The sequence below is a fragment of the Hyperoodon ampullatus genome, assembly GCF_949752795.1.
Source record: "Hyperoodon ampullatus genome assembly, chromosome: 3".
Lineage (NCBI taxonomy): Eukaryota > Metazoa > Chordata > Mammalia > Artiodactyla > Ziphiidae > Hyperoodon > Hyperoodon ampullatus.
In genome coordinates this window covers 83,362,767-83,571,223 of record NC_136916.1, presented here as the reverse complement: position 1 = coordinate 83,571,223, position 208,457 = coordinate 83,362,767, and the positions used below count along the sequence as shown (strand labels likewise).

The 208,457-nt window shown below is 44.1% G+C and overlaps 2 protein-coding genes and 2 pseudogenes across 4 annotated transcripts; 2 read left to right on the top strand and 2 right to left on the bottom strand.

Annotated features, from left to right (window-relative positions):
- The first annotated feature begins 26,207 nt into the window (after window positions 1-26,207).
- LOC307049546 (kelch-like protein 25) lies at window positions 26,208-38,710 on the top strand (annotated as a pseudogene). Its single transcript, XR_013811542.1, has 2 exons — window positions 26,208-27,218; window positions 38,690-38,710. The product of XR_013811542.1 is annotated as a kelch-like protein 25 (transcript).
- On the bottom strand, window positions 32,266-59,222 carry LOC307049545 (A-kinase anchor protein 13-like; the record flags this gene model as incomplete). The annotated part of the gene is made up of 18 exons (XM_079699105.1): window positions 32,266-32,410; window positions 33,388-33,428; window positions 34,113-34,183; window positions 34,635-34,796; window positions 38,122-38,316; window positions 40,977-41,059; window positions 41,180-41,361; window positions 41,896-41,972; window positions 45,136-45,384; window positions 46,283-46,400; window positions 46,517-46,642; window positions 49,175-49,425; window positions 50,045-50,191; window positions 50,780-50,892; window positions 52,535-52,670; window positions 56,277-56,343; window positions 58,496-58,563; window positions 59,141-59,222. The coding sequence occupies 18 exons, from the start codon at window positions 59,220-59,222 to the stop codon at window positions 32,266-32,268; spliced, it is 2,313 nt and encodes a 770-aa protein (XP_079555231.1).
- Window positions 59,223-79,468: 20,246 nt separating this feature from the next.
- On the bottom strand, window positions 79,469-188,879 carry LOC307049543 (cytosolic carboxypeptidase 4-like; the record flags this gene model as incomplete). Its single annotated transcript, XM_079699103.1, is given in 22 exon segments — window positions 79,469-79,630; window positions 91,733-91,877; window positions 101,496-101,583; window positions 102,849-102,997; window positions 105,006-105,086; window positions 105,324-105,407; window positions 107,158-107,294; window positions 107,296-107,505; window positions 107,509-107,739; window positions 108,788-108,904; window positions 114,473-114,540; window positions 115,527-115,692; window positions 127,249-127,457; window positions 148,655-148,692; window positions 177,013-177,133; window positions 178,134-178,252; window positions 178,706-178,725; window positions 179,859-180,047; window positions 182,465-182,605; window positions 186,572-186,716; window positions 188,210-188,510; window positions 188,660-188,879. Coding segments are annotated over 22 exon segments (3,141 nt in total).
- On the top strand, window positions 94,142-95,177 carry LOC307051004 (calpain small subunit 1-like; annotated as a pseudogene). The gene is made up of 2 exons: window positions 94,142-94,680; window positions 94,899-95,177. The product of its transcript is annotated as a calpain small subunit 1-like (transcript).
- Window positions 188,880-208,457: the final 19,578 nt, after the last annotated feature.

The following is a 208,457-nucleotide window of genomic DNA, read 5'->3' as shown; positions in this document are numbered from 1 at the left end:
ACAGGGGGCATATGGGAAATGTCTGTACCTTCCTCCCAATTTTGCTGTGAACCTAAAGCTACTCTAAGGAGTGAAGTCTATTTTTAAATAAATAAATAAGTGAAGAAAGAAAGAAAGAAACAAAGAAAGTAAGAAACGAGGAAAGAAGGAAGGAAGGAAGGAAAGAAAGAAAAAATAAAGGAAGGAAGAAAGAAAGGGGCAAGATCAGAATAGTGTTCTTTTACAGCAGGGAAGAAAGAAAGTTACACACATATGTATATTTGTATGCCTACACACACACACACATATGCATATAATATGTCCAGAAGATAAATTAAAAAGTAATAATAGTGGTTGCCTCAAAAAAAAAGAAATTGGGCAACTGGGCCAGAAGACATCATTTCACTGCCTATTCTCTGTGCCTTTTGATGTATGTACTATATTAACAAATTACCTATTCAATAAATAAATCATATCTTTAGAAATAATAGGCTTGTGACCAATTTGACTCCACCTAGACTCCTGAGGAATTGAAGGGAGGGTTCCGATCTGGTGGGGGGGAGGGAAGCGTGTCTGGCCGGGGTCAGGTAGGGGTCTCTTCAGACACTAACCATAGCTGGGAATGCAAAGAGCAGGGGCTGGCCCTCGCAGGAGAGAATGGTGAAAGCTACTTAGGTAGTTGTTGGCGCAGCATGTGAGCTGAGAGCAGAAAGAGGGATGGGGGACAGGTAGGGAAATGGACCTCAGACCCAGCTCACACTGGGGCACAGAGCGCTAGGGGAGCCTAGGGAAAATGGCTACGGCCTCTGGGCATGGAGGCACAGTCAGCCGCCACAAGCACGTACTCCTCCGTGTCTACTGGAGAGGGCAAGGCCAGAGACACAGCATATCTCCCCACAAAAGGCCAGGAAGCAAAGAAGGCCAAGGAGCTGACAACCCAAACACCCTGCAGTCCATGCACGTGGAATGTCCCATTCCCTCAGGTTCTTGCTAGGTGAATGGTTACTTTGTTAAATTAATTGAGACACACAATCAGGCATTATTTCATGAACACCTCATGGGGGCACATAGGATGTTTCCTCTTGAATCAGCTTGACATTGCAGTATTAATAGCTGTTAACTGTTTAATTTGCTCATCCTTCCCAGGGGTGACTGCCTTTTAACTGGCACTTCAGACACTCAAAGGAATGTGTGTCTATGGGAAGTTATTTCAGGACTGTGACAGGATGTGACAGGAGAGCTATTTGGGACAGAAGACCTTCTCCATACCCTTCAAATCCCATGACAAAGGCGATTACCCATTTCACCAATCTTTCATCCCAGGTCGTCCCTGCAGTAAGACTGAGGACCACTTTCAGGAAACAAAAGTAACTTGGAATGGAGTCTGCCAGTGCCTGCTCTGTACTCCAGGGCTAAACCAAGGGCCAGTGTCACCTGAATGGCTCAACAAAGCACCACTGACTTGGGGTCTGTCAATCAGACATATTCCACTGGCATCATTTAGCTGCCACAATATGTCAGGTCTGTAAAGAAATAGTTGCTGGGTCCCAAGAGAATCAACATTCAACACAAGGCGTTGCAAGGGCCCGGAGCATTCCTTCCCCCCACAACCCCCCAACCCGCCACTATGAAATTGTAAGAACTTCTCCAACCCAAGACACAAAAAGAACCATTAACTGCTTTTCAAGGACAAAGACCCTTCCTTTGTGTTGCCAGAGACAATGAAGAACTCAGCCAGTTTAGTGCAATTTACTGTGATCGCCCATCATTCAGCAGAGCTTACCGACCCTCCTAGTGACTGGCTTCTTTTAGCTTTCAAGGTACGGAAACTCCGTGCGCCTCTCAATTGCCCTGGTGCAATTATTGTATTGATTTGATGCAGCAGTTGCTCCACGTTTAAGGTGGTTTATGTTTTTTAATTTGCAATTAAATTAAATGATCCCTCTTTGCTAAGATGCTTGACACTTGTTTATATTCTGCAGCGAGCAATGAAGGCAACTTTTACTTAGCATCATAAAGCATGCAGCGTGGAGAGCTTAAAATTTTCAAGCAATTCAATTTCTTGCCTAGCTCTTCAGCCTGTAAAAAAAATCAAAATACATATTCGTTGTAAAAATGGTACAAGGGATAATTAGTGCTTTACAGTGATAATCTAATGAAGTCACAAAGCAAGCAACACTGGAAAGATAATGTTATGGGATGAATGTTTGTGCCCCACCCCCCAAATTCCTATGTTGAAGCCTTAACCCCCAAAGTGGTAGTGTGTGGAGGTGGTGCCTTTGGAAGGTGATCAAGATTAGATGAGGTCATGGGGGCGGGCCCTTCATGATGGGCTTAGTGTCCATATAAGAAGAGGAAGAGAGAGAGAGATCTCTCTGTACATTCACACACAAAGGAAAGGCTGTGTGAATACACAGAGTGAAGGCAGCTGTCTGAAAGCCAGGTCTGATCTTGGACTTCCCAGCCTCGAGGACTGTGAGAAAATATATGTCTTTTGTTTAAGCCACCCAGGCTATAGTATTCTGTTATATCAGCCCAAGCTGTCTAAGACAGATTGAAAACTGGAAGAGCCACAAGAATAATTGGTGATTTTGTCACATCTTCCTTTCTGGATGATCTCCAAGTACTTGACCCACTCGATTTCTTTCCAACTTCTGATATGTGTATGGTTAATTATTATTATTATTATTTTGTGTGTGTGTGTGTGGTATGCAGGGCTCTCACTGTTGTGGCCTCTCCTGTTGGGGAGCACAGGCTCCGGGCGCGCAGGCTCAGCAGCCATGGCTCACGGGCCCAGCCACTCCGCGGCATGTGGGATCTTCCCGGACCGGGGCACGAACCCGTGTCCCCTGCATCGGCAGGCAGACTCTCAACCACCGTGCCACCAGGGAAGCCCAGTTAATTATTAATTAATGATTCAGGCTATAGTTGACCAGGAAAAGTCAGGGCAGTTAAACTCCTTTTAATGTTTTTAAATGACATTGACATTTAACATTCTCTCCCCTTCAAGTGACCACTAGGAAAATAGTCAATAAAAGATCAAGGAAAAAATAGAAAGGAAAGGAAGTACTATGCTATGAGTTAAATTGTGCCCCCTCAAAAAGATACATGGAAGTTCTAATTCTCAGTACCTCAGAACCTGACCTAATTTGGAAATTGGGTCTTTACTGCAGTAGTCAAAATGAGGTCATGATGGTGGGTCCTAATCCAAAATGACTGGTGTGCTTATAAAAAGGGGAAAATTGGACTCACACAGAGGGAGACCATTTGAAGACACAGGGAGAAGACAGCCATGTGACCGGAGTGGTATATCTACCAGCCAGAAAAATGCCAAGGATTTCCAGGAAATTCCAGAAGCTAGAAGCCACAAGGAAAGATTCTTCCCAGAGCCATCAGAGTGAATGGCCCTGCCAACACCTTGATTTTGGACTTCTAACCTCCAGAACCGTGAGACAATAAATTCCCATCTTTTAAGTCACCTAGTTTGGGATACTTTCTTAAGGCAGCCCTAGGAAACAAACACATTATCATATTAAATATAAGCATTGATTGCAGGTTCTATCCCAATTTATGAAAAACTAAAGTGTGAAAGCTAGCTCCATTTCATGAGTGAACAAACACAGAATATAGATCCAAAAAATGTATGTTTGGTGAGGCAACTGTGGGGATGTTAAGAAAAAAAGAAAAGCACAGACGGAAAAAGAATCCAGAAGTAAAGTTAGAAACAAAACACATAAGATTTTTTATGGTTTGCTAAAGCATTGTAAGTTTTGTTCTGGGTTTCCTAGTGACCAATTTAAAGAAAGAAACCCAGTCAGTTACATAGCACACTTTCCACATGGACAGACGGAAGAATAGTTATCAGGAGAAACAATTTTATTTCTGATAGAAAGCCTAAGGGATAGTTAATTAAAAGACTTGTCTGATTACTGAATTTATATGCTTAGCAATATCCTTCATCCCATAAACACACTGTCTAGTTCTGAATTATATAGGGCTGTATTTTATAACATCTTTGATTTTTAACAAACTTGCACTCTGTTCCATTCTCCTGCCTCCTATTTATTTCTCAACCCACACACTCTTCTCTGGCTTCTGCCCATCACTCTGCATCTGCTCTTTCCAAGGTTACCCTTCACTGCTGAATCCAGTGAAGTCTTTCATTTCATCTTTTCCAGCATGGATGACTTCCCCCATTTAAAACTGTTTCCCGGACTTCCCTGGTGGTGCAGTGGTTAAGAATCCGCCTGCCAATGCAGGGGACATGGGTTCGAGCCCTGGTCCGGGAAGATCCCACATGCCGTGGAGCAACTAAGCCCGTGTGCCACAACTGCTGAGCCTGCGCTCTACAGCCTGCGAGCCACAACTATTGAAGCCTGTGCGCGCCTAGAGCCCGTACTCTGCAACAAGAGAAGCCACCGCAATGAGAAGCCCCCACTAGCCGCAACTAGAGAAAGTCTGCGTACAGCAACAAAGACCCAAGGCAGCCCAAAATGAACGAATGAATGAATGAATAATAAAATAAAATAAAATAAAACTGTTTCCCTCCCCATCCGCTTTTGAGGACACTGCTGGTTCTCTCTTCCTACCACTCTTACTCCAGCACTTTACAGACCAGACCTGCCACCTGCCATGAATGAGTATCTGGGCTCCCTCCACCCCCCAGCCCTGGGCTCCATCCTAAACTCCTTTCTATACTTTACATGCTTTCCTCTCGGGGACCTCAGTCACTCCCATGGCTTCAATTACCTCTTATGTGCTGATAACTCACAAAAGGCACCCCAAATCCTACCCACTTTTTGAGCACCAGACCGCTGAGTCCCACTGTCAGGCGGCTCTCTCCACCTAGACGCCTTGTTCTCCGCAGGTCAGAAACCTCTGTTCTCCCTTCTTGCCACCCCTCTTGCCTCCTCCCTGTAGCCTGTGGCCTCTTCCTCAGGCAACAACATTGTCATCCCCCAGTTACCCAGCTGGAAACCTGGGAGCGGTTTTGTCTCCTCCCTCTGTCCCACCACCCACCACAGTGGTTCCTTATTCCTTACATTCATCCCCCCTCCAGCCCATTTCTCACCAAACTTATCCCAAGAGTCCCCCAACTGGCCTTTCCACTCCCAGTGGGCTCCCCCAGCCCCACAAGCAATTCTCCCAACTGGTGTCAATACCAATTAAAAAAATTTAAGTCTAAATTTTGCTAAAGAAATTGTATCATTCCCTTTGTTGCCTTTCAAGATGTGGTGGCTTCCTGGCTTAATCTCCCATCACTCAGCCCTGACTCTCCAGACATACCAAACCTTCATTCCTTGGCAGACACGTCAAGTCCTTTTTCACTTTTCACCTAACTATTCTTCATCTGATGAGGTAATTTTTTTCAGATGTAACTCATGTGTCATCTCCTCTGTGAGACTCACCACAGGCAGGATTCATGGGTCCTATACACTTTACATGTGTCTGTGGTCTAAGTGCCCTGTCATTTATGTAGATCTCCCTTGCCAGAGTGTTGGTTTCCCAATGGCAGGGACAGTGTTTTAGGGCTCATTGCACCTCTAGCACCTAGCGTTATGCCTGGCCAGGTGCTTCATACATGTGAAAAGAAGGCAGTTCTTATCTCTGCCATCCTAATCACAGGCAGAGATTAAAAAATGAGATACTGGCTCCAGTCTAAATCTGTCCATCTCTTTTTTTGTTTTTCTCCCCATTGAAACAGAATGAAGTAATAAGTAAACTCCTTGGGCGCCTATATTTACTTGACTCTGGGCCTTACTTCTACCCAAAGCACAACACGTATTTACTTCAGAACACTCAGCAAGCACCGGCAAAGGGGCACGAGCACTGCGCCCTGCAGTTGAGCAGACAGGGAGCACAGCCCTGGCTCTGCCATGAACTGTGTGTGTGTGACCCTGGCTTGCTTGGCCTTCATGGGCTTCAGCTTTCTCACCTACACAGTGGGGACTGCAATACAGGGCTTGCAGGGATGCCAACAAGACTACATGAAACACTAGGGCCTTGACAGAGAGTGGTCAAACATAACCCATAAGCACACTTCTCCCCAAACCACCTCATGACAGATTTGGAACGCAGGGCACAGTGGCGGGGGTAACTGACAAATGGATCAACTGGAAAATTCTTTCCCGCAAGTACCTTTCTCTCCTTGTTTTAATCTTAGATGTGACCATGAATTCTGGCAGATTCTTCTGTGACAAAGTACAAAGACTGTCACCAGGGTCCAAGGACACTGATACCGAGACAAGAGACCCAACATCCCCTCGATCTAGTATCAGACACATTCCTACAGCCATTGTTCACCAGGACCTGTGCCAGCTCAGATTTGGTCTCTCTTTTGTTAGGAGCTATTCCCCTCCTCGGTTGACATGCCTGCCGGGACGGCTCTGGGATGGAGGAGCAGCGGGGACCCCATGGGACTACAGATGCCCCCAGACAGAGCCTCAGACTGCTTCCACCAGCTTTACCTTTTAACTCCCGAGCTTTGGTGTCCAACATCTTCTTTTCTTCCTCATTCTCACTAGGAATTCCTTCATCTTCATCTCTGTTCCTAATACAACCACAACAAAACAGCACATTCTGAAGATGTCGATTAGTCTGATGGCGGCCCAACCACTATGAAACCACAGAGGTACCAGGAGGCAGGGGTGGGCCAGGGTGTGTGACTCACAGGGTGCTGATCGTATCCTGGATGATCTGAATCCAGCTGTTCCGCTCCTCTTTGGAGCTGGCGTGGACTTCCACCATCTCTGGATCTTTCATCCCCATATTGATTAGGAACAAACCTTTCTCCTCGTGTGCTACCTCTCTTATAATCAGCTTCTTTAGGGAGATCACCGTTGACTTCTGGTCCTGGAAAATGGGGAGAGCGCAGATGTTAAGACATGGATACAACATTCTAGCTCTGAAGACAACCTCCGTCTAAGGTAAGACTAGATGCCTTTTAAAAGCATACGGCTCACTCACATTTTATGCAACAGAAAAAGATTTCCAAAAAGGAAACGAAAATTTAAGGTTATCAAGGTTCGAGTCCTGTTTTCTGCACGATGAGTCCTTTCCCGTTCATCACAGAATCTGGTTGGCAATGTGATAAATTGGCAAGATTTGTAATACGTAATGTGTAAGACATACTCCAGTGACAGATTTCTTTTTAGATCAAATGCCAAAGGCTCTCAAAAGGATTATGAGGGAACAGAAAAATAATTGGTGGGGAGGGAGGTGGGCAGAAAATTGCAAGGGTATATAAGAAATGACTCGGAGGCATCTGTCCTGAGCCAATTTTAAGAAGGTGGGAGAGCAGTAATACAGGGTTAACACTCACCACCTACCATCACGAGTTTGAATACTATTAATTACAAACAGCAGAGACAAACAATTCAGCTTACCAATGACGCAAAGACGTATTTCTGGTATTTTTCTTGAAGGAAAACTAAAACGTCAGTAAGCAGGACCGCTTGAACCTCTGTAGAGGGGAAAAGGGAAGAGAGAACAATGACCACTGAACGGTGAAGCACCTTCAGGGCACTTCACTAGAGGAAAACTCAGCAACACACCCGCACAGCACATTATTACACTCCCCCAAGGCAAGGGCTTGGCATTTCTGCAGGCTCCAGATATGGTCATTAGATTTTGAGGCATTTTAAGGTGGGACTTGTCACCAAAGCCTTGTCTTGGGAAGTCTTAAGCACTCAGTGCTGGAAAGCTATATCCCACAAGGCAAGATTTTTAAGAATAAATACTTTAAGAGTAAAGCTGGAAAGCAGGACTTTAACAGATGCTAAATAGCAACACATTCTACAGGTCATAATACTCAGGTCATAGTATTTCTCAACTTCTGATCACAGTAATGGGAAAAAGGCGTGGGACAGCAGACAGGAAGGCTGCCAGAAGGTGATGTACAAAAATATCTCAGTCTAATGAAAGGCAGGCTTCATCCACACATCCTAGAGGACACGGATGGCTAGACAACACCCGCTGCCGTCACAGGTACACGGAGTACAGTGGCTCCGCTCCCAGCTCCAACACAGCACAGTCAACCTCAACCCCTCTGCACCGTGGAAACAGCCTTCTCTTCTTCTCAATTAAGACAAAAAAAAAGCCAAATTAACATCTCTAGTTGGATCCAGGAATCAAAAGAATGCCACAAACTCTTGGTCTAATCTTCTAGGAGTATGAAGTGACATTTCCCATTATTCCCTTAAGGACAAAGTGGGACGTCCCTGGAGGTGAGCCGTCTACTGACACCTAACAGGTCCCTCTGTACCACCTTCACTCTGGAAAGGGGAGCCTACAAATCTCTGGGAAAACAACGGGCTGACTTATGCAGCCGCCTCCTGGGTGGGCAGGACCCTCTTGGCCTTTTCTACCACTATTGCCAAAACTGGAGTGCCCTCTCTGTGTAATTCATTGCAAAGCTATGAGGAAAAACAGAAGCAAGGATGTCTGATTCCTAGGGTGGTCTAGTTTATCAGCCTAGACCACAGTAATTTTCCATGCACTATCATTAGTTTTTTTTTAAATTTTTTTATAACAAATTTAATCAGTTATACATATATATATGTTCCCATATCCCCTCCCTTTTGCGTCTCCCTCCCACTCTCCCTATCCCACCCCTCCAGGCGGTCACAAAGCACCGAGCTGATCTCCCTGTGCTATGCGGCTGCTTCCCACTAGCTATCTACCTTACGTTTGGTAGTGTATATATGTCCATGCCGCTCTTTCGCTTTGTCACAGCATACCCTTCCCCCTCCCCATATCCTCAAGTCCATTCTCTACTAAGTCTGTGTCTTTATTCCTGTCTTACCCCTATGTTCTTCATGACATTTTCTTTTCTTAAATTCCATATATATGTGTCAGCATACAGTATTTGTCTTTCTCTTTCTGACTTACTTCACTCTGTATGACAGACTCTAAGTCCATCCACATCATTACAAATAGCTCAATTTCCTTTCTTTTTATGGCTGAGTAATATTCCATTGTATATATGTGCCACATCTTCTTTATCCATTCATCCGATGATGGACACTTAGGTTGCTTCCATCTCCGGGCTATTGTAAATAGAGCTGCAATGAACATTTTGGTACATGACTCTTTTTGAATTATGGTTTTCTCAGGGTATATGCCCAGGAGTGGGATTGCAGGTTCATATGGTAGTTCTATTTGTAGTTTTTTAAGGAACCTCCTTACTCTTCTCCATAGTGGCTGTACCAATTCACATTCCCACCAACAGTGCAAGAGTGTTCCCTTTTCTCCACACCCTCTCCAGCATTTACTGTTTCTAGATTTTTTGATGATGGCCATTCTGACTGGTGTGAGATGATATCTCATTGTAGTTTTGATTTGCATTTCTCTAATGATTAATGATGTTGAGCATTCTTTCATGTGTTTGTTGGCAGTCTGTATATCTTCTTGGGAGAAATGTCTATTTAGGTCTTCTGCCCATTTTTGGATTGGGTTTTTTGTTTTTTTGTTATTGAGCTGCATGAGGTGCTTATAAATTTTGGGGATTAATCCTTTGTCAGTTGCTTCATTTGCAAATATTTTCTCCCATCCTGAGGGCTGTCTTTTGGTCTTGTTTATGGTTTCCTTTGCTGTGCAAAAGCTTTGAAGTTTCATTAGGTCCCATTTGTTTATTTTTGTTTTTATTTCCATTTCTCTAGGAGGTGGCTCAGAAAGGATCTTGCTGTGCTTTATGTCATAGAGTGTTCTGCCTATGTTTTCCTCCAAGAGTTTGATAGTGTCTGAACTTACATTTAGGTCTTTCATCCATTTTGAGCTTATTTTTGTGTCTTGTGTTAGGGAGTGTTCTAATCTCATACTTTCACCTGTAGCTGTCCCGTTTTCCCAGCACCACTTGTTGAAGAGGCTATCCTTTCTCCACTGTACACTACTGCCTCCTTTATCAAAGATAAGGTGACCATATGTGCATGGGCTTATCTCTGGGATTTCTGTCGTGTTCCATTGATCTATATTTCGGTTTTTGTGCCAGTACCATACTGTCTTGATTACTGTAGCTTTGTAGTATAGTTTGGAGTCAGGGAGCCTGATTCCTCCAGCTCCATTTTCCGTTCTCAAGATTGCTTTGGCTATTCGGGGTCTTTTGTGTTTCCATACAAATTGTGAAATTTTTTGTTCTCTTTCTATGAAAAATGCCAGTGGTAGTTTAATAGGGATTGCATTGAATCTGTAGATTGCTTTGGGTAGTAGAGTCATTTTCACAATGTTGATTCTTCCAGTCCAAGAACATGGTATATCTCTCCATCTATTTGTATCATCTTTAATTTCTTTCATCAGTGTCTTATAATTTTCTGCATACAGGTCTTTTGTCTCCTTAGGTAGGTTTATTCCTAGATATTTTATTCTTTTTGTTGCAATGGTAACTGGAAGTGTTTTCTTAATTTCACTTTCAATTTTTTCATCATTAGTGTGTAGGAATGCCAGAGATTTCTGTGCATTAATTTTGTATCCTGCTACTTTACCAAATTCATTGATTAGCTCTAGTAGTTTTCTGGTAGCATCTTTAGGATTCTCTATGTAGAGTATCATGTCATCTGCAAACAGTGCCAGCTTTACTTCTTCTTTTCTGATTTGGATTCCTTTTCTTTGCTCTTCTTCTCTGATTGCTGTGGCTAAAACTTCCAAAACTATGCTGAATGAGAGTGGTGAGAGTGGGCAACCTTGTCTTGTTCCTGATCTTAGTGGAAATGGTTTCAGTTTTTCACCATTGAGGACGATGTTGGCTGTGGGTTTGTCATATATGGCCTTTATTATGTTGAGGAAATTCCCTCTATGCCTACTTTCTGCAGGGTTTTTATCATCAATGGGTGTTGAATTTTGACAAAAGCTTTCTCTGCATCTATTGAGATGATCATATGGTTTTTCTCCTTCAGTTTGTTAATATGGTGTATCGTGTTGATTGATTTGCGTATATTGAAGAATCCTTGCATTCCTGGAATAAACCCCACTTGGTCATAGTGCATGATCCTTTTAATGTGCTGTTGGATTCTGTTTGCTAGTATTTTGTTGAGGATTTTTGCATCTATGTTCATCAGTGATACTGGCCTGTAGTTTTCTTTCTTTGTGACATCTGTTTGTGGTTTTGGTATCAGGGTGATGGTGGCCTCATAGAATGAGTTTGGGAGTGTTCCTCCCTCTGCTATATTTTGGAAGAGTTTGAGAAGGATAGGTGTTAGCTCTTCTCTAAGTGTTTGATAGAATTCACCTGTGAAGCCATCTGGTCCTGGGCTTTTGTTTTTTGGAAGCTTTTTAATCAGAGTTTCAATTTCAGTGCTTTTGATTGGTCTGTTCATATTTTCTATTTCTTCCTGATTCAGTCTTGGCAGGTTGTGCATTTCCAAGAATTTGTCCATTTCTTCCAGGTTGTCCATTTTATTGGCATATAGTTGCTTGTAGTAATCTCTCATGATCTTTTGTATTTCTGCAGTGTCAGTTGTTACTTCTCCTTTTTCATTTCTAATTCTATTGATTTGAGTCTTCTCCCTTTTTTTCTTGGTAAGTCTGGCTAATGGTTTATCACTTTTGTTCATCTTCTCAGAGAACCAGCTTTTAGTTTTATTGATCTTTGCTCTCGTTTCCTTCATTTCTTTTTCATTTATTTCTGATCTGATCTTTATGATTTCTTTACTTCTGCTAATTTTGGGGGTTTTTTGTTCTTCTTTCTCTAATTGCTTTAGGTGCAAGGTTAGGTTGTTTATTCGAGATATTTCCTGTTTCTTAAGGTAGGATTGTATTGCTATAAACTTCCCTCTTAGAACTGCTTTTGCTGCATCCTATAGGTTTTGGGTCATCATGTTTTCATTGTCATTTGTTTCTAGGTAGTTTTTGATTTCCTCTTTGATTTCTTCAGTGATCACTTCGTTATTAAGTAGTGTATTGTTTAGCCTCCATGTGTTTGTACTTTTTACAGCTCTTTTCCTGTAATTGATATCTAGTCTCATAGCATTGTGTTCAGAAAAGATACTTGATACAATTTCAATTTTCTTAAATTTACCAAGGTTTGGTTTCTGACCCAAGATATAATCTATCCTGGAGAATGTTCCATGAACACTTGAGAAAAATGTGTATTCTGTTGTTTTTGGATGGAATGTCCTATAAATATCAGTTAAGTCCATTTTGTTTAATGTATCATTTAAAGCTTGTGTTTCCTTATTTATTTTCATTTTGGATGATCTGTCCATTGGTGAAAGTGGGGTGTTAAAGCCCCCTACTGTAAATATGTTACTGTCGATTTGCCATTTGATGGCTGTTAGTATTTGCCTTATGTATTGAGGTGCTCCTATGTTGGGTGCATAAATATTTACAATTGTTATATTTTCTTCTTGGATCGATCCCTTGATTATTATGTAGTGTCCTTCTTTGTCTCTTCTAATAGTCTTTATTTTAAAGTCTGTTTAGTCTGATATGAGAATTGCTACTCCATCTTTCTTTTGGTTTCCATTTGCGTGGAATATCTTTTTCCATCCCCTCACTTTCAGTCTGTATGTGTCCCTAGGTCTGAAGTGGGTCTCTTATAGACAGAATATATATGGGTCTTGTTTTTGTATCCATTCAGCCAGTCTGTGTCTTTTGGTGGGAGCATTTAATCCATTTACTTTTAAGGTAATTATCGATATGTATGTTCCTGTTCCACATTTTCTTAATTGTTTTGGGTTTGTTATTGTAGGTCTTTTCCTTCTCTTGTGTATCTTGCCTGGAACAGTTCCTTTAGCATTTGTTGTAAAGCTGGTTTGGTGGTGCTGAATATCTCTCAGCTTTTGTTTGTCTGTAAAGGTTTTGTTTGTTTTTTTTTTACCCGTACGCGGGCCTCTCACTGCTGTGGCCTTTCCCATTGAGGAGCACAGGCTCCAGACGCGCAGGCTCAGCGGCCAGGGCTCACGGGCCAAGCCGCTCCGCGGCATGTAGGATCTTCCCGGACCGGGGCACGAACCCGTGTCCTCTGCATTGGCAGGCGGACTCTCAACCACCGCGCCACCAGGAAAGCCCTGTAAAGGTTTTAATTTCTCCATCAAATCTGAATGTGAACCTTGCTGGGTAAAGTAATTTTGGTTGTAGGTTTTGCTCCTTCATCACTTTAAATATGTCCTGCCAGTCCCTTCTGGCTTGCAGAGTTTCTGCTGAAAGATCAGCTGTTAACCTTATGGGGATTCCCTTGTGTGTTATTTGTTGTTTTTCCCTTGCTGCTTTCATATTTGCTCTTTGTATTTAATTTTTGACAGTTTGATTAATATGTGTCTTGGCCTGTTTCTCCTTGGATTTATACTGTATGGGACTCTCTGTGCTTCCTGGACTTGATTAACTATTTCCTTTCCCATATTAGGGAAGTTTTCAGCTATAATCTCTTCAAATATTTTCTCAGTCCCTTTCTTTTTCTCTTCTTCTTCTGGGACCGCTATAATTCGAATGTTGGTGCATTTAATGTTGTCCCAGAGATCTCTGAGACTGTCCTCAGTTGTTTTCATTCTTTTCTCTTTATTCTGCTCTGCAGTGGTTATTTCCACTATTTTATCTTACAGGTCACTTATCCGTTCTTTTGCCTCAGTTATTCTGCTATTGATCCCTTCTAGAGTTTTTTTTTTTGCGTTACGCGGGCCTCTCACTGCTGTGGCCTCTCCCGTTGTGGAGCACAGGGTCCGGACGCGCAGGCCCAGCGGCCACAGCTCACGGGCCAGCCACTCCGCGGCATGCGGGATCCTCCCAGACTGGGCCACGAACCCGTGTCCCCTGCATTGGCAGGCGGACTCTCAACCACTGCGCCACCAGGGAAGCCCTAGAGTATTTTTAATTTCATTTATTGTGTTGTTCATTGTTGCTTGTTTCCTCTTTAGTTCTTCTAGGTCCTTGTTAAATCTTTCTTGCATTTTCTCTATTCTATTTGTAAGATTTTGGATCATTTTCACTGTCATTATTCTGAATGCTTTTTCAGGTAGACTGCCTATTTCCTCTTCATTTGTTAGGTCTGGTGGGATTTTATCTTGCTCCTTCATCTGCTGTGTGTTTTTCTGTCTTCTCATTTTGCTTATCTTCCTGTGTTTGGGGTCTCCTTTTTGCAGGCTGCAGGTTCATAGTTCCTGTTGTTTTTGGTGTCTGTCCCCTGTGGTTAAAGTTGGTTCAGTGGGTTGTGTAGGCTTCCTGGTGGAGGGGACTAGTGCCTGTGTTCTGGTGCATGAGGCTGGATTTTGTCTTTGTGGTGGGCAGGTCCACGTCTGGTGGTGTGTTTTGGGGTGTCTGTGGCCTTATTATGATTTAAGGCAGCCACTCTGCTAATGGGTGGGCTTATGTTCCTGTCTTGCTAGTTGTTTGGCATAGGGTGTCCAGCACTGTAGCTTGCTGGTCGTTGAGTGAAGCTGGGTGTTGATGTTGAGATGGAGATCTCTGGGAGATTTTCACCATTTGATATTACGTGGAGCTGGGAGGTCTCTTGTGGACCAGTGTCCTGAAGTTGGGTCTCCCATCTCAGAGGCACAGCACTCTCTCCTGGCTGCAGCACCAAAAGCCTTTCATCCACACGGCTCAGAATAAAAGGGAGAAAAAATAGAAGGAAAGAATGAATGAAAAGGGATAAAATAAAATAAAGTGAGATAAAATGGAATAAAGTTATAAAAATAAAAAATAAAAATAATTATTAAGAAAAATAATTCTTTATAAGTAAAAAAAAAAAAAAAAAAAAAAAAAACAACGGACAGAACCCTAGGACAAGTGGTGAAACCAAAGCTATACAGACAAAATCTCACACAGAAGCATACACATACACACTCACAAAAAGAGGAAAAGGGGAAAAAACTAATAAATCTTGCTCTCAAAGTCCACCTCCTCAATTTGGGATGATTCATTGTCTATTCAGGTATTCCAGAGATGCAGGGTACATCAAGTTAATTGTGGAGATTTAATCCGATGCTCCTGAGGTTGCTGGGAGAAATTTCTTTTTCTCTTCTTTGTTTGCATCGCTCCTGGGGCTCAGCTTTGGATTTGGCCCCGCATCTTAGTGTAGGTCTCCGGAGTGCGTGTGTTCTTCGCTCATTCAGGACGGCGTTAAAGGAGCCGCTTATTCCTGGGCTCTTGCTCACTCAGGCTGGGGGGAGGGAGGGGCATGGAGTGTGGGGCGAGCCTGTGGCGGCAGAGGCCAGCATGACTTTGCACCAGCCTGAGGCGCGCCGTGTGTTCTCCGGGGAGGTTGTCCCTGCATCACGGGACCCTGGCAGTGGCCGGCTGCACAGGCTCCTGGGAGGGGAGGTGTGGATAGTGACCTGTGCTTGTACACAGGCTTATTGGTGGCTGCAGCAGAAGCCTTAGCATCTCATGCCCGTCTCTGGGGTCTGCACAGTTAGCCGCGGCTTGCGCCCATCTCTGGAGCTCCTTTATGCAGCGCTCTTAATCCCCTCTCCTTGCGCACCAGGAAACCAAGAGGCAAGAAAAAGTCTCTTGTCTCTTCGGTAGCTCCAGACCTTTTCCCGAACTCCCTCCCGGCTAGCCGTGGTGCACTAACCCCTTCAGGCTGTGTTCATAGAGCCAGTCCTCTCCCTGCAACCAAAGCCCAAGCCTCAGCTCCCAGCCCCCGCCCGCCCCGGCGGGTGAGCACACAAGCCTCTTGGGCTGGTGAGTGCCGGTTGGCACTGATCCTCTGTGCGCGAATCTCTCCGCTTTGCCCTCCGCACCCCTGTTGCTGTGCTCTCCTCTGTGCCTCCGAAGCTTCTCCCGCCCTCCGCCCGCCGCAGTCTCCGCCCACGAAGGGGCTTCCTAGTGTGTGGAAACCTTTCCTCCTTCACAGCTCCCTCCCACTGGTCCAGCTCCCGTCCCTATTTTTTGTCTCTGTTTATTGTTTTTTCTTTTGCCCTACCCAGGTACGTGGGGGGAGTTTCTTGCCTTTTGGGAGGTCTGAGGTCTTCTGCCAGCATTCAGTAGGTGTTCTGTAGGAGCTCTTCCACGTGTAGATGCATTTCTGATGTATCTGTGGGGAGGAAGGTGATCTCCGCGTCTTACTCTTCCGCCATCTTCCCCCTCTCTCCTGTGATCCTTTTATGTGTTGTTGGATTCTGTTTGCTAGTATTTTGTTGAGGATTTTTGCATCTATATTCATCAGTGATACTGGTCTGTATTTTCTCTTTTTGTAGTATCTCTGTCTGGTTTTGATATCAGGGTGATGGGTGGCCTTGTAGAATGAGTTTGGGAGTGTTCCTTCCTCTGCAATTTTTTGGAAGAGTTTGGGAAGGATGGGTGGTAGCTCTTCTCTAAATGTTTGCTAGAATTCACCTGTGAAGCCATCTGGTCCTGGACTTTTGTTTGTTGGTAGTTTTAAAATCACTGTTTCAATTTCATTACTTGTCTGTTCATATTTTCTGCTTCTTCCTGGTTCAGTCTTGGAAGATTGTACCTTTCTAAGAATTTGTCCATTTCTTCTAGGTTGTCCATTTTAGTAGCCTGTGGTTGTTTGTTGTAGTCTCCTATATTTTGTGTTTCTGTGGTGTCCATTGTAAGTTCTCCTTTTTCTTTTCTGATTTTGTTGATTTGAACCCTCTCCCTTTTTTTCTCAAAGAGTCTGGCTAAAGGTTTATCGGTTTTGTTTATCTTTGAAGGAACCAGCTTTTTGTTTCATTGATCTTTTCTATTGTTTTCTTCTCTATTTCATTTATTTCTGGTCTCTTTTGCTTCTTGGGCTTTTGGCTAAGATCAAGTGTATTTTTGCTCTGATCTTTATCATTGCTTTTTTTCCATCTTTGGGTTTTGTTTCATCTTTCTCTAGTTGCTTTGGGTGTAAGTTTAGGTTGTTTATTTGAGATTTTTTTTGTTTGTTTCCTGAGGTAACATTGTATTGCTATAAACTTCCCTCTTAGAACTGTTGGCTGCATCCCATAGGTTTTGGATCATCATGCTTTCATTTTCGTTTGTCTCTAGGTATTTTTTGATTTCCTCTTTGATTTCTTCAGTGATCCAGGAAGGACTCTGTGCTTCCTGGATTTGATTAGTCGATTAGTAACATATTGTTTAGCCTCCACGTGTTTGTGTTTTTTACAGGGTTTTTTTCCCCTGTAATTGACTTCTAATCTCATAGTGTTGTGGTCAGAAAAGATGCTTGATATGATTTCGATCTTCTTAAATTTACCAAGGCTTGATTTGTGACCCAAGCTGTGATCTCTCCTGGAGAATGTACCGTGGCACTTGAGAAGAAATTGTATTCTGTTGCTTTTGGATGCAGTGTTCTGTAAGTATCAGTTAAGTCCATGTGGTCTAATGTGTCATTTAAGGCCTGTGTTTCCTTATTGATTTTCTGTCTGGACGATCTGTCCAATGATGAAAGTGGGGTGTTAAAGTCTCCCACTATTATTGTGTTACTGTCAATTTCTCCTTTTCTGGCTGTTAGTATTTGCCTTATATATTGAGGTGCTCCTATGTTGTGTGCATATATATTTACAATTGTTATATCTTCTTCTTGGATTGATCCCTTGATCATTATGTAGTGACCTTCCTTGTCTCTTGTAACAGTCTTTATTTTAAAGTCTATTTTGTCTGATATGAGTATTGCTACTCCAGCTTTCTTTTGATTTCCACTTGCATGGAATACCTTTTTCCATCCCCTCACTTTGTTTGTATGTGTTCCTAGATCTGAAGTGTGTCTCTTGTAGACAGCATAAATATGGGTATTGTTTTTGTGTCCATTCAGCCAGTCTGTGTCTTTTGGTTGGAGCATTTAATCCATTTACAGTTAAGGTAATTATCAATATGTATGTTCTTATTGCCATTTTGTTCATTGTTTTGGGTTTGTTTTTGAAGGTCTTTTTTCTTCCCTTCCTCTTTTGTTCTCTTATGATTTGATGTCTATCTTTAGTGTTGTATTTGGATTGCTTTTTCTTTTTTGTGTGTGTTTCTATTGTAGATTTTTGGTTTGTGGTTCCCATGAGGTTTTGTTATAGCAGTCTATATGTATGCCAGTTTGTTTGAAATTGCTGGTCTCTTAATTTCCAATGCATTTCCAGTATCCTGCATCTGTATTCTTCTCACGATTGTTGGCTTTGATATTATATTTGTGTGTAGATGTTCCCTTTATGTTTGCCTTTACTTGTGAGCTTTCCCATTCATGATTTTCTTGATTCTCTTGTAGTTGTGGCCATTTCTTTTCCACTTAGAGAAGTTTCTTTAGGATTCGTTTTAAAGCTGGTTTGGTGGTGCTGAACTCTCTTAGCTTTTGGTTATCTGTAGAGCTTTTGATTTCTCCATCAAATATGAATGAGAGCCTTGCTGGATAGAGTATTCTTGGTTGTAGATTCTTCCCTTTCATCAGTTTAAATATATAGTGCCATTCCCTTCAGGCTTGCAGAATTTCTACGGAAAAATCAGCTGAAAACCTTCTGGGGATTCCCTTGTGTGTTACTTCTTTTCCCTTGTGGCTTTTAATATCCTTTCTTTGTCTTTCATTTTTGTCGATTTGATTAATATGTGTCTCACCATGTTCCTCACTGGGTTTATTTTGTATGGGACTCTGTGCTTCCTGGATTTGAGTGTTTCCTTTCTCATGTTAGGGAAGTTCTCAGCTATTATCTCTTTAAGTATTTTCTCACGTCCTTCCTCTCTTTTCCTTCTGGGGCTCCTGTAATGCAACTGTTTGTGTGTCTAATAGTGTTCCACAGGTCTCTGAGACTGACCTTATTTCTTTTCATTTTTTTTTCTTTATTCTGCTCCACAGCTGTGATTTCCACCACTCTGTCTTTCAGTCAGTTATTCATTCTTCTGCCTCAGTTATTCTGCTATTGATTCCTCTAGTGTATTTTTCATTCCAGTTATTGTATTGTTCATCTCTGTTTGTTTGTTCTTTAAATCTTCTAGCTTTCTGTTAATCATCTCTTGTATCGTCTCAATCCTTGCCTCCATTCTTTTTCCAAGATCTTGGATCATCCTTACTATCATTACTCTAACTTCTCTTTCAGGTAGGTTGCCTATCTCCACTTCATTTAGTTGTTCTTGTGGGTTTTTGTCCTTTTCCTTCGTCTGGAACATATTTATCTACCATCTCATTTTGTCTAACTTTCTGTGTTTGTGGTTTCCTTTCTGCTGGCTGCACGATCATAGCTCCTCTTACTTCTGGTGTCTGCCCCTTGGTGGGTGAAGTTGGTCCTGGTGTTTGTGCAGGCTTCCTGGTGGGAGGGACTGGTGCCTGCCCCGTGGTGGGTTCAGCTGGGTCTTGTCCCTGTAGTCAGCAGGGCCATGTCAAGTGGTGTGGTTAGAGGTGGCTGTGAGCTCCGTACACCTTTAGGCAGCCTGTCTGCTGATGGGTGGGGCTGTTCCTATCCTGCTGTTCGTTTGGCCTGAGGCATTCCAGCACTGGAGCCTGCAGGCTGTTTGGTAGGGCCAGGTCTTGATGCCAAAATAGTGACCTCCAGGAGAGGTAATGCTGATCAATATTCTCTGGGGCCTCTGCCATCAGTGTCCTTGCTCCCTCCTCAGTCAGCCACAGCCTACCTCTGCTTCCCCAGGACGCCCTCCAAGACTCATAAGTAGGTCCAGCCTTGGCTTCTATGGAGTTACTGCTTTGGGCTGGGTCCCAGTGTACATGAAATCTTGTGTGCGCCCTCTAAGAGTGGAGTCCCTGTTTGCCCCAGTCCTGTGGAGTTCCTGCACTCAAGCCCCACTGGCCTTCAAAGCCAAATGCTCTGGGGGTTCCTCCTCCTGATATCAGACCCTCAGGCTGGGGAACCTGACATGGGGCTCAGGACTCTGACTCCTGTGGGAGAGCCTCTATGATATAATGATTTTCCAGTTTGTGGGTCGCCCACCTGGTGGGTATGTGATTTGATTATGCCGTGAAAGCCTCCGTCCTACCATCTTGTTGTGGCTCCTTCTTTGTCTTTGAATCTAAAATATCTTTTTTTCGGTAGGTCCGTGTTTTTCTTTGTTGAAGGCTCTTCAGCAGTTAGTTGTGATTTTGGTGTTTTCATGAGAGGAGGAGGTAGGCTCAAGTCCTTCTACTCCACCATGTTTTCCAGAAGAGAGGGGCTTTCTTTAGTTTGGATGCTTGCTGTCTCTTTGTTCAGCGTGTGCTGGCTGTTATCCCCTTGATATGGGGTGTGCAGGTGCAGTGGCCCTTGTGCACTCCCGGGATGGTGGGGACAGTGCTTGGTGCCTTTTCGCAGGTCTCATAGTAGTAGCTGCTGTCCGTGTATTCCTGGGAGACTGGGGGCAGCGCTTGGCACCCACTTGCGTGTCTCATAGCAGCGACTCACGCCCACGCCTGGAACTCTGGTAGGCGGTGTCCTGTTGCCTGGGATTGCTCACAGGGAAAGAAGCTGTTTTGGTGGTCCAACTCCTCTCCTCATGCCCCCTCCCCATAATGGCACCTTGCCTCTCTGGCAGGCCCAGGCTTCTTCCAAGTACCCCCTCAGTGGCCACACTCCAGCCTCTTTAGGCTGTCTCCATGCAGCCATCCTGGGTCCTCTCCCTGGATCTGACCTCTGAAGCCTGAGCTTTAGCTTTACCCAGCCCCCACCCGCACTGAAAGATGAAAGTCTCAGGCTGGGGAGCGCAGGGTGCGGTGCCGACCTCCTCTGCAGGTTACTCTCCGTTTTGCCTTCCGCAGACCAGTTGCTGCACTCTCCTCCGAGGCTCTGAAGCTCCCCCTCCGTCCAGGCTCATCTCCCTGCCAGTGAGGAGACTTCCCAAGGTGCGGAAATCTTTCCTCCTTCACAGCTCCCTCCCTGGGGCGCAAGCCCCATCCCGATTTCTTTCTTTTCCTTTTTCCTTTTGCCCTAGCCAGTTACATGGAGGTTTTCTTGCCCTTTCAGAAGTCTGAGGCCTTCTGCCGGTGTTCAGTAGGTGTTCTGTGCACATCGTTCCACCTGTAGTTGTATTTTTAATGTTTTTGTGGGAGAAGGTGAGCTCCCCAGCCTGTTCCTCCGCCATCTTGATCCCATCCCTTCTATCTGGTGCGTTTTAACCTCTTTCTTGTAGGTAAGGACCGCAGTCGGGAAAGCGGAGCTGTTGTCGGAGGTTGATCAGTACCTCTCAGCAGGATGATAAAGTGCTCGTCAAGAGCATGGCAGTGTCATGCAGTTAATGTATGTGCCTTAAATCCATCAAAACCCGGGATGATGCTTAGGTCATCCAAATAGTCCTGAGATACGTACAGCTTGAGAGTGTCTGATTTTTGGGGGCCCCCAAAGGCAGGGGGCCATGGAGGCAGGCTTCCAAGAGTCTGGACAGATCTGACTCTGCACACACACTTCTGGTGCTCACCCTTCCTGCCACTGGGAACCTTTTGTCTTATACTCTCTTTGGATCCCCCAGCCCCTGCATAGGGCTGGGTGTGTAACTGGTACTGAACACTGGAAATCACCTCATGAAACCCATTCTTGGTGTCTAGGGTGGCCTCCCCTGGAGGTGGAAAGGGTGGCAGGACTTGCATAGCTAAGACCTCTTACTAAGGCCAGCAGTCCTGACCCCTGACTCAGGAGCCGACGTCCCAGTGATCCTTTTACTAGTTGGGACTGCTGGTGGCAAGTGACAGAAAGGAAGGGGGTGGACTGGCTCAGGTCAGCAGGCTTGAGGGCCCCACTCTCCTCCTCTGTGCAGCTCCCACCTCGGGCAGCACTTGGGCTCCCAGCCTCGGTTCAATCTGTCAGCAGCCCCAGGAACAGAGCCGGCCTCACCCCCTGCAGCTGAGTAAACATCGTAGACTGGAGTCTCCTGGGTGCATCCTGGGTGTGGGGCCCGTCAGAGTCTCCTGGGCCCATCCTGGGTGTGGGCCCGTCACAGTGGCTGGGAGGATGCTGGAGCCCAGGGTTGCACCACTTTGGCCAGCCCGGTGCCCCGCCTTGGATCCCGTGTCTAAACAGCCTGGAGTGGAGGAGGGTGGTTCCTGAGAACAGCTGGATGTTGGGGCAAGCAGGAGGGGGGCCGTGCTGGCTTGCGTGTCCACCATGCCCGCCCATCGTCACACCTACCTCGGCAGCATCCACAGCCGTCTCAGCCTGCATCTTCTCTGGGCCTGGAGGGCAGCTGGGCGAGCACCGCAGTGGATGTTAGTGAGGTGAGCTTTATGCACCATATGCGTCTCAGCTTCGTCATTTAGTCCAGTCAAGTGGTCACTCTGTGCCGGGTCCCATCAGCACCACACACGGTCCCCGCCTTCAGGGGCCAGAGATGCAGGAGGCAGATAAGCGCATGATGCTAAGTTGTGACGGGTGCTGCGAAGGCAGAAGTAGGGGAGGTGTGGGAAGGGGTGACCTCAATAAGGTGGCCGCTCTCAGGAGGCGCGAGAGTGAGCCACTCAGGGAAAATGGGGTGGGCAGGGGCGCGTTCCAGGCAGAAGAACAGCACGTGAAAAGGTCCTGAGGCCAGTGACAAGTGCGGCGCAGCCTGAGGGGCAGCTCTGTGGGATGTGGCAGGATGTGAGGACACAGGGGTAGCCAGTGGAGACCTGGAGGCCACAGTAGGGACCTGGGATTTTACTGAGGGTGCGGGGACGGCCCTGGAGAGTTTTGAGCTGGGCGTGGTGTGATCCAGGTGATGCTGTTTAAAAGGTAACTCTGGTCTCTGGATGAATTCAGACCCTGGAGGGCACGAGCAGAAGCAGAGGCTGGCGAGGGGCGTTTCTGTTAGTCCAGGGGAGAGACGGGCGGGGGAGGGTCAGGCCCAGGGCTCGTGTAGGAGGCGCGGCCACAGGACATGTGGTGGCCTGGTTGTTGGGATGATGGGATGTGAGCACCAAGGAGCGTGTTGGTGGCATTTCCCAGATTGGGGGAGGAGCAGGTTTGGGGGAAATGCTGGACATGTTAGGGCTGAGGTAACGCTTCGGCTTCCAGATATTTTCTGGTGGAGGTGAGTCCCCTGAGGTGGGGCACACAGCATCCAGGGCCCCCGGCTTTCAGGCCTGTCCTCCCACCCCACTGGCCTGGAGCTGAAGGGCAGCCCTGGGCACCCGTGGGCCTGGGTGGAGACTCGATTCGCAGTCTCTGCCGCCTCCTCCCTGTGTCTGCAGCCTCCATGTATGTAACCTGGGGCCAGTGAGACTCTCCACGCCCCCCCCCCAGAATCCTGGTGCTTCGGGGCTGGCCCTGGAAGACTGGCTCAGGTCCGGGCGCCTCCTGGGAGGAGGCAGGACAGACAGGGGAGGCGGCCCTCCTGGCAGGTGCTGCTGCTCTCGGCTCTGCTCAGAGGAGCCTGGGCCGGCAGCCATCTGGGGGTGGGAACCCGCTTGGGTGTGTCCGTGCGTCGTGGGCTCTCGGCTGGGGTGGGAGTTTGCGTCAGCGGGCAGGCACCCTGGTGCTGAGCGAGACAGAGTCAGCCCAGGGGCCACGGGCTGCCCACTCAGCGTTGCCCTTGGAGAGGTCACCACTTGACCTCATTCTCAGGGCAAATGTGGCTGCTCTGTTGGGGTTTGCCCTGCTTTTTGGCACCTTCTCAGCCTTTGAGTCCTGCTTCGTCCTGCCCTTAACGCCCTCCAAAGGGAGTCTCCACCTGGATCCCTCCCAGGGCGGCCCTGTTAACAGCCCCCCAGAGTGGAGGGGGGCCCAGCCCATTCCCACAGCCTCAGTGCCAGCTGCCTCAGCGTGGACCTGGGCCCGGGAGGGAGGGAAGCGTGCCACACGGGGCCAGAAAACCCAAGAGGTCCTTCGCCTGACGGGCTGAGAGTGTGTGTCCACATGTGACTGTGGGAGGAAAGCAGGGCCGTCCATTCTCTGGCTAGCCCCAGGGCCTGGCCCTGTGGGCAGCCTCTGAGCCCACCGCCCCCCAGGAGCAGCTACTAGTGACGTCCTGTTTGCACGGCAGAGAGCTGGCATTCCAACCCGGGGCTGTGTGTAAAGTGAGTCCAGGAGGAGCTGGGCACCACGCATGGGTGTCCAAGCCCCAGCATTCAAGGCTACATTCACGTGGAGCTCAGAAGCAGCCTGGTTTCCTGGCTGGGGTGGGGCACAGGGCGAGGGCAGTGAGGTGCTCAGGGACCCAGAGCAGGCGGGGCCTGTGGAACAGCAGGAACCGAGGTCAAGCCTCAGCATCAGGGCCCTGGATTGGAGTCCCCGGAGCCAGTCCCCCAAGTGGCACACAGATCAAAGGCCACATCCCTCCAACAGCCCAGACACACGGGAGCCAGATGGACAGTCACCAGGTGGATGGCCACATTTGGGAAAGTGCCCGGTGATCAAGGAGGCAGAAGCCGGAATGAGGGTTTAGCAGTCACGTGAGATTTGGGGAGCCGTGCTGCAAGGCTGGAATTCAGGTTAGGCAATTCAGACCTGGGGGGGCAGGGGGGCTTCCCAGGAAGCCTCTGCGGCCAGGTCAGCGCAGTCTCTCATCTCTGCAGTGCCTGGCCACAGGGCCAGGCTCGGGGGTCAAGCTCTGTAAATAAGTGCCAACCAAGTGCGGGACTCTCAGAGGCCTGAGTAGAGCAGGGACTTTGTCTTACAATAGAGAAAACTAAGTTGCAGAGGAGGGGAGAGGTGCCCTAGGGCAGGTGGTAGAGTGGGGACCACCGTGTACAGCCTGGACGTCGGGTCCAGCACTCTCCCACCCCTGTGGGCTGCACACGGACACACACACCCATCAGGTGAACCTCTAACCTGGAGCTCAGTGCTCCGCGGTGGCAGGTTTGCACTGCAGGGACCCTGACGGGTCATCGGCCCGCAGTCCGCCTGCAGCTTGGGGGCCAGAGCAGCAAGGCCAGGCCCAGCCCCTGTGTCTTCCCTGCCCCAGCCCGGGAGCAGGGGCCTTGCCCGGGCAGCTCTGATCACGTCACTCGGTGGCTTCCCTCTCTCTTTGCCAGGAGAGGAGTGAGCAAGGGAGAGAGCAGTGCACTTGGACAATAATTTACAATCCAGTGAAGCATGAGATCGCAGCCTTCCTTTACCAGATTATTACTTAAGTACAAAATTGACTTGGAGCGGGGAGTGGGGGGAGTTTACACTTCTGAAAATAAAAATGAAAAAGAAGGGGTTTTTCTGGCCTCCTTACCAGTGGGAAGGAGGAAGCCCAGGCTTTTGGGGTCAGGACGCTGAATGCAGTTTGCTTTTTGGCCACTTTCTCTTGAGGCCTAGGATCTTTGCCTGCCGTCTGGCTGAGCCTCATTCCCATAGTACCACAGTGGGGTCTTGGGTCATGCCATCGGCCAGACTTTAATCCAAGTGCTCTGGAAACCCCACGTTCCAGCGGGCGACGAGCCTGTGTCTGTCTGCTCTGGGGACCCACACTCTGAGCCCCAGGTCCCGGGCCCGGCAGAGGACGCCAGACGAGGGGGCAGGTGGAGCGTTCACTGTGGCCCGGGAGCCTGGAGTCGCCTGTCGGGACCAGGGAGGCTCCGATGGCTACAGGTTTTCCTGCTGCTTTGGTTGAGGCAAATCTGGATTGCTTTAGCGTCCCGCTGTCACCCAGGACTTTGTCTTGGCTTCCCCTTGGGACCTCGGAATCGAGCAGGTGTCCAGAGGGTGAGCCACAGGCTAGCTGGCGTCATCTCCACACCTTGCTTATCGCAGCTGGGTCCGGAGGCCTCTGGAGAGCCCTGGATTTGCAGAATGTGTCTATGCTGAGCGCTTGGGCTGTGACAGCAGCTCTTGGGGAACTTTCCAAGGGCAAGGGGTGTGAGGGGCGTGGCCAGGGCTGCTTGGAGCCCAGCTCAGGACAGGGCGCGCTGGTAGCAGAGGGGGGCGTAAGGCTCTGCGTGGGGTCTGTGGCTCTTTGGGAACGGCTTTCAAAAGTCTCCCTGCAGGAATCCCTGTCTCCTTGGGCCAATGGGGGTAGAGGTTGGGCTGGAACCAGACAGCCCACGAGGGAATTCTGGCTGCGGCGCGTGAGGCAGCCACTTTGCGTCTCTGAGCCTTGGCTTCCCCGGCTGCAGAATGAGGCCACATGGTAGCAGCCCCGGATGGTGGAATGCGTCCAGAGCACACGCTCCTTAGCGCTGCCCTGCTGTCTTCTTAACCAGGCTGGGGACACTATTGCACGTTCTAGCAACCACGGGAGGCAGCTGCAGCTCGAGGTCACCCAAGGAGGCTCGTATCCAGAGCTGGTGCAAAAGCGGTTGGTCTGAACCCCAGCCTCTACCATCTGACTCGTCCTTGGCTGGCAGATTGAGGGGTGGGGCTTGGGCCGGGTTTGGAAGAGCCGAGCAGAGAGCAGGGGTGGAGGGGGCGGGCCGGCCATGCTTGGGGGCTGAGCGGGGCGCTGCGGGGGCGCCAGGCCCTGGCCCCGCTCACCTGTGGCGTTGTCCCCCCCCCCCGGCAGGTTGGCTCAGCATGTCGGTCAGCGTCCATGAGACCCACAAGTTGCGGAGCAGCACGGGCTCCATGAACATCACGCTGTTCCACAAGGCCTTGCACCCCGACTGCGTGCTGGCGCAAGCACCGCATGTTCACAGACGTCACGCTCTGGGCTGGCGACTGCGCCTTCCCCTGCCACCGCGCCGTGCTGGCCGCCTCTGGCTGCTACTTCGAGGCCATGTTCAGCCACGGCCTGTGGGAGAGCCGCGACGACACGGTCAACTTCCAGGACAACCTGCACCCCGAGGTGCTGGAGCTGCTGCTGGACTTCGCCTACTCGTCCCGCATCGTCATCAATGAGGAGAATGCGGAGTCGCTGCTCGAGGCGGGCGACATGCTGCAGTTCCACGACGTGCACGACGCGACCGCCGAGTTCCTGGAGAAGAACCTGTTCTCGTCCAACTGCCTGGGCATGATGCTGCTGTCGGACGCCCACCAGTGCCGCCGGCTCTACGACTTCTCGTGGCGCATGTGCCTGGTGCACTTTGAGGCCGTGCGGCAGAGCGAGGACTTCAACAGCCTGTCTAAGGACACCCTGCTGGACCTCATCTCGAGTGACGAGCTGGAGGCGGAGGACGAGCGTGTGGTCTTCGAGGCCATCCTGCAGTGGGTCAGGCACAACCCGGAGCGACGCAAGGCCCACCTGCCCGAGCTGCTGCGCGGCGTGCAGCTGGCCCTGCTGCCGTCCGACTGCCTGAAGGAGGCCGTGTCTGGCGAGGACCTGCTCATGGCCGACGAGCGCACGCGGCTCATCGTGGACGAGGCGCTGCGCTGCAAGGCCCGCATCCTACAGAACGACGGCGTGGTCACCAGCCCCTGTGCCCGGCCGCGCAGGGTCCAGATACCGTTTCCCAGGGAGTAAGTCTCACCAAGGCGCCTGGAGGGAAGCGCAGCCCAAACTTCAGTGGGACTATTTACAGCTGTGTGAGTGATCACTGTAAGGTCGGATCTTAACAGACGGCACTGCGAAACAGAGGAAACCTTCAAGTGAGCTTTATTAGGGGGCGCTCCCGGGCAAGGTTCACTGGTCTGAGAGAAGGGGGCCAGAGAAGTCGCACCCGGGCGAGGGTTGGGCAAGATTTTATAGGGGAAGAAGGGAAAGGGGTGTGGTGGATCTGGGAGGGCGCAGGGTATTATTCCTTATTTGGTGGTCTCTTCGGGTATCGTGGCAATATCTGTGCCATTGGTCCTGCCCCTCGAACAGCGGGAAGGCTGGGCCAGGTGGAAAGTCCCCAGGTCAGTTCCTGGAACTGGGTGGTCCGGAATGTCTCCAGGTCAGTTCCTGGAACTGGGTGGTCCGGAGAGTTTCGGTCTGATGCAACCTGTGAATCTGATTGTGTTCCCCTGCCTCGGGCCAGTTGGCCTTACACCAACCTCTTCCCGGCATTTGTTGACTCAGGTTTCTGTCCTGCTGCATTGGTTAGTAGGACTCCCTTCCTGGGCACGTGGCTGCTACAACCTGGTTTTCCTTCCAGTGGGAGGTCCTCAGACAGGAGCGGCCCCTTCTATCTGGGGCACCTTCTCCCTCAGGAACAGGCAGACACCCCACGCCCCACTGGACGGATGGCCGGTCCTTGTGGAGCCCTGCACGCTTTGTGCCTCTGCACTTCTTCTGGAACAAAGGGTGGCACCTCCTCCCTCCTCTGGCCTCTGCCTCCCACATGGAGCCTGTCCCTGGCTCAGACCCAAGCACGATGGGAGCAGAGCGGCGGAGGAGGGAGGCCGTGGGAACCACTCTCCCAGCCCCGCTGGGGGTGTCGGGATGCTGCAGCTGCCGTGACAGCCAAGGGCAGGCGGCAGAGAGCAGGGACCAGTGTTTGCTGGCTTCTGGGGAGGCATCTATTGCCAGGGCTGCAAGACTCCTTAGAAATCTGGGCACTTTCAAGTTCACTGAGCAAGGCAAAGCGCTTGGCAACCCGGCAGGAATTTCCTCTTTTTGGTTGTCTCTTGGGGAGGGACAGGGAGCTTGGGAGCGCAGAGCTGGGAACTGAGGCAGCTCTGCCCACGTTCTTCGCATTACACCACGCGGCCGGCTGGACCGAGGGGCCTCTCATAGGATGACAGCAGGCCTGGACTCCGGGGAGGCAGCCAGCGACTCAGGAAGGGCGGCACAGGTGCCCGCAGGCAGCAGCGGCAACAGCTCCTACCGTGTGCATTCCAGCACTTTCTCAGACGATCAGACCCAGTAAATCCCTGTGGAGCTACATGCAAATGGGATTCTTCTTTCTGAATTAGTTTTTGGCAGCTCCCTTGTTTGCGGGTGGGATGAGGTGAAAAAAGTTGGCAAAGAAAGGCAAACTGACATTCATCTTTTTTACGTAGTAGAATCTATAGCAAGGACGTTTCTTACCGCGCTGATTTGACTGGAAATGGTTCTGACTCTTGGTGCCCCCGGGTTAGGGTCCAGCTCCAGGGGACTTGAGTTCCCCGGGAGCTGCTTTGTGCTCCGGGGCTGTCCTCCTGAGTCCTGTTCCTGAAGGTACAGAAATAAGGTTTCACTGGGGAGAAGGGTCCCTTAGAGCTGGGTAGGGGGTGCCCCTTCACCAGGAACCCAGAGTATCCTGGAAGCCTTCACTTCAGGAAGCCCACAGGGACAGGAATACAACACAGTCACCATCGAGACTTAAAGGACATTTATTATTTTTTTTTGAAAGGGTGGAGGGGGACTTTACAAGGGTCGGAAGCCGCTAACCAGAAAGGAAAATAAATAAAATACAAAGCCAGTACGTTGTGGCAGAATTCCAGAAAACACGCTGAAAAAATCTTTACAGTTTAAAACTGCTTCACTTTATACATAATTACAAATTAATATACAGCATCTGGGTTTTAACCCCTTCTTATCTAATAGGATTCAGCACAGACATGTTCATTTAGCATTTGAGAACAACAGACGAGAGCAGAGGTATAAGGTGCATGGTAACCACCCTCCTGCATGTCCTGGTGTCCCCTGCGCGTCCGGCGGGGCGACACGCCAGAAACCTCAGGCTAAACCGCGACCGTGGGCCAGCGGACCGGGCAGGCCCCTGTCAGTGCTCTGGAGCTGCCCATCCTGGCAGGTGGTCACAAAAGGCAGAGGCATTCAAGCAGGGTGAACACTGGAGTGAGCAGAGACTGGGCTCAGCCTGGGTGTCTGGAGCAGGCTGTCACCGTCTGCGGCAGGAGAGACTTTAGCCAGCTGGGTCTGCCTGTCTTTAAACCTTAGCAAGATGGAGAACTCGCTCAAGGCCTGTCGAGCTTTTGACAAATTAAATCCGATTGATACATGGAAAGAAGCCTTTTTTTTTTTCCCTCTTATGGCAGCACTAAAAGACTTTTCACTTTAAAACCTGGCCAGCAGGCAGTAGATCCCAAAGCTCCAGTTAACTAGGAATGTTACGCTACATGGAAAGAAAAAGAAAATGAAGAACCGAACCAAAACAATCTCTTTGCCCCTTTCCTTGTCTCCAAGGGTCAATCGGAGCAACAGCACCAGGTGGGGCCGTGACCCCAGGACCACAGGTGTGTGTGCCACACTGTCCCGCTGCAGGAAGGCAAGGCACACATCCCTCAACCGCTGCCACCGTGGAATTGGAAGGGTTCTTTCTGGGCTTCCACATTCCAAGTGTGTCCACACCCCTTGGCAGTGTCTGGGGTCCCCTCCAAGCCACCCTCTTCATGACTGCTGAAGCCCACTCACCAGGACCGTCTCTCTCAACGCGCTCCCACCCCAGTCCCTGGGCTTAGCTGTCCTCTGGGCACAACTGGCCCCCCCATCAACGCCGTATCAACAACTGCAGCTCCAAGGCCGATACCAAATCCTTGGGGAGAAAGAACCGGTTATGGAAAAATAACTTTGTGACCAATGGATGAAATATAAAGTACTTCTGTGAACGGTACCTTCGGGATGGAGTTCTGGCCCCTAAGGTTATGGCGCTACCTTTTATTTAAGGCGGGGCCTAGTTATAAACCCTACATACTAACACCCACTCTCCAAATAAAGGCACAGGACAGTAGGGGTTGGGGCTGCAACCGTGGCGGGACAGGAGCGGCTGCCTCGGAGAGGAATGGGGTCAGCAGAAGATCTCCTCCCCCTCTGCGGGTACTTCAGATGCAGGGCCATCTGGAAAAAAGGAAACCAAGGCAGAAAAAGAAATTCAGAAAAACTGCTCTTCTCATTGGTAAATTCTGTTCTTTCCTCCCCAAACACAAGTCTTCTGGGATGCAAACAGATGCCGGGCTGGTGGGCAATGACATCCGCCAGCCGGGCCTCCAGGTGACGTAGTGCACGAGGTCGTCAGTGATGTCCTCCGTGTCTACAGCTCCTTAAACTTTACAGAAACACTAGGCTTGCTGTTTATAAACAGGCCTGGAAATAGGGATTTCTCTTCCACCTCCCACACAGAAGGGAGAGAGCAATCCTAATGAGAAGGACTCAGACCTAGTGCAGTGTGATTTGATAGTACGCCCTGTGGCGGCAGGCAGGTCAGTTAATCCCGAGCTTCAGCTTCCCAGTGTTTCTGGGGGTCAGAAACACCTCTCTCAGACGAAGTAACTGTGTATGTAGGAGGGAAGTCAGCACACAGTGAAAGGTATTACAAAGCTCCAATTATTTAAAATGACAGGCACAAAAATGGCGCACACACCAATGTAACAAAACAGAAAGCCCAGAAGCAAACCACAGCATTAGTATATGATACAAAGAGCATTTCTAGTCAATGGAGAAGGAAAGAATATTCAGTGAATTGTTCTGAAAAAACTGGCTAAATCTTTGGAAAAAATTAAGTTGGGATCCACGGAAAAAAACATTCAAATGGGTTGAAATGTTAAGTGTAGAAAAGAACTGTAAAAGAGCTGTAAGAAAATGTGAGAATGTTTTCTGATCTTGAAACAGGGAAGGCTTTTCAGAGACAGAAACAATGGAAGAAACCACACACACACACATACACACACAATTTCAACTTTTACTATGTAAAAATGTATAATAAAAAGGCAAAGGAAACAGTGAACAGAACAAGGCAAAAAAAAACCCTTTAATTTAAAAAAGGCTCTTGTAGATCAATAAAATAATGAATATTCTAGTAGAAAAACAGGCACAGAACCTAAACCAGCAATTTACAAAAGAAGAAATACAAATGGCCAATTATATAACATATTAAAAATGATTCAACCTTATTTGAAATCAGAAGAATGCAAAAATAAATAACCGCTTGAACTTATCAACAAAATGTCAATTAAAAAATAATTCCCAGTGTTGGTGAAGTATGAGAATGGATACTCTTGTACTGACAGGGAAGAACGCTGTATAACCTTTCTAGAGAGCGGATGACATGCTGAGGAAATAATCAGAGCCGTGCAAAAAAAAGTATGAGGATGCTCTTGGCTGCATCATTTAAAAAGCAAAACAGTAGAGAAAGAACCACTGGAAAGATTAAATAAATTATGGCACATAACATAATAATATGCAGCTGTTAATTAGCATGGGTTTTTTTTGTTGTTTGTTTGTTTTGCGTTATGCGGGCCTCTCACTGTTACGGTCTCTCCCGTTGCGGAGCACAGGCTCCGGACGCGCAGGCTCAGCGGCCATGGCTCACGGGCCTAGCCGCTCCGCGGCATGTGGCATCTTCCCAGACCGGTGCACGAACCCGTGTGTCCTCTGCATCGGGAGGCGGATTCTCAACCACTGCGCCACCAGGGAAGCCTAATTAGCATGTTTTGTACAAATATGCCCTGGGGAAACACTTCTGGTGTGTTAAGAGAAAAGAAGCAGGATATGAAGCTCCAGGGAGTAGTGAAACAAATTGTATAAAACTATGTTTATGCAATTCACACTCACACATAAAATACATGTCCTGTATAAGAAAAGGCTGGAAATATGAACACCAAACATTTAATAGTAGCTATTTCTCAGTGGTACTATGTTTACTTATTTTTTTTCTTTTTTACATTATTGGATGTTTTCCAAATCTTCTACCACAAACATGTATTCCTTTTATCATATTTAAAACACAAAAACTTAATTATCAGGCTTAGCTCTTCTGAGAATACGATTTGCCCCTCATTTCACTTTATTCTTAATTAACAGCGAGAGGGAGAAGTCACAGCAGACCAGCTGACTCTGGCTGAGCATCTGTAGTGTATAATCCATGCTGGAATGCCTGAAAACCACTGCTCTTGTACTGTCTCTTGTCTGACTCTTCTCACTAAATATGAGGGGAAAGTTGCCAGGTGAAAAAATCAACTAAGGGCTACTTTTTAAGCAGCACCAGAGCACAGCAGCCTGTGTGGGATCAGGTTTACTTCATTCAAGGATGGACACGCTGAAGGGGGTTACGATGTCAGCGTGTAGACTAACATGCCAACAAACAGAAGACAACAAACACCCTTCTGTGTTTTAGGGAAAAAAGGAAAGATTTCCTTAACCTGAAATTTCAAAAGAAAGCTCCTCAGGGATTTAAGGTATTCTATTAAAAGCAGGAAGAAACACAGACAACACCCTGAGAGGTACACCCTAGCACCCCACTGTCCTGTGTCCAATTCCAGCCTGCTGACACAGTCACACGCTTGGAGTCAACTAGGTTTGGAGACAGTAGTAACCTTGAGGAGGATTTCCTAAGAGGGACCCAAGGAGACGGGGAAACAGTGAAAGGCGTGGGTTATCCTGCAGGGTCAGCGGAGCTCAGCGGAAGGCAGGTGAAGGACTTGCATGGGGACCTGATCTCTTGCTAGGAGATGACAAGGCTACTTCTAGAGTGACACAGAGTGAAAAGCAGTGCTCGAAGAAGAAAACTCAAGCTGAGTTGCAGGATAAGAAATTATTATGCAAAACTTTACCCACAAGTTAATTTGCCACGTTCCAGACTGTGGCTTTTGGTGCCAGGCTTGTGTTACAGCAAAGGTGGCTACAAATTCTACTCAGTGTGCGTAGATGGAAAGAAATCACCATGGGAGCTTCATGGCCCACGTTTAGAGAAAGCAAGGGGCTTCTCAAGGACAGAGAAGCAGAGGCAGTACTCTGGCAAAAGGGCAAGACGAGGCCCTGGGGCCAGGGAAAGGAAACGCAACTGCACAGATCAGCCAGGAGCCCAGCTTGTTCATCATGGCAAAACAGAAATGAGTATTCCTAACCTAGCAATTATAACAAAATCATATGCTTTTAAATAGCTCATAATGTTCTTACCTGATTCTTTTAAGCATAAATACCAGGTTAGCATTACCACCCTATAAAACAAACAAAAAAAAGTGCATTTAAAAACAACGGGGCTTCCCTGGTGGCGCAGTGGTTGGGAGTCCGCCTGCCGATGCAGGGGACGCGGGTTCGTGCCCCGGTCCGGGAGGATCCCACATGCCGCGGGGCGGCTGGGCCCGTGCGCCATGGCCGCGGAGCCTGTGCGTCCGGAGCCTGTGCTCCGCAGCGAGAGAGGCCACGACAGTGAGAGGCCCACGTGCCGCAAACAAAAACAAAAACAACGAAGACTCTGAGGCAAGAATGATATTCAGCGTGTGTCTGAGTTATGCTGTGACTTCCCCGTTTTCGTTCTTTTCTACAATAGCTTCTCACTGCAGGGCAGTGAAGATTTGAGGCTGAACTGTTACTGAAGCCTTGCAAAGAGTTCAGGTGGATGTGTGCATTTAAACAAGCCTCTCAATGAAACTGGTCCAGCCACGGCCGCGGCAGAGCTGTGCACGTAGGCGTGGTGTCTGGAGACAGGCCCTACGGCCAAGAACGTGGGGCTCTGAATTGTACTGTTTGCTTAGAGACGTGCTTTCCTCTTAAGATAAAACAGGAAATCAAAACGGCAAATTGGGCGTCCAAAACAAAACCAAAGTAGGCTAATTTCAAAGACTATGAATTTAGAGGAAGTGTCAGGGAGGACTTAGGGAGTGTATTTTAGAAAGAAATACCTTTTTCAGACCACTATCCGATTCTGTTCTCCTAAGATCTTGGCCATCATCTCCCTCTTCCTTCTCACCTCCTAAACAAACAAACAAGGTTTTTTCGGTTTTTTTTTTTTTTTTTTTTTTTTTTTGCAGTTGTAAAACAGATTAGCCAAGGAAATACTATATACATAGCTTAGGGACAGAATATTTCTGAATCCTATTAATGCCAATGGCAGCTAAGTGACTGATTATTAATAATTTTACTGATGCAGAAGAACTAGAAGCAGAAAGGAAAAACAAGTGTTATTACCTCCCTTTGGCTATAGCTTAGCTGAGATCTCAGGAAAACCTCTTTTATTACTGAAAATGAACATGACATTCATAGCGGTTCCTGAGTGTTTTAGCAGCTAGATACTTACTAGGATCTCACTAAAACATTTACTGACTGATTGGGACAGAGGAGATGGAGCTACCAGAGTACAGATCATTTTTAGTTGTGATAGTTAAGGATTGCCCACAAGAACACATGAGTTCAAAACCACTGACCTTTTGAAGCATTCATCTGATGGCTGTCAAATCCTCCAAAGGTCTCTGCTCTCCGGGGCAAGGAAACGGGGCCTACCATGCCTTCTTGTTCAACAGGGCTGCTGACAGCCTGCCCAAGTGTGCCTCCCAGGCTTCCACTCACCAAACCCTGAAGGATCTTCACTGGAAGAAAGGAAACATGCAAAACTGACATCTCCTCTTTTAATGGGAAAAAGAAAATCTCATGGTAATACACTATATGTACAGGGAAGATGAACAGAAAATTCCAAAGTGACTACGTGACTTCCTTTGCTCAGAGAAAGCTCTCAGCTCAGGATACATGCGTTAGTTGGATTCTAATGGAAATGCAGAGATTAGCTCTTCAGCCTTATTCACATGAGACCTAGGAGATTTAAAAGGGTACAGGGAAGGCAGAGTAATTTATTGGAAGGAGCATGGCCCCTGGAGTCAGATCCAAAGCAGCCAAAAGGAATTCCCTAGGAAGTAAGGTGAGACAATTTGAGAACTGCAGTTCAAACTGGCAGGCTTTTTGCCCCTCCCATAGGGAGGTCAAGGGGCTAGAGCAGTCTAACCATCTGAATTCTCAAATCCAACCAGCTAGGGTTCTCTTCTAGAGCAGCAGTGTCCCACAGAAAGGAGAAAGTGCTGAAAGTGGAATAAAATTTGAGCGGCAGAGAAGCAACAGAGATAAAGGAAAAAGAAGGTCCAGATGGAATAAGGGAGGAAACAGAGGCAGGGAATCTCCTAAGACAAGCCATTGTTATTTTCTAAAAACACTACATGAAAACAATAGAAGAGTCCGATGAAGCAAAAAAGCTATCTGAGCCTAAAAATGTAGGAAATGTATTTCACGCAAAAACGAGCAACAGAAAAACATCAAAGTCAAATCCCACACAAAGTTAAGAAAAGGCAGAGAGAGAGAAAGAACAAGGGGCATAACTTCCCTACATATAATAAAAGCACATCAGAAGGACATGTCCATAAAATAAGTGAGCTAATAAAATAAAATGACACAAGACATGAAAGAACCTAAGTCAGAATCAGAAAACACAGAAAGGAGGTGGCAAAACTCAAGTGGAAATGAAAGGAAAAAAGGTATCCCTTTAAGAAATGAAAACAACTAGAATATGAGAGCAAATAAACCCCAAAGAAAAGGACTTAATAGATGGTGAAAGGGTATTTAAACATTAAAAAGATGAAGCTATAAAAAGTACTATGGGAAAGCAAGAAGTATTGAAGACAGGCAAAGATGATCCAACATATGGATAGTGGGAGTTCTTGAAGAAGAAAATCAAAGCAAGGGTGTAGGAAAAATATGAAAAACTATAAGAATACATCTCTGAAATCTGAAAAATCTGAAACTATATGTCAAAATGGAACACTGTGAACCCAAGAACATCATTCCAGAATAACCAACACCAAGGCATATTCTAGTAAAACTACTCGGATTTAGGGGAAAAAAAATCCTTTGGGCGTCTAGGCAAAGAGCACGCGACTTACACGGGGAATATCAAATTACGGCCAGACTCTGCCAGCAATGCTTTACGTCAGAAAAAAATAAATAACATTCGAGAATTAAGATACTCAGGGGAAGAGAACATGAACCAAGGATTTTATGTCCAGCAGAACAGATTTTCAAGTATAAAGGGCACAAATTATTACCAGTATGCAAGGACTCGGTATATTATCCTCATGAACCTTTCCTGAGACATCTACTAAAGAATAAGCTTTAGACATCCAAAATGACTGGAGAGACACTGATAAAAACTGGTGGTGGTTCTTGCAGAATGAAGACTACAGGTTGGGTCTAAAAAGGGGAGAGTGCCGTATACAGTGGTTGTAAGCTGACAGTATAGACAGAGTACAACTGGTAAATAAAAAAGGGGGGAGGGAATGGGGATAGCATAAGAGAGTCATATTTAGTGACAGTAGTATTAGTATTGTTATTCTGATGTGTATGTTAGGGTAAATATAGGATATTTTATTTCTACGATGTATCCTTGAGAATGAGGATTCACAATGTGGAAGAAAAGAGATACAGATGTAATATAAAAGAGATTAAGCCCTGTAGTCCACAATTTGAATGAAATATGTATCAGTGTGAATTCATTACCCCATCCCCTCACGCACACACACAAGTATATTTCCCCCAAAGTGGCACACTGAAAAGGCCCAACCTAGTAACGATGAAAACCCCAGCAGCAATAACCACCCCTAGCGCCTAGACAGTGGTCTTGAAACATCATTTCCCACTGAAAGAAACCAGAGCTTCTCAGAAAGATGGCTAATTCCAGGTATGGGCAGAAAACAAGATGAGCCTGGAACATCTTAATATACCAAACAGCAAAGCAGCTCTCAAAGACTGCTGGGGTCACGCCAAAAGGACTCAGAGGCCCCACAAAGAGGTGCTCCTTGGCAAAGAGAGGACCTCTTTAACTTTTAATAAGGATAAGAACTGCAATGACTTGAAGCGCATCAGACATATTTAATTCATGAGTCTAGAATAATATATTAAAAGTACTGGTCACTTTCAGAGAATGACCATAAATCAATTGACTACTTTGAAAACTGGTAAATAACGGGGGGGGGGGGAATCAAGCATTTATCCTTTTATCTTGTTTCCCTATATGTTACAAAATAAAGAATACAACTAGGGCCTCCCTGGTGGCGCAGTGGTTGAGAGTCCGCCTGCCGATGCAGGGGATACGGGTTCGTGCCCCGGTCTGGGAGGATCCCATATGCCGCGGAGCGGCTGGGCCCGTGAGCCATGGCTGCTGAGCCTGCGCATCCGGAGCCTGTGCTCCGCAACGGGAGAGGCCACAACAGTGAGAGGCCCGCATACCACAAAAAAAAAAAAAAAAAAAAAAAAAAGAATACAACTAGACATTTTGTGTCCCCAGATGAAAGAGCACAACACTACGGTAACACAGCTTGCCAAAGGGATTATGTCTGAGCAACTGAGCCTCCAAGTCCAGCAGAGGAAACGGAGGGCAGAAGAACAGAACCCCTGTGTGAATAAAACCCAAAAAGAGAAACCCACAGGTCAAAGCTCAAGGATAAATTGTGTGGAAAAGAAAGGGATGGTGGGGTGGGTGGAGGACTGTAAAGAAAGAATCCTAAAAGGCATATCAAAAACCATGAATACAACTGAACCACAGGGTCTATGAACAGGCACTTGGCCATAAAGAAACCGAAGCGATTACTATAAAAGTCACAATATACTTTCGGGAGGGAGGGAGAGAGCTCTGATGGGGACAGGACATGTGGAAGGGCTTTTAGGGGTCTGGCCACATTTTATTTCTTGACCTGGGTAGTAGTTACAAGGATGTCCACCTGATGCTAATTTACTAAAGTGAAATATGTATTGGGTTGTGGTCTGTATTTGTGATTTGTTTTACAATAAAAGAGTACAAACTGGTAGATAATATTAGTGTGTAAACCACTGTGGGAGGAGACAAAGAGAGGGGCGATGCTGAATGTAAATTACCCTCATTTATGGCACTTTTCATTAAAGGCCCTCCTTTGAGAGCCTCTTCTGTGTTGGATCGGAAGAGGATCCTAGAGCTTTGAGTTGGGGAGCAATCCTCTGGCAAGGGAGTGCTGCACTCAGTCATGTCCCGGAAAATCATCTCCTTCTCTTCCAGTAAGAGTAGGATCTGCTGGTCCTTTTGCTGAAGTTGTTCTGCAGGTGCACAGAGAAGAGATCTGGTGACTTGACTGTTCACTATGATGAGATGACTAAGACATGAGCACCACCTTGTGGTAACGCACGGAACCACAAGGAACATAGCTTGCCCCACTTTCTTTTTCATCATGAAGGCAGTATCAAGCTTTTGATCTGTAATGTCTACCTGGAAAACTATCCTGGGTCTTTCTAGGCAAATACCAGAATTTCTGACATAACGAACTTGCACTCTGTTCCATTCTCCTGCCTCCTGTTTATTTCTCAACCCACACACTCTTCTCTGGCTTCTGCCCATCACTCTGCATCTGCTCTTTCCAAGGTTACCCTTCACTGCTGAATCCAGTGAAGTCTTTCATTTCATCTTTTCCAGCATGGATGACTTCCCCCATTTAAAACTGTTTCCCGGACTTCCCTGGTGGTGCAGTGGTTAAGAATCCGCCTGCCAATGCAGGGGACACGGGTTCGAGCCCTGGTCCGGGAAGATCCCACATGCCGTGGAGCAACTAAGCCCGTGTGCCACAACTGCTGAGCCTGCGCTCTACAGCCTGCGAGCCACAACTACTGAAGCCTGTGCGCGCCTAGAGCCCGTACTCTGCAACAAGAGAAGCCACCGCAATGAGAAGCCCTCACTAGCCACAACTAGAGAAAGTCTGCGTACAACAGCGAAGACCCAAGGCAGCCCAAAATGAACGAATGAATGAATGAATAATAAAATAAAATAAAACTGTTTCCCTCCCTATCCGCCTTTGAGGACACTGCTGGTTCTCTCTTCCTATCACTCTTACTCCAGCACTTTACAGACCAGACCTGCCACCTGCCATGAATGAGTATCTGGGCTCCCCCCACCCCCCAGCACTGGGCTCCATCCTAAACTCCTTTCTATACTTTACATGCTTTCCTCTCGGGGACCTCAGTCACTCCCATGGCTTCAATTACCTCTTATGTGCTGATAACTCACAAAAGGCACCCCAAATCCTACCCACTTTTTGAGCTCCAGACCGCTGAGTCCCACTGTCAGGCGGCTCTCTCCACCTAGACGCCTTGTTCTCCGCAGGTCAGAAACCTCTGTTCTCCCTTCTTGCCACCCCTCTTGCCTCCTCCCGGTAGCCTGTGGCCTCTTCCTCAGGCAACAACATTGTCATCCCCCAGTTACCCAGCTGGAAACCTGGGAGCGGTTTTGTCTCCTCCCTCTGTCCCACCACCCACCACAGTGGTTCCTTATTCCTTACATTCATCCCCCCTCCAGCCCATTTCTCACCAAACTTATCCCAAGAGTCCCCCAACTGGCTTTTCCACTCCCAGTGGGCTCCCCCAGCCCCCCAAGCAATTCTCCCAACTGGTGTCAATACCAATTAAAAAAATTTAAGTCTAAATTTTGCTAAAGAAATTGTATCATTCCCTTTGTTGCCTTTCAAGATGTGGTGGCTTCCTGGCTTAATCTCCCATCACTCAGCCCTGACTCTCCAGACATACCAAACCTTCATTCCTTGGCAGACATGTCAAGTCCTTTTTCACTTTTCACCTAACTATTATTCTTCATCTGGTGAGGTAATTTTTTTCAGATGTAGCTCATGTGTCATCTTCTCTGTGAGACTCACCACAGGCAGGATTCGTGGGTCCTACACACTTTACATGTGTCTGTGGTCTAGATGGCCTGTCATTTATGTAGATCTCCCTTGCCAGAGTGTGGGTTTCCCAATGGCAGGGACAGTGTTTTAGGGCTTGTTGCACCCCTAGCACCTAGCGTTATGCCTGGCCAGGTGCTTCATACATGTGAAAAGAAGGCAGTTCTTATCTCTGCCATCCCAATCACAGGCAGAGATTAAAAAATGAGATACTGGCTCCAGTCTAAATCTGTCCATCTCTTTTTTTGTTTTTCTCCCCATTGAAACAGAATGAAGTAATAAGTAAACTCCTTGGGCGCCTATATTTACTTGACTCTGGGCCTTACTTCTACCCAAAGCACAACACGTATTTACTTCAGAACACTCAGCAAGCACCGGCAAAGGGGCACGAGCACTGCGCCCTGCAGTTGAGCAGACAGGGAGCACAGCCCTGGCTCTGCCATGAACTGTGTGTGTGTGACCCTGGCTTGCTTGGCCTTCATGGGCCTCAGCTTTCTCACCTATACAGTGGGGACCGCAATACAGGGCTTGCAGGGATGCCAACAAAACTACATGAAACAGTAGGGCCTTGACAGAGAGTGGTCAAATGTAACCCATAGGCACACTTCTCCCCAAACCACCTCATGACGGATTTGGAACGCAGGGCACAGTGGCGGGGGTAACTGACAAATGGATCAACTGGAAAATTCTTTCCCGCAAGTACCTTTCTCTCCTTGTTTTAATCTTAGATGTGACCATGAATTCTGGCAGATTCTTCTGTGACAAAGTACAAAGACTGTCACCAGGGTCCAAGGACACTGATACCGAGACGAGAGGCCCAACATCCCCTCGATCTAGTATCAGACACATTCCTACAGCCATTGTTCACCAGGACCTGTGCCAGCTCAGATTTGGTCTCTCTTTTGTTAGGAGCTATTCCCCTCCTCGGTTGACATGCCTGCCGGGACGGCTCTGGGATGGAGGAGCAGCGGGGACTCCATGGGACTGCAGACGCCCCCAGACAGGGCCTCAGACCGCTTCCACCAGCTTTACCTTTTAACTCCCGAGCTTTGGTGTCCAACATCTTCTTTTCTTCCTCATTCTCACTGGGAATTCCTTCATCTTCATCTCTGTTCCTAATACAACCACAACAAAACAGCACATTCTGAAGATGTCGATTAGTCTGATGGCGGCCCAACCACTATGAAACCACAGAAGTACCAGGAGGCGGGGGTGGGCGAGTGTGTGTGACTCACAGGGTGCTGATCGTATCCTGGATGATCTGAATCCAGCTGTTCCGCTCCTCTTTGGAGCTGGCGTGGACTTCCACCATCTCTGGATCTTTCATCCCCATATTGATTAGGAACAAACCTTTCTCCTCGTGTGCTACCTCTCTTACAATCAGCTTGTTTAGAGAGATCACCGTTGACTTCTGGTCCTGGAAAATGGGGGAGAGCGCAGACGTTAAGACATGGATACAACATTCTAGCTCTTAAAACAACCTCCGTCTAAGGTAAGACTAGATGCCTTTTAAAAGCATACGGCTCACTCACATTTTATGCAACAGAAAAAGATTTCCAAAAAGGAAACGAAAATTTAAGGTTATCAAGGTTCGAGTCCTGTTTTCTGCACGATGAGTCCTTTCCGGTTCGTCACAGAATCTGGTTGGCAATGTTATAAATTGGCAAGATTTGTAATACGTAATGTGTGAGACATACTCCAGTGACAGATTTCTTTTTAGATCAAATGCCAAAGGCTCTCAAAAGGATTATGAGGGAACAGAAAAATAATTGGTGTGGAGGGAGGTGGGCAGAAAATTGCAAGGGTATATAAGAAATGACTCGGAGGCATCTGTCCTGAGCCAATTTTAAGAAGGTGGGAGAGCAGTAATACAGTGTTAACACTCACCACCTACCATCACGAGTTTGAATACTATTAATTACAAACAGCAGAGACAAACAATTCAGCTTACCAATGACGCAAAGACGTATTTCTGGTATTTTTCTTGAAGGAAAACTAAAACATCAGTAAGCAGGACCGCTTGAACCTCTGTAGAGGGGGAAAGGGAAGAGAGAACAATGACCACTGAACGGTGAAGCACCTTCAGCGCACTTCATTAGAGGAAAACTCAGCAACACACCCGCACAGCACATTATTACACTCCCCCAAGGCAAGGGCTTGACATTTCTGCAGGGTCCAGATATGGTCATTAGATTTTTAGAGGCATTTTAAGATGGGACTTGTCACCAAAGCCTTGTCTTGGGAAGGCTTAAGCACTCGGTGCTGGAAAGATATATCCCACAAGGCAAGATTTTTAAGAATAAATTCTTTAAAGCTGGAAAGCAGGACTTTAACAGATGCGAAATAGCAACACATTCTACAGGTCATAATACTCAGGTCATAGTATTTCTCAACTTCTGATCAGAGTAATGGGAAAAAGGCGCGGGACAGCAGACAGGAAGGCTGCCAGAAGGTGATGCACAAGAATATCTCAGTCTAATGAAAGGCAGGCTTCATCCACACATCCTAGAGGACACGGATGGCTAGACAACACCCGCTGCCGTCACAGGTACATGGAGTACAGTGGCTCCGCTCCCAGCTCCAACACAGCACAGTCAACCTCAACCCCTCTGCACCGTGGAAACAGCCTTCTCTTCTTCTCAATTAAGACAAAACAAAAGCCAAATTAACATCTCTAGTTGGATCCAGGAATCAAAAGAATGCCACAAACTCTTGGTCTAATCCTCTAGGAGTATGAAGTGACATTTCCCATTATTCCCTTAAGGACAAAGTGGGACCTCCCTGGAGGTGAGCCGTCTACTAGACACCTAACAGGTCCCTCTGTACCACCTTCACTCTGGAAAGGGGAGCCTACAAATCTCTGGGAAAACAATGGGCTGACTTATGCAGCCGCCTCCTGGGTGGGCAGGACCCTCTTGGCCTTTTCTACCACTACTGCCAAAACTGGAGTGCCCTCTCTGTGTAATTCATTGCAAAGCTATGAGGAAAAACAGAAGCAAGGATGTCTGATTCCTAGGGTGGTCTAGTTTTTCAGCCTAGACCACAGTAATTTTCCATGCACTACCATTGGTTTTGACAGGTTTTTTTTTCTTAAACTTTACTTTTAAATATTTCAGGTGTCTGCCAAAAAAAAAAACAAAAAAAGAGCTCTAAAACATAAGTTTCAACTTTATTGAATCCTGAAGTTGACGTAATCACGGCGTCAGTAGATCAGAGAAAAACAATCCTACCCCTTTCCAGGTTTACCCGACACAGGACTGGCTGTTCTTGGCACAAGTCATTTTCACTTGGGGGTGAAAATGACTAAACACCAAATTCTTATCTCCACTGGAGACATTTTAGGCCAGAAAACCTATCGTTCTGCCATTGCTTTGACCACAACATTATTCCAACAGCTGGAATCTATTAGTTTTTATTTCGGGAATGAATAAATAAACTGTCGTGTAAAGAAAATACAGCACTGGCAGCAACTCTAGGAAATCCACCCTTACAAGAGAGGGCAGGTACTTCTCTACCATCAGGCTACCTCCGACACGGCCTCACAGTGGCGGTGAGGCCAGAGCCCTCAACTGTGGTCTCAGGACATCACAGAGCATCAGGGCTGGAAGGAAGGAGCTGCAGGGATCGCACAGTTCAGGTTCATCATGGAGCACTGAGAGGCACAGCTGGCTGGTGGCAGGAAGGGGCATTTCTTCTCTGAGGTGACCCTGCCCGGAGGAGCCCTTCCCGGATCCCTGCGACAACGACTGCCCTCGTCTCGGTCCCTGGTACCTCCGCACCCCTGCTGTCCTCTACCCTGCCCCTAGCAGCTGAACTACACACACTCTAACTCACTCACCCCTTTCCTGCTCAAACCCTCCATTCTGAGCCCATTCTTCGCTCACTCCCATCACCAGCATCCCTGTCAGCCACCTAGTCTGGAGCACGCACCCACCCCAACCTGGCCCCCGGCCGATTCTTCAGCCGTATTTCCTGCCTCACTCTGCTGCCAGAGACCCCGACTGCCCACCCTTCCCGACGGGCCAGACCCTTCAGCTCCACGCTTCCACGCTTCCTCCTCCCTTCTGCCTGGCTCCCTCCTCTTGTCCTCAGTTCACGCCTCTCTATTCTGGCAACCATCATACTGCAGAGCAAGAACCTCTTTACAAGTCTCTTCATTCTCAGCCCAACTTCTAATGCAGGGTGTCCTGCGACATTCACCTTTGAGAGCAGCTGAATGCCTGGGATTTCTTTACTATGTGGTCTGAGCATGGTGAGACCCTAGCTAAGGAGTCCTGGGAATTCTCCCACAGCAGCTACCTATAGCATTACTTATACCTCGGCGATGAGAGAAGCACACATTTTCACTCACCTGAGTTTTATGTCAGCGGGGCTGACAGCACTCGGCTGCTTTGTGTGCTCAGCTCACCGAGGCCAGGGAGGTGGGCTGGGTATACTCAAGGCTACTGCTGAGGTTAGAGTTACCATACAGGCCCAGAGGATACAGGTTTGATGAAAACAATTATTAAAAACAAACAAACAAACAAACAAACCAGATGTACAGATGAATGAACAAACCTCCTAACTTCTTTCACTTGATGGGGCTGATCATTTAAAAGGTAAAAACTAAAATCAAACAGAAAGTGAGTATCTTTTATGACCTCTTTTGCTTAGACAAAGATAAAAGATGAAAAACAAAGTTTAATAATAAATCTAGTTGTTGTGAGTTAAACTTCGTTTCTCTAAGGTCTCGGGAGCTGAAAATTCCTCTGCCACCTCTTAGGAACGAGTGATGTATTTTTAATCTCAGAGAATCTATGAATTGTGCAACTGATGGTATTTTCCTCCTAGCAATTGTTTTGCCAGAGACCCTGACCCCAAATGTGCTGCCCCTCTTTCATAGGGAAAACACGTCTTCCTTAACACCTTGCTTTTTTGTGTGAATCTTACCCTTTGCTTTGTTCTTTAAAAAAAATTATTTTTTTCATTTCCCCTGACTGCATCATTTCCTCGTTCTCTTACTGTATTCTATATGGTTTTGTAAGCCATCTCAAACCAGTCTTTTCTGATACAAGATTAAGATCAACTAAATAAATGCCTGCTGCTCCTGTGTGACGTCTGGACATGGGTCCCTGGGAACAACCTGGTGACATCTGGATTCTGCCCGCTGCCCTCTGGCACACGCTTAGACTCTGACGAGAGTGAGCCTCACCTTTCCGCCTCCCTGTTGTGCTCTTCAGAAACACGCTCCCATCCCGCACGAGCTTCTTCCGCTTCAGATCCTCCTTGGCAAACATCTGACCACTCTTCATTCTCATGATCGACTTGCTATCTGTCTTTGTATAAATTTCATTGAGACGGACCTTCTTTTCATAACTCGCCACTTGGCTGTCCACAGCTCCAATCACATCCTTCACCAGGCCCAGGGACTGAGCTAGATCTTCCTGTTCCACTTCACTGTCTGAGAAGGAAAGAATAACTGTCTCTACTGGGCAGAAGGAGGGGCACGCTGCCTTCTTTTTTTTTATGTTTTCTTTTCTTTTTTTTTTTGCGGTACGCGGGCCTCTCCCTGTTGTGGCCTCTCCCGTTGGGGAGCACAGGCTCCGGACGCGCAGGCTCAGCGGCCATGGCTCACGGGCCCAGCCGCTCCGCGGCATGTGGGATCTTCCAGGACCGGGGCACGAACCTGCGTCCCCTGCATTGGCAGGCGGACTCCCAACCACTGCGCCACCAGGGGAGCCCCAGGACCCTGCCTTCTTGCTCCACATCACTGTCTTCCCTCTATGGGCACGCTGGCAAAGCGAAGCCAACACGTCGAAGGGCACGTGCCTACCCCTCGCTGTCAGAGTTTAAATCAAGTTAGATGTTTCAAAGACACAGATGACATGCAATTATGTGCCACGTTCTAAAGTGGAAGGAACCCAACATTTTTAGGGAGGGAGAGGAGCAACCAGTTTTTTATCTACGTCTTTGTTTTACCTAATCCTTAATGTAACTGTCCAGGAGCAGCATTAGCTGAGAGAGAAACTACTAAGTAGTGGTTAAACGAGAAACAGCGGTGATTGTAGCACTTGTAGGTGGAATCACCTCCCAGTCTAGGGACAAGTGACAAGTTGCTTAGGTCACTGAACTCTCACTGGGATCACTAAGTGGTTCCGTCCCTTCTTGCTCTCATTCACCCTAAGTCTGCTGATATAACACCTTATGTTTTCACTCAAGAAAACTGTCTTTAAGATACAACACAGGCTCTCTTTTAGACCTTCTCGACGTAAAAGAGGTCTTCTACGGGGTCTCCAGTGCTGTTGGACAGACCGGAACAGTCCACTGGCAAACAAGACTGAGTCCAGAGACAGACGCACCTTTGGTACACTGCAATATTCTTTGGAACAAAACCGGGTATTTGGTGATCCGTTGGGTTACAAGCAATATACACTCTGGGATTCCAAGCCTCCGTACGACTGAACTGCTCATCTTCTTCTGCAAGGAAGTAAACCAAGTGTCAAGATCTACCCAAGGGAGAAGGCTCGAGCCAAAACTGACAGTGACACAAGGCTCTGGACAACAGGGAAATCCCCACCGTTTCACATCGATACCTTCACAAAGGCCTGAAAACGCTTATCCTTGGCATAGAGGTCTTTGAAGTAGTTTACAGACTGGTTGTGCTGCCCACAAAACTTGCCGTATGTCTTCTTTAAGCGTTCTGCGTTCTCTCCTGAAAACTGCAGAGGAAAGAGAACAGAGGTTATGCCATAACTCAGGGTGCTAAACTCCTATTACCATTTTGTCCAAAGTTTCCAGTCTACTTGTGAAACCCAAGAGAGCTCCCTCCGAAGATTGAAAGATTAAAATGGTACAGGAGCTTTGGAAAACAGTTTAGCAGTTCCTCAAAAAGTTAAATATAGAGTTACCATATGACTCAGCAATTCCACTCCTGGACATAAAAACATATGTCCACACAAAAACCTGTATATCAATGTTCACAGCAGCATTATTCACAACAGCCCCAGAGTGGAAATAACCCAAGTGTTCATCAGAGGATAAATGGATAACATATGAATGAAAAAAGCCAATCACAAAGGACAACATATTGCTTTATTCCATTTATATAAAATGTGCAGAATAGGCAACCCCACAGAGAAAGTAGATCAGTGGCTGCCTAGGGCTGGGGAAGTTGGTGGGGGTGACGATGATAAAAATGCTCTACAACGGACCGTGGCGACGGCTGCACAAGAGTCACGGATATACTGAAAAGCACTAAACTGTGCACTTTAAATGGGATCACATGGCATATGAATTACACTTCAATAAAGCTGTTACATATATTTTAAAAATAATAAACACAGAAATATCTATGTACTGTGCACATAAGAAATGCAAGATGTGTATTAACTCCCATTTGTCATAACACAGTAATAAAACAGAGAGACTCACTAGAAGTCTTTCATGAGGTAGCAGCCTCAAAGAAGTCATCCTAATAAGTCAGAAAGACATCAGAAACGGCCGTCATTACCTAGGGATCTGTTTATCCTACTTACCTCAGGCCAGCAGGCCTAACAATTCTGCATGGCACTTACCTCATTCCCAAGCGTGTGCAATCTCAACCATTCATCTGAAGCTACGTTCACTGTGGGGTAACCGCTGAGTTTCTGTATGTAGTCCACAAGACACATGCTAAGCATCAATTCCCGCTGGACTAACAATCTCTGGAGGCAACACAACTTGGTCCTTACCCCAAAACTTGAAAAAACGTTCAGCGTAGCCTTTCCTTTCCCCCTTTACCAACAGAAGAGCTGAGGCAGAGAGATTTTTAAGTGATCGGCTCCCATCACAAAGCAAGTGCCCTAAAAGGGTGACTCTGGCACTGGCGCTCAGAACCAACAAATGGACACCATGGGGCTAACATCTTACTAGAGAACATGCACAAATACAAGGAGCTACAAGGTCAGAGGAAGTACCAGTGCAGGTCTGAGGGTGGAGAGGAGGGGCAGAGGGAGAAACATGGAAAAGGACAGGAGGGGGATGTTTGGGGAGGAAGGGTCCTCACTTGCAGAGCTGACCGTGCCCACTTTGAGGCCCTGACCACCAGTGTGAACGCATTCACTACACTGCATCTGCATTTACTTCACGACATGCCTATCCTTCGCTCCTAGAACATGAGTTCCATGAAGCAGAGGTCTACACTATACTTACCTTTGTGGTTCCACTTGGTACTGAGTAAATCCCCAGTGAATACATGAAAAATGAATGAATGAAGGCACCAGTGAATTAATACGGCAAGGGGTACAGACTCAAGAATACAACGAAAGGACAATATTTCCAATTCTCAGGCAAATGTTCCAGCAAGTAAGCCTCTGCTTCCACAAGGAGGCAGAGACTTGCCGGTGAGAAAGAGCTAGTCAGATGTGATGCGATCCCCTCTGCCTATAAAGGTTATACTAGCATTATTCAGCTTTCAAAAAGAATGTTTTAAAAAAGAAACATTTAGAAACTGCCTATGACATATACATCTGAAAGTATCAAAACAACTTTTAGCTAAATTGCTTTTGACGTAGGATTGAAACCATACCATACCCTGATGAAAATATTAGCAAGAAATATTTTATGAATTATTTTACAGTTTCTTAGCTTCTTAGTCAAGTTTTTAGTCTCAGGTGGTTTTTAGATAAATGAGCCTTTTGATTTGAGGCACAAGTTGAAGTTGAGACTTCCAAAAACTATTTTTTGATCTCTTAAACTATAGTATCTCTGATGTTGGTACAGACTCTGAGGAAGAAAAACTGGCTTTTACTGTGCGTCTACCATGTATGCTGGGTACATTTTTTTTTTTTTTTTTTTGCTGTACGCGGGCCTCTCACTGTTGTGGCCTCTCCCGTTGCGGAGCACAGGCTCCGGACGCGCAGGCTCAGCGGCCATGGCTCACGGGCCCAGCCGCTCCACGGCATGTGGGATCTTCCCGGACCGGGGCACGAACCCGTGTCCCCTGCATCGGTAGGTGGACTCTCAGCCACTGCGCCACCAGGGAAGCCCCCAATGCTGGGTACTTTATATATACATTACCTCTTAAATTTTAAAATAGCATTAAAAGAGAAAATCTACTGTCCTCAATTACAGAAGAAGAAACTGAGGGTCGGAGAGATGCAGTCACTTGCCTAAGCTCACAGAGATCGTGAGCAGTCCAGCCAGGATGTGAACGCACGGCTATGGGGCCCCCGGTGCGTGTGAGAGGCACCAGGCGCCCACCCGCTGCTCACCTGGTGCACAAGCACATCCCCAATCCTCTTGATGAGAAAGTCCTTTTCACTTTCATCCACCAGAGAGTCCTTCCTCCGCTCCAGGATCCTCTGAAAGAACTGGCTGTGGATACTGATCAGCTCATCCAAACAGGGGAAGAGCTTCTCCACCATCTGCTGCTCAAAGAGCAGGTCGGCCCTCATGCCACGGCTGTACACGTCGCTCATGATCTTGAGTATGCGGAGGTGGTGGAACTCCGTCTGCATCAGCTCTGGGGGAGGGACAAGGCTCAGTGGTCAGGAATGCTCTCCTGGAGGATTCTCCTGCAAAGTGTGTCTGCTGCTACTAACAGCCCAATTTTGTCTTAAGGCTATTTATGGCCCAATTTAAACTTTAAAACTGAGTCAACAGCTGTCTTTTCCCTAAGGTGTTTTCATCCTATTCCTCGGTTTTTCACGGGACCTCACACTATTTTCTGACAGGTGTACTGGATTCCATCACTCTTAAGTGGTGGTTTCCAATGTGGTCTTCATTGGGATTCCAGACCTTTCATAATTTACTACGTTCCTATTTCCCAGAAATGACTTGTGTTTAGTCTAGTTTCTACTGTAGCTGAGGAATTAAACTGTACTGTCACAAGAGATCTCTTTTTAGGACTATCACATAAATAAGCACTCATATTAAATAAAATGTCCAATAAAATTAAAGAATATAATTTTACAGAGAGGAAAGGATAGGAATAAGATGTCTCTATACCTCAAAGTTTTCAAAAGAAAATCTTTGAGATGCTACATACTTGAAAATTGACTTGACATAGCCCAATAAATCCCCTAATAAACAATGCCAGACAATGCACATCAAATATTAGCAGAGCACATGAAGAGTCTCACCATAAATCACTTCTTGCCGTATGACCACATCTTTCTTTTGCTGTTTCAGAAACTGGCTGTCCACTATCTGACTCCAGGACTCTGCTTCCAGCTGTTTGGACTCAATCTCAAAGTCTCCCATTAGCTGCCCTTCATTCATGTCTGTGCCTACTCCTCAAAATACAAAAAAAAATCAATATCAGAATCCTGCATCTGTGACCTCTAAAAAAAACCCTCTGCTGGACATTCCTCATGGTGATAATTTCATGAGACATAAACACTCTACACTAATACAGGGATGTTCATAGAATATATATTCTATTAGAAAAGATCATTTTCTGTTCCAGAGTGACATACTCTATATTCAAGACTTCGGTTAAGGGTGATAACCGTCACATAAATCAAAGATGATTAAGGCATGATCAGGGTCCTGGTGACTTGACCTGTTTAAGAGAGTAGGCTTACAGCTGTGCCAAGAGAGCTAGAACTGAACGTGTACCAAAGTCTAGGAGAAGGAGAAGCGTTTGTACCAGAATCTGACCACATTAAAATCAATGACATCCTTCAGTGGACAACCATCTAACAACAGGGTAAGTGGGTTTACCAACTCATTATAAAGCATGTGATGCTTTACAGCAGTTCAGAGAAGTTTCACAGGAGTCAGGAAGAGGCAGGAGATGCGTTAGTGCTTGCATTCTAGGAGATGGCACAAAGTCTCTGCAGACACACACAATACATGCCGTGATTTCTGCTTACCCTCATCAGTAAGGGACTCTGTTGACTTATTGACCTTGCTGATTTTATTTCGTGAGTCTGTTGAATGAGACAGGAATTTCCGGGTGTTTGATATGTTCTCATCATTGCCAACTCTGGGGGCAAAAGGAAACACATACCGTCAGATACATTCTGATAAGCCATAGTTTCCGGTCTTAAGTGAAGATCTGAAAAACTATAAAGTGACAGCTGGCTGCAAGTACTACAACGATGGAAGACAAATTACTTAGGTCAGGTACCCAGCAATATGGAACACAAACTATTAAGGAAGGTTGCAGGCATTTAACATCACTGCAAGCATGAACTTTTTGAGCCTTGGATTTTTTTTAACGATAGGCAGCTAGGAGAATGCTCTTCCTTCAAACTGCACACACATTATATAAGAAATTTTTCTGTTTGAAACTCATGTCTAACCACTGGACTTTTTCCCTGTGTTCCCTAAATAACTATAGACCAAGCACTTATATTAAACCATATTCTTCCAACTTTTCTTCAGCCCAACTCACCAGCTAGCACGTTAGGCACCCAGTAGATGTTTGTGGTACAACACAAAAGTAAGCCAGAGTCATTTAAAACTAAATTTTATTTAAAGGCCAACTTTTAAAAGTCATAATATAAACTCATTTGGGTAACATCAGAACTTGGAAAAGAAAGCCTTTGGTTAATTACAACAGAAAGACAAAACGATGTAAAAATCCCTGAAACTTTGTTTTTAATGAGGAGGAAACATTAGCCAGCACAGAGGTTAGGAAACACAGACAAAAGGAGATTTGCATCCTTCAGTTGGGAATTTTCCTCCAGCCTAGGTTAAGAGAGTTGCAAGAGATGTTTTGAGTCCTACATTTGAGATGACTTCTTTACTGGATGGGAAGGCAGGCATCTTACCCCAAACAGCCAGCAACATCATAATTGGCCCCGTGCTAATCACAGACAGCCAAGGCCCGAACAATCAGGGGCCACAGCAACTTCTGGAGGGACCATAAAAGGAACACAGTGCAGATGAGGGATGGGGAACCTACTGTAGTACCCGGCCCATTATTCACTCCCATGACTTAAGAGTCAAGAGGCAAGTTTAAAAAAAAAAAAAAAGCGAAACAAAACACAGTTACCCCCTCCCCCCAGGTTCATCTGACCAACAGAAAAGTGTGACATATGAAAATACAAGTGATTGAAACCAAACATTCCGAATTAAATCTTTTTTCCTATTCCCACTTCTTATTTTGATCTGAAAATCATCCTTTGAGAAGGCAGGTTCTTTAAAAGCAGGGCTGGGGCTTCCCTGGTGGCGCAGTGGTTGAGAGTCTGCCTGCCGATGCAGGGGACACGGGTTCGTGTCCCGGTCCGGGAAGATCCCACATGCCGCAGAGCGGCTGGGCCCATGAGCCATGGCCGCTGAGCCTGCGCGTCCGGAGCCTGTGCTCCGCAATGGGAGAGGCCACAACAGTGAGAGGCCCGTGTACCACAAAAAAAAATAAAAAAAAAAAATAAAATAAAAGCAGGGCTGATCATGTATAAAAGCAGAGGACAACTGGCCTAAAAATGGTGTTTAAAGGGGATCCTTGCTACAAAATGGCGATCATGATGGTGCATCAAAGTGTAATCCTCACCCCACTCAGCTGTAGCACTAACCCATCACGTTATACATTTCTTTCTAAAACAATCTTTTTGTCAAATGGTATAAATTATTATGCTCTGTCACCTAGATGTCAACTGTATTAGCTTTACATCCCCACTCACCCAGCAATGTTCTGAATGGAGACACTTCTGGAGAGCGACACACTCTGCTGGGACCGTCTGTTAGCAAACATGGGGGCGGCAGTGGTTTCATCGGCCAGGAGGACTGCGGACCGAGGGCGCTCCTTGGGCTGGGAGGCTGTACAGAACGAAAGGACACCAAATGAAGTATCACCGACACATGCCCACCAGCACTGACTCACCTGATGAATGCCAAATAGAAGCAAACTGCTTTAAAAGAGATTTACCCTGGGAGTGTAAATAGGTACAAAAACTCTATGGAAGACAACTTGGCAAGAGCTGTTGAAACTGTAAATGCCTATCTTTGATCCAGAAATTCCATTTAGGATATGTTTATTCTACAAGATTTACTTGTTTATATTTGAAATGACATATGTCCAAAGTTATTCAATGCAAAGTTTGGTAAAAGCAAAATGAGAATCAAAAGAAGATCAGTTAATAAATCATGGTACAGCCTACATGTGAATCCTAAGAAGCTTTAAAAAAAAATGAGGACACTCTCCATGAACTGACACAGATCTGCAGATAACATATTAAGGGGGAAAAAAATCAAGGTGCAGGGCTTCCCTGGTGGCGCAGTGGTTGAGAGTCCGCCTGCCGATGCAGGGGACGTGGGTTCATGCCCCGGTCAGGGAAGATCCCACATGCCGCGAAGCGGCTGGGCCCGTGAGCCATGGACGCTGAGCCTGTGCATCCAGAGCCTGTGCTCCGCAACGGAAGAGGCCACAACAGGGAGAGGCCCATGTACCGCAAAAAAAAAAAAAAAAAAAAAAAATCAAGGTGCAGAATAAAGTGCACAACAGACTATGTTTTAAAAACATAATTAATAATCCAAATTGGTATTTGCTTTATTTTGATAAAGAAACTTAAGGAAGATAAATATAAAACTAAGAAAAGCGGTTTACCTGTGGGCTGTGATGGCAGTGAGGATAAAGAATTATATATTTAAAAATGTAAACTCATTCAAAGTAAGAGAAAAGGAGACTGAGAGAATTTTAAGGATAAAAGGAGCCTCAGAGATAACTGAGGCTGGTGTTCTTTGGGAGGACCTACCAAGAAACGTGTCAGGGGCTGGTGAGATATGCAAATTCCCAGCCCTCCTTGTTCTGTGCGGGTGGGACCTGGGAGCCTACACGTTTACCAGCTCCCCAAGCGATTCTTCTGTACAATGTCTGAGAACACAGGTTTTGACCAATTCCTTTAGTTTACAGATGAGGAAAATGCAACACGTGTTTGAGGTCACATAGCTAATTTGTCCTCATACTGCATATTTCTCTTGAACTTGACCAAAGAGGAAACTGGAGCTCCAATTTCATGCTAAAGTAGTCACACTGCCATCTGGGTAGCAAATTAGTTTTCCTTGGTAGCTAACTAAACTGCTGCATTACCTGTCCATCCCCAGGAGCATCAGGAGCTGAAGGAAATAAGACTGGGGCAGCTGTTATGGCTTCACAGTATTACAGGATGTTTCTGACTTAATAAAATTAATAAAACCATTAATTTCCAATTCAAATTCTATTTAGAAGAAGGTGATATAATAAACACCAGAAACATGCTACCCTATAACACGACCAGACCCTTCCTGCAGAAAGCACACAGGAAACTAGGAGATGTGGGTCCCACACCAACAGGGAAGAAGGGCAACTGGCGGGGAAGAGAACATGCTCAAGTGTTCAAGAGCCTGGAGCACATCCTCAGTGTCTCAGAAGGGAAGCTGCTGAGCAGATAAAATCTGATGGAGGAAGAAACACCGGTTCTTGAAGAACAGTAGGATGTGGGTAAGTCAACAGAAAAAGAGGACATTTTGATGAGGAGAACTACATGAAGGAAGGCAGAAACACTCTATTAATGTGAAAGGGAGAAAACAAGCAAAAGAGGAAGTACGTAGAGGGGCGTATATAAGGGATCAGTGAAACGGCTGGAGAAGCAGAACCAGAACGAAGTCATGTCTTGCAGAGCCCTGAACCTTATCAAGAACAACCTGCATCTAAAAGGCAGCATGGGGGGTGAAAACAACAACTTTCCCTTGTTGAAACCAATCCACTCCACTCAGGGAAGTTGCTAACTACTCTCTGAGCCTCAGCATCCTTATTTGTGATGGTGATGGTAGTGCTGAAAGCAAACACTGAAGGAGGCCTCTCACCAAGTACTTCACTGGTGTGATCTCACTTAAACCCGATGACCACCTGCTGATACTATTACCATCTTTTCACAGAGGAGGAAAACGAGGTACAGGGGATTTAGTAAACGTCCGAGGTTATGCGGCTGTTAAGTGGGATGCTGGGACTCACACCCATCCAACTTGAATCCACAATCTGTACTCTTACCACTACGTTACCTCAGGAATAAAACAGGAAGAAGAATACATGCGGGGGTCAGACATAATAGGTATTTTTTGGAAAAATGCTATTTTATCTGATTTGAAAGAAAAAAAAAGGTTTCTGAAATAAGGGATAATGTCACAGAACAAAAGTTTAAGGAAGATTAGACTTGTAAAAGGTGTTGGAATGGGTTGGATCATTGGTTAAAGTGGGTGACAGTCTGGCACAACCTTTCTTCTAGGAATCCACATGCAAAGATGGGCAATAATTGGACTTCTGTCTAAGGGGACTCCATACCCTCCTGGTGGCACAGCCATTCCGGGGCCATCTGGAAGCACTCAGAGCAGTCGGGCACAGAGCAGTGGTCCTCAAGCTCGAGTGTGTGCATCACCGTCACCTGGAGCATCTACTAAAACACAGATCACTGGGCTCTGCCTCTGGAATCTCTGACGTAGTAGGTCTGGGTAGGGCCCAAGAATTGGCACTTCTAATTGATCCAGGGTCTACCCTTTGAAAAACACGGCCTGAGGCTAAGTTTCACATGGGCTCCCACAGAGCAAATTTAGGTGATATTCATTACTGCATCTTTATGACAGGGGTTGGAAACAACTCAGACAACCGCTTTGGGGGAACTGATAATTATAATGTGGTGTATATTTATGAAAGAACACCATGCAGCGATCTGAGACAATAGCTTACCTATAGTAACACGCATAGATCTCAAAACCATATTGAGTGGAAAAAAACCCAGCAGAATGGATAAGCAAGTCCTATCATCTAATTTACATTTAACGCACAAAACCATAAGAGATATTTCCAGAGGTACACATATGTCTAAAGATACGGCAGATTACAGAGGTTTACATGAAGTATACTGCAGTGCGTGCTGAGGAGGGGAAAGGAATGAGATAGGGAATGAAGAATGAAAAGGGGAAAATATTAAGTAAAACCAAAGTGAAGCTTTGCACAGACTGGAGAAGACAGGTTGATGTGAATGGGAGAGGTGTGATTTACCCAATTTGTGTACCACTGAAGTCCTTGGGGAAAAAAAGATTTTCATAACTCCACAGTTTGTCAGGAAGTTTATAAGCAAGATCTCATCTGATGCAACTGTAACGCTGCTAAAAGCAAGTTTCACTGTCGACTCACGCAAGAGAAATTTCAAGACACACAGGGCTAAGGTGCTGCCTTTTAAGCGAAGACACACACTATTCTAGAACCTTCCAGAGAGTTTGATGGTAGAATGGTAAGCTTTTGGTCAATGAAACTGCAGCCTTCTCTAATTATTCAAAATAGGTATTCAAATCTTGCTTAAGAATAACAAATAAATACTACAGAAGTATGGGCAAGTCCTGAACCAGAGAGGCGAAAAGGAATCATGAGACGTGGGCTGAGCTACTTACACTTGTTTCTCATAATGACCGTGGGCGGCAAAGATGTGTCATGTGCTTGAAGGCTCCCTTTGGGCTGCTGAAAGGAAAAGAAAGCCTGAGTGAACCCTGCATTTACAATTTATCTTCTGTCAAGTTTCAAGAGGCCTAGAGCAGGAAGCCAGCTGCTCCTACTTCCCTGCTCTATTCCTGCCAATGGTCCTCAGCACCCTAGTCCTAGATAAGCCACCCACTCTGGCTCCCCTCTGAACCCGCCAAGCACTCTGATCCTGCAAATGCCGTCTCTTCTGCCTGGAATGCTCTCTTCACCTTCACAGGCATGACATTCTTCTGTTTCAAGATAATCCCTCCTTGGTAGAGCCATCTGTTAGCTTCCTTCTTCTCCTCACCCGAGGCAGTGACTGGCACCCCTTAGAATCCTGCATGTGCCCCCGCCTAGTTTTTTCCTTACGTATGGTCATCGTCTGCTTGTCCATCTTCCCCACCAGAATGCTGATTCCTTAAGAGCGGCATCTGTGCCCTTTTTGCTTCTATTTCTCCAGTGACTCGCATTTATACGGTGTTAAATAATTCTTAGGTAAAGTGCTAATTTTAAGACTTTTGTTGTAGCATGGAACAGAGACACTGTGTGAGAAATTACAGACTGAAGCAATTAGTCTGAGATAAATCATTAGTGAAAAAGGGTCCATTTAAAATGGAACTCCCCCTTTCAGGTTACATTCTTTTCTATGGGATATGCTGTATCCCTATCATTCTCCTTCTCTATAGCACATTCACAGTAACAGCAGTCTTACCAGAGATCACAAACTCAAATGCCTGTGGGGTCAGGCAGGTAACAAAGGACACAGGCGAGTTGGAGGAGGGGGGGAGTAGCAGTCTGGGGCTTGTATATCTTGTCTAGAGGAGGTAGCAGTCACTCAGCCCCAGTGGATTATCACCCACCACCCACCTCTCCAACATTTAAGGAACTACAGGCCAGATACTCTTCTACGTGCTTAGGAGCTATTGATGGATCACTTGGCGAGTTGAGTGCTTACATTCTAGTGGGGGGAACGTACAGATCATTAAAAGTAAATGTAATATAATAAATACAGTTGTTAAGTAGACCCTAAGAAGGTGGTAAGTAGTACTATGGAAAAAAAGAAAAAGAGCAAGGTGGGAATTGGGAATGCTGGGTAAGGGGAAATACCAGGGCTGTGAGATCTTCCATTTCTTCAGGAGAAATTGGAAATCCAAACTGGTGTGAAATACGAGTTTTCAATAAATACACTAACTCAATTAAGAAAAAAAAATTACTCCATGAGCCAAACAAAATTTATGTCCATGGACTGAAAAAGATCTGGGGTACAGAGGTATGTCACCTTTACACTAGAGTTCAGTGCTTCTCAAAGTGTGGTCCTCGGACTAGCAGCATTAGCATCATCTGGGAACTTATTAGAAAGGCAAGTTCCTGCCCCCTCCCCACCCGCCAAATTGGAAGCTCTGGGAGTGGGGCCCACTGTCACCTTATAACAAGCCCCCAAGGTGATTCTAATGCACACTCCAGTTTGAGGCCACTGCACTAGATAAATGCGTTTGGTTACTGGAAGCACACAGCATGCTGAGCATCTGTGTAGATGGAGCTGGAGAGCACTCTTCTGACAAGGAACAAAGACATTTATGAGTGACTACAACACTGAAAACCACACAGGCCACCTAAACACCCATCTGCCCCCAGCCCCGTACTCTTTCTTTAAGGGCTCTGATATGCAGTGCCTGTTATCACACAGCTGCATACTCAGAGCACGTACCATCATACACTTCCTGCTCCTGTCATGTGATCCACACGAGCCTGTGGAGAAAAGTGCTGCCAGACAGGCCCGTTTAACCCTGACACTCCCCAGCCCATCAGCGTGTCAGAGCCCCTGATTTCCACCTGCTGCCCTCATGGTCCTGAAGAAGGAAGCCAGGCGTGTGAAAGGCAGAGGAGGTCTGCAGACACAGTTAAGAAGAAAACCACTTCAACGGCGACACAGATTAAAATCACAGAGAAATGTGCATTTAACATGGAGAAGCTCTGAAAGCATTTTACCTTCCAAAAGCCACAAATTCCCGAGTGCGTTAAGAAGAGAAAAATCATTTTTGGTTCTTTTAGTCTCAAAGTAGGTACCAAATGATGAAAAGAAACAAAAACTACAACCCCAAATCTCCCATCTCTGAAGATCTTATTGGTTTAGCCAGAAATGTCTTACCTTCATTTTGACCTTTGCACAGGAGGCCAGACTTTCTCTACAGCCTTTGTGGACAAAAGCACTGCAACCTGAAAAGAGAGCAAAACCCCAGGTGACATTAATACACAGCAAACAGATCCCCCAGACTGATTTTTCCACTGCCACAGCAACCGACAGACTGCCAGGTGAAGTCGCTCACAGGTCAGAATGTGACTAGCCCAAATTACAGACTGCAGCCCTCTTCTAGGAAGCAGGCATGCGATGTCATTTGGAGGAGGAGAAAAAAGAGCAGATGTGATTTCTGATTAATGAAAACTAGAAATCGGAATCTTCTCGGGCAGGAAGCAGAGAGGCTACAAAACTAAAGTGAAAGCGTCTGCTGTCAATATGTAAGTCTAAGTCACAAATAATACATAAATGATATGTATTTACATATACAGACATTTACATATACGTTTAATAACACCCACAAATAATACATAAATACAGCCCCTTAACAGGGGCTGTGAAATCTGTATGGCTGTGTCAAAGGTGGAATGTGAATCTGAAAATCTACCTATTTATGTCCTTTGACTTGGAAACCTAACTACCCTGAACTTTTTGCAACACCCCGAGCGAGTCAAGAGCCGCAGAAGAAAGGTCATCAGAACCACCCTAATACAGTACCTCTGGGAGCCCTCACTCGAGAGGAGGTAGGAGACTTCCTGAAGATGAACGGACATTTCCAGAAAGATGGAGCACAGCCCATAATCCTCCAAGGACACGAACTTATTTCAACTCTTATTCCTCACTCCTTGACCCACAAGGGCCACTTATGTAAAACCCCCCACTCTGTGCCTCACAAACGTCATCATCAGCTGCTACTGTTGCTACGAAGTCATAAAGCAGAACTGTGCCAGGACGTCAGAGGTCAAGCATCTCTCCAGGAAAGGACTGCCTCAGAAAATCAACAGACACCACCCATCAGGCAACGCTTCACACCCTGATTCAGGAAGCACTATAGGTCCTGCCCATGGTAACCCACGAATCATGGGCCAGGATGCTCTCCTGGTTCCTACGTACGGATTACGAGGATACTAGAATGGAGACTGCCAGAACCCCAGACCCCAGAGGCTTTTCCCCATTCCTTCCTCAATGCCTACTCGGTTCACAGGTCTCTTCTCTAACACCACCAGTCACAATGCGTTGGATAATCTTATGGTTTTCTCCTCCACTGAGTGCTCCTCTAGGGCAGGGTCCCTTCATCTACTGCCGAATCCTTAATTAGGTCTCCCTAGCATAATGCCTGGCTCATGCCACCTACTCAAACGTCTGTTTGAGATCTTATGTCTATTTTATCCAAAAGCCAAGTGCCCTGACACAACCTACCTTACAGTATGTCAAATATCTTATCAACACTAAAAGGAGTACTAGAAGAACAACCATCACACTAAACGTGATTTAGGTCTTGGCTCTCCTAATTAGTTAATGTTACTCTATGCAAGTTCCTTCTCTATAGGCCTCAGTTTCCTCAGACCTATAAAATGAAAGGAAGTACCACATCTTTCCCCAAGTTCCTTTTCTCTGTGATCCTGTAAGACTCCTTAGGCTACATCTCTTGAAGAAAGAGATAATTTTCCAAGTAAATCTACTAGATTGTTCTATAAGGTTCATGTTGCAGAAGAGTTTTCAACTTAAGTCATCTGAATTGTCACTAGGAGAGACCCATCCTTCAGGGCATGGTTAGGGAAAGTTCCAACTGGAGAAATCTCGGCTGAAGCTATTTCCATAAAAGAGGCGATAGGGAACAACTCTACTTTTGTTGACAGGATGGCCCAGAGCGGGAACTTGTCTGGAAGTGGGGTGGGGTGAAGTATTCTGGGCCTTTTACTCTCAGGCCTACCAAGCCTTCTATCTAGCTAAGCTCTTCTAGCTCCACCCCAAGTGAAATTCACTGTCTGGTCATTTTTCTGATGTTAAACCATCAGAAGAGACATCCATTTACCAACGGAAGCATGAGAGACTCTCTGGGGAAATCAAAAACAGGGTAAATAATATCTCCTCTTACCACTTCTATTCAATATTATATTAAGAGTTCCTGGGTAGTATTTTAAGGCAAAAAAAAGAAAACGATACAAAATGTAAAACAAACAAGCAAAAATTCCTGTCTTTATCCACAGACAACTTGCATAAGTTATTTGCTAAAATTAAGAAAGAAAAAGAAAGAAACACGAGAAAAGCTACTAGAAGTAAAAATTACAGCAAAGTCATGGGACTCAAAGTTGATAACACAAAAATCAATTGTATTTTCATATACTAGCAATAAAAAAATGAAATTTAAAAATTATCATTTACCATAGCATCAGAAAGTGAAATACATGGGGGACTTCCCTGGTGGCACAATGGTTAAGACCCCGTGCTCCCCGCAATGCTCACTGCAGCACTATTTACAAATAGCCAGGTCATGGACGCAATCTAAATGCCCATCGACAGACGAATGGATAAAGAAGATGTGGTACATATATACAATGGAATATTACTCAGCCATAAAAAGGAACGAAACTGGATCATTTGTAGAGAGGTGGATGAATCTAGAGACTGTCATAAGAGTGAAGTAAGTCAGAAAGAGAAAAACAAACATCGTATATTAATGCATATATGTGGAACCTAGAAAAATGGTACAGACGAACCAGTCTGCAGGGCAGAAATAGAGATACACATGTAGAGAACAAACGCATGGACACCAAGGGGGGAAAGTGGCGGGGGGGTGGTGGTGGTGTGATGAATTGGGAGATTGGGACTGACATGTATACACTAATATGTACAAAGTGGATAACTAATAAGAACCTGCTGTATAAAAAATAAATAAAATAAAATTCAAAAGAAAAAAAGACCCCTTGCTCCCAATGCAGGGGGCCTGGGTTCGATCCCTGGTCTGGGAACTAGGTCCAACATGCATGCTGCAACTAAGAGTTTGCGTGCCATAACTAAGGAGCCGGTGACCTACAACTAAGGAGCCCATGAGCCGCAACTAAGGAGCCTGCCTGCTGCAACTAAGGAGGCCACGTGTTGCAACTAAGACCCCACACAACCAAATTAATAAATAAAGTGAAATACATGGGATACATCTAAAGATTACCTATAAGAAGTTTACACTAAACACTGCGTAACACTAAAGGGAAAAATTAAATAAGGCCTAAATAAATGGAGAGGTATATCATGTTCATGGGTAGGAAGACTCATGAATTACGAATATAGTTGGAGACGCTCAAAAAATAATAGGACAGACTCAGGTACCTACCCATCCAGATTTAAACGTTGTTAACTTTTGGTTGTATTTTCCCTAGAACTCTTTTTCTTTAAGAAATACAAACGCCCCCAAAGATTTAAAACCCATTTCCCTTTCTGCTCCTCCATCTTCAGACAGAATCACTACTTTGAATCTGGTGTTATCTTTTTTCAGCACGGTTTTATACTTTTTCTATACACGTTAAGTATCCATAAACAAGAAAATGTATTGTCCTGTTATATTAAAATGATAGGTAATTTTAATAACAAATTCATGGTCATGTTGTGAGGCTTCCATGAAATATATGAATCACAGTACAATCTGGTTAGCACAGCCTGGTAATCTGAGTTTGACTATTTTGGGAACTGGCAGGTTGGTGGTGACCCACACTTCAGAGCATGTGTTGGTAGGTAGAGAAGCCTTTGCATCTGAGGCTAGAAGACAAGTGAGGAGTTTGGGTTAGGTTTTCATGTCTTAGTTGCAGGGACTCTGAGAGAGAAAAACATCGGAACAACGGAGACATGGGTTGTCATCTGGTCCCTGCCCAGGCTGTGAAGAAGGAGCTTCTTTCATTGGAAACTTAGGGAGCTTTGGTGCCAAGCAACACTGAGGTGTGGTACAGGGTTTTGGAGAATGCTAATCCATCCCCCCCCCACCCGTCTTTACATGAAATCCAGCAACTCTCTGAAAACCCAGCAATGGCAGTAGCAAGAGTCCTTTTAGTAGCTGCAAGGACAGCAGACAACCACCAGAAGAAGCCTAAGCATCAGGGAAGAATGGACTGGCCCATAAGGGTGACTGTAACCAATGGCTACTTTATGAGTACAATTGAGGCTACCCGTGGGTACCCCAAGAGATACCTAGGAAAGAAGTAACTTTTCAAGAGAGGTTTAAAGGCCCTGATTGTGAGGAGAAGCAAGAATAGATGCAAAGTTTTCATTTATTTGCTCAATAAATATTGAGTGTGCACCAGTTTTGCGCAGGAACTGTTCGTTCCCAGAGATACAAGAGTGAAAAAATACAGCATATAATCTGTGCCCTCATGGAGCCCAGTAATAGGGGCTATGAAGAAAACAGAACAAGGTATGTGATAATGAGGTTCTGAGTGAGGGAACATTACATATGGTGACCCGGGAAGGCTTCCTCAATCTGAGCTAGGATAATATACGACAAGAAGAAATCAACCATGCCAAGTTATGGAAGACAAGTATTCCACTCGAGGGAACAGCAAATGCAGAAGCCCAGGGGATATAATAAAGTTGCTATGTTCAAGGAATAGAAAGAAGATTAGTGTGGTTGAGGGTACAAAGTGGTAAAGGGGTAACATACAAAACAGAGGGGCATGCAGGGTCTTGCAGAGGCAGTAAGATTTAGATTTTACTAAAATTGCAAGGGTTATTAATACTAACATGACCACATGTGTACTCACACATTGGAGAAGCCTAGAACGTATTACTTGTAGTATAAAGAAATATTTTTACATATAGGGAATTGCATCTCGAAGATAAAGGATTTTCTCTCATTACTACACAGCTGAAAGACGTCATAGAATTTGGGGGTTAGGATTATGAGGCTTAAGATTCAGAGAGTTTGGGGATAAATCTGAGCTTTACTCTTACTAACCATAGGAATTTTTAGGGCCTCAATTTTATCATCGAAAATTGAAGACCATAAACGCAATTCTTTTTTTTCTTTACCTCAGAGTTGTTGTGTGGAACAGTTAATCACATGTAAACACTCTGTAAACAGTTAATTCCCTTAAAAAGATATAAATTGTTATATCTCATGAACATATTTATAGGACAGAAGGTTTGGCATTGATTCTGATGCAATATATTACATGTTTCTGCTACAGTAACCACTTAGAGTCAATTTTTAGTATCCTTGTTAATTGAGAAAATTATTCAGGTAATGCAAACTTTGTTTTATTTCCCTCTGAAATAGATTATATTTTATAGGATACTGGCTTTATAATTATGTTTAGCCTGAGTTCTTATATAATTTGCAGGCCTCTGGAAATGAACATTCCCGAAACTGAACTCAGTATCCGTCCACCACAGTCTTACTCTCTCATATATTCTTCTGTTGGCATGAAACCGTGCACCCATCACCCCAAGGAGAAATACTTCAACTCCTTCCCCTTTATCCGTATGCCCAATCAATCGCCAAGACCTCTCACTTGTAACTTAGACATGTCACCTATATTTAGACCCTTCCCTCCCATTTCCATAGACTTATCTTCCTTGGGAACCTCATCGTCCAGATAGAGGAGTAACAGTTGTTATCATTTTTTTCTTTTTTTTAACACCTTTATTGGAGTATAATTGCTTTACAGTGTTGTGTTAGTTTCTGCTGTGTAACAAAGTGAATCAGCTATGTGCCAGGCACTGTTCTAAGTCCTCTACAAGCTTCAGATTGCCCCATGAAGAAGGTACTACTGTTATCTGCAATTTATAAATGGGGAAACCTAGGTGTGGAGTATTGAAGCATCTTTTCCAAGGTCATGAAGCTGCTAAATGGCAGAGTCAAGATTAGAACCCCAGTGAGTCTGAATCTAGGGGCTAAGCACTTAAGAACTCCTCTGTGCTGGGCAACATGTCACCGTGTTCTCACTCCAGACTTCCCCCACATTACTGCCATAAAATCTTCCTCCAAAACAAATCTGATCTTGTCATTTCTCTCCTTTTAATAACATCCTGTTAGCTCATCACTGCCTTCAGGAGAAAGTAACATGAAAAATAAGGTTCTTTACCACTCAGCCCAAATTACCTTTCCCACCTTATGGTCTGACCCTATAATCAATCTACCATCCTGTAGTCCTGGCACCCTGAGATGTTCACAGCATCATTTCCAGGTCTCCCTGTCTCTGCAAAAGCTATTTTCCTACTGGAAAAGACACTCCTCCATTTCTCTGCACGTAGCAGTCTGACTTCAACAAGAAGATCATATGGCATTGGCACTGAATCTCAGTTTCATCATTATAAAATGGGCGTCATAATTACACTCTTCCTCAACTCACAAGGGAACTATAAGGACAAAATGATATAGTATGTAAAAACTTTGTAAGAGTAAACTACGTGATTGGGTATAAGCAAACCTATTCAACTGTAAGGTTTTACAGTTTTTCCCATCCCCTCTAACCAGCCTTGGAAGGAGAAAGAATTCTTAACTTTCCTTTTCTTGGAGTGACTGGGCCAAAATGGGAAGTAAAAAGGAGGTACTCAACTGGTCTAAATGTCATAGCTCTGAGGGGTTGTACTGAAAAAAGGTGGGATTACTGTGAACCACTATTTGTGTGTGCAGATGGATAACAGTAAGATAGAGGAGGAGGAAAGATGAATTTACGATGGTTTCAATGGGTTTTACATACTCCCCCTTTCATGTTTTCTGAAGAAAGATTCAAATAGTTCTTTAAATGGTTTTGGGATTCTCCACTGAGGTTTCTCTGAAAGCAAAGCTGTCAATATAGGATCATTGTGCACACGGGATTTACACAGCTTCCCCTCGTGGTTACCAGTTCCCCTTTGATTCTACCATGAAGACAAATGCTCTCTTTTCTGTGCTACCACTGAAATTTGTTCTGGTATAACTTGCTGTACCATAATGACCCGTTAACATGACTGTCACACACAAATACACACACACACGCGATGTCAATCATGGGTGTCTCAATGACTAGGATCACATACTATTCATCTCTGTATTCATGGTTCCTAGCCCTGGTTGCCTGAAGAGATGGAAATCTCAAAACAAGAAAAGGGTACAATTCAGTTTTTCTAATTCTAAATCCTTTTATTAAAAATTTCCATAGAGAGGTCTTTTCATACTCTTGTAGTTCTTTTTTTTTTTTTTAGTTCTAACATTTCTCAGAAGCAGTGCTTTACAAATAAAAGAGAAGCACATGATTTAACCAGGAGACGAGAGGTCTGAGATCTAGAACCCCATCTGCCATCAATCAGCAAGGTGACCGAGACAGGTCAGTTCATGCTCCTGACCTTCAATCCCTCACTAGCAATTGAGGAATCTGGACTCGATAGTCTTCACGGATGTTTAAGCTCTAGAATTCAATGATCCCTTAATAATACTTGGCTCCACGTGCCTCTGGGGGTGGGGGCATAAAAGAAACAGGAATTCCCAGGAGTGAGCGGTTTCCACTTTGGCTTTCTGTTTTCCTTGGATCACTACTGTCCCTTCACCCTCTCGCCACGGGAAAGCTCTGTTCTTCATACCTGATCAGGTGTCTCAGAAACAGACAAAGGCCAGAGAGGATGGAAAATGATTCGCAAAGAAGCCAAAAGGGGAATTCTGTAACTGTTTATTTTTCCATTGCGTTTTAATTTAAAACCACTTACAAGTGACAACTCCCAACCCGAGGCAGGTGCCGTGGGGTAGCTCATTACACCCTCGGGACTCCGTGTAAATCTTTTTTTCTGAGAACAGCTATTGTCTTCCAAGGAAAAGCTTTTAGCATAATGTCAAGCTGAATAGAACACTGCTTTCCTAAGAATATTTTTAAGAAAAAGAACAAGAGAAAGGTATTCTTTCACAACTGCAAACACAGCCTCTTGCTTCCTCCACCTCAGGCCCCCTGGAAAGAACAGCATGTGAGCCATAGGAGGCTGAGGCAGTGCCATGAGATCACCTCACCTCCTGAGACACAGGAAGGTTACACTCTGCTCCTTCAGGTTACAATAAATGCAGGGTGGAGGTGTCTCTGAGGGCAAAAACAGCAGACCCAGCCCCCTTCCATCCACCTTTGTTGTTTCTTGGCTTCTCACCAGTCAGTGAGTCGGTCAGCCACTCTTCACCTGGAGAATGAGAGTTTCTAACAAGAGAATGACATTTGCCGTCAGAAAATTCCCACAAATTAGCTCCCCTCTCAGGTCGTTCTTGAGGGTGGTCAAGACAATACTGCTACAGGGTCTGTATGGATAGATATCCAAAGGGGAAAAGAATGAGCAAAAAATGCTCCTGAGAAAAAAATGAAGCATCCATCACAGAGATGTAGTTCCCCAGACTAAAAAGGAACTCAACTTTCCCTGGACTGAAATGGTTACTGAAAATGTGAAGGACCTCGCTGGTGGTCCAGGGGTTAAGACTCCATGCTTCCATTGCAGGGGGCACAGGTTTGGTCCCTGTTCGGGGAACTAGAATCCTGCATGCCCCAGAGCGTGGCCAAAAAAACAAACCAAAATTTTTAAAAGATTAAAAAAAAAAAACAGAAAATGTGAGGTGATGGGGGAAATGGGGAGAAAATAGAAAATTTAACAAAATGATGATGGTCTTTAATAAGCTGTGTGTTTGCATTGTGTGCATTTCTGGGGAATTTCCCAGTGAGAGCAGACCCTAAGGGGGGGGGACATTCTGGAACTGTGGGGTGGAGACCTGGGGTCTCCTCCTTGAGTAATCACTTACCATGGGGCCTCAGGCTGGTTATTCACACTTAGTGAAGCTTACCTTGGCCACGTGCAAACTGGAGATAATGACAAGTACATGGAGGCCCATGACAGCAAAGGCAGCACTTGTGCCAAAAGCAGGAAGCAGGCCTGAGTTGGAGAATGGCTGAGCCTTGGTAAAGGTAGAACTACTCTCCCTTCTAGGGTTTTCATCCACCTCCACTAGGGTTTAAGGAAACAATGCTCCCCACTCCAAGGCTTTTTTTTCTTTCTCAATTGTTCTCTAGTTCTGCGTAAATTCAGTATCTTTTCTCAGTTCAAATCCAAAAAGCACACACGTGCATACACACACACACAAACATACACCATTCCTGAAGAGTACACAAACTAAAGAAAATATGACTTCTCAACTCTTTACTTGGAAGTTGCATATTCAAAGGCTCTGCTAATCAAAGTACTTCTTGACATACAACGTGTGAAAGGATTTAACTAGGCTAAGTGCAATTATGCCAGAACACCATTAACCAATGGAGAGTAGTCTAGTAGTAGCACGAGAATCCACATCCTGGATGGATCTTGCCTACCAAACCTACCCCCAGACCTGCTCATCCGTTGCCTTCTATTCCAACCTGTTGGAGCCTGTATCCCATCTTCCTGGATTCTATTCACTCCTCACTTACTCTCTGCTCTGCAAACTTCAAAAGTCCAGGGTTCCTTTGACCTCTGGAATCCTACCGGTTAAGAAGGACCTGGACTTTCTAATTCCTCAACGCCTCATCCACTGAGAGTCTCTGAGGCTAGGATGAGCCGTTTATCCTTTGGTAACAGCTCCCTTTTATCATGTTTCTTCCATTATGCCATCAATGACGATCTCTCAGAGAAATTCCCTTTTCACTGTCCCACTGAAAAGGGCAGAAAGTGACTCTGCTCTTGGTGACCTGCCAGCATTTTGGCACTGAGGGCTCAGATCTCCAAGTGGAAAGTGTGCCTTCTCTCTTGGGACCATTGTGAGAAGGTACCCGCCCTCAATTCTCGGGAGAACAATAAAGCATATGCCAGGCAAATCTGGGTACTACTGAACCGGAAATATATTTATCAAGAAGGTAAGGCTAAATGTTTCCAGGAAAGTATCTTTTTTTAAAAATGCTTTTGAAAAATAAATCAAACCAAATCAATCCTTCCAGGAGACTCTCTGGAGCCCAGACCCTAGGAAGGACTAAAAGTAATCAATAAACTGTTCTGAACAATCCCCTGGTCAGACTTTAGGCCAGACCACTAGGGAATCAGTCTCCAGCAGGGGCTTTCTCCCAGGGCCCCGTAGCCATGCTCTTATCTCCTGGGGTTCCAAAATAAAACTGAAGTGATAATCCTGCACAGTGGAAAGAAAGTCCTTCAGTGAACAAAACCTCCTTATGAGGGGTGACTGGCAGCCACTGAGTCGGAAACTAGCCAAATCACGGCTAAATACAACTGCAAACTGAAGCTGGCCTGGTCCCTAGGAGGGAGGAAGTGGGTAAGACAATTGAAGTTCACCTGCAGGGAAGCTTGGAGGCAGGAGAGTCTTGAGCTGCTGACTCATTTGCTATTTTCTTGTCCTAAAACAATGCATCATATTTTGCGGTTCGAAGAAACTTAAGTGGTTTCATTTCTGATTTATAGGCATGTATAATTGCATTTTGGAGGGTAGGTGATGTTCATGTTGTGTGTTTTTTTTATGTTTATTTATTTATTTATCTATCTATCTATCTATCTATTTATTTATTTATTTAAAAGAAACACAGCAATGGCCTGGGTTCAGGTATGTATTGAAACCTGCTAAACAAATTTTTGATTCTGCAGCCCGTCTGGGACTATGTTCCCAGCACTGAGGGCCAAGATATGCAATCTCAGCTCTGTGCTGGGATCTGAGAGGTCTGGAGGTTCTGAACCTTCCCTCCCTCTTTCCTTCCTGCCACAGTGTCTGAAACATCCACCATGAAAATGCTTCCTTTGGGTTAGGAGAGGAAAATAAAATTCACTGTGAGCAAGAAGAGGGTAATACATTCATTTGTGGTCAATTTAGTGTGAGTTGCTTTAACAACTAAACTAGCTTGCAATAGTGTGAGGACACAGAACAGGGAGGAGAGGAAGTTCTGGATCACAGAGGAACCTGAATAGTGATGCTGAATACTTGTTCTGATGATTGCGTTAGCACATTTCTTGTGTGTATGGACCCAGGAATCAGAAAAAGAAAATCAGAAATCAGGCACCACCACTGACTGTGGTATTTAACCTCCCTGAGCCCCACTTACCTCATTTGTAAAAACGGAGACTCCTGAATTCAGCCCCATTATGAAAGATACCAATCAGCTACATAACCGATAACACATAAGACTTTCAGAGTATGTGCAAGATAGGTTGGAACTCTTCTTGTATACTTAGCAGTAAAGGATAGTAGCATGGGAAGGACACTAGCCTTTTCACTTTTTAGCTAAATGACCTTAGATTAGTCCCAGGACCGGCTACTCAATGTGAGGGCCCAATGCAAAATGAAAATGCAAAGCCTCCTTCAAAACTTTTAAGATTTTCAAGTTGGTGACAGAAGAACATTAAACGAAGTTCAAGGCCCTTCTAAGCATGGGACCTGTGCAACTGTACAGTTGACACACCTATAATGACATCCCTCATTAGTCTTTTCTCCTCAGGATTCAGCTCAACGATTGTCACTTGCAAGTCAATTATGCCCAAAAGAAAATGAACAGCATTCATTTCACCACTTTCTGGGTCCTCTCCATGCCTGCCCATCTTGAGATGAACAACTGCTGACATGTTGGCACACGTTTAAGACAGAACACTGTAATGATGCATGAGAAGGAGGTACAAGATAGGTGGGCCCCAGGCTGAGCAGCTGCAACCGGTCCCCTGTTGACACTTCGACATAAGATACTAGCAGGAGCATCAGGTCTTGATTGGGTGAAAGACAAATCAACCACATTGTTTTCATTCTTGTGGTCAAGGGGATTTCCCAGCTTGCACATGCACAGAGAAGGTCCTCAGTCTAGCGAAGGGGTCAAAGGGAGAAAGAAACACCAGTCCACAACATCTCCTGTCAAACCCCCCAGAAACCTTCATGCTGGAATCCATCTTGGCTGAGAGATGTGTATGCCACCAGGAAGGACCCCGAGTCGGGCCAAATATGGGCACAAGCAAGATGGTTGGCCAGAGACAAACCCAGAAGACTGCCCCCATATAAGCTATCTAAGCCACCATTATTGGGAGCAACTCACTCCTCGAGTTTGCCCGTGTGGTTTGCTTCTAATAAGTGCTTTATCTGTTTCACAATCTTGGTCTCTTTACTGAATTATTTCTTCAAAGATGACAAGAACCAACGTCCTGCTTCCAGACACCTCACCACCACCACCCAGAATCACCACACCAGAATCAAGAGTATACATTTATTATTACCAATCTTAGACCATAAGCAGAAAACAGCCTCCTTTGATTCATATGAAGGTGTGCTAAGAGATATTTTTTCTCTTTTTTTTAAGTGAACTATTTTGGAGTGCCAAATTATTTAGGGGCTTTTACTATGTTTCAGGTCCTCTCCTTATAGTAAGAATGATCTCTGTGGTTATAATATCAACAAAAGCACCATTGTCAGCATAAATAAAAATGCAAAAGCAGAGGCAGCTCCATGTCATAATTACACACTGGGTACCACTCAGCTCCTATTCAGAAACTGAGCCTGCACAATGAAGACATACATAGATCTACTTTCTTAAATAAATTACTGTTCTATGAAGGTTGCCCTGGAAGGATTACTGTCTCTAACTTCCAAGAACTTCTCATTTGCAAGGGAAGGACTTGGCAACGATTACAGAAATTGCTCTCAAAAGCATAAAACACATAAGAGAATTTTTAGAAAATCCCATATCATTCATTAAAGCATTTTAAGGCCTTATTAATTCAGATGGGATAATCGGTTGTTGATTAGCCGGATAGTTAAGCATTCATTGTCATATGCTGATGAACTGTGAGAAATTACATTTCCTATCCACCAAAGACTCACCTAATGCAGTTAGCACTTCATCAGGTAAGGCTGCATCTGGAAAAACTAGCTAGATTTTTATTCCCCAGTCTTTTCTTTCATCTCCCAAACTTTTCCTTAATGAAAAGTATTCCTTATTCTGCTTGGTCCAAAACTACATCAGGAGCCAACTTTAAAAGCTGGCTAGCAGGGGGACCTTCAACATGGAGGAGTAAGATGCGGAGATCACCACCCTCCCCACAAATACATCAGAAATACATCTACATGTGGAACAACTCCTACAGAACACCTACTGAACGCTGGCAGAAGACCTCAGACGTCACAAAAGGCAAGAAAATCCCCACGTACCTCGGTAGGAAAAAAGAAAAAACAGAGACAAAAGAATAGGGATGGGACCTGCACCTCTGGGAGAGAGCTAGAAGGAGGAAAAGTTTCCACACAGTAGCAAGCCCCTTCACTGGCGGAGACAGGGGGTGGCGGTGGGGGGAAGCTTTGGAGCCATGGAGGAGAGTGCAGCAACAGGGGTGCAGAGAGCAAAGCGGAGAGATTCCCGCACAGAGGATCGGGGCTGACCAGCACTCACCAGTCCGAGAGGCTTGTGTGCTCACCTGCTGGGGTGGGTGGGGGCTGAGAGCTGAGGCTCAGTCTTCGGAGGTCAGATCCCAGGGACAGGACTGGGGTTGGCTGGGTGAACACAGCCTGAAGGGGGCTAGTGCGCCACAGCTAGCCGGGAGGGAGTCTGGGAAAAAGCCTGGAACTGCCTAAGAGGCAAGAGACCATTGTTTCGGGGTGCGCAAGGACAGGGGATTCCTTCCCTGTCTGCCCGCAGAAGGCAGAGCACCACCTAAATGAGATCCAGAGGTGGGCGCAAGCCATGGCTATCAGCTTGGACCCCAGAGACGGGCATGAAATGCTAACACTGCTGCTGCAGCCACCAAGAATCCTGTGTGCAAGCACAGGTCACTATCCACACACCCCCAACCCCACCCCAGGAGCCTGTGCAGCCCGCCACTGCCAAGGTCCCATGATCAAGGGACAACTTCCCCAGCAGAACACACACTGCGCCTCAGGCTGTTGCCACGTCACGCTGGCCTTTGTTGCCGCAGGCTCGCCCCACGTAACAAGTATAAATACCATACCCCTCCTTCACCCTGGCATAAGTGAGCCAGAGCCCCATAGTCAGCCGCTGTTTTAATCCCATCCTGTATGGGTGGGAATAGATGCCTGAGGGTGACCTACATGCAGAGGTTGGGGCAAACCAAAGCTGAACCCCAGGAGCTGTGTGAACAAAGAAGAAAAAGGGAAATTTCTCCGTGCAGCCTTAGAAGCAGCAGATTAAATCCCCACAATCAACTTGATATAGCCTGCATCTGTGGAAGACCTGAATGGACAACAAATCATCCCAAAATTGAGGCGGTAGACTTTGGGAGCAACTGCAGACTTGGGGTCTGCTGTCTATGACTGATTTGTTCCTGATTTTTATGTTTATCTTACTATCGTTTTTAGCGCTTGTTATCACTGGTGGATTTGTTTATTGGTTTGGTTGCTCTCTCCTTTTTTTAATTTTTATTATTTTTTTTTTTAATAATTTTTTTTCTTTTTTTCTCCCTTTCCTTCTCAGCCGTGTGTCTGACAGGGTCTTGGTGCTCCGGTTTGATGTCAGCCCTGAGCCTCTAAGGTGGGAGAGCGGAGTACAGTACATTGGACTACCAGAGACATCCCAGCCCCATGTAATATCAATCTGTGAAAGCTCTCCCAGAGATCTCCATCTCAACGCTAAGACCCAGCTCCACCCAAAGGCCAGCAAATTACAGTGCTGGACACCCCATGACACTCAACTAGCAAGACAGGAACACAAGCCCAGCCATTAGCAAAGATGCAGCCTAAAATCATACTAAGTTCACAGACACCCCAAAACACATCACAACATGTGGCCCTGCCCACCAGAAAAACAAGATCCAGCCCCACCCATCAGAACACAGGCATCAGTCCCCTCCACCAGGAAGCCTACACAAGACACTGAACCAACCTCACCCACTGGGGTCAGACACAGAAAACAATGGAAACTAAGACCCTGCAACCTGTAAAAGGGAGACCCCAAACACAGTAAATTAAACAAAATGACAAGACAAGGAAATATGCAGCAGATGAAGGACCAAGGTAAAAACCCACCAGAACAAACAAATGAAGACAAAATAGGCAGCCTACCTGAAAAAGAATTCAGAGTAATGATAGTAAAGAGGATACAAAATCTTGGAAATAGAATGCGGAAAATACAAGAAATGTTTAATAAGGACCTAGAAGAACTAAAGAGCAAATAAACAATGATGAACAACACAATAAATGAAATAAAAAATTCTGTAGACGGAATTAATAGCAGAATAACTGAGGCAGAAGAACCGATAAGTGACCTAGAAGAGAAAATAGTGGAAATAACCACTGCAGAGCAGAATAAAGAAAAAAGAATGAGAAGAATTGAGGACACTCTCAGAGACCTCTGGGACAACATTAAACACACCAACTGGGCTTCCCTGGTGGCACAGTGGTTGGGAGTCCGCCTGCCGATGCAGGGGACACGGGTTCGTGCCCCGGTCTGGGAAGATCCCACATGCCGCAGGGCGGCTGGGCCCATGGGCCATGGCCACGGAGCCTGTGCGTCCGGAGCCTGTGCTCCGCAACGGGGGAGGCCACAACAGTGAGAGGCCTGCGTACCACAAAAAAAAGCAAACAAACAAAAAACAAACCAACATTCAAATTATAGGGGTCCCAGAAAAAGAACACAGAAAGAGTCTGAGAAAATATTTGAAGAGATCATAGTTGAAAACTTCCCTAACATGGGAAAGGAAATAGTCAATCAAGTCCAAGAAGCACAGAGAGTCCCATACAGGATAAATCCAAGAAGAAACATGTCAAGACACATATTAATCAAGCTATCAAAAATTAAATACAAAGAAAAAATATTAAAAGCAGCAAGGGAACAGCAACAAATAACATACAAGGGAACCCCCACAAGGTTAACAGCTGATCTTTCAGCAGTAACTCTGCAAGCCAGAAGGGAGTGGCAGGACATATTTAAAGTGATGAAAGGGAAAATTCTACAACCAAGATTACCCTACCCAGCAAGGATGTCATTCAGACTCAACAGAGAAATTAAAACCTTTACAGACAAGCAAAAGTTAGGAGAATTCAGCACCACCAAACCAGGTTTACAACAAATACTAAAGGAACTTCTCTAGGCAGGAAACACAAGAGAAGGAAAAGACCTACAATAACAAACCCAAAACAATTCAGAAAATCATAATAGTAACATACATGTTGATAAGTACCTTAAATGTAAAAGGATTAAATGCTCCAATCCAAAGACAGACTGGTTGAGTGAATACAAAAACAAGACCCATATATATGCTGCCTACAAGAGACCCACTTCAGACCTAGGGACACATACAGACTGAAAGTGAGGGGATGGAAAAAGATATTCCATGAAAATGGAAATCAAAAGAAACCTGGAGTAGCAAGTCCCATATCAGACTAAATCGACTTTAAAATAAAGACTATTATAAGAGACAAACAAGGACACTACATAATCATCAAGGGATCAACCTACGAAGAAGATATAACAATTGTAAATATTTATGCACCCAACATAGGAGCACCTCAGCACGTAAAGCAAATGCTAACAGCCATAAAAGGGAACATTCACAGTAACACAATCATAGTAGGGGACTTTAACACCCCACTTTTACCAATGGACAGATCATCCAAAATGAAAATAAATAAGAAAAAACAAGCTGTAAATGATACATTAAACACGATGGACTTAATTGATATTTATAGGACATTCCATCCAAAAACAACAGAATACACATTCTTCTCAAGTGCTCATGGAACATTCTCCAGGATAGATCATATCTTGGGTCACAAATCAAGCCATGGTAAATTTAAGAACACTGAAATCTTAGCAAGTATCTTTTCCAAACATGAAGCTGTAAGACTAGATATCAATTCCAGGAAAACATCTGTAAAAAATACAGACACATGGAGGCTAAACAATATGCTACTTATTAACCAAGAGATTATTGAAGAAATCAAAGGGGAAATCAAAAAATACCAAGAAACAAGTGACAATGAAAACATGACAACCCAAAACCTATGGGATGCAGCAAAAGCACTTCTAAGAGGGAAGTTTATAGCAATACAATTCTACCTCAGGAAACAAGAAACATCTGAAATAAACAATCTAACCTTACACCTAAAGCATTTAGAGAAAGAACAAAACAACCCCAAAGGTAGCAGAAGGGAAGAAATCATAAAGATCAGATCAGAAAGAAATGAGAAAGAAATGAAGGAAACAACAGCAAAGTTCCATAAATCCAAAAGCTGGTTCTTTGAGAATATAAACAAAATTGATAAACCATTAGCCAGACTCATCAAGAAAAAAAGGGAGAAGACTCAAATCAACAGAATTAGAAATGAAAAAGGAGAAGTAACAACTGACACTGCAGAAATACAAAGGATCATGAGAGATTACTACAAGCAACTATATGCCAATAAAATGGACAACCTGGAAGAAATGGACAAATTCTTAGAAAAGCACAACCTTCGGACTGAACCAGGAAGAAACAGAAAATATAAATAGATCAATCACAAGCAGTGAAATGGAAACTGGGATTTAAAATTTTCCAACAAACAAAAGAACAGGTCCAGAGGCTTCACAGGCAAATTCTATCAAACGCTGAGAGAAGAGTTAACACCTATCCTTCTCAAACTCTTCCAAAATATAGCAGAGGGAGGAACACCCCCAACTCATCTATGAGGCCACCATCACCCTGACACCAAAACGGGACAAAGATGTCACAAAAAAGAAAACTACAGGCCAATATCATTAATGAATATAGATGTAAATATCCTCAACAAAACACAAGCAGATAGAATCCAACAGCACATTCAAAGGATCATACACCATGATCAAGTGGGGTTTATCCCCAAAATGCAAGGATTCTTCAATATGCAAATCAATCAGTGTGATACACCATATTAATACACTACAGGATAACAACCATGTAATCATCTCAATAGATGCAGAAAAAGCTTTTGACAAAAATCAACACCTATTTATGATAAAAACTCTCCAGAAAGTAGGCATAGAGGGAACCTACCTCAACATAATACAGGCCATATATGACAAACCCACAGCCAAAATTGTTCTCAAATGTGAAAAACTGAAACCATTTATTATAAAATCAGGAACAAGGTTGCCCATTCTCACCTCTATTATTCAACTAGTTTTGGAAGTTATAGCCACAGCAATCAGAGAAGAAAAAGAAAAAAAAGGAATCCAAATCGTGAAAGAAGTTAAATTGTCACTGTTTGCAGATGACATGGTACTATACATAGAGAATCCTAAAGATGTTACCAGAAAACTACTAGAGCTAATCAATGAATTTGGTAAAGTAGCAGGATACAAAATAAATGCACAGAAATCTCTCGCATCCCTATACACTAATGATGAAAAATCTGAAAGAGAAATTAAGGAAACACCCCCATTTACCATTGCAACAAAAAGAATAAAATACCTAGGAATAAACCTACCTAAGGAGACAAAAGACCTGCATGCAGAAAACTACAAGACACTGATGAAAGAAATTAAAGATGATACAAACAGATGGAGAGATATACCATGTTCTTGGATTGGAAGAATCAACATTGTGAAAATGACTCTACTACACAAAGCAATCTACAGATTCAATACAATCCCTATCAAATTAGCAATGGCATTTTTCACAGAACTAGAACAAAAAAATTCACAACTTGTATGGAAACACAAAAGACTCCGAATAGCCAAAGCAATCTTGAGAAAGAAAAACGGAGCTGGTGGAATCAGGTTCCCTGACTTCAGACTATACTACAAAGCTACAGGTATCAAGACAGTATGGTACTGGCACAAAAACAGAAATATAGATCAATGGAACAGGATAGAAAGCCCAGAGATAAACCTACACACATATGGTCACCTTATCTTTGATAAAGGAGGCAAGAATATACAATGGACAAAAGACAGCCTCTTCAATAACTGGTGTTGGGAAAATGGTACAGCTACATGTAAAAGAATGAAATTAGAACACTCCCTGACACGGATACAAAAATAAAGTCAAAATGGATTAAAGACCTAAATGTAAGGCCAGACACTATCAAACTCTTAGAGGATTACATAGGTAGAACACTGTGTGACATAAATCACAGCAAGATCCTTTTTGACCCACCTCCTAGAGAAATGGAAATCAAGACAAAAATAAACAAATGGGACCTAATGAAACTTAAAAGCTTTTGCACAGCAAAGGAAACCATAAACAAGATGAAAAGACAACCTTCAGAATGGGAGATAATATTTGCAAACGAAGCAACTGACAAAGGATTAATCTCCAAAATATAGAAGCAGCTCATGCAGCTCAATATCAAAAAGCAAACAAGCCAATCCAAAAGTGGGCAGAAGACCTAAATAGACATTTCTCCAAAGAAGATATACAGATTGCCAACAAACACATGAAAGGATGCTCAACATCACTAATCATTAGAGAAATGCAAATCAAAACTACAATGAGAGGGCTTCCCTGGTGGTGCAGTGGTTGAGAGTCCACCTGCTGATGCAGGGGACACGGATTCGGGCCCCGGTCCGGGAAGATCCCACATGCTGCGGAGCGGCTGGGCCCGTAAACCATGGCCGCTGAGCCTGCGCGTCCGGAGCCTGTGCTCCGCAACGGGAGAGGCCACAACAGTGAGAGGCCCGCGTACCGCAAAAAAAAAAAAAAAACTACAATGAGGTATCACCTCACACCGGTCAGAATGGTCATCATCAAAAAATCTACAAACAATAAATGCTGGAGAGGGTGTGGAGAAAAGGGAACCCTCTTGCACTGTTGGTAGGAATGTAAATTGATATAGCCACTATGGAGAACAGTATGGAGGTTCCTTAAAAAACTACAAATAGAACTACCATATGATCCAGCAATCCCACTACTGGGCATATACTCTGAGAATACCATAATTCAAAAAGAGACATGTTCCACAATGTTCATTGCAGCACTATTTACAATATCCAGGATATGGAAGCAACCTAAGTGTCCATCAACATATGAACGGATAAAGAAGATGTGGTACATATATACAATGGAATATTACTCATCCATAAAAAGAAACAAAATTGAACTATCTGTAGTGAGGTGGATGGACTGAGAGTCTGTCATACAGAGTGAAGTAAGCCAGAAAGAGAAAAACAAGTACCGTATGCTAACACATATATCTGCAATAAAAAAAACAAAAAAAACCCACCTGATTCTGATGAACCTAGGGGCAGGACAGGAATAAAGACACAGATGTAGAGAATGGACTTGAGGACACGGGGAGGGAGAAGGGTAAGCTGGGACGAAGTGAGAGAGTAGCAGTGTCATATATACACTATGAAATGTAAAACAGACAGCTAGTGGGAAGCAGCTGCATAGCACAGGGAGAGCAGCTCGGTGCTTTATGACCACCTAGAGGGGTGGGATAGGGAGTGTGGGAGGGAGACGCAAGAGGGAGGGGATATGGGGATATATGTACACATATAGCTGATTCACTTTGTTATACAGCAGAAACTAACACAACATTGTAAAGCAATTTTACTCCAATAAAGATGTTTAAAAAAAAGAAAAAGCTGGTTGGTTACAAGCAAATCACATTTGTGCTCAGGACTCTAATATTAAATGGGCATTTGTGTGTCTGTGAGAGTGTGTCTGTGTGTGTGTGTAAGCCTGTGTGTTTTAGTTTGGTTTTACAGTTCTTGGCTAGAGCCTCCTCCACACTGTCAGCTCTTCTGATCCAAACTGTAATCCAGGTCATCAAGGGAATTCTTCAGCCAGTCCTCCAACCCTCAACTTCCTTCCTTTCCTAACCTTGACTGACCGTGAGCGTAGTATAACGGGAGTGAGCATGGTGAGAAAAGTCCCTGGATTAGAAGTTGCAAAATGTGATTCATTTTCCAGTCCTGGTTCTGTTTTAGCAGAAGTGACTGTCACTTGTAAACTGCTCTCAATTCCAACAAGTCATTTCATCTTTCTGACAATTTGCAATTTATTGTTTTCTCCCTTTGATAACAGAGCAACATGAATATTTACCCTTTTGTCATATCAAGAAGAGTTGGGTTTCTATAAAGGTAGACCAGTCCCCAACGCTTTATGGAGCTTCTGATCACCAAGGGACAGAGTGCTTCCAAGACTCTGAGGACCCCCACCCTCACCACCAAATCTTCAAAGAAGAGGGTCTGCCGTTTACTCACGGAGCTGCTCCAGGTGGTCAGTGCTGTTAGATTCGGGCATGGCAGTGACGGTCACCAATAGACATGAATTCCCTCCTAGTGTCTGGCAGAGAACCTCCTGACGGAAGTAGACCTGCTTGGGGTTCACGCTTTTTTCCAGAACGTCAAGGTGAGTCTGGAGCAGAGATGAAACAGAAGTGCATATTAAGATTTTTGATAATAACAATAGGTGAAAACAGCAACAAAGCTTATATTCATTTAACTCCTTATAGTTTAGAAGTTTGTTTGTTTGTTTTTGCCGTACGTGGGCCTCTCACTGTTGTGGCCTCTCCCGCTGCGGAGCACAGGCTACGGACGCGCAGGCTCAGCGGCCATGACTCACGGGCCCAGCCGCTCCGCGGCATGTGGGATCTTCTCGGACCGGGGTATGAACCTGTGTCCCCTGCATCGGCAGGCGGACTCTCAACCACTGCGCCACCAGGGAAGCCCCTAGAAGTATTTTTGTTAACCTAATCTGCCTGACCGTGGGCATTAAGTGATTTAAAAGGGTGCTCTTCCTACTCCCCAGAAGAAGTTCAGTGAGGCTGAACAGGAAGCAGCATGCCTGCCTATGTCTGCACAGTAGACTATCTGTTTTCAAGTTGCACTGAAAGCAAAAGAACAGGGGCAGACAACATTCTTCCCATGACAGTTGCATGGAAAGAATGCTGTTACCATGAAGACAGAGTACATGCAGGACACTCGGGAACATGAGACAGAGCTTCAGCAGTGCAGATTACTTTAGAATCAAGCAATATAAGGAGAGCTGGGAGCATATTGAAGGAAAATAGAAAGCAATTGATCCAGGGAGAATGCTAAGCAAAGAGAACCACTAACTGGTAGCAACTGATTTTCCCTACCCTACCTTCCCATTTAAACACTCATTTAAAATGCAGAAAGATACCAAAATGGGGTAACCACTGAAAATAGGGTTCTTGGTCAACAATCTTTAAGACCTCTGAAGATACTTTCCATAACCCAAACAGTGGAATTAGTCATAAAGGTGTTAAGAGATTGCCTCCCAACCACACTGCATACCCTAACAACAGGGACTCGGTGACTTCAGTAACCAGTGAAAGGGAAGCGGTCCTTCTCTAACACAAGAACGCCAGTGCACACAATCGTCCTTCCAGCTAAAGATCAAATAGGTATTAACATATTCAAATAGGTATTAAGAGGGCCGAGGAAAAACTGCCCACCTTGTTATTTGACAAATAACATGTCTGCTAGACAAATGAAACAAACATGACTCCTATGAAAATATTTATAAAAGATTCATAATATATTTTATGAAAAATGGAGTAATGCCTTCAAAAGGTAGAGGAAGTGTTTACATGTGAAAAAGATGTACTACAGAGGTGCTAGGCAGAATAAATGGCTCCCCCAAAGATGTCCATGCCCTAATCTTCAGACCCTGTCAATATGTTACCTTACATGGCAAAAGGGACTTCACAGATATGTTTAAGACTGAGGTCTATCTGACGTGGGGGGATTATCCTGCATTAACCAGCTGGGGCCAATCTAATCAAAAGTACTTAAAAGCGGAGAACATTCCCCAGCCACAAAGGACCAGAACTACATGCAAAGGACTCAGCCTGCCATGCTGGGGGGTAAAGGGGTAAAAAGTTGAGGAATGCGGTGTCCTCTAAAAGCTCGAAAAGGCAAGGAAATAGATTCTCCTCCACCATCCTCCAGAAGGAACACAGCCCCAATACCTTGATTTTTGCCCAGTGATTTTTATCCATGTTGAACTTCTCACCAAAAGAGCTGTAAGTTAATTTTTTTAATTGTTTAAGCTACCAAATTTGTGATAATTTCTTACCGCAGCAATAGAAAACCAATACACTGGGAAATAAGAGAAAGAATTTCCTAAGTTAAGTAAAAATCTTAGCATCTGGGTAGGAATAGACTAAAATCTACTTGTATGCTATTGAAATATCTGACTTACAAGGAAAACCAAAAAGTTCCAAGGAAAGAAAAGATTACCAGATGATTCTGTGGCCTTTCCTACAGCTTCAGGGATACCTGAAAATTTGACCCTGAATCATATCCTCCTTACAACTGAGACCCCAAATCATCTGCCTCCACACAGCCTGTTTCCTAGATTAATATGAATTTATTATTCCCTGTCTGCATCAACATAAGTTTAATGTCCTAGGAAACTCTTGCCCAGGAAAATAGAAATTACAAATAAATCTATTTTTCATAAATTTATTATTTTTCAGGAACATCTCATCAACTCTTCAATAGAAAGTATCAATGAATTGATCCAAGACCCTCTGAACCCCTCTCCTCAAGATTCTTGCCTTACAGTGTCCACCAATCTTTAACCATTATATCATGATCTTTACCCAATGCTAATCAAGCCCCTACATTAAAATACCTGACCTTAACAAAACTTTAAAGTCTTAATAAATACTCCAGCTTTGCCCTTCCCTCTTTGAGACACTATCAAGACTCTATCACATTCTCCCTTATCAAATAGATTACTTTCCTATCACTTCTGTTACAAATTACCACAAATCTGGTGGATGAAGACAACACGAGTTTAGCGTATTACAGTTCCAGAGGTCAAAAGTCCAAAATGGGTTTTACTGTGCAAAAATCCAAGGTCTTGGCAGGACTGCGCTCCTTCTGGAGGCTCTATAAGGTAATTCATTTTCTTGCCTTTTCCAGCTTCTGGACGTCAGCTGCTTTCCTTATCCCATGGTGTCTGCCTCCACATTCAAAGCCAGCAATCACATCATTCCTACCCTGGCTTCCGTGGTCAAATCTCCTTCTCTGACCCTGACTCTTTTGTCTCACTTGTTCATGGCTAAGGACCCTTGTGATTACATTGGACCCAGTCGAATAGTTCAACATAATCTCCCCATCTCAAGAGGCTTAACTTAATCACATCTGCAAAGTCCTTTGTGCCACATAAAGTAACATCCTCACAGGTTCCAGGGATTAGAATATGAACATCTTGGGGTGGGCGGTGGGCACTATTCTATCTAAAACACCAAGGTACACAATACACTTAGGTCTATGTTAGAAACAGGTTGTTCTGGTGGTATTTCTCGGAGCCAGCATTTGACACAATACTAAGAAAAGGAATTAGAAGGATCATGGCTACCCCAGGTTCAAGATGAGATTCAGCAAAGGCCCATTTATCGGACCAAACCTTTGCACTTCAGTCTTCTGGTTGTTTGTCAAGTGCTAATGAATGCCACACATTGCTGTGATGCACCAGCACTGGAGATCAGGTGGTAGTCTCACACCCCTGAGGAGACAAGGAGGCTAACTAATGGTATACACACAAACACAAAGGCCCTGCTTAGAGTTTGAAAGTACACAGGATTATAATCAAGTAAACCTATAACCAGCCAAGGTTTTGCTCATGAATTTCTGCTCATACATGCTCAGTTAGGCAAGAGCTCAGAAAACATATCATCTTATCTTTATTGACAATAATAACTTGAAGACAAATTTCAGCTGCCCCAAATCAAACTAAAGAATGGTATCAAGGGACAGTTCAGTTAAACAAGTTTTGTCTAAATGACTATTGGAAAACACAGCTACTACATAATACAAATATAAAAAATAAGTTTTGAGGGAGAAAACACATATTACCAAATGTTAATCTCATCATCTGGTTCTAAAATGAAAGTAAAAAGAAATGTGTAAGTAAGGAATAAAGTAAAACAAAATACTAACTTTTCAACTTACATGAACATAATATTATTTAATTCTTGAAAATGGAAAGGCAGAATAGCAAGATGACTAAGTGGGCAGGCTCTGGAATCAGACTGCCTGGGTTCAAAGTTTGGTTGTGGATTCTAGAAGAGTCGTGGAAATTCTGTACTTAACCTCTCTGTAACTCAGTTTTTTGTTTTCTTGTGTTTTTTTTTTTTGCGGTACGCGGGCGTCTCACTGTTGTAGCCTCTCCCGTTGCGGAGCACAGGCTCCGGATGCGCAGGCTCAGCGGCCATGGCTCACGGGCCCAGCCGCTCCGCGGCATATGGGATCCTCCCGGACCGGGGCACGAACCCGTATCCCCTGCATTGGCAGGCGGACTCTCAACCACTGCGCCACCAGGGAGGCCCTGTAACTCAGTTTTCTCATCTTTAAAATGTATATAAAATGGCATTACCTATGTCATTCAATGATTGCTATAATTTAGCAGTTTATTGTGTATGAGAAGTGCTGTCATACAGGAAACACTCAATATTAGCTGTCACTTTTGATGAGGAAATGTAGGTTCAAATTTTTTTTAAGAACTAAAAGGGAAACACTAGTAGAATTATAAACACTGTAGAAAAAAAAATCAAAGAAAATATGGTCACTCCATGTTGCATAAAAGAGAAAGAAAGAAAGAGAGAGAAAGGGAAGGAAGGAAAGAAAGAAGGAAAGAAGGAAGGAAGGAAAGAAGGGAGGGATGGGGGAAGGGGGAGAGAAAAAAAGAAAGAAAAGCAGTGAAGCATGAAAAATAGCACAAAACCAAAATCACAGAAGTAACACCAAAAATTGTCTTGAGTATAAATAGGTTAAACAGCCTTATTAAATGACAAAAACTTTCAGATTAGTTTTTTAAAAATCCCACTGCCTATTGTATATAAAAGGAACTTTCAAAGAGAATTAAAGAAAGACCCATGATGTGTATGAAAAACACTCCTGAATTATCTTCTTGTTCTGGTTGCCTCCACTAAAATATTTTAAAAGAGAAATATTGAAACTAAATGGTTAAGCAAACATAAATTAAAGCAGGCCTGGCAATAGTGATCTATGACAAAGTCATAGTCAAGACCAAGTGCATTAAATGGGATTTAAAAATCTTATTTTGATATAGGGCACAATTCACAATGAACATAAAAAGCTCATAAATCTTAAGAATCAAATAACACAGAATTGAAATGTACAGCACAAAAATGGCAGAAAGGGAAATAATTGTACTAAGAGTGGGAGGCTTTAAAACAGTACCTCAGTCTTGAATAAACCAATTGCAAAAAAAATCATATAGAGTATTTGAAAACTATTGTTTTTTATGATATGTCAAGCTGTCTTTACAGAGAGCATCCTTTATTTTTTCTCAAACATTCAGGGAACTATAACAAATATTAATCATATGCAGGACTATAAAAAATATTCACTAAAATTTTTTGAAAAAGCAGATATTATACAAGCCACATTTTCTGACAATAATTGAATGAAATTAGACTTAAAATGGTTTTAAAAACAGGAAAAATAAAACCATTAAGGAATAGAAAAACATCCTCCTAAAAGAAGCTCATGAAAGAAATTCATATATTAAAAAGAAAATAAATATTAAATCAGTGTAATGAAAGCGCTAATAGAAGAAGTGTCCATCTGGCATCCCAGGAGAGAAGGCACAGGACAAGAATGAAAATGATCCCTTCAGAAAGTCGGCCCGTCTCAGCCACGCTGGTAAAAGGAAATTCCAGCACCCTCATAAAGAGTCAAGATCACCCTGGATTTAAATGATACTCTGTGGTCGTAAACAAATTATTTTAATCACTTTCATACATTTCTGGGTGAAAGTTGCTCCCAATATTAATTATTGAAATCTGAACTGAGTAGACGCTGCCTCACAATTACTATCAAGATTCCAGGCCCCCAAACTAGGAAATCAATACCCTTTCCTGAAGCATTTCCCAAAATGGAATCTTCAGGATGTTATTAAGTGCTGAGGTATAGAGGGGTGGAGATTCATAGCCAAGGCACCTGGAATATGGTGAATTAAAGAAAATGAAAACATTTTCATGGCTGCAGAATTGTTCAGATTCTTTAACATGCCAATACACATTTTGAACTCTTAGAAGAAAAACTAGCAAACAGTGTTTCAAGAATTTATGTGACTCTTCAACCCTCTTTCTCTAAAGATCTCAGGATCGTGGAGTGTTGCAGAATACGCTTTGGGAAACACTGTCTGCTGAATGGAGGGGTTTTGCTTTGTTTTGTTTCTTTTGTTCTTGCCATCAAAGCTATTTGTTTCACATTTTATTATGGCTACAAGATGTGGGGGAGATGGGGGAGAGATAGAGACGCTTCTCCAGAAAAGTACTGGCCATCATTCTGTGATGTCACAGAAGTTACGAACAGGCCGTAGCTCTTCTTGCCAAATCTTGAAAAAAAATAAAATCTAGATTCTATACATCAGATAAGGGGAGGAGGCTTGGAAGCAGTTTTGTCTGTAGAAGTCATCCAACACAATTAGATACAAAAGAAAAAAAAAAAAAAAAAAAAAAGATAAACCATCTTTTGCCCACGTACATTGTCCTTTAAAACAGGGGTCCCCAACCCCAGGGCCATGGACCGCTACCGGTCTGTGGCCTGGTAGGAACCGGGCCACACAGCAGGAGGTGAGCGGCAGGGCGAGACAGTGAAGCTTCATCTGTATTAAAACAGCTCCCCATCGCTTGCATTACAGCCTGAGCTCCGCCTCCCGTCAGCATTGTGGTGAGCTGTATAATTATTTCATTATATATTACAATGTAATAATAATAGAAATAAAGTGCACAATAAATGTAATGCGCTTGAATCATCCCGAAACCACCCCCACGCCCCCAGCCCATTGAAAAATTGTTTTCCACGAAACTGGTCCCTGGAGCCAAAAAGGTTGGGGACCACTGCTTTAAAACACTGTCACGTTAACGGGCAATGCTGGAAGAAGCAAAGTTTGAAAGTTTTCTTCTCCTATGAGCTCTTTATTAATTTCTTATTATGACACTTTTCATGATTACTATAAATATTACAATTCAACAAATGCCTAATATCTTTTAGCTTAAGCCCATTTTCTGTAATTGCTCATGCAGCCATCTCCCTGTGCCCCTCAATGAAATCTGTCCCTTTGACCATTCCACCTGCCACCGGATACATGACACCTCTGTGCTTAGTGCATTAGTCTAGCTCCAGTCACACAGACAACTTCCAGAAGTAAACCAATTATAAACTTCCGTTGGTTTGCCTTTTGTGAAAATGGCTTTGTATTGTTCTCCTGAAGATGATTTTTAGGTGAACGCCCCCATCTCAGGTCCAGCAAGGCCGTGTCTAATTGGATATTGTTGGGATCACTGATGAGAGAAGCAGGGCTTCTGAATGTGTGTGCCAACAACCAACCGTTATAACAGCCCTGCGAAGCCACAGGGGTGGGTTTCTTTATAAAAATGGGAATGAGCTCAAGGCAATTATGGAAACCCCCAGAGAGGCTGTCTTAAAAGAAAATCCTACCTACCCATGAAAGACATCCGGCTGATAACTCAGCCCCCAGCCTCACGGGTGCCTCTCGGCAGGAGTCTTCTGCCCCCTCTGCTTTATCAGCTACTCCCTTAAAACTTCCACAAAAGGCTTCACTTGACCTCAGCAGGTTACCCTGCTGGTGGCTACTGATAAAGTAAGAAGCACTATACACTCAAAAATCGTTTTGTTTCTCATTGTTATCCCCTAAACTGCTACACTCCCTGTCCCCACTAATTCCGAAGAAAGCTCACCCCTAAGGAGATGGCCTATTTTATTTGCGTACTGCCTAGTTCTCCGTTGTCACTTAAACACACTCATCAGAGAATCGAAGGCTTCTCATCACAAGAGAACAAAAGACACCTTTAAGTTAAATAAAAAACAAGAGAACATCCTGTAAGCAGGTTCTAATGAGCTTTCTCAAACTGCCCCAGTCTGCCAATACCATTCTCCCTAAGTTACATAGATTGACTTTGAGACTGAGAGAAGTGATTAGTCTCTAGATGTGTTTTCACAGATTTGCTGATTAGTGACTTTAATACCCTTTTCCCACTAAAAATAAACCAAGTTATATTGCTGATGATTTGGAAAAGAGAGCAAAGAAAAAATAATTATAATCAACCACCCTAAGAAAACCATCAGTAGATTTTGTATTTATTTTTTGGGGTGCTTTATTGGGATTTTTTTTTACATAATTTTAATTTTATTATGTATTGTGAATGGGTATCTTCCAATCTGTCCAACAGAGAAAATAATCACGCATCATCATAAAAGAGAGAATAATAGGGACTTCGCTGCTTGTGCAGTGGTGAATAATCCACCTGCCAGTGCAGGGGACATGGGTTTGATCCCTGGTCCAGGAAGATCCCACATGTCGCAGAGCAACTAAGCCTGTGCACTACAACTACTGAGCCTGCTCTCTAGAGCCCGCGAGCCACAACTACTGAAGCCCGCACACCTAGAGCCCGTGCTCTGCAACAAGAGGAGCTACCGCAGTGAGAAGCCCATGCACCACAGTGAAGAGTAACCCCCACTCGCCGCAACTAGAGAAAGCCCGTGTGCAGCAACAATGACCCAATGCAGCCAAAAGAATAAATTAATTAATAAAAATAAATTCATTAAAAAAAGAATAAACATTCTAAGGGTCACCACCTAATATTGTTTACTAGTTGTAGGCACTTGGCTAACACTTGCTATGTATCAAGTCATGTAATCTTGATAACCCGTAGAATAACCACTTCAATGGTTCCAATTTTACAGATGTGAAAACTGAGGCTGAAAGAAGTTAAATAGCTTGTCCATGACTAAACTGCAAGACAATACAGAGCTTAGACCCAAATCCAGGCCTGTCTGACTCCAAAACTTGTTCTTACATTGTGCTCAAAACCCTGGAATTCAGGGGTTCCTGTGGTCAGTGACTTCACCATCCATCCACACACCCCTCAGCTCCTCCAGAATGGCTCTTTGTGTTCAACTCCTCAACATCAGGACCCTTTACTGGTGCCTGTCCTTTCCTCTTGCCCATACAAAGATAGGTGTCTGTCTATTGATTAAGTGACAACACTGATTTATGACTTGCTCACTGCATCTTTGATCTACCACATGTAAGTCGATATTTCCTACTGGACACATTTTAAACGTGAGCCCTTTAGAAGAGATTGTGAATATGGCATTCTAATTCTCAATTCTTTCTTTTTCTCTCCCTCTCTCCCCCTCCCCTCCCTTACTCTCCCCACAGTACACTCCATTTTATCTCTCAAGATCATGCTGGTAGCATCTACCACAGTGGGTATATGCGTCTGGTGAAAACCCTACTCTACCCTCCAAAAGCCTTAAGCTCTCCCAACACATGGATCCTACTTCTGATCACTTTTCTTATCTCTTGCCAACTCATGTAGTTATAAGTTCTCAGTGAGGTCCCATTTTCTTACTCTCTAAAATGTCCATCAGAAACTCTCTTGGGGCGCCATTTTCAACCAATACTCCTGGCTACCTAGGGGCAATCCAGAACATAATCCAAATACTTTAACAAGTATTGCTAACAACACTTTAACAATCACTGCAATTATTGATACCTTGAGATGGATGATTAAATAGAACTCCTTTTGCTTGCTTCATAATTACAATAATATTGTATTTCTTTCTTTCAGCTTTATTTTAATACTATAATTTGGACAATTATCCAACAGAGTTCCTGGCAAGCATCTGGAAGATAGCAATTTGAAAGATCCAAATACTAATTCCCTTATTACAAGAGAATAATAAAACTTTTAAGGTTGCAAAATTATATTCATGTTGAAAAACCACCAAAATACATGTCCTCTGCTATAAAAATTTACACAATTGTGAATTCCACACAGAAATATATTTTCCACCCCTCAGCATAACCCCCAAGTAACATCCAGTTAATTCTGCCCTTGGGGTATCATTCACATTTATCACTGATCTGTTGGAAGAAAACTGTTTCTCCTTAGGACATGTCCAAAAATAAAAATGACCACTGTGCATTACAGAATGTACTTATTTTGTTCATGATGGGAGGAGGAGTTTTTTAAGAGAAGTGACAGAGTCAATTATTGTCTTAAACCTGGAGAACACAAAGCCCATGCATTACTGGAAATGTAAAACCTAAAATTGAGTATATACATTTTTTACTTCAAGGAACAAATCGTCTTTCTTATTCTGTTCTACTCATTTAGAAGAAATGAAAAGCTACCCTTTTCCTGTCTCTCTTTCTCATTAACTCTCCTCTTCCTAGTGGGAAGACGTTCAGTCAGTAGGCAAAGTAACAAGCCAATAAGCATCAATGAACAAGACCTCTCTCTTCCTCTCACTGAGATCAAGTGATGGTGAGGTCTTCTTTTCTTGAATTTTTGTCCCCCCTCAATATGAAATTATCCCCAACTTGACCTCAGTGGCTCCTAAACTATTTGTTGATTGTAAACTTTAGACCTTGTGCTTTAGTCTGACAAGAGTACTGAGTGGTCCCAAAGACAAAAGCTATGACATACAGTAGTTACGGCAATGGCAGCCCACTTTTATAGGTGCATATAATCATCAGGTTGTGTGATTATATAACCTCGAATGGTTGAGTTCAAGTCATCAACCCAAGATTTTTGTCTGTAACTCTGGGTGCTATGGATGTGGTTCAGGTGAGAAGAGTGTTGTTCCCCAAACACGATCCCATTTTTATTCCAAGATGCTTTGATGGGTCCTTGCTAAGTGCCTACAAGCTGATTCAAAGTCTGAAATTCAAAGTAAGAAGCCAGATGCAGTCAAGGCCGGCTGAAGGAGTTTCAGACTTTCTATTCAGACAGGAATAGATGTCAAAGGCCAGTACTCTGTTCCCTGCTTGGCCACTAGCTAAATGTGAGATTTCTAGGCTTCAGTTTTTCCATCTATAAATGATAAAGGTGAATTAGACAATTCCTCAAGCCCCTTTGTATTCTAAACTTTTATACTAATTGCCACTGAGAATCTCCAGGAGGTCAAAGATATTCTAACAAGGGTAAAGAATAGTGTCTTGGAACCATGGATCATTCCCCCGACGGAAAAGGCAAACACGCATTCAAAAAGGAATCCTCTTCCCCAATAGACTTTTCACGTGCAGGGTTTCACAGGCGAGACAGTAAGAACAGCTGTTGAAGGGGATCATGAATCTTGCCTGTTGTAAGTCCCTAAAGGCAATGAGCATGTTTTACAACAACATGCCTTGTTACAGCAAAGGTTGTGATGCACATTTGTTGGATTAAGTTCTTGAGATCTCTAAGTGCTGTACGCAAATAATACTAGTCGTATATCTTTTCCAGTCTGGGAAATAGTAAAAAAAAAAAAAAAAAAAAAAGGAAAAAAAAAAAGAATCTCTCTTTAGGCAAACCAACCTATGGAGAGAAGGGCAGATGTCCTTTTATGAAGCAGTTAGCCAAGTGGTTGAAGGTATGCCTTCTCAATGCAGAAGAAATTGTATTTATACTTGAACATTCCTTCTGAGGGGAAAGATGTTCTTGGTTATCGTCTTTTCCAACTCCCATCACACACTTGCAATGAAAATGCTCATCCTTCAGGCTAAGTGATATATCTGTTTGCTTATACACATATTATTATGAATATGCTAAGAACATTTTGCATTAATGAAGAGGGTGAAAGTATTTTATACGAGATACTTTAGCTCATTAATCCTCAGGATATCCATGAAATAGCTAGGGGAAAGGGATGGTGCCAACTTTCTCAAATGACAAGAAACTGCATGGTTTAAGCAGTTTGCTCAGGTTGGTCAAATGAGCCCTGTGCAGGGTCTGATAGGACATCGGAATTCTGACTTCGAGTTTGGACAGGTTGACACTACCCTCCTCTCATAAAAAGACTGTGACCCTCATTTGCAGTGATTCAATACTTTATTGTTCCACCCTTCTTGTCTGCCCTGGATCCTGCTAACAGCCTCCAGCCCGTGGCCGTGGGAACCAATGGAAATGGGGAAGCAGCTGTCAGGTGAACTCAGCGAGTTTTTCCAAGCTTCACCTCCGCAGCTTTCAGGTGAACTCAGGGAGTTTTTCCAAGCTTCACCTCCTCAGCCTCTGCTTCACTCCTCTCAATGTGTCTATGTCCTTTAAATCTGCATCTCAGCTGACCTGCATGGTTTTACCCCATTTCAACGGAATGATCTCATTCCAATCTCATTTATCCTTGCTTAATTTGAGGGCTTTTTAAAGACAGAGCCCCTAAGAAATGTCCCCCTGCCCTCCACCTCCCACACTCAACCTACAGATGAAGAGCACTATATGCCACTGGGGCCTCCAGAATGTCACTGGTCATGACCTCAGCCTCAAACTCTGTCCAAGGAAGGAAAAGGGACAAATAGAAAGCCACCAAGTTAGTGACAACAAACCCTGGCTCCCTTGGAAGGCTGAAGTCCCCACCAGGATGACAAGGTCTCCTGAATGTTTCCAGGAAAACCTCCAAGAGCCCCTTCAGTTGGGCCGCCATAAGGCTGTAGAGAGGAAGTTACCATGAGGGCGGTGTAGGTGTAGGGATAGTGGTAGGCCAGGTAGCAGACATCCTCGGCATGCGGGAAGGTGACGGCAAAGGTGAGGGTGTAATAGCACTTTCCAGACTCTGCCCCTGTGATGGCTGCGCTCTGGCGATAATGATTTCTACAAGAGAAAGGAGAAGAGACAAGAATGAGGGAAAGGTGGGGAAAACAGTCATTTAGGGTTCGAGATGCCATAAACCTTTGGTGTTATATACTAGCAAAACGTCCTTCACTTGAAACACCTGGTGAGCAAAATTTAGAAAACGGAGAAATAGAGAAGTGAGCTTACTGCCAGGTCATGAGCCCAAATCACCAACATCTAGGCTAATCCATCTGTCTCCTAATTGTGGCATCTATGCCATAGGCCTTTCCTTGCTGTGTCTGAAAACGAAGGCTATACAGTCACTGAACTAGAAAACAGAGGAAAATGTGAATAATTCTCTTCTTCCTGGGATTTTATTAGAGACATATATTTTATTACCCAAATCTGGGTTCCTCAACCCCTGCCTCTCTCCAGATAACACAGAGTCCAGCTCCTCCTTTCCTTTCTGCCTGCCAGATGGTTTCTTAGCAATCACTACCCTATACAGAGTTCCAACTCAACACAATGTATGTCAGCTTGTTATCACTGTAACAACCCATTGTGTGGATGAAAGAACAAAAGCTTAGAAAAATCCATTTGTCAAAGGTCAAAAGGCTAATAAGTGGCCAATACAGGACTCAAACCCAGATCTGCCTGCAAGGCCTTTGTTCATTCCACTACACAAGACTTTCTTCCCAAAGGAATACATCTGTCACCCCAAATGTGCTTCAGCTTCTTACAGCCTGACAATCCACATTTTCCTTTGTCAAAGATGAAGCACCAATGTTGATACTTCAGAGAACAGTATCAAAGTAATTTGCACCCAGAAGTACATTCCAAGCAATATTTTCCCCATACGCTGCCAGTTACGCTCCCTCCTTGCCTCTTAATACTGAGACAGCTGTGCAGGCTTTCCTGAGAAATGTTATCCTCAAGGCTGCATTATAATGCAAAATACACCAGGACACCAAAAGATGTAATTCCACCTTTGAACATTTACAACGTTGGCTTTCTTGTCCATTGTGCTTTGGGGTTTCATTGGGGGAAAGGGTGGGGAGAGGGAAGAAAAAGCAGGTAATTATTCTGTGCGTTCTTGCAAATATAAAAAATATGGATTATTCTTTTCTGCCTTTTTGGCTACCTTCATGACACCTGCCACCAAAGCAAAAAGATCAAGTGAGCAAGAAAGGACAAAATAGAAAATCTACTGCCTGGTTTTGTGGGTTTTTTCAATATTCATAAAACTAAGAATGGGAGTAAGAGAAATTGGTAGTTCCATGGACTATGACCTATCAGGCTATACATTTCTCTTGCATCAGCTTCTGCCAATATGGCACCCTGGATCCTTGGTCATCCTAGGGAAAGAAGGAAATCCCCAACGATGAACCAGCTTTTCAGCATCCTATTAATAGGACCCATATCCTTTGTGACTACAGGACTAGAAACTTCAAAAAGGCAACTTTTTTGGGGGTTTTCCTTGACCGCACTGCTCTGCATGCAGGGTATTGGTTCCCTGACCAGGGACTGAACCTGCACCCGCTTCAGTGGAAGCAGAGTCTTAACCACTGGATCACCAGGGAAGTCCCCAAAAAGGCATCTTTACCCATGGTGCCATCTGGATCTTGCTACCTAATTCAGTCTATTTTCTCCAGATTTCCCCAAAGTTCTATAGTTTCTCTGGAGCTAAGGCTCTGATTATTAGCAAGTATGGAAAGCAGCAGATAGTAACTCAGAAAGCATGCAAACCACATATGCTCTACCTTTATTCATTCTGATTTCAAGGCTCCACTGCAAGCACACATTCAGTTTACACCTAGCTGAACCTAGTCAATTACACCTCTCTTCTAAGTGAAACGAGCCAGTCAACATTTTGGTCAAATGGTCAACATTTTGACAACCAATCAGAATGTGGAATTGAGCTTCACGTGCATGAGTGTGAAAACACACACACCATACATATATATTCATGAAGGTAAAAGCAGGTGGAAACATACATCTAGTGCCTTGCCATCCCCAAGTTTTTCACCTACATGCAGTGGAGACAGAGCCTGCATCTTTCCTCAGGATTCATAAGATACCCCCGAGGCCAGTGGGGGTGGTCTCATCTGACATGAGCCTTGCTTAGTTCTAGGCTTCCCACTGTACTAAGTACACTGAAGTCACATCACAGGCACATTCATCCTAAGCAAATTCTATGCTACCCCACCAGCCACCACAGAGAACGAGAGAGAGAGTAAAAATAAGAATATGGAGACTAGCTGACCGGCCGACGCGCGAGCGAGGCAGAATCTTGAGTCACAGCCATGTTCCTGGTTAACTCGGTCTGGAAGGGTGGAAGAGGCGGCAGGGGAGGCGGGGGCCGCGGCGGGGGCCTTAGGGAATGTGCTCGGAGGCCTGGTCAGTGGGCCCGAGGCGGCGGCGGCGGCGGCGGCAGAAGAGAAGGAAGCGGCGGCTGCGCAGAACTGCGTGGAACTGCGTGCGCATACTGGGCGGGTGCGGAACTGCGTGCGCATACTGGGCGGGGTCATTAGCGCCGTTAGCGAGGCGGCGGCTGCGCAGTACAACCCAGAGTCCCCGCCCCCTCGCACCCATTACTCCAACATCGAGGCCAATGAGAGTGAGAAGGCACGGCAGTTCCGGAGGTCTTTGCCCAGCTGGCTGGAGAGGACATGGAGGTCAGTGCCACAGAACTCATGAACATTCTCAACAAAGTCGTGACCCGACATCCTCATCTGAACACTGATGGTATTGGCATTGACACATGTCACAGCATGGTGGTGACACGACCGGCAAGCTGGGCTTCGAGGAATTCACGTACTTGTGGAACATCAAAAAGTGGCAGGCCGGGCTTCCCCGAGGGTGCAGTGGTTGAGAGTCCGCCTGCCGATGCAGGGGACACGGGTTCATGTCCCGGTCCGGGAGGATCCCACATGCGGCAGAGCGGCTGGGCCTGTGAGCCATGGCCGCTGAGCCCGCACGTCCGGAGCCTGTGCTCTGCAGCGGGAGAGGCCACAGCAGTGAGAGGCCCGCGTACCGCAAAAAAAAAAAAAAAAGTGGCAGGCCATATTCAAACAATTTGACATTGACCGTTCAGGGACCATTGGCAGCAGTGAACTCCCAGGGGCCTTTGAGGCAGCAGGATTCCGCCTGAATGAGCATCTCTACATGATCATCCGACACTACTCAGATGAGGGAGGGAACATGGATTTTGACAACTTCATCAGCTGCCTGGTCAGACCGGATGCCATGTTCTGTGCCTTCAAATCTCTTGACAAAGATGGCACTGGACAAATCCAGGTGAACACCCAGGAGTGGCTACAGCTGACCATGTATTCCTGAATGGGAGTCCCAGACCTGCCCCCTCATCGCCTCGCTGTAGGAGTCACCTTGGACTCTTCGGTCTCCCCCAGGGTTGATCCTGTTTGCAGTCACATCTTCATGGCTCCTGCGGACCCACAGGCCTTTCTGTTCTCCTAGCCCTTGGCACCCAGATTCTCAGTCAACAGCCAGGGCCCAACATGCTTCTACACACCCTGCCCCAGCACACCCATCTCACATCTACTCCATAACCCCTCTCTTGCATCTGTGCCAAGCCCAACGTTGGTGTTGCTTGCATACCCCAAGGGCCCTTCTCTCAGTTCTGGGAGCATCACTCCAGTCCCTACACACCCTGGCACACCCATTCAGTTACCACCCAGGCAGCTAAACTCCAGGCCACAACAGGCCACATGCCCCAGTGCCTCTGTCTGTATTCTGCTCCCAGCCTGCCAGGCCCAGGAGGAAATAAATGCACCCTAGTTGCTGCTCTCTCTGAAAAAAGAAAAAAAAAAGTATATGAAATTCCCATCCCTAGGCTCTTTCCACCATTCAAACCAAAACTGGACTCCAGGCAGGGAACAGCTACAGTGAAATAGAGAGAGAAATAAAATAGAATAATTTTTAGCTTTTGAGCTTCTGTGGACCAAGGTTCTAGTGATTTAAGGAAAGTTGGTAATTTGGGCTATAAAATCTACCTCCTCACCCTCCCAAAACACACAAACACACACACACACACACACGCCTGTTGTACACACACCCTTGCTTAGCTTCATGGGCAAGATTGTCGTGGGCAAGACTAAAAGCTCCCCACTAATAATCCAGCCCTCTTCAGGATGGTTGCTGATGGTTGGAATTTAAGAAAAATGAAAATCACCTCATTTAGGATGAGTTTCAGCTAAAGGAGATTCACTTGCTACCCTAATCCAGGGTCTACGCTGTAGGTGAAACTAAAGCAAACGTCAGGCTTCCCCACTGGAGTCTCCTGGTGGCTACATTGTAGTGGGAGAGTCCTGGAGATGACTCCACCTCTAGCAAAGTTTTCCTCTTCAGAAACCTTTAAACTTTCCCAAGATCACCTTCTTCAAAGTGAAGTGTTCCATAAATCTCCAAAGTGAAACACTTGGCTTGCTACAATTAGATCTGTCCATGATAAAGTGAGATCCTATCAAGTTCTTTTTGTTTTCCCAATTATGATATGAACATACTGAGGGATGTTTGCAAGGCAGTAACGTTCATCCTTTATATTTCAAATGGTTCCCATGTTCTTCCTTTGTATGGAAATGCTTTCCTTCTTCCTCATTTAGCCAACTCTTCTTCCTCCTTCAAGACTCAACACAAGTGTTTCCTCTTTCAGGAAGTCTTCCCCAATATCCACCCTTTTACATAATTCTTATCACATTGTGCCTCTCCCTCACTGCCCATGCTTTATGGCAGGGATTATGCTTATTTGTCTGTATATCTTCACGCTTGGCACAGTACCTGGACTTAGCAGCTGTTCAACTAAGGCCTGTAGAATAAATGGACCTAAGACTCTAGAAGTAATCATTAGAATACTTGGCATATCTTATCTCTAATCCTAATTATATCCTTTCAAGGTATTATTATGCACACTCTACAGACTGGGAAAATTGAGATGTTAAGTGTCTTGAGGAACTCCACACAACAAGCACAATAAACAGGATTCAACCCTAGGTGTGGGCTTACCCCAAAAACAAGATTATTTTTCATTTTATCACCTGTCTCATAAGAATGGAGAAAAGGACAAGAGGTCTTTTGGTTTACTTCAGCAAGCAAGAATTAGAAGTTTCGGTTTTCGTAAATCAGAGATACCTATAAACCTGAAGTCTAAAATAACAGAAGGAATGTAAAATAATCCAGATGATAGCTAGTGAGAAAATTATTCATACCACTATGATTCTTTATGTCACTGGTATTTGATGCCACTAAGAAGCTTCTAGTAATTACTAATAACTGCTAACACTCACTGAACATCCACTATGCACCAGACACTGTTGTAAGATTTCCATGTGCTTTATCTCATTTCACTTCATCCTCAGCACAGATTTATCAAGTAGATACCATTATTATCCCCTTTACTGATGAGGAATCTGAAGTTGAGAGAGGCTGGAATGATTTGCCCCAAGGTCACATCATTAATGAGTGGTAGAAGTTTCACTCCAGAAACTTTCTCTCCTTGATCTGCTCTTCTAGGCGGAGAAGAAGCCTGGTGAAAATCAAGTGTGCTCTCAAATATGCCAGATCCTAGATGCATGTTGGGTCAAAGATGATATGGGTAGATGAGCCGTTCCACAGCTAAAAGGCTCCCCTTTGCTTTTCCATTCTCTGAACAATTTATCCTCGGAAGGGTCTGCACTTTTAAAATCATAAAGCTTTCAATGAAGCAAGGAGCAAAGTACACAAATGCATGGTTATGAACTCAGTCTCCTTCCATTTGTACGTTAAAATATGCTGGGAAGTCATTTTTTAAAATTTTATCTTTTAATTTTATCTTTTTTTTTCTGTGTGTGCATGAAAGAAGCAAATGCCAAGATAGAGAGTGAATTAGATAAACTTATAATGACGATGGCTCTGTTTAACATGGGAGCATCATTTCACTTAACAGGATCTAATAAGGCAGGGCAGTCAAGTCACCAGGCTACCCTGTGTCTACAGAGTTTCTAATATTCTGTATAGCACCAAATCTCTCTCCTGAGATCCCTGGGAAGGATGCATGATGGCAGAGCTCTTGTATGACATTCATCTTCATGAGTGAGCTGTTCCATCTCCTCTCACGAGCAGAGATAAATGTCAGAAGAGATCAGCTGTTGTGTATTACATGGCCACTCTGAGCATGCAGCTTCCCTCCCTCTGCCCTTCAGCACCAAAATTACTTTAGACCAGAGCTGGGAGAAAATTCAAAAAGGCGTGAGGCTGTGTACATTAGAGGGAGAAGCAGACCGCAGGGAAGTAAATAAAGCAGGAACTAAAACAGTCCTTGCTTACTTTTACAAGAGGCATGGAAAAATAAGCCTGCCCATTTCTGTTCTTCCCTCTGGAGGATCCCTTTTGATTTTCTAGCTCAGGGATCTGCCAGGTGGGCGGGCGAGGGGGTGGGATGCGGGGGAGCAGGTACCCCAGGGGCGGGGCAAGAAGATCAGATCTACTGAACACAGGGAGAAGATATTAGAATTTCTCTTTAAATTTATCATGATCTAATAAGGAAGAAAGAAAGTTGTCTAAGGTTTAATATGGGGATGGACAACGCTGCCCCTATGCTGTCCAAGTCAAGCTACTATGATGAATAATTATAAAACAAGCTAGATTACACTATAGCACTCTTATCCATTCTTCTCTGTTGTTTTCCAGGGCTGGAATATGACAAATACATTACATTTTATATCTATGGTTTTCATAGGTCAGGTAGTTTAGTATCGACTGCTGTACAGTAGGCTTCCTGAGGGAGGGATGAGAGTAGCTCACCATCTCTCTCATTCTTTAGATTTCAGCTTCTGGCAAGGTATTTAAACTTGCAGAAGACTTCTCTAGTGGATTTACAGATTATATTATCTAAATTAAACTAAACCCTGCAATATAGATAATTAGTATTTTCTAAATTCTGCTTGGAATTCAGAGATTGATAATAATATTACATTTTAAACACAAATGACCGAGAAAATGAAAGAACTGTAGGTAGGCCTACTTCCTACCTTAATATTAGCTCTTTCTCAAGAATTCTTATTTGTGTAAAAATTATCTAATTAGATTGGAGAAGTTAACCACCATTTTTCAAAATTAGCCAAAAGGCAATTTACAACTATATTTTTCATGGTAAACCTTAAGGGTATAGGATGCCCTGAGTTACCAATAGTAAAAAAATATATAACAATTTGACATTTAAAATTTAAAGATTTAAATTGAAAATTATTTTTCTCATCTTTTCCCCATGTCTTAAAATTCTAAACTTTCTGCATGTTTTCTAGTATGCATAATATATTAGTATAGTAAGGCATGTATAATTGATTTTTTAAAATTATGAACAATTCTATATTAAAAGTACATGGATTAGTATATCTTATCAAAATAGTTTGGAGATCACTTTCTGAGTGATGAGGCTCCGACCCACAAAGCAGTTGGCCCACCTCCTTAACTGATCACTGTTGCTATCACTTTTTGAAGGAAATGGATATCCCATTCTTTCTGAGTACTCTTTTCTTTCACCCTCCCATAGATATACTCAGGTACCATGGCTCATGGTTCTCTCCACAATAAGCACCCTGGCACCCCCTTTAGAACATGGTACTAAATATAAGAATGTAATAGAAATAAGACTTCTGAGTTCCTGATGACATATTGGAGACAAAGAAATAGGAGGTAAAGTTCTCCCAAATTAATACATTAGAGAGCATAAAGTCAGGGATGAAGCCAAAAAATCTTCAAAAGCAGATCAACTCAAAGACTGTGATGGGTAAAAGAGAGAAATAAATACATTGTATAATCTAAGGCATTCTACACTAGGGAAAGGCACTCTGATTTGCAGTTGAATAGAGATACACATAACATATCTATCCTGTTGTTAGATCCCATTATTGGAAATATGTTAACACAATGTGGTGAATTGGTGTAAAACAAACTATGTTATAATGTAGCAATCTTACCCATTCATCTCTGTTGTATTCATGGCTAGAAGATGAAAAATGAATTACATTACACATTCATGGTTTTCATGTTACCTCTCTGTTACTCTTTAATCACATAACAATTGTCTTGTTCATGAATCTAAAAGCTATTAACATTAACATTGTCATTCTTTAGGCCAAGGCTCCGCTTTGGGATGTTTGATTTCTTCCTTTTCCTCTTGGCAGATCCTAAATCCCCTTAAGCCCACGCCTTATCCCCCACCTCCAAGGAAGCAGCCTCCAGGGACAGCTGCCCCCCCCCCAAAGGATGCTGAATGTTATGTTTGTCCAATCTCTTACTAACCTCCAGATCCAAGCCCACTGCAAGCTGGGTCTTTCATGTTTATTTAGAATTACTATTTCTCGAGGACACTAAAAATTATTCTTGACACACCAAAGTCCAAATTTATGCTGCCATTATTTTCCCCTACAGCTGTGGCCCCTGTCACCTTGAGATGATTTTAGTCTCAATCTCTTTGGACCATAAGAGGATCCTGAGAGTCTGCAGATAGGTGGGTCAGAAAGTCATTGCTATGGAAAACCAACAACATTGTATGGCTTTGCTATTGTTCTGAAGAATATAATGAAAATACTACCCAGGTCCATATTCTAATACATCCAAGACTAAAGACTGCTGACTCTTTCATTACAAACTGTTAGCTCATCTCTGTGCTTTATAGACTATCCTTACTTCTATGGTGATGATTGCCCTTGTGTCTGATAGAGCAACAAGATTCTTGACCTTCTTATCTGTCAACGCTCCTGTCCTTATAGTCTCAAAAGCCAAGAGGCATAAGCATTTTTACTCTTTCTTTTTGATATTTGCAACTATCCTGAACTCAAGAATGCCTGATAATATTTTTAGGGGCTTCGTGTCATCTCAGAAAGAGATATAAATTACTTTATCCAAGAAAATAAGCACTAGCATATCAGTTTTTTATAAGAAACCAGCAACAAGCTAATAATTAGCTACATAGTTTCTACCTGTCCACACTCCCTATCCTTTTTTTGTCTTATGAATTTGTATTTTATTTTCTAGCGAAGGAAAGTGCACAAATAAGCAATTCATGGGTCTGGAATGCATGCATGTATTTTATCAAAATATATGGATAATTCAAATTTCATCACACCTTTACAGGATACATTGATGAAAGTGGCTACTGATCAAGAGTTGAAGATGAATTCTGAAAATACCTTTCTCTTCTATTTTTTCCAAAATGTATCTTTCTGTGGAGCAACAGTTACTTAAGTATATTTCTCACATATTCATGTTTATCTGCTTTGGAAAACTGAAGCATGGGATGGGTAAGAATTAAGTTAGAATATCTCACACTTGTTGTTCACTGGGACCAATGGAAACAGGAAAAGAACTGAAGCTTGATGCACTAATCATAGGTTGAGTCTATATAATAATATCCAACAGTAAGGTCTAAAGGTTTTAAGGTGTTTAAATAAGAATAGATGACTTTTCAGAAAACCAAAAGATATTTCTTGAGGTCTACTGTGGGTGCCATTTCACACGCTTAGGCTTCTGTTTGCCACTGGAAGAGTGACAAGTACAGCAGACAAGCACAGATTGCTCAGGTTTGTAAGATTAACGTGGAGAAGCAGGAAACTGAGAGAGAACAGAAGAGCAAAGGAAGCTAACAACACTCTAACTTACTTGTAATAACAGATTTCACAGCCTGTCCGTACCCAGGCAGGTCTACCAAGAAGAGCCTCCTTCACAGAATACAGAGTTGGCTGCATCCCTACACAAAATAAAGGCAGGATTAATCCATTAGGTGGGGGGTGGGGGGAATAGAAAAGGAGAGCTGTGGTAGGTTGAATAATGGCCCTCAAAGATACCCAGGTCTTAATCCATGGAAGCTGTATATTAACCTTATATGACAAAAGGGACTTTGTAGATATGGTTAAATTAAGTATCTTGAGATGGGGAGATTATCCTGGTGGGCCCTAAATTCAATCACACATGTCTTTCCAAGAGGGAGGTAGAGGGAGGTTTGACTACAGAGGAAAAGCAATGTGGCCGAAGCAGAGAGATTTGAAGATGTTATGCAGCTGACTTTGAAGATGGAGGAAAGGGCCATGAGCCAAGGAATGTGAGGAACATACCTCTAAAAGCTGGAAAAGGAAAGGAAACAAATAATCCCCTAGAATGTCCAGAGGAAGCATGGCCTTTCCAACACCTTGACTTAAGACCAGTGAAACTGATTTGGGACTTGTGGACTCCAGAACTGTAAGAGAATATATTTGTCTTCTTTGAAGCCACAAAATGTGTGACAATTTGTTACAGCCACTGCATCAAGTGAATACAAGAGCCAAGGCTCACCTTTTCTCTTTCTATACCAGCAAGAGTCTATTTAATCAGTACAAAATAGAGGTAATGTCCTATGCTCGGACCTGGAGCTACGGGGAATATTTTTTCCTTACTCAGAGCCACTAATACATTAGTATGTGAGCCAGCAATAACACGCAGAATTTCCCATTTCTAGAAACATTCAAAATAAATATGGGCTACTAGTCAGTCATTGTCCCTTGAACGCCCCCTCTAAAAGTGCCACAGGTATTCAGGAGAATTTAAACTTTCTCCAGAGTTTTCTGAGAGTGTAACTCGGTGTTGTCCAATGGAATTGTGCCATTTGCCTGTCTGTGACAAATATCAAGAGATCAGTACATTTGCTTCTATGGGTTTTAGGAGGTGGAGAGAAGGAATAAATGAGAGGGCTCACTGGCCTCAAAAAGTTCAAGGTGGGGCAAGGGAGGCAGGAAGCGGCAGAAAGTTATGTGAGGTGTTAACATTTCATAGCACAGGGAGAGTTTCAAGCTTCCCCTCCCATAGTAGCAATTTACCATAGGTTGGCGGCCGTCTTGCCATACCTGGCAACCAAAACATGTCAGCCCAACTTCAAACCCTCTGCAACCCAAGCAGGGCTTCTGATAATAATTCAAGCACTCAAAAGTGACATCATTTTTGGTGTTATTGAGAAAGTCTCTATTTCCCAAGAGCTCATACCATAATTGAACTGGCTGTTGGCCTTCTCACAGTTGATAATGTTGACGCGATAAGGGACCGCATCCCTCATACCGCTCACCTTGAAGTAGAACCACTGCTGGTGCTGCGTGCTATTCACATCAGCATTGATCAGTAAGTCGTACTCCAACCTGCAAAGTCAGAAGCAAGATCAGAGGGTTAAAAGCCTTTAAGAGAACTTCCAACACTGAGAAATCTATACATCTCAGGTTCTGGATGATGGATGTAAGATCCAGGATCTTGGTTGGCTGGTAAGTTATAGTTATCATCCTTATCTCACAATGTTGGACAGAGGCTTTGGAAATTTAAGGAGGGGGGAGCAGTGTCCTGGTATTAGAAGAGTCAGTTATACAACGATAGCCTATCTTTTTATTAAATGGTAATGAAGTTTCTGTCCAGCTGGAAAAATGCAAGTGTGTTATATCCCAGAGAAAATGTGGTCACATCTGGTTGGATATGCCATTACTATTTGATGTTAGACATGACTTCTGAGCATCAGTCTCCGCAAATGAAAAATAGAAATAGTGTCTAGGGACTTCCCTGGTGGCACAGTGGTTAAAAATCCGCCTGCCAATGAAGGGGACATGGGTTCGAGCCCTGGTCGGGGAAGATCCCACATGCCACAGAACAACAAAGACCATGTGCCACAACTACTGAGCCTGTGCTCTACAGCCTGCGAGCCACAACTACTGTGCCTGCGTGCCACAACTACTGAAGCCCGTGCGCCTAGAGCCCATGCTCCACAACAAAGAGAAGCCACCGCAATGAGAAGCCCGCACACTGAAATGAAGTGTAGTCCCCCACTGGCCACAACTAGAGAAAGCCCGCACGCAGCAACAAAGATCCAACACAGCCGTAAATAAATTAATTAATTAATTTTAAAAAAAAGAAATGGTGCCTAAACTTGCAGTACTGTTTGTAAAGATTGAGTAGTATAATATATGTAAATCCCCAGCAAGGCAACAAACATGAATTAGACTAGCAATGAAAGATTTGTCTGTTTGTTTTTTCCCTTTTTAACCGATTTAGTTTACATGAAGTAAAGTACACAGATCTTAGTGTACAGCTCAACGAGTTTAAGCAAATTCATCTGGATACACCTGTGTGACAACTCCCTGGATCAATATGTAGAACAGTTCCAGCACCCCAGAAAGTCCTTATGTGTCCCCACCCAATCACTATGTCTCCACAAAATTACTTTTTCAAGCTTGAGCAACAGAATTAGCAATAAAGCTTTGACTTAAACATTATCATCAGGATATTTCATTTTCAAAAATATTCTTATCCCATCCCCTTGGCATGCTCTTTGAGTTGCTCTTCTAGAAAGGGCAATGGTTTTGCCCTGATTCGTTCATACTCTCCTACTCTGGCCCTCTGATTAAATGGCAGTGTATAGTGAGATTTGTGGAAGGGGAGAGCTTTGTTGAAGCCGTAGCAGAGCAGATGGTGTCCCACCCCTCCCACCGTCACTATAAGCAACACACTCTAACCACTGAACTCACCATACAATGAATGAAGCTATAGTTGGCACCATAGGGACACCCATGAGAACAATTCCAGGAAGTCTATGACCCTCCAATTGTCTGCTATGCCCACAATGCTCTCGCTAAAAAGTGATCATAAAAAATCCTTGCCTGTAAGTAGGTTTGTTTTCTGTCATTTGACTCTGTCACCCAGACCACAACTGACGAGTTTAGGATTCTACACTCTGGCCAAAGGCAGATATAAAGAGAAAGACCTGAGTAAGGCCAGGACCTTAGGCACATCCTGGACTGCTCATTTTCCCACTAGGAGATTCCTAATCAGGTCTTCCCTCCTGGATCCTTGGAACATGATAAATGAAGAGAATAAATAATAAAGGCGGGAGCTGTAGGAAGAAGAAGCTGAGATAGCAAACAAGAAAGAGAAGGAGGCTGAGGAGGAATCTTAACATGCCTGCCTTTCCCTTCTCCATACCAAACAGCTCCACTTGTATTTGTTATCTGTTGGGCTTCCTTGAAATATTTCACGTACCAAAAATAATGACTTACCACTCACCACGTCCCAAAAAGGGAAAACTTCAAAAATGTCTCCTTGGAGGGGGATACAAAACAGGGCTGAGCCATACTGAGTATGGCCCCTGCAGCTTTCCTTACTTACTCACGCACTTGGATGGCTTTGCGAAGATTTCCAGACTCAAACTTGGAGAAGAACCGTAAGCAGTCAGAAGTGGTGTCTTGCAAAGGCCCGTAATGAAATAGAGAACCTTTGAACATAGGACTTATTGCTTTTCTTGGGCACAGTTTAACATTTCTTAGAGATAAGCTTTCTCTTACAGATCTTTAACCCGAATTTTCACTGTGCTGATTTTAGGAGAAGGAATGGATTATTAACTTAAAATATTCTTATGCTCGTGCCATTAAAAGGATATTCTATACTCCCACCCCCCTCATTCCACTGATGTTCAAGACCACCTACCAAGGCTCATCTAGACTGAAGACAACTTTATTTATAATATCGCTTGGCTGGATGAGCCTCCGGACATCCTCAAATATTTTGATCCTGGAAAGGAAAATTGAAAACATTTTAAGGGTTGGCCCTCACTCCTTACCCCATTCATCCTATGGTCATGTGGGAAGGGCCTTGGGACTCATCAGAGAATTATGAAAGAAAAATGTAATCATGATCCAACCTTGAGCTGAATGAGTACAAAAAGCACCACCCCTCCTTCCTTTTCTTCTTTATCAAAAAATAAAACTACACTGAGCAGTAGGAATGTAGGAAGCAGTGATGCCAGATTTTCGTTTTAGGAGGATTCTCTACTCAAAGGAATTTTGTCAAGAGCATTTGCGCTGAGGGACTTTGAAGCCTCTGGTTGTGTGAATAAGAGGGCCCTCTGCACTAAGACACTTTTGAAGGAGACATTAGGAATGCTGATGGTCTGGGAGGCTCCAATAAGCCTTTGAATTCTTGTGTCATTTATAGTCCTTGGTTCTGTTTGCTCCAGAAGACTACGGTCAATCTTCTCTCTGAGAAACACCAATATCTGGGAGACTTAAGTAAGAGGGAGGAAGGATACCTAAGGGATATTTCAGATTCCCTCCTTGAATTTCTGATCCAGGTCTCTGGGGCGGGGAGGGGTAGGAGAAGGGGGAGGGAAGGTCAAAATGAGGCCTAGACTCAGGGGAAAGATGTCCTGTCCAGTGGGGAGCTGTTGCTGGGCCAGCCCCTGTGGTGTGTCTCTCAGGAACTTGAGCATGGAGATAAGGTCAGAGGGGTGAGGTCAGAGATGTCAGCCAGGAGACCAAGTGGAAGCAGTTCTTGGGATCCACCATCAATTTGCTGATGAACTTGCTAACAGTTAAGAAAACTTACTGCTATGCACACTTTGCTCCATAGACTTAGTGTATGCATACTTAGTATATTTTCTGGGAAAATAGTTTTCTCCTTGAGTTCAGTAATTTTCTTTTTAATCTCGCTATGCCTATCCAAAGGCAAAGCTCCGTTTCATGCATCCTGGGAATAATCCATCACACAACATTTCTTCCCTGCAGGATGCATTTTTTTTTTCCTTACAATCCTCAGTGATGCAGCAAAACTATTCCCCAAGCCAAGTCAGGTTCTATAAGGTTGGGACTGTGGGATGGAGGTCCACCACCTCCTCTCATTAACAAGAGATCAGATTCCAATTTGCAGTAAATGAGAAAAGTGATCCCAAATAATCCATACTTGTTTCTTCCTGAGAACCTTCCCTTAAGGAATGATCCCAGTATTTGGAGAAACTGGATAATCTTTCCCTTTTGTAGGATTTGCAATGGATACGGGGTAAGGGGTTGCATTAGAATCGTCTAAGAAATTCTTTTTGTGGAAACACATGTCTACCACCACCCTACCCTTGGCTCTGAAATGTCCTAGTAGGGAGGCAAGCTTGTATATTTGGCGAAAATTTCCTTAAGGTTTTTTTTTTTTTTTTTGGTCGGGGGGGGTACGCGGGCCTCTCACTGTTGTGGCCTCTCCCGTTGCGGAGCACAGGCTCCGGACGTGCAGGCCCAGCGGCCATGGCTCACGGGCCCAGCCACTGCGCAGCATGTGGGATCTTCCCGGACCGGGGCATGAACTCGTGTCCCCTGCATCGGCAGGCAGACTCTCAACCACTGCGCCACCGGGGAAGCCCTCCTTAAGGCTTTTAACATGCTGCTGACTAATGCTCACTTTCCTGAAGATAACAGAATTATCTGTACAAACCATTCCACCTACAAAAATACTAAAGAAGAAAAAATATATATGGCTCCCAAGTTAGTAGCACCATCACCTTTGGACTCCACATTTACGTTCCAACACGGACTGGGCAGAGAGAGGTGGACAATGCCCCCAGTAATCAGGAAATGCCATCATTGTGAAGTCAGACACAGATCTGGTTCTTCTAGCTTTGGCCATACAAAGATATGGGGTCATGGAAGGCGATATGCGTCCGATGTGTCTGCAGGAGCTTATCTATTAATTCAGTAGTTTCTCTAGGTCTAGTGGAATTGGAAAAGGAGGCACTTATCCTTGGGCAGGAAATCGCATCTATGTCCCAAGCATCCTCTTTGAAGGACGCCTGAACGTCTGAGATTTCACTTCCGGAAGAACCTATCCCAAGACCATTGGATTGTGCATTTCAGTATGGGTTCATTCCAGGTCCTTTTTTGGAGGTTAGATGTATGTTGGACCTCCCCATCTTCACTCTGCTCAGAAGGGAGGTCTGGACAGGGACTTCTCTTTCTTGTCCCCAGGAGATTTGGTCCTTATTCAAGCAAAGCCCTTTTGGGGAGGCAGCAGTCAGAATGTGGTGGTGACTGGCATACCGAGTCTCGTCAAAGTTCAAACCATCTCCAGGTTTGGACTCCAGTTCCTACAGGTTAAAAGTGGAAAAGAATACGTCAGTGTTTCTTTCCAAGTAGAGAATACAATCTGATCCCTGTCCTCACTCTCTGGGCACAGAGCTAAGCATAAATCCTGTGCACTGGAAAACTTTTTCCAAAGTCAGTCAAGGAAAGACTAAGCTTCAAGAGTCAAAGAAATAGCAGAATCCTAGAAACGCACACTTGGAAGGGGCATTTGGTGGGTCTAGTGTGAGTCTATGCAGTACATGAAAGCCTCCTACAACACCCCCAAACATTTACAGCCTGGTTGAATGACTCATTTACAGAAACTTCCCTGTATCCCAAGGTGGTTCCTTTTATTTGAGGATCATTCTGATTGTTTAAGAAAAATTCTTTTTTACTCTGAATTAAAATTTCCTTCCCTGAAACTTTTACCCACCAATGCCTTTCTGCTTTCTAGAGTGAAATACAATATGTCAGCTCCCTTCTAGAAGTGACTTAGCGTGTACCCTTAGATATGGCCAAATTCATGGTTTATTAAGAATCATAAGAAAATAATGGAGGTCCAAAAGCAGGTCTAAATTTTGGTGGGAGCAACAGCAGAAGAAGCAGCAGCAACCAACCACTGGATTAACATGACCAGGTATAAGGTGCTTGATTTGTTTCTGCTAACAACGAAACCCTAGAATCAGGCTGGTCACCTTCAGAAAGCCATCTCATACAACCATCCCACTCTCACAAGAGAATGATTAAGTCACCATGAATTTTCACTTGCTTTCCCAGGACATGAGAGTAAGGCACCTTGCCCGCCAGACAACAGGCAGCAATGTGAACCTTCATCCTACTTCCTTCCGAGGTGATGGGTGTCAGATTGTATTGATAGGACCCTTGCATGCATCCTATCTCTGCCACCTTCTCATATTTTTGTTTAGCCTTTTACTTCCCTCTCAGAAAGATCCCAGAAGCAGAATGCTAAAGATGAGCAATGCTTTCCATCTGGAGGCCAGTTTGGATGCCCAGGGTCTGCAAAGAACCCATTAGCATCACCGAGGAGTAGAACCACGGCATACATTCTACCTCAAAACTGCAGGAGAGCTCAAGACACATCGCCTCATATTGCATCAGTTCCTCTTCAGGTCGATCAAGACCAGGTTTGGAGCTCAGCTTGTTCACATCTGTTTCCAAGGCATCATCCTACAATGGCACATTCAAAAAATATGTTACAATCAGGAGAGCCATCCTGAGAAATATCGAGACAAGCTACAGATGGGACTTTTCAGAATCCTGGGACACGGTTTCCTTGCCTCCAAGTTATAGTGCTAGCCTAGTCAAGGATAATTTAATATGTAAGGTTGTATTTTTTAAATACTAAGAAAGATGATAATTTTTCTCAGTGTTCATGTTAGTATTTATCAGCCTTCATCATAAATAATTTATGTAAAATGAGATGAACTATGTAAACAATGAAGCACAATACCAAAGAATTGTTTTTATCTCATCACCACTGTCTTTGACATAACTGTAATTGTCGTACCTATTCATCTATCTCCCTATTTAGGTCACTCTTTTCACAAACGTTTAATGAGCACCTACTATGAGTGGGCACTCTCCTAGGTACTAAAGACTCATTGATAATTGAACAGACCAAGGTCCATGATTCCATAGAACTTGCCTTCTAGTGAGAAAAGGAAGACAGTAAGAAAGCAAACAAATGAGCAAGGTAACTTCGAACAGTGATAAATGTCATGGGAAGAATGAGAGGTGGTGAAGTGATTGTGAGTGAGGCTGGGGTACAAAGAAGCTAAGGAGGTCACTTTTTTTTTTTTGCGGTACGCGGGCCTCTCACTGTTGTGGCCTCTCCAATTGCGGAGCACAGGCTCCGGACGTGCAGGCTCAGCGGCCATGGTTCACAGGCCCAGCCGCTCCACGGCATGTGGGATCTTCCTGGACCAGGGCACGAACCCGTGTCCCCTGCATCAGCAGGCGGACTCTCAACCACTAAGCCACCAGGGAAACCCGGAGGACACATTTTAACAATAACGGCTAAAAAGGCAAAGACTTGGGGGAAGAAATTACTAACAGAAAAAGAAAACAAAAGAGCAACTTAAATTTGCTTACAGAAAGAAGGTGGCTGAATGTATACACTCATATACACGCATTCATACATATAACTGAATCACTGTTGTATAGCAGAAATTAACACATTATAAATCAGTTATACTTCAATAAAATAAATTTAAAAAATTTTTTTAAAAATAGAAAGTGGCTGAAGCATAAAGAATAAGAGGAAGACTGTAGGAGTCAAGATTCCATACGCAGGTATGATGCTGAGCCTTCCAGGCTCTGGGGAGGAGGTCGTAACCTCCTACTATACCTGTATCCCTTTGTACATTTAAAAGTTTACCGAGTCACCATCAGCCTTTTCTTCATTGAGATGAATAATACCAGGCCTTTTATTTCTTCTTCTAGATCATCATTTCATAATAGATTAACAGTGATGGTGACTCTCCTCCAAACACTTCTGTATTTTTCAAAGGTTATAGAATGTTACAGAGAAAGGACATAGTTCAATCTCTTCATCTTTCTGTGCCTCTCCCAGATCAAGTTTCCCTAATAAAATGGGGGTGGGAATCCACCCTATATTTTAGGAATTTATTTTTTTAGTTAAGGGAAAACATGATAGTCTTGAAAGCCTGGCTTATTCTTCCTGAAATCAAATAAATGTGGAAAATAAATGTTATATTCCTGGGCTTCCCTGGTGGCGCAGTGGTTAAGAATCCGCCTGCCAGTGCAGGGGACATGGGTTCGAGCCCTGGTCCGGGAATATACCACATGCCCCGGAACAACTAAGTCTGTGCGCCACAACTACTGAGCCTGTGCTCTAGAGCCTGTGAGCCACAGCTACTGAAGCCCACGCACCTAGATCCCGTGCTCCTCAACAAGAGAAGCCACCACAATGAGAAGCTTGTGCACCACAACAAAGAGTAGCCCCTGCTCCCCGCAACTAGAGAAAGTCCGCACACAGCAATGAAGACCCAACGCAGCCAAAAAAATAAATAAATAAGAGGGTTAACATAAATTTTTTAAAAAATCATTTAAAAATGTTATATTCTTGATTCAGGGGATAAAGTGCAATATTCCATCCATCTTCTGCAATTTTCCTCCAAGCTTTAAATTAAAAGAAATATAGATCCCATGAGGTTGATATAAGGATATTTTCAGACACAGTGCATACCAGGCCCAAACTCCTTAGCCTGGTATTGGAGATCCCAACACTTATCCTTTCCAGCTTCATCTGTCAGATCTTCCTTCCTTTCACCATCTCTGCTACAGCCTCAGACATGCCCCAAGGTGGCACCAATAGAAATGCAACCTGGCAGGCCTTGAGAATCATCTCCCCACCAGCAAGTAAGGTTGGTTTGTCTGGAATGAGGAGCGTCAGGTAACCCATGAGCTTCAGCCTATCTAGGTGCCCTACTCAGCCTTAGAGCAGGTGTTAGCAAACTATAGCCCACTGCTTGTTTTTGTAAATAAAGTTTTATCGGAGCACAGTCATGCCCATTCATTTATATACTGCCTGTGATGGCTTTCTTAGTATAACAGCAAAGTGGAGTACTTGTAACAGAGATCATCTCTGGTCCTCAAAGCTTGAATCTTGGCCTCTGAATCTCCAGGCACTCAAGCAGGTTGTCAACTACTTCTGTATTTTATAAATACCCTTATATTTATTTAGGAGTGGACCAGCTTCTCTGTCCTCGCAGCAACCCAGAGAAGCTTCATCACTTAGGATTTTGGTACCCATCTAACCCAGATAACTCCCTCCCTCCTCAGGTTCGACCCTTCCAATATTGACTTTCCCCAGCCTTAGATTTGAGTTCAACACCCTTTTGAAGGTGCCGATTCAAACTCTGGTAGAGACAATCCCCAAGTTTACTAGACTGAATTCTTTGAAGATAAAAACTACGTCTTATTTGCTTTTGTATCATATTAACATCCGTAAGAACTTAGCATGCTGCCTCACATATGGATCATATCCAAGAAAATACCTGAAAGAAATAAAAAATTTAAGAGGAGGAAAGGAGGGAAGAAAACAAGGAAGAGCTTGAATTCACCCTTTCTGTCCTCCTCTTCTTCAGAGTCTGTCCAAATCTAATGTTTGTGTTCATTAAGAAAAAAAAAAACAAAACATGGCCAACCTCTAGTTTATATTCGTTGTAAGTTTCTCTTTCCTTATGATGACATTCACAGTTTTCAATCAAAGAACAGCACCCAACTATACACTCTCAAGACGCTTTACAGATATAAGTTCCTTTTAATCATTCTTTCTAAGAGGCTTCTCCCAATTGTTAACTAAGATTTTCAAAGGAAAAGGCCACAAGTTAAAGGCCTGCGTCCATTCTCTGACCAGAAATAAATACTCTTGGCTTCTTGCCCACATAACTTGCAGCAAATGCTGTTGGGTTCTCCAGGGGAAAACCCGCTTCCCTGTCTCCTGCTACACCCCAGAATCAAGCCCTTACTCTGATGTTCCTCTGTTTCTCTATAAGGCATGCTCGCACACTTACTTCTCACCTTCTCCTCAGCTCGAAGGCTCTTGATGAATTATTTCCAGGCCCTCACTTATTTGTCTTATGCTTCCTTCCCAGCTGGATTGATTGATTTGTTTAGATTCCACTCCACCCCAACCCACCATCATCTGCAGAGTGGGGGTAAGGAGACGGTCTGAAAGCTCTCCCCTGACCCCAGGCTGTGTGAAGTCGAGCACCAGCCTGCAGCTTGTCCCTCCACATCAGATACAAGAGGTGACTGATGCTACACATCAAACATTCAGTTATCAAAGAGCCAGCAAGAGGGGTGGGAAAGTGGCATTGGTGAATGACTGCAGCAGCCCAGTATTATTCAAATAATTCAGCACGTTCTCCATAGGCCTGCATCGGCAAGTCACAGCAAAGAGCCAATTTGCTACTGATGACTTCAGAAATGATTCTATTTATCACCAAAGCCCTGAGCACACCAGAATAGCAACAGCAGCCTTAACCTAGAGACCTGGCTAAGAGGTAGTCCCTCTATGTCTGCTACTACCATTAGCAAGGTGAGTGATTATTACGACAGAGAACGCAAAAAGTCTCTTTCTCCCTAGGCAGATGTGTAGATGGAATGGTATGTAAAAAGAAAGGAAGAGAGGGAGGGGGAGAGGAGGATGGATGGATGGATAGTAGATAGATAAATAGACAAGTAGATAGATAGATAGATAGATTTTTTAATCCAGATTTCATCTCCAGGAATGTCATAAAAGGTAGCATTTACTTCTCAGTCTTATTTTGCAGATGTCAAAACTAAGGAACTATAACTTGAAGGGACTTGTCCAAGTCGATGTCCACCAACAGAGATGGAGACAGAATTATAACTCGTAGATAAATTATCATTATTCTAGAGCAGTGGTTCTTAACCACAGGGTGATTTTTGACCCGCAGGGATATTTGGCAAGTCCTAGAGACAGTTTTGATTCATGACTGGGGGGCAAAGGGGTGGATGTCACCAGCATCTTGTGGATTGAGGTCAGGAGTGCTGCTAAACATCGTATAATGCACAGGACAACCCCCCATGACAAAGAATTATCCAGCCAAAATGCCAAGGTTTAGAAACCTTTTTCTAGAAAGGCTGTCAGTAAACTATGCCCCACTGTCTGCTTTTGTGGAACACGGGCATGCTCTATTGTTTACACATTGTCTATGGTTGCTTTTGTGCTACACCAGCAAAGTTGAGTTGTTGTGACAGAAACTGTATGGTCCACAAAGCGTAGAGTAATGATTATCTGACCTTTCAGAGAGAGTTGGCTGATCTCCATTCTATAGCATAGGTTATTATTGATAGAGACCAAAAGACACTACTTCCTTGCTGGCCAGGATATGTGCCATACAACCCAAAGGAGCACAGTTCACATACTCCAAGGTAAATGGAATTGTACAATGCAGTGGTCCTGTGTAGAGATTGGGTAGATAAGAAGAGTGACTTACAAAGACAGTGCAGATCTACTAGAAAAAGTTTCCTAGGAAGTCTTTCCATGGTCTCTTTGCCTGAATATCCTTCACAATCATTAAATACACCAACTCTAAATGTCTACCTCAGGCTTATCCTGATGGAATATTAGTGCCTTGATAATAGATAGCCTCTGATTTGACGATGGGATTGTACTGGGCCTACCAAGACAAAAATGACAACTTGGAAATCAGTAACAGTAGCCATCATTTAGTGAGCATCAGTATCTGCCAGGACTTAAAGTGGAAATGCAAAAGTCCATCCTTAAAATTTACCCTGGGCGGGACTTCCCTGGTGGCACAGTGTTTAAGAACCTGCCTGCCAATCCAGAGGACATGGTCCGGGAAATCTCACATGCCATGGAGCAACTAAGCCCATGCACCACAACTACTGAGCCTGCACTCTAAAACCCATGAGCCACAACAACTGAGCCTGCATGCCACAATTACTGAAGCTCGTGTGCCTAGAGCCCGTGCTCTGCAACGAGAAGCCACTGCAGTGAGAAGTCCATGCACCTCAATGAAGAGTAGCCCCCGCTCACTGCAATTAGAGAAAGCCCACGGGCAGCAACAAAGACCCAAAGTAACCAAAAATAAATAAATAAATAAACAAAAATTTCTGAAAAAAATTTTACCCTGGGCTTAGCTGAACATAGAAAGGGACATTTTCCTTTGTAGAATTATGAATGTAGAGATCATTAGAAGGAAGGGCTAGTATAACTACTTCCTCTTTCACATCTTCAGAATCTGAGTCTTTGTCCTCTTCTTCATCTCCATCATCTTCAAAATCTTCTGAGTGGAAAAAAAAACAGAGGTGAAATGGATGAGGCTTCCCCTTTGCCTTGGATTGAGATTCTCGCCACCCAATGCTTAGTACTTCCCACAAGTAAGGGGCCATTATTAAGTGTACAGGATCCCAACACATGCTTACACTTATCATATGTGTAAATCATGTGCACATAGGTACGTGAGAGCACTATATCATGATGTCTAAACTGCTGTCCCACACTGAATGCAAAATGAGTGCAGAATAAAATGACACATGAATACCATTCTGGCTTCCTTCACCCAATATAGAAGTATTTATGCAACTACTATGTAGAAGTATTTATGCAACTAACATTGCCAGAGTTTAGTGATCACATAGATGTCAAACCTGTTGTAATGTAGACAGCACTTTGATTGATTCCCTAATTTTAATACGAAGGAACTGATTTAAAACAAAAGTCCACAGAAAGCACCCAGTGTCATTGTGACAAGATGATGCCTGTGGAAAATCTGTTCCCTGGAAGGAGGACAAGGTTGAAAAGCACTAGTATCTTCTGACAACAAAACCTTCTCGGAGATTGGATAATCATACTTTCAAGTATTCTAAAATGACTTGCATGGGGTGGCAAAACAGCAAAAGTTTGATTTCAATTTCATCCTGAGGGCAAATTAATTCCAGAACCAGTCTGTATGGTGGAGGGACTCTATCATGGGATTGCAAATACATTTTTTAAAATCAGCTGAGATGACTCTACAGGCATTCCATAGCTACCAGGCAAAGTGCCAACAGTTAATAATTAAGGACAAAATTAATAAGTTTGGTATTATGAAAAACTAGCTTTCTCATACATGTCTCTAATTACTTATTAGATAATCACAGTTGATCTGTTAAAAAAATTCATTCTACTTTCATCCACATTCCTCTGAAATATTATCCAAATGCAAAAGTTCATCATAAAGCTCATAACTATGAGCAAAATAAGTACAGAAGAACTACCCACATACTTTACCTTCAGTAAGAACACATGGAGGTTCAGAGGTGGTGCTCCCAGGGACTGGGAAGGAATAAGCACTGCTGGCTGTGACCAAGGCAAGTGGACTCTTAGGGTAGCATTGCCTCAGGATCTGAAGCACAAGGGAGATGACAGGCACCACACTTTTGTCATCCAGGCAGTTCTGAACAAAGAGAAGATCATATCAGACACTGACATCTTGTGTGGAGTCCCTTTGCTATAATGTTATTTTAAGTAATGGATTACACGCAGCCTAAATGGACAGTAATAGCCTTAATGTAGAACATCTAATCTGAACATTCTAATGTAGAATTTTGTCTAACACAGGATCTGCTTTGGTCCAGTATGTAATCTGCATTTTTATTTCTCTTTTACAGCTAATATATTATTGGAATGAATTTAGTCTGAAAACAGACTCCAGAGACTTTCAAGGGATGCTGCACCTAAGGCAAAACATGGTCCAGAATAGCTGAGAGAAGAGGAGGTAATGGCATCTTCCTTCAACCATCCATGTGTCGTTGTGAATTATTACCTAAATTAGAGAATGAGTAGCTGAATTGATAGAAGTCTTACTTTTCTCTTTTAGCTATGATCTGAAGAGAAAAATATCAAGGAAAAAGATAAAATATGAAATCAGAAGAAAGGCTAAGAGAATCCCAAGTACCTAAATCAAATAACATGCTTTTTCTCAAAGCCCACAGTGGTGATCTCTCTTGGTATCTACACAAAGCAAAGAAAAATTGGGTTTGCAGATATAACATTTTGATACTGATGGAACATGACAAGGCCCTTCTTTTCAGACACTGTGAAAACTGTAAGAACAAGTTTACTAAATTGAGAGACAGAGAGTTGGGAGTAGTCAGTATGTCTTTGGCAAAAATATGGCCATTTTCTGCAGTCTCTTAGTAAATGTTTTGTCTACTGACTTGTTACAGAAAGTTGACTAATGTAAGCCTCCAGTTTGGTATTCCTAAGGGATTTCCACTAAGCTCTAAGGCCAATAAGTCATAGTAGGAGATATGGAGGATGCTTAGAACATGCCACAGGGCAGTGACTGTCTACAATTATGCCATGCATGGTACCTCCAGGCCCACATCATCGGCTGCTCCACAGGAAAGAACATGGAGGAAAAACATTTAATAAAATTTAAGCCATGGTTTCAAGCTACCCAAATGACTCCAAAGTAAAAAAAAAAATGTAAGCCAACTTTCAAAACAGAAATTTCTTAATAAAATCAACAATGCTATTTCCGAGGAGGAGCTTCAAGATGGTGGAAGAGTAAGACACGGAGATCACCTTCCTCCCTACAAATACATCAGAAATACATCTACACATGGAACAGCTCCTACAGAACACCTTCTGAACGCTGGCAGAAGAACTCAGACCTCCCAAAAGGCAAGAAACTCCCCACGTACCTGGGTAGGGCAAAAGAAAAAAGAAAACAGAAGAATAGGGACGGGACCTGCACCAGTGGGAGGAAGCTGTGAAGGAGGAAAGGTTTCCACACACTAGGAAACCCCTTCGCGGGCAGAGACTGCGGGTGGCAGAGTGGGGAAGCTTTGGAGCCGCGGAGGAGAGCGCAGCAATAGCGGTGTGGAGGGCAAAGCGGAGAGATTCCCGCACAGAGGATCAGTGCCGACCAGCACTCACCAGCCTGAGAGGCTTGTCTGCTCCTTTGCTGGGGTGGGCGGGGGCTGGGTGCTGAAGCTCCGGCTTCGGAGGTCAGATCCCAGGGAGAGGACTGGGGTTCGCTGCGTGAACAGCCTGATGGGGGCTAGTGTGCCACAGCTAGCCAGGAGGGAATCAGGGAAAATGTCTGGAGCTGCCAAAGACGCAAGAGACTTTTTCTTGCCTCTTTGTTTCCTGGTGCGCAAGGAGAGGGGATTAAGAGCGCTGCTTAAAGGAGCTCCATAGACGGGCGCGAGCCACGGCTAACAGCACAGACACCAGAGACGGACTTGAGATGCTAAGGCTGCTGTTGCCGCCACCAAGAAGCCTGTGTGCGAGCACAGGTCACTCTCCACACCTCCCCTCCCGGGAGCCTGTGCAGCCCGCCACTGCCAGGGTCCCATGATCCAGGGACAACTTCCCCGAGAGAACGCACAGCGTGCCTCAGGCTGGTGCAACATCATGCCAGCCTCTGCCGCTGCAGGCTCGCCCCACACTCCGTACCCTTCCCTCCCACCCCGGCCGGAGTGAGCCAGAGCCCCCGAATCAGCTGCTCATTTAACCCTGTCCTGTCTGAGCGAAGAAAAGATGCCCTCAGGCGACCTACACACAGAGGCGGGGACAAATCCAAAGCTGAAGCCTGGGAGCTGTGCGAAAAAGAAGAGAAAGGGAAATCTCTTCCAGCAGCCTCAGCATCAGCAGATTAAATATCCACAATCAACTTCATGTACCCTGCATCTCTGGAATACCTGAAGAGACAACAAATCATCCCAAATTGAGGCAGTAGACTTTGGGAGCAATGATATATATATATATATATATATATATATATTTTACTTTTTCTATTTTCCTGAGTGTGTATGTGTATGCTTCTGTGTGTGAATTTGTCAGTATAGCTTTGCTTTTTACCATTTGTCCTAGGGTTCTGTCTGTCCATTTTTTGGTGTGTGTGTGTGTGTGTGTTTGTGTGTCTTGCTATACTTTTTAGTGCTTCTTATCATTGGTGGATTTGTTTTTTGGTTTTGTTGCTCTCTTCTTTCTGTTTTATTACTTTAAATTTTTTTTCTTATTTTTAATATTTCTTATTTTTTATTTTAATAACTTTCTTTTAATTTATTTTATTTTATTCTTTCTTTCTTTCTTTCTCTTTTTCTCCCTTTTATTCTGAGCCGTGTGGATGACAGGGTCTTGGTGTTCTGGCCGGGCATCAGGCCTGTGCCTCTGAGGTGGGAGAGCCGAGTTCAGGACATTGGTCCACCAAAGACCTCCCAGCTCCACATAATATCAAACGGCGAAGATCTCCAAGAGATCTCCATCTCAACACCAAGACCCAGCTCCACTCAATGACCAGCAAGCAACAGTGCTGTACACCCTATGCCAAACAACAAGCAAGACAGGACCACAACCCCACACATTAGCAGAGAGGCAGCCTAAAATCATAATAAGGTTGCAGACACACCAAAACACACCGCCGGACGCAGACCTGCCCAACAAAAAAGCAAGATACAGCCTCATCCACCAGAACACAGGCACTAGTCCCCTCCACCAGGAAGCCTACACAACCGACTGAACCAACCTTAGCCACTGGGGGCAGACACCAAAAACAACGGGAACTACGAACCTGCAGCCTGTGAAAAGGAAACCTGAAACATAGTAAGTTAAGCAAAATAAGAAGACAGACACACAGCAGATGAAGGAGCAAGATAAAAACCCACCACACCTAACAAATGAAGAGGAAATAGGCAGCCTACCTGAAAAGGAATTCAGAATAAGGATAGTAAAGATAATCCAACATCGTGGCAATAGAATGGAGAAAATATAAGAAACGTTTAAAAAGGAACTAGAAGAACTAAAGAGCAAACAAACAATCATGAACAACACAATAAATGAAACTAAAAATTCTCTAGAAGGGATCAACAGCAGAATAACTGAGGCAGAAGTATGGATAAGTGACCTGGAAGATAAAAGAGTGGAAATAACTACTGCAGAGCAGAATAAAGAAAAAAGAATGAAAAGAATTGACGACAGTCTCAGAGACCTCTGGGACAACATTAAAGGCACCGACATTCGAATTATATGGGTCCCAGAAGAAGAAGAGAAAATAAAGGGACTAGACTGTGAAAATATTTGAACAGATTATAGTTGAAAACTTCCCTAATATGGGAAAGGAAATAATTAATCAAGTCCAGGAAGCACAGAGAGTCCCATACAGGTTAAGTCCAAGGAGAAACATGCCAAGACACATATTAATCAAACCTTCAAAAATTAAATACAAGGAAAAAATATTAAAAGCAGCAAGGGAAAAACAACAAATAACATACAAGGGAATCCTCATAAGGTTAACAGCTGATCTTTCATCAGAAACTCTGCAAGCCAGAAGGGAGTGGCACAACATAATTAAAGCGATGAAAGGGAAAAACCTACAACCGTGATTACACTACCTGGCAAGGATGTCATTCAGATTCAAAGGAGAAATTAAAACCTTTACAGACAAGCAAAAGCTAAGAGAATTCAGCAGCACCAAACCAGCATTACAGCAAATGCTAAAGAAACTTCTCGAGGCAAGAAACACAAGAAAAGGAAAAGACCTACAAAAACAACCCCAAGAAAATGGTAATAGGAACATACATATAGATAACTACCTAAAATGTAAACGGATTAAATGCTCAACCAAAAGACATAGAATGGCTGAATGGATACAAAAACAAGACCCATATATATGCTGCCTACAAGAGACCCACTTCAGACCTACGGTCACATACAGACGGAAAGTGAGGGGATGGAAAAAGATATTCCATGTAAAAGAAAATCAAAACAAAGATGGAGTAGCAATTCTCATATAAGACTAAACAGACTTTAAAACAAAGACTATTACAAGAGACAAAGAAGGACACTACATAATGATCAAGGGATCAATCCAAAAAGAAGACATAAAAATTGTAAATATTTCTGCACCCAACATAGGAGCACCTCAATACATAAGGCAAATACTAACAGCCATAAAAGGGGAAATGGACAGTAACACAATCACAGTAGGGGACTTTAGCACCCCACTATCACCAATGGACAGATCATCCAAAATGAAAATAAATAAGGAAACACAGGCTTTAAATGATACATAAAACAAGACGGATGTAATTGATATTTATAGGACATTCCATCCAAAAACAACAGAATACACTTTCTTCTCAAGTGCTCATGGAACATTCTCCAGGATAGATCATATCTTGGGTCACAAATCAAGTCTTGGTAAATTTAAGGAAATTAAAATCGTATCAAGTACCTTTTCTGACCACAACGGTATGAGGGTGGATATCAATTACAGGAAAAAATCTGTACAAAGTACAAACACATGCAGGCTAAACAATACACTACTTAATAACCAAGAGATCACTGAAACAATCAAAGAGGAAATCAAAAAAAAACCTAGAAACAAATGACAATGAAAACACGACAACCCAAAACCCATGGGATGAAGCAAAAGCAGTTCTAAGAGGGAAGTTTAGAGCAATACAATCCTACCTTAAGAAACAAGAAACATCTCAAATAAACCACCTAACCTAACACCTAAAGCAATTAGAGAAAGAAGAACAAAAAACCCCCAGAGTTAGCAGAAGGAAAGAAATCAAAAAGATCAGATCAGAAAAAGAAATGAAGGAAACAATAGGAAAGGTCAATAAAACAAAAAGCTGGTTCTTTGAGAAGGTAAACAAAATTGATAAACCATTAGCCAGACTCATCAAGAAAAAAAGGGAGAAGACTCAAATCAATAAAATTAGAAATGAAAAAGGAGCAGTAACAACTGACACTGCAGAAATACAAAGGATCATGAGAGATTACTACAAGCAACTATATGCCGATAAAATGGACAACCTGGAAGAAATGGACCAATTCTTAGAAATGCACAACCTTCCAAGACTGAACCAGGAAGAAATAGAAAATATAAACAGACCAATGACAAGCACTGAAATTGAAACTGTGATTAAAAATCTTCCACAAACAAAAGCCCAGGACCAGATGGCTTCACAGGCAAATTTTATCAAACATTTAGAGAAGAGCTAACACCTATGCTTCTCAAGCTCTTCCAAAATATAGCAGAGGGAGCAACACTCCCAAACTCATTCTACGAGGCTACCATCACTCTGATACCAAAACCAGACAAAGATGTCACAAGGAAATAAAACTACAGGCCAATATCACTGATGAACATAGATGCAAAAATCCTCAACAAAATACTAGCAAACAGAATCCAACAGCACATTAAAAGGATCATACACCATGATCAAGTGGGGTTTATCCCACTAATGCAAGGATTCTTCAATATACACAAATAAATCAATGTGATACACCATATTAATAAATTGAAGAATAAAAACCACATGATCACCTCTATACATGCAGAAAAAGCTTTTGACAAAATTCAACATCCATTTATGATAAAAACCCTTCAGAAAGTAGGCATAGAGGGAACTTACCTCAACATAATAAAGGCCATATATGACAGACCCACAGCCAACATCGTCCTCAATGGTGAAAAACTGAAACCATTTCCTCTAAGATCAGAAACAAGACAAGGTTGCCCACTCTCACCACTCTTATTCAGCATAGTTTTGGAAGTGTTAGCCACAGCAATCAGAGAAGAAAAGCAAAGAAAAGGAATCCAAATCGGAAAAGAAGAAGTAAAGCTGTCACTGTTTGCAGATGACATGATACTCTACATAGAGAGTCCTAAAGATGCTACCAGAGAACTACTAGAGCTAATCAATGAATGTGGTAAAGTAGCAGGATACAAAATTAATGCACAGAAATCTCTGGCATTCCTATACACTAATGATGAAAAATCTGAAAGAGAAATTAAGAAAACACTCCCATTTACCATTGCAACAAAAAGAATAAAACACCTAGGAATAAACCTACCTAAGGAGACAAAAGACCTGTATGCAGAAAGCTATAAGACACTGATGAAAGAAATTAAAGATGATACAAACAGATGGAGAGATATACCATATTCTTGGATCGGAAGAAGCAACACTGTGAAAATGAGTATATTCTCCAAAGCAATCTACAGATCTATGCAATCCCTATTAAACTACCATGATATTTTTCACAGAACGAGAACAAAAAATCTCACAATTTGTATGGAAACACAAAAGATCCCGAATAGCCAAAGCAATCTTGAGAAAGAAAAACGGATCTGGAGGAATCAGGCTCCCTGACTTCACACTATACTACAAAGCTACAGGCATCAAGACAGTATGGTACTGGCACAAAAACAGAAATATAAATCAATGGAACAGGATGAAACCCCAGTGACAAACCCACGCACATATGGTCACCTTATTTTTGATAAAGAGGCCAGAATATACAATGGGGAAAAGACAGCCTCTGCAATAAGTAATGCTAGGAAAACAGGACATCTATGTGTGAAAGAATGAAATTAAAACACTCCCTAACACCATACACAAAAATAGACTCAAAATGGATTAAAGACCTCAATGTAAGGCCAGACACTGTAAAACTCTTAGAGGAAAACATAGGCAGAACACTCTATGACATAAATCACAGCAAGATCCTTTTGGACCCAGCTCCTAGAGAAATGGAAATAAAAACAAAAATAAACAAATGGGACCTAATGAAACTTAAAAGCTTTTGCACACCAAAGGAAACCATAAGCAAGATGAAAAGACAGCCCTCAGAATGGGAGAAAATATTTGCAAATGAAGCAACTGACAAATGATCAATCTCCAAAATTGACAAGCAGCTCATGAAGCTCAATATCAAAAAAACAAACAACCCATCCAAAATTGGGCAGGAGACTTAAGTAGACGTTTCTCCAAAGAAGATATACAGATTGCCAACAAACACATGAAAGAATGCTCAACGTCATTAATCATTAGAGAAATGCAAATCAAAACTACAATGAGATATCACCTCACTCCTGTCACAACGGCCATCATCAAAAAATCTACAAACAGGGCTACCCTGGTGGCGCAGTGGTTGAGAGTCCGCCTGCCGATGCAGGGGACACGGGTTTTGCCCCGGTCCGGGAGGATTCCACATGCCGCGGAGAGGCTGGGCCCGTGGGCCATGGCTGCTGAGCCTGCGTGTCCGGAGCCTGTGCTCCGCAGCGGGAGAGGCCGCAGGGCTGACGGGTCTGCATACCGCAAAAAAAAAAAAAAAAAAAAAAATCCACAAAAAACTAAAAATAGAACTACCATACGACCCAGCAATCCCACTCCTGGGCATATACCCTGATAAAACCATAATTCAAAGAGAATCATGTATCACAATGTTCATTGCAGCTTTATTTACAATAGCCAGGACATGGAAGCAACCTGAGTGTCCACCGACCGATGAATGGCTAAAGAAGATGTGGCTCATATATACAATGGAATATTAATCAGCCATAAAAAGAAACGAAATTGAGTTATTTGTAGTGAGGTGAATGCACCTAGAATCTGTCATACAGAGTGAAGTAAGTGAGAAAGAGAAAAACAAATACCGTATGCTAACACATATATATGGAATCTAAAAAAAAACAAACAAAAAAACGGTCATGAAGAACCTAGGGGCAGGACGGGAATAAAGACGCAGACCTACTAGAGAATGGACTTGAGGGTATGGGGAGAGGGAAGGGTAAGCTGGGACAAAGTAAGAGTGTCATGTACATACATACACTACCAAATGTAAAACCGATAGCTAGTGGGAAGAAGCCAAATAGCACAGGGAGATCAGCTCGGTCTTTTGTGACCACCTAGAGGGGTGGGATAGGGAGGGTGGGAGGGAGGGAGACGCAAGAGGGAAGAGATATGGGCATAGATGTATATGTATTCACTTTGTTATAAAGCAGAAACTAACACCATCATAAAGCAATTATACTCCAATAAAGATGTTAAAAATAAATAAATAAATGTTATTATTAAAAGAGGAAAATAAATATGTTACTTAGCCCCCTCCTCCCTGCAAAAAAGAATGTTATTTCCCCTTCCATGTACTCAAATAATACCAGTCAGGTCTCCTGAACCAACAGCAGGAAACACTCTCCAAGGAAAATAAATTCCTTGAGGCTATTTTATCGCTGGCACTGGTCAAATAGTTTTAAGTGCTTACTGAAAAGTATGAGTATTGGAAAAAGAGAGAACTAACTGAGCATGGAGGATGAAGAATGGTAAGGTAGATGACTGATCAGAGATAATGCTCTAAGCTTCAAGCTTAGGAGGTAGTGAGTCAAGTCCAAGCCAGGCAACTCAGTCAAAACTGCCAGCATTTTGGAAGCCAGGTCTGTCTATGATTGCCATTGGTACTATTGCTGATGATGGTAACAGTGTAATGTTTTACTTGGTGTGGGATTATTATGCATTATAGACAATCTGATCCTCTGAACGTTTAAAGGATGCTCAGAGGATCTGTGCAAGGCTGTGGGACCCAGGAAACAAAGAGGTGGAGTTATTGAGAGAGAATCATGGCAAGCAGTGGCCTCAGCAGGAAGGCAAAGAACAATATGATGGGCGAAGTCTGTGGGAAGGACTCAAAAACAGTTCTTTCTCAGTCACTCTCATGCCCAGTAGGCTTGCAATTACACCACAAGCACTGATAAAAACAGTAAAGGACAGTGGTTTTCAAAGTGTGACCCAGACCAGCAGTATCAACATCACTTAGGAATTTGTTAGAAACACAACTTCTCAGGATCTTCCCAGACCTACTGAATCAGAAACTCTGAGGATGGGGCCCTTGCAGCCATGGAGGTGGCTTTGATCACAGTTAACTTAGAGAACCTCTGGTCCAGTGGACAGAAATACGGACTGTTGAGGAAGACCATCAGTTTCAAATCCTTTGAAATGTTGAAATCAGAAAGTCTGCATAAACTGCTATGCCAGCCCTAAGCCATAGTAAGCATTCAAGACAAATCTCATTCCCTCGTCCTCTTCCTCCTTTATTTTCTTCTTCTTCCTCCTCTTCTCCTTCATTTTCATTGTCATCTCCATCAGTTGCAGCAGCAGCAGCAGCAGCAGCAGTAGAAGCAGCATAATTTGCAATAGCTACTGAAATGACATCACTAGATCCAAGGTTCCCCATTTGGCCATCCTGTGACTTACGCATCTTCTCTGGCAGGAGAGGGGAGAGAATGGATGGGCAGCTCTAACTCCAGCACAGCTGCAAGGGCATCTGTGCTCACAGCACTCAGCCCGGGTGCTGGGAAGCTTTTCAGGCAGGAGAAACCTGGCCACCAAGTGCAGATTCTGCCTCTGCTCACATCCTGCTTCCATTCCCAACAGTAATTGGAGGCTGGGAGCTCATTGTAAATTTGCTTAATTGAGCAGTTGAGGTCTTTATTGTCCTGCTGAGGAACTGCTTCTAAAAGCCTGCTTCTGGGCTCACAGCCCCTTTCATGCCTGTGCTTCACTTGGTATTTTCTCCACTCTCTTCTTGTCATAGACCTGTACCTCTGGGATCACCATCTTTTCCCTGTATTACTCTTTTAATTGTTTTTTTTTTTTTTTAACGCAGATCAGAAAAATAGTCAATAATGCAGAGGGCAGGGGGCAGAGGAGCTGGCTAAAGCACACGAGCCAGAGTTGGGGGATTCTAGGCATCAGCGATACGGGGGGAGTTTCACAAAGGCTGGGAGAGATTCAAGATATGGGGGACACAGGCTTACAATGTATGGTGAAGCTCGGAAACATTCAAAGCACTTCCTCATCCAGAGGAATAGAATGGAAAATGTAGCTATTTCATGACCAAGAAGCTCTGAAAGCTTTAATGATGGAGAGAAACCCAGAGGCGATAGCAGACAGAAAATTAGATATTGGTTTGCAGTGCAGTATTATATTATTGTTTAGAGGAGGGGGAAAAAGCTTTCTTAAAAAAATGGTTAGTCTACTGATGCCATGGTTGGAAAACAGCACTCTCGTTGACCGCTTCATTACCTCAGATGTACTCAGGTACAGAGAAATTGGAGGGTGTCTAGAGAGAAGCAACGAGATCAATGAAAGTAGTGCAGAGACTGACTAATACGAAGACAGCAAGGAACATGATGTGTGTGAAACACGGCTGCCTCGGTCCCAGGAAAGGTTTCGTGAGCAGATGATGGGTATTTGGGAGATACTCACATCATCCATGGAGAATGTATAGGTAGCCTCGCATGATGGTGTTTAAATTAGCCCTAATCAAGTGAAATTAAGGAATTTATTATTTGGTTGAAATCCAGGAAACCCTAGACACTTATTCCACTGGGGTGCAGGTAAGTGACAGCCCTTATAGGTGCTACTCCCTTTGCCTGGGATGCTCTTCCTCTTAAACTTGGCATGACAGACTCCTTCAATAATTCAGGTCTCAGCTTAGGTGTCACCTGCTCAGAGAAGACTTGACCTCTCTAAGAGAAGGTCAAGTCTCCCTGCATATGTAAAAGTCACTGGAGACCTGTGCCCTTCCTCTGTTGATTTCACAGAGCAATATGAAATTATCTTCCAGATTGAATTCTTTGCTTCCTTAGTGTCCAACTCTCTGGTGGAATGCTTGCCCCAAAAATCAGCGGTCTCGTCTATCATATTCACCACTACGTCCCAAAAACTAATCATTATTCCAATAACAACTCACACTCATAAAGCAGTTAAGTCATGGCAAGAACCCTGCTAACATAGACATGTCTATGTTAACTTATTTAGGCCATGCAAAAACCTAGATTATATCGCTTCTATTTTTTTTCAGAAGAAGAAACTTGAGTCCCAGAGAAGGTGGGTGACTTCTCTAAAGTTGCACAGCTATAGGTGCTAGGGCTGGGATCTGAAGCCAGGTTCTCTAGCTTGAAAATCAACACTCTTAATCACTGCACTACCCAGTGTGTACCCAACTAATATGTACTGAATAAATGAGTCAATCAGTACATGAGTGAGTGAAGGATTGAGGATCTGAGTCCAGAACATCTGCCCAGAGCAGGAAGCAAGAAACGTACTGAAGTTTCCCAGCTTTAGTGAACATGAGTCCTAAATGACGGCCTTCAAGAATCATCCAGATGTCATCCAACTGCAGAGATAATCCCCATGCTGATTACCTGTAGAGTGCTGAAAAGGATCTCCATGCCCTGAGCTGCCAGGAAGGCCTCCCTGCCAGACCGGAGGTTGGCAATATGCCTGAGGCAAAGCACAAGCGCCCTGCGGATCAGCACATAGGAACTGGTTGTGTCATGGCTGTGCCAGTCCTGATGCAGCCTGAGCAAGATGGTGACATAGCCTCTGTTCAATGCCCTGCGGCTGTTAGACTCTGAAACCAATGGGAAAGGACAATGTCAATCACAGGCTGGCCATACATGCCTGAGGATGTCCCAGTGTACCTCCCAAAAGATACTAATTCATCATAAAGGGAATGAAAATAACTTGCCATTGGAGAAAACTGGCAGGTATCACCTTCATCAAGTGACCAAAGTCAACATCAGCAGATAAGATGCCCTGAGAAAGACACACCATCACTTTAGGATCACTTAAGCACCACTTTAGCATCACTTTAGCATCCCTTCAGCATCGCTTCTATGATTTTCCTGCCCCCAAATGCATAACCTAAATGTTACTACGAGGAAAATCAGCAAACCCAAAATGAGGGACATGATGCAAAATATCCAATCTATACTTTTCAAAAATGTCAAGGTCATGAAAAGCCAAACAAAACAAAACAAAACAGGGATTGAGCTAACATAGACTAAAAAGACATGGCATGTCAGTATGATATATAATTATAATTTAGATCCTGGACCAGAAAACATTTTTTTTTCTTTTGCTACATGAGGCGTTAGTGATGCAATTGGTAAAATATGAATAGTGTTTAGATTAACCCATAGTATTGTATAAATGTTTATTGTCAGATTTTGATAAACTATTATATGTTTACATAAGTGAATATTCTTGTTTTTATGAAATTCACCATTGTGAATGTCTATAACATTCTCAAATAGTTCAGAAAAAGGATAATAGTGTGTGGGGAGAGAGAAGAAAGGAGGTGGGGGGAATCCACAGGATTCCCATTCCTCTTTCCTAAGCCTCAGTAGACTTGGGATATTGTCATTTGGGTTGAGCAAACTATAAGGCTTAGGTTGAAAAGGAGAGGACCCTGAGTGACAGACATAATGTCAGGAAGGCTGCCATGTGTAACAGATGCATTGGGTGTTTTCCCTGAAGAGAACGGAAGCCAGATCATCAAGGGGTTGGCTCCGTCAAGGAAAGGAACTCCTCAGGCTCAAGGATACCCAATAGGGAGCTGGTATCTATGTGGTAATGAGCAGCGTGGCACCAAAAATATCCAGAAAGAGGTTGAAAGTCCACCCAGCAAAGGATATGAGGACAGGGCTTCCTTACATCTGACAGGGAGCTGTAATAGCATGCTCTTACAGTTCTCTTCCCCTCTTTCACACCATGACAACCCTTTGTTAGTTGAATGACCCTGCATGAGACCTCCCATGAGACCCCTCTGATGGGTGACTCATTTCTTCCTTTTTCCATTATGAAGAAAGAAAGGGGGAAGAATGGTCCAAGATACCTCTCTCAACAGTCCACATACACCACTTTTCATGTTAAGCTCCTCCGCCTACAGGGTTGGTGGACAGACCAGTTCAGGTCTACCCAGTAGATGGGGAGATAGATACTCTCTGGATCCTGGTCCTCTCTACCCCTGTGGACTAGGTACCCCGAAGAACTCTAACGGGCTGACTCTCAGGAACAAACGCCCACATCTTGCAGCTCTGCCCTCTCACGACTGCATTTCTCCATTATCCATACTGTTCATGCTGGTTTATGAGACAATCTATGTTTCTGGATGAGCATGTGAGACAGAGATCCCCTGAACTGTAACTGGATAAGCAAAATTTCAGCTCCAAGTCAGATTTTTTCCTAAGACCATATAAGTGCACATGAGTGAAACGATAAGATGAAAACTCAGTGCTTTATTCCAGAAGGGTTTTTCTCATAATATTAATGGAATTCTCCTTTTCTTCTACTTGTTTGTCAAATTCTAAATTGTCAGGCTTGACTGAGCCCCACTGAGATTTCTGACCCATTTGTGCAGTTGGTTTTATTTTTTTTTTCACTTTTGACAACATTTCATTCAGCCATGACCCTAAATTGAGAGCCATGAGCTTTATTCACTCCATGATGTGTTTGTGGAAGGTTTAAATCACCTTCATTACCTCCTTTAATGAATTATTCTTTTGTATCAAAAATATTTCTCTCCTCGGCTGGTCCCAGCCACAAAGCACTGGACTTCTTTACCGCCTAAATGAGGTTCCAGCCTATCCAATATCTGATGTTTAAAAGAAAATTGAGGATTAGGTAGGAAGTATTAAAGGAAACTATCACCTCCTGAAAAGAAGACAGAATGGCAAAAACAGTGCATGGAGGCCGCGTGGGCAGTGGGACGTTAAGAACTTTTGTCTTTTATCTATGTTAAGGGTATGAGACTAATAATGTGTTATCCTCAGGACGTTCATCTCCCACTTCTGGGGGAGGGGGAGGGAGATAACGAGAAAAAAGTCTTTGATTGTCTGAAAGAAAAATCCCTTATCAGATCCCAATGATTTTATTCACGATTTCCTGTTAATCTTCAACGAGCTGTCATGTTTACTAACATTGAAAATAGCTACACCTCCTCCCCCAAGCCCTACCCTAAATCAGTCAATCTTTCTCCCTGAACGGCTTGGGAGTTTTGAAAAAGTCAATATGCACCTGAAACCTGACAAGAGATCCATCAAGCTGAACAAATGGAGAGGGGAGCCGAAGAATGAAATGAGGGTCACTGGGATCTGCAACTTGCAGAAGTTTGAGAAGATCTGAGGGGAGGACAGTGCTTCTCCCAGGGAGGCCAAATAGGAAGGAGAAGATGTGGGGTCTCATACATTCCTTTGGGTGGGCTCAGGGTTTGGAGGCCAGAGAAGATCCCCAGACCAGCTGTACTTTACTCTCTTTATGTAAATGGCTTCTTCCTAAGAATTTCCTCGGAAAAAGAGTTCCTGTTCCTTAATTTTTTTTTAAATTTCCGAAACAGATTGGTTTATGTTAAACTGGTTGGAGGATGGGGTGGAATGGACAGAGAGGACTTCTGAGGACCTTTAATTTAACAGCTCACCTCCACCCCCTTCCCCATCCAAAGGCGCTCTCCATGGCCCCTTGTCTCCATCAGCCCCTCCCTGGCAGCCTCCTGCTGAAGTTCTTATCTGGCCAGTTTTCCTATGGCAAACCTGCATCCTTGTCCTCACCTCCAATTTATCCTCTTAAGTTCTACTCTTTCTACCTACCTTTCCAGATTTTATCCTCCTGAAGTCTTATTTGTAGCTAATTCTCAGTCTAAAATGTGACCTCGCGCTCTCCTTAGTTTTACCCCACGTATTTCTTCACAGAGGTTCCAATGTTTTCTTTAGTGCAGACCCCACTGATGCAGCAGATTTTTACATTCAGGAAGAAAGAATAAAAAAAGGAAGGGAATATGCCAAGATATCAATAGTACTTATGAGGGAGGAAAATATGGATGATTCTATTTGCTTTGGGTTTTTTTAGACTCGACTTAGACTTTTCTGTACTTTTTATTCTCCACATCCTCTGCAATGAACTTTGACAATCAAGAAGAAAAAATACAGGTTACCCTTTGAAAAGAAGTCCGTAGTCTATAGGCCATGCCATGTTGTAAATGCCTGTGGGCAGGACAAGCAGTCCCCGGGTTGCCAAAGCAACCAATTCACCTTACCCCCACCCCTTTCGAAAGTGAATTACCTACCTTGCCCCTGAAGGTATTTGAGAGCATGATCATCTCTATAAAGATGTTTGTCTTTTAACAGGAAAGCCCAGACACCTTCAAGACTCAAAGACTGGATTTCTCATGGGGAATTTCCAGCCCCATGACAGGTTGGTGGAGAAGTGCTTGGTGACCCAGATTATAATACCTGCAAGCAACCCAACGCTCTGCCACTTTTATTGGGCAAAACCAGAGGAAATTCCCATGACTGCTCTTTGTTTCCCATATCTGAGAATTTCATCACCCCCTTTAGAGGAAAGAGATAGCTTAAAGTGGAGGAAAAGTGGGAACCTGCAGCAGAGGAATGAGCTGGATGCTTTCACAACCACAGCTCTAGGAATGAGACATACAAATTAGTGCACACCTCCAAACTCATCTTTACTATCCTCGTGTACCCTTCACTGCCTTGCTGGGCAGAGCCTTCAGCTGTCAGCTTTCTTTCTGGAGTCCTTGCACATGGCTGTGACCTCCACTGCTTTCTAGCTGTGTGACCTTGAGCATGTTACTTCACAGCTCTTGTCACTAAGTCTTTATCTAAAAAACAAACAAACAAAACTGATAACAGTCCCTTCCTTGTGGAACTGTTGAGAAAATTAAATAAGATAATATATATAAAGTAGATAGCTTGATGCCTGGAACGTAATAAGCACTCAATACCTGTTGCTTATTATAATTGCCATCATCAACATGATAAGCATCATCTATTTACTATTCCAACTCCCCCTCTGTCATTTTGGACAACAAACTGCCAAATGCTCAGGACATGAACAGATTCCTTTGGACAGCCTCACACAAGAATAGGAGCACTAGGATCACACAGTTGTTGATCTGCATTTTGGTTCTATCATTTACTAGCTGTGTAACCTTGTTTAAGTTACTAAGCCATCCTGGACTACATTTCCATCATCTGCAAATATTAAAGCAAGATAAAAGAGAGATTACTAAAGCATCACCCTTACAAGTCCATTATAAGGAATGAATGCATAGCGTAGCAGCTGGCATCAAGTATGTGCTCAATAAATGATAATCCCTTCCCCATAAGGATGACATTCAAACTTCAAATTCACTTCACTAGTGAGAATAGCCCAAGGAAAAGTTTCAAAATAAGTAAAATTTATAACCACAGTCCTTCAATCCCCATGTAATGGAATCGACTTCTCACCCCAAATGCCCACACATCTTACATAGCTGCCTATCTGTCCTTAGACACCCCAAACATACATACTGAGGACCATTCCCCCACATTATCCCAGGAGCCCTTACAGACAATGTCCATAATGGAGAACTTTTTACTTCCCCTCTCTGACCAACTTTACCCGAGTTGGGTCCCATTACACTAAAGCTTTTTGAGAAGACTGGGTAGTGCTGTAAGATCCTCTTGATTGATAATGGTTAAGTGTTTAATAATTCACCCTTGCTTTTGATAAGCACATACACGAGGAAGAATAAATACAAGGATTCGAGGCTCTCATCATTCTTAAGAACAGAAATCATCTTCAGCCACATAGCATAGTAGGCCATTACTATCCAAAGAAATTCTTGCCCAGGAAGATTAAATAATTTTATTAAACAGATTTATTTCCTTCTGTTTCAGGAACTTCATGAAAATTCATTCATATGAACTACTGACAATTCAGTGAGCCCTTTACAGGACTGTGGCCCCCTTCTCATAAGAGAAGACCACTCAGCTGGGCTTATCAAACACCCCTCCCCAAGGCTTGCCTCCAAACCCTCTCCTCACTGGATCCCCCAACTGAGCAATTATATCACAAACACTGCCTGATCTTCATCAGGACTCCACATGCAAATACCCACCTGGAGCCACAGCACTCACACTGTATAATATCCCACCCTAGAAATCCCCCCTTGGGGACAATACTACAACCCAAGATAATGGTGACCTTAACTACAGCAAACAATCCACTGGCCTCTGCAACAGTGCTCTTTCCAGGGAGTCAATTTAGAAGATGTTTCTGGACAAAGCAGGCTTTTACCAAGACTTCTAAATCATATTACATGAACAATAAGCTACCTGTTTTGCCACTGTAACACCAGTTACAATTACTGAGTATTTATTTACTGAATGTTTCCTATGTGCTCAGCATTGGGCTAATCATTTTACATGGTCATCTCATTTATCTCATGGAAATGCTTGAAGATAAGCATTATTTGCCTCCTCTTACAAATGAAGACACAGAGGCTGAGAGAAGTTAAATAACTTATTCAAGTCCTGAGAGCTTATAAATGGCACGTGGAGAATTCAAATGGAATCCCCCATCTGCCTCCAAAGCTGACATCCCACATCATTATCCCCAGTGCCGGTTTGTACAGATTACACTGTTTTGCATTCAGATAAAGACCTTTAACAGTTACCAGGAGAACCAGCTTCTTGAGGAGGGTTTCCGAAAGGCTGAAGGAGATGAAGTCTGCGGAACAGCTGAGGTGCTTGAGGGGCGTGGCTTTCAGCCAAGTGGAACCTGGCACCGTCCCCCGGGCCAGTCGCCCTCCGTCGCCCTCCCCCATCTTCTCTGCTCCCTCCCAGGCCCTTAAATTGTGGCAAAAGTTGATTTTTAATAGGAGACTCAAGGAGGTTTAAAGAGCCAAGGGCTTCGCTGGTGGCGCAGTGATTGAGAATCCGCCTGCCAATGCAGGGGACACGGGTTCAAGCCCTGATCTGGGAAGATCCCACATGCCGCAGAGCAACTAAGCCCGTGCGCCACAACTACTGAGACTGCGCGTCTGGAGCCTGTGAGCCACAACTACTGAGCCTGCGCGTCTGGAACCTGTGCTCCGCAACAAGAGAGGCCGCGATAGTGAGAGGCCCGCGCACCACGATGAAGAGTGGCCCCCACTTGCTGCAACTAGAGAAAGCCCTCACACAGAAACGAAGACCCAACGCAGCCAAAAATAAATAAATAAATAAATAAATTTAAAAATAAATAAATAAAGAGCCAAATTAACAGCCAATGGTGCCTCAGCTCCCTGGAGGAGATGTTCAGGACCCCTCCTGATGCCCGGCAGGGACCCCTGAGGCCAGCCGGGAAGTCAGGCCCAGTATGTGGCTGCAGGGCTGCCGAGGCGGAGTCGCTCTCAGCCTCCCCGGCAGCTGCTTCGACGCTCCTCACAAGGGAGAAGCCGCGCTGTATGTACCGAAACATAACTAATCTTAATGTCAGCAGTAATGGAAATTACACTCCATTATCATTAGCTCAAATAAGAATAATGATATGGAATTAGCTTGCAGGTATTTTTTTCTCTTTGTAAAATAGATACTTTTCAGTAAACTTGGCTCTAAAGGAAATTTGGGTTTCAAGCAAATCTTGTTTTCACATTGACTGCCTTTTGAAAATGAAAGATGCTTTTCCTAAGCTTCAGAAAGAGTGGCTAAGAAGGCTGAGAAACCATCCTTCAGAGCATTGTTTTAAACCTAGACTCGCCTACTGCTGGTTGGGTTTTTTTGAATCACCAACTGCTTCTAATACCTTTCCACAGATATATTCCCAAGCCATAGAAGTTTCTCCACTCTTGAGAAAGCCTCAGAAGCCATATCTGCCTCTTCCTCCACACACCCAGCTCTTCCTCTGGTCCTTGGAGAGTACCATGTCCAAGGTATTAGGCTGCAGTGCTACAGGGGAAGGGACCACTAACAAATAGGGACATACTCCAGACCAGAACCCCCTGCCACTTCCCTGTATCCCATATGATGAATCAATCTCACCTTGTACTTTATCAATTCTAAGGCATATATTTTTTCACATTTTAGCATTTCCAGAATTAAGATGCTTCTTACCAATGATGATGTTTCAATGACAACTGGCAGCATTTTTTCGCTCTTCATGGCACATAAAAATTGGAGCATCTTATAGTCAATGACATCCTAGATTTGAGGAAGTAGGATTAATTTTTCAATATTTAGTTTGAAAATTCTCTAAAAGGAGCTTGTTCCCAGCAAGCAATGATCGCTTGAGAGGTTTGCTCAGCATATGGGAATAAGCAGAGACAGTTTGCCCTGAAAGCCAGATCTTGCTGTGTCTAGGTATGCGGTGAATTATCAGCTAAAACCATACTCATACCCCCTAAACTCCAGGAACCACCATTCACTCTTTCAACAAACACACTTAACAACTACTACGTGCTAGTATGTGCCAGGCAGTATTGTAGGCACTGGGGATATTAGAGCAGGAAATGAGATGCACAAAGTCTCTACTCTTAGGGGCTTGCATTCCCATGGGGGAGCTGGGGAGACTCTCAGATCCAAATAGATGCACACACACACACACACACACAAATTAGGTAACTTCAGACAATGACGAGTGCTACAGTGAAAATCAAAGAATGATTCTAGAGGGACTGGTGGGGCTGCTACTTTAGACTGGGTGGCTGGGGCAACTCTTTGAGGAGGGGGCATTAGCACTGAAACCGGAATGTAGGAAAGAATCAGGCTGCAGAGATCCGGGGACAGAAAATTCTAGAAATCTGGACAGCAGAGCAAGTAGAAAAGCCCAAATTTGGTGAGTGCAAATAACAAAAAGTCTGGAAGCTAAAGCCAGGTGAAGAAAGTGAGGGGAGAGCAGTAGGGCAGAGATCAGAATGCGGGACCCCCACCGCTTTGACATTCATCACAGCGGGTTGTGCAAAATCAGGTGGAGGGGGCAGATATGTCGGTCAGATTTTCTCACTCTCCTTTTTGTTATTTGTTTTTCACATCTCTGCAAGAAAGCCCTTAGGAATGATCATCTTTGCCTGGACCTAAAATTTCCCAGGAGTTTTCCTATCCATCCAGAGTTTTCTTTTGAGTCTGGATTCTTCGTAGGGAAAGAAGCACCTGCTAAGCCCTAAGACGAGCCCCAGTCCCTTCTGGGTTATTGTAGAGAACTTCCTCCTAGTTTCATTTTGCCATTTCCACTGTTTACTCATCAGAAGGCAACACTTAAAGAAGAAAGCCAGGATTTATACCTGGAAGAAGAAAAACAGAGCACTTCCCCGCCTGCCTTTCTCTGTCAATGGACGAGGGAGACACCTGTCTGTCAGTGGCGTTGCCTGCTTCTGGCCAGAGTACAGACAAGCAGTGTGGACTACAGGAAAACAAATCTGCACGTGCAAACATCACGTGCAAATTGGTTCACACTGCATTATGCTTCCAGGCCTTGAGCATGCGCAGAGCAAGGTAAAGAGCTCAGCCTCTGTGCTCCTGGCCCGCTGTCCTTTGGTCTGATGTCATACGGTAGCACAGCACTGAAAAGTCCCGAAGCAAGCGTGAGCCTTGCGCTTCCTTGTTTGAACTCCACTCCTATCCCCCGTGGTCCTCCGAGTGCCCCTTCCCTACCGCCTGGAATGTGCCCGCAGCAGCCTCCTGCTTGACCCGCATGCCTCCCCTCCACTGCCCAACACATCGCACTAAAACACACACTCAGATGCTGTCATCCTCTACTCAGAAAAATGGAACAGCTCAGGGAAATCCAGAAGATCTGTGGATGCCAACAGGGGCCTAATGTTCTCTGGGTCTCCTTGTATGGGCGTAGCAGTTGCCAGGCAGCCTGGGTGTCCCTGGGATTAGGGGGAGGGGCTAAGGAAGAGGCTGAGCAGGGTCTCTGACCCCTGCTGCCACCAGAACAGCTCCACCATCAGCTGTTTACATGCAATGGCTCTGCCAAGGTTTTCATTTCAAGTTTAATACCTACAATTTATTTCTTTAAAATAAAAATTAAAGATTTGAAACCCTCTGGTAGTGAAATGAAGTGGGATTTCAGTCTCACTGTGCCAAGTACACATCATGCAATCTTGGGCAAGTCAGCCAACCTCTCTGAACCTCAATGTTTTGTATAGAACAGTTTCCCAGCCTGGAACTATGGACATCTGAGGCCGAATATTAGGTCGTAGGGTCGGGGGCAGCTGCCCTGTGCACTGTAGGATATTTAGCAGCATCCTGACCTCTACCCACATGATGCCAGGAGCGCCCACACCCCCTGCAGATGTAGCAATGAAAAATGTCTCCAGACCTTGTTAAATGTTCCCTTGGGACAAAATCACTCACGCTGAGAACTGCTGCTCCAGAAGAGTTAAATATTTACCTGTCTTGCAGGACTACGGTGAGCATTAAATGAGATAATATATGAAAAAGTGCTCTGCAAACTGCTATTATTAGAAGTCTGTTGGAAGCATCTGACTTACATCCTGACATAAACGAATAATTGTACAGTCAATCCTGAATGGGATGAGGAAGCTACTGTGCACTTTCAGAGCTCTGAGATGTTTATCTTTTTGTCTATCTCTTTCAATCTTTGTGATACCTTATCTTTGTCAATCCATAGCCAGTCATTCATTATGCCAGGGTGACACAAGTTCTGAAATCCAGAACATTTAGAGCTCAGCAATCCTGGATGTTAACCCGATTCCCCAGAATGAAAACAAAGTACGTAAGTGTGTGTGGATCAACCTTCTAGAGTAAGAGGTTTGAGCTTTTAGCAAACACACACGACCTTCACACACGAGCCTGAGCTTCCTTGAACACATTCACCCTGTTGTCAAAGCAACATCATGGCCCAAACCTACAGGCAGACAGATAATCAGGCCAGAGGGAAAGCCCTAGAGATAGAACCAGGTCTTTAGTGCCAGAAAACAGGATAATCTGGTTGAAACACAGCAGCCTGCTTAGTTGTGAGAACCAGGATTGGCTGCAACCTTATTACAACAAGGTTTTTTGCAGACAACAGTTTGTCAGGCAAGGAAAACACACCACCGCCATCCACAGTTCTGTTAGACCCCGTGTGGGTGCCTGGGAACATCCTGGCCATCTTGGGAAGGTAGTTCACCATCTTGCCTATACTAACAACCATTGTCATTTCCACCGGAAGCTGACCCTTCTCATTTAATTAGGTCCAGTTTAATTGTTTAATTCGGCGTCTTAATCCCAAGAGACTCAAAAGTTACTTGACTAAGGCTCAAGGATGAAGATAACAATTTTACATCTCTCTCTGAGTCAAACTTGACTAGCTCTTCCTTAGGACCACCACACAGTAAAAACGAGCACGTGTTCCAAACCTCCTAAAGGATGCATCAGCCCGTCTTTAAATTATAATCTCTGACAATTTACCGAGCTCTGAAAGTGCCCCATGAGAATATTTATTTCAGAGGTTTTCAAACTTGATTCTTTCGAGCCCTGAGGAACTTCCATGGAAGTTTCTCAGCATCAATCACGAGCCAGGGAAAGAAGAGGTGAAAAGGGAAAGGCCAGGCTGTGATTCGCTGGGATCTCCCACTTCTGCTCCCGTTTTATCTGCTTTAGATGTGTCATCTCCTCAGAGGATTTCTTTTAAAAAAAAAAAAGTTTCTTCTACTAAAGCACCCTCAAACCACTCAACTTGTACAGCCCTCCCATTTTTGGAAAACCAACTGAAGTCAAGTACAATGACAAAGAACTAATTTCAGGTCCCATGCCCATCAGCCAAGTCCACGTTTCCTGACTCCATGTGGAAGGTGAGACTCATCCTTGAAATAGGAAGATTTTCTGCTTTGAAGACAGTCACAACGAGGTTTGAATTTCAGCTCTCCACTTACCATTCATGGGATCTTGGGGAAAAAATGATTAACCTCTCCTAACTACAACTTCCTTGTATGTAAAATGGGACTATAACGTGCCTGGCAAGTGCCAGGGCTCTGTAATTAATACTTATGAGCATTATTCCCTGAAGGTACTCTAATAAACAATAATTCTCTTATCACTCCCCACCTTCCTGCCCTCTTCCTTGAGGGATCGCAGAGAACAGTTCATGAAACATATCATCAAATGGGATGTGGGATGCCTGTGAACCATGGGAAGGCAGATGGGCATCTTACTTAAGTCGTGCCTTTGGCCTTGGCAGCAAAGGTGAAGAAGGTAACAGGTTATCACAAGGGTTCAGGGGAGATGGGGAAAAGCAACTGCAGGATTCTCTGCTCTCTACCAGAGGCAGCCCTCAAAAAAGCTGCGCGAGATGCGAGATGCTCCCTACCCTCGGTAAGTCCCTCTCAACCCCGCTAACCTCACTGGGAGTGCAACAAATTCCAGCAACTTTTCCAACACCGGGCTTGGGCTCCGCTCACCCTGTCTCCTCCCAGCTCCCTTAAATAATGGCTGAGCGAATGCCTCCGGGACCATCTTCAGCTAATTTCCTTCAAGACATGCAAGCTGCTAACGCTGGGAAGCACAGATAGTGTGGAATAGCAAATATGGCCAAAATTAGATTAAAATAACCTCCTGATAAACAAATTACTCACCGAAAATAAATATTGGACTAGCGCGGCCAAGATAACTAGAAGAACAGCACCACCACATGGCAGGAAGAGGAAGTACATGAGCTGCGGTCTGTGGCCAGGGACCATCAGCACCCACCCCCAACTCGGGGGCCTGACAAAGCCATCAAGGAAAGGGAACTAGCAGCTGTAATCCTTCCCGGCCCTCTTCCCTTCTCCTCTCACTCACCCCGTCATTCATCAGCCTCACCTGATGCTCAGCCTCACAGCAGAGACTCTGGCCCTTTGCACAGCCATGCTGGTGTATTGGCACCTCTCACTGGGTCCCCTTCAGATGCTTGTATGGGATGGACCGTGTGATGCTCTTTCCTAAACTAAATGACAGATGCTCCCACCACACACACACGCACACAAATCCTTCTAATACTTAGAAAGTATTTATTTAGCTTCTTTTCAGATTTGGATCTTATCTTCTTTGGGCTAAATAAACCTACCCTTGTTCATCTCTCCTTGGTGTGCACAGAGCTCAGGTCCCAGGGTCTACAGCAGGTAAGCTCTGTAGCCCAACCTCTCCAGGCCTCAGTTCCTACACCTGTGAAATGGTGATGATGATACCCCCTTACTAGGCACGTACATGCAGCGGTATATACAGTGGTTGACACGCTAAGCAGTCGATAAATGGTACACGTGTGCGTTGTCATTTCAATCCCACCGTGTGACGGATGTAGTTTGCTAGTCTGCATTCATACAAAGTCCATCACAGCAGTCCATCCCAGTGTGACAAATGCAAAATTCTAGCAATATTACTTGAAGCAGATTTCTGGATCATCACAGAAATATAGGGCCTGCTTCTCCAGAAGTTATGATGGCAGAAAGGACGTCGGGTCTATAATCACACCACAGTTTGATTCTTTCTGGGGACAGGAATTGGGCTGGCCTCTTCATTAAGGCATATTGGAAGCAAATGTATGAGGCTTAAGTCACGAAACTGGAATCCTTCTTTACTTAACATTAGTGTGTTAGAGGTTCTCTGGGTACAGCTCAATGTGAGGTGTGCGGCCTATGACAGGGACCCCAGTGCCCATGGAGGTAGACCCTGCAGGGAAAATACGTGCATACGTACACAAAAATGCATACACACAAACACATATGCAAAAATATAGGACTCACTGATTACAGTATAGTTACTTCTTAATTATAGTTAGTATATTTAGAGTTAGTATAAATATAGTGAAAAGGTTTAATTGGAAACCTAACCCTGGGCAGAGATGGGGGGTTGTCAATACCCTTGACAGAGACATTTGTGCTGAGACAAAAGAAAGAACCAGTGTTAGCTGGACAAGAAACCTTCTAAGTCTCAGAGATCTGGGTGGGTCACTCCCTCTCTCTGGTCCTCAGTTTCCCTGTGTGAAAATGCGGAGAGGGGTGGATAAGACCAACAGTTTTCTGGGATCTAGACAACAATTTGTATTGTAGTCATCAAACTCACTAAGATACTAGATCTTAATTATTCCAACCACTAAAAAGAAATGATAATTATGTGATGTGACAGAGGTGCAAATGATTGCTATAATAGCAATATAGCAATATAGATATAGCAAATCTAGAATGTAAATCTATAACGTAAATGTGTTACATGTACACAATGTTAAGTGTCAAATATATTTCAATTTTTAGAAAGATTAGTAGTTTTCTGGGTTCTCAGGGAGCCCTATATTTTTGTGAACGTGTCTCAGAGGCCACCTTAGGGGAGAATCATTGGGAAATGGACAGACAGGGCTCTGAGTTCTCAAAGAAAAAAATGTTTGAACACCACTGCACTAAACAACCTCGAAGGTCTTTTCCAGCTCTGATGGTCAGACTCCATGGCCCTCCTCTGGAAATTGAAGGGGAAACACTCCGTGGGCAGAACCCTGGGGCACCAGGCTTGTCCAGGCAGCCTGGGAAGCCAGGAGGACAGATTCCAGGCCCCGTGGGAACACAGATTGTACATATGAGCCCTGTGAAGTCTGTGCCACCCTACGGCTACTGGTGTATGTCAGAAGTTCAAAGGAATCACACTGCCAACCATCCTAAAACACTGATGCCATTCTGAGAACTCCTCAGAGCTCCTAGAATTCCTACAAAAGCCTCAGTTGGGGCTTTTCAAACATGGCCCCTTCTCTGACATTTTGCTGTAGAGCAACTATCTGGCCACCAAGTCCTCCAGTCCCTACACTGCTGACTGCCAGGCCATAGTAGAGGACCGTTGAGAGCTTGAGGTGTCTGGCCATGATCAGGACTCTAGGCGCCAGAAGTCCCCTCCTTCCTATACCCCCGCCAGCAACAGGCTGCGCTGACCCCGTGAGCCAGCCGGGCAGAGCTCACCGAGGAAGACACCAGAGAACCTCCTCTTCCTGCCAAACTTCCCACGAGCTCCCTTGCATCTCTCCCTCCCTTCTTTCTTCTCTGTCTCCCTCCCTTTACTAACTCACTTTCCCATTCCCTGCACCCTCCCCATTGCCCCAACTTATGCAAACTCCCAGGCTCCTCTGAATGCTCATGCTGAAGTTGGAGAGTGGTCTGAAGTAGACCCATCATCCTCTTACTAAGATGTAGGGCCTGAACCAGAAAGTGCTTCAGGTCTTTCCTTGTTGCGAGAATGTGACCTTTAAAGCTGGGCAGCAAGGTTACTACCAAGGCGTTACGTGAAGATTCATCCCTGGAGCCAGTACAGATCAGGCAGAATCCCACGGTGCACGCTCATTCCAAGCACCACTGCCAGGCCACCACTTCTCCAAACTGCATTTATACCTAATGCTCACAAAAGGGTGTTAGGGAGCAGAAAGAAAAAGGGAGAGGTGGAGACGCCAATGAGAAAGGAGAAGAAGATGAGGGGAAAAAAAGGAAAAAGAGACACAGAAGTCCAGGTAGAGACACAGATAAAAGAGAGAAAGGCAGAGTGGATGCAGATAGAAAAAGGGACAAGGGCACATGGATGGACCTAGAGATTATCATACTAAGTGAAATGAGTCAGAAAGAGAAAGACAGATACCATATGAGATCACTTATATGTGGAACCTAAAATATGACACAAATGCTGTATAGCACAGGGAACTCGACTCGATACTCTGTAATGACCTATATGGGAAAAGAATCTAAAAGAGAATGGATATACGTGTACATGTAACTGATTCACTTTGCTGTACGGCAGAAACTAACACAACATTGTAAATCAACGACAGTCCAATAAAAATTTTTAAAGTATATAAATAAACTAGACATAACTTGGTTGAAAAATAAAATAAAATGAAATATGAAACAAAAACTGACTCACAGATATAGAGAACAGACTTGTGGTTACCAAGGAGGAGGGGGCATTGGGGGAGGGATGGACTGGGAGTTTGGGGTTAGTAGATGCAGATTATCACATATAGGATGGATAAACAATAAGGTTCTGCTGTATTACACAGGGAACTATATTCAATATCCTGGGATAAACGATAATGGAAAGGAATAAATAAAAGAATGTATATATGTGTATAACTGAGTCACTTTGCTGTACACCAGAAATTAACACATTGTAAATCAACTATACTTCAATAAAGAAATTAATTTTTTTTTTAAAAAGGGACAGGGGCAAAGGACCATGTCTTATTTTTATTAATTAGAGAAAAAACTGCCTGCAATAGAAGCATTATTTATTAATCAAAGCCTTATTAAGTTTTGGTAATATAAAGCTAAATGTTTTTGTGCAGGGTAAAGCATAAAAGGGCAAAGCTTTCAATACAGGAAAATTTAGTGTTTGTACATGCGTAGGTAGAGAGAGGGGAACTGATACAATCAAAGTATGGAATCTGGATTAGACCGTTCTAGCCCACATACATACAAAAAGGACCCTTGAATGAGCAATGACTTTAATTTTTAGGATTCTAAATTTCGGAAATAATTGGACAAGAGGCCTAGGACTTCCAAGGCTTTACTTTGCATGCTGTTCCTCGGAAAAGGAAAGAGATGAGAGCTGTCTTTTGGTTCGTTTCTCTCTGTCCGCCATCTACCTTTCCTACACTGGCTTCTCATGCAATAGCTACTTGATGGAAGAAAGGGCTGAGACAAAATAACAAAATTGTTCTTATGCAACCTGGTGCTCTTTCCCTTTCTTTCTGTTATGGTGGGCAGCTCCAAGGCTCCCAGATCCCTCAGCCCTGCTCTCCCTGTTACTGGTGAGGGTTGCCTCCCACCACCCACTACGTCATAGGGCCTTGTTGACCTAAGATTCACAAGCCCACCCATGTTTACTGCCCCCAAGGTAGTAGATATGTCCTCCTGGCTCTATTTTAACTGGGAAATGTTCTCCTTTTGTAATGCAATTATAGAGATATACTAAAATGCCCAACTTTTATACTGATAAGTATCAAGGCCAGAATAATCACCAGCTAAAAAGAGTTTGCTTTCAGGAGATAAAGGTTCACATAAATATTCCCAGATATCAGTGCCAGATGGTGAGGGTTTGAATTTTAGACAGAAACTGACTTCCTGCATTTGGGTTCAGTGGACACAAACTCATCTGGGATGTAAATTGACAGACATTCGATGTCAAGTCTTACTTATGCATGAAGGCATTTGAAGCAACTAGAGAATTCCATGACACTCATCCCCCCCACAGCAACCCCAGCCTAAGTGCAGTGGTACCATCCATACCCAGACCTTACATGCCACACAATACTTTCGTTAGGCTGGTAGAACAAAGATGGCAACTGCTCCTCCCCAAATCCATGAAAGACTTTGCTATTTAAACACAGCACTCTTGAACCTTCCTACATTGTTTGTGGGAACTGGTGCAGCCACTGTGGAAAACACTATGGAGGTTTCTCAAAAAGCTAAAAATACAACTACCATATGACCCAGCCATTCCACTCCTGGTGTATACCCAAAAAGAAAACAAAACACTAATTCAAAAAGATACATGCATCCCAATGTTCATAGCAGCATTATTTATGATTGCCAAGATATGGAAGCAACCTAAGTGTCCATCAACAGATGAATGGATAAAGAAGATGTGGTATACACATATACAATGGAATACTATGCAGCCATAAAAAAGAATGAAAATTTGCCATTTGCAGCAACTTGTATGGACTTGGAGAGCATTATGCTAAATGAATAAGTCAGACAGAGAAAGACAAATACTGTATCCTATCACTTATATGTGGAATCTAAAAAAAAATACAACAAACTAGTGAATATAAAAACAAAGAAGCAGACTCACAGATATAGAGAACAAATTAGTGGTTACCAGTAGGGAGAGGGAAGTGGGGAGGGGCAGTATAGGGGTATGAGATTAAGAGGTACAAACTTTTAGGTATAAAATAATCTACAAAGATATACTGTACAACACAGGGAATATAGCCAATATTTCATAAGAACTATAAATGGAGTATAACCTTTAAAAATTGTGAATCACTATATTGTATACCTGTGACTTGTATAATACTGTACATCAACTATACTTCAATAAAAAATAAATTTAAAAAAGAAAAAACAGCCCTCTTGCCTGCTGAGCTCAAATATGATCTCAGAATCCTACCCACACATGGGAGTTGGCAATTGCAATGGAACTTTCTTTTTTTTTCTTTTTGCGGTTCGCAGGCCTCTCCTGTTGCAGAGCACAGGCTCTGGACGCGCAGGCTTAGCGGCCATGGCTCACAGGCCCAGCCGCTCCGCGGGATGTGGGATCTTCCCGGACCTGGGCACGAACCCGTGTCCCCTGCATTGGCAGGCGCACTCTCAACCACTGCACCACCAGGGAAGCCCTGCAATGGAAATTTCTGCTGTCCTTGTTCTATGATCCTCTAGATCTCTAGAACCTCCTCCCTCCCAAGTAACTTCTGCATGTTCATAAAGACTTTCTGCCATCGTATTCTTACTTCATGTGAACCCACAGGAATGACACCAGTGCTGGGGAATTTAAGATCAATTATGCAAGAAGAGCGTTTCTATGAAATACCAATAAAAGTATTTGGGAGGGATCATCTGAAACCCTGAATGAGCTTCAGCTAATGTGTGATCAAATATGCAACAGTGATTCTCAGAAGGAGGCAATTTTCACATCCCAGGGGACAATTAGCAGTGTCTAGAGACAAATCTTAGTCATTATAACTGGCAATCTCACCTGGTGACAAAAGGCCAGGGATGCTGCTAAACATTCCAAAATGCACAGGACAGGCCTCAACAACTAAGAATTATCCAGTTCAAAATGCAAGGCTGTTAAGGTTGAGAAACCCTGATAGACATGAAGGCTGAGTATTTAGTGGTAGAAAGACCATAAGAGAAGTTCTCATCCAGCTCTCTTGTGTTAGGATGAACCTGAGACTCAGACAAAAGTCTATGTGGACAGCTCAGCAGAATTAGCAAATAACCCTATACATCCTTCTAATGCGACAATAAAACTTGTTTTATACGTGGAGGATGGCAGGCTATCATTTCCCTGACAGTCTATTTGTATCGTTAAACAGAAATTAGAACTAATATCACTGCTTCTATGCATGGGTCGTTGGATTCAGTAGTACAGGGTAGTAGGGGGCGGTATTGCCTTTTTTTATACATGTAGATATTATAACTCATTCATTCACTTAAACATTTAGTACACAAATATTTATTTTAGGCTTTTTATTGTGCTGATGCAAGTAATACAACAATCAGCAAAGATGACCCTTGCCCTCAAAAGTTTGCAATCTGCTGGGAGAGATGGGCAACAGCAAATTCAATGCAGCATAATCAATGTCGTGTTGGGAGAGCCTATGGGAGCATAGAGGAGGGGCATCCAGCCTGGTCTTGGTAGCCAGGGGAAGTGTTTTCAGAGGGAATGAGGTCTGAGCTGAGCTCTGGAGGGAGAGTAGAAGTTAGAAACTCTAAAACTGAGCCCCTAGTGCAGTGTACTCCATTTGCTAAGCACAACTAGCACGTTGGAAACCCACTTAAGGCTCTAAGCCTGAATCAGACGGTATTTGCACTGGCTATTGGTTTCTCCTGGGCCCATGCATCATGTTTTACACAGAAATAGTTAATAACTGTCATGTGACTACATTCAGATTTTTACACATGGTGTATCAGGACACTCAACTCTGAGCTTCAGGGGGGTGTGTGTATGGGTAAAAAAATAAGTCAGCCTTAGCTAGTGTAAACAGCTCTTTGCAGGAAACTGCTCTCAGCAGGAAGCCACTTTCTCGTCACTTTAGCAAAGCTAGATTGTAACTAACTTTTTTTTTTGTATTTTTATTGGAATATAGTTGATTTACAATGTTGTTAGTTTCAGGTGTACAGCAAAGTGAATCAGTTATACACATACATATATCCACACTTTTTTAGATTCTTTTCCCATATAGGTCATTACAGATTATTGAGTTCCCTGTGCTATACAGTATGTCCCTATTAGTTATCTATTTTATATATAGTGGTGTGTATATGTCAATCCCAATCTCCCAATTTATCCCTCCCCAACCCTTTCGCTGCTGGTAACCATAAGTTTGTCTTCTACATCTGTGACTCTATATCACTTTTGTAAATAAGTTCGTTTGCACCATTTAACTAATTTTAAATCAGGCACCCCAATTCTCTACAATCTCCGGCCCAAGTACACCTTTCAAATCTTTTAATCACACAATACCTTGCCTAACTCATCAGTTCTTTCCATAGATCAAAGAAGTAGAAATGAAGAATAAGTAATTAACAGATGACCAGACCTCTTCCCTAGCTTCCCCGTCAGTAATCTCCCGAACGGACCAAACTGCATGAACAAGGTAACATCTTAGAGGAAGATCACCAGAAGTCTACAAGCCTGCACACAGTGAGGGATGGTGATGATTCTGACCCCCTATCTCAATGACTAACTGAGATTACTTCCCTCCTGCCCTTTAAAAGTATCATGGACGAATCTTCAGAGGTGGTTGTCGGGGGAGGCTGAGTCTACCATCTCCCCAGATTGCCAGCATTCTGATTAAAGGCATCTTTCCTTTCTACCAACATTTGCGAGTATATAATTGATTTTGTAAGCAGCAAGCAGCGGGACCCCCACCCCCTGCATTTGATAACACTAGCAGGGCTCTGTCCCCATGAAACATCAGGCCTCTACTGCCAAAGCTGGGCAGGGAGGATCCAGGAGAAAGCTACTTTCCTAAGGCACAGCACTCGCCGGCTGGCTTACCCAGCCGTTCTCAGCATCTTTACCTCCTGCAATCCAAGAACTTCCCCACCTTGCTTCCTCCAACACCTGGTGTTATAATCAGGTGAGCAGACAGAGTGAGCAGGCAAATAATGAAAACCCAGATGCCAAACCTGAGTCAAGTTCAGTATGGAGAATGAACCGTTCTCTCCCCATAACCCGCAGGTAACACTTTCTCCCCCGCTCCTACCTCAAGGGCTTCCTAACCCCTCACTCTTCATTCCCCAACCTGCTCTAACTTCCTTCACTCTCCCTGCAGGTCAGGCAGCTGTGGATAGACTTGTGTACTGTATCAAGTTCCAACAAACCAAATGAATTCAAGCTTCAATTATTTTTTCAGTCTACAAAGGGAAGCACTATGTGATGTGACTCTTTCTCTGCACTTAGAGTTGACAGAGATACATGGTTGGGGGAGAAGGTGTTTTGATTTTCATTTATTTATTTGTAAGTTTTATTAAAGTTCACCTATTACCCACATGCCTCGGGCTCCCTATAGAGGAACAAATATCACAATTGAAGCAGCTGGTTTCCAAGATGCCAAATTAAAATAGATGAAGAGGTAAGGAAGGGAAAAAAAATAAAAACATTAAGCTGAAACTTCTTCACTCCCAAGTGCATGGTGCCTTCTACTATATTGCACACATGAAATTGACTCCCAATGTAATTAGACCAGAGCTACAAGGCAAACAAACAAAAACAATTCTCAAATTATTCAGACTCCCAGAGCTATTCTTTTGCAATCACTCAAGTAACTGAGGAAAGAGCCAATTTTTTAATATAAATTGGTTATCAGCATCTACACTCTCCAAGCGATTCCAACACCCCATCTGCCCAAGAATATAGTCACTAGCTGAGTTGTGAATCAAAGGCAAGAATCATGCTTCCCACCCACTGTCATAAACCTTTCTTCCATAGGACAATCCCACTGGAACCTGCAGTTTATTCCAACAGTCCTTAAAAGCTGCTGGTCCAATTAGAAGGAGCTGGAGAGTTCCTCGGGTCTGCAGTAGACAACATACTCCACTTAGAGTCAGTTGTCTTGGCAGCATTATGAATGGCACCGCCACAGAGAGAGAGATTAACTCTCTCTTTGCAGCCCCGAGTTAGAACTGCCGTAATATCCTCCATCTCACCCCAAAGCTCCAGGAATGGCTCTACTGCCTTCCAGGTTGAAAATGAGCCATGGAGACAGAAGAGCATCTTTCACTGAGCTCAGAGGGGAAAGAAATAACCACGTTTCAAAAGAGGCACTTACTGGATTTCAGCAATGCTGCCAGAACTTCAGTGGCTGCCCTGGGGAAAGAGAAAGAGAAGTGGAAAAGTCGATGTTCAATGGTCTTTTTGTCAGCCCATGGATCCCATAGCTGGCCGGCTCATTGCTGCCACATAACTGCCCCAATATTAACCAGGTGGCAGGCACTCCATTGATTCTACTGCTGACCATTAAAGGGGCACAAATGTAGAAATCACGCTGAGTGAAGTGTCTGTCTTGCAAATGGGTCTCAAGAGTCCCTTCCTCTGCTGAAAGTCTCTTCCCCTCCCCCTCTTGCCTCCCACCTTCCACCAACTTCCTCACGCTGTGCTCCTTCCAGCCAGAGCTCTTGCAGTCCCTCGATTTATACCTGGAAACCCTGGGGACTCTGGAGAATGGGTTGGGAGGGGGTGGGACTTGGAGGTTGAGTGAGTACAGCAGTGCACTGCAAACTTCTTGAGACATCATGGCCCTGGGAACACACTAGAAAACATTCACACATTGGAAAGCGAAGCTGGTTCCTTAGGGTAAAAAATGGTTACATTGCATTTTCCTTCCAAATTCATTGTTTTCTTCCGTGAAGGAATTTGACAGCCTTTGCAGTGAGGGGAGGCATACAGAATGAAAATGCATTTGGCTCAGGTCTTAGTGACCCTTCAGTCTACTCCCTGAGCCTGGGAAGGTCACACAAAGACCCACTTACAGGGCAGAGGAAAACTTCATGGCACTGAGGACACTGTGGGAGGGAGAATGTGTCCTTTTTTTCATTAAAGAAGAGAAGGATTCTGCACAGCCCTACTAACTTATGCTTAAGGCCTGTTAAACAGTGATATGTCCCCAGAACCCTTCTGAGAACTGGGGGAACAGGCCAAAGAGGCTAGATCACCCTTCCAAGATTATATAGACATGTCAGCAGAACTGGGGCCCCAAACCCAGGAATCTCACTTCCCATTTTTTCTTCCTCCACATCCATTGTTCTCCAGAATCTCTCTCGGTACTTTCTTTGCCCTGGTCTCTGCCCAGTTGATAAGGGACAATTCTCTTTGCAATATATTATTTACTATTGAGCAACAGAGCTGACAGTAAAAAAATAATAATAATAACAAAGGAATGAATAAAAATAAACTAAAACAGAAAGTAGGCACTTGAAACCTTACTGCTTCCCATAACCCACGAGGGAATCCTGCAAAGCAGTGGCCTGAAACTCACTGATGCAAACCCATGTCTGGGATGACCCCCAGCTCTGTGAGACCAAACAACTGCAGGGCAGTCATAAAGAAGGCAAGGCTAGTTTTCACCAATAGACTACATCATTTCTCCTTCCCAACCATGATTTCCTCTAATCAACTTTCAGCTTCCTCAGCTATGCTCTTTTGTAACACGACATAGTGCTGTTGCAGGAAGGAGGACCTCTTCCAAGGCCCTGAGAAGGGGACCCCTTCTTGTCTAACACTTGGAAATAAATGTCCAAGGAGACAAAGTTGTCTCTTGCTGGGAGACAATCCATGCAAGTGGTTACCATCATGCCTGGCTAAGGCGGGCAGTTTTGGCCAAACAGCGGGGCAACAGTGGATTTAAGAAAGGGCACGTTGAAGGTGTTGCTGGCAGCCCAAGCCAGTGTGGAAAATCTGTGAGCCACAGTGCACAGGGCCTGGCTTGGGTTGGAAGAAAATGAATATCAGTACTTTGGGGAAAAGCAGAGTAGCCATATTGAGTTCATCAGAGGAGGTTAGCAGAGAAGAAGGAAGCCACAGAAGCAGGAAAAGGAAGAATGGGGATGTCCCAAGCAAAATACCTACCCAGGTCCTTAGATCACAGGTCAGGTCTTAGGGCAACTCTGCATTTACGATTTGCATGGCACATTTGTTTGGGCGAGTTCACCATGGAGGTAGGGCTCTGGTAGATAATAGTTTTATAAGGGATACACTGGTGGTGGGGAAGAACAGGCTTCAGGCAGGTCAGTTAGGAGGATCTGAGGTAACAGGGTGCCCAGCCAAAAGAGTGACGTAGAGGAAGAAGGAAGAGAGAGGGGTTAAAGGGAAGTTTAGAGTCTTGCTACTCAAACCATGGGTCTCCCACCTGCACCTTCATATTTCCTGAGAGCCAAATAGAAATGCAGACTCTCAAGCCCCATCGCTGGCCTGCTGAATCAGTACATTTATTCTAGCAGATAACTCATATGCATATTAACTTTTGAGAATAACTGGTTTAGAGGACAGTATCAATCTGGCTCAGTTACTCATTGATGTTGCGAGGAAGATTCAAGGGGACTCCCAGATCTCAACCCTCTAGAAGGTAGCTAATAGTATGATAAATTAATAAATAAACATGAATCCAAACAGTGACATGATACAGCAGAAAATACATGGTAAGTGTCACATTAGCCAAAGATGGGAGAGAAGCAAGAGGAACTACAATCCAGCAGCCTGTGGAACAAAAACCACATTCACTGAAAGATAGACAAGAAGAAAAGGCAGAGGGCTACGTATCAGATGAAGGAACAAGATAAAACCCCAGAAAAACAACTAAATGAAGTGGAGATACGCAACCTTCCAGAAAAAGAATTCAGAATCATGATAGTGAAGATGATCCAGGACCTTGGAAAAAGAATGGAGGCAAAGACTGAGAAGATACAAGAAATGTTTAACAAAGATCTGCAAGAATTAAAGAACAAACAAACAGAGATGAACAATACAATAACTGAAATGAAAACTACAGTAGAAGGAATCAATAGCAGAATAATTGACGTGGAAGAACGGATAAGTGACCTGGCAGACAGAATGGTGGAATTCAATGCTGTGAAACAGAATAAAGAAAAAAGAATGAAAAGAAATGAAGACAGCCTAAGAGACCTCTGGCTGTTAACGTAACAACATTCACATTATAGGGTGTCCCAGAAGGAGAAGAGAGAGAAAAAGGACCCAAGAAAGTATTTGAAGAGATTAGAGTCGAAAACTTCCCTAACATTGGAAAGGAAAGAACCACCCAAGTCCAGGAAGCACAGACAGTCCCATACAGGATAAACCCAAGGAGAAACACGCTGAGACACATAGTAATCAAATTGGCAAAATTAAAGACAAAGACAAATTACTGAAAGCAGCAAGGGAAAAACAACAAATAACATACAAAGAACTCCCATAAGATTAACAGCTGATTTCTCAGCAGAAACTCCACAAGCCAGAAGGGAGTGGCATGATATACTTAAAGTGATGAAAGGGAAGAAACTACAACCAAGATTACTCTACCCAGCAAGGGTCACATTCAGATTCGATGAAGAAATCAAAAGCGTTACAGACAAGCAAAAGCTAAGAGAAGTCAGCACCACCAAACCAGCTCTACAACAAATGCTAAAGGAACTTTTCAAAGTGCGAAACACAAGAGAAGAAAGGACCTACAAAAACAAACCCAAGACAATTAAGAAAATGGTCATAGGAACATACATATCGATAATTACCTGAAACGTGAATGGATTAAATGCTCCAACCAAAAGACACAGGCTTGCTGAATGGATACAAAAACAAGACCCATATATGTGGTGTCTAGAAGAGACCCACTTCAGACCTAGGGACACATATAGACTGAAAGTGAGGGGATGGAAAAGATAGTCCAGGAAAATGGAAATCAAAAGAAAGCAATACTCATATCAGGTAAAAGAGACTTTAAAATAAAGAATGTTACAAGAGACAAGGAAGGACACTACGTAATGATCAAGGGATCAATCCAAGAAGAAGATATAACAATTATAAACATATATGCACCCAACATAGGAACACCTCAATACATAGGAAACTGCTAACAGCTATAAAAGAGAAAATTGACAGTAACACAATAATAGTGGGGGACTTTAAGACCTCACTTACACCAATGGACAGATCATCCAAACAGAAAATTAATAAGGAAACACAAGCTTTAAATGACACAATAGCCAGATAGATTTAATTCATATTTATAGGACATTCCATCCAAAAACAGCAGACTACACTTTCTTCTCAAGTGCACATGGAACATTCTCCAGGATAGATCACATCTTGGAGCACGAATCAAGCCTCAGTAAACTTAAGAAAATTGAAATCATATCAAGCATCTTTTCTGACTACAACACTGTGAGATTAGAAATGAATTACAGGGGGAAAAATGTAAAAAACACAAACACATGGAGGCTAAACAATACGTTACTAAATAACCAAGAGATCACTGAAGAAATCAGAGGAAAACAAACAATACGTAGAGACAAATGACAATGAAAACACGACGATCCAAAACCTATGGGATACATCAAAAGTGGTTCTAAGAGGGAAGTTTATAGCTAGACAAGCCTACCTCAAGAAACAAGAAAAATCTCAAATAAGCAATCTAACCTTACACCAAAAGGAACTAGAGAAAGAAGAACAAACAAAACCCAAAGTTATCAGAAGGAAAGAAATCATAAAGATCAGAGCAGAAATAAATGAAATAGAAACAAAGAAAACAACAGCAAACATCAGTAAAACTAAAAGCTGGTTCTTTGAGAAGATTAAAAAAAAGTTGATAAACAATTAGCCAGACTCATCAAGAAAAAGAGGGAGAGGACTCAATTCAATAAAATTAGAAATGAAAAAGGAGAAGTTACAACAGACACTGCAGAAATACAAAGCATCCTAAGAGACTACTATAAGCAACTCTATGCCAATAAAATGGACAACCTGGAAGAAATGGACAAATTCTTAGAAAGGTAAAACCTTTCAAGACTGAACCAGGAAGAAACAGAAAATATGAACAGACCAATCACAAGTAATGAAATTGAAGCTGTGATGAAAAATCTTCCAACAAAAGTCCAGGACCAGATGGCTTCACAGGTGAATTCTATCAAATATTTAGAGAAGAGCTAACACCCATCCTTCCCAAACTCTGCCACAAAATTGCAGAGGAAGGAACGCTCCCAAACTTATTATATGAGGCCACCATCACCCTGATACCAAAACCAGACAAAGATACTACAAAAAAAGAAAATTACAGAACAATATCACTGATGAATATACATGCAAAAATCCTCAACAAAATACCAGCAAACAGAATCCAACAACACATTAAAAGGATCACACACCATGATCAAGTGGGATTTATCCCAGAGATGCAAGGAGTCTTCAATATATGCAAATCAATCAATGTGATATACCAGATTAACAAACTGAAGAATAAAAACCATATGATCATCTCAATAGATGCAGAAAAAGCTTTTGACAAAATCCAACACCCATTTATGATAAAAACTCTCCAGAAAGTGGGCATGGAGGGAACCTACCTCAACATAATAAAGACCATATATGACAAACCCACAGCAAACATCATTCTCAATGGTGAAAAACTGAAAGCATTTCTTGTAAGATCAGGAACAAGACAAGGATGTCCACTATCACCACTATTATTCAACGTAGTTTTGGAAGTCCTAGTCGCGGCAATCGTAGAAGAAAAACAAATAAAAAGAATACAAATTGGAAAAGAAGAAGTAAAACTGTCACCGTTTGCAGATGACCTGAAACTATACATAGAGAATCCTAAAGATGCCACCAGAAAACTACTAGAGCTAATCAATGAATTTGGTAAAGATGCATGATACAAAATTAATGCATAGAAATCTCTTGTTTTCCTATACACTAATGATGAAAAATCTGAAAGAGAAATTAAGGGAAAACTCCCACTTACCATTGCAACAAAAAGAATAAAAGACCTAGGAATAAACCTACTAGGAGACAAAAGACCTGTATGCAGAAAACTATTAGACAGTGATGAAAGAAATTAAAGATGATACCAACAGATGGAGAGATATACCATGTTCTTGGATTGGAAGAATCAATATTGTGAAAATGACTATACTACTGAAAGCAATCTACAGATTCACTGCAATCCCTATCAAATTACCAATGGCAATTTTTAGAGAACTAGAACAAAAGATCTTAAAATTTGTATGGAGACACAAAAGACCCCGAATAGCCAAAGCAGTCTTGAGGGAAAAAAAACGCAGCTGGAGGAATCAGACTCCCTGACTTCAGACTGTACTACAAAGCTACAGTAATCAAGACAATATGGTACTGGCACAAGAACAGAAACATAGATCAATGCAACAAGACAGAAAGCCCAGAGGTAAACCCACGCACCTATGCTCAACTAATCTATGACAAAGGAGGCAAGGATATACAATGGAGAAAAGACAGTCTCTTCAATAAGTGGTGCTGGGAAAACTGGACAGCTACATGTAAAAGAATGAAATTAGAACACTCCCTAACACCATACACAAAAATAAATTCAAAATGGATTAGGGAGCTAAATGTAAGACCGGACACTATAAAGCTCTCAGAGGAAAACACAGGAAGAACACTCTTTTACATAAATCACAGCAAGATCTTTTCTGATCCACCTCCTAGAGTAATGGAAATAAAAACAAAAATAAACAAATGGGACCTAATGAAACTTAAAAGCTTTTGCACAGCAAAGGAAAACATAAGCAAGACGAAAAGACAACCCTCAGAATGGGAGAAAATATTTGCAAAGGAATCAATAGACAAAGGATTAATCTCCAAAATATATAAACAGCTCATGCAGCTCAATATTAAATAAACAAACAACCCAATCCAAAAATGGACAGAAGACCTAAACAGACATTTCTCCAAAGAAGACATACAGATGGGCAAGAGGCACATGAAAAGTTGCTCAACATCACTAATTATTAGAGAAATGCAAATCAAAACTACAATGAGGTATCACCTCACAACAGTTAGAATGGGCATCATCAGGAAATCTACAAACAACAAATGCTGGAGAGGGTATGGAGAAAAGGGAACCCTCTTGCACTGTTGGTGGGAATTTAAATTGATACAGCCACTATGGAGAACAGTATGGAGGTTCCTTAAAAAACTAAAAATAGAATTACCATATGATCCAGCAATCCCACTACTGGGCATATACCAAGAGAAAACCATAATTCCAAAATACACATGCACTCCAATGTTCATTGCAGCACTATTTACAATAGCCAGGTCATGGAAGCAACCTAAATGCCCATCAACAGACGAATGGATGAAGAAGATGTGGTACATATATACAATGGAATAATGCTCAGCCATAAAAAGGAACGAAATTGGGTCATTATTGAGACGTGGATGGATCTAGAGGCTGTCATACACAGTGAAGTAAGTCAGAAAAACAAATATCGTATATTAACGCATATATGTGGAACCTAGAAAAATGGTACAGATGAACTGGTTTGCAGGGCAGAAATTGAGACACAGACGTAGAGAACAAACGAATGGACACTAAGTGGGGAAAGTGGCAGGGGGGTGGGGGTGGGATGAATTGGGAGATTGGGATTGACATGTATACACTGATGTGTATAAAATTGATGACTAATAAGAACCTGCTATATAAAAAAATAAAATAAAATTCAAACATTAAAAGGAAAAAGAAAATATAGTTGAGCATAAGTTAATGGAATAAATTAAAATCACCCAAATATCTCTCACCTAACTACTGTGAAACTCCAGAATGGATCTGTTCATATCAACTCTAGGACCCCTTCAAACTGTTCTTTCAGCTGCAACTAGAGTGATCTTCCCAAGAACAACTGATTAAGGAAACCTCACATTGCCACTCCCATGCCCCCTTTCACTCTTGGATAAAAATCCAAATCCTAAAACATGGTCTAGGAGACCCTACAAAGTCTGGCTCCTGTCACCGGCTCCAGCCTAGTTTCATACCACCCTCTTACTCTCTGTGGTTCTGCCCCTCTGGCCTTTTTCCAAGCTTTGGAACATGTTCCCATAACTTGTCCTTTGTCCTTGCTAATGACACAGCCTAAAATGCTCTAGACCTTCCCCTCCTCCTTCACGTCCTAACTCAGGTGTCACTTCCTTAGGAAAGACTTCTGTGACACCTAGCCTAGGTCCAGGCCCTGTAATTGCTGTGTTCATCCTTTGCAACCCACCCTTTTTAATTGCTCAATTTAGTTTGTAATTCTTCACTCATTTCATGACTATTTTATTAATGTCTGTCTCCTCTTTCAGCCTGCAAACTCCAGAAAAGAAAAAACATTTTGCTTTGCCTTATTCTACCCCCACCATTTAATAGTATTTGAAAACAGAACACCATCGAATATTTGTTGAACCTTTTCCAAATATCAGGCCCTAGGAGCTTTATATACACTGTCTATTCATTCAACAAATATTTACTGAGCACTTACTATGTGCTGGGATAAACTGATAAACCAAAGGTTCTTGTACTCAAAAGGGTTAGGGTGAAAGAAATAGTTAATAGGTAATCAGTATTTTTGAGGAATACATTAAATTAGCATTCTAAAATGTGGTCAGTGCTATGAGGGGGAAAAAAAGAAAAGTAAGAACAAGGTAAAGAGATAAGATGCACAGGGCTGGCTTGCAAGTTTGGCTACAGTAGGCTTCATGGAGAAGGGAAATTCTGAGCAAAGGCATGAAGGAGGGAAGAAAGTTGCTATATGAATATCAGAAGGAAGCATGGTCAGACCCTCTAAAATGACAATAGGCCTGACCTGTTCAAGGAAGAGCAAGTTGGCCAGGGCTGCTGGAGCCAAAACAGAGGAGAGGAGAGGAGCAGGAGCTGGGGTGAGCAGTAACAGGGAACTATTCATGTAGAGCCTGGTAAGCACTCTAAAGGCCTTCCTTTCACTCCAAGTGAGGGATTCACTACAGGATTTTCAGCAATGATCTAACATGTTTTAAGAAGATTTCTCTGACTGCTCTAGTTTTCAAAAGAGAAAAGGACTCTAAGGAAGCAAGAGTAGAAACCAGACACAGACCAGAGGAGAAAGCAGCAGAGAGCTTTGTGGAGCAAACCAAATACAGCAATGAGTAAAAAATGTTATAGACAATGGTCAAGTGGGATTTCTACCAGGAACGCAGGGTTGGTTGAACATCTGAAAATCAACCAATGTAATAACCCACCGTAATAATAAAATAAAGAATAAAAACCATATTATCATTTTAATAGACACAGAAAAAGCATTTGATAAAATCCATTACGCTTTCATGATAAAAATACTCAACAAACTAGGGATAGAAGATAACTTCCTCCACCTAATAAAGGGATCTACTTAAAACCAATAGTTAACATGATACTTAATGGAGAAAGATGATTGAATGCTTTCCTTCTATGAACAGGAACAAAATAAGGATGTCCATTTTCACCACCTCTGTTCAACATTGTACTGGAGGTTCTAACCAGGGCATTTAGGAAGGAGGGAACAAAGGAAGGAAGGAAGGAAAGAAGGAAGGAAGGAAGGAAGGAAAGAAAGAAGGGAGGAAGGAAAGGCATGCTGATTGGAAAAGAGAGAGTAAAACTATCTTATTTATAGACGGTTGGGTCTTGTATATAGAAAGTAAATGAATCCACTAAAGAACTATCAGAAATAATAAGTTCTGCAATCAATATTCAAAGATCAATTATATTCCTGTAAACTAGCAATGAATAGCTCAAAAATGAGATTTAAAATGGCAATCTCACTTACAATGGCAGCAAAAGAATAAAATTCCTCGTAATAAATTTAATAAAAGAAACTCAAGCCTTTTACACTGAAAGCTAGAAAACTGTTTCTAAAAAATTAAAGAAAATCTAAATGAATAGAAATCACCTAAATATCAGCAGTCACCTAACTACTGCTATAGCCCCAAAACTCACCTAACTACTGCTATAGCCCCAAAACTGATGCATCCATATTCACTCTAGGTCCCTTCAAACTGTTCTTCAGGGTACAACTAGAGGGATCTTCTCAAGAAGAACATGGATATGTCTTGAATTTGGAGATAACAGGATTTCTTGGCAACTTGCTATGGAGAAGTAACATAAGCTAACTTATTTCCCATACCAATTCCCATTTTATAGATGAAGGGACTATTCAAGGTAAATTAACCCACCTGAAGTAACATTAGAAAGCAGCAGAACTGGAACTTCACCTCAACTCTGTCTGACCCCAACATCTGGCAATTACGCCAGCCACCCAGCAGAACCTGGAGCACTGGGCTCAGCGATCTTTCCCATTCATTTTGCTAGTTTACAGGAATACAATTGATTTTTGAATATTGATCTTTTACCATGGTCACATTGCAGAACATGTTTATTAGTTCTGATAGTTTTTTAGTGGATTCATTGAGACTTTCTATATACAAGATGAAACCATCTATAAATAAGACAGTTTCCAGAAAAAAAGAAGTAGGTAGCCCTAGAATTTAACCCTAGATCCTCTCTAGAATTGGCCATGGGATGTGGAGTTGTAGCAGCAGAAACAGAAAGTGGAGGGAAAAGGAGTTATTTAAATAACAGGCGGATAAAGCAGGAGGACCTTTAAAAGGGATAGAACACATTGCCTGCAGATCAGAGGCTCCCAGAATGCCATCTGGTACCGTCCCAGCCTCCTGCCTGGCTGGAGAGGGAATAGGAGGATGGGTAAAAGCAGACACACACACACACACACACACACACACACACGGCCAATTACCAAGGAAAATGGATGACAAATGGATCTTACTAATCACTATTTTTCAGAGACAGAGGAGAAAACAGAAATGGAAACTGAGATGGCCCCTACACAATGAAAGAAAAGAAAAACTGTGGACATATGGTACAAACTTTGAACCAGATCCTGTGCCCAGCATGGAACTTGTCCATTTTATCCTGGGAAAAAAAGAAAAGAAAAAGTACCCCTCCCCCCAACTCTATCCAGATGCTGTCAAAGACATCTTGTGGGAATCATCATCAATCGTGGGAAGTTTTTACTAAAGAAATGGAAACCCAGACCTCAGACTGCTTTGGTTAGTAAAAACTCAGCAGAGAGTGTGACAGGGGGGTGGCTACTGCCTGAGCCAGCGAACCAGGAGCACAGCACTGCAGTCAAGGCTGGGAGGACCCCACCCACCTGACTTTTCGGAAGCAGAAACTATGCAAAGGGGAGCTGGTTTTGAAGCACTTCCAAATACATGGGCAATATCATCAAGACCAAGGACTCAGACAAAAGAATTTCAATAATAGTAGAGGAATTTAACACCCCACTTACACCAATGGACCGATCATCCAAACAGAAAATAAATAAGGAAACACAAACTTTAAATGACACAATAGACCAAATGGACTTAATTGATATTTATAGGACATTCCATTGAAAAACAACAAAATACAATTGCTTCTCAAGTGCACATGGAACATTCTCCAGGACAGATCACATCTTGGGTCAAATCAAGCCTCAGTAAATTTAAGAGAATTGAAATGATATCAAGCATCTTTTCTGACCATAATGCTATGAGACTAGTTATCAATTACAGGGAAAAAAAAAAGGCAAAAATTACAAACACATGGAGGCTAAACAGTATGCTACTGAACAACTAACAGATCACTGAAGAAATCAAAGAGGAAAGCAAAAAATACCTACAAACAAATGACAATGAAAACATGATGACCCAAAACCTATGGGATGCAGCAAAAGCAGTTCAAAGAGGGAAGTCTATAGCAATACCATCCTACCTTAAGAAACAAGAAACATCTCAAATAAACAACCTAACCTTACACCTAAAGCAATTAGAGAAAGAATAAGAAAAAAAAACCCAATGTTCGCAGAAGGAAAGAAATCATAAAAATCAGATCACAAATAAATGAAAAAGAAATGAAGGAAACAATAGCAAAAATCAATAAAACTAAAAGCTGGTTCTTTGAGAAGATAAGCAAAATTGATAAACCATTAGCCAGACTCATCAAGAAAAAAAGGAAGAAGACTCATATCAACAGAATTAGAAGCGAAAAAGGAAAAGACACTGCAGAAATACAAAGGATCATTTGAGACTACTACAAGCAACTACATGCCAATAAAATGGACAACCTGGAACAAATGGACAAATTCTTAGAAAAGTACAACCTTCCAAGACTAAACCAGGAAAAAACAGAAAATATGAACAGACCAATCACAAACACTGAAATTGAAACTGTGGTTAAAAATCTTCCAACAAACAAAAGCTCAGGGCCAGATGGTTTCACAGGAGAATTCTATCAAACGTTTAGAGAAGAGCTAGTGCCTGTCCTTCGCAAACTCTTCCAAAATGTAGCAGAGGGAGGAACGCTCCCGAAATCTTTCTACAAGGACACCATCACCCTGATACCAACACCAGACAAAGATGTCACAAAAAAAGAAAATTACAGGCCAATATCACTGATGAATATACATGCAAAAATCCTCAACAAAATACTAGCAAACAGAATCGAACAGAACATTAAAAGGATCATACACCATGATCAAGAGGGTTTATCCCAGGAATGCAAGGATTCTTCAATGTACACAAATCAATCAATGTGATACACTATATTAACAAATTGAAGGATAAAAACCATGTGATAATCTCAATAGATGCAGAGAAAGCTTTTGACAAAATTCAACACCGATTTATGATAAAAACTCTGCAGAAAGTGGGCATAGAGGGAATCTACCTCAACATAATAAAAGCCATGTATGATAAACCCACAGCCAACTGAGAATGATTTCTCAATGGTGAAAAACTGAAAGCATTTCTTCTAAGACCAGGAACAAGACAAGGGTGCCCAATTCACTACTATTATTCAACATAGTTTTGGAAGTTTAAGCCATGGCAAACAGAGAAGAAAAAGAAATCAAAGGAATCCAAACTGGAAAAGAAGAAACACTGACACTGTTTGCAGATGACATGATACTATACATAGAAAATCCTAAAGATGCCACCAGAAAACTACTAGAGCTAATCAATGAATTTGGTAAAGTAGCAGGATACAAAATTAATGCACAGAAATCTCTTGCATTCCTATAATAACAATTAAAACTCAGAAAGAGAAATTAAAGAAACACTCCCATTTACCACTGAAACAAAAAGGATAAAGTACCTAGGAATAAACCTACTTAAGGAGGAAAAAAACCTGTATGCAGAAAACTATAAGACACTGATGAAAGAAATCAAAGATGATAAAAACATATGGAATTCCTGTCTTGAATTGGAAGAATCAATGTTGCGAAAATGACTATACTACCCAAAGCAATCTACAGATTCAATGCAATGCCTATCAAACTACCAACGGCGAGAGAGATGTTGGTAAGATGACGGAGGAGTAAGACGAGGACATCACCTTCCTCCCCACAAATGCATCAGAAATATATCTACGTGTCGAACAGCTCCTACAGAACACCTACTGAACGCTGGCAGAAGACCTCAAACTTCCCAAAAGGCAAGAAACTCCCCCACGTACCTGGGTAGGGCAAAAGAAAAAAGAAACACCAGAGACAAAAGAATAGGGACGGGACCTGCACCAGTGGGAGGGAGCTGTGAAGGAGGAAAGGTTTCCACACACTAGAAGCCCCGTCACTGGTGGAGACTGGGGGGCGGGGGGAGTTTCGGAGCCACAGAGGAGAACCCAGCAATAGGAGTGCAGAGGGCAAAGCAGAGAGATTCCCGCACAGAGGAGACCTGACGACCAGCACTCACCAGCATGACAGGCTTCTCTCCTCAACTGCCGGGGTGGGTGGGGGCTGGGAGCTGAGGCTCAGGGTTCGGAGGTCAGACCCCAGGGAGAGGACTGGGGTTGGCAGCTTGAACACAGCCTAAAGGGGGCTAAGCACCACAGCTAGCCTGGAGGGAGTCCAGGAAAAAGTCTGGAACTGCCTAATTGGCAAGAGACCATTGTTTCAGGGTGTGCGAGGAGAGGGGATTCAGAGCACTGCCTAAACCAGCTTCAGAGATGGGCACGAGCTGCGGCTATCAGCTCAGACACCAGAGATGGGCATGAGATGCTAAGGCTGCTGCTGCAGCCACCGTAAAGCCTCTGTACAAGCACAGGTCACTCTCCACACCTCCCCTGCCGGAAGCCTGTGCAGCCCGCCACTGCCAGGGTCCCGTGATCCACGGACAACTTCCCCCGGAGAATACATGGTGCCTCAGGCTGGTGAAACGTCATGCTTGCCTCCGCACCCGCAGGCTCGCCCCACATTCCATACCCCTCCCTCCCACCCACCTGAGGGAGCCAGATCCCCTAATCAGCTGCTACTTTAACCCCGTCCTGTCTGAGCAAAGAAAAAGACGCCCTCAGGTGACCTACACGCAGAGGCTGGGCCAAATCCAAAGCTGAACACCAGGAACTGTGTGAACAAAGAAGAGAAAGGGAAATTTCACCCAGCAGCTTAAGGAGCAGCGGATTAAATCTCCACAATCAACTTGATGTACCATGCATCTCTGGAATACATGAAGAGAAAATGAATCATCCCAAAATTGAGGCGGTGGACTTTGTGTGATTTTGCTGTACAGCTTTGCTTTTACCATTTGTCCGAGGGTTCTGTCGGTCCTTTTTTTTTTTTTTAGTATAGTTTTTAGCGCCTGTTATCATTGGTGGATTTGTTTTTTGCTTCGGTTGCTCTCTTCTTTCTTTCTTTCTTTTTAAATTACTCTTTAATTTTTTTTATTTTTAATAATAACTTTATTTTATTTATTTTTTCTTTCTTTCTCCTTTTTCTTCTGAGCCGTGTGGTTGACAGGGTCTTCGTGCTCCAGCCAGGTGTCAGGCCTGTGCCTCTGAGGTGGGAGAGCTCAGTTGAGGACATTGGTCCACCAGAGACCTCCAGGCTCCATGTAATATCAAACGGCGAAAGCTCTCCCGGAGATCTCCATCTCAACGCTAAGACCCAGCTCCACTCAATGACCAGCAAGCTACAGTGTGGGACACCCTATGCCAAATAAAAAGCAAGACAGGAACACAACCCCACACATTAGCAGAGAGACGGTCTAAAATCATAATAAGGTCACAGACACCCCAAAACACACCACTGGATGCCGTCCTGCCCACCAGAAAGACAAGATGCAGCCTCATCCACCAGACATAGGCACCAGTCCCCTCCACCAGGAAGCCTACCAAACCCACTGAACCAACCTTAGCCCCTGGACGCAGAAACCAGAAACAACGGGAACCACGAACCTGCAGCCTGCAAAAGGGAGAGCCCAAACACAGTACGTTAAGCAAAAGAGAAGACAGAGAAATACACAGCAGATGAAGGAGCAAGGTAAAAACCCACCAGACCAAACAAATGAAGAGGAAATAGGCAGTCTACCTGAAAAAAATTCAGAGCAATGATAGTAAAGATGATCCAAAATTTTGGAAATAATGGAGAAATGGAGAAAATACAAGAAATGTTTAACAAAGACCTAGAAGAACTAAGGAGCAAACAAACAATCATGAACAACACAGGAAATGAAATAAAAAATTATCTAGAAGGAATCAATAGCAGAATAACTAAGGCAGAAGAATGGATAAGTGACCTGGAAGATAAAATAGGGGAAATAACTATCTCAGAGCAGAATAAAGAAAAAAGAATGAAAAGAATTGAGGGTAGTCTCAGAGACCTCTGGGACAACAATAAACGCACCAAAAAATCGAATTATAGGGGTCCCAGAAGAAGAAGAGAAAAAGAAAGGGACAGGACTGAGAAAATATTGGAAGAGATTATAGTTGAAAACTTCCCTAACATGGGAAAGGAAATAATCAAGTCCAGTAACCACAGAGAGTCCCATAGAGGATAAATCCAAAGAGAAACACACCCAAACACATATTAATCAAACTATCAAAAATTAAATACAAAGAAAAAATATGAAAAGCAGCAAGGGAAAAACAACAAATAACATACAAGAGAATCCCATAGGGTTAACAGCTGATTTTTCAGCAGAAAACTCTGCAAGCCAGAAGGGAGTGCCAGGACATATTTAAAGCGAAGAAAGAGAAAAACCTACAACGAAGATTACTCGACCCAGCAAGGATCTCATTCAGATTCAATGGAGAAATTAAAACTTTTACAGACAAGCAAAAGCTAAGAGAATTCAGCGCCACCAAACCAGCTTTAGAACAAATGCTAAAGGAACTTCTCTAGGCAGGAAACACAAGCGAAGGAAAAGACCTACAATAATAAACCCAAGACAATTAAGAAAATGGTAATAGGAACATACATATCAATAACTACCTTAAATGAAAATGGATTAAATGCTCCAACCAAAAGACACAGGCTTGCTGAATGGATACAAAAACAAGATCCATATATGTGGTGTCTAGAAGAGACCCACTTCAGTCCCAGGGACACATACAGACTGAAAGTGAGGGGATGGAAAAAGGTATTCCATGCAAATGAAAATCAAAAGAAAGCTGGAGTAACAATTCTCATATCAAACAAAATACACTTTAAAATAAAGACTATTAAAAGAGACAAAGAAGGACACTACATAATCATCAAGGGATCAGTCCAAGAAGAAGATATAACAATTGTAAATATTTATGCACCCAACATAGGAGCACCTCAATACATAAGGCAAATGCTAACAGCCATAAGAGGGGAAATGGACAGTAACACAATCACAGTAGGGGACTTCAACACCCCATTTTCACCAATGGACAGATCATCCAAAATGAAAATAAATAAGGGAACACAAGCTTAAAATAATACATTAAACAAGATGGACTTAATTGACATTGATAGGACATTCCATCCAAAAACAACAGAATACACTTTCTTCTCAAGTGCTCATGGAAGATTCTGCAGGATAGATCATATCTTGGGTCACAAATCAAGCCTTGGTAAATTTAAGAAAACTGAAATCGTATCAACTATCTTTTCTGACCACAGCACTATGAGACTAGATATAAATTACAGGAAAATAACTGTAAAAACTACAAACACATGGAGGCTACACAGTACACTGTTAAATAACCAAGAGATCACTGTAGAAATCAAAAAGGGAATCAAAAAAATACCTAGAAACAAATGACAATGAAAACACGATGACCCAAAACCTATGGGATGCAGCAAAAGCAGTTCTAAGAGGGAAGTTTATAGCAATAAAATCCTGCCTCAAGAAATAAGAAACACCTCAAATAAACAACCTAACCTCACACCTAAAGCAATTAATGAAAGAAGAACAACCCCCCCACCACCCGGCAAAGTTAGCACAAGGAAAGAAATCATAAAGAACAGACCAGAAATAAATGAAAAAGAAATGAAGGAAACAATAGCAGAGATCAATAAAACTAAAAGCTGGCTGTTTGAGAAGATAAACAAAATTGATAAACCGTTAGTAAGACTCTTCAGGAAAAAAAAGGGAGAAGACTCAAATCAATAGAATTAGAAATGAAAAAGGAGAAGGAACAACGGACACTGCAGTAATACAAAGGATTATGAGAGATTACTACAAGCACCTAGATGCCAATAAAATAGACACCCTGGAAGAAATGGACAAATTCTTAGAAATGCACAACCTTCCAAGACTGAACAAGGAGGAAATAGAAAATATTAACAGACCAATCATAAGCACTGAAATTGAGACTGTGATTAAAAATCTTCCAACAAACTGACGCCCAGGACCAGATGGCTTCACAGGCGAATTCTATCAAACATTTAGAGAAGAGCTAATGCCTATCCTTCTCAAACTCTTCCAAAATATAACCAAGGGAGGAACACTCAGAAGCTCATTCTATAAGGCCACCATCACCCTGATACCAAAACCAGACAAAGATGGCACAAAGAAAGAAAACTACAGGCCAATATCACTGATGAACACAGATGCAAAAATCCTCAACAAAATACTAGGAAACAGAATCCAACAGCACATTAAAAGGATCATACACCATGATGAAGTGGTGTTTATCCCAGCAATGCAAGGTTTCCTCAGTATACACAAATCAATCAACGTGATAAACCATTTAACAAACTGAAGGAGAAAAAACATATGATCATCTCAGTAGATGCAGAAAAGCTTTCAACAAAATTCAAAACCAATTTAAGATAAAAACCCTCCAGAAAGTAGGCATAGAGGAAACTTTCCTCAACATAATAAAAGCCATATATGACAAACTCACAGCCAACATCATTCTCAAGGGTGAAAATCTGAAACCATTTCCTCTAAGGTCAGGAACAAAACAAGGTTGTCCATTCTCACCACTATTATTCAACATACTTTTGGAAGTTTTAGCCAGAGCAATCAGAGAAGAAAAAGAAATAAAAGGAATCCAAATCAGAAAAGAAGAAGTAAAGCTGTCACTGTTTGCAGATGACATGACACTATATAGAGAGAATCCTAAAGATGCTACCAGAAAACTACTAAGGCTAATCAATAAATCTGGTAAAGTAGCAGGATACAAAATTCATGCACAGAAATCTTTTGCATTCCTATACACTAATGATGAAAAATCTGAAACAGAAATTAAGGAAACACTCCCATTTACCATTGCAATAAAAAGAATAAAATACCTAGGAATAAACCTACCTAAGGAGACAAAAGACCTGTATGCAGAAAGCTGTAAGACACTGATGAAAGAAATTAAAGATGATACAAACAGATGGAGAGATATACCATATTCTTGGATCGGAAGAAGCAACACTGTGAAAATGAGTATACTCTCCAAAGCAATCTACAGATCTATGCAATCCCTATTAAACTACCATGATATTTTTCACAGAACGAGAACAAAAAAATCTCACAATTTGTATGGAAACACAAAAGATTCCGAATAGCCAAAGCAATCTTGAGAAAGAAAAACGGATCTGGAGGAATCAGGCTCCCTGACTTCACACTATACTACAAAGCTACAGGTATCAAGACAGTATGGTACTGGCACAAAAACAGAAATATAAATCAATGGAACAGGATGAAACCCCAGTGACAAACCCACGCACATATGGTCACCTTATTTTTGATAAAGGAGGCCAGAATATACAATGGAGAAAAGAAAGCCTCTTCATTAAGTGGTGCTGGGAAAACTGGACAGCTGCATGTAAAAGAATGAAATTAGAACACTCCCTAACACCATACAAAAAATAAACTCAAAATGGATTAAAGACCTCAATGTAAGGCCAGACACTATCAAACTCTTAGAGGAAAACATAGGCAGAACACTCTATGACATAAAGCACAGCAAGATCCTTTTTGACCCACCTCCTAGAGAAATGGAAATAAAAACAAAAATAAACAAATGGGACCTAATGAAACTTCAAAGCTTTTGCACACCAAAGGAAACCATAAACAAGACCAAAAGACAACCCTCAGGATGGGAGAAAATATTTGCAAATGAAGCAACTGACAAAGGATTAATCCCCAAAATTTATAAGCAGCTCATGCAGCTCAATAACAAAAAAACAAACAACCCAATCCAAAAATGGGCAGAAGACCTAAATGGACATTTCTCCAAAGAAGATACACAGACTGCCAACAAACACATGAAAGAATGCTCAACATCATTAATCATTAGAGAAATGCAAATCAAAACTACAATGAGATATCATCTCACACCAGTCAGAATGGCCATCATCAAAAAATCTAGAAACAATAAATGCTGGAGAGGGTGTGGAGAAAAGGGAACACTCTTGCACAGCTGGTGGGAATGTGAATTGGTACAGCCACTACGGAGAACGGTATGGAGGTTCCTTAAAAAACTAAAAATAGAACTACCATATGACCCAGCAATCCCACTACTGGGCATATACCCTTAGAAAACCATAATTCAAAAAGAGTCATGTACCAAAATGTTCACTGCAGCTCTATTTACAATAGCCAGGAGATGGAAGCAACCTAAGTGTCCATCATCGGATGAATGGATAAAGAAGATGTGGCACATATATACAATGGAATATTACTCAGCCATAAAAAGAAACAAAATTGAGTTATTTGTAGTGAGGTGGATGGACCTAGAGTCTGTCATACAGAGTGAAGTAAGTCAGAAAGAGAAAGACAAATACCGTATGCTAACACATATATATGGAATCTAAGGGAAAAAATGTCATGAAGAACCCAGGCATAAGACGGGAATAAAGACACAGACCTACTAGAGAATGGACTTGAGGATATGGGGAGGGGGAAGGGTAAGCTGTGACAAAGTGAGAGAGTGGCATGGATATATATATACACTACCAAACGTAAAAGAGATAGCTAGTGGGAAGCAGCCGCATAGCACAGGGAGATCAGCTCGGTGCTTTGTGACCACCTAGAGGGGTGGGATAGGGAGGGTGGGAGGGAGGGAGACACAAGAGGGAAGAGATATGGGAACATACGTATATGTATAATTGATTCACTTTGTTATAAAGCAGAAACTAACACACCATTGTAAAGCAATTATACTCCAATAAAGATGTAAAAAAATAAAATAATTTAAACAATTTTTTAAAAAAAAGGATCATACACCATGATCAAATGGGATTTATCCCTGTGATGCAAGGATTCTTCGATATCCACAAATTAATCAGTATGATATACCACATTAACAAACTGAAGAATAAAAACCATGTGATCATCTCAATAGATGCAGAAAAAGCTTCTGACAAAATTCAACACCCATTCATGATAAAAAGTCTCCAGAAAGTGGGCATAGAGGGAACTTACCTTAACATAATAAAGGACATATATGGCAAACCCACAGCTAACATCGTTCTCAATGGTGAAGAGCTGAAAGCATTCCCTCTAAGATCAGGGACTAGACAAGGATGTCCACTCTCACCACTTTTATTCAATGTAGTTTTGGAAGTCCTAACCACAGCAATCAGAGAAGAAAAAGAAAAGGAATCCAAATTGGAAAAGAAGAAGTAAAACTGTCTCTCTTTGCAGATGACGTGAACTATACATAAAAAATCCTAAAGATGCTATCAGAAAACTACTAGAGTTCATCAATGAATTCGGTAAAGTTGCAGAATAGAAAATTAATACAGGACTTCCCTGGTGGTGCAGTGGTTGAGAATCCACCTGCCAATGCAGGGAACACGAGTCCGATCCCTGGTCCAGGAAAATCCCACATGCCGTGGAGCAACTAAGCCCGTGGGCCACAACTACTGAGCCTGCACTCTAGAGCCTGCGAGCCACAACTACTGAGCCCTCATGCCACAATTACTGAAGCCCACACGCCTAGAGCCCATGCTCCACAACAAGAGAAGCCATCGAAATGAGAAGCATGTGCACTGCAACGAAGAGTAGCCCCCAATCGCCACAACTAGAGAAAGCCCATGTGCAGCAACAAAGACCCAATAATAAATAAATAAAATAAATAAATTTATTTTAAAAAAAGAAAGAAAATTAATACACAGAAATCTGTTGCATTTCTATACGCTAACGACAAAAGATCCAGAAAGAGAAATTTAGGAAACAATCCCATTTACCACCACATCAAAAAGAATAAAACACCTAGGAATAAACCTACCTAAGGAGACAAGAGTCCTGCCTGTACTCTGAAAACAATAAGACACTAATGAAAGAAATCGAAGATGACACAAACACATGGAGAGATACACCATGTTCTTGCATTGGAAGAAGCAAGATTGTCAAAATGACTATACTACCCAAGGCAATCTATAGATTCAATGCAATCCCAATCAAATTACCAATGGCATTTTTCACAGAACTAGAACAAAAATTTTTTTAATTTGTATGCAGATACAAAAGACCCCCAATAGCCAAAACAATCCTGAGAAAGAAAAATGGAGCTGGAGGAATCAGGCTCCCTGACTTCAGACTATACTACAAAGTTAGTCATCAAAACAGTATGGTACTGGCACAAAAACAGAAATATAGCTCAATGGAATGGGATAGAAAGCCCAGAAATAAACCCATGCACCTATGGTCAACTAATCTATAACCAAGGAGGCAAGAATATACAATGGAGAGAAGACAGCCTCTTCAATAAGTGATGCTGGGAACACTGGACAGCTACATGTAAAAGAATGAAATTAGAACATTCTCTAATACCATACACAAAAATAAACTCAAAATGGACCAAAGACCTAAATGTAAGGCTGGACACTATAAAACTCTTAGAGGAAAACATAGGCAGAACACTCTTTGACATAACTCACAGCAATACCTTTTTGGATCCACCTCCTAATGAAAATAAAAACAAAAATAAACAAATGGAATCTAATTAAATGTAAAAGCTTCTGCATGGCAAAGGAAACCATAAACAAAATGAAAAGACAACCCACGGAATGGGAGAAAATACTTGCAAACGATGCAACCGACAGGGATTAATCTCCAAAATATACAAACAGCATATGCTGCTCTGTATCCAAAAAACACACAACCCAACAAAAAAGATGGGCAGAAGATCTAAATGGACATTTCTCCAAAGAAGACATATGGATGGCCAAAAAGCACATGGAAAGATGCCCAACATCGCTCATTATTAGAGAAATGCAAATCAAAACTGCAATGATGTATTACCTCACACCAGTCAGGATGGCCATCCTCAAAAAGTCTACAAACAATAAATGCTGGAGAGGGTGTGGAGAAAAGGGACCCCTCCTACATGTTAGTGGGAATGTAAATTGATATAGCCACTATGGAGAACAGTATGGGGGTTCCTTAAAAAACTAAAAATAGAACTACCAAATGATCCTGCAATCCCACTACTTGGCATATATAAGGAGGAAACCATAATTCCAAAAGATACATGCACCCCAATGTTCACTGCAGCACTATTGACAACAGCCAAGATACAGAAGCAAACTAACTGTCCATCGACAGAGGAATAGATCAACAAGATGTGGTACATACCTACAATGGAATATTACTCAGCCATAAAAAAGAAGGAAATAATGCCATTTGCAGCAACATGGATGGACCTAGTGATTATCATACTAAGTGAAGTCAGACAAAGACAAATATATGATATCACTTATATCACTTTGATATCACTTATCAAAAAATGATACAAATGAACTTATTTACAAAACAGAAACAGACTTACAGATATCGAAAACAAACTCATGGCTATCAAAAGGGAAACGTGGGGGGGGTGGGGAATGGTAAATTAGGAGCTTGGGATGAACATATACACACCACTACATATAAGACAGATAACCAATGAGGACCTACTGTACAGCACAGGGAAGTCTACTCAATATTCTGGGATAACCTATATGAGAAAAGAATCTGAAAAAGAATGAATATATGTGGACGTTTAATTGAATCACTTTGCTGTACACCTGAAACTAATACAACATTGTAAATCAACTATACTCCAATATAATATATATATAGGTTGTTTGTTTTTTTTTTCGGTATGCGGGCCTCTCACTGTTGTGGCCTCTCCCGTTGCGGAGTACAGGCTCCGGATGCGCAGGCTCAGCGGCCATTGCTCACGGGCCCAGCCGCTCCATGGCATGTGGGATCTTCCCAGACCGGGGCACGAACCCGTGCCCCCTGCATCGGCAGGCAGACTCTCAACCACTGCGCCACCAGGGAAGCCCTATATATATAGTTTTAAAATTGCAAAAAGGGACTTCCCTGGTGGCGCAGTGGTTAAGAATCTGCCTGCCAATGAAGGGGACACGGGTTCGAGCCCCGGTCCGGGAAGATCCCACACGCTGCGGAGCAACCAAGCCCATGCGCCACAAGTACTGAAGCCCACGCTCCTAGAGCCTGTGTTCCACAAGAGAAGCCACCGCAATGAGAAGCCCGCGCACTGCAACGAAGACTCAACGCAGCCAAAAATAATTTATTTAAAAACATAATAACAAAACAAAATTGCAAAAAAAAAGCACCAAATAGCAAGGTGCCCAGCTCACCTTTCATCCTCCTTGGAAAGTTAGCCAAATACATAAGTAAACAAACTAGCCAAAGAGGCAAGACCTTCAGAAGAAAACTTGCCAAGCTCTCTGAAGATTCCAGTGACTAAGATCTAAAGACCTCCACTCTCAGAGAAGAAGGCACCAGAGGCAATCAAAACTGCATTTTGGGGGTCACTCTCTGGGAGGTCCAGCTCTGTCCTGCAGCGCTAATGCCCTCCCCGCCTTCCACCCCCAGCCAGGAGTTAGCAATTTTCTAAATGAGGGTGTCAACTCCATTACTCTTCGCTGGTGGCCAGAGGGAGCCAGAAAATCCCAGGGCCCAGCTGAGGGGTTGCAGGTAATGTGGTTCTGACTCGCTCATCCACCAGAAGCTTCCCAAACAATTCCCACGTGCCAGGCAGGGAGACAGTGATGCACAGAGACAGAGTTCCTGCCCCCATGGGGCTGCACTCTGTGGTTGGCGGTATAGAAGGGGGCAGACAGACCAGCGATAAGGAACCAAACCAGTGAACAGGACACTTTCACTTCCTGGGAGTTCTATGAAGAAAATAAAATGGCAATGGGCCACAGAGGGACAAGACGACGGTGGGCTCATTTAGGCCCCTGTGAAGAGGAGACACGTGGGATGAAACTTAGGTGATGAGCGGAGCCCGGATGTGATGGCGGGGAAAGGAGGGTTCAGGCAGAGAGGCAGCAGGTGCAAAGGCTGGGTGCAAACCATCGGCCCTTCAGGGAAGAGAAAGGCCAGGGACAGGCAGGGCCGCTATCACACAGGGCCAGTGGCATGTGAACCCTGGGGCCAGTCATGTAAGCGAAGAATTCGCCTGGGACATTCCAGCTGCAGCAGGTGAACCCCAGCCCGCAGAGGGGAGGGGCAGCAAGTATTTTGAAACTGTATCTCCCGGGGGTTCTGCCCCAGCTCCACTGACACACCTGTGACAAAGCAGACCCGGGGAAACTCACAGCTCCTCAAAGCCAGTGCACAGGAACAGGGCCCCTGAAGACAGCTCAGCCCTTACTGGTGACCCTGAGAAAGTTAATTCACCTCTCTGGGCTATTTTGCTCAATCATAAAGTGATGACGAAAACAGCTGCTACTTTATAGGTTTGTTTGAGACTTAAATGAGACCGTCGATGACAAGCATTTGGGATGGCCTGGCCCCCTCCTGCTTACTCGGTCAGCTGTTTTATTATTGTTGCTGTTGTCATTACCACCATCACTGAATAAAGAACACAGCAGACATTACCCCAACCTCCACTTCGGAAAAAAAAAGGGGGATTTTCACTGTCTACTCTATTCATTTTTAAATTGATTTTTTTTAATGAGTATGTAATATTTTTATAGTCAGGAAAAACACTAAAGGTTTTCTTCAAGCCTGCTGGATCTGGGTTACTCCAGAACTGTGATAATGAAGGATTCCAACACTATCAGATATCAGGGCTATGCAGGGCGTCGTGCTACAACAAGGTTCCCAGGAGGGGGTTCCGAGACGACGCCCCGCTATACTGCAGCTCAAATCCCCACCCTGCCCAAGTCTGGGGGACACACACACCTCGGGGAGCCCATGGGGTGCAGGCGCAGCCATCCGTCCAATTTTCAAGTGGAAAACAAACTAAGCACCGTATGAAGCAGACAAATCTAACTGTTAAGTGAAAGTAAAATCAGTATGACTGCTGTAACTGAATCAGAGCCACAGATCATTCTAGGTACAAGGGAATTATCAGACAATGGGTCCTTTCCCTAGATGTTTCTACCTTCCAATGGCCCTTTCTTTTAAAAAGAAAACAAAAAACAACTTTATATATATTTATTCAGAAGTCGTATTACCTGAATTTTTATTGAAAATCCAACGGTTAAAACTGTTTATATTTTTTGCTGTGTATTTATTTATTTTGATCTTGTTTTTCAGCTTTTGATTTTGAAAGACTTCAAATCCGCAGTGAAGTCACGGGAATTGTGTAACGCACGCCTCCTGCTCTCCCGTGGTTAGCCTGCTGGATGCTACTCTGCCCTACCCCAGCCCCCAGCCTTACCCCATCCTTGCCTCGCTGCAAGCCCGGGCCCTCTGGCAGGCGAATGCACTGGCCATGCGGGTGGTGGTTCTAGAATGGAGTGAGGTTCAGGAAGGGGTGACGGTGTCTGCTTCATACCCTGCTTGGTACTAAATGGGGTTCTCTTCAGGCAGTGCCAGAATGTCCCACGAAGGGTGGAGCCCGCCCCTGAGCTCGCCCCCTCTGGACAGAAGCCCAAGCCTTCCACACCCTCTGACAAGGCACAGTGTGAGACAGCCCGGTTCCCACCTGCTGCCCTGAGGCCGTGAGCAACAGTGCAACTGTACCCTCTCAAAAGGGTCACACACACTCACACACACAGTCCCAGGTGGGCACTGAATCCTACACATGGCCCAACTTCCTGCACCCAAAACCAGGAAGGGGAACGTGCTCCCAGCAGACCCAGAGGGGCAGGCAAATGCCTCAGCGCCTTCTCCACGCGCTCCAGCCTTTTTACTCGATGCACACGAATGTTAGGCACACTTGAGGAAGGGCGGCCACTTTAGCTCCTGTGATTGACAGCCAGGCTGCCAGCAGCCTCTGGTCAACGGGGAGCCAGAGCTGTTATTCCGAGTTGATAGATGCTATGGGGATGGATGCCAGCTCTGCCGGAGTGGGCGGGCCACTTCTGGAGGAAGGGTTTGGGTGGTGCGCTGCCCTGGCCTTTCCCAGGCAACAGGCTCTGCCTTCCCAGAAAAGGCAGAGGACAGGGGTAAGGGCTCAAGGTCTGTGAAACTCTGCTGTAGGAAGAAGCAACACCTGCTGCAAAGAATCAACAGGGAATTCTGGCCGGGAAGGGAGCCGCGTGGAGCACATGACTACCATGTATCCAAACTGTGCTGGGCATCTTACATGGAAGATTTCATCCTCACAACCAAGCCTGACAAGGTTATGACTCTGTTTTAATCAAGATGGGCTAGGTTGTGCTGCAGCAACAAACACCCCGAATCTCGGTGGCTTTGGGGACAGAGACATTTCGCGCTTACGCTACACGCACTGGGGGTTAGTTGGTGGTTGGGGTGGGGAGGGGAGGAGAGAGTACTCTTCTCATCACTGTCACTCCCAGGGACCCAGATGACAGAGTAGTCGCCACGTCACCAGTCACCATGCCAACAGAAAATAGAGAACGCTCTGGAAAGCGGCACTGCCAATTCGGTGCTTGGCCTTAGAAAGACGCACATCACTTCTGTCCCCATCTCATTAGCTAAAACGAGTCACGTGGCTTTGTTCACCAGGACAGCACCAGAGGTGCGATCCTGCCATATGCCCTATTAGTTTTGTAATTTACAGACAAGAAAACAGCAGCTCACAGATGAATGGTAATGACAATAGTACTACTACCAATATAAGTCATAGCGACTGAGCACTTACTATGTACTAGGCACTGGTCTGAGTGCTTTGTTTAGGCTGGGACACCGGGCAGGGAGATGTGGGAATGACTCCCTGTAATGACTGCCCAGCCATACGCCCAGCCCAGCAGACGCAGCCACAGATGGTTGGCGCCCCCTTTTCTGCCCAGGACCCCCTCTTCTGAGTGGGAGCTCCACGAACCAAGTGAGATAGGCCAACAGGCACACCCAGGAGCTCAGTCATTTTTACTGAGAAGACAACACAAAAGTGAAGGCAAGACACAAAAGACGACAATCCCCAGGAATCACAGCCCCGACACAGACGTTCTCATGGGGGGTTGAGGGGGTCAGGAGGTGGTGGGCAGGAACACTGTCCTAAGGAGGCAAAAACTGGTTCTTGGAAGACAGAAAAAAATCCTCCTTGTTGTAGGTACAAAGCACAGACATACATACAGAACACAGACTTATAGCGTATCTGGTATTCAAATTTATGGCGGGGAGGGGGGTTGAGTGCAATTAGGAATAAAAGGTCCAAAAAGGTTTGTGGGGGGAAGTGATAAGGTTGAGAGGCACTGCAAACACAATGACTATTTTCACTTTGGCTCATTATTTTCAGCTTTTATCCCATAACAAACATTTTACATTGTTGCAACTATAGAACACAATTTCAGATTGTTTTTACCATTCACAGAGTTTGCATGCTCCTATCCTTCATTCACCACTGAACACAGATTGATCAGGGGTCTCCTGCATGCAGACACTGGGATGAACCGGTTGGTTTATCCCAGCGTCTCTGGGGTTGTCAGCTGTAATTTTTAATGTCTGTGAAGTATATAAGCACCATGACTTACTAATTCATTCATCCATAGTTTTGCATTTGTATCCAACGAACAAATAACGTTTTTGCTGTGGTGTATTATGAATCACTGTATTCTCTTGAGATAAAAATCTTTGGAGAAGAATTACAGATGTGTGACGTCATACTGTCATAGAAGCTCTGGTTACCATGCTTAATGAAACCACCGCTGCAACAAAGAGGCTTCTTTCAGCTCAGGGAAGAGTGGCTCAGATGCCTCCAAATTCGGCAGGGAAGGGCCGAGAGAAGCTGCCACCTGGCTTCCACTGCCGCATCCTGCTGCCCCTCAACTCAGTGGGGCCGCCTGGACTGTCTCTGGCCCCCGCGGCTGGGGGTCTGCAAGCCCAGCTATTGCTGCAGACGGGAGCGGGGCCAATGAAATGCACATCCCTGGTCTAACCACAGACGGGACAAAGAACTTGGTGCTCAGGTTCGCCCATCTGTTGAAATCACTTGCTTCCTTTCATTTATCCAGAGAGAGACAGAGAGAAACAAGTAGGGGCAGAGAACAGACCCCGTACAAAGCAAACATCGCCTCCTGGTCCTGGGTTCCTCCCTCTTCAGCAGGACTGGCCGGGCCCTTGGCAAACAGAGGGAGGCTGGGGGCCTGGAGGGAGGCTGTCTCTCTTCCTGTCTGGTCCCCTGAAAGAGTCACAGAGGCCCACAGATGGAGTCATTAAAAGCACTGTGGCCTAGATATCACTTTCAGTGAGCCACCTGGAGTGACAGCCTGGGAGGAAAATGCACACGCACAACAGGACAGAAGGAAAAAAAAAAAAAAAAGTCAAGCACCAGCTACTTCTTCGTGGATTTCTTTCTCCCTGTGCTCTAGAAGCTTCGTTCTACTCCACGCTGCCAGGGCTGCTGTCGAACCAGAATGGGAATGTGCCTCGATTGCTAAAGCCCAAGACACAGCTCTGTTTCTCCCCTCCCATGGAGAGGGAGGAGGGCAGGGGAGAGCTGGAGAGCACTTTGCTAAGATCTTTCAAAATGACAAAAGCCCTCTGCCCCAGCCTCTCCATGCCCAGGAATCCTGCCCTCCATCACACTTGCATGTTCCCTCTTGGCTGCAAGCAAAAGGCTGGAAACAGCCTCAATGTTCACAGGCAAGAGGCCCAGTTAAAGAAATAGTGGTTCATTCATACAATGGAGTACTACAGAACTATATACATAAAAAAATAAGCAACTGGCCTTCTCTGCTAAAACGAGAAGTGCTATGAATAGGATGCCATCTCTTACATCTGTTAAAAACCGACTACCTAGTCATACACATAGACACGTAATACACACACACACACCCCTGCTGGGGTTGCACACTGTCTCTAGTAGGCTGGGTGAGAAATGGGTTGATAGCTACCGCTGCGGAGGAGGGCAGGGAGGCTGTCCCCACCGCACACACCCCTGAACCTGCCGGACGCTGTGCCGGATGCAGGGTCACTTTTTTTTTGGTGGGGGGGGGGTCGTGCCACGCAGCATGTGGGATCTTAGTTCCCCGGCCAGGGGTCGAACCTGTGCCCCGTGCAGTGCTGAGTCCTAACCACTGGACCGCCAGGGAAGTCCCGGGGTCACTTTTTTTCACACCTGGCTGTGAGCGAGCTTTTGCACCAGGCCCTGTACATGCCTTCTTTCATTTCATCCTTACGGCACCTCTTCGAGGCGTCACGGTCCCTATTGTACAGGTGGGCAAACTGAGGCTCAGAGAAGGTAAGAAACGCGCACACATCCTCAGTATTCAAAGCTGTTTTGCTCCAAAGTCCCTGCCTGAAAGGCATAACGTGGGCTGTTTAGAAAGAACCACCTTCCTGGCTGTAAACGCCGTGTGTGCCTGAACAAGAGATGCTGTTTTTAATGAAAAACACTGGATTTCCCAAGTGCCTCGCTGCCACTTAGCAAACCTGAGTCTGCCTTCCTGGGCCTCAGGAAAGGAGGAAGGGTGTGGAAGTGTGCCTCCGACCAGCCAGGGCCCGTACCACCCTGAAGAGCTCGCACTACATCCAACAGCACATAACCTGAGGACACAGACCAGGCCTTCATTACAAGCTCTCTCTCAGGTGCCTGCCTTTCTCCCTGCCTGGGGAACAGGGACGTCGGTCTGGCACCTCCCTGCTTGCTGGCACTGCCACCTCTATACTGCGAGGCTTGTGCTGGGTATTCAAATGCTCAGTGCCTCGGTTTCCACATTTGTAAAATGGACGTGAAAATCATCACACCAACCTCGCAGGATTGCCAAGGGACTAAAAGGGGAAAACAGATGAACAGAGCTGGGTTCAGGGCCCACACCCAGGCCCCAGCTTGCAAGGGCTTGGCCTAGCACACCTGTTCTCAAATGGTTTGGTCTCAGGACCTTTTTACAATGTGAAAACGATTGAGGACCCTAAAGGGCTTCTGTTACGTGGTTTAACCTATTGAGAGTTATCACAGACAAAATTAAAACTGAGACAAAATTGCAATGTATACTAGGTACCTGAAGAACAATAATAAACTCATTATATGTTAGCACAAATAACAGTTGGTTTTCATAAATCTAGTTTCCAAAAAAAAAATTTATTTTATTGAGAACAGTGGCCAGACTCTCTAACTGCTTCTGCATTCAATTTGTTGTAAAATGCCGTGTTTTTTTTAAATTGAAGTATAGTTGATTTACAATATTGTGTTAGTTTCAGGTGTACAGCAAAGTGATTGTTATATATATATTTTTAGATGACTTTCCATCATAGGTTATTACAAGATCCTGAATATAGTTCCCAGTGCTATACAGTAAATCCTTATTGCTTACCTATTTTATATATAGTAGTGTGTACGTGTTAATCCCATACTCCTAAACATTGTAAAATGTTTTCATTGTGAAGACTAAAAGAAAATCCAGCCTCATACAGACAGGGAGTTGGAAAAGGGAACAGATTTTAAGAGCCTTTACAGATCATTTTGGATATTCCTCTTTGACAAAACACTAAGACTTGTCAAGCACTAGTTTCTTAAAGATTAGCTGCAGTGTGGGACCTGAGCCCGTGTGGTGCTTGTGTACTCCATGACCTTCCCGTCTCCTGGGTCTGTCTTGCACTCTGGCTCACTTACATGAGCATGATTTAGGAACTTCATGCAATGGTCATCTGGAAAACATTGGGTCACGGGGTTATGCACTTAGAGGGAATGGGTGAAAAAGGCAAATAATATCTGGGTGTTACTATGAAAACAGTTTTGACCCCGTGGACCCCGAAAAAGTCCCAGGGACTGTCCGGGACCACACTGTGAGAACAGTGGGTTAGCAAAACTTCCTCATCCTCCACACATTAACCATGTTTTTTTTTTTAAAGGACTTGAAAAAGAAACTGCCATGGAAAGTGAAGGGCAGTGAGAGTGGAATCACCTGCCCGGAGGGTCTCGGCCCCTCCCCAGCTTTCATGGACGCGTGGGCACAGGAGCTGGCGCCCTCTGATGCCCGCTGGCCGGCCTCCCCTCGAAGAACCCAGCCTGCTCTGCGCCTCCCTCCATCACCGGATGCTTTCTTCTCGCCACAGGACCCCTCATTTTCCCCCAAATAACAGACCTCAGTGGTCTGCAGAGGGCAGCGCCTGAGACGGCAAACTACAGGGGCCACGCATGGGCTGCTGCCCTTGGGCTTCGCAGTTGATGATTCTTGGTCTCTTGAAATTACATATGTAATGTGTATTTATAGCCAAATACATGGGTGCCCAGAAACTGCAACTCATTCATACATACATTTTTAGCATATCATTCGGCCACCAAGTTCCATTAAATCCTCCTTCCCGGGTCCCTTGTGTAGCTAGTCCTGCGTCGGAAACAAGGTGAGGACTTCACAGCTGCGGAATGGGCTATGAACAGGCCCTGTCCCCAGTCTCCCCCACTCCAGGCAATCTGGTCTTCACTTTTGACCACCATTCTCTCCTGCTCAAAAGCTTCAAGGAGGCTTGGACATCCAAGCCTTGTGCAATCTGATCCCCAGCCACTCGCTGGGGACACCACCATTCACTGGGGCACATGCTGGACTTTCTGGCTCTCCCATCCCCACTCGCTCTCTCCATAAGCCCTCTCTTTTCACGCTCACACCCTCCCCTGGACTTGACATCTGTCTGACGTGTACAGGGCCTCGTACATAGTAGATACTGAGAAAATTAACCTGACAAGGAAGTTCTGAGCACCTACCATGTGCTGGGCACTGTGCTATGCACCAGGAACACGGCAGAGAGTAAAGAGAACATTTTTGTCTTGTCTCCTACAATTAACATTCTAATACCTGTTGACCCTTTGCTGCGGTGCTGTGAGGGTTCTTCTCTAGTCCAGCATTATTTATTCCTTCAGGGCATTGGGTACTCTGCCTTTATTTTTATTTTCAACTCATCGAGGACATTATTCTGTGTCATCTTTGCTGCCTGGAATACATTAGATCGATAATACTGCTGAATGGGAAGTAGATTAACCACAAATATCCACTGGAATAAGAATCAAAAAGATACACGTGAGAGGTCCTCAGTGTCTGCTGTGTTAACCTGCAATATGATTGGTATGTTTCCTATTTAAATATTTTAAATGCTGGATGGGAAAGAGCAACCCTCATCCCTGTCCTACACGGTGTTCTGCAAATCACAGTAATCAAACTGGAGATGCTGGCCTCGAGCACCCTGAGGGGGTGGTTAGGTGCTAAGGTCCTGGTCTCAAATCCCAGCACTGCTGTTTCGACCTGGATGACTGGCCCAAGGTACTTATATTCTCTGAGCCGCAGTTTTACTCATCTGGAAAATGGGGAGGGTGGAATAAGTGTCAATGTGCTATCCTGAGAATTAAATGAGAAGGTCCATGTAAAGAGCCCAGTATGGTGGGACACACAAAATTCACTCTATTCATGAGACCTGCTGTTATCAATACTGTTGCTGTTGTAGCCCCTGTTGGCACAAGCCCTTGGCAGGAAAATTCAAGGATGGCACCCTGATCTCCACCCCTGGTCTTACTCCTGTGACCATGTTACCTACATAGCAAAGGAATTTGCAGATATAATTAATGATGTTACTAACTAATCAGGTGGCCTTAAAATAGGGAGATGCTCTGAGTGGGCCTGACTTAATCACATGAGCTCTTTAAAGCAGAGTTTTCTTCAGCTGATTGCAGAACTTGATGTCAGAGATGTGAAGCAGGAAAGGATCTGACGCTCCACTGCTGCTTAGAGATGGGGTGGGGTAGGGGGTATCTGGCATGGAATGCAGCAGCCTGTAGGAGACAAGATCAGCACCTAGCTGACAGCCAGGGAGGAGAGAGGGACCTCAGTCCTACAACCACCAAGAACTTGATTCTCCCAACAACCTGAATGAGTCTGGAAGCAGATTCTCCCCCAGAGCCTCAGGATAAGAGCCCCGTCCAGCTGGTACTTGACCTTGGACTTGTGACAGCCTAACCAGAGAACCCGGTTGAGCCAGCCCAGGTTTCTGACCTACAGAACTGTGAGCTAATAAATAGGTATTGTTTAAGCCACTAAGTTAGTGGTGATCCGTTAGGCCACAACAGAAGCTAACGTAAGCCCTGCTTGGCCTCTGGCCCTAAGGCATATAAATTAAAAACATACCAGGTGCTTGTCCAAAGGGTTCAGAGATGGCACTTTCTGCATCCTTAATGCTGCATGGGTGATGCTCTAGGGTGGGGTCTGTCTCATCCATCTCTACCTCTAGCACTTAGCAGTGTGGCTATCACACCGTAGAGTCTCAATAATTTCATTTAACAAAATTTCAACTTCCTGAGCAGTCCGGAACAGAATGGCTTACAGCTCCCCAGATTGGCTTCATAATCTCATGACCAGCCAATCATAACGTGTTCAGGTGCACTAACTTGGACAAAGCCCGGCAAAGTCCTCTCTTCTGCCTAGAGGAAAACTATATAGACGCTGCAAGCAGTTCACAGGAAGCCACCCAGCACCCAGGGTAGGGATGTGTCCACGTGCAAATGAGTCTCGCTTTACACACCCACCGACACCACCATCGTCCCTGCCTTGGCCTGTGGCAGCCTCCCAGGGATCAGCTGGCCAGACAAACCCTGACATTTTGCTTGTAATTGTACCTTCCTGTACAAAGTCCTAGTTGGAGCAGTAAAAAGAGCAGCTGCAACTTCCTGCAACACGGACACACCAGTCAATCCTGGTGCCTGAAACAAAACCTGGCGACTCGACCTCACTCTGACTCCACAAACCCCTGCAAGCTGGGCTGGGGGTGGCAGTGGGGTGGGGTCCAGAAAGGGCAGCCCACTCTGCCCCTGCCCTCACGGACTGCCCTCGAGCCAGCTCCTGAGTGAGATGCTCCCCTCACTCCCTTCATGAAAAACCCAACCCTCAGAACCATGGGATGCCTAGCAAATGCAAAGATGTGCCTGCATCCAAGGTCTCAGCCTTCTCTCCTCCTGCCCACCGGCTGCAGAGGTACAAAGGCAGGATGCCTCCAGACCAAAGCCCTCTATCCACCTGCTTGTTCGTCCGCTGCTATCACCGCCCCCCCCATGTCTGTCCACCTTCCTGTCTGTGGCCTAGTCCCCCCCAGCTCCCCACATCTGTCCCAACCAGGTCGGGCTGGTGGGGATAACAGAAGCCTCCACCAGGGCTTAGGTACCAGGTGGCAGCAGGGCAATCGCAGCCAAGCCTGGATGCTGCTCCCCAAGGTGTGGACCCGCTGTGTTAGAGCCCACTTGGGGAAGTACAGGAGAGCCTAGCTATATACACCCCAGGCACCTGAATCCCAGCAGTGGTGAATTCCTCCAGGGGCCCAGCCAGCTCCCTGGCTCCTGCATCATGGGGCCTGAGGCTGCCCAGGGACCACATGGGCCTGGTTTTCCTTGGTCCTGATCCCACCTTTCCTTTATCAATCCCCACAGCTTCCCCTCCTTCTGTCTCCAAATCAAGTACAAGGGCCCTTCTGTCAATCTTTGGCTTATTTTAAAGCCTCCTGTTACAAGAAAACACACAAGGACCCCCAAAGTAACAAACATGGAAATACACAAAGTTCTAGGAGCCCCAGCCTTTGGTCTCTACCAACAGGTAAATGGGGGATCAAGTCTGTGGTGACCAATGCCCCTTTCTGAGCCTGTCCCTAGACCAGCTAGAGGACCAGCTAGAGAACTTTCTCTGCCCTCCTGGCTCATTTCTTGGACTCGGCTGGGTGAGGTCCTCCCCATCTCAGGGATGCAAGGCAGACGTCCCACCTAAAGCCAGCCCAGTCCCTCCCCTGGACACACTGGCTTTTTAGAAACACTCACATCCATTCAAATGTTCCAGGCTCCAGACATCTGCCTTTCACTAGTAAAACCCATGATGTCTGCAGAGCTTTTCAGCATAAAATGAACTTTCAGGAATGTTTTCCCATGCCCAAAACGCAGCAGCCTGGCAGGGGGTAGGGCGGGGATTAAAAGGACCTCATTTCACAGATGAGTACACAGGGGAAAGGCTTCGCTGAGTCCCCAGCCGCGGTCAGACCAGCGAGAGGCAGCGCTCGCTAAACCTTGATCCCCTGGAAAAAACAACGATGGATTACAATAAAAAGAGAAAGCCTGAATAAACTGGATCACTTTTTTTTTTTTTAAAGGAATAATGAGATCCTTTTCCCCCATCACATTAGCTAAAAGGGAAAATGTGGATAATAAGAAGCGTGGTGAGGACGTGGGGAAGTGGGCTCCCAGACACCATCAATGGGAGAGAAAACTGGCTTATTAGTCTTCGCAGACGGCACTCGGTTTTGACAATGAAAACTTAAAGACCAGAAAGACGTATGATCAAGGATGTGCATGACTTCATGGATTGTATAGGGGGGAAGAAAGATCAGACACAACCGAAACATCTCCTGTTAGGAGACTGTGAGCTGAAAGATGGTGGTCTGGCCGCACCGTGGAATACTACACTGCTGTGAAAAGAGAAAGAGATCCACCACACAGTAAATGATAGACACTGTGGAGTACTGAGTGTGATCCAAATTACATAAGCACAAAATCTCTATATGAAAAGGGGCATGAGAACAGTATGCCCCAAACTGCTGACAGATACCAAGGATGGGGCCACTTTCATACCATGCTCCATTTCTTCTTATATTGTTTGTTTATAAAGGAAACCTGCTGATGTATGATTGAAATTAAAGACAATAAAACAACTTAAAAGGAACATGTTTTCGTTAGGCTCCCTATGCATCACAAGATTCCAGAATGGAATGGCTGCAGCCTCTCTCTGGGTCTCGTCTCAACCCCCTCCCCAGTCCACCATGTTCCCAGCCTGTGCACTTGCTGGGCACCCCCTTCCTCGGATCTTCCCACAGCTGCCTCTCGCCGTCTTGGAGGTCTCGGCTCAAATGTCACCAGCCCAGAGCCCCCTCGTCTAAGCAGATGCCCCACCTTGATCCTTTTCCTCACACCTCCCCAGCTGCTTTCTGCAGCCCAACCGCAGCTCTATTTATTTTATCCAGCTGTGGTCTGCCTCCCCCAGTTGAATGGGGGCCCCAGGAGGGTGGGGACCTTGCCTTGTTCTCTGCTGTATCGCAGATCCTGGCAGAAAAACAGATGGCAGAAAACATTCGTTGGCCACATTAGGAATCGAGACACAAACGACAGTCCATTTCCTCACGTGTCCAATGGCTCTGGCCACGCCACGCACAGCCTAGCGCTGACCCATAACCACCTGACTACTTGTCTGTCTCCCAGGCCAGAGGCCGAGCTTGCAAGTACAGACCCTCTTTGAACCTGACTTTCCCTTCCCAGTTTCTTGGCCAGGGTGAGCCATTCAGAAGGTGCTGAATAAATGTCTGTTGCCTGAATGGAGCTGTATATCGCGCTCCCTCGCATTTCCAAAGCCGCAAACAATACAGGTGCTCACGGGTTAAGGGACTTGCTGCCCAGGGTCTCACCAGCCCAGCTGGGATGCAGCAGAACTTGAACTCTGGATGCAGGATGCAATCGCCATGGCTTTCTAGAAAAAGAGCTCCTCCATCTCGTGGCCCTCACTCCTGCCCAGACAGATCTGACCTGGCCAACTGCAAATCCGGCAGGCAACTCATCCTGGGGTTTGAATGAGCCAAGCCTTTCTTATCTTAATTAGGAAAGTAATTCCTTTCAGCCTAGATTGATCTGTGGTCAGCCTCTCCCTGGGGGCCCAACAGGAGCAGGCAGAAAGTAAGCAAGTCTGAGTTTCAGTTTCCATCCTATCCCCGCATCCTACTCTGACGGGCGGGCCGGGCGGCTGACAGTCTAAGGTGACTTCCTGGCAGACAGAGGTGGGTGGGGAGCGACAAAGGGGTCCTCCCTTTGGCAGCCGCTGACACAGTTCTCCCAGGGCCCTGCTCAGCCCCCGCCTACCGCCTGCTCCCAGGAGGAGCCATCAGACTGGTCCTGCAGGCGCCTCCTTGGCAAAGTGCTGCGTGCAGGAGGCAGGGAGCCTGGCATCCTCCTCTGTCCCCCTGGGCTCCCTCAAGATCCCTCTGGCCCCCTAGGCAGTCTTTGTCCATCTCTCCTTTCAGAGGTGGCCCTAGGCTCTATGCCCAGGGGACACTCCGCAGGCGAGGTCTCACCCCATCTGTTCCGGGCTGGGTGGGGGGGGTCAATTTAAGTGCTCCCACACCTGCTGCCCTTCACACCTGGGCCCCAAACTCCAAGGCAGTGGACAGAGGCAGGGGACCGAGGGAGGAGAGAGCCCTGTCCCTCTGGAGTTACTGGGAACGTCTGACTCAGTTTCCACTCACCAAGAAAGGAAAGGAAATGGGGCTCCTGCCTACTACACCACTTTCATTCTACAGGTGGAAAAATGAGGGCCCAGAGATGGAAGGCGACCTGCCCAAAGGCCCACAGCACCCATCAGAGGCGGAGCTGGAGCTAGGACACCAGATTCCTGCCTTCTAATTCAGCCCCTCTGCACTCTACCGGCCACCACTCCCTCTTCCTGCCCAAGAGAGCTATGCAAGTAACTCAAGCCTTATAAAACTACTTAATACCAGAGGACACAAGACCTTTTGAGATTTTACAGCAAGACATTTAATAGAAGCATTGTACCAAAGAACATCCACCCGTTTTACAGAAGAGCAAATCGAGGCCCATAGAGGTAAGGGGACCTACAGGAAGTCGTACAGCCAGGTAGGGGCAGAGCAGGACTCCCAGACCCCCACTTAAGTGCTCTTTCTGCTGACACGGTCCAGGTGTGACGGTTCCATCTGTGGGACAGCTGGTGAAGAGGTGCAGCTGGCCTTGGGCCTCAGTCACGCTGAAACAAGGTGGGGCCCAGACAGCCTCATCTAAACTCTGTCCCAGAGGTGCAGAAGACCATCGTTGGGGGAGGGAATGGCTTGGGAGACTTTTATGTATTTGCAGAAAATACAGTGATATTCCCCAACTAAGCTGGATTTCTGAGACCACAGAGCTGGCACTTTTAAAAACAGGTTAGTGAGCCACACACGCCTACCATTTTTCATCCAAAAGGTCACTGACAGGGCTGGGAAGGAAAGCTTTAGCAGTAAGAAAGAACAGCATCTACTGGCACCAGAGGGAGGGGGCAGGGTGGGTGCAGGTGGCTGGGACCCCAGGAGAGGGCTGCCCACAGACACATAAGCAACATCTGAGCCCGAGTCCAGTTCAAAGAGCCCATGCTCTTCCCCCCAACCCCCAACCTGGTGCTGAACAGACTCAATAACAGGGAACCCTCCCATCCCTGAGCCCTCCATCCAACAATCCCCCCTCCATGCTCCTAACAGCTAAGGGAACTGCAGTAAGTCTGGTAAGGTGAGTGCCTGAAGGTGACAGGTATCAGCTTTAGCTACATATTACACTGGGGTGGGAGCAGTGCTGCTCAGGGGCCAGATGGTCTAGGAAAGGGAGTGGAACCTAGAGGGGAGGCTGGGCTGACTTCCATCACCTGGGGACAGACCCAGATTCCTAAGGGAAAAGGCCTGCTGGGATGCTGTGAGGAAAAGCTGTGGATGCATACACTCTCCCCACCCCCGCCCCTAGCTGTCCCAACTAAGTGTGTTCTGGCTGGGAAAACGCTTCAACAGCCCTGGTTGCCTAAGGCAATTCAATTATGAAATTTACCACATCAGATGAAAAGGAGCATCTCAATCAGCCAATTCATTTGTGTCTGGCCACTCTGTTTTCCTGTGCCAGCTCTGCTAGACCCCTCCGTTTTCAGGCCACACTCACACTGAGGGCTGGTACCCTGGGACTAAAGGCTCAGGCGATGGGCTGGTCTTTGGGGCTGGTGGGGTGGGGTCTCCCATGATCCCCTGAGCAGATCAGCTGTATCCAGAAGCCACCCATCTTCCTGGGGGACTCCTGGGCCAGACCACCACAGTCTCAGGTGAACCTTTCCATCACCTCCCACCTGCATGCTCTCTGCCCTCAACCTGCACCTGCCTGGAGGCTGGCAATGAAGTGGCCTCTGGGAGAAGTGTGGGTGGGTGGGGGGAGGTGGTAGCCCACCACATGCCTTTCTCATCTTTACTTAATCAAGGCATCATCTCTCCACGAAGCCTTCACCACCCGCGCACCTCCTGTGTCCCCTCAGCTCCCCTTGCTGCCTTTGTCACTGGGGTACTGTGCACACCTCGATGTCTCAGGGCCTCTAACCCACATGCATGCCAGCACACCTGGTCCAGGAGCTCCCCGAAGGCAGGGTCCCAATCAAGCCCCTTCAAACCATGAATCAATTAATCGATTAACGAATGAATGAACAAACCACCACTCCCTTTGACGCCCCCCCACCCCGCCACATCGTGCATCACGGTAACAGACGGGAAGAACCAAGCCTGCTTTCGCTGCAGACCAGGAAGTCCAAGGCCCTCTTTCTTCCTGCTCTCCTCTCCCACACTGAGCGCCCGCAGGTTTAAGATGCTATTAAGGGGCATCAGGCTGCAGAAGCCGCCTCTGAGGTGCAGTGTGCCACTCGCCCGCAGCTCCTCTCTCTGCACCGCATACATAAATCCGGCTGCAGCCTGAGCCCCGGCAGGAAGGTCTCTACCATTTCTCTCTACCTTCCTTTGAGTAACCTGCATGGAGTCACTTCCTGACAAAGGGAATGGCTCAAAACGGAGATAGCTGCCGGGCACGGAAGACTGATTCCCTCATCCTCCAAAGGCACGGCTTGGGGACTCAAGGACCCCGTGTTAGAAGGACACCAAACCTGCCCCCGGTGGGGTGGACCTTGGGTCCTACTCCTCCCCAGTCCCCAAATGCAAGCCTTCACCAACAGCCCCTTAGCAATCCGAACAGCACACCTGGGCTCAAAGAGCATCGGTCCCACCTGTGAACGGGCAGACTGAGGCCCAGGGTCCCAAAGGGCCTGGACCAAGTCAGAGTCACCAGAGTCGGGCCTGTGATCAGACTGTGGGGTTCCTGCCTCCTCTCCCCCTGGCAACTTCCCTCCCTCAGTCATGCCCCAGAACCAGAGTGAAACCAAAAGGCCCAGACACCTGGCCTTCTCTGCCCTGACTAACCAGGGAGGGCCAAAGCTCAGGGAGCCTTCCCCCCGCCCAAAAGCAACCCAGCAGGACCAAGAGTGGCTGCGTTAAACCTGCGGGGAACCTGGGTCGGCCCCCACCCCACCCCCTTTGTTAAGATCTCTATAAAGAGTTCTCTGCTCAAAGGTAGTGGAAATGAACTTTGGGTTCTTTGAAGCACCAGCACAAAAATGTATGGTGCACAGAGTCCCAACCAGAAAGCTTCTCAAGCAACCACGACGGGGAAAAGGAGTGGGGGGCGTGCCCAAGTGCTGCGGGGTTCCGGAGCCAAGGCAAGATGGGGTCAACAGGACAGCCAGGGCCAGAGAAGGCTTGCTCTGGACCTGCTAAGGTGGCGGCCACCCTGGGGGGCAGGTGGGCGACGCTTAGGACGGGTGACCATTCCTCTGCTGCTCCACACCTCTCCAAACAGAGACGAGGGGCCCTGTCAGGTGGGACGTAAACGGCCGGGGCACAGGACACTCCGGGCCGGGCTCGCGTGGACGACCTTTCCCTTGGTTAAACCCCTCGGCCCTCGCTCTGCACGAGGCAGGCAGCCATCTGGCCCTCGGCGTCAAGTGCGCGGGGACTTCGCCCGGCCCGCGGCGCAAAGCCGGGCTGCTCACATCCTCAAAGACAGGCAGCCTCCTCTTTCCAGGATCAATAGTCATTTTGAAAAAACACAGTCTGCGGACTCAATGAATCAAGCACTCCCAGGGGAAAGACTTGCAGCTCCCGCGCGCAACATCCATTTGCAAACCAATTCATTCTCTCGCTCACAGCTTTCAGCAAATACCCTCGCCGGGTCCCCCGGCACTCGCGAGGAGGGAGGAGCGGGGTTGGGGAGGGGACGGCTCTCTACAGACCTCCACTCCCCAACACTGTCCCCGACTCCAGCCCTCCGAGACCCCGAGGTGGCCGAGGCGGTTCCAGGGACTCGAGCCCCGCTGTGCTGCTCGCGGGGCACGCGGTCCCGCGAGGCTCACTCTGCCGGGGGCTCCAACGGCGGGGCGCGCAGGACCCGGCGCTCCCGGTCCCGGCCCGGGGTGAGGGGTGGTGACAAGTGCCAAAGCCGGCGGCCGGGCGCGCGGCTACACCGGCCCGAGGACGGCGCCCCGAGCCCAGCCCGGGTACTCACCGCTCGTGGCGTCGCCACCCGCCGCGCTCAGAGGCCCCTAGCCGCCCGCGCCAGGCTCCGCAGCCCTCGCCGCCGCTGCTCCCCTCCCCCAGCTCGCAAAAGCCGCTGAGCGCGCAGCTACTGAGGTACAGCCGGGGCGCCGCCAACACACTAGTTTCTCCGTTCATCCCGCCCCGCCTCCCGGCCCGAAGCCAATCGGAGGCGGCGCCTCTGTGACGGATGGGCATCCGAACCCGTAGTTAAGCCAACAACAGGAGAAAGGGGCGGGCGCTGGGCTTCCCCGGCACCGCGAGGCGCGGGGGCACGGAGAGAAAAAGGACTTCGACCAGATTCTTAAAGCGGCAGGCCCCTGCACGCCCCCGCGGCCGAAGTTTGCGAACAAAACCCGACTGTGTTCCAGAGCTTTCTGAAGCAGGGAGCTCTGTAGATTGCAAGTGCGTCTTCTGTACCTGGTCTGCGGAGACACACCTTTAGTTGTGAAAGTGTTAAGGAAACCGTTTCTTTTTATTTTGAGCTCCTTTCAGTGTTTGGGATTTTCTTCAGCCACTGAACCCCATCTGTGCTTGGAATATGTAGTTTTCAGGGTACTTCAGCTCTCCTACCAGTGTCATTTCTCACTAAGTTCCTTTGTAAAGCGACCTTCAAATATTCATTCATTCATTCATCCATTCATTCATTCACTCCACAAACATTTGCTGGATGCCTGAGCGATGGGCTAGGCTCAAGAGTGGGGAAAATTATCTATAATTTCTCTTTCTTGCTTTCTGGGTTTGCATCTCATTCCACCACTTCAGGTTGCTGTGTATCCAACTTCATCTGTAACATGGCAGGTAAAAAGTCCTCATCGGATTACCTGAGGGATTAAAGGAGACAAACTCCTATGACAAAGTAAGTGTGCAACAAATGTCCTTTCTTTCCTCCCTCCCGCTGATAATGGATAATTCAGGTAGGATACAAAAAGGATGCAAAAAGCCCTGGTAAAGTACAGAAAATGATAAGTGTTTTAAGAGCCAAGCATGGGGCGGGGAGAATTCCCAGGAAGCACAGTTCACACTGATGGGAGGTGCCAGGAAGTTTATTGGGGAGGTGATGTGACTGCACAAAAGATTTGGATGAGGTGTAGGATTTTGACCCGTGGAAACTGGGAAGGAGAGCCCATGGGTAGGAGGCTGTTTAGATTGGACAGAAGAGATTGCAGGCTTAAAAGTCTGTAAGATGACAGGGAAGACACTAGGCATTTTGGGCAGAAACAGCATGGTGTAGAGGAAAGGGTTTGAACCCCAGCTCTACCCTCAAGAGCTGTTTAGGACTGGAGGCAGAGTGCTCAGGTTCTCTGGGTGTTGGATTCTTACTGGAGAAAGGAAGATTCTAGAACCCATTTTGCAGGGTTATTGTAAAGATTAGATAAGAGCACGCATGTAATGGGCCTGGTACCTAATAAGTGCTCAATATAGATTTGTGTCTCCATTTGGCCTAGATCTGGAGATGGGTACGACACGAAGGTTCTATTAGTCAAGAGCAGTCTTGGCCAGAGGTAAGAAGCTAGCCAAGTGTGCTGCTAAGGTGCCTTCCAAGGGGAAAAGGAGGCATCAAAATAATTGGTCCATTAAAGAAATGACACAGATCACATTTGTAATTGTAGACTCCTGCCAATTTTCTGGAGCTTGAGTATTTATATAATTGTTAGTTGGACAAAGCTCCACATAACAAACTGATTCTTAGCAAGTTCATAACCATTGCTTATTATTCCACTGAGACTCTCTGTGAAATTATAAGTGCCAACCATCTAAAATCTGGTCCACATTATCATTTTTTCCCCTCCTCAACTCCAAGCTTAAATTAGGTACTGGAATAAATTAAAATTAAATGTAGGCAAGGGAACAAAATCAGACCGAGAACACTTGTTGAGTCATTGAATTTAGATATGATTTGAAAGGAATGGAGAGGACGGAGCTTGCGTTGCCATCTGTCTCAGTTCTTGCTGTAGACCCTGGAGCACAACCACCATCATAGCCCCTACCAGCCGATGCTGTAATGACCCATGTACCTGTTCGTCCTCCCCACCACACAGGGAGTCCTGGGAGGGCACAGACCATGACAAGCTGTGTAGGCAACTTGGTTCCTCACACAAGTTGTGCACACAGTTTTGAAAAACTATGAATAAATCTCAGCTCAGTTAGAATCAGATTTTGCAACATTACGACGGAGAACCTAAAATAACTGTGAATTTTAAAAAGACAGAAGTTTGTTTCTTGCTCATGAAAAATAAACCTAAAGTTAAGTAATCTATGACTAGTTGGCAACTCCACAGTTTTAAAGAGCATGGGCTCCTGTACTTCCATTCTGCCATCCTTAATGCTTGGTCTCATTTTGCTGATGCCTCATGATTCCAGATGGCTGCTGGAGCTCCAACTATAACATCTATCTTTCATACAGCAGGAAAGAATAAGAGTAGAAGAGCAGATGTGTGCCTCCCAACCGTGTTAGCTCCATTGAAGCAAGCTTCAAAAGTCTCACATGATACTTCCATTTATATCTTATGTAGACGTTTATGTGAGTACATTGCCTCTCCCAACAGAGTCAGGTTTCTGTTATCAAGAAAGAGGGAAGAAATTCCGGGTGTCAACGAACAGTCTTGGCCCACACCTTCTTTTCCCCTCCTGGCATTGCCATCTGTCCAGTATTTCAGTAGTTCACAATCTAAGGTCTTAGAAATTCTGAGATGATGTTCAGAATTCAATACATATTTGTCAATAGATGATTGAATTCTTGGTTCTTCTACCTCTCTGGATGTTCCTTTCCAGTCTCCTCTGTTGATTTCTCCTCACTTCCCCGATTTCCAAATATTGGAGTGCCTGAGAAGTGAGTGCAGATAAACAAAACCTCTTCCCTCTGTACACTCACATCTAGGTGATTTCATCCAGGCCCATGCCTTATGTTCAGATAAACATAAGACAGCTCCCATATCTCTACTCCCACCAAACTTCTCCAGGAACTTCAGGCCCACAGGTGCACCTGCTTACTCGACACCTTGGCTTGGATGTCTAGGGACACCTCCTCACCTTAGCACGCCTCCATTGAGCTCCCGCTGCACTACTTTGCAAAAGACATCCTGCCCCTTCAGTGGGCTTCCCTATCTCAGGAAAGGACAACTCAATCTTTTGCTCAAATAAAAACTCTTGGCACCATTCTGTTTTACCCTACCTCCAATCCGTGTCCAGTCCGAGCGCTGCATACCACTTTATCTGCCACCACCAAGCTGGTCCAAACCAGCATCATCTCTCCTCCCCTGGGCCATCTCAGCAGCCTCCTGAAGCATTTCCCATCTCTGCTGCCTAGAGTCCAGTCTCAAAAGCAGCCAGAGGAGGCTTTTTATAATATAATCTGACTGTGTCCATTGTCCCTGCAAAATCCTCCAATGGCTCCCATCTCACTCAGAATGAAGGCCAAATTCTTCACATTGGCCAACAGGCTTGACCCCATCTGGCCTGGACCACCCCTCACACTTCATCTTCCACCGCCCTGCCCCTCACTCACTCTGCTCCAGGCCCACTGACCCCCTTTTATTCTTTATAAATTTATTTACTTTATTTACTTTGGGCTGTGTTGGGTTTTGTTGCTGCATGCGGGCTTCCCTGGTGGCACAGTGGTTAAGAGTCCGCCTGCCAATGCAGGAGACACAGGTTCGAGCCCTGGCCCAGGAAGATCCCACATACCACAGAGCAGCTAAGCCCGTGTGCCACAGCTACTGAGCCTGCGCACCTAGAGCCCGTGCTCCGCAACAAGAGAAGCCCCCTTCAATCAAGCCAAGCCCACTCCCACTGCGGAGGCCTCTGCTGACTCTAGTCAGGAAGCTCTTCTCCGGATGTCCACGTGGCTGTCTCCTGGCTTCCTCAAGTTTCTGCTCAGATGGTACCTTCCCTAAGGCCTCGCTGACCACCTGCTTCAAAGTAACCACATTCCCCATGCTGGCAACTCCTAGCCCTCTCTATCTCCAAAGCACTTACTTCCACCTGAAGTTACATATGTATTATATACAGAGTGAGAGAGAGCTTGACAGAGAAGCAGCCTTGACATCTGGGAGCTGGCCCTGCACACACAGCTAGGCTTTGCTGTTTTCTCCCGTTGAATGGATACAATTTAGTAGGACGTCACCATCAGACAAGGTCCCTCTGTGACCACGATGTGTCAAGACAAAAACAAGATCACTCCATTATCACGTCTGAATGCAGCAAAACATGAGCATTGTCCAAGCCACAAAATACCCAAATCTGTGTCTCCTGGGTAATAGGAGTGACTGCTGTTTCTTTATTAACTACAGCTTTGACCTCCATCTGCTCTCCCTCCTTTTACATGAGATTTACTAAGATACCCTATCATAGACTCCTCACTGCTTTCTGGCAGCACCCAATCCAGGTCAAAGCCTCACTTTCTTAGGCCCTCTCCCACACGACCCAGCCAAAGCCCAAATCCTGTTCTAGGTTCTTCCTAAAACCCTTGTGCTGAGGTGCCCTTAGTTCCCCTATGGTGTGTGGGCCCCTTTGTTGCAACAAGTAATAAACCCAACTTGTTCATCTATAGGTATTCCTGGTTGACAGTACAAATACACAAATATTGGCAGTACAAACACACACACACACACACTTTATTTGGTGCGGGAGGATGTGATTGGCTGCCTGCTCTCCCAGGATGTAAGTTCCACGAGAACAAGGGTTTGTATTCACTGCTCCATTTCCAGACGTGGAACAGTGCCTGGCTCATAGGAGGCTCTCCATACATATGTATTCAATGAATTCAGAATGAATTGCAGGTAGTTTTAGGGGCAGTATTAGCCACCATTAAGTCAGTAGTTTCTGATCTCAGTGTTGGATAAATTCAATCAAATCTTCCATTTTTGGTCAAGCTCCCCCAAAATGGCGGGTCAGGTGGGGCCCGCCAGGGCAAGGCTGTGGCAGGAGATGGCTTTGTCAGCTTTGGTTCCCAAGGGAGAGGCTGGGAGGCGACGACTGCCCCTCTGAGGGAGCAGCTGGGATCAAGGTCACTGGTGAGACATCACTTCAGCTCTGGGTGCACAAAGGAGCAGGGCAGGGCTGGGGCGGGCAGGGACAGAAGCTGTGGGAGGCGGGACGGTGTCCTGCCCTCGCCTGGTGGCAGTGTGGGCACTGCCTGAGGAAGAAGCTTTCCGGATTTGCTGCTCCTTCTATCCCAAGATGCTGCAGCCACTTGCCGAGCTCCATTCGGCAGTACCCATGAAGCCCCTTCCCCAAAGGCACCCTCCCCGCACTGCCAGAAACGCCACCATTAGCTCTTTACTCGACACAGGGGGACACTCATGCTACCGTACCAAGCAGTGCATCCTGGCAGTGTGGGAAGGGCAAAGAGGGTCACGGCTTTGGTCGGGCATGTGCAGAGCCATCAGGGAGGACGTTCAGACGTCCAGGGCCCAACAGTGATGGAGCTGGACCAAGAGGGGTGGGAATGAGCTGCAGGAAGGAAGCTAAGAGAACATCACAGAACAAATGCCTCCTTTGAGAAATGTTGCCCGAGGCCTGCCCTACTCCCTTCCTTCCCACAAACCAGAGGCAAAACACAGTATGGAGCAATGGTTCCTAAACAACTGTTGAAGATGCAAAACAGTGTGCAGAGTGTGCTACCTTTGGGGTCCGAATTGGGAGAAATCAGAAAGGACACTTGTCCATGAGTGGATGTAAATGAAGATGCCCTGGGAGGACATGGGGAAAATGAGCCCAGTGGTCCCCTGTGGGTGAGGAAGGAAGGTGGGATGAGGCGGGGCAGAGATGGAGACAGTGCTGGATAGTTAGAGAGTTTGATTTCTGAGCCGTGGGAATCTATCGCTTACCCCCCAAAAAGAAAAAAATCATTTAAAAACCAATCAGACCCCATGGGGTGAGCAGGAGTCCACATTTGTCTCTCACTGTCTCTGGACCAACTTCCACAATGCAAGTGGTATAGGAAAAGCTAGCACCCTTCATCACTAGGCTGTAGTCACCAGCCCAGCATCTGGAGCAGCTGAAGGAAGAGCTGCTTCACGCTGGAGCAGGTGCTGCAGGAGCTGCAGGCTGGGCTGCTGCCCCGCATCAGCATGAGAGCCGGCAGATCGGTGACTTCACGTTTGAGTTGCGACAGTCCCAGAGCCCTGCACCAAACTTCCTAGCGTTCAAAAAAAAAAAGGCAGCTGCTTTACTTCGGGTTTCCAAATCTTATGCAAAATGTCTCTGTGGCTCACCGGAACAAGAACTAAGCAAGGAAGAAAATTCTGGAAAATAGAGACCTAAGTAGACACAGTTCAAATCCACCACAAGGTTTTAACATCGCCTCAGAAAGCTCTTCTCCACCATCTAATCCCTGGTTAGGCTCCCTGTATCATCCTTATTCCTACATCATCTCCCCCAGTCCTCTGTTTGTTTCTTCCACTACATTTATTAAAACTTTTAATTATTGTTCTGCATATTGATTGGCTTAATGGTTTATCATGTGTTTCCATACTACTTGTCTATCAGCTCCATAAAAGCAAGGACTGTGGTTTATTTACTTCTGAATTCTCAGGATCTAATGATGATGATGATAAACATAATAAAGGCAGTTACTTATATAGCTCAAAAAAAAAAAAAAACAGTCAGAGGGGACTTCCCTGGTGGTGCAGTGGTTAAGAATCCGCCAGTCAATGCAGGGGACACGGGTTCCATCCCTGGTCCAGGAAGACCCCACATGCTGCAGAGCAGTGAAGCCTGTGCAACGCAACTACTGAAGCCTGTGCGCACTAGGACCTGCATGCCGCAACTACTGAGCCCACGTGCTGCAACTACTGAAGCCCGTGCACCTAGAGCCCATACTCTGCCACAGGAGAAGCCTCCACAGTGAGAACCCCGTGCACCACAACAAAGAGTAGCCCCTACTTGCCGCAGCTAGAGAAAGCCAGAGTGCAGCAACGAAGACCCAACACGGCCAAAATACAAAAAGAAAACCAGTCAGAAGCTTCACAATGAAATAAAGCCCTGTATTTCTATGCACAGATTAGGATGGGAGAAGAGGGAGGGTAATAAAGATTTGTACTCTAGGTATATGGTCTGGAAGTTAAGAAAAATATACTCAGGTTTTCTTTGTATAACAAAAAATCATGTTTAACAGAAAGGGAGGAAGAAAAGAAGGGAGGGAGGGACAGAGGGAAGAGAAAAGGGCATTTGGAGACAGCACAGCCACCTGGCTTTGTATCCTGGCTCTGCCACTTACTGTGTGATCCTGAGCGGGATATTTTGCCTCATTTGAGCCTCAGTTTCTTTATCAGTAAAGTGAGGATACTGCTACTGTTACTGCTACTACTGTTACTGCTACTACTGGTACTGCTACTACTGGTACTGCTACTACTGATGCTACTACTACTGCTGCCGCTACTACTACTGCGCTACTATTACTACTGGTACTGCTACTACTGGTGCTGCTACTATTACTACTGCTGCTGCTACTACTGGTGCTGCTATTACTACTGCTACTACTGCTGCTGCTGCTACTATTACTGCTGCTACTGCTGCTGCTGCTACTATTACTACTGCTACTACTACTACTTCTACTACTACTGCTGCTGCTGCTACTGCTACTATTACTGCTGCTGCTACTACTACTGCTACTGCTACTACTGCTTCTACTACTGCTGCTGCTGCTACTACTGCTGCTTCTGCTACTATTACTGCTGCTACTGCTACTGCTACTACTGGTACTGCTACTACTACTGCTACTACTATTACTGCTGCTGCTACTACTGCTGCTGCTACTACTGCAGCCGCTACTATTACTACTGGTACTGCTACTACTGCTGCTCCTACTACTACTGCTGCTACTATTACTACTGCTACTGCTATTCCTACTGCTGCTGCTGCTACTATTACTGCTGCTACTACTACTGCTCCTACTACTACTGCTACTACTATTACTACTGCTACTACTTCTACTTCTACTACTGCTGCTACTATTACTACAACTACTACTGGTACTACTACTGGTGCTACTACTACTGCTGCTACTATTACTACTGCTACTACTACTACTTCTACTACTACTGCTGCTGCTGCTACTGCTACTATTACTACTGCTACTATTACTGCTGCTGCTACTACTACTGCTACGCCTACTACTGCTTCTACTACTGCTGCTGCTGCTACTACTGCTGCTTCTGCTACTATTACTGCTGCTACTGCTACTGCTACTACTGGTACTGCTACTACTACTGCTACTACTATTACTGCTGCTGCTACTACTGCTGCTAATACTACTGCTGCTGCTACTACTACAGCTGCTACTATTACTACTGGTACTGCTACTGCTGCTGCTACTACTACTGCTGCTGCTATTACTACTGCTACTGTTATTCCTACTGCTACTACTGCTGCTGCTGCTACTATTACTGCTGCTACTGCTACTGCTACTACTATTACTACTGCTACTACTTCTACTTCTACTACTGCTGCTGCTGCTACTACTACTACTGCTACTACTGGTACTACTACTGGTGCTCCTACTGCTGCTGCTGCTACTGCTACTATTACTACTGCTGCTACTACTACTGCTTCTGCTACTACTACTGCTGCTACTACTTCTGCTGCTGCTACGACCACTGCTGCTACTACTGCTACTATTACTACTGGTACTGCTACTATTACTGCTACTACTGCTGCTGCTGCTACTACTGCTGCTGCTACTACTGCTGCTACTACCACTGCTACTACTACTGCTGCTACTGCTACTACTGCTGCTACTACCACTGCTACTACTACTGCTGCTACTGCTGCTGCTGCTGCTACTCCTGGTACTGCTACTACTGCTGCTATTACTAGTTCCTACTACATAGGGTTTTTGAAAAGGTGAAATTAAGAAAAAAAATCTGTAAGGAGCACTTAACCCAGAGCCTTGGACCTAATAAACCCTAAAATATTAGCAGCTGCAAGTACGACCAGGTGTTTGTCAAGTGCCAAGGAATGTCCCTGGGTTACTTACCCTAAGTGTTCAATTAATTGTAATTATTATTGGGGAATTCCATAACTTTACAGGCAGTCTCTGGTGACTCCCCAGATAGAGGGGCAGGAGCCCTGTACCTCTCGCTTGCCACCCCTGAAAATCTGTCCCAATTAGGGGTCTGATCCCTTCGGGTTTTGGGGGCAGGGGCCTTCACCCCTCAGGCCCTCACCCGAGCATCCCTGAAAGCAGTGGGGGCCATGGCCAGGGCAGGACTGGAGGATTCCTGAGCCTGGCCCCTGAACAGCTTCTCCAGGAAAATAGACAGTGTGCCCTGTGGGATTTTATTCCACACTCAGATGAGTCCATGCCTAGCTGAGTGGGAGTGGTCTCTATAAGTTGTTTAAAGGCTACAGGCTTTGTTCATTGATGTGCTGATTTAAAAAACTGTTGATTGAATGCCCAGCAGATTCTAGAACAATGCTGGGAGCTGAGTAGAAATGGAGGGAGATGGGGCACAGAGGTGAATAAATCATAGTCCTTGGGGTGAGGAAAATTCAACACGGGTAGAGAAAGCTTCCCAAGGTATAAATAAAGAGCTGGCATGGAAAAACCGCAGAGACAGATTTCAGAAAAGAAGAGGAGCCCCGGGAGGAGTATGGTGTTTAGTGGGGAGGACAGGGAGAAGGGAGATGGGTGGTGTGGGGAGAGGAGAAAAGACCAGAAGGTAGGGAAGAGAGTGACTAACACTTGATTAGCTGTCCTGCCAACTGTTCGGCTTCAGAGCCTACCCAGGCCCACAGAATAATGAAAACTCAAGACAGGAAAAACCAGGCATGGGAGTGGATAAACTGTTAATGTGTATTCACACAAAAGGTTACTGCACAGCAGTTCAAAGCAATGAGGTATCTTTATGTGTCAACATGTATACATCTGGAGAACATGATGTTGAGTGAGGAAAGCAATTGGCTAATGGATACATAGGGTACAATCACATTTATGTATATTATAAAATCTTCCAAAGCAATACTATAAAGTATATATAGTGTTTGCACATAGTTGTTTATATTATGTAAATATAAAAATACCTTGTATGCACAGACACACATAATATGCTTTGGGATAACAAAATATTTTGAGAACTTCAATGCTATTGAAGATTTTCTGGGAAAATATAGATTATTAAAACTACCTCGGGGCTTCCCTGGTGGCGCAGTGGTTGAGAGTCCGCCTGCCGATGCAGGGGACACGGGTTTGTGCCCTGGTCCGGGAAGATCCCACATGCCGCAGAGCGGCTGGGCCCGTGAGCCATGGCCGCTGGGCCTGAGCGTCCGGAGCCTGTGCTCCACAACGGGAGAGGCCACAACAGTGAGAGGCCCGCGTACCGCAAAAAAAAAAAAAAAAAAAAAAAAAAAAAAACAAAACAAAAAAAAAACTACCTCGAAGAGGTGTAGGAACCATGAAGGGCTCAATGACAATTAAAGGAGTTTAAAAAGTTATTAAAAAGGATCAATCCACCAGAAAGATAGAATGACTTTAAATGCACATAGGCCAAACAACAGACCCTCAAAATAGGTGAAGTAAAAACTGATAGAGCTGAAAGGAGAAACAGACAAATGCACAGTTATAGTTGGGGACTTCAGCACTCCCCTCTCAGCAACTTATAGAACTACTAGAGTTCTAATCAGCCTCTAAAATCAGAGATCTAGGAGACCTGAACAGGATAATCAATCATCAGGCTCTAATTCATATTTATAAAACATCCCACCCAACAACAAAATATAAATTATTTTTCAAGTGCCCTTGAAACATTCACCAACATAGATTATCTCTTAGGCCATAAAATAAACCTCAACAATTTTTTTTAAAAAATGAAATCAATTAAAAAATAGATAAATAAAATGAAATCATACAATGTTCTCTGACCATAATGGAATCAAACGAGGAATCAATAACAGAAAGACAATTAGAAAATTTCTAAACATGTAGGAATTAAACAACTCAGTTCCAAAAAACAATGGGTCAAAAAAGAAGTCTCAAAAAAACTAGAATACACACACACACACACACACACACACAATCGATTTCAATAAGACATCTTTTAAGACATCTTTTCAATGTTAAAAGCCACAGAAGTCCAATTCCCTGTAAAAGTGTTGTAAGCAGAGAACCCAAGGTCTTGCTAAGAAGCTTTTGGGCATAATGAAAAGAGGATTGATTTGATGTGCACCAGTTAGTAAATGCCCCATATTTTCTCCCTCACAGGGGCAGAGCAGATCTTCAGGAAATGCACACGTGGCCGGACTGACAGCGTCTGCTACACCCCCTTCTTTCCACATAATTTCTTACTGACTTTCCTCCAAGGTTATCACGGTATCTTTGAATTGTTTCCAGATGCACACTTGACTTTGAGAGCGTTTCTACTTTTTGTTTGTTTGTTTTTTTCTTTTTTACACCGGACATGGCTGAGAACTGTTTGTAAGTTCTTCGTGGCATCATTTGTATAAGAGTGAACCATAGACAATGAATAAAGTACACTTCTGACAATTACTTGTTATAGAACTGAATGAAAAGAAAAAGTACAACGTATCAAAATATGTCGGGGTGACGCAAAAGTGGTGCTGAGAGGGACATTGATAGCGCTGAATGCTTATATTAGAAATGAGGAAAAGTCTCAAGTTAAAAACCTGAGTTCCTACCTCAAGAGATTAGAAAAAGAAAAGCAAAATAAACCCAAAGCAAGAAGAAGGAAGGAAGGAATACAGACAAAAGCAGAAATCAATGAAATGGAAAACAATAGAGGAAATCAATGAAACAGAAATCTGGTTCTCGGGGAAAGAAATCAATAAAATTGATAAGCCTGTAGGAATACTGATGAAGCAGAAAGATGGAAGACATAAATGACCAATAATAAGAATGAAATAGGGGACATCACTACAGGTTCTGTCAATCTTTTAACATTCAACAGAGTAACAAACTTTTTCCCCCCTTTTTGTTAAAAAAATGAGGGATGAGTTTCCAAAACTCAGGGTGGAGTGTTACAGAAATAATTAAAGGAAAGAAATGATCATCACAGAAGTTATAATTCTTGTCTGAGGCTCCAGAATAATAATAACTTTAAAAAAAATCACTGATACCATGCTTACAGGGTACACACCTTGGTGTGCCTGTGAGCAGAAGTTTTAATTTTTAATACCAAACAATTCCAAGATAAAAACAATTTTGAGGGCTTCCCTGGTGGCACAGTGGTTGAGAGTCTGCCTGCTGATGCAGGGGACGCGGGTTCGTGCCCCGGTCCGGGAGGATCCCGCATGCCGTGGAGCGGCTGGGCCCATGTGTCACAATTACTGAGCCTGCGCGTCTGGAGCCTGTGCTCCGCAACGGGAGAGGCCGCGATAGTGAGAGGCCCGCGCACCGCAATGAAGAGTGGCCCCCGCTGGCCACAACTAGAGAAAGCCCTAGCACAAAAACGAAGACCCAACACAGCAAAAATAAATAAAATGAATTAATAAACTCCTACCCCCAACATCTTCAAAAACAATTTTGAATTATGACAGTGCCATATAATACAAGGTGCTTGTTGGCATATGTCATCTTTAAACTGCATTCCACAATCTATAATTCTTTTGTAACGTACAATAGAGTAGCAAACTCTTTCTCTTTTTTGAAAAACAAGGGGCACTGTAGATCTTTTACTATGAGGATAATAAGGTTATACTATGAACAACGTTACAGTGATAAATTTGACAACTTAGAAGAAATGGATCATTTCCTCAAAAAAACCACAAACTACTCAGCCAAGATGAAATAGACAATTTGACTAGTCTTGTAGCCACTAGAGTAGCCACTACAGTAACGGAATTAGAAATTTTAAAACTCCTGAAAAAGAAATCTCCAGCCTCAGATAGATTCACTGGAGAATTCGACCAAACATTTAAAGAAGAATTAATACCAATTCTACAGAATTTCTTCAGAAAACAGACAAGAAGGAAGCACTTCCCTATTTGTTTTATGAAGTTAGTATTACCCTGATACCAAAAACAGTACCCAAAATGAAAACTATAGACCAGTATCTCTCATGAACTCAGACACAAAACTCTTCAACAAAATACTAGCAAGCAGAATTTAGCAAAATGTAAAAAGAATTCTGTACCAGGACTGAATGGCATTCATTCCTGGTATGCAAGGCTGCTTCAACATTCAAAATCAATCAATGAAATCCACCATATCAACAAGCTAAAAAACAAAAATCATATGATTATAGCAATTGACATAAAAAGCATTTGACCAAATCCAACACCCATCTTGTGATCAAAACTTTCAGCAAGTTCAGGATAGAGGGAAAATAATACAACTTGATAAACAGCAACTATGAAAATCCTACAGCTAACTTGAAACTTAATTGTGAAAGACTGGCTGCTTTCCCTCTAAGACCAGAAACTAGGCACGCATGTCCACTTTCACCACTCTTACTCAGCATGGTACTGGAAGTGCTAGCCACTCCACAAATCTAAGAAAAAATAGATAAAAGTCATACAGATTAGGAAGGAAGAAATAAAACTACCTTTATTTGTAGATGTCATGATTGTCTGCATAGAAAATTCCACCCCCCCTCCTCCATTACAAACCCTCTGAGAACTAATAAGGATGTTCTCCGAGGATAAGAGATCATTCATAATAATCAATTTCTATAGAATAACAATGAACATGCAAAACGGAATGGAACACGATGCCATTCACAGTCACTCTAATGAAAATGAAATACTTAGATTATACACTTAACCAAACATGTACAGGATCTGAATGCTGACAATTGCAAAATGCTGATGAAAAACCTCAAAGAAGAATTACATAAATGGGGAGACATACTGTGTTGTCATTGATTGGAAGACTCTATACAGTAAAGATGCCAACTCTCCCCAAACTGACTGATAGGTTTAATACAACACTTATCAATATCTCACAAGGTTTTTGGTAGACAAAGGCAAGCCTTTTCTAAAATTTATATGGAAAGCCAAAGAAAGTAGATAGCCAAAATCATTTTTTAAAAGAAGAACAAAGTGGGAAAAATCAGTTTACCTGATTTCAAGACATTATGTGGCTACAGTATTCAAGACTGTGTGTTAATGGCAGGGGGATATACTTAAGATCATAGGGAACCCAGAAATAGACCCACACAAATATGCCCAACTGTTTTTTGACAAAGGTACAAAAGCCATTCAATGGAGGAAGGACAGCCAGTTTACAGATGGTGCTAAAACTGTTGGACATCCAAAAAGAACCTCTTTCGACCTCAATCTCACACTTTATACAAAAATTAACTCAAAACGGATCATAGACTTTCAATGTGAACATAAAGCTATCAACTTTTAGGAAAAAATAGGCAAAAATCTTTAGGATTTAGGACTAGACATAGAGTTCTTAGACTTGACACAAAAAGCATGATCCATAAAAGGAAAATTTGCTAAATTGGACTTAATTGAAATTACAACTTTTGTTCTGAGAAAGTTCATGTGAAGAGGAAACATTACATACTGGGAGAAAATACTTGCAAACCATATCCAACAAAGGACAAATTTCTAGAATGTATAAAGAACTCAAAACTCAACAGGAAAAGCAACAAACAATCTAATTAGAAAATGGGTAAAAGACATGAATAGACATTTCATTGAAAAGGGTATAAGATGACAAATAAGCATATGAAAACGTGTTCAACATCATCAGTCATTAGGGAAATGCAAATTAAAACGACAATGAACACCTGAAACTAATATATTATTTTATGTCAATTATATTTCAAAGGAAAATAAAAACCACATGACTTCTTATTACCTATCTATCATAATGACCAAAATAAAAAATAGTGACAACACCAAATGCTGGCAGGGAAACAAAGAAACTGGATCACTCCTGCATTTGCTGGAGGGAACATAAAATGGTACCATCACCCTGGGTAACAGTTTGGCAGTTTCTTATAAAATTGAATATGCACTTACCATACAGCCCATCAATTGAGCATTTATCACAGAGAAATGAGAACTTACATGCTTACAAAAACCTGTATGCAAATGTTCATGGCAGCTTTATTTGTAATAGTCAAAAACTGGAAAAAACTCAGATATCCTTCAACAGATGGATGGTTAAACAAACTATGGAACATCCATACCATAGAATACTACCAGAAATGAAAAAGGAACCAGCTGTTGCTACACACAATGACTTGAATGAATAGCCAGGAAATTATGCTAAGTGAGAAAAGCCAATCCCGAAAGGTTACACACTGTATGGTTCCATTCATGTAACATTTTTTAAGTGGAAAAAAAAAAAGAAATGGAGGACGTATTAGAGATTTCAAGGGATTAGAAAAGGGGAGAGGGAAGGGGTATCAGGAGTGTTGTGGGTTTGAGTATAAAAGGGCAACGTGAGGGATCTTTGTGGTGTTGGGACTGCTGAGTAGCCTGATTGTGCTGCTGGATACACGAACACACACAGATGATAAAATTGTATAGAGCATGCACACATGCACACACACAGACACACACACACACACACACACACACATACACACACAGAGTACAAGTAAAACTCAGGAAACCTGAATAAGGCCGTGGATTACATCAATGACAATATTTTGGTTCTGGTATTATACTATAATTTTGAAAATGTTACCTGGGGTGAATTGGCCAAAGTGCACAGAGAACCTCTCTGGACTATCTCTTACAACTGCATATGAATCTACAATCACCTCAACAGAAATTTCAATTTAAAGGGTTTTCAAAAAGTTACTGACCCTTTCACTCTTCCACCTGTTAAAAAGATCTGATTTCATATGATTTTACAGAACAGATAATTTCCCATGCTATTTAAAGTGTCTCAGCAAATATGAACAGATTGAAAACCACCCAATTCATTTCAGTCAAATAATGTCAACTCTAAAACCACACATGGAACCCTAGTGTATAAAAAAGATTTTAAAAACGAAGCATCTCTGGTTGAGGAAGTGAGGAGAGCTTGTACTCACCTACTTGCTTTCCCCTCTTCCCCCCACCCCAATTCCTATTCCTCACCCTCAAATACATTTGGTGTCCCCGTGGAAACTAAGGGCCATACAACTCACTGTTTGAAAATCACTACTATTGTAATGCCCTAATTATTGAGAATCATAGCTGTGAAAATTCCAAACAAAACACTAACAAATTGAATTCAATTTAAAACACTTATTTGCTATGACAATGAAGTAGGGTTTATCTCAGGAGGGTGAAAATGGCATAAAAATAGAAAATATATTAATATGATATGGCATACCAGTAGATCCAATAAGAATTCCACATGTTAAGTTAAGAGATACTAAAAATTTTAGTAAACTTAATGCTTATTGCTGATTTTTTTTAAATTTTATTTATTTATTTATTTATGTAATTGAGGTATAGTTGATTTACAATATTGTGTTAGTTTCAGGTGTACAGCAAAGCGATGCAGTATATATACTTTCAGTATATATATATTTATATATGTATATACACATATATTACATATACATATATACATGTATATATATGTATACTTGTTCAGATACTTTTATAGGATATTACAAGATATTGAACATAGTTCCCAGTGCTATACAATAAATCCTTATTTCTGATTTTTAAAAATTGCTAATAGAAGAAAATTTCCTTAACCCGACAGATGATCAGGTAAGGAACTGTTTCTGGCTCTTAATGACATGAACTTCGGCTTGGGAAGCATCATCTTTTGGAGTGTCTGGAAAGGACTTGTATGGATAGGGCTGCAGGTGGGGGACCAATCACAGGGCGAGGATTCACAGTAGTGCTTGCCGCAGAAAGGTAGTTCACTGGAGCGGTACCTGACATTGGCTTGAGCCATGAAGGTAGAAGAGATATTGAAAGTGACTGCAAGGTCAGAGGGTGAATTGAGGAGCAATTTCAGACTCAGAAATGGAGCAGAGGAGGAAGAGGAGGTTTGGTGGGTAGGGAAGAAAATTCCTGTTCTTGTCCATACTTCCACAACTCCACAGGTGATGTGAAGTGTGGAGAAATACTACTTCCTCAAAGAACACCCATTGCTTTAGACTCAAGGTCTTCTAATACCCCAGGGAAATTTTTTTAATCATGAGCAAAACTTGGATTAATCACATGTCCTCTAATAAATGCTAGAGTTTGAGAATATGGATTCTAAATTCCAAGTGGCTGCTGGAGAAATCTCAGATACAAAGTGCGGTCTTGCATCCCTGAAAAACAACTCCACTACACGAGGCTGCACAATCAGAACAGTGAGAAAGTTAGGACAATAACTACTAGTACCACAATTACCATTATCATCCTGTGCCCGTGAACTAACAATAAGGAGAGAATATACCACTTTTGCTGAAAAGCAAAAGTCAAAAGATAGGGAGGAAGAGGGAGAGAAACACACTTTTTCTTCAATCATGGAGGAAATTGGGGGCTAAGTATGCCGGGAACAATTTAGGGGTAAAGGGAAGGGTTCCAGTAGCACAGATGACAATGGGCTAAGGGCACTGAGGAGACCCACTTGTCCCCAAATTTGCCCCTATTAATCCTGGTTCCCAAATCTTCCTAAATCAATTGTTAATACAAGTGTGGCATAATAACATTTGTGAGCCTTAAAAAAATCAAGTTTCTATGGGGCACAAGAAATGACAGAGAAAATTTCCCTTACTTGGATTTTGTCTAGGCTCCAGTGGCAGATTTAGAGTGGGATTGGATTAGCGGAGGAAACAGGAGTAGGAGTTGGGGATGGAAGTGGCTCTGGGGAATCGTGACTCATTCTCTGATATTGGAAAAGGAGAGGATAAAAGAATGACCGAAGAGATCCTCAAAGAACCTAAAAAAATCTACTTTCAATGTAGTTTATTCTCTGTGATCTCATTTAATCTTCAACTTGTGAAGTTCCCTGCAAGTCCACCTTGGAAATCCTGGAGGGCCATAGTATAAGACTTCAGAAGGCCACAGAGCACTCCTAATTTTAGAGACAACACCTCCCCGCAAAGCACATTAGAATCTAGCCATGAGCCAAACAAAATGTAATTCATATAAAGCCCAGAAAGGGCTGAGGGGAGTTGAAGTTGACTAGCTGCCTAGGTTCCATCTTATAGACATTTAAACACATATTCATATTGATGTTTGAGTTGCCTTTTTCTATTGTAGAGCTCATGCATTTCCCCTGGTTTCTAACATGTCAGTAGGTACTTTAAAGCTCATCAACCTTAGTTAAGGAAACCAAAATGCCTTGTGGATAAAATGACCAGGAGCTCTAATGTGCCAGCACAGGCTCCTGAATTCCCAGAGAATGTCCTGGCAGAATGCGACAAAAATGTGGGACCAATGGTGGCAACACCAAACTTAGAAGACTTATCTTAGGCAAACAAACA